The 280,778-nt window shown below is 46.4% G+C and overlaps 2 protein-coding genes across 2 annotated transcripts; one reads left to right on the top strand and one right to left on the bottom strand.

Moving 5' to 3' along the window:
- Positions 1-38,765: 38,765 nt before the first annotated feature.
- Positions 38,766-215,206, bottom strand: IQCA1 (IQ motif containing with AAA domain 1). Its single transcript, XM_064286503.1, has 20 exons — positions 214,446-215,206; positions 211,751-211,917; positions 184,940-185,261; positions 180,761-180,880; positions 178,704-178,895; positions 175,247-175,318; positions 161,590-161,795; positions 127,556-127,640; positions 118,285-118,416; positions 102,096-102,171; positions 95,677-95,783; positions 95,391-95,492; positions 92,638-92,705; positions 88,273-88,355; positions 80,808-80,915; positions 80,249-80,448; positions 62,462-62,548; positions 51,810-51,987; positions 42,004-42,242; positions 38,766-39,169 (listed from the first exon to the last, which is right to left on the bottom strand). The coding sequence occupies exons 1-20, from the start codon at positions 214,446-214,448 to the stop codon at positions 39,056-39,058; spliced, it is 2,661 nt and encodes an 886-aa protein (XP_064142573.1). The 5' UTR covers positions 214,449-215,206; the 3' UTR covers positions 38,766-39,055.
- Positions 215,207-256,767: 41,561 nt separating this feature from the next.
- Positions 256,768-270,856, top strand: ACKR3 (atypical chemokine receptor 3). Its single transcript, XM_023557728.2, has 2 exons — positions 256,768-256,929; positions 268,705-270,856. Exon 2 carries the CDS (start codon positions 268,730-268,732, stop codon positions 269,816-269,818), a length of 1,089 nt encoding a protein of 362 aa, XP_023413496.1. The 5' UTR covers positions 256,768-256,929; positions 268,705-268,729; the 3' UTR covers positions 269,819-270,856.
- The last annotated feature ends 9,922 nt before the right edge of the window (positions 270,857-280,778 follow it).

The following is a 280,778-nucleotide window of genomic DNA, read 5'->3' as shown; positions in this document are numbered from 1 at the left end:
ACTGACCTTTTAGTTAACAGCCAAACTCTTAACCACTGCACCACCAGGTTCCAACCACAGATATAGGAGTTGGGATTTACTACATATATTTTTGGAGGACATAACAGGTAGTTTTTACCAATGTCCATTCCCCCTTCCCACAGCCTAACAGAGCCTGGTGATGAATCATGTTGACTTAAGTCAGTAGTGTTAGCCCTAGTCTCCTTTCCAGCTACTTGATGTCTCAGCTACTCATGCAGCTAGGCGAGGTCATGCAGCCCAGCTCTGGCTAATGAGCGTACAAGTGGTCTGTTCTGAAGTTTTCTGCTTTCCTGATTGAAAATGATGCAGTGGCTGGCACCTCCCTTTACCTTTCTTCTTTCCTGGAACATGGATGTGATGTCTGGAGCTTTGGCACCCATGTTGCAGCCATGAGCTGGCAGGCACTAGATAGGAGATCAATACGCTAAGGAGAGTGGAACAGAAGGAGAGGAAGAGACTGGTTCCTTGATGACATTTCTGAACCTCAGCCTCAGCTCTGGGCTGCCAACCAACAGACTTCTTGTTTTTATTCCTTAAGCACTATTAGTTATGTTTTTAATTACTTGCAGCTGAAGGCATTCACAGGTAGTATGTTCACTCTGCCTTGTAAATCATGGAAATGGTCCAGTGCTTTGCAGCATCAAATGCCTTTGATGCTGCTGTTGTTAGGCGCCACTGAGCTGGTTCCGACTCATAGTGACCCTACGTACAACAGAACGCAACACTGCCCAGTCCTGTGCCATCCTCACCATCGTTGCTATGCTTGAGCCCATCGTTGCAGCCACTGTGTTAGTCCAACTCCTTGAGGATCTTTCTCTATTTTGCTGACCCTCTACTTTACCAAGCATGATGTCTTTCTCCAAGGACTGGTCCCTCCTGATGTTCAAAGTACAGGGGATGAACTCTCTCCATCCTCACTTCCAAGGAGCACTCTGGCTGTATTTCTTCCAAGACAGACTCACTCATTTTTCTGGTAGTCCATGGTATATTCGATATTCTTCACCAACACCATTATTCAAAGGCATTAATTCTTCTGTCTTCCTTATTCATTGTCCAGTTTCCAAATGCATATGAGGCAATTGAAAATATCATGGCTTGAGTCAGGCCCACCGTAGTCCTCAAAGTGACGTTTTTGCCTTTTAACACTAGAAAGAGGTCTTTTGCAGCAGATTTGTGCAGTGCAATATGTCGTTTGATTTTTGGAAATCAAAAGCAGATGCCTTTCATTTGTGTAAATATAAAGAGAGCATGGGTAGTGACCAGAGGAAAATTATCGGCATCAGGATAAAGTAATTTAAAAAAGTAAAATGAGAATTATTAGCGACTGCTATTGAAGTTCAAATCAGAAGGGAGGTAAAGACGAAGCACTTGTTAGACAGATAATAAGATGACAAAGCCTGAGAATATGGCCCCCACCGATCTTAATTACCAAGCTATCTGCTGGGTGCTTGATCAGTGGCACATACACTATGCTAATTATCCTGGCTAATTTTGTTATAATGTAATTCTTTATCAACCTTGCTATGTATAAATTAGGAACTGAAATGTAACTAACACAAATTATATTTAAGGCAACATGAATTTCTTTATTTCACGCTGAAATCTTCTAATCTCTATTTCTCTCTCTTTCCTTGTCTGACGAGTCTTTGTGCCCCCCCCCCGCACCCCTGCCCACCCTGCCCCCCGTCTCCCAGAGCTCACGCCATCATTTGAAGGGAAAAGATCTCAGCACCACTTTTTCCCCCTAACTTCTCAGAAGTCTTCTATTTGACTTCCTCCTTCAGCAATTGTCCTTGAAGGATGCAGAATATATTTAAGCAATCAATGGCAGAGAGATTCTGGCTTTCTCTGAATCAGGTCAAGGTCATGTCGGCGTTCTGTTTCAATTTTAAATGATCATTGGAGGCTACCAGACTTCTCTTGTTAGTCAATAACCTTTTGTACGGTACTTACAGGCAGTTAATGTTTCAAATGTGTTTAGCTGAGGACAGATCCTCCTGGAGAAGTATACACGTTAGCTGGAATTTTTTACATCACAAGGACTGACATCTAATGAGGTCGGACTGAAGTTCAAGGTGGCAGTGCAGAGTTCGTTGGTGCGCCTTGGAGATCACCAGCCTTGTGGCTTTTCTCTGCCGATACTTTTCGTTTTGAAATACTTTGCAGCAAAGTAGCAATGCCTGCTGAATAAACGCATACAGTTTGAGTGGGATTTACGGTCGGCACCCTGTTGGGGTTGGACATCAGTGAGAGCCAGTCAGCAGTGAGGGTCATGGGCTGGGCGAAATGGTCAGTCCCGAATACTCGGACCCTGTTGTGACTTTGGAGTCCCTCGGTGGTGCAAATTGTTAACGTGCTCACTCCCTGATGTGCTGAGAACGTAGGGCACTCCAGATGAACAAACGACAGCTGCTCATGACAAATGGATGCATCTCACAGCGGAGCGTTAAACAAATGAAAGACGACAGGCACAAACGTCGTCATTTCTACGGAGATTATAAAACAGGAAAAACTACTATGAAGTCAGAATGGTGGCTGCGTTTGCAGGAGAGAGAGGAAGGGGTGAGCGGAAAGGGATGGAAGGGGGCTTCTGGGTCTCTGTTGGTAACAGGGGTGGACTAGGAGGGTGGCGGCTAGATGGGCATTTGTGATCATTCATTGGGCAGTTGCTTTTTTGGTGAACTTTTCTGTATGCATGTCATTCTTCATAAAATAAAAAATAAAAATAGACCGTCTCAAAGGCCATAGCTGCTAAAACAAGCACCCAACAGAGGAGCTTTGGCTGAGAGTTTCTCTGTGCTTTTCAACCATGAGAGGCGGGGACGGGGGCAGAGGGGCGGGGAAGGGTGTGGGGGGATCCCCCAGTCAGATTAGGAAGACCAGGACTTTATATCGCCAGTATCAAGAGGCCCCATGGGGCCTGACTCAGGGCTGCGGGTCTACTCCACGACGTGGTCTCCTCTGTAGCTTACCTCAAAGATCAACCCGTCAGCCACTGCGCATCTGGTTTGGATGATATCTGGTGTTCCCAAGTGTTACGGTTTGAATTCTGTCCCCAAAATACGTGTTATAAATCCTAACCCCTATGCTTCTGGTTAGAGCCCCGGTGGAGGAGTTGGTAAAAGCTCGGCTGCTAACCTGAAGACTAGCAGTTCAAATCCACCAGCCGGTCCTTGGAAACCCTATGAGGCAGTTCTGCTCTGTCCTCTATGGCCGCTGTGAGTCAGAACTGACTCAGTGGCAATGGGTTTGGGTTTTTATACCTGTGATTATAATATCATTTGGGAATTTTTTTTCTCCTATGTTAATGAGGAAGTATTAGTGTAGGGTCTTGAGTCAATCTCTTTTGAGATATAAGAGCAGACTAAGCAAGCAAGCAGAGGTGGGGAAGATAGAAGCCATATGAAGGTCACCAAGGAGCCAAGGAACAGGAGCTGAAGAGATACTTCCCCCAGAGCAGACAGAGACAGACAGCCTTTCCCTAGGGCTGGCGCCCTGAATTCGGACTTCTAGCCTCCTAAACTGTGGGAAAACAAACTTCTGTTTGTTTAAGCCACCCACTTGTGGTATTTCTGTTGTAGCAGCATTAGATGACTAAGACACCAAGACTATCTAATTCTTCTTCTCGTCCTTCTCGTTGACTTACCACTTGCGGTTTGAGTACTCAAAAGCCCACTGAAAAGAAGGTGGTGGAATTAGAGTGGGGATATTGCTGTGAAGAGGAACGTTCACCTCTTGACCAAGGTAAGAGTGACGGAAATCAGCAGGAAGTTGCCCACAGTTCTTGGCAGTGGTGGGTGCTTTGCCTCTAACATAAAACAAATAATTTTTTTTTATATAATTTTTATTGTGCTTCAAGTGAAAGTTTACAAATCAAGTCAGTCTCTCACACAAAAACCCATATACACCTTGCTACATACTCCCAATTACTCTCCCGCTAATGAGATAGCCCACTCCCTCCTTCCAGTCTCTCCTTTCATGTCCATTTCGCCAGCTTCTAACCCCCTCCACCCTCTCATCTCCCCTCCAGGCAGGAGATGCCAACATAGTTTCAAGTGTCCACCTGATGCAAGAAGCTCACTCCTCACCAGCATCCCTCTAAACCCATTGTCCAGTCCAATCCATGTCTGAAGAGTTGGCTTTGGGAATGGTTCCTGTCCTGGGCCAACAGAAGCCCTGGGGGCCATGACCATCAGGGTCCTTCTAGTCTCAGTCATACCATTAGGTCTGGTCTTTTTATGAGAATTTGGGGTCTGCATCCCACTGCTCTCCTGGTCCCTCAGGGGTTCTCTGTTGTGTTCCCTGTCAGGACAGTCATCGAAAAACAAGTTTTTAATAGACACACATTGCACTTTGTATTATGTAACCCCAAAACATATATTCTCAAATGTCCAAACGATATTTGTTACTGTATGGCATGTGTTGATATACTAGGCCGTACAGAAAATACTAATACAATTTCAAAGAAATGTATTTACATTCTCTGACCACAATTGACTAAAATGAAAATATAACAACACCCTTACAATAAACAAAATAATCGAACCACTGGGATATTAAAAAACAAACAGACAAAAACATTTTTTCTAAGTAGCACATAGGTTATGTTGTTGTTGTTAGGTACCATCGAGTTTGTTCCAACTTGTAACACCCTCTGTACAACAAAATAAAACACTGCTGGGTCCTGGGCCATCCTCACCATCAGTGTCATGCTTGAGCCCATTGTTGCAGCCACCGTGTCAATCCATCTCATCAAGGGTCTTCCTCTCTTTTGCTGATCCTCTACATTACCAAGCATGATGTCCTTCTCCAGGGACTGGTACCTCCCAATAACAAGTCCAAAGTATGTGAGATGAAGTCTCACCATCCTTGATTCTAAGGAGCATTCAGGATGTACTTCTTCCAAGGCAGATTTGATTGTTCTTCTGGCAGTCCACCGTATATTCAATACTTTTCACCAACGCCATAATTCAAAGGTGTCAACTCTTCTTCAGTCTTCCCCATTCACTGTCCAGCATTCACATGCCTATGAGGTGATTGAAAACACCATGGCTTGGGTCAGGTGCACCTTAGTCTTCAAGGTAACACCTTTGCTTTTCAACACTTTAAAGAGGTCTTTTGCAGCAGATTTGCCCAATGCAATGTCTCGTTTGATTTCTTGACTGCGGCTTCCAGGGGTGTTGATTGTGGATCCAAGTAAAATGAAATCCTTGACAAATTCAAACTTTTCTCCATTTATCATGATGTTGCTTATTGGTCCAGTTGTGAGGATTTTTGTTTTCTTTATGTTGAGGTGTAATCCATACTGAAGGCTGTGGTCTTTGATCTTCATCAGTAAGTGCTTCAAGTCCTCTTCATTTTCAGCAAGCAAGGTTGCTTGTCATCTACAGATCACAGGTTGTTAACGGGTCTTCCTCCAATCCTGATGCCCTGTTCTTCTTCATATAGTCCAGCTTCTCGGATTATTTGTTCAGCATACAGATTGAATAAGTATGGTGAAAGGCTACAGCCCTGGCCCACACCTTTGCTGATTTTAAACCACCCAGTAACCCCTTGTTCTATTCAAAGACTGTCTTTCGATCTATGTTCATGAGCACAATTAAGTGTTTTGGAATTCCCATTCTTCGCAATGTTATCCATAATATGTTGTGATCCACACAGTCAAATGCCTTTGCATAGTCAATAAAACACAGGTAAACATCTTTCAGGTATTCTCTGCTTTCAGCCAAGATCCATCTGACATCAGCAATGATATCCCCGGTTCAGCGTCCCCTTCTGAATTCAGCTTGAATTTCTGGCAGTTCTCTGTCAATACAGTGCTGCAGCTGCTTTTGAATGATCTTCATCAAAATTTTGCTTGCATGTGATAGTAATGATATTGTTTGATAATTTCTGCATTTGGTGGGATCACCTTTCTTGGGAATAGCCATAAACATGGGTCTCTTCCACTCTGTTGACCAGGTAGCTGTCTTCCACATTTTTTGGCATAGAGGAGTGAGCACTTCCAGCGCTGCATCCATTTGTTGAAACATCTCAATTGGTATTCCATTAATTCCTGGAGCCTTGTTTTTCGCCAATGCCTTCAGTGCAGCTTGGACTTCTTGCCTCTGTACCACAGGTTCCGGATCATATGCCACGTCTTGAAATGGCGGAACATTGACCAATTCTTTTTGGTATAGTGACTTTGTGTATTCCTTCCATCTTCTTTTGATGCTTCCTCCATCTTTTAATGTTTCCCTGCAGAATCCTTCAATATTACAATTCAAGGCTAGAATTTCGTCTTCAGTTCTTCCAGCTTGAGAAATGCCAAGACTGTTCTTCCCTTTTGGTTTTCTAACTCCAGGTCTTTGCACATGTCATTGTAATACTTTGTCTTCTTAAGCCACCCTTTGAAATCTGTTCAGCTCTTTTACTTCATCATTTCTTCCATTCATGTTAGTTACTCTACATTCAAGAGCAAACTTCAGTCTTCTGAAATCCATTTTGGTCTTTTCTTTCTTTCCTGTCTTTTTAATGACCTCTTGCATTCTTCATGTATGATGTCCTTGATGTCATTCCACAACTCTTCTGGTATTCAGTCATTAGTGTTCAATGTGTCACATTCATTCTTGAGATGGTCTCTAAATTCAGGTGGTATATACTCAAGGTTGTACTTTAGCTCTCATGGACTTGTTCTAATTTTCTTCAGCTTAACTTGAACTTGCACATAAGCAATTGATGGTCGTTTCTGAAGTTGGCCCCTGGCCTAGTTCTGACTGATGATATTTTTTCCGTTGTCTCTTTCCACAGGTGTAGCCGATTTGATTCCTGTGTGTTCCATCTGGTGAGGTCCACATGTTTAGTCACCGTTTATGTTGTTAAAAAAAGGTATTTGCAGAGAAGAAGTCATTGGTCTTGTCAAATTCTATCATGCGATCTCTGGCAGTGTTTCTATCACCAAGGCCATATTTTCCAACTACTGATCCTTCACTGTTTCCAACTTTCCTGTGCCAATCACCAGGAATTATCAGTGAATCCTGACTGCATGTTTGATCAATTTCAGACTGCAGAAGTTGGTAAAAGTCTTCAATTTATTCACCTTTGGCCTTAGTGGTGGGTAAATAAATTTGAGTAGTAGCTGTATTAACTGGCCTTCCTTGCAGGCATCTGGCTATTACCCTATCACTGACAGCATTGTACCTCAGGATAGATCTTGAAATGTCCTTTTTGTTGATGAATGCGACGTCATTCCTTTTCAATTTGTGTTTCCCAGCATAGTAGACCATATGACTATTCGATTCAAAATGACCAATACCCGTCCATTTCAGCTCACTAATGCCTAGGTTGTTTATATGTTCTATTTCATTTTTGATGGTTTCCAATTTTCCTAAATTCTTACTTCTTACATTCCAGATTCTTTTTAGTAATGAATGTTTGCAGCTGTTTCTTCTCATTTTGAGTCATGCCACATCAGAACATAAAGGTCCCAGAATCTCGACTCCATCTATGTCATTAATCATTAAGGTCGACTCTACTTCAAGGAGGCAGCCCTTCCCCAGTCATCTTTTGAGTTCCTTCTCACCTGGGGGGCTCATCTTCCAGCACTATGTCAGACAATGTTCCACTGCTATTCATAAGGTTTTCACTGGCTAATGCTTTTCAGAAGTAGACTGCCAGGTCCTTCTTGCTAGTCTGTCTTAGTCTGGAAGCTCAGCTGAAACCTGTCCGCCATGGGTGACCCTGCTGGTATCTGAATACCGGTGGCATAGCTTCCAGCATCACAGCAACACACAGGCTCCCACAGAACAACAAAAATGATAGGTGTGTGGTTATAGAAGAAGTCAAATCAGTGGTCAGAAATTTAGTTTTAAATGAGTGATAAGAAGTAACAGTACATACACAATAAAATTTAAGGTAGGTGGCCAAAGTTGTCCTCAGGAGAAAACTCACAGTCTGAAAAGCTTTTATCATGAAAATAAATGAGTTGAACATTCAAGTCAATAACAAAATAATGCCAAAATAAAGCAAAGACAGCAATGACACAGAGCTAATAATTTAGAAAGAAATTAATACAAAAATAGTCAACATGCTGGCTATTTTGGAAGAAAAGTAAAAAAAAAATCTCTAACAAGGTCAGTCAAAAATCAAGAGAATGAGAAGAAACATATAACACTAGGAGAGGAGGCAAAAACTGGATTTTTTCTACTTGCCGTGGAGTCCACACCCACTCATGACGGTCCTGTTCGGTGGCTGTGACCTTTGGAAATAGATTGCCAGGTCTTTCTTCTGAGGAGCCTCTGGGTGGGTTAGAACCACCAACCTTTTGGTTAGTAGCTCAGCACCTATCTATTTGTGCCACCCAGATAGAGAGTAGAATTTAAAATCTTCAGGAATATGTATTTAATGCATTTGAAAGTCTTAATGAATTTTTTTTTTTTTCAGGAAAATGAAAAGAAAGAAAACGTAACGGACGGGTATAAAACCAAGCCACAGTAATTTCACAGAGGAAACCAAAAAATCCATCAAAGAAATATTCACTAAAAGTCAAAATAAAACATGGCGACCACAGTTGCAATCATGGCAATAACAAGAAACCAGTCTAGACCAACATCAACTAGGAACATTATTACAACAATCGCATATAAAATACCAGCAAATCAAATCCAGGAAAATGTGGAAAGAATAATATGTATAACCGCGTAGAGTTTATTCCAGGATTGCAAAACCTGTTTAGCTTTTTAAAACTCTATTATACATTTCTACATCAAACGAGAAAACAAACTGATCATCTCAATAGGTGCTAAAATAACATTTGATAACATTTAACATCCATTTGTTATTAAAACTTCTAGTGAACTAGAATGAAAGGATACTTTCTTATACAATAGAGATTACTTTTCTAAGAGTAACAACCAATATCATGTCTAATGTTGAAACAGATACATTTTTACTTTTGTCAAGAACAGAACAAGCAAGTTCACTGTCACCACTCTTCCCTACCTAAGCTTGGAATCAATTGAGAGGAGACAGACAGACAGGGATCAGAATGTCAGCATCATTACTGATAAAGCCAGCTGAAGAATGTGGCTTTAGATCTGAAGCCAGAAGAGCTTGCTAGCAGTCCCTGAATTAGGTGACATACACAGTCGGTCGCTGGCAGCTCTACCCCTCTGGTCCCCACCCACACCCAGCCAGGACTGGCTCTTTCCACAAAGCAGAGAGATCAGTGTGAGCCCTCCACTCAGGTAAACCAAACTAAACCAAACCCATTGCTATCAAGCCAATTCTGACTCGTAGCGGCCCTGTAGGACAGAGTAGCACTGCCCCATGTTGTTGTTGTTAGGTGCCGCCAAGTCGGTTCCAACTCATAGCAACGCTATGCTCAACAGAACGAAACACTGCCTGGTCCTGCACCATCCTTGTTATGCTGGAGCTCACTGTTGCAGCCACTGCGTCAATCCACCTCGTTGAGGGTCTTCCACTTTTCCGCTGACCCTGTACTCTGCCAAGCGTGATGTCCTTCTCCAGGGACTGATCCCTCCTGACAACATGTCCAAAGTGTGTAAGACGCAGTCTTGCCATCCGTGCCTCTAAGGGGCATTCGGGTTGCACTTCTTCCAAGACGGATTTGTTCCTTCTTCTGGGAGTCTGTGGTATATTCAATTTTCTTCACCAACACTACGTGTCTGTCAGTCTGTCGTACTGTGGGGGCTTGCATGTTGCTGTGATGCTGGAAGCTGTGCCGCTGGTATCTGGATACCAGCCGGGCCACCCATGGGGGCCAGGTTTCAGCTGAGCTTCCAGACTAAGACAGACTAGGAAGAAGGACCCGGAAGTCTACTTCTGAGAAGCGTTAGCCAGAAAACCTTTATGAATAGCAGCGGAACTGCCCTGCAGGTTTTCTAAAGATGGCTGGTGTGGATTGGAACTGCAGACCTTTTGGTTAGCAGCTGAACTCTTAACCCCTGCACCACCGGGACTCCAACTCAGACAGGCAGATCCAAAGAGAATGCAGGAGGGGTTAAGCCACCCCAGCAAATCATTCCTCCCCACCCTCAAACAAAAACAAAAATACCCCGAGGACCCCAAACCGGTTGCTGCTGAGTTGACTCTGATTCCATGTGAGTGAGCAGAACTGCGCTCCATAGTGTTTCCAACGGCTGATTTTTCAGAAGTAGATCTCCAGGTCTTTCTTTGGAAGCACCTGTGGGTGGACTTGAACCTGCAACCTTTTGGTTAGCAATGAAGCGTGTGAACCGTTTGCACCACCTCGGGACTTCCTTTCTCCCGAAGCCACTAATAAAATACTCCTAACAGGACGGAATATAGGAGAGGTTAGAGGGAGGTCGGTGTCGTCACACAGATACAAGTTTTTGCAAATGGAAATACGAATGAAGTCAAGAGGAAAGGCGATCCCCCGGCAGTATTCAACACTCTTCATGAAGTTTTAGCCAGCTTAATGGGACAAGAGAAAGAAATAAGAATAATAGTTGTCTTAAAGAAACGTCCAGACGAATCATCATCATTCTCAGATCTTACGGACGTCTGTTTACAAAACCCAGGAGAATCACCTGATAAACCACCTGCTAGAACTTAGGAGAGGGTTTGGTAAGTTAGCCTAATGCCCTCCCCAAATGCCAAGATAAATAGCTTTTCTATTACTATGAAACAAAGCTAGAAAATCTGACAAGGTGTGTGTGTATGTGTGTGTGTGCGTGCACTGGGGGCGAGGGTTCTGGAAAAATAAATCCACACCAATGGTGAGGTAATTCAGTAAGAGTATTCAAAGAAAACCCACCTTTCCAAACTGCAAAATACATTATAGAGCTACAATAATTCTTCATGTGAAAGGGGTGAGGAAATTTGTGGAAGCTCAATGGGGGAGAATAGAAAGGCCAGAAATAGAACTAATACATAGGTTCAGAAAATGAAATAAACCACACACACACACACACACACACACACACACACAAGACCCCCAAAAACCAAACCCATTGCCACTGAGTAGATTCCGACTTATAACTACCCTAGAGGACAGAGTAGAGCTGCCCCATAGATTTCCAAGGAGCACCTGGTGGATTTGAACCGCCGACCTTTCAGTTAGCAGCCGTAGCTTTTAACCATTACACCACCAGGGTTCCAGAGTGTGAAATAGCAGCATTTAAAGTCAGCAGATAAGGAAGAATTTTTTTAATACATGGAGCTGGGGTACTTGGAAAAATAAAAAAGGTAAATCTGTCATATCATGCATGAAAAGAAATCCCAGAGAACTTAAAAATTTAAATAATGGAAATGAGATCATACATCACTGGGAGCGAGCATGGATACATATTTGTGTTACCTTGGAATGAAGAGGGGTTCCCTAATCATCAAACCAAAGGCAGGATCTAGAAGAAGAGAGATTTTTTTCACACAAGAAATTTTAACCTTGCAAAATATCAAAAAATCCCCAAAACAAATGAGAAGAACACTTGAGAAATATAACAGATGATTAAGCCTTCATATGTAAAGAAGCCTTATTTCTCAATAATAAAACTCCAAGTCCACAATGGCAAAAAGGCAAAGGAGATTTATAAACAATTCACGAAGAAACAGGTTAACATGCTCAAAAAATCTCTTAAAGTGATATTAAACCTCACTAATCTAAAAACGAAACCCTGGAGGCATAGCGGTTAAGAGTTAGCGGTTAAGAGTTAGCGGCTAACAAAAAGGCCGCCAGTTCGAATCCACCAGGTGCTCCTTGGAAACTCCATGGGGCAGTTAGATCGAAAGAAGATATTAAATTAACAAAGATGCAAAAATGTGCATGTTTTTTGTTGAAGAGAATATAGGAAAAGGGGTATTAACGTGCATTTCTAGTGGGATATTGCTCAGTATAAAATGTCTGGAGGATAATTTGGGAATATAATTCAAATTATCACCTTGAATATTCTCGGCATGACATCCGATTTCTGAGAATGTAATAGGGAAGCTTATATTGTGTTTATTGCAGTATTATTTATAATATTGGAGAATTGGAAACAGCTTAAATGTAAAAAAGCTGAGTATTATTTTAATAAATTACAATACAGTTATATAACAAAATCCCATAGATCATTAAAATGAAGCCGTAGAGTACCGGAGGTCAGGTTCCTGGCCAATGCACCTGATTCGCAGCCACCCCGTCTATCAGCGGAGGCTTGCATGTTGCTATGACGCTGACCAAGTTTCAGTGGAGCTTTCAGACCAAGAAGGACTAGGAAGAAAGGGCTGGTGAGCTATTTCCAAAAATCAGCCAGTGAAAACCCTATGGGTCACAGCACTTGATCCCGTTGTGTGTGGGGGTCACCATCAGTAGGGGGCTGACTTGACGGAAAAAAGCAGACTGTAAAACGGAACGGGCAGCATGATTTCGTTGTTGTTAAACAATGTGTAAAATTCTGCTTCGAGAAAGACTGGAGGAACAGACACCGAATGATAAGAGCCATTACCTTAGTACACCAGGAGCACACTCCGTTCTCTCTTCGGAGCGTATAAATCTTCTGTCTTTTTAGTAAATCAGAACAAGAACCAGTTGCCGTCAAGTCCAGTCCAACCCATGTTGATTCCTACTCGCACTCAATTTGACTCCGACTCACGGCGCCCCCATGTGGGTCAGAGTAGACCTGTGCTCCATACGGTTTTCAATGGCTGGTTTTTCAAGAAGTAGATGGCCAGGCCTTTCTTTCTAGCCATCTTAGTCTGGAAGCTCTCCTGAAACCTGTCCAGCATCACAGCAACATTCAAGCGTCCACAGCCTCTGGGTGGACTCGAACCTCTTCCCACCTTTTGGGTGGAGGCTGAGTGCATTAACTGTTCGCACCCCAGGGACAGCAGTTATCTTAGTGGTTATTTCTAAAGGAGTAACTTTAATTTTTGTCTGCATTTTCCTAGTTTTCTACAGTGAAATGACATTTTTTTGTAATCACACCCTGAGTGTATGGCCCCTAGACACCCTTTTAACTCAGCACTGAAGTCACTCCTGAGGTTCCCCCTTCAGCCAAAGATTAGACAGGCCCTATAAAACAAAATGAGGAGGCTAAACGGGCACACCAGGCCCGGAGCAAGGACAGAAGGCAGCAGGGGATGGACAGGAAAGCTGGTAACTGGGAACCCAAGGTTGAGAAGGGGAGAGTGTTGACATATTGTGGGGGTGGCAACCACTGTCACAAAACAATATGTGTATTAATTGTTTAACGAGAAACTAATATGCCCTGTAAACCTTCATGTAAAGCACAATTTTAAAAATCTCAAAAAAAAAAAAAAAGCTTTTTTTTTTTGAAGAACACACTTGTCAGAATAGGTTAGAAAGCTTTGAAGGGTGAGAAGAACATGGGGGTCTGACAGTGGTTAAAAGTGGGGTGCAGGTGTTGGGATTAGCAGATCAATGGGGCAGAGGAGATGGTCCCAAAGTGTCCTCGGTGGATATTGGAGCTTAAAATTGTTGGAGCTGAACGACTGTCCTTTGGAGGGTTGCAGTCCGTCTCTGTGGGGGGATTTTCTTTAGGAGGGGACATTTGGAGAACCCCTGCGGGTTGGGAACAGCCCAAATAGCCAACAATGGGAAATCGGCTAAACAAAGTCTGGTACATTGGTTCGGTGGGGTCCTCCACAGCCATAAAAAGGCTGCGATGATAAAATATTTATTTAATTTAAAGGCATGGGAATTTGTTTACAGTTTATTGCTAGGTGAAAACCTGGTTTCAAAATGCAATGTATATTATAATCCAATATTTGTAAAAATTTAAAAAATGTATTTTTTTTAGAGGAAAGATTTAAATGGTGGATTTTATTTTTTCTATTTACTTACCTACATTAATTTTTTTCTATAATAAACATCTATTTCTATTATAGTAAGAGCACACACAATAGATAAGTTTGTATGCAGTTTACATGTTGTTGTTGTTGTTGTTAGCTGCTGTTGAGTTGCCCCCAACTCATGGCAACCCCCATGAGAAACGAGTGTGAACCACTGTGCTCCACGGGGTTTTCACTGGCTGAGTTTGGAAGTAGATCCCCAGGCCTTTCTTCCTAGTTTGTCTTAGTCTGGAAGCTCTGCTGGAATCTATTCAGCATCCTAACAACACACAAGCCAGACAGACAAGTGGTGGCTGCATACGCAGCGCATTGGCCGGGGATCAAACCCAGGCCTCCCCCATGGAAGGCGAGAATTCCTAAAAAGTAACAAAGTGGGAGGACGGCCTTCAGGTCAGTAAGACTCAGTTCTAAAATGACTCAGTGAGTGGATACATCCAAGAAAGAGTTAATCATAGAGGGGATCTTCCAGCAGAAGACCAGAGAGAAGCGATCACAGGGGTCCTGTGAATTCCATCCGGGGGGAAGACCTCTAGCCTCTGGACTTCGACCCTGCGGTTTGTGAGATGGAAGCCTCGGGCTGCCCTGAATGGATGCCATTAGACATTTGAATCATCTAACCAGCTCTTGGTTCTGATTCTGTCACCCAGAGAACTGCTGGTCCCATTGGTTTCCCTTTGGTTGTAGAGAATGACTTGGAATGTAATCTGGAGCGTGGGTGGGACAGTGGTGGCTCAGTGGTGGAATTCTCGCCTTCCATGCAGGAGGCCCAGGTTCGATTCCCGGCCAGTGCTCCTCACGCGCAGCCACCACCCGTCTGTCAGTGGAGGGTTGTGTGTTGCTATGGATGCCGAACAGGTTTCAGCCGAGCTTCCAGCTAAGACAGACTAGGAAGAAAGATCTGGTGACCTACTTCAGCCAACGAAAACCCTGCGGATCCCAACGGTCCAGTTCTGTTGTGCATGGGTTTGCCGTGAGTCGGGGCTGGCTCAGTGGCAGCTAACGACAACCACCACCACAAAAGGTCAAGGAGAAATGTGGTCCGTCTAAGTCATCCTTGATCCAAAATACTCATCCACTCAACAAATGCTGTTGAGCTCCAGTGAATAAGGCAGACTGGAGAAGAGTTGACACCTTTGTGTTATGGCGTTGGCAAAGAATATTGGATATACCATGGACGGCCAAAAAAACTAACCAGTCTGTCCTGGAAGAAGTTCAGCCAGAATGCTCCTTAGAAGCAAGGGTGGTCAGACTATGTCTCACGTACTTTGGACACGTTATCAGGGGGTACCAGTCCCTGGAAAAGGACATCATGCTTGGTAAAGTAGAGGGTCAGGGAAAAAGAGGAAGACCCTCAATGAGATGGACTGACACAGTGGCTGCAACAATGGGCTCAAGCATCACAACTATTGTGAGGATGGCACAGGACTGGTCAGTGGCTGGTTCTGTGGTACATGGGGTCACTGTGAGTCAGATCCAACTGGACGGCACCTAACAACAACAACAATGCAGTCCACAGTGACTTGCAGGACAAGGGTCCTGGTGTCCAGGGACATTCAGACTGGAAGCGGAGGGTGGGGACAAGAATATGAAGAACCTTGATCAACCCGGGCAAAAATGGTTAGGGGCGGGGAAGGGGAGATGACTTCTGGATGTGGTAAGCACAGAGCCCACAGGCGGGTGGCTTTTGAATTGGGTCTTATGAAATGGGCAGAATTTTGGCAGGCAGAAAGGTGAGGGGAGGTCATTCCAGATGGAGGGACCACTAAGTGGCAGGAGTGGAAGGGGTGGGTGTGGGGAGGGGATGTGGGCTACACACAGGGTCCTGAATGCCAGAAATTGGCTGGCCAGGAGCCACTATTCAATTTCCTTGAGGAGGCTTGTGACATGAGCAGAGTGGTGCTTTTAGGAGATTAATCTGGCATAATTTAGAGAAAGGAGAGGAAGGGGGAGCCCGGGGATTGGGAGGAGATGCCGGTGTCACAGAAATCTAGAAAGAGTAGCTAATGAGTGGCAAAACAATGAGATTAAACAATCCATGTGATTATGCATTTTAACTTCTAATTTTAAATCCGGCACCCTAATTAAGCATAAATTATTTTGTCATTCAAATGTATTCTGGCTCCACGATCCCTCTGCGGTAGGTGGTGAGAGGGAGGGGAGGGTGGAGAGGAAGTAACCCCCAGTCAGCAGTAAGAAGTCCCTGCAGTGTCTACTGAAGAGTTCAGAAGGCCATGCAGTCACTCCACAGGCATCTTACCTCCCAAACCGTGCTTGCCACTTGTCCTTCTATTAATTCTTCCTTCTCCGGGAGGCCACCATTCCTGAATGTGTATCTCAAGGCTGTGATTGGTTCTTAGTTTAGATCCCTCAGGCTTTTCCAAGACTTAGCCTGCAAGGAGAGCTGGAGAGGAGTACGGGAAGACCAGCTGCCTCCGTGTTTGGAATAAATTGTTGTTTACTCACTGTTGAGTTGGCTTCAATTCATGGTGACCTCAAGTACAATAGAATGAAACGTTGCCCCATCCTGAGCCATCTTCACAATCGTTGGTCTGCCTGAGCTCACTGTTGCAGGCACTGTGTGCTTTGAATGCCTTCCGACCTAGGGGTCTCATCTTCCAGCACTGTATAGGACAATATTCTCTTGTGATCCATAGTTTTCACTGGCGAATTTTTAGAAGTAGATCGCCAAGCCCTTCTTCCTAGTCTGTCTTAGTCTGGAAGCACTACTGGAACTTGTCCACCAAGGGTGACTCTGCTAGTATTTGAAATACTGTGGCATAGCATTCAGCATGACAGTAACATGCAAGCCACCATAGTGTGACAAACTGACAAACAAATGTTGGTAGAATAAATTAGAAACCCGGTTACCACCAAGGACTTCCAGGCACCAGACAAGGTCACCTAGGACAGCGAATGTTCCCCTATTACAATCAAGGAAGTGGATGGGTAAACCCAGCCAGGTAGAGAAAGGAGCCGTGCCAAGGAACGCCCCGTAGGGGACAGCTGGGCGGAGAGGACAGAGGAAACAGAAAGGAGGGGACGCTGCCTTTATTTGACATGTGCGACCAGCGTGTGTGTTTGGGAACTTCCGATTCTGCAGGGCTGTTGCTTCTCTCTCTGACCAACCAGCCTTGGGGGCTAAAGCATCAGGCAGTGGTAATCCCCAGTGGCTTCACCTGTCCTGCCAGCCGGATCTGTGTGCTGCAGACAGTGGCTCTGCATGGGCGAACATGTGCCTGGAACATGTGGGGGCTAACACCCTGGCACCCTTCCAAGATGTCCTGAGGTGCAGGGACCTAGTCTGCCCATGTTGTTGTTTTTGTTAGGTGCCATTGAGTCAGTTCCAACTCATAGCAACCCTACGTACAACAGAATGAAACACTGCCCGGTCCTGCGCCATCCTCACAATCATTCTCATGCTTGAGCCCATTGTCGCAGCCACTGTGTCAATCCATCTCATTGAGGGTCTTCTTTCCCCTGACGCTGTACTTTGACAAGCATGATGTCCTTCTCCAGGGACTCATCCCTCCTGACAACATGTCCAAAGTATGTAAGATGCGGTCTCGCCATCCTTGCTTCTAAGGAGCATTCTGGTTGTACTTCTTCTAAGAGAGATTTGTTCGTTCTTTTGGCAGTCCATGGTATATTCAATATTCCCTGCCGACACCACAATTCAAAGGCATCGATTCTTCTCCATTCTTCCTTATTCATTGTCCACCTTTCACATGCATATGATGCGATTGAAAATACCATGGCTTAGGTCAGGCACACCTTAGTCTTCAAGGTCACATCTTTGCTCTTCAACACTTTAAAGAGGTCCTTTGCAGCACATTTGCCCAATGCAATGAGTCTTTTGATTTCTTGACTGCTGCTTCCATGGGTGTTGATTGTGGATCCAAATAAAATGAAATCCTTGACAACTTCAATCTTTTCTCCATTTATCATGATGTTGCTCATTGGTCCAGTTGTGAGGATTTTTGTTTTCTTTATGTTGAGGTGTAATCCATACTGATTACACCTTTGATCTTCATTAGTAAGTGCTTCAAGTCCTCTTCACTTTCATCAAGCAAGGCTGTGTCACCTGCATAACATAGGTTGTTAATGAGTCTTCCTCCAATCCTGATGTCTCGTTCTTCTTCATATAGTCCAGCTTCTGGGATTATTTGCTCAGCATACAGGTTGAATAGGTATGGTGAAAGAATACAACCCTGACGCACAACTTTCCTGACTTTAAACAACGCAATATCTCCTTGTTCTCTCTGAACAACTGCCTCTTGATCTAAGTACAGGTGCCTCATGAGCACAATTAAGTGTTCTGGAATTCCCGTTCTTTGCAGTGTTATCCATAATTTGTTATGATCCACACAGTCAAATGCCTTTGCATAGTCAATAAAACACAGGCAAACATCCTTCTGGTATTCTCTGCTTTCAGCCAGGATCCATCTGACATCAGCAGTGATATCCCTGGTTCCACATCCTTTTCCGAATCTGGCCTGAATTTTTGGCAGTACCCTGGCAATATACTGCTGCAGCAGCTTTTGAATGATCTTCAGCAAAATTTTGCTTGCGTGTGATATTAATGATATTGTTCAATAATTTCCACATTTGGTTGGATCATCTCCCTTGGGAATAGGCATAAATACGGATCTCTTCCAGTCTGTTGGCCAGGTAGTTGTCTTCTAAATTTCTTGGCATAGATGAGTGAGCACCTCCAGTGCTGCATCTGTTTGTTGAAACATCTTAATTGATATTGTGTCAATTCCTGGAGCCTTGTTCTTCACCAATGCCTTCAGAGCAGCTTGGACTTCTTCCTTTAGTACTGTTGGTTCCTGATCATATGCTACCTCTTGGAATGGTTGAATGTCGACCAATTATTTTTGGTATAATGACTCTGTGTATTCCTTCTATCTTCTTTTGATGCTTTCTGTGTCATTTAATATTTTCCCAGTAGGATCCTTCACCACTGCAACTCAAGGCTTGAATTTTTTCTTCAGTTCTTTCAGCTCAGAAAATGCCCAAAGTGTTCCTCCCTTTTGGTTTTCTGTCTCCAGTTCTTTGCACATGTCATTTTAATACTTTGTCTTCTCGAGCTTCCCTTTGAAATCTTCTGTTCAGCTCTTTTACTTCATCCTTTCTTCCTTTTGCTTTAGCTGCTCAATGTTCAAGGGCAATTTTCAGAGTCTCTTCTGACGTCCATTTTGATGTTTTCTTTCTTCTTTTTAATGACCTCTTGCTTTCTTCATGTATGATGTCGTAGATGTCATTTCACAACTTGTCTGGTCTTTGGTCATTAGTGTTCAATGCATCAAGTCTTTTCTTGAGATGGTCTCTAAATTCAGGTGGGATATACCCAAGTTTGTACTTTGGCTCTCATGGACTTCTCCAAATTTTCTTCAGTTTCAACTTGAACTTGCATATGAGCAATTGATGGTCTGTTCCACAGTTGGCCCCTGGTGCTGGTCTGACTGTTGACATTGAACTTTTTCCCATAGCTGGGGGTAACTGTTCCCGAGTGGTCCATCACCCTGAATTTTCCCCCAAGGGGTGGAAATGTGGGGAAACAGAGAGTTGTCACATTTAACAGGTGTGTGCTGAGTGCCTACCCTGTACCCAGCAGTATGAGAGGGTAGTGGGTGGAGACAGCAAAGCCCACGTAATCCCTTCACCCTACAAAGCAAAACAAAACAAAATGAAACAAAACCAGATGCCGTTAAGTTGACTCTGACTTATGGTGACTCCATGTGTATCAGGGTAGAACCGGGCTCCGTAAGGTTTTCAGTGACTGATTTTTTGGATGTGGATTGCCAGACCTTTCTTCTGAGGCACCTCCAGCTTTGCAGGGAGCAGCTGAAGGTGCTAACCATTTGCACCACCCAGGGACTCCTCAACACTACCCCACTATGTTGAATCAAGTAGATTCTGACTCATAGCGACCCCAGTGACAAAGTAGAGCTGCCCAATAGGGTTTCCTAGGCTGTGATCTTTACTGGAGCAGATCGCCAGGTCTTCTTCCTACAGGGCCACTGGGTGGGTTTGAACTGCTGACCTTTCAGTTAGCAAAATCTCCGTATTGCTGTCGAATAGATTCCAGCTCATAGGGACCCTGTAGGACACGGTTTCCAAGGAGCAGCTGGTGGATTTGAACTGCCGAACTTTTGGTTAGCAGCTGAGCTCTTAACCACTAAGCTACCAGGGCTTCTTTGGTTAGCAGGTTTAACCAGCCGGGGAAAATGGCTGCAGCGACAGGGAAGTATGCACCTGGGGCTGCACACAGCCTGACCAGCAGGGGGCAGCAGCAGCCAAATATCCCAGGTGGTGACCCCCCCGCCCCCCGACAAGCTGATCTGAAGTTTGCAAGCGAAAGCTGGGCAATGAATAAGGAAGACCCAAGAAGAACTGATGGTTTTGAATTAGGGTGTTGGCCAAGAATATTGAATACACTATGGACTGCCAGAAGAATGAACAAACCTGTCTTGGAAGAAGTACAGCCAGAGTGCTCCTTGGAAGCAAGGATGGTGAGACTATGTCTCACATACTTTGGACATGTTGTCAGGAGGGACCAGTCCCTGGAGAAGGACATCATGCTTGGTAAAGTAGAGGGTCAGCGAAAAAGAGGAAGACCCTCAATGAGATCATCTGGCATAGTGGCTGCAACAGTGGGCTCAAGCATAACAATTGTGAGGATGGTGCAGGACAGGGCAGTGTTTCTGTTGTACGTCGGGTCGCTGTGAGTCAGAACCAGCTCAACAGCACTTAACAGCAACAACAACAACAATCTGCAGTTACCCAACCAGCCCACAAAATGACCCTCCTTACCTGTGGTACTCACTCCTGCGCTCAGACGGGCAGGGTCCAGGCAGGGCGGGGCTGGGGGAGGAGAGGACCCTGGAGACGGTGGCAGGGCACACCCACCAGAATACGGTGTGGCCATTCTGGGAAGGAGGTATGGGATTGTAATAAGAGCAGGGACCACTGGTACCTAGGATTTAAATCTACTCCACTGGGGTTGGACAAACCCCTGGCCGTCCTAGCCTCTGGAAAAAGTCTGGGGTAGCCTTGCCTGCTATGTGCCTTGGACAATAGCTGATTTTTCTGTGCCTCAGTTGTCCCATAGGGAAGATGGGGGAACACAGCACTTTCTTGCGATTAATACATGAGCAGCGTGGCTCCTGGCAAGGACTCGGTGAGTGTTCTGTTTACTATTACACGGATGGTGTTCGCGACACGTGATGTTACGCCCTATGTATACAGTTGTTCAACCAGGGCCCGGTGACTGTGGTTGTGAATTTGTGCCGGTGGGAGCTTCTCCTTCCCCGCCCGGGGTGATGCATCTATTTAGCTACATCGTCGTGTGTGTGATGTCGTTAATAAACACCCCTGGGCGGCTGGACTCCGGTGAGACGACCAGCCGTCTTTTATCGCAGGGGCATTTGGTTGTAACACAGCCTCACAGTGGGCTGGACAGGAAGCACAGAGAGACCCAGGCTGGACGGGAGGACGAGGGGGTGGCCTGAGCCTGTCACTTACTGCCACGACACGTGAACGGCGACGGATTTGGGTTAGATTACCTCCAGGGTCCATTCTGCAGAGGGGGCAGTGGTGGTCCAGGGGCAGAACTCTCACCTTCCACGCGAGAGACCCGGGTTCTGTTTCAGGCCGGGGCGTCTCACATGCAGCCCTCACCTGTCTGTCAGCGCAGGCTTGTGCATTGCTGAATGGGTTTCAGCAGAGCTTCCTGACTAAGACGGATGAGGAAGAAAGGCCTGGCAATCGACCTCTGAAAATCACCCATCTGATTCCCAACTGCTCATGGGGAGGGTGCCGGACCGGGCAGCATTTTGTTCTGTTGAGTGTGGGGTCACCATGAGTCGGGGGCCGACTCAATGGCAGCTAACAACCAGGTCCATTGAGCTCTGAGTCCCTAAATCGCTGAACAAACTTAGTGCTTGTGAACCCCTCTCTCAGTTCTGCCAAATTTGGGGAAGATCAAAAATTTCTTTTCTGCCAAGAAGGCCTGAGTACTTGCTGCTCCAAAGGGCAGAGGAGCGCTGCCAGGCAGGCCTAATGGAGCTGGACACCAGTGCTGGCAAACAGGGGAAGGTTCTTTGCTTCATGAACTAATGAGGACTGGTTGCCAGGTTGCTCAGCTTTGTGCTTTGCTGGAGGCTGGGGGAACCCGTGCTTCTGACAGACCTGGGCAGGACGGAGGAGGGCAGAGCAGGGGGGGTCTGACGTCAGAGCCCCATCCTGGGCCTTGCTGTCATCTCGGAGCCCTTCCACTGCTCAGAGGGGCTGCAGGAGTGTCTGTCCCCAGCACTGGGGCTTCTCTCGAATCAGCCACTCCAGGTCTGTGTGCTTTCCCAGGTGGCTTCTGGAATTCTGCAACACAGAGTGAAGAAACGATGGTGGCCGAGGCCTTCTGAGTCCAGGGGTTCCCAAATGCCCGTTTCTACCACAATGGAAGGCTAATGGGTTGCCCATCACTCCGTGTATTAGATCAGGGCTGCGTCCTAATGGATCCTCTCTGACACGCTAGCAGCGCCATGAACACACCCCCCCGCCTCCAAATCTGCACAGCGTGAACCTGCTGGCGAGATTCCTTAGAATTATTCTGTTGGACGCGGCAGAGAATCTACTAGAAACAATCAAGCCTCTGGCTTAAGCTATTTGGATGGTCTTCTCGACAGCAGTCGTTGGGTGAGTGGGGCTGATTCTGACGGCTGTTCCTGCAGACCATTCTGTGAGCGATCGAGGGCACACATGTCCTGGTTTCTTTCTGGCAGGGATGCCTGCTTCCTGTTCCTCCAAGCACAGAACTGAGGTGTTCAGCTAATTTTGTTAAAAGGAGGGAAATGGGCTCGAGACCTGAACAGGAATCTTGACGAAGAGGACATACAGCTGGCAAAGCAGCGCATCCGCTGTCAGGGAAATGCAAATGCCAACCACACTGAGCTGGGAGACAACACACCCATCAGAACAGCTAAAACAGAAGACAGACAACACCCAGTGCTGGCAAGGAGGTGGAGAAACCGACCCGTACTTTGCTAGTGGGGACTTGTGTTTTCTCCTTTGGAAAATGAGAATTATGCAGCCCCCAGGCTTTGGTTTTACTCTGTCTGCTAAGGAAGCTCAGAGGCAAATGTGCGGGTTGACTTTGGTAATATGTGAGGCCTTCTGATCTGAAGAATGGTATTGTAATCAGTTAAATTGTGTCCCCAAAAAGATATGTTGAACCCCCAAACCCCGGTACCAGTGAACATGACCCTGTATGGAAATCGAGTTTTTGAAAATGTTGGTGGTTGGCATGAATGAATGAGTCATGCTGGGGTAGGGTGGGTTCTAATCCAACGTGACTGGTGTCCCTATAAAAAGAGGAAACACAGAGGTCCACAGAGGGAAGACGCCACGTGACAAGGGGGCAGAGACTGGAATTACCCTGCGGCAGCAAGCCAAGGATTACAGGAGCCACCAGCAGCTGGAAGAGGCAAGGAAATGTCTTCCCCGGAGCCTTCAGGCACTTCGCTGACATCCTGATTTCGACTCCCGGCCTCAGAACAATGAGCCAATAAATTTCTGTTGTTCTAAGCCACCCTGTTTGTGATACTTTGTTACCGAAGCCATAAACAAACAAACAAACAAACAAAAAACCCATTGGTGTTGATTCGATTCAGACTCATAGCGACCCTAAAGGACAAAACAGAACTGCCCCATAGGGTTTCCAAGGAGCACCTGGTGGATCCGAACTGCTGACCTTTTGGTTAGCAACTGTAGCTTTTAACCACTACACCACCAGGGTTTCCACTGAAGCTGTAGAAAACGAATACAGTCACTCTCATTTTTCTCCTTATGTTCTAATTTGTAATTTTCCTAGTCTTGAATATTTATATTTTTCTATTTTAGTGACTGTATTTTTATAAATTACCGCAAATCCTTCCCGAATGAGGTGAAGTACAGATGAATTAATAAACGAATTGGGAGAATAAACATACAATTGCTGTGCGCGGCCAGCAAGGGCCTGGGCTTCCTCATCTATCAAGTGTGGGGGCTTCAGAGCCGGATGGCTGGGGCTCAGACCGCACCTCTGCCATGATTGGCTCTGTGAATTTAGACACATTCTGTTACCTCTCGGGACCTTTTGAGGAACTGCCAGACTGTTTTCCAAAGTGATGACACCATTTTAAATTCCCACAAGCAGTGTAAGAAGGCCGCAGTTTTTCCACATCCTCACCGATGCCTATTATTTCCTGGGTTTTAATTATAGCCATCCTAGCGGGGTTCCTGGTTGGTGCAAACGGTTAATGCATTTGGCTGCTCACCAAAAGTTTGGAGGTTTGGGTCCACCCAGAGGTGCCTTGGGAGAAAGAGCTGGTGATCTACTTCCCAAAAATCGGCCACTGAAAACCCTGTGGAGCACAGTTCTCCTCTGACACAAGTAGGGTGGCCATGAGTCGGACGGCAACCGGTCACTGTCATCCCAGCAGGTGCGAAGTGGTATCTCACTATGGTTTTGATTTTTATTTCCCTAATAACTAATGGTTAAGAGCTTGGCTACTAACCACGAGGTCAGCAGTTCAAATCTCTTAACTGCTCCTTGGAAACCCTATGGGGCAGTTCTACTCTGTCCTATAGGGTCGCTATGAGCTGAATCGACTCAATGGCAACGGGTATGGGTTTTGTTTTTTAATAATTAATACTTTGGACATGTTATCAGGAGGGACCAGTCCCTGGAGAAGGACATTGTGCTTGGTAAAGCAGAAGGTCAGCGAAAAAGAGGAAGACCCTCGGTGAGATGGACTGACACAGTGGCTGCAACAATGGGCTCAAGCATAGCAACGATAGTGAAGATGGCACAGGACCGGGCAGTGTTTCGTTCTGTTGTACATGGGGTTGGTGTGAGTCAGAACTGACTCTACGGCACCTGACAGCAACAACAACAACAATAAGTAATGATGTGTAGCATTTTTTCCATGTGTGCATTGGCCATGTGCATCTCTCTGGGGAAAGGTCCATTCATACCCTTTGCCCATTTTAAAACTGGGTTGTCATTTTATTCTTGAGTTGCAAGCGTCCTTTACATAATCTAGGTAGCTTATTGGATATATGATTTGTGAATAACTTCTTCAGTTCTGTGGGTTGTTTTTTACTTTTTTAAAAAATGATATTCTGAATGCATTTGTTTATTCCTACCTTGAAAGCAATGGAAAAGCAGGGGAGTAAAGTATAGTAAAGAAATAATTTCAGAAATTCAGACTCTGAGACCTGGGAAGGAGTTTTAGACTAGCCAGAGGGCCAGTTTTAGGGACGAGGGAACCGAGGTTTGCACAGAGTTAGTCTGATCAAAAGTCTGTCCACACTTGTTAGTGGCAGGACCGGGCTTCTCACCCAGGCTCCCGTCCCCGGCTCTGTGTTCATTGCCCCCTCCCTTCACACTTTTTGGTTTTATTGCTTTGGGTCAAACACGTGTCCACCTTGATTTTTTTATTAGTTTAAGAGGTTTCCTTTTACTGAGAATCCGTAGGGTTTTACTCAGACCTACTAGTCAGAAGAGTTACCAATGTTATTTTTTTACTTCTCTGCCTTCAGTATCTGCCTGGCTCCTCAGTTATGTAAGTAAGGCCTTGCTTCCTGCAAGGCACGAAATCAAAGCCTCCCCAAGGGTTTTAACTTGTTTCTCAGTGTCTTCACCTAAACACAGATGAATCTGACCTGTTAGAACTCATCCCTGGAACTCTGTGTCATCGTATTTTGATATAACTATGTTTTCACCGAAAAAAAAAAAAAAATCTGGTTTCTTGCCTTTTTGTCTCCATGTGTCTCTGTTTTTTACTTGTTAATTTTTCATGTGGCCAGGAAAAATGGGGGGAAGTTGTGTAAGGTACATTTCTGCCTTTGACCGTGGTTGCTGCTAAAGAGTTGTGTGCCAACATTATGGTGTGCCACCCTCATGCCAGGGCCTGGGTCAGGAGACAGCATGGCCGATTCCTTGGTTTGAACCGTGCGCCTGGCCTAAAGGATCACTGTCAGCTCCCAACCCGGACGCCTTGACTTTGTCCACCCTCCTTGGTGTAGAACACATTGTTGTCTGGACATTTATCAAGGGGCCCAAGCAAGGGGCCCATTTTTTAACCCTGGATATTCAGAGCAACAGGACGGTACAAGCTGGATCAGTAGTCTGTACTGATGGAAACAACACCTGTAATGTTGGAAGTGACAGAAGAAGCAGGTTATCGCCTGTCAACAAGGTGGACCTGGATTCTACAAACCGGGATGATGACCACATGTGGCACCATGATCCGTTGGAACTGGAAGCCTGTGACAATTCCCAAGTGCTGTCACAGTTTGTGTGGTGTCCCAGATGCAGGCCAGCTGTCATCCCTTAATTCCACAAATAGAAATAAACTGTACCCCAAGCCTATTTGGTTGTCCTGCAAGGACATCTGCTCAGATATAAGGAGAGCCACAAGGAAGCATATGGCAGATCGGTGAAAATTTAATCTTGACCATGGAGACACTTCTCTGAAGCACTTGGCCATGACATAGGCAAGCCCAGGGGTTTAGACACATGGACAAAGACACACACATGCACCTACGTACACATACATGCCTGCATCACCACAACATGGAAACATTAAACCTAAAACATGCATAAAAATTTAATATATATACATTTTTGGTAGACCAAAACCAAACCCATGGCCATCGAGGCCATTCTGACTCACAGTGACCTATAGGGCAGAGTAGAACTGCCCCCCAGGGTTCCAAGGAGTGACTGGTGGATTCGAACTGCCAACCTTTTGGTTAGCGGCTGAGGTCTTAATCACTATGTCACCAGGGCTCCAGAAGATACATAGAAACAAAATTATAAAACTGCTCAAAATTCTACTGCAGGGTCACAACCACAATAATATTTTCTATTTATGGTCTTTGCAAAGATGGTGTCGTATTCTACACATCTCATTGTCATTTCAAGTCAGTGAGGGAAAGAAATGTTCCTTCAGTACGGCCAGCCGCTGGAAGAAAGTACGTTTAGATTCTTAACTATCGGGGTGCCGCAGAAATTCATTCCAAATGGACTAAATAATCTAAACATTTAAAATAAAACTATAAACGCACCAAAAAAAAAAAGTTTTTTTTTTTTTTTAAACCTTGTAGCGGGGAGGTCTTTCACAGCCCACTGGGGACATGAAGGTGTCATAAAAATTACAGGTATTTGTATGGGGAAAGGGAACCATGGACAAGGAGCAGTGCTCGCTGATGTCCACTAGGGGGCACTGTGAGGCCAGTGCTGTCTGGTGTCCCTTTTAACTGTACCACTGGGCAGGTGTCCAGCAGTACTACCTTCTCCTCAGGCTCTGAATATGTCCTGGAGAAGTGAGGGAAGTTGCCATCCTTGTCAAGGGTGGAGGCCTTGAGCCAGGGACCGGCCCATCTCTGCCTGCCCTGGGTAGGGAGAGCCTTGGATGCCCTTGGCCACTGGTGGGGTGACGCTTGTGGGCAGAGTTGATGTCAGTCTCCTAGGGGTGGTGAGCTCCTGGGCTCCTGTGGATGGGTGCCAGTCCCAGACCCCCAGTCTGATCAGTTATTGATGGGAGAGAGGCTGGGCCCACCTTCCCTGCAGGGTGAAGAATCAGAGCAGTGCATCCCCTGGTACTGGCCTGTGGACCTGCGGGCCGGCAGCAAACCTCAGCAGAGGCCTGAGATGCAGGTCCTCTTGCTGGTGGTGTGGCATCTTAGTGTTTGCTGACTTTTGGAAGTCAGTGTCAGTACACAAGTGCTGCTGTAACACAAATACCACAAGTGGGAGGCTTTAAAGAACAGAAATTTATTTTCTCACGGTTCTGGAGGCCAGAAGCCCAAATCTGGGCCTCAGCCCTGTCAATTCCTCCCTTGGCTCCTTGGCTTGTAGACGATTCTCACACGGCGTCTGTCTCTCCCTCCCCGCCGTGTGTCCCTGTGTCTGTTCTGCTCTTTTATAACTCAGGAGTGACTAGGTTTAGGACCCACTCCACACTTTTATGACTTCATTAACATACCCGACAAACCTGTTGCTGTGTAGTGCATTCCGGCTCCCAGTGACCCTACAGGACAGAATGGAACTGCCCCACAGTGTTTCCAAGGAGGACTGGTGAACCTGAACTGCTGACCTTATGTTTAGGAGCCGAGCTCTTAACCACTGTGCCACCAGGGCTTCATCATTAACATGGCAAATGAAAAACCCTATTTCCAAATGGGATCACACACACATGGGTACAGGGGCCAGGACTTCAACACATAGTGTTGGGGACACAATCCAATCCTTAACAAAGACCCATCATCCCCCCCTTCACGTAAGTGTCCAGGAGAAAAGGCACGCACCCCTTCACCGGGAGCAAATGTGGCCCCCAAACCAGTTGAGGGTTGAGAGGGTAGCATCGTCCAGTCTCGGCAGGAGTGGATGGAGCCCTTGTGGTCCTGAGGATCCTCCCCACCTGGCCCTGGCGTCACAACACTCCAGGAACAAGAACTGGAGCCCTGTGAGCCCGTGTTCCACTGCTCATTATTACAAGCAGTATTTAATCCTGGTTAGCAGTAAGCCTTTCCCTCGTGTATGGGTGAGTACGTGCAAGGAAAATTCAAAGTGGCTTGATGCCCTGAGGACAATAAAAGGCCCCTCCATGTAGAGCAGAAATAATTTGCAAGACCAACTTGGGGTGGAGTGTTCTGGAATGAACGCCAGTGGCCCCAGGGCTTTCAACGGGCCAGGCAGGGACCACCTTTGAAGGCTGCGTGACAAAAGGGCCTGGCTGGGTGCATTATAATTTGCTCCTACCCATTGCAAAGTACTCTTGTTTTCAATGAGAAATACTGATGTCACAGGGTGTCGGCATTGTGCTTAATATAAATACGCACACAAAAGCAGAGCCAGGGTATTTGGGATGTCTCTTTGGGGAGGATGTAATTAAAAATACCTGAGAGGACTCTTTGAAGTCTGTGGCTAACTCTTTTCTAGAGAGACAGCAGTCCCCATCAGCTCATCTGGCCGTTAAAGAATGCTGGCAAATTGGGAAAGTTGCTGAGGCAGGAGCCATTGGTTTTCACTTGGAGTGACATCTGTCTTTCTAGAAGGAGGGCATCCTCTCTGCTCTGCTGTTGCATCCAGCGCCAAGAGCATCCGTGGGAACAACCTGCCAGGTACATGGAGCCTTGGGAGCCCCAGGACCCAAGCGAACCTCTGGGCTGACCAGCATAGCCCTCCAGTGTGTGCCATGGAGTGTCAGCCTATGCCCAGGGTTTGCCCTGCTACGGAAGCACACAGCAACATCTTCCCACCCCCCAGAGGCTGTGAACACTGGAGCCAGGCTGGTAGGTCCAAGGGCACGTCTCGCTGGGTGGGCAGCACTGGAAGTGGCCGGCAGCACTCTGCCCAGAGTAGAAGTGTTTGTATGGCAGGCAGCTGTAAATGCCACAGTGGGGTAGGTGTCTGCCTGCAACCTGGGGACCCCAGTTCCTTCCCATCCCAGGTCAGAGGCTCAGAGTGAGGCTCGCCCTGTGCCCCAGCCTCCTGGCTGGCCTTCTCTCCTGGCCTTCTTGCCAAAGTGAGCCTTATAATCTGTCTTCCCTGTACCTTCCCGGTCACATTTCTCCAGGTCAGGCCTCAGCCAGCTCTGCACCCCGTGTCCCCAGTGTCTCAGGGGTTCTGGAGGCCTGAGAGCCACAGCAGCAGGAGGGGTGGTGACAGAGAAGCGGCTATTAGGGCACCTGGCTCAGAGCCAAGATAGCAGAGGACAAAAGGAACAAACCAGGCCAGCTGGACTGAGGGTTTGGCTGACTGGGTAGGAGCGTGTTTGTGGGAGCAGCACTGGGGCTCAGCTTTGGCTTACGGGGTCTTCCTTTGAGACAGGCTCATGCCTAGACACCTGGTCATAGGCTTTGGGGTGTGACATGGACACTAAGCCAGGTACGGAGAGTGTCAGTACACCAGCTGCCATTGAGTGACTCCTGACTCGTGAGAACCCCGGGTGTGTCAGAGTAGAACTGTGCTTCGTAGGGTTTTCAATGGTGACTTTTTGGAAGTAGATCTCCAGGCCTTTCTTCCTAGTTTGTCTTGGTCTGGAAGCTCTGCGGAAACCTGTACATCATCACAGCAACACACACACTTCCACGGACACATTGGTGGTGGCTGCCCATGAGGTGCACTGGCTGGAACTAGAACCTGGGTCTCCTGTGTTGAAGGTGAGAATTCTACCACTGGCCCACCAACGCCCCCAGACAGATGCTGTGGAGGCAGTTCTGGCTCATGGTGGCCCCATGTGTGTCACCATACAGCTGTGCTCCATAGGACTTTCAATGGGTGATTTTTTGGAAGTAGGTTGCCAGGTTTTTCTTCCAAGGCACCTCTGGGTGGGCTCAGGCACAGAGAAAGACCAAATATTAATAAAACCAAAAACCAAACCCATTGCCACGGAGTCAATTCTGACTCATAGTGACCCTATAGGACAGAATAGAGCTGCCCCATGGAAATTCCAAGGAGTGCCTGGTAGATTTGAACTGCTGACCTTTTGGTTAGTAGCCATAGCACTTAACCACTACACCACCAGGGTTTCCAAATATTAATGGGATTAGTCTATTCCTGTAAGAAGGGAATCTCTTCACCCATCCATCCCTCCACCCATCCACCCACCCACCCACCCATCCATTCATCCATCTCTCTCCCTCTCTCATCTATCTATCATCTATCTATCTGTCTGTCCGTCTGTCTGTCTATCCATCTAGCCTCTATCTTTAGATCCTTTGGAAATATCACACTTTCATGAATTTGTACACGTGAGCCCACAAAGTGAGAAATGGAGTGATATTCACGCTTCTGTTTTTGGCAGAGGCTGGGCACACAGCTACCTCGGCTCACCGGTGCATCTCCCTGTCCTTGCACCTGGGCGTGGTCAGGTACCTGCAGGTAAAGTAGACACTGCCGTAGGCCCTTCCTGCTCTCTCCTCCCCACCTGCAACTGGGTTTTGATGCCTGGGTGACCTGGGAAGCTGTCAGAGCCTCTTACGGCCTGGGTGCCTAGACGACCATCAGGTGGGCACATGGACCCCTAAATGAATTTCAAATGAGAGAGGAGCCCCTATTAGCGAGAACTGCCGGGACTGTGCTCCCGCCCCTGTGTGCTGTTTACTCAGTGTTTGTGGAGCGTCTGGCATTGCAAACACTGATCTGGTCCCTGGGGCAGCAACAGCACACGGAATGGACTAGGTCCTGTTCTTACGGGGGTCTCAGTCTAGTGGAAGTCGGAGAAAGATGATAAGCAAACAGATAAACATACACCACGTCAGGTGGTGGCAAAGGCTGAGAAAAATTAAAGCAAGGGTAGGGGACAGGGGCAGGGTGGGAGCTGCTAAATGGAGACAGACCCAACTATGAAAGCAGTGCCGAGAGATGCCAGCTTTGAGCAAAGAGCTGGCGGCCTCTGGGCGACTCAGAGGCAGCCAGCCTCCCTATGTGCCGGCACCACTCCTGGGTGGTACGGAGGCAGCTTCAGGATGTTGGCAGCTGGAGAAGATCAAGGATCAATATTGCCCCTGCCTCAGAGAAGGGGCAGCCCCTGCCCAGAGAGGGCCCAGCTCTAATGATATAACTTGTGGGTTTAAAGTGAGCCAGGATGCTCAGAGAACTGTACCCCAGCGAGAGCACACACACTCTGCCCTCCAGCTGTTTGCGTTTTTCGTGAGCATTGGGTCTTGCATCTCCCGGCCCCATGGTGCCGTCCACTGCGTGTGCATGTATGCGTGTGTGTGTGTGTGTGTGTGTGAGTGTCCTGTAGCAGGTGAAGGACATGCCATGTGAGGTTTTGGGTGGCTTCTCCCAGTTGTTTGGGAGGCTCCACGACCTGGCCTCTGGTCCTCTTCTCACACCTGACCCTCATGACTGTTACAGGTTCCAGGTCTACAGACCCCTTGTATTTGGGATACTGTCTTAGGGTGCTAGGAACTAGACCTTGAGGGATCTTGAGGGCGTCCACCCAGGTCTGCAGGATGAGGAACACACACAGCTCCCTGGGTCCCATAGGACAGCTCCGGTCTTAGATTTGCCACCTCTGTCCCTCTCCTGAGTCAGATCATGGCCTTGTGGTGTGGGGGAGCCAGGCTGGGCCTTGGTGTTGGTCAGAACCCCACTCTGCTCTGTACAAGCTCTGTGACCTTGGCAAAGCTGTTGATCTCTCCGAGCCGTCCTTGTCCAGCGAGGATGATAGTTTCAGCGGGAGTGGAGATTGCATTGCGCCGACGCCCCCATTGCCCCCCTAGGGTGCGGCAGGCCCTGTCCTGTGCTGGACCACAGGACAGCTGGGCCCTGGCGTCTGCGGCAGGCTTTCCTGCTGCAGCTGGGTCTTCCCTGACTCCCCCAAAGGCAGGAAGCGGATGTTTTCATGGTGCTCGGTGTCAATAGTGAACACCCCCGGTCCCCCGGCACCTGCCTGGGCACTTCCTGGGGCTGGTGCAGCCCCGGGAAGGCCGGTGGCTTGGGGGTGTACATCTGGCATCTGCCATTAGCCTCCTGAGGGGATGGAGGCTGTGGGAGTGGTAAGTGGTGTGTGTATTTATAGTAGTGTTTATGTGTGTGTAGTACGTATGTGTAGTATGTGTGCATGTGTGTGGTACTTGGGTGTGCATGTGTTATGTATGGTATATATGTGTATGTATGGGAGTGATTGCGTGTGTGTTTGTGTGTTGTGTATGTATTTATAGGAGTGTGTGTGGTGTGTGTATGTGTGCAGTTTGTGGTGTGTGTGTGGGTGTGTATATGTGTGGGGTGTGTGTATGCGTGTGGTGTGTGTGTACACATGGTACATATGTGTGCATGTGCATGTACGGGAGTGATTATGTGTGTGTGGGGTGTGTGTATGTGTGTGTCTATGCATGTGGTGTGTGTACGTGTGTATACGTGGTACATATGTGTGCCTGTGTAGGTACGGGAGTGATTTTGTGTGTGTGGGGTGTGTCAAGGTGTGTGGCCAGGCTGGCCCCAGTCTCTCAGCTGGTTTGTGAAGTCAGACCCCTGACCCCTCCCCACCCTGCCCACCCCGCGTGCCTTCCAGGAAGCAGTGATGCTCTTCACAGCACTGGGCTCGCCCTCCTTCCCAAATGGGCTGAGGCCATGCCTAAGGAAGGGTGGGCCAGGCCAGCCAGGGCTCCAGAGATGGCGCAGGTGTATCCAGGACCCCAAAACTGGCCCCAAGCAAGGGAACAGCAGAGTGACAGTCTGAGATGGACGGTGGTGGGAGCCCCTGCGGGGAGTCGCTGGCCTCTGCAGGGCGTGGGGGTGGGCATCTCACAGGACCCTATTGCCCTTCGCGGTGCTGCTTCCCTCGTTTGGGGCCATGAAGGCAGCTGCCATCGTGGCTTCACGCCCACCATTTCCTCTGCTTGTGTCAGCATCTCCCATGCCTCCCCTTAAACTAGACTCGGGACTTTCGAGGACTTCAGAAGCCACTTCTCTAGGTGGTTTGGGTCCCATGACGTCATTAGTGGCTGAGCATAGTGTCCATTTTGTGAAATAATGCTATGTGAGTCCTACCACAATCACACACTCTGCATTTAGGAAGACCCTCAAAAGTAGAGCCTTTGCCGTTTCTGAGCAGAGGTGTGTTTTGAAGGGGAGTCGTGACGTCAGTAGTGGTCCTGGACCTGGTGGCTGCTTGTTCCTGAGGGCAGGCTGAGCGAGGAGCCACCTGAGAGGAATGAATGCACCTTTAATCAGATTCCATTTGGTACCAATGCTCCCTTAACGAGGGTTAATGACATTAATTACTGACCCCTTCACTTAAGAACACGCTCAAGAGGAGCTAATTGTCCCATAATGGCCCAGGAATAGTGCAGGCCCCAGCTAATTGTCCCATAATGGCCCAGGAATAGCACAGGCCCCAGCAGAACTGGACGAAGGCAAGTCTGTGTCCCCTTCTTCCTCTCGTCCCTCCACCCTCCCACCCCACACGCGCTCCCACCCCACACACACTCCCTCCTCCTCTCCCTCCTCCTCTGCGTCCTCCCACCAGGGCCTGCTTCCTGGCTCCACATCTGTTAAAAGCCAGTGTGTTAGAACATTGAGGCAGTACTGTTTCTGGGGGACTCTGGGTGTTAATGTGGACTGCTGACAGGTTCACGAAGAAAGTGCTCGGCGCGATGAGCCCCTCTTGGGGGTAATCTGGCAATATTTACCCAAATTAAAAAGGCACAGGTAATTTGCCTTGGTAGTTTCTCTTCTGGGAATTCATTCCACAAAAAAAAAAAAAAAAATTTATTTGCTTTTTGTATATGCACCCAAAGAAGAGCGTGTAAGTGTGTCCGCTGTAGCGCTGACCTGATAGCAAAAGGGAGGAAATAATCTCAGTGCCTGTCAGGTAGTGGACTGATTAATTATGATACAGCCATAAAGTGGGGTGCTGTGTAGCTAATAGAGTCCCTGGGTGGTGCAGATGGTTTACACGCTTGGCTGCTAACGAAAAGGCTGGAGGTTTGTGTCCACCCAGAGGTGCCTTGGAAGAAAGGCCTGGTGACCTACTTCCAAAAAATCAGCCCCTGAAAACCCTATGGAACACAGTTCTGTGCTCACACATATGGGGTCACCATGAGCTGGAGTCTATACAGCAGAAACTGGTACTGTAGCTAATGACGACCAGGGCAATGTATACATGTCGATGTTAAACCATATCCAAGACACAGCAGGCTAGCATCGGTGTAAACACAGGGCACACATGTGTGAGCATGTATGCACACACATCGTGAACAGTGGGAGCGGAATTAGCAGTGTCAGAACCTGTCTTAGTTCACAAGGGGGAATGATGAGAACTGCCGTCAGCACCAGGCTGATTCCCGTGAGGTGGAGGTCAGACATACTTCCACTCTTCAACCTTTTTACCGTAGTTGCAGTTCAGTGGTTTATTAAGGAAGTAACAGGCTACAACTCAAGATCAGGATCAGAAAGCATGTATGCAAAGCCTTCCTTCTTCAGTGCAGGACAGCTCTCTCAGCTCCTCTTGGCTGTGCAGGCCTCCTCTCAGCCCCCCGAGGACTAGGCTTCCTCTTGGACCCTGCGGACTAGGCCTCCTCTCGGCCCCCTGAGGACAGGCCTCCTCTCGGCCCCTTGAGGACAGGCCTCCTCTCGGCCCCCTGAGGACAGGCCTCCTTTCAGCCCCCTGAGGGCTAGGCTTCCTCTTGGACCCTGTGAACTAGGCCTCCTCTCAGCCCCCTGAGGACTAGGCCTCCTCTCGGCCCCTGAGGACTAGGCCTCCTCTCGGCCCCCTGAGGACAGGCCTCCTTTCAGCCCCCTGAGGGCTAGGCTTCCTCTTGGACCCTGTGAACTAGGCCTCCTCTCAGCCCCCTGAGGACTAGGCCTCCTCTCAGCCCCTGAGGACTAGGCCTCCTCTCGGCCCCCTGAGGACAAGTTTCTCTTGGCCCCACTGTCTGTCAGCGCTGACTCTGCTGCAGGGCCCTTTCCGGGCCTCTTGCTGTCTTCACTGTCACAGTATTACAGTTCTATTATAGGAGGTTCCTTGTCGCCTCTCTCTCTACTTCTTTTATTTTTTTTCCTGCTGCTTCTGTTTTCTGTCTCTTTCTGCCTAAAAAACCTTTATGGGGTTGGCTGCTTATATACACAACTCCTTGTCAATTCCAAGGCATGGCCCCTCCCAGCAGGGGCCACAAGCTGACTAATCCCCTCTCAGTTGGCCGCAGTCACTTCATTTGCATAGTATGCTATAGTCACCTCATTTGCATAGTCTATGGAAACCCTGGTGGCATAGAGGTTAAGTGCTATGGCTGTTAACCACGAGGTTGGCAGTTCAAACCTGCCAGGTGCTCCTTGGAAACTCTACAGGGCAGTTCTACTCTGTCCTTTGGGTCACTATGAGTCAGAATCGGCTCAACGGCAGTGGATAGTAGGTAGATTAACCAATCCCTGCAAGGTGCATACCAATCACAGGGCAGACTGCAGCCCAGCACCAGACAAAAAGTGTCAAAAGCAATTTGTTTACAGCTTACGTAGGAAATGTCAATCAGCCTGACAAAAGTAACAGACCCTCTGGAAAAGAAAACTAGGGCAGAAGCAACTCCTCAATGCTTAGGCGAGAAATCTCTCAAGCTGTTTTTCCAAAGAACCAAGACAAAAGGCCACATAAAGAATTGATTTCAACATACACACACACACAGGCACACACATGCACACGCACGCACACACAGAAACATGCACACATGTAGAGCAGGAAGGTGTATGGTGGAAATATCAGTGTCTGCTGGGCTGTGGTGTGTCTGGCCCTTTTGGAGGTTGCAGTGACATAGAAGGGGTCTGACTGGGGCAGTACAGGTCAGTGTGCAAAGCCCAGGGGCAGGAGGCAAAGTCCTGGTCCTGGGTGCCCAGGAGGAGCTGGCTGGACTAGCCCAGGCTTAGGCAGGGCTCAAGTTCCTACGTGGAACAAGAGCACCAACCAAGCACTGGGGAAGGCTGAGGGCACTAGTTTGGGAGAAAACAATGGAGGAAGGACAGCGAGCATGCTGGAAGGTTATTTAGTTCATCTTTGCCAATTGTTAAGATTCAAGTTGAACTGTCCGATACACTAGTGGCTAGCCACGTGTGGCTATTAAAATTTAATTAACATGAAATAAAATTAGAAATTCAGTTCTTCAGCTGCACCAGCCACAATTTCAAGTGCTTAGCAGCCACGTGGGAGAGAGAGCACAGATACAGAGCATTCCTGTCTGGAGAGCAGAAAGTTCTATAGGTCAGTGCTGTTATAAAGCCTAGACAGTAAAACCTGAGAAAGCCAGAACCCGTGTAAGGCCGGAACCTGTCAGAGAAGCAAACTCATATGTCTATTTTTCACTAATACGAGGGATAGAAAAGTGGCAAGTCTGCACCCTGTCAAAAGTGGAAAACCTTCGGAACCTGGAAAAACAAGGCAGTCCCGTCGAGTTCTGGCTCTCAGAGGTTTCACTGAATATCAGTTAAATTCCTATCATTTAGTTATTAATTATTTAGTAGACCTTACCAACACTGATTTGCATGAGTTCTGAAAAAGTTTTTTTTCTGAAAAAGTATACTTGTAGTTAAACTAAGACCAATTTAAATGGTATTTTTTAAATTGTTTACTTTTCATTTCTTCACAACTCAAATCCTGTTAACCCATTGTTGTTGAGTCATTTCCGACTCATAGTGACCCTATGGGACAGAGTAGAACTGCCCTCCAGAGTTTCCAAGGAGCACCTCGTAGATTCGAACTGCCAACTTTTTGGTTAGCAGACGTAGGTCTTAACCACGACGCCACCAGGGTTTCCGAATCCTTTCAGTACTTTGTAATAAACATCAAATCCTGGATCCTTGAAGCTCTCTTCTTGGGTCTTAAGCAAGAACCTTGTTATGGATCGAACTGTGTTCCCAAAAACATGTGTCGTAAATCCTAACCCCTGTACCTGTGGTTGTAATCCCATTAGGGGGTGGGCTTTCTTTGTTATTTTAATGATGCAGGATTAGTGCAGGGTGTATTTTGAGTCAATCTCTCTTGAGATATAAAAGAGCAGATTAAGCAACCAAGCAAGCAAGCAGAGGTGGTGGAAGAGAGATGCCATCCCACAAGTAGATCGCCAAGGAGCCAAGGAACAGAAGCTGAAGAGACAAGGACCTTCCCCCAGAGTCAACAGAGAGAGAGAGAGCCTTCCACTAGAGCTGACTGCATGAATTTAGACTTCTAGCCTTCTAAACTGTGAGAAAATAAATTTTCGTTCATTAAAGCCACCCACTTGTAGTGTTTTTTTATAGTAGCACTAGGAGACTAACACGTTTGTTTCCCAGGACATCTGGAGAGACGCTGCTGTCTGAGGTTAGGATGAGGAATTCTTTCTATCTCTCAGGCCACGTGGGGTCCTAACCAGACACAGTCTGAGGCAGGTCAGGGGAGGTCAGGCCCAGAGCGTGCTAGAAATTGGGCTTCCTTTGGTACGAGAAGGCAAGTCTATGGAAGGGCCCCCAAAAGCAGAGTTTCTTCAAGTGGACAGATGGGTGAGGACTACCTTCTGGTGTGGGTGACTGTCCCTTTCTGTCTACCACACACAGGCCCTGGCTGGGAGGTGTGTGCTGGTGGCCAGGAGACACCTGGAAACCACTAAGATCCAAGCTACTGGGGATTCGGGGAAAACCGGGAGATCTAGGCAGGCCTGAGGTGCAGGAGAGAGAAGACTTTCTGTGGTACAACCAACAACCATCAGGTAGGGTATTCTTGGAATTCAAATTAAATCCATCCCACCTCATTTTAAGTCTCCTTCCTCAAACGGTGTCATTACTACAGTTTAGAAGAGGGTTACTCGCTCTCCTCCACCAAACAACTTTCCATGTTCTTATAAAATTTAAATTGATCTTTGGCCCTTACTTTCCTATTCTTTAATCTTTCTTTTTCTTACTTGTCATTTTTTACTTCTTCCTCTGGGGTTTCTCTTCTCCGTGTTGACCTCATTTTTACTTATTAGTTTCATCCAGACATTGATCTGCCAATGTTTCAATGCTTGTAAAGAGCGCTAAGCTTGGAATTAAGAGGCAATTATTTTTGTCTTAAGGCTGCAAAAATTAACTGTGCCACCTGGGGCCTCAGTTTACCCATCTTCGAAATTAGGAAGTTGAAATAATCCACCTCTAAGGTCTCTTCTAGCTCCAGCAACCAAATTACTGAGTCAGTTCAAGGATAACGGCTTTATTCCATTATATAAAATATACTAATAGAGCAAATAATTAGTTTATTACAATATGTGCAAAGGTAATATATAGTGTGTATGGATTAACAAAAAGCTACTGTAGTGGTGATGTACTCAAGTTACTCACTAGTTGTCACATTAAAATGTCTTCTAACCATCGAATTTTAAATTGGGCAATTAGCGCTGATTCGATGAAGTGTCCAACTTAGAAAGATTGTTGAGTATGTGAAGAGCAAACGTGGGTTACATACAAACTTTACGTAAGCTAAGAAAAAATGACAGGTTCTGGAAACAGCTGTCCTGGGCAACCAGCCTGGTATCCAGCCTGCTATAGGCACGATTGAACATATGCAGAGGCTAATGAGCTCCTGGTGTCAGCTCGACACCGCTCATTCTAAGAGTCTTCTCCTTGGGCGTCTGCAGACATGTGATGGTGAGTCTTCTCTCTGGAAAGTTGGGGCCATCTCCCTCCCTGAGAGAGACTCAAGGATGGTTCTTCAGGAAGGCATTACTTTTTCTTTTTCTCCTTTTTCTTTTTTCCTTTATCCTTTTCCTTTTCTGCTTCACCTCCTGTCAGGGCCAAAGCTCGCTTTTTACCCAGAGGAGTTTTGGCATACCAGTCCTGAAATAAAACAGATGTTCAGGAAAATATGAAGATGACCTGGATTCACTGGAATAGTCTTAAAAATAAAAAAATAAGCCTGTTAGGAAGGAAGGGCAGGCTGCCACTGTGCTTTGGGCATTTAATACGTGTTTAATACAGACTTTTGGCCAATGGGTTTTCCATATGCATTTCTGCATGATCTGAAACGTCTGCTCAAGGAGTTAACAGCTTCAGAGAATCACAGGCCAAATCTAACTAACGATCCTTCCCAGCTAAGCCCCCTATTTTCCTGGTGATCTTTCTCTGTCCTGAGTGTGTGGGGTTTCTTGGTAATGTGAACGGCCTCTAGAAGCTGGGCTGGTGACTATGCGTGAGTCACTGAAGGGGGAGACTCTGTTGAAAACATGGCATCAATACTGGAGCCAAAATACCAACAAATAGTGATTGTAACTGGCCCTGTGATGGCATTCATCTCAAACTTTGCACTTTATTTAAAACATAAGAAACATTTCAGTTTATAAACTCTGGAGTGGTAATATTTCACTGAATGACTACACTGCAAGTTATTTATCAATTCCTCAATTTCTTTTTGTTATTATGGACAATGTTATAGTTCACAATATTTATACACTTCCTTGTATACATGTGAATAACATGTACATTGCTCTCTGAATTAGCTGTGAGTGGAAAACTTCAAATGTTTTTGTTTTCTCCCTGCTCTTGGATGCCAGTTTAGCTGGATATAAAATTTTAGGGAGCTGGTTATTTTTCCTCAGTAATGTGCAGATATTATCTGTCTTGTGGCCTATAATGTTGTCAGCAACAACATGAATATTTCAGTTTAGAGCCCTGATGTGTCTGGTTCAGGCTTGGGTTCTGATTTCTTGCGAAACACCTCTGTTGCCTTTGATGTGACTTTCGAGGTTTTAATGATATCACATAATTTTTTTTTAACTTGGTAAAATCTACAGCTGGAATTGAAAATATTGTTTTTCTTCTCACCTTTGCTACAGCAGCAATCAGCAAACTATGGCCAATTGGCCCACTGCCTGTTTTTGCAAATAAAGTTTTATGGGAACCCAGACATACCCATTCTTTCATATATTGTCTATGGGTGCATTTTCACTACAACAAAGTTGACTAGTTTCAACAGAGACTGTCTGGCTCTTGAAACATAAAATATTTACTGCCTGGCCTTTTATGGAAAAAGTCTGCCAGCTCCCTTGTAAACCATTGCTTCAGGGTCACTATTACGACCATTTTTCATCTTCCACTGAGGCATTAATGGTAAAACCATAAAGGAAACACGGCATTTATACTTGGTGGAAAAACAGTATTTCATAAAGAGACATTTTCCTAATCTTAAGCAGGCACCCAGAGATAATAGGCCTAAATGAGAATTCTAGTTCTTTTTTCTGGTGAGCACACAGCAAATGTCATGGGGGCGTTGGAATACATGGATGGGTTTCTCTCGCTTTGTCTTCCCAGTTGGCCAAGGAAACAACCTCCAGGTCCAGAAAGGGAGCACAACTGTGTTCACTCTGACTTTAGAGGAGAACGGGTAGGGCTTGAGGAGGGCATCAGAGAAGACTAGGGCTCTATCCTGAATCTGCCTCGGAGCAGCCACGCATCTGGATAAAGCACACAACTCCCCATGACTTTGTCTCCTTCTGTAAGAGAGGAGATGGACGAGATGACGTTTCCTCGAGGTCGACACATTCTGTGAACTTTCCAGAAGGTATTAAAAAATCGGCAACCTACATTTTGGAGAATTCTCTTGTGAAGAGAAAGTCATTACACTTTCTCCGGCAACATACTGAAAAATGAAGTGTACCACGGTAAAGATGGGACAAAACCTGCAGGAACACACGCTATTTAGAGAACGGTTTCCTCTACGTGGAGTCGCTGGGTGGCGCAGATGGTTAACGTGCTCTGCTGCTAACTGAAAGGCTGGAGGTTTGAGTCTACCCAGACGTGCCTCTGAGGAAAGACATGGTGACCTATTTCTGAAAACCCAGCCATCAGAAACCCTGTGGAGCACGGTCCTCTTCTCACACACCTAAGGTTGCCACGTGTTGGAGCCGGAGTTGACGCAATGGCAACTGTTTGTTTGTTTGTTTGTTTCTCTATGCAAAACTGGTTCCATTGTGTGAAAAATGAAGCCAATAAGAACCAAACAAATGGTGGGAAGGGCAATCCAGTGGCTGTTCACTTATAAGGTCAAGGACCATGCTTTACCTAGAAGTTGAAAGACACATGCTTTGCTCCTAAGGTTTGAAAGATTTTGTGATCCAAACATTATTTTCAAGTTTTCAAATTTCACTGTGTCCAGGAGAGTCCAAGGTCATGGCAGCTGGGAGGCTGAAGGGGGGAGGGGTAAGACAAGTATTTGCCGTGAAGATTTGGCCACTGTCAGGGATTGAATATTGTGTCCTGCCAAAATGTGTTAGAATCCTGACCCCTATACCTGTGGACGTGATCCGGTTTGGGAATAGGGTTTTCTGTGTTATGTCAATGAGGCCATGTCAGTGTGGGGTGTGTCCTAACCCTAAAAAAAAACCCTACTCACTGCTAAATGGTGTTAAACGCAGATTGGACAGAAGTGAGTGCAAACGGGAAGGCAGATGCCACATGAAGATTGCCCAGGATCCGAGCAACAGGAGCAGAAAGAGACAAAGATGTTCCCTCAGAGCCCATGGCGAGAGAGCCTTGCCCCAGAACAGGCACCCTGAATTCAGACTTTTGGCCTCCTGAACTGCGAGAAGATCCAATTCTCCTTTTTAAAGCCTGGCACTTGTGGGATTTCTGCTACAGCAGCTCTAGGAGACTAAGCCACCAAGGTGTCTGCTTACCTTGAAGCTCTCCTCTTCTTCTTGGTACACGGGATCCATGCTGGCTATGGCCGTAATGAACTCCACGGCGCTCAGAGGCTTGTGTATCTGCTGCCGGATTCTTCGGTCCGTGAGCACACTTCTGACCACCTGGACGATGTGTCCCTGGGTGAAGCCATCGGTCACCTTTGCAAGGCAACTTATGTTCAAAGCATTTGTCACGACTCCCCCGTTTCGCTGGATGATGTGTTTCCACAAAACTGTTGTGCCCGGGATGGCGGAGAAGACACAAAGAACAGGGGTTAGCGCACAGAAATCAGCATCAGGCTAGCTCCCATGCCAAGTTGCGTCTCATCAAGAAAGGAATCCACAAGAGACCCATTCCACTTCATTTGTAATTCAAATGAGCAGAAAGCTGAGTAACAAAATGCTTTCCCCTCAGTAATTTTCAGCCATAAGACACACATACTGATGACCCTGGGCTCTGTAGGTCCACAAGCCCCTTGCGGATTGACAAGGACAAATTAAATCAGGGTCAGGATCTCTTTAGTGTGGTACTTTGAATAGGTTTACAATCTCTCCAAATTAGAAATCCACATAGGGTGCATGTGTGGGATCTCTGCTAATCAGAATATTGTATTTCCCAAAGAGTCTGGATAAGTAGGCGTCCAACTTATACGCTTTTTAGTTATAAAGTCCACTCCTTACATTATTTTTATATTTGGAATTCAAATGGGGATTCCAATTTCCATTTAACCACGGGGGGTTCATTTCTTTTGGGATGCTCTAGCACACACTGTATTAAATAGAGCAAATTGACCCTCTTCGCTCCCCCCGACAATGGTCAACACACATAGGTTGATAGAAACCACTGGACAGATGTCTGGTTGTCCTTGGGGAGAGCGGGACCTGGGGTGACCGAGGGAGTTCACTTAGAACGCAGGGATGTTGTGAAAATGAATAATGACATTATACCTGATGTTTACTTTTAGAGCTGGACTGACTCCCGCATAGCATTTAAGATCAGACTACATTTAGCGAACCCCACGTCCGTTCCCTAAAGAGGGCTCAAAGGCAGTAAGGCGAGGCTCTCTGACTAACAGAATTGCATCCACAAGGTGAGAAAGGACGAAGGGCATTCACAAGGCCATCCACTTCAACCCAGAGGATGGTCTCAGCACAAGGAGGAGCTGGTCGAACACCTCGAAAGCATTTTAACCGCCTTTGATGGATACTTGAAACTTTTTTTGTTTCATGATTTATTTTTGTTGTTGTTAAGAGTATACACAGCAGAATGTACACCAATTGAACAGTTCCTACACGTACAATTCAGTGACATTGCTGGCATTCTTTGAGTTGTGCAACCATTCTCATCCTCCTTTTCTGAGCTGTTCCTCCACCATTAACATGAACTCATTGCCCCTAAGTTTCCTGTCTAATCTTTCAAGTTGCTGTTGTGAATTTCATCCCACATTGATAGATTTTAAAAGATTACAGTGCTTAAGCTAGACATTCTTTACTAGTTTAGTTAAACTAGTATTTGGTTTTAAGAAGAACATAGGGGATATTTTTGGTTTAAGGTTTAAAGATTATCTCAGGGCAATAGTTTCAGGGGTTCATCCAGCCTCTGTGAATTCCATGGGAATGTGAAATTTTGTTCTGCATTCCCCTCTTTTGATCAAGATTCATCTATAAAATCTTTGATCATGATGTTCAGTAATGGTAGTGAAGCACCATCCAGTTCTTCTGGTCTCATAACAAAGGAGGCAGTTGTTCACGGAGGCAATTAACCACACATCCCAGTTCCTCCTCCTATTCCTGTCTCTCCTTCTTCCTCTGTTGCTCCAGCAAATGGAGACCAATTGTTGTGCCTTAGATGGCTGCTTGCAAGCTTTTAAGACTCCAGGCACTACACAAGGAACTAGGAGGTAGAACAGAAGCACTAAACACAATACAAGGCCAGTTAACTGGGATGTCCCGTGAAACCATGACCCCAAACCTCCAAACCAAGGAACCAAATCCCATGAGGTGTTTGGTTGTACATAAGCAGCCTCAGTAAATACTCATTTTTTTTTTGTCATTGTTGTAAATATATGTATGACAAAACTTTTGCCAATTCAACTTTTTACAGGTATACAACTTACTGACAGCAATTGAAACATATTTTAAAAAATGACCAAGACTAGCATGATCCAAGCCCTGTGAAGTCTGCTAAGGTGTTAATTCTGGGTCTGTTAAATGACTACAGCATCCAAATGCGTTGATACAAAAATTGCTAATAAAACAAAAAGGTCTAATTACTGTAAAGGAATAAAATGGCTCAGGATCTAACTACGAACCACATCAGAGTCTCTTTTTGGGCCATGAGTTACTCCAGCAATTTGACTCCACTGTCCTGATGCAAACAATTGATTAAGCACTCAGCTGCTGACTAAAAGGTTGGAGGTTTGAGTTCACCAGGAGATGCCCCAGAAGAAAGGCCTGGTGATCTATTTCCAAAAAATCAGCTATTGAAAATTCTATGCCGCACACAGTTCTAATCTGACACAAACAGGATCATCATGAGTTGGAGTCGATTTGATGGCAACTAGGTTTCTGGGTCCTCTTTGGTGGTGGTCCTCGGCCCAGTGGGTGAATTGAGTTGCTGGGAAAGGGCAGACTTTACCGTGGGGTCTGCAGTTTCTCCGAGAAGCAGAAGATTAGACATCAAGGCTTTGGGGACCTTCTGTGAGGCCAGCAAAGGCAATGGAGGCCTCCAAGTTGGCTCTTAGGTCCTCCAAGAGCAGGTCTAACCCCCTGGATCTGCTCTGCTACCTTGTTGGTGGGTTTATTTGAGCATGAGCCCAAAGTAGTCTTGTTTGAAAAATAGGGATGCAGAGACCTACTTTTCAGGGCTGCTGTGAGAAATAAGCACAATAAAATTTTTTATATATATACAGCACCTGGAAGAGCATCCTTTTAGAATGTGGCAGGTACTTTATTCTCTGTAGCTGCTATTACTGATGTCGCTGTAATTATTACTAGCAGTAGCCCTTCCATTTTGCACTGGTTTCCTAACCCTCATGAAAACATCGATTATAAAAGGTAACATAAAACCAACTACAGAATATTGCAAAGCATATTTGTGGGAAGATGAGATTGTGTAACTTTTGTCGAGCCAGAAAATATAACCGGTGGTCATACACCACGACCACCACCAGCAGTCGCCACCACCACCAGACAACGCCACCACGTGTGACCAAGCACATTTCTCTCCAGATTTATAACTTCCAAGAAAAGTACAAATGACTTGAACGGTGACTCTGGAAGCCTGTTTTATGGGAGCACCAAGGTGATGGCCCCCACAACTGAAGCCCCAGCAGAAACCCCAGGCCTGGGACTTGGCACAGCCTCAGCCTTGGGCACACTGGGACAAAATCCCTACCTGCAGACGGAGCGGACCAGTCAGATGCAAGCAGTGAGGGCCAAGAACTCCTCCAACAAACACTCAACTCTCTCGCCCACCTCCCTGTTAAGTCGCAGCCATGAAGGTTCTGGCCCAAATCATCCAGTCTTGCAACATAAGCGATCTCTCTACAGGTAATGATTCATTAGTCACAGAATTAAAAAAACAAACAGCTACCAATACTCTGTTGTAGTATGTGTATTGTGTGTTGACCATGTATATAGTTTGACCATATGTATTGCATACTGACCATGCATACAGCACACTGACCATGTATATAGCATGTTGACCATATGTATAGCATGTTGACCATATATGTATTGCATGTTGACCATGTATATAGCATGTTGACCATGTATATAGCATGTTGACCATATGTACTTCATGTTGACTATGTATATAGCATGTTGACCATATGTATTGTATGCTGACCATGTACGTAGCATGTTGACCATACATATATCACGTTGACCATGTATATTGCATGTTGACTATGTATATAGCACATTTACCATGTATATAGTATGTTGACCATATGTATTGTACATTGATTATGTGTATTGCACATTGACCATGCATATTGCATGTTGACCACGTATATAGCATGTTGACCATGTATATAGCATGTTGGCCATGTATGTAGCATGTTGACTGTGTATACAGCGTGTCGACCATTTAAAACATATGATGCTTGGCCTTCATGTAGAGTCTTGGTCGAGATTCCTCAAAATACATGAATCATTGGTTACTTTTCAAAAGCTCACCAGTTTTTCCCACTGGAAGTGGTGGCAGGGCTCTGGGAAGGCGGTCACAGCCACGTGGAACTTGTCCACTTGCCCACAGTCATCTCAAGATCCAGAGAATGGGAAAGAGAACCAGGCTTGCCTTTCTCTAATGTTTGATGAACTACATTTATTAGCCTTTATTTTTTTTTTTATAAGATTAGCTTCTGTTGCTTTTACAAGGCCACCTGCTCACAGGCTCTTGACCTGTAAGTATCCACTTTGGGGCCCAAGAAGGGAGTCCAGGTGTAGTGAGTCATGGCATAGTGGCTAAGTGAAGGCGGGAGCCCCCGGTGAGCGCTGGAGCCACCAGCATGCGGCTAGTCTTTGGCTCATGAGTACAGGTGGAGGACACAAATACACCCCTGCCTTGGGGCTGGACAATGGGTGTGCTATAAGGACCAGAGGCCGGGAAGTGAGAGCACTGAGGGCAGTAGAGGAATCCCTGGGTGGTTCAAACAGTTAACGCGCTTGCTGATAACCCAAAGGTTGGAGGTCCAAGTCCACCCAGAGGCACCTCAAAAGAAAGAGCTGGTGATCCCTTTCTGAACAATCAGCCAGTGAAAACCCTATGAAGCATAGCTCTGCTCTGACAAACGTGGGGTCGCCATAAGTTGGAGTCAAATGGACAGCAACAGGCCGCGGTGGTGACTAAGACGCTGGAGGTGCTCGCCGAGCCCAGTGCTGTAGTCTACTTTCTTCTTGGATGCAAAAGTCCCTTCACTTCTTCAGACTCGCCTACGTTCTCCTTCCCTTCTTTAGATTGGAAGGAACTAGGTCTTTGATCCCATTCATCTGCTTCTGACATCCCAAATGGATTCTGTCCTGGCTAGCACTCCAGATGACATAGTATCTTTTCAAGTTTGTTTTTATTTGGGATTTTACAAAAGCACAAGAGGCAGATAATGTGATTTGGACGTGTTTCTGACCCTCTTAAGCCTAGAATTTCAGAAAAACCTTAAGACATAAATTGGACCATTCCAGCAGTCACTGGGCCCAGGGTGGGGGCCTGTGATGAATTGTGTTATTAGTGAGAAAGACCCCAGGGAAGAGGGGCAAGAGGAGGGAAGCATTAGGAACGCTGAGAGAAGGAAGCCCAGAGGGATTTCTGGAGCCTAGACAAGGCATTAATCAGCCTGGGGTGGATTTCCTTTGCAGAGACATTCTGAAGGAATCAGTTTGATTTGGGGGAAAGGAGATAGGTATTGAATTATACCCAGTAAACCTTAAGGACGGTGTATCCCAGGCTGATCCAGCTTTTCTCCTTCCCCGTGTCAGAACCTCATGTGACTTGAGGAATGTGAGAAGTAGGTTGTGGATGTCCCTGCATGCTGTTGGCACCTGACTCTGGCAAACGGGTGGCCCAGCAGCAGCCCGAGTCATGGATTTGCAGCCCATGCTTTGTGGACTGGAAGAGACCATTATTGATCACGGCAAAGACAGGAGCAGGCTTTCTTTAAGATGGATACCCCAGCCGTGGTGGCTATGAAAACTTCAGTATCACCGGAGGAAATGTCAGACAGCATTTACGATGTCAGCAAGAATGGCGGGCTGAAAACAATCACCCAAGGGCCCTGGGCTCAAGAGAACCGCTTGACGCAGGTTTATCAGATGCCCACAGGGACACACTCTCCTTCCTCCACCATACGACACGGTGAGAGATTCAGGATGGGATCTGTAGCATGATCTGAGTCCTTAGCGATGACTGTTGTTTATCAAATGAACAAACTTGTTCCTGCTGTATATCAGCAGCTTCATTGTTTAAGGGCCTACAGCCCTGTTGGACAATGGAAATCACTCAATTCAAAGTCAAGAATAAAGCTCTATCCCCTTATCATTAATAATACCCTACCATATTCTGTCACAGTGGTTAAGCATTTGGCTGCTAACCAAGAGGTCGGCAGTTCAAATCCACCAGGAGCTCCTTGGAAACCCTATGGGGAAGTTCTACTCTGTCCCATAGGGTTGCTATGAGTCGAAACTGACTCAATGACAATGGTTTTTTTCGTTTGTTTGTTTTATTCCACTAAGATAGCTTAAAAAGTATACAATATGAGAGAGAGAAGAAGTAAAAGAAAAATAAAAAGGAGAAAAAGAGAAAGAGGAAGGGGGAAGAGGAAGGAGAAAACAGGGAGGTGGGCAGGTTTCAGCAGAGATTCCAGATTAAGGCTGACTGGAAGAAAGGCCTGGTAATCTCCTTCTGAAAACCAGCCAATGAAAACCCTGTGGGTCACAGCAGAATACTGCCTGACACAGTGCTGGGAGATGAGACTGGTTGACCGACGAGGGCACAGGACTGGGCAATGTTTCATCCTGTGAAGGGGGGGGAGGGGAGGGGAGGGGAGGAAATCCGACCAAAGGGGAACCGAGAGTGATAAGGCTTTGATGAAGCAAAAGTGTACCATGTGTCTGTGTGTAGTAGAATCCTCTCCACAACCTGACTGTGGCTGAGGCTGCCAGAGCTTACCCATCTCCGTCTTCTCTCATTCTTGGGCTAGAATATACATTCCTGCCCCTTCAGCCACGGTGGGGCCACGTGACTCATTCTGGCCAATGTAATATGAGTGGAAGAAATGTCGGCCCCTTGTGGAACAGTCCATAAAATCTCCTGTGATATCCTCTAATTTTCTTTCTCTCTTTTTCTTTGATGCTGGCTGGGTGCGAAGGACTCAGTGGAGGGCTCTGAGGCTGTGGAAGATGGAGACACTTCTAGATGGATGGAGAAGTAACTGGATTCAAAGTCTTCTTGTACCTTCCATGTAACATTAATTTGTGAAGCCAGAACCACAATTTATTGAGATAGAAATGAGCAGATATTACACATGCAGTGGCCGACAGTTTATAACACGTAGGAAGTAGAGGGCTGCTCTCTTAGCAAATAAAATTGACCCGGTCCTAAAGATCAACTAGATAGGTTCACATCCCCACTCTCTGCTCCATTTTGGTGGTTCTGTTATGTCACCTTGAGGATTAAGGTGTGCCTCATGCAAGCCATGGTGTTTTCAACCGCCTTATATGCGTGCGAAAGCTGGACGATGAATAAGGAAGACCAAGGAATTGATGCCTTTGAATTGTGGTGTTGGCAAAGAATATTGAATATACCACGGACTGCCAAAAGAATGACCAAATCTGTCTTGGAAGAGGTACAGCAAGAATGCTCCTTAGAAGCAAGGGTGGCGAAACAGTGTCTTACATACTTTGGACATGTTGTCAGGAGGGATCAGTCCGGGGAGAAGGACGTTGTGCTCGGTAAAGCAGAGGGTCAGCAAAAAAGAGGAAGACCCTCAATGAGATGGATTGACACAGTGGCTGCGACAAGGGGCTCAACGATTGTGAGGACAGCCCAGGACCAGGCAGTGTTCCTTCCGTTGTATATGGGGCTGCTATGAGTCGGAACTGACTGGTCGGCACCTAACAACAACAATAATTGTGACTGGAGAAGGATAAATAGGAACCAATCTGAACTAATCACCTTCAGCACTGTCACCAATGAGAACCACCTTCACCACATTATCACTACCACCAAGACCTCCACCACGACTGTCACCGCGGACTGGACTCGCCACGACTACCATCACCGCCGTTACCACCTTGCCACCTCTGCTTCCACTATCACTGCCACCCCGCCCAGTATCACCACCACTACCGTCACGTCTACCATGAACGCCACCATGGCTACCATCATCTCCATTACCGCCAACCTCCCCGTTGTCACCACCATCACCACCATCGCCACTACCATCACCATCGCCATCGCTGACAATGCCATTTATAACCCTGACACCACCATCACCACCTCAATGCTGCATCTACCACCACTACCACCACCACGATGGTGGTTAGATATGGCGCCAAGGATGGCCCCTCAGTGAGCTCCATCCCCTAGAACTCACACCACTGTGTAGCTGGCTGCCCTTGAGCTGGGGCTGGCACTAGAGCATGGTGAAGGTGACTCTATGTGACTTCTGAGGCTGGCCATAAGAATCCTTCCAGCTTCTCCCTGAGTCTCTTGGGAGGCTGTCTTGGAATTCGGCTGCCATGCTGTGAAAAGCCACAGAAGAGGCCACTGGGAGGCTGTCTGGGCGACAGCCCCAGCTGAGCTTCCAGCTGACGGCTAGCATCAACTGCCAGTCACGTGAGTGTGCCATCTTGGACGTCCAGCCTAGCTGATGTCTGGTTGCAACATCATGAGATGCCTCAAGGCAGAACTCTCCAGCTGAGACCAGGCAGCCCTCAGAGCTACGGAAGGGAACAAATAATTTGTTGTTTTAAGCCATTAAGTTTGGGGATGTTGGTTATGCTGCAAGAGAGAACCCTAACGACCACTCGTACCATCACCCGCATCCCCTCCTTTGCTGCCCCTCCACACCCCAGCCCGCGACCATCACCCATGCTCTCCAGGGAGTCCGGACGGGGCCGGGGGTTCTGCCTGCCACCCCATATGAGGAGCCTTGTTGTATCTTCACAAGGACCTTGTAAAGGACACACTTGTCTTATTTTACAGATAAGAAAACAGAGCCTCCAAGGTTGAGTGGCTTGTCGGGCTCATACAGGTATCAGGTGGCCGAGCCAGTATTCTGGCCAGTTCTCTTATCAATTTCACTGAACTGCCTCTGAGGGCCACCTTTTTTGTATCGTTTCCACTTAAAAGGATAATATCAAAAGAAGCGAATTTTGAATCTATCTATCCAGGAAGAAGGAATTGGAAAAGCAAGCTCTTGTGTTTAATGTTTATTTTAAACAAGTCAACACGCTACTGGACTATTTTCAGGCTGGAAAAACAAAAAACCAGTGAAAAGAAATGCCAACATTCTACTAGAATGATATTTTGAGACTGGAAAACATGCAAACAGCCGATCAACCAAAAAAAAAAACAGACAACCTGGCGAAAAGAAACAGTGCTCCATGAGAAAGACACCTCATGAGCAGCTGCGGATTCCAATCTGCCGTCAAAAGAAAAATTATAATTTAACTGGGGTTTCTGTCACCTTGAGGGCCAAGAATAATTCCCGTCCAGTTTCCCTTTGTCTTCGGTAAAGTGAAGTATGTTTACAACAGAACAAAGACGTATCGTTTCCCCCCGCTGTTGTTGTTGTTGTTAGCTGCCCGTCCAGTCTGCCCCTGCCTCTTGGCGACCCCAGGCAGATGCAAGGAAATGCCGCCTCGCCCTGCACCATCCCCATGACTGGTCTGTTAGGATCCACAGGGTTTTCAGTGGCTGACTTTTGGCAGCAGATCACCAGGCCTTTCTTCCTGGTCCATCTTAGCCTGGAAGCTCCACTGAAACCTGTTCAGCATCACAGCAACACACAAGCCTCCGCTGACAGTCAGGTGGTGGCTGCGCATGAGATGCACTGGCCGGAATCGAACCCAGGTCTCCTGCATGGGAGGTGAGAGTTTTAGCACCAAGCCAGCACTGCCGCCATCATTTCGTGTTTACAGCCCTATGTTTCGTCATCGGTCCAGGGGCTGACGCCCTCCAGTGCACAGGTTCTACTGACATCACTCACTGGATTCGGGGCGCCCCCCACACACCTGCCAGCAAACCACCGGAGGCCCAGCCTCAGTTACCGCACACGGAAGGGCCGGGGGGTACTTGCCGTATCTGGAAGCATAGTCTGGCCTAGGAACCAAAATAATTTTTTGGTAAACTTTGCAAAAAGATTGAAGCTCTGCGTCGAAAGGCCGCTGTGTCGTCCCCACGATCAGGACTCGATCGTCCGGTTTCAGGAGCTTTAGGATTCTGGGGAGCTGTTTCTTCAGGCGTTTAGGTTCCATCTGGGAGAAAGGGAGAGGAAAAAAAAAAACAAAACAGAACAAAACAAAGCTGGTTCACACATGGAAAAAAGGACCAAGGGGTACAGAAAATGTACTCTTAGGAGGCAGTGTTTGCAAAACTCTAAGGAACACAATTTCTTAAGGTTTGTCCCAGGACGCAACTGGGGATGAGCTGGCCATTTGGGGGCTCATTCTTCATTCACCCGGGTGACATTAATGGCTGTCACTCCCCCCACCCCCCCATGTCCAGACTTGGAAAGTGGGAAGGCAGGAAGCACCTGACGGAACATTCTGGAACATTCTAGCACCTTGACCTTAAGAATGGGAAACAGCCATAGACTTCCAAGCGGAAGGAAGCTTGCCGGGGACTTATAATTAGTCTGTGGTGCTCCTATTTCCCTCTGGGTTGTTGTGAAGGCAAACTGAAGGCTTCCTTGGCTCACTGTTGTAACAATGAGGCCCTTAAGTCCAAAAAATACCAGATCATGTAAGGTTGTGAAGTGGATCTGAAAGAGTGTGAACCTGTGTTCTTTCAGAATGGCCTCTGCACTAATGAGGGAGAGGGGCAAGATGTACCAAGGCTCTCTGTTCGGACCCCAGGTGGGATGGCTTCTGGTCCATGGGGGTCAGATTTGGCCACTTTGCCACGGGCAATGCGCTGGCTTGAAGCCCACTTCAGCGTGGGAAGGAGGACAGGAGGCGATGGGGAGCCGCCAGACACCTCAGCTCACTTTGGGCCATTTTTGCTCCCATTTGGCTCAGGGGCAACGGATCAAGTTGAATGCAAAACATTAAGCCTGGAGTCTTGAAGAATGCTGTCTCCTGGTGCTGGCCCAGGGCACCCTGTAAATTAACTTTTAGCATTGTTCAGCCCTGTGCATCCCTGCAGGCCGGTGCGTGAGAACACCCTTCACGCAGGAAGGGGCCTGGTGTCATCTAGAGAAAGGAACAGGCTTTGGAAGAAAGTCTACCCTCAGGAGTAACAGTGGATGACGGTGGGCATTGGGGGCACAGCCTGGGGGCAGGGGTGACTGAGGACTGAGAGTGATTTGTGGGGCCTTTGGAACAGGGTGAAGCCTGTGCGTGAGATCCTGGGGAAGCCCTTTGGTTGAGAGAGTCTCTCACAGGCTCTGGCCCTGGAGTTGGGGGTCAGGACTGGGGCTGGCCAAGTTGCTCTGCACAGGGAGGGAGCAGGTGGTGTTCCTGGACCCCTGGGGTGCCCTGGAGCAGAGAACAGAGAGGGGAGAGATGGGAGGGGTGGGGAGGGGAACTATGATCAGGAGGGGGCTTCCTGCCCCCAAGTCTCCTTCCTGGATAAGAATCTATTCCAAGTAAGGACTGCAAAAGGGGGCATACATACACACACTAAAACATACATACATACCTACGTGTATACATATGTATCTATGTGAGTAAGCTGATATATAAAACAGATTTATTGAGATATGATTCACATACCAAAAAAAAAAAAAAAAAAGCCCATTGCTATTGAGTCAATTCTGACTCATAGTATAATCCTATAGGACAAACAAGAACTGCCCCATAGGGTTTCCTAGACTGTAATCTTTACAGGAGCAATGGCCAGGTCTTTTCTCCTGAGAAACTGTTGGGTGTGTTCAAACTGTCAACCTTTCAGTTAGTAAAAAAACCAAAAAACTCAAACCCGTTGCAGTCAAGTGGATTCTGACTCATAGTGACCCTATAGACAGAGTAGAACTGCTCCATAGGGTTTCCAAGGAATGGCTGGTGGATCTGAACTGCTGACCTTCTGGTTAGCAGCCGAGCTCTTAACCACTGCTCCACCATGGCTCCATTTCATTTAGTAGTCAAGCGCAAACCTTTTTGGTCACCCAGGGACCCTACACCACAAAGTTCACCAATGTAAAATGTGTAGTTCAGTGGCTTTTAGTATATCCATAGACACGTGTAACCACTGGCACCATTAGCAGCAGCCACTTCCGATTTCCCTCCACCCACCCCGTTAAAGACCTAGGCAACCACTAATCTTTTCGTCTCTGAATATTCCTATAAATATGTGACTGGCTTCTTCCATTTGGTATAATGCTTTCAAGGCTCATCCGTGTTGTAACACGTATCAGGACTTCATTCTATTTGATTGTGGAAAGATACCCACTGTATGGATAGACCACATTTACCCACCGTATGGACAGACCACATTTACCCACCGTATGGACAGACCACATTTACCCACCGTATGGACAGACCACATTTACCCACCGTATGGACAGACCACATTTACCCACCGTATGGACAGACCACATTTACCCACCGTATGGATAGACCACATTTACCCACTGTATGGACAGACCACATTTACCCACCGTATGGACAGACCACATTTTATTTCTCCATTTGCCGGCTGATGAGCATTTGGGTTGTTTGCACTTTTTGGCTATTATGAATAACGCGGCTACGTACATTCATGTACAAGTTTTTGTGTGGACATGTGTTTCCATTTCTCTTGGATATAAATATGGAATTGCAGGCTCATATGGTAACTCTATGTTTAATCTTTTTGTTTTAGCTGTTACTTTTAAGTCTTTGATACATTTTGAGTTGATTTTTTGTGCATGGTGTGAGGTAGGGGTCCAATGTCATTCTTTTACAGGTGAACATCCAGTGGGCTCAGCACTATTTGTTGAAAAGATTATTCTTTCCTCATAAATGGCCTTGGCACCTTTGTCAAATATCAACTGGCCACAGATACATGAGTTTCTTTATGGACTCTCAGTGATATTCCCTTGATCTATGTCCATCCTTTGGGGTCGTTAGTAGTTGGAATTGACTCCATGGCAAGAACAACAACACAAATGCTGGCACCACACCGCTTTTATCACCGTAATTTTGTGGTAAGTTTTGAAACCAGGAAGTGTGAGTCTTCCAACTTTGTTCATTTTTTTCAAGGTTGTTTTGGCTGTTCTGGGTCCCTTGAATTTCCGTATGAAAATTAGGACCAGCTTGTCAATTTCTGCAAAGAAGCCAACTGGAATTTTGATGAGGATTACATTGAATCATAGGTCAGCGTGGGGAGTATCATCATCATAACAATATTAAGTCTTCTGATCCAGGGACATGGGGTATCTCTCCATTTATTTAGGTCTGCTTTCAGTTCTTTGAACAGTGTCTTCTAGTTTTCAGGGTAAAAGTCTTACACTTATTTGGTTAATTTTATTCCTAAGTATTTTTTATTATTTTTGATGCTACTGTAAATGAAATTGTGTTCTTAATTTAATTTTGGATTGTTCATTGCTTCTGTATAGAAATACAACTGATTTTTAAAAGAGTGATCTTATATTCTACAGCCTTGCTAAACTTGTTTATTGGCCCAAATAGATTTTTAGTATATTCTTCAGGATTTTCTATGTACAAGATCATGCCATCTGCAAATAGATAGTTTTACTTCTTCCTTTTCAGTCTGGATGGCTTTTCCTTCTTTTTCTTGCCTAACTGCCCTGGCTAGAACCTCCGGTACAATGTCGAACAGAGTGATGAGAGCAGAGACTCTTCTCTTATTCCTCACCTTGGGTGAAAAGCTTCAGTCTTTGACCACTGAGCATGATGTCAGCCGTGGGTTGTTCATTAGCGACCTTATCAGATTTATTCCTACTTTTTTTTTTTAATCATGAAAGGGTGTTGAGCTTTGTCAAATGCTTTTTCTGCATTTATTGAGACGATTAGGTGGCATCTGTCCTTTATTCTATTGACACATGTGCTCCATTTATCAATTTTCAGATGATAAACCAACCTTGCATTCCTGGGATAAATTCCATTTGGTCATGGCTTATAATCCTTTCCATAGGTTGCTGGATTCAGTTTAGAGGGGAGGGTTTGTAATGTAACTCACAGCAGAGAAAGAGATGGGGACTCTCATAGTGATTTCATTCCAGTCTTGGCTCTGCTCTGAACTGCTGTGTGGCCCCAGGCAGCTTACTCAACTTCTCTGAACCTTAGTCCCTGCATCTATAGAATGGAGACTGCTCTAGGACTACTTCACTGGGGTGCTGTGAGGATTACACGATGTAATGTGTCTGCCTGGAAAGAAGTAAGTGCTCAATAAATGATAATACAAGTCCAGATGAGAAATCAATATGGGGTTGGCTCTGTGGAAGGATCCCTGGTGGTGCAGTGTGTAAAGTGCTCAGCTGCTAACTGAAAGGTCAGTGGTTCAAACCCACCAGTTGCTCTGCAGGAGAAAGATGGGGCAGTCTGCTTCCATAAAGAGTACAGCCTTGGCAACCCTGTGGGGCAGTTCTACTCTGTCCTGTAGGGTCGCTATGAGTCAGGATCCACTTGACAGCAGTGGGTTTGGGGCTACTCTGTTGCCGTAGTGGTGCAGTGGTTAAGAGCTCAGTTGCTAAACAAAAGGTTGGCAGTTCGAATCCACAAATCACTCCTTGGAAATCCTATGGGGGCGGTTCTACGCTGTCATATAGGGTCACTATGAGTTGGAATTGACTCAATGGTATTGGCTTTGGTTGAGGAGTAAGGTCTTTCTAGCAGAAAAGTAAAAAAACAAAAACGAAAAATTAGAGGCTTCACAATTTGGAGGAACGAGCAAAACTGCCAACAGAGCTCAAAACCTTTGTTTGAAAAGCTCCCACCAACCTCCATTGTGACGGATGCTGTCTGTAACCACTTAGTTCTAAGGAGTCGCCTCTGGGCCCTGCACAATGGAAAAGCTCTCTGCTAAGACCCTGGAAGGAGTCTCTGTGTAGGAATGTCTACACTCGTGCCAGGAAGCAATCCACAGCACTTAGGCGAGGCTTAGAAAACTTGCAACACTTGGGTTTCATTTCACCAGGGTGGACCCATAGTCCTTTCACACAAGGTGGCTGAAAGGTGGTTATAGTGAAAACATTTAAAATAGTCCTTGGAAAATGCAGGAGGGGAAGAAGTCTGGGGTGGTGGGCAGCAAACGAAGAGGGAAAGGAGGAGGGTTGGGTTGGGCCGCATTGAGTTTGAGGCAGCGTGGGGAGGTGTCCAGCGGGGGATTCCAAGTGCATCCGAGTTTCCAAGCCATGAGGTGGTGCCCAAGGAGGGCAAGGGAAGAGAAAAGAAACAGACCCAGGCTGGAACCTCAGGGAGCGCGAGCCCGTGTAAGGGGAGGGTTGATGTACGTGATGCTGGGCGGGTTTCACAGGAGACTCCAAAATAAGACAGACTGGGAAGAAAGGCCTGGCAATTTACTTCTGAAAACCAGTCAATGAAAACCCTATGGATCACAACGGCCTGATCCCATTGTGCATGGGCTGCCACGAGTCAGGGCCGACTTACAGCAGCTACAATAGCAAAAGAAGGCAAAGGAGACAGCAGGAACTGCTGGCAGGTGTCAGCACACCCAGGACAGCGCCGTCATGGAAGCTGAGGGAGGGGAAACTTTTAAGAGATGGTGAACTTGAACTATGCTGAATCCAGCAGAAAGGGAGAGTAAGCGGGCCAAAGCATGCACTGGCAAAATGGAAGTCAAAGAAAAACTTTGAGAGAGCAATTTATATGGCCCGGCGAGGGCAGCAAGCTGATGGTGGGGGGTTGAACCGTGAGTGGGGGTGGTGAGAATGAACCGGTCTTTCCAATGGCTTGGCAGAGGGCAAGGCAGAGAGGAGGGTGGCTGGGATGTGTAAAGTGCGAAGGAGAGTCCTTGTGAGGCTGGAGGCTGTGACTGCATGGAGGGAGAGGCCCACCTTGCATAGTCTGGGACCTGCCCCAGCAGCCCAGATGCCATGGTAACAGCGGTACTGCCCTGCCCTCCCTGGGGTGGGAGATGGTTCTCCAACCTGTGTGTCCTGGAAAGGCAGGGACACCTGGACTTAATGAGTCTATTTGGATAACAAATGTTGATCCTGGGCTTTGTCCAGAGCAACGTGGTACAGTCCCATTAGGAGGGGATGGAAATGAAAGGTGAATTCATTCAACCCGGAGCCCCCACACTCGGGCCACCTGGTTCCAGTTGAGAGATGCCCATTATGCACGAGCTCCGGACTCACCCATCACGCCTGCGAACATCCCCACTGTCGCTTGGCAACCTGCACGACGCCTGCCCCAGCCGCTAGGCCTGCCAGCTCCTCACAACTGTATTATCGTTGGCCATTTCAAATTAGTGGCTAGCATCCACACAGCAATTTCAATTTGCTTTTCTGCAGTTAGTGCCACAAAACAACCGCTGCAGCCAGCTTCAACAAAGCAAGCAATTCCCTGGCGGAGGCACTGTTGCGAGGTCAGGGAAGGCTCTCGCTAGATGAAGTCACGAAGAGTAATGGTGCAGAAAATGCAGGCACGGACGGTGGGCCTCGTTCTTTACCGCCTGCCTCTTCTGCACAAACGGCCGGCCCACTGCGTCCCTCGCTCCCAGGAGCAGGCGGAGGATGGGGCACGTCCGGCGTCTGCCAGGGCAGGGTGTGGTTGTCCAAGTGGCAGGGAGGGGTGCCTGGAGCTCAGACTGTCCCGAAATCCTACAGCTGCAAGGTCTTCTTGTGTGTGTGTGTGTGTGTGCTGGGGCGGGGGGGGGGGGGGGGCGGTGGCCGGAGATTGTGAAGGACCGTGTGAGGGGAGCGGAGTGTGGTTGGGAGGGTGGAGATTCTGGAGAAGACGAGAGGTCCCCAGATGCAGTTGTCACGACTGCCCTGGAGTGGACCACAGGTGAGGAAGGGCTAGTGGTGGATGCAGGTAGACTCTAAGTGCCCCTGATGGGCTCGGCTGTGGGCGGCTGGAGGCAGTGATTTGCGTTCAGCGTCTCCCTGGGTCTCGGAGGGAGAAGGGCTGGGCCTGGGCTGTCAGACATACCTGACTCTGAAGCCCAGGTCCACAGCCACCCAGCTGTGGGCCTGTGGAGGCTTCTGTCGTCTTCTGTAAGCAGGGGGCACAGTGTCCTCCCTCCCAGGGCTGCCTGGTGAAGGGAAGGTGCTGAACAGGTGCCACTGCCCCTGGGGGGCCTCCTGCTCTTCCCAGCATCCAGGGGCCCCGCTGAGCCTGCCCTTTGTGTCCTTGCTGCTGACGGCCACGTGACCACCGTGTACTTTAGTAGTGGAGTGGCCACAGCCCGGGGATGAGGTCTGGGAGCCTGGTCTCAGTCCCTGGGAATGAGACGTTACTTCAGGGCTTCCTGGGACCCCTCAGACCAGCGTGTCTGTTTGTACCCTGGCTGGAGCCGATGGAGCCCCAGATGTCTCGGCAGATGGACTTTCTTCTCCCAGTCAGCACCTTTGGGACCCAGGTGCCTTCAGACAGAGACTGGGTCAGGGTGGAGGCGGGTGGTAGAGAGGATACTGGGCACCCAGTATGGCCGGTGAGGTGGGTAGTAGAGAGGATACTGGGGACCCAGTACAGCCGGTGAGGTGGGTAGTAGAGAGGATACTGGGCACCCAGTACAGCCGGTGAGGTGATGAGCAGCCTAAGTGACATCCCGCTGAGGCAGCACCGCCTGTGGCTTTCGTTGTTTTTGTTCTGAATACTTTTTTTTTAATTTCAAAATTTGCCATTTTAACCATTTTGAAGTATACAATTCAGTGGCATTAATTATACTCACAATGTTGTGTAATCATCACGCCTGTCCATTTCCCCCTTTTCTATACTCCAAAGAGAAACTCTGTTCTCCTTACGCAATCACACCCCTGCCCCCTTCCCTCTCTACCCCCAAGCTCCGGGATACCTCTCATCTGCTTTCTGTATGGATTTGCCCAGTCTAGCTATTTTATACAGGTGGAATCAGACAACATGTGGTCCTCTGTGACTGTCTTCCTTCACTGAGCATCACATTTTCCAGGCTCATCCATGTGGTGGCACGAATCAGAACTTGGTCCTTTTTACGGCTCAGTGATACTCCTGCCTTTGGCTTTGGCTGTGTCTTCAGAAGGTGGGCTGCACATGGTGGTGGCACAGATGCCAGGAGGCTGCCTGGGGCCCCAGTGGCTGAGGAACTTGGTGAGTCTCCGAGGCTGTGAGGCTGGGGTGGGAGAGCCAGGCTGGCAGGAAGCCCCGCTCTCCTCTCTAGGGGCAGGCCTCAGGATGCCATCACAGCGTGGAGTCTGAGCACACACCTAGTCCTGTGTGCAGCTGCGGAGTGCAGAACACAACTCTTTCCCCACCTCTGCCTTACCCTGTGGCTGGGGCACTGGAGCTAGAGGCTGGGACAGCTAGGGTGGGGGTCTGGGTGCTGGAGCTGGGGGCTGGGACAGCTAGGGTGGGGCCTAGGTGCTGGAGCTGGGGGCTGGGCTGCTAGGGTGGGGCCTAGGTGCTGGAGCTGGGGGCCAGGACAGCTAGGGTGAGGGTCAGGGTGCTGGAACTGGGGGCCTGGACGGCTAGGGTGAGGGTCAGGGCGCTGGAACTGGGGGCCGGGACGGCTAGGGTGGGGGTCAGGGCACTGGAGCTGGGGGCTGGGACTGCTGGGGTGGGGGTGTGCAGTGTCTTGCAGCTCCGTCTGTGCCCAGGACGGCTCGGGCCCCGTGGCTGGCCTTGTGGGTGTTCTGGCGTCCAGGGACCCTCTGCTTGTTGAACGGGTGGTGATCTGTGCTCCTCAGTGTAACCCCCTCCCCCCACGGACTCCTCTAATGTAGAGGTAAACAGAAGAGACATCCCACTGTCCACAGCAAAGACTGCATGGCAAAGAACTTCATTTTCTATCGGAACAAAGCGAGTCCATGGCTGTGTCCAGGGGGAATCAGAGAATCTCCGTGTCAGCAACACAGGTGGGGTCAGGGAGGCTGTGGAGTTTCTAGCCCCATCTTCATCAGCTGCCTCCTGTCCTGTGCAATGACTCCCGCTATGTGCTATGTCTAAAAAACCAGTTGCCTCTCGGTTGATCCCAACTCATGGTGACCCCAAGAGCAGCAGAGAATAACTGTGCTCCATAGGGTTTTCAATGGCTAATTTTTCAGACATAGATAGCCAGGCCTTTCTTCTGAGGCAACTCTGTGTGGACTTAAACCTCCAACCTTTCTGTTAGCAGCCGAGCCCATTAACCATTTGTACCAACCCAGGGATTCCTGTGCTGTGTCTACAGAACGTATATTTCACTCCTGCCTTCGGCCCTCCTCAAAGCCTCCCCCTTCCAGGTCTTCCTCAGTGTGTCTCTGCCCCTCTCATCAACGAGCGGGTCGTATTCCTTTTACTTTTCATGGTCTCAGGTGTGCAGGTGAGCAGACAGCTGTAATGACTGATGGCAAGCCGACTGCTCGAAGGACCACGGGACAGGAGGCTTTGGGGCCTTGGAGTCTGTCCCAGCTGCAAGGGATTTGAATAACCTTCCTGTCAGCCCTTTTGCTCGGCAGTTAAGGAGGCAGAGGCTCAGAGAGGTTCAGCTGCTTGCTCTAAGACACACAGCTGTGAGGCAAACGGCAGAGCAGGCCTGGGACCCACGTCTCTGGGTCCCAGGCAGAAGTCCCCTATGGCCCAGGCTGATGCTAGTCGGGCACACAGACACCGCAGCAGCCTCTGGCCCTCCAGGAGACGAAGCTTCTGTTGGCTGCGGACTCCTGACACCTTGGGTTGAACACCGCCCTGCACTGCTCTTTAGATTTATAACCTCTCTCATAGGAACCTCAGCCATCAATTTTGCAAATACCTGGGCTTTTTTTTTTTTTTTCCAGTGCGGCAGTTTAGCCAGCAGAGGGAGCTAGCGACCAGAGTCCGGAGGACGTAATGAACGAGTCCTCCTCACCGTTTCTGAACCCGCAGGGCAATCAAGGCTCATTTGGGGGAGAAAAGATTGCGCTTCCATTCTTTACCCAAATCATCTCTACCTGCTAAAAACGATGTATAATGCATAAGCATCAAAAGTGATTAAAACCCTTATGAATTTAATCAGGAATTCACCCTTAACCACTATTTGCTTTTGTGCAAATCGATGTGGAATAACAAGTATGTGTATCTGCAAATTTTTTTTAACTCGTGGGAAATTTGCTGGTGATTTGTGGGGGGAAGTGCGGTGGAAGGGGCCATTGAAAGGAGAGAAAAGGAGGAAGGAAGCAATTGAGAGCTTGCTGGGGGGGGTCCCAAACGGGGGCCACTTAGCAGTTCAGCGGATGGCCTTTGTTCCCAGATTTCAGACCTTCTGCCATTTATTATTATGGACGATAGGAAATCCGAATAATAACCCCTCTGTGTGCCATTTAGAGAGAGCGCTCTAAATCGTTTCTTACCTCTGAAGCAGATGTTTGGGTTTAAAGTTCCCTCTCCCCGTCTTCCACACTGTCTTTCATTTTCTTCTAGATTCCAAAAACCAAAAAAGCCACCCACTGCGGTCGAGTCGATTCCGACTCATAGCGACCCTATAGATCACGCCTCATAAAATCAGACCCCTGGGGCCTTCCCCTCGCTCGAGAGGGCAACGCGGAAGGTTTAAAGCCCATGCGTTTCCTTCCTCCTTGGAAGCTGCAAGAGCGCCTCAAAAAAGCTGAGGTGGTCCCCCGACTAGGAGGAAGGAAAAGGCCGAATTAAGAAACGATGGCGACGTCCTCACCTTCTTTTCGTTGCTAGGCACCTTTTTGTAGAAGGTTTTTTCTGTTTCCCCGATCCACACCACGGATGGCTGGAGCTGCCGAGCCACCTGCGAGGGAGAAAAGAGAGACTCGCTTGAAAACGCATTTTGCTCTTGGGTGCGCATCTGATTCCCCCCAGCAGCCTGTGACACTTGGTGGCTCCCCAGGACGGTGGTGACAGCAGCCAGCGCAGTGGCCCCCGCCGACGCGGCGGAGACTCGTGTCTCAGTGCGTAACCCGCCCAACTGGACGTACGTCCTCCTGGGCAGGTGGGCACAGCCGCGACCCCACCCACTCGAGGGCCCTGTGGCCAGGACGCACACGGAGTTGGCACACTCTGCTCTGGCATTCCTCAGTTGGCTTGAAACAAGTGAAAATGAAGGGAACTGGGCCCTAAGTTTTAATTACGGTCTACTTGAGGTTCACAGGTTTATTTCAGCTTGCGCACGAAGAGGAAAAGCGCTATAGTTACAGGGCCCCGCGATGCTGTTTGTTCTTCTGGGTCTAGCGGTGCCTTTGTGGCTCAGGCTCTGGCGGGAAGGTGGCCACCGGCCTTGGGACACCTGTGGGTAATCGCGCACATTGGACAATCTCTTCAAAGCACCCCACGACAGTGGAATGCGGGCATTTTTGCAACAATCTCTGCTTTGTGTGAAATGGTGACAGACAAGGCTTACCCAGCCACAGCTGGTGGAGTGTTAGGTCTGCCTATTTTTATATTTCTTGAAACATCATTAAGGCAGCAGGCACACTGACAGCCATTCCAACGTGTGGTGGTAACATCTCCAGGAATACTGCAGCCTCTGGCTCTCTCTCACCAGTATGATGTAGGAAAGGCTCTCAGGGCTCTAACGCAGATTACCAAAGTTCAAAGACAAAAGTGGGCATTGGTTGAACTTGATCCTTGATGGGTGCAACACCAGGGCTGGCAGCATTCCCAGTCCCAACCCCCGAGGGTGGGCAGAGAGAAAGCAGCACCAGCCTAGCACTGTTTGGTCGTTTTAATGTTTCAGACCCAGAGCCCCAGTGCTTCATAACTCAGAACCCCACGTTTCCATTTCAGCAGCCGAGGCAGGTGACGTGATGACAACAGGAGCCCCAAGCTGTAAAGCAGCAGCTGGGTTCCAGGCGTCCAGCCACCCGCGTCCCACGCAGCATCACGCTTAGTAAGAGCCAGCTCGCACCAAACACTTCCTTAGCCTCAAGGATTTCACTCATGACACTGTGATTAACCTTCACTGCAACCCTGTGAAGCCGGAGTTGTCATCCCTGTTTACAGATGGGAAAACTGAGACTCAAAGACGTTGTGACCTGCCCAAGGTCACACAGCTAGAAAGTGCCAGAACCAGGATTCTAGCCCAGGCTGACTGCTGTGGAGTCTGTGTTGGAACCACAAGGCCACAGACAAACGTGTATCATTTAATTGTCACCGCAGATACAAGGGGTGGGCCTCGGGGACCCTGCTTAGAGGGGGAAATGCTAAGTCCCTGAGAGAAGAATAAGTGGTTGCAGTGAGATCAACTCAGATGCCAGGATCTTCTGGTCTCAAAGGCCTTGCTCTTTCCTATATCAGGATGAGCAACAGGCCTGTACCCCCAGCTCTGCTGAATTTGGGGGCGGTCTGCATTTGTAGGTGCTTTAATTTGGCCTTCAAATGGGGGTGTAGTTTTGGCACCAGAATCCAAATAGATAATGACTCTTTGCTGGTTTTAGAACATTAGAGAAAAAGACCAGCATACGTTCAACCTGACTGTTGTAGTAATGGGTTAAAATAATTTTCATTGTACATAAAGACCTTGCTTTCTCAAATCCAAAATCGAGGTATAGATTCTTAGTTACAGTACCTTGTTTCTGGAATGACGAAGCTATTTTATTTAAAGACCTAGCCCAAACGACCAGCTGATGGCATATTAGCACCCGGCCCAGCCACTCTGCCCCTAGCAATCACATCTATAAGACAGACAGAACACCCCCATATAAAGGAACGCCTTGTTATCTTCTCCCCCACCCCCATTCATGAGTTTTATTTAATAAAATCCACCCTCTTTGCTTTGACAAAGGCCTACCTCTGGAGTTGATTTAAATAAAAAAACCAACTCTCTGATATGTCAAAGCAATTAAGTCTTTTGCCAGCTTAAAAATCCTGACTCTATGCAGAACGGCCAAGTGTGAAATTCCGAGCTCTCCAGACGTCCAACAGGACCAGAGAGGAGACAAACAGTGGAATGGATGCAGGCAAGGTCACGGGCCTTCAGGGCCAGAGCTCCCCAGTGCTCCCTGCCCAGCCAGTGGTGACAGCTTGCTGGGTGCCCAGCCCTCTGCTAGACAGTGAGGCCGGGAAGAGGGATGGGGGTGTGGGTCCTCCCTGAGCTGTGTTCACCCCCAGCCGGGAAGCCATGCGAAATGGCACCTAGTCAGAGGGTGACTCAGTACCAGGTGCTGTTGGAGACAGTACGTGCTCTGGACTTGGGAGGCAGGAGGCCACTACATGGGGGCCAGGACAGGTAGGTGACAAGTAGGCAGAGGTTACAAGGGATGAAGGATGCAGCCTCCTCTTTTTTGAACAAGTCAATGGTTGTCTTTAGAATCACCTGAGGAGCTTTGAAAATATGGTGCCAGGTCCACCCCTGGAGATTCTGGACTAACTGGGTTTCTTCCTGGGTGTTCAAGTTGTTAAGACTCCTAGTTGGTCCCAGTGCATAGCCACTGTTGGGAGCCACCACCCCAATGGATTCCCATCATGTACTCACTTAGATACACTCAGCTTGGCCTTGATGTTGGGTTCCCTAGGACCCTGTCCCAGTTTCTCTGCACTCACCCCTCCAATGAGGTCTGGAGACTGATCTCATGCACTCCTGTGGCTTCAGTAACCTCCTATCTGTTGATGACGTCTAAGCCCACCTCTGGAGCTTCAGGTAACATCCTCCCTAGAGCTTCACACCCTTACATGGCACCTGCCTCCTGGAAGCCCCCAGAGTCCAGAAGGCCAAAGCTGAACCCATCTCCCCTCCATCCTGCAGACCTGCTCCTCGCCCATGCTCCCCGTGTGACCTCTTTGCACCATTTCACCAGCCAGAGACTCGGGTATCTACCCTTGCCTGCCCCCACATCTAACAATCCTAGAGCTTGTCCATTCCACCTCCTCATCTCTTTCCACTCCATCCATCCTTCCAGTCTCTCACTTCTTAGTTTTCTTTCCAATATGGCCTGTGTCCTGCAATTGGGGGGCCTGGCCAACTTGCCCAAGAAGGGCAAGCACTAAAGAACCGTTTTCACTAAAAACTGCTTTAAGTCAAAAGCTTCCCTTTTTCCAGCCCTAAGAGTGATCAAGAAAATGAGACAGTACATATAAAAGATTTTAAGCTTTTAGAAAAAAAGACAATTTATAATAACAAAAACAAAACCTTACTCTTTTCAGTCCCTCTTAAAAATCTTGGTGTTAGAATCTGAAGCCAATGGAAAAACAATTTTCCCACAAACAATTGTCTCTTGTCCTAGGTAATCGTGAGCTTTCTCAGGCAGCAGTCATTCCTCTCCATGCCCATTTGGCGAACAATGGATTTTCCACAGTTCCTCTTTGCGCGCCCTATTCTCCCAATCCAGCGTTCCTTAATGGGAACTACAGATGCTAGTGCCAAGTATGTGAGTGCTTCTTTTTTTTTCTGCTTTTAACAAAGTAAGCTACATAGACAGGCTTGAGTTACAGGCATCTCACTAACTTGAGATAATTTTGAGACCGACAGTCTTATTTGTACCACCTGATTTAAGATTGTTTTGAAAACCTGGCCACACAATTCCACTGAATGTGAAAGTTAGTGACTGCCCCTTGCACTCTTACGCTCTTTTAGAACGAGCACGTAGGGGAATTCCACACTTCCTTTGTTTTTTAACACACACCTGGGAAGGAATTCCTTTCCCAGGACATTAACCTGCTTTGGGGGCAGCCAGGGCTGTGTGGCGGACCTTTTCTTTGGGGAGCTTGGTTTGGAAGGGCTCAGTGTTATCAACTGAAATGGATACTTTTCCCAACAGTATTTTTCAACAATGGTAACAATACAAGTAGCATTTATTTACAAAGAGCTTCGATAGCCATTATATCACTTCTGTGCTCACAAGTAGCTCATGGTGCTGTGCCAAGCCTTTGCCCCTATTTACAGCAGAGAAAGCTGAGAGAGAAAGGGTTAGATAACTGGCCCAGCATCACGAAAGTGGTGGAGCCTGGATCCAGACCTGGGTCTGTCTGATACAAGGTCCCTGGTGGTACAAACAGTTTGTACTTGGCTATTAGCCTAAAGGTTGGCAGTTTGAACCCACCCAATGGTGCTGGAAGAAAGGCCTGGCAACCTGCTTCCACAAAGATTATAGCCAAGAAAACCCTATGGAGCAGTTCTACTCTGTAATACCTGGGGTCGTCATGAGTTGGAATCGACATGGTGGCAATGAGTTTGGGTTTGTTTTCTGTCTTACACGCCCAGGCCCGTGTTTTTAACCAGGTGTCACACTGCCAAGTCGCCACCAGACACATGCTGCCCTCTCCCAGATCATCTCTACCCTGCCCTGTATCATCCTCTGAGATGGTTCAGGTTGTGTGTCAACTTGGCTGGGCCATGATTCTCAGTGGTTTGGCAGTTATGATGTAGTCTGGCAGCTATGTAATGATGTAATCATCTCCATGATGAGATCTACTATGAGCAGCCAAGCAGTTGAAAGGAATTTTCCTTGAGGGTGTGGCCTGCATCCAATATAGGTGCACTTTCTGGCAAACTCACTGGCTTTGGCTCGCTCTGGATTCTGCAGCTGGCTCCTCTTCACGTGACCTCCAGTTCTTGGAACTTGAGCTAGCAGCTTACCTGCTGATCTCGGGTTCTTCAGCCCCTGCAGCTACGTGAGTCAGAAGAAGCCTCCAGCCTGACGCCTGACCTATGGACTTGGGACTTGCCAGCCTTTACAACCTCGTGAGCCATTTCCTTGCTATAAATCTCTCTCTATATATATTTGGGTTTGCTTCTCTAGAGAACCCAGTCCAAGACATCCTCTATCACCTTTCAGCCCAGTAGGAAGGATGTGGCAACAGTCACTGTCTTGTCCCCTGGCGCATGGGTCTCTGACCTCCCCGACCTTCCTCTGGGCTGCTCAGAGGACACCTGGTGACTGTTCAGCTCTGGGCAGAGAAGGGAGGAACGGAATCCTGGAGTTCTCGGGGGCAGCCTCTTCCACAAGGAAGACTGAGGGAACACAGGCTGTTGTACTTGGTGGAGAGAAGACTCAGAGGGGCAGGTTGGTGGTTTTCAAATAGCTGAAAGGCTGCTTTCTTATTTGTGGCCCAGAATGTGGCATGGGGGCCGTGCTTTCATTTCCTCATTCATAAACATGTATGGCGGACTGCTGATGTGTCAGGCATTGTGCAAGATGCTGGGGGCTCAAAGATCTCTGAGGCCTTTCTGGGGCAGCCAGGTGTGTTGGTAGGATGAGGTCAGGAGGCAGTGCACAGGAGGAGGCTGGAGATGGGGTGGGGTGGGGTAGGGAGGTGGGAGAGGATGGCCTTGGGGAAGGGAAGGGCTTGTCTCCATTGCACTGCAGATGGACGTTGGGTGGCTGGCCCTGCAAGGAGTGTACAGGTGGGACAGGGATGTTTGCAGGTGCAGGAGGCAGACACTGAAAACACGGTCTTGTTGTTTTTTCTTTCTTTCTTTTTTAAAACAATTCATTTTATTTTGTTGTTGTTGAGAATATGCACAGTAAAAACACACACCAGGTCAGGTTTCTACCTGTGCATTTCAGCGACATTGATTACACTCCTTGAGCTGTGCAGCCATTCTCACCCTCCTTTTCTGGGCTGTTGGTTTTGCACAGGCAGTCTTCCTTACCGAACATTTCAGAATATATAGACTGATGTAACAACACCCTTTGTCCCTGTCACCTAGAGTGGGTGCCCACACACTCCTGTCTCCACAGACCCTCCAACTTCCATGTTTGCAGAGGTGGGACTGTTCCAAACATGTTGGTTTGTTCACATCCTGTGAAATTGATTCCTCTAACATCGTTTAACATTGTGTCCATAACTGAACGATCCAGGGACAGGGCTCCGCCTTTGCCCTAAATCAGTGTTTAGCGAGCACCTGCAGGTACGTGCCGGTCGTTTGTGTAGAACCGTCCGCAGCAGTGAAGCTGCTGGGTGAAGGGGCCTGAACGGTCTGGGTTTCTTCATTTGTTGTGAGTTGCCATCGAGTTGATTCTGATTCATGGTGACCCATGAACCGTTCCATAGGGTTTTCAAGGCTGTGACCTTTCCGGAGCAGGTCACCAGGCCTGTCTCCCGAGGCACCTCTGGGTGGGCTTGGACCGCCAACCTTTTGGCTAGGAGTTGAGCGCTTCACTGTTTGTGTCACCCAGGGACTCCTCATATCTTCATAGGTGTTGTCAAACTGCCCTCCTGAAAGGGGGTACCAGTTCACACCCTCTGTAGTGATGAATGACTCCATCTGTTTCTCTACACTCTTTTCCTCAACAAGTACTAGCGCTAAAAAACTCTGCCAATTTGTTAATGAAAAATGGTATTCCTTGCCCTCTTAATTTTCATTTAGCTATGAAAAGGCTTCGTTTAAATTACCCATAGATGGTTTGAGGTCATGGACAATTAAATGTAATTAATTTATAATTGAACTTGACCGAAGTTACATAGGAGAGTTTACGGCAATTGCCAGTAGAGGGCTCCTCAGTCCTATTAAATAAAGACCATTTCCACCAATGTGTGTTCTCTCAAATACTGGGAAGCTCTATTAAACAATTAAGGCCTGATGGGCTTGATCTTTTATATTCTCCAGAGAAAGGCTGTCCTACATTCAGCCAAGGAATTAGATTCTCTTGGGTTAGGATAGGAGGCCCTGGGTGGTGCAAAATGTTAACGCACTTGGCTGTGAACCTAAAGGTTGGAGGTTCGAGTCCACCCAGAGGCACCTCGGAAGAAAGCCTTGATGATCCACTTCTGAAAAAGCAGCCATTGAAAACCCTGTGGAGCACAGTTCTACTCTGACACACATGGGGTCGCCATGAGTCAAAGACAACATGGCAACTGGTTTGGTTTCCCAGTTGGGTTGGGGTATAATGGCTCAGTAGTTAAAGCCTGTTCGTGTTCTGGTACAGTTGGGTTACTACCCTGGAGCTGTGGAAGTCCTCACTGAGAGTTCTACTTGGCTTGCTGTAGAAGACCAAAGGAAATAAAGCAGCTGCTCTCCTTGGCTGTCGGGTCTCAGTTTACCAGGCTGAAGGGACCACCCCTCGCTCACTCGCTCTCTCCTTCCCTCCTTCCACACATGTTGGCTGAGCCCCCATGTGGTGTCAGGCTCCGTGGCAGAGGCAGGGACGTCTGGGGCCCGCAGGGCATACAGCTTCTTGCTGAGACCCCAAGGAGCCCAGCGTGGTCAGGTGGCGGCCCAGGGGGTGCTGCCCTGCTGGGGAGTAGCTGAAGGGTCTGAGTTACGGGCAGGGGGCTTACTTTCCTGCACCTTAGTCACCTGTATTCCGCTTAAACACTTGACACATGGAGGTTTTTTGGTCTGTACTTCTGCTTTTTAAAACGATATTTTTTTGTTTCCGTCTCCTTGTGTTACCTTTTAAGCAATGGTGGAAGCTGCTTTGAGTCTTCATGGGAAGTTAGCAGCTGTCTGCCTTTAGCCATCATCCAGAGAAGACCAGGAGCCCACTGCGCTGACCCTGTAGGGACAGGAGGCTAAACTGAGGCAGAAGAGAGGACCAGGAGGGGCCGGGGGTGCAGGGCCTCGCAGGGAAGACGGGGCAAAGCTGACAGACCATGGCAGGTTCCCTAGTTCGACGTGGTCCTCCTCAGTGAGGGGCAGATACCTGCCCACAGCCCAGAGGAGGGTCAGAAGCGAGAGGGCTCTGTCAGCCGGGCGTTCCGAGGGCACTCAGGTGGGCTTCAAAGGTGTGTGATGCCTGGGCACGCCCTCCTGTCCTGTGCTCTGGAAGGTGACTAGGCTTCTCACAGCAGACACTGCAGCCTGTGCGGTCACAGCTCCTCCCTGCTGCACTGTTGCCCTGATGGGCCCCGAAGCTGCTCTCTGTCTCTCTCTTCCTCTTAAGTGAGCTGCTCTGGTTTTGGGGCCAGGTGTAGGCCTTTGCATCATCCGTATCAAATGTCACCGTGTGCAGGTGGGACCAACACGTTTATTAATAAATGTCTGCCTTTTTTTTTTTTTTTTAATTATCCACAGTAGCAGTGATGTCTCTGCCTGGATTAATCAGGAGTAGAAGTCCCCATGGACAACTGGGTGGGGTCCTTTGGAGCCTGGCCATCAGGCTGTTGGCTGTGAGCCCAGCGGGGGCCCCAGAGGGGTGCTGAGTCATGAGGAGCCACATGGCCTGGCCCCGACACTGGCTGGCGGCCTTCTTTGCCCTTTGCTGTGGCGCCTCCTTCTAGCCCTCAGGGGCCGGATCACCGTGGGAGAGTAAGAAGTACAGGAGGGCCCCCGCGGCCCCAGGGCACAAGAGAGCATCTCTCCCAAGACCCAAAGTGGCCAACCGGAGAGTTCTCTGATCTGGACTCTGCCCTCGACTTCCTGTGGGAGGCCTGGAGGCCCAGGGCCGTTCTTACAGGGAAGAGGGAAGGCCACAGAAGGGGATTCAGGAAGACATGGGATCCTGTGGGAGCAGGCCAAGGGGACTTGGTAGCTTTTAGTCCTCCTTTCCTGGCCCAGGAATGGTCTTGTCCTGGAGTCACCATGAGGCATGACAGTCCACCGGGAAGGGGTGAGAGGGTATAGCTCTGCAGTCCGACCTCAGCTTAAATCAGATTCCAGCCCCTTTTTCTTTTGTATTTTTGGTCAAACTAACCATTCCAGCCTCAGTTTTCTTATCCGTAAAGTGGGGACACTAATTCCTACCTCATCAAGGTTTTTGTCCAATTCAAAGAGAAACTGTGTATAGAACTCCTTAGCATGCTCCTGACTCCTAGCGGGGCCCACAGAAGTCCCCCCTCCACTGCCCCTTTATTTGCTTTTATAATAAAACCCGAGGATGCTGGTGGCTGAGGAGGGTTGTGGGCGTGATGGCCCTGCCTCGATAACTTCTTTTGTCTATGAAATATGTATGAAGTATCAATCATTTAGGCTCCTGGGTGGTGCAAACAGTTAAGAAAGGTTGGTGGTTTGAACCCATCTACAGGCGCCTCAGAAGAAGGGCCTGGCAATCTACCTGTGGAGTGCAGTTCTACTCTGACACACATGGGGTCTCTGTGAGTTAGAATCGACTCAGTTGCAACTGCTTATTTATCCTTTACGTTTCTTAATTGGTCAGAGGAATACATTTCTAACATCTCCTCCGTAAAGAGATGGATATTCTTTTCTATGTATGCTTTAGTTGAAGAAAGAATTTTAAATAATAATTGTTCACTTATAAAACAAGCCTTATGTCAACAATAACAACGTAAAAATGTGTGAAATCCAAGAATCATGATATCAAACTGCATTGGGATTTACGGTTGTGAAACAGATTAGAGACTTGTCTTCCCAAGCGTGTTTTCACTTGTGCAGGGCGTTGTGTGTGTGAAGCAAACGCCACCTGTCAGAAGTTAAATTACAAAGTTCCCAGACAGCAGCTGGATTCTTAACTCTCTCAAGATTAATTCCGTAACAGAAGTTCTTTATCAAAAGACACGATAAGCAATCAGGGCCTTACGTTAGTTCTCCTTCTGCAGCAGGTGCCACAGATACACACTTTGTTGTGCTCGAGCCTGACCCTGGCCCTGCGTTCACATCACATGCTGCCACAGCTCGCGGCCGCTGACTGACCAGCACAAGCACAGTCTCCTACTCTGCTTTGGTTAACTGACAGCAAACACCTCTTTGGACCCCGAGAGCTCCTCTGTCAGCTACAGGACATGGTGGCCTCACTGGGCACAATTTTTAATTGAATGACTCCCACTCCGCAGACCTCTGGGTCCTTCATTAGTCAGTTATGCACCCAATAAAGGCGAGGTTTAATGAGGTGGAGTCAGACACTCTTGCATGGAGCAGCTGAGGTGACTAACTGTGTTGCTCCATATTTTGATATTTTGACACTCAGCGTTTTGCGGTTCACATAATGTCGGAGCCCTGGTAGTACAGTGGTTAAACATTTGGCAGCTAACCAAAAGGTCGGCAGGTCAAGTCCTCCAGCTGCTCCTTGGAAACTCTATGGGGCAGTTCTACTCTGTCCAATAGAGTTGCTATGGGTTTGCAGTTTGCAATAATTCTAATAAAAGCAAAGAGATAGCTTATCTGATATCAAGAGAAAACCTCTCAGCAGCAGGAACAAATAACTTCCCAAGATCGAGAACACCGTGATCATGTCATTGGCTCTGTCCTGGGTTCATGCCTGGAGCTCCTGAGCAGTGTGGTGATGGAGAGAAGAGACATTTGATTCATGTCTACTTCAGTTAGCAGCTGTAAAAATGCAATTATTAAACTTGGAGGCACTGAAACCAGACTGTGTGCAGCCATATCCCAACACAGCAGCTCAATAAAATTCATGCCTCAGTTTTCCTACCTGTGAAATGGGGATAATAACAGTACCTACCTCAAAGGGTTTTTTCGAGAAATTAAATGAGTTGATATGATTGGAATGTAGAACAATATCTGGAATATATAGCTGCTTATGAAATGTCTTTTTTTTTTTTTTTTTTAAGATTTAAGTGCTTCTGTCAGCTACTTGATAATGTCAGAAGTCAACAAAATTTGGTGTTTAGAATGGACAGATTTAGGTCTTCTTTTGGTAAAGAGGATGGGTTTCTTTTACTTTTCCTCTGAAGAACTTAGTGCTTACAGCTTGGTGGCTGTACACAGAGGCTGTAATTCAGGCTTCCTGGCGTCAAAGTCTAGCCTGCCTTCAAGGCCAGTGGAGAGCAACAACTGGAAGATTAGAAGAACCGAGCGGACACCGCAGCTGCTGCCAAGTTAGAGGAGCTCGGTAAATACCTCAGGCTTTCCACTGAAACCCCAAAGTAAAGACCATGTCCCAGGACTAAGAGATTTACTCTGGACTAAGGGCAAAACCAAAACTGACCCACCCTTATAAAACAGAAAACAAAACCTCTGCAAGGTCAAGCGGATCAGTCAGTCATTCAACAGCACGCTTCAAAATCTCTACAATATATCATTCACAATGTCTACTGGACAATAAAATTATCAATCATATGAAGAAACATAAAAATGTGACACACGATCAAGGGAAGAGCATTTAAGTAGAAACAGACCCCAAGATGAGCCAGTATTGAAATTAGCAGAATAGGTATGTAAGACAGCTTTAAGTTCAAAGAATTAAAGGAAAAGCAGTCATATTGAATGAACAGATTGGGAATCACAACTGAGCAATGGAAACCAGAAGAATCAAATGGAAATTCTAGAACTGAAAAGAAATATATCTGGGGGAAAAAAATCCAGGAGATGGGCTTAATAGCAGATAGAAGATGGTAGAAGAAAGTGTCACTAGGCTTGAAAACAGACTAATAGAAATTATCCAACATGAACACTAGAGAGAAAAATCATAGAAACAATGGACAGAACCTCGGTGACCAGGAGAAGATGAAGTAGTCAAATATATATGTAACTGTAATCTCAGGAAGAGAGAGTGAAGCAGAAAAAAAATTTGAGGAAATAGTGGTCAAAATTTCCCAAATTTAGCTGAAAACATACATTTACAGAATCAATGGGTACAGTGGGTACAAAAACATCAACAAAAACCCACCTAGACACATCATAGTCCAACTGATGAAAAATAAAGATACGAAGAAAATCTTACAAGCATCTGGAGAATAACGACACATTACTTAGAGGGATCAACAATTTGATTTACTGATAAGTGGTTAAAAGCTACGGCTGCTAACCAAAAGTTAAGCAGTTCAAATCCACCAGTCGCTCCTTGGAAACCCTATGGGGCAGTTCTACTCTGTCCGTTGGGCTCGCTACGATTTGGAATCCATTTGACAGCAATGGATTCTGTTTTTGATTTTTTTTTAATCAAAAACAATGACCTTCTCCTTTACCAAGCATGATGTCTTTCTTCAAGGACTTGTCCCTCCTGATAACACGTCCAAAGTACACAAGACAAAGTCTCCCCGTCCTCGGTTTCAAGGAGCACTTTGGCTATACTTCTTCCAAGACAGATTTGTTCCTTCTTCTTGCAGTCCATGGTATATTTGATATTCTTCACCAGCATCTTAATTCTTCTTTGTTTAGCTTTTGCATGCATATCAAGTGATGAGAATATCATGGCTTGGGTCAGGCATACCTTAGTCCTCAAAGTGACATCTTTGCTTTTCAACACTTTAAGGAGGTCTTTTGCAGCAGATCTGCCCAATGCAATAAGTCATTTAATTTCTTAACTGCTGCAAGAGGTCATTAAAAAGACAGGAAAGAAAGAAAAGACCAAAATGGATGCCTGAAGAGGCTCTGAAACTTGCTCTTGAACACAGCGCAGCTAAAGCAAATGGAAGAAATGATGAAGTAAAGGGGCTGAACAGGAGATTTCAAAAAGCAGCTCAAGAAGACAAAGGAAGGTATTATAATGGCATGTGCAAACACCTGGAATTAGAACACACAAAGGGAAGAACACGCTCAGCATTCTCAAGCTGAAAGAACTGAAGAAAAAACTCCAACCTTCAGTTGCAATTTTGAAGGATTCTGTGGGCAAAATATTGAATGATGCAGGAAGCTCCAAAAGAAGACGGAAGGAATACACAGAGTCACTGTACCAAAAAGAACTAGTAGATATTTCAGGAGGTGGCATATGATCAAGAACTAATAGCGCTGAAGGAAGAAGTCCAAGCTGCACTAAAGGTACCGCCGAAAAACAAGGCTCCGGGAATCGATGGAATATCAACTGAGACGTTTCAACAAATGGATGCACTGCTGGAGGGTCTGTCTATGCCAAGAAGTTTGGAAGACAGCCACCTGGCTGACTGATCGGAAGAGATCCATATCTGTGCCCATTCCAAAGAAAGGTGATCCAACAGAACGTGAAAATTATCGAACAATATCACTAATATTACACGCAAATAAAATTTTGCTGACGATAAGTCAAAAATGGTTGCAGGAGTACACGGACGGAAATTCAAGCTGGATTCAGAAGAGAATGTGGAACCAAGGATATCATTCAGAAAAGGATGTCAGATGGATCTTGGCTATATTTTCTTGACTATGCAAAGGCATGTGACTGTGTGGATCATAATAAATTATGGATAACATTGCAAAGAATGGGAATTCCAGAACGCTTAATTGTGATCATGAAGAACCTGTACATAGACCAAGAGGCAGTTGTTCAGATAGAACAAGGGGATACTGATTGGTTTAAAGTCAGGAAAGGTGTGCGTCAGGGTTGTATCCTTTCATCATGCCTGTTCAATCTGTATGCTGAGTAAATAATCCAAGAAGCTGGACCGTATGAAGAAGAACACGGCATCACATTTGGAGGAAGACTCATTAACAATCTGCGTTATGCAAATGACACAACTTTCCTAGCTGAAAGTGAAAAGTACTTGAAGCACTTACTGATGGAGATCAAAGACTACAGCCTTCAGTATGGATTACACCTCAACATAAAGAAAACAAAAATCCTAACAACTGTATCAATAAGCAACATGATGATAGAGAAAATATTTTAAGTTATCAAGCATTTCGTTTTACTGGGATCCAACCTCAACGCCCAGGGAAACAGCAGTTAAGAAATTAAATGACTTATTGCACTGGGCAAATCTGTTGCAAAAGACTTCTTTAAAGGGTTGAAAAGCAAAGATGTCGCTTTGAGCACTAAGGTGTGCCTGACCCAAGCCATGATATTCTCATCACTTGATATGCATGCAAAAGCTGAACAAAGAAGAATTGATGCCTTTGAATTAAGATGCTGGTGAAGAATATCAAATATACCACGGACTGCAAGAAGAAGGAACAGATCTGTCTTGGAAGAAGTAGAGCCAAAGTGCTTCTTGAAACCGAGGATGGGGAGACTTTGTCTCATGTACTTCGGACGTGTTATCAGGAGGGACAGGTCCCTGGAGAAAGACATCATGCTTGGTAAAGGAGAGGGTCAGCAAAAAAGAAGGCCCTCACCAAGACGGATCGACACAGTGGCTGCAACAATGGGCTCAGACATAACAGCAATTGTGAGGCTGGCACAGGACGGGCAGTGTGTTTCGTTCTGTTGTGCACAGGGTCGCCGTGAGCTGGAACCAACGCGATGGCACCTAACAACAACAACATTGCAATTTGTAGAGAAAACACTAAAAGAAAAAAAAAGAGGTATTTCTAAAATAATAGAAAAATTTAAATGGAATACTAAAAAGTACTGAGTTAAGCCAAAAAAAGGCAGGAAGAAGAAACAGAAGAACAAAAAAGAAATAGGACAATGGAGAACACAGCAAATTTGTTAAATTAAATGCTTACATTTAGTGGAAATGCAGCCAACACTCTAACTAAACCATAGATATTATCAGATTCACACCATCAGGAAGAACAATCGCTAGAATAGGACACTGTGTTTGGTAAAGAAAAGATCAATGAAAATGAGGGAACCCTCCACGAGATGGATGGACAGGGTAGCTGCAACAATGGGCTCAAACATACCAAGGATTGTGAGGATGGAGCAGGACTCGGCAATGTTTTGTTCTGTTGTACACAGGGTCGCCATGAGCTGACCCGAAGACAACTAACAACAACATTATCAGACTGAATAAGAAAGCAAGACCCAATTGTGTGCTGTCCACAAGAAATGGACCTTAACAATAAAGACACAGATACATTTAAAATAAAAGGGTAGAAAAACATACCATATAGTGTATGCATGAGAAAGGTGGTATGGCTATCTTCATATCAAACAGAGTAGTCTTTAAAACAAGGGCTGTTACCCGGGACAAAAAGGGACATTTCATAATGAAAACCTAATCGGGAAGACATGAAAATCCTAACTGTGGGTGGACCTCATGACAGTGCTTCACTGAATCCCAGTGGCTCAGCTGGCATTCAAACCCAGGTCCTTCTGAGGCCCGAAGTGACAGAAATAAAGAGAGAAATACAGAAACCCACAGTCGTAACTGGAGGTGTTAACACCTTCTTTCCGTCAGTGACAGAATATGTAAATTAAAAAATCAGGAAGTAAATGAAAAGGCACGCTACACGTTGCGAGAAAACATTTGCTGTACATGTGCCTGGCAGAGAACTTGTCTTCTGAACATATAAAAAATGCTGACAAATCACAGGACCAACAATCCAATGAAAAGCAGGTGAAGGTCCCCAACAGTCATCTCATAAAAGAAGTTGTGCAGTGGCCAGAAATCACCCTCAAATTGACATGGTGGTTATGCAACTGTACGAATTTTTCAAAACTTCTGAAAATGTGCGCTTGGGATCTATGCATTTCACTGTATATAAATTTTACTTTAATAAAAATGTTGCAGGAAGAAAAAGAAGAGAAGGACCTTGGTGTGAATCCCAGCTTGGCCACTCAATCTCAGCGGCCTCGGACAAGTTGACTGGACAACCTTTCAGAGCCCCGGTTTCCCTATCTGTGAAGTGAGAATAATGACAAACACTTCACGGGGCTGTGGTGGAGACCGAACAGACCACACAAATCATGGGAGGCACTCTGTGAGGCTTCCTGACCCTCTTTTGTTTCCCAGTTACCTTCCTTCTATCCCACATCCCAGTAATTAAAAGTCCTCTCTCCATGGATTCCTTCCTTCCAGACAAGCAAGGGAGAACAGGAGAGGTGGGAACCACTTGGCTAAGGAAAGACATCCCACCGTTTTCACTTCCTCAGCTTTGACCATCAGGATGGTACCAAAAAGGGACCGACCATTCCTATGGGCAACTGTTTAGTTTGTAGCCATCTCCTAGAAAGCACGTGGGGTTGCTGTGAGTTGGAATCAACTTGATGGCATCCAACAACCCAGGAGGCAGATGCAGAGCCAACTTCCAGCCTGAAGAGTGGGTAGCCCTGGCCCCCACGTAAGTTTTGATATAGTGGAAGCTGGCTTATCCGGCATTCTAGTAACTAAAAGTGAATTAAACACCACTTCGACAATTACCTATAAAATAATAGTTAATATTCACAATGAGGGCAGTGGTGATTCAATGGTAGAATCCTCACCTTCCATGTGGGAGACCCGGGTTCAATTCCTGGCCAGTGCACCTCATGAGTAGCCACCACCATCCGTCAGAGGAGGCTTTCATGCTGCTTTGATGCTGAACAGGTTTCAGTGGAGCTTCCAGACTAAGACAGACTAGGAAGAAGGGCCTGGAGGTCTACCCCTGAAAATCGGCCAGTGAAAACCACAAGTCTCATTTGCAACCGATCATGGGGATGGCACGCAGCACTGGGTAGCGCTTTGTTCCATTGTGCGTGAGGTCACCATGATTCAGAAACTGTCTTGACAGCCACTAACACCGACAACATCCACAATTATAACCCTGAGCAACTCCACCAAATAAAAATTAAATCCCGTAAAGTTTTAATATTAAATATAAATATTCTGTATCAAAATTATTTACAACTTGCTAATCTTTGTGTTTATCTGTGTGTACACATGTGTTGTGTGTCTCTCTTTATGTCTATCTATCTATGCATCCATCCACCCATCCATCTGCCCACCCAACCACCCACCCACCCATCCATCCATCCGTCATCCATCATCTACCATCTATCTGCGTATCTATCTTCATTATCTATCAACTATCATCCATCATCCATCCATCCATCATCCATCCATCCACCCACCCATCCACCCAACCATCTTCATTATCATCCGTCCGTCCGTCCATCCATCCACCCATCATCCATCCACCCACCCATCCACCCATCCACCCATCCATCTTCATTATCATCCATCCATCTGTCCGTCCGTCCATCCATCCATCATCGGTCCGCCCGTCCATCCATCCACCCATCCATCCATCTTCATCATCATCCGTCTGTCCATCCATCCATCCATCATCCATCCGTCCGTCTGTCTGTCCGTCCATCCATCCACCCATCATCTATCTCTCTAGCTATGTGAACTGCATCAGAGAATCATTGCTTTTTGAGCTGATGGAGCACCTCAGCATCATTTGTTTCAACACTTTCATTTTGGTAATGAGAAAATGGAGACCCAGGGAGGCTAAGGGTTTGTCCAAGCTCACACAACTGGTAAGTGTGTCTGATCTTCCGGGGTGCCCTCTCCTCTGTGGTTAGCACAGCTCCCCGCCACCTCCTTCGCAGTACCTGGATGAGGAGCTGCTGTAGGGAAGGTACCACTGCCCAGTAATCACGGCATGAGAGAGTGAGCACCCAGAGATGCCGATGTCAGACAAAGTGAGTGGGCTGGCATAAAAAATCCTGGCTTTAATTTTCGATGAGATGAACGAGCATTTCAGGAAGGATTCCTCTGGCAGAAGGAGGCTGCTCTGGGTCGTATGGGAGGGTTTTTATGCAAAGAAAGAAGCTCAGCCAGACGCAATAATTATGTAATTTATAGGACGATGTGACGGCGAAGTTTAAGGGAGACACGCTTGTTGGCCTAAGGAGACCATCTACGAGACACTGCAAACGCAGGACCTGAGCACGTGGTTTGCGGGAGGAGAGTGGTAAGGAGACTGTCTGCGAGACACAGCAAACGCGGGGCCTGAGCACGTGGTTTGCGGGAGGAGAGTGGTAAGGAGACTGTCTGCGAGACACAGCAAACGCGGGGCTTGAGCATGTGGTTTGGGGGAGGAGGAGAGCGGGCAGCGAGGAGGCGTGGGTACCTTGAAGACAACGTGCAGCATCATCTGGAGGCCGCTCCGGCCGGGGTACTTCCCAGCGATGTTGGACGCAGACAGGTTGAAGAGGTTGGCTCCCGTCTCGGTGCAGATGGCGTGGACCAGCATTTTCTTCCCAACCCCAGAGGGGCCTGCCAGCAGCAGGGACTTCACCAAAGGAGCCTTCTCATGCACTGTCGGGGAACCTGAAAGGCCAGGGGAAAGGGTTCTAAATCCTGCCAAGAAATACGAGTCCTTCTGAGAGGAGGCTTCCTTGAGGCCATCACCCCACGGTGAGGTCCCCATGTCTGCAACCATAGTACATGTGTCAGAAGCATTCCAACCAGAGGCCGGCCTTCGGCTCAGCCAGCTCCATGACACCTTTAATCGGAGCTGGGGGGCTAAATGCCAGGCCTAGTTCCCTGGCCAGGCCCTCTCCAACGATCCAGGGGAGAGGGGAGAGAGCAGAAGGTGCGGTACCGGTTGGATCCCGCATTGGCTGCAGTACCCTTTGGATGACAACCAGGGCTACCTGTCAAAGGCAGGCACAGCAGGACACGGTTACCTAATGGCAAGACTCCATACAGCGTGATGAGCTGCCTGACGTCCAGGAGGGAAGGCATGGGTTCTATGGACACCTGGCGAAGAGTGGTCCCCAGGTAGCTGTACTCACCTGGGGAGGAAAGAAACACAGCCCAAATGAATGAATGGGCACCCGTGTAGTTCTCAGCTGCACACTTTTGGCACCCGGTGAATTAACGCGGAACACAGACTTAACGTTTCTGAGCAAATATAATTGTGTTCTTGGGGAGCTGGAGTCCGGGAGTGGTGCAGTTAATGTGCTCAGCTGCTAACTGGAGGCTGGAGTCCACATGGAGGGACCTTGGAAGAAGGGCCTAGCGATCTACTTCTTAAAAATCAACTACTGAAACCCTATGGAGCACAGTTCTACTCTGACACACACGGGGTTGCCATGAGTCTGAATCAACTTGATGGCAGCTGGTTTAAGTGGTTTATAGGGAGTTGTTGGGAGGAACACATCCTTTCTCAGATAAAGGCTTGAAGAAGAAAAACTACCCCTCTGAGAAAGCTGGCTGCAGTAAACTAGGCATTATGTTGGCTATTACAGTGACCTCCAACTGTTTTTCAAAATAATCTTTGAAAACTGGGTTATAGGGAATGGGGCAATGAGGAACATACAAAGAAGAAGAAGAACAACAACAAAAAAAAAAACAGTGGCGTTTGCCTTATGTACCTCCTAAGAGACTATGTTTAACACTTGCACAAACTTGGAGATTAATTATTTAAGGTTGACTTGAAATTTGCATTGGAGCAGTGTAAATCTGAATCTAAAATGCGGTCATTTGAAAGGAAGGGTATGAGTCCGTTTAGGATAAATAGAAACACCTCCTTTTGAGGGTAATATTCATTTACATTTTTATCATTTTAAAATGATTACCAAAGGGATAATGCAGAAATAAATCTTTACAGGTTTAATTAGAAGGCATCAAAGGGCTTAATTGTAACTGGTCATAAATCTGAACTGTTATTTTCTAACTAATTTAGAGAAGGTCACCGAGAAAATGAGTTTGGCGGTCTCCATTCGTCATGAGGACGGGCGCTGAGAATCTTCACACGCTCACAGGCTTCTCTGGTGATTTATACCTGAACCTGGAGTGAAAATACTCACTGAGTGGCTCACAGTGTCTTAATAATTTTTCTCTGACCCTTACTTCCTACAATAAGTACTAGCCGCCGAGTTTTCATTGTTATATACGTATGACAAATACAATATGCACATTTATGTGTATTTAAGCATATAAATACTGAAGATACCAAAAGCTTTTACCAACGATTGCTGGGCTGTCGTAGAGGGCAGCCTTTCCAAGCCACCACATGAGAGGAAAAAGTCCTTGGCAAGGACAACGGGTACTGGTAGGGAGATGAGCAATAACAAAGCTTCTGTTACAGCTTCAGATACCGGCGCTGTTTAATGAGCAGGTAGTAAGTAGAAGAGTGGCTAATTTAGCCTCCACAGGAGCAAAGAGCTCCTGTGATCACTGCTAACCAGGTTTACTGCCAGTAAACATGACGTTAGAGGTGACGTCAAAGGGACCCCAATTTTCCTGCTTAAGTGAATCCATATTCACACCCAGACGTACCATATTTTCTAGAGCCTAACAGATTTTATTTAAACAAATTGTATTGAGTTGAATTAGTGGGTGTTGTGCCCAGTTCAGTGAAGGGATGGCCAGCCTGGGCCATCTGCCCAGTCTCGGGAAAACCTGTTACTGCGCCTGGTGATCGTCCCGCGTGGGAGCTGTAAACCCTTCCCGCCCGCTCCTTGTCGTTAGTTGCTGCAGAGCTGCTCCCTAGGGTTTTCCAGGCTGTGACTTTTCAGAAGCAGATTGCCAGGCCTGTCTTCCGAGGCTCCTCTGGGTGGGTTTGAACTGCCAACCTTTCAGCTAGTAGTCGAGCGCTCAACCGTTTGTGCCACCCAGGGACTCCGCCCATTCATTTGGAACTTGGGAAGTTCAGGATTCCTGCAGAAACACTGGGTCTTCCACAAGAGAGGGGAGGAGGAAATGGCAGAAGGAAAGGTATTTGAGACAGAGGGCATGAAACAGACAAGGAAACCCCGAACGCTGGAAAGAAGGGAACAGGGACCTGGCAAGATAATTGAAGAGAACAGAATCACAAAAGCACAGCTGAAAAATAAGGACATGAGAAATAAGGGTGGAACCCACCTGTGATGTATCTATTCCACTCAAATATTAACAAGAGAATGAATACACATGAAAAACTACAAGCTTCTTATATAAGCCTCGCAAAGAACTGGGGTGAGGGATCATAGGCCCAGCAAGACCTGGGCATCATTTACTGTCCTCCCGCCCTCCCCCTTCCAACTGCAATGACTGCAAGTAGTTGGTGAAATGGTTAACGTGCTTGCCTGCTAACTGAGGGTTGGTCTTTCGAACCCACTCAGAGGCACCTCAGAAGAGAGGCTTGGTGACCTACTTTCATAAAATCATAGCCATCGAAAACCCTGTGGAGCAGAGTTCTGCACTAACAGTCACGGGGTCGCTGTGAGTGGGAGTCGACTCGATGGTGACCCGTCACTGGCTTTCTAATAACAAGGACGATGACACAGTGTTAGGCCGTTAAAATTTAGGTGCATTACCTGGAGCATTTCTAAAACTTTCTGGAGATAGTGAAGGATGATATTTAGGTCTAAGACAGGCTACCCAGCTTCTCAGATGAGGCTAAAATGTTATTCAACAGAGAGATGACCACAGGTTAACTTTTGGTAGTAACACCTCTGCCAAGATCATGTATGTGTCAGGGTACTCGCCTACTCCAAAACTTCAGACGTTTTCCACATGCAGATATGGACACCATATCTTCTAAGGTTATGATGTCTTCCGATCTCTAGGCTATGACCCTGCTGCGTCTTCCACCTCTAGGCTAAGATCCTGCTGAGTCTTCCCACCTCTAAGCTAAGATCCTGCTGAGTCTTCCCACCTCTAGGCTAAGATCCTGCTGAATCTTCCCACCTCTAGGCTAAGATCCTGCTGAGTCTTCCCACCTCTAGGCTAAGATCCTACTAAGTCTTCCCGTCTCTAGGCTATGACCCTGCTGAGTCTTCCCACCTCTAGGCTATGTCCCCACTGAGTCTTCCCATCTCTAGGCTATGATCCTGCTGAGTCTTCCCACCTCTAGGCTATGACCCTGCTGAGTCTTCCCATCTCTAGGCTATGATCCTGCTGAGTCTTCCCACCTCTGGGCTATGGTCCTGCTGAGTCTTCCCATCTCTAGGCTAAGATCCTGCTGAGTCTTCCCATCTCTAGGCTAAGATCCTGCTGAGTCTTCCCATCTCTAGGCTAAGATCCTGCTGAGTCTTCCCATCTCTAGTCTATGACCCTGCTGAGTCTTCCCGTCTCTAGGCTATGATCCTGCTGAGTCTTCAAACTCCAGGCTATGAACCTGCTGAGTCTTCGACCTCTAGGCTATGAACTTACTGAGCCTTCCGTCTCTAGGCTATGAACCTGCTAAGTCTTTGATCTCTAGGGTATGAACTTACTGAACCTTCTGTCTCTAGGCTATGAACACCAAGGAGAATGAGAAGAACACTCCCTGGCCTGGGTTGAGGGCCCTATCAAATGCAGCAGTTACTGGACTCCGGATGTGGCAGAATCATTTAGGGGAATATTAATTCCTGTTGTCCTGTGTTATCCCTTCTAGCAGGTGGCCAGCCCTCTCTGGGTTTCATGTTTCTATGATAGGGACAGTGAGGGAGGTGGGCAGAGGCACCGTGACATCACAGCCCTTCCTTTTATTGGCAAAACTTTGAGCCCACCAATGACTGGATGATAACAGAAATAACCGGGACAATTGCTAATTTTAGTGCCAAGCATAGGGGTTCCTGGATGGTGCAAATGCTTAAGTGCTGGGCTGCCAACCAAAAGGTTGGCTGTTCGAGTTCACCCAGAGGCACCTTGGAAGGAAAGCCTGGTGATCTATTTCCAAAAAGTCACCCATTGAAAACCCTGAGGGGCACGGCTCTTCTCTGACATACGTGGGGGTGCTGTGGGGCACGGCTCTTCTCTGACATACGTGGGGGTGCTGTGGGGCACGGCTCTTCTCTGACATGCGTGGGGGTGCTGTGGGGCACGGCTCTTCTCTGACATGCGTGGGGGTGCTGTGGGGCACGGCTCTTCTCTGACATACGTGGGGGTGCTGTGGGGCACGGCTCTTCTCTGACATGCGTGGGGGTGCTGTGGGGCACGGCTCTTCTCTGACATGCGTGGGGGTGCTGTGGGGCACGGCTCTTCTCTGACATGCGTGGGGGTGCTGTGGGGCACGGCTCTTCTCTGACATGCGTGGGGGTGCTGTGGGGCACGGCTCTTCTCTGACATGCGTGGGGGTGCTGTGGGGCACGGCTCTTCTCTGACATGCGTGGGGGTGCTGTGGGGCACGGCTCTTCTCTGACATGCGTGGGGGTGCTGTGGGGCACGGCTCTTCTCTGACATGTGTGGGGGTGCTGTGGGGCACGGCTCTTCTCTGACATGTGTGGGGGTGCTGTGGGGCACGGCCCTTCTCTGACATACGGGGGGGTGCTGTGAGTCAGAGTCGACTTGATGGCAGTTGATGCCAAGCTGACCTGGAGCACACTCCTCTGACTAATTCCTCTAATATTCACGGCAATCTAATGAGGTAGTTGTTGTCATTATCCCCATTTTATGATTGAAGAAACTGAGGCAGCTCAGATAAAGGACATTATCCTGGACACAAAGGCAGCTTTGGAGGGAGAGGGCGCTAATCCTGGACCAGGGAGAGGAGGGTGGGGGTGGGGGGTGGGGAGATAACCCTGGACCAGGGAGAGAAGGGTGGGGATGCAGGGTGGGGAGATAACCCTGGACCAGGGAGAGAAGGGTAGGGGTGGAGGGTTGGGAGATAACCCTGGACCACTGAGAGAAGGGTGGGGATGCAGGATGGGGAGATAACCCTGGACCAGGGAGAGGAGGATGGGGGTGGAGGGTGGAGAGATAACCCTGGACCAGTGAGAGAAGGGTGGGGATGCAGGGTGGGGAGATAACCCTGGACCAGGGAGAGAAGGGTGGGGGTGCAGGGTGGGGAGATAACCCTGGACCAGGGAGAGGAGGATGGGGATGCAGGGTGGGGAAATAAGCCTGGACCAGGGAGAGGAGGGTCGGTAGGGCATGGGGAGATAACCCTGGACTAGGGAGAGGAAGGTGGGGTGGGACATGGGGAGATAACCCTGGACCAGGGAGAGAAGGGTGGGTGGAGGGTGGGGAGATAATCCTGGACCAGAGTAGAACTGCCCCATTGGGTTTTTAAGGCTGTGGCCCGCCTGTGGCCTTTAAAAGCAGATAGCCAGACCTGTCTTCTGAGGCGTCGCTGGGTGTGTCAGAACCACAAACCTCTTGGCTAGTAGCCGAGTGCTTAATGGTTTGTGCCACCAGGGCACAATATCCTAACTCTCCTGACTTGGGGTCTGTGCTGGGGAAGGGCAACTACAGGCTGGGGTGCTCTGTTCCAAAATCAGAAATGGGCTGGGGGGAGCCAGCGATCAATAATCCCGTGATCACCGACATCAAAACTCTTTTCTAGCTTGTGGCCTCCCCGGTGTCAAGTCCAAGTAGGGACAGTGTTCTAGATCAAAGGGGCTGAAGACTATAAAGACAAGACAATCATATATATGATCCTTGCTGGGTTTTGAAAGGAGAAAGACACTTAAAAAGGGCATTATTAGGACTACTGGCGAAATTGAACATTGGCTTCATTTGTTGGGTGCCGTTGAGTTGATTCCGACTCATAGCTACCCTATATGATAGCGTTGAACTGACCCACAGTGTTTCCTAGGCTGCCAAAAGAATGAACAAATTTGTCTGGGAAGAAGTATGGCCAGAACGCTCCTTAGAAGCAAGGATTGCGAGATTACGTCTCACATACTTTGAACATGTTATCAGGAGGGACCAGTCCCTGAAGAAGGACATCATGCTTGATAAAGCAGAAGGTCAGTGAAAAAGAGGAAGACCCTCAACAAGACGGATTGACACAGTGGCTGCAACGATGGGCTCAAACACAGCAATGGTTGTGAGGATGGCGAAGGACTGGGCAGTGTTTGACTCTGTTATACGCAGGGTTGCTGTGAGTCTGAAGCTACTCGATGGCACCTAACAACAACAACAACATCTCTAAGGGAGCAGATTGCCAGCTCCTTCTTCCTTGGAGCCCATGGGTGAACTTGAACCAACGACCTTTCAGTTAGCAGGCTAGTGTTTAACCGTTGTGCCTCCAGGGCTCCTGAATATTAGGTAATAATAGCTCATTAATGTTAAATCTCCTGAGTGGGATGACCCCAGCGTGTAGGAGACTGTCCTGGTTCATTGGACCAGTGCAAATCTCTGCATTTAGGGGGAAGGATTACGAGGAATCGTAAAGTTTGGGTGTGTTTTCAGGGCATCGTGACCCGTATTTTTGTTTTGTCTTGTTTTTAGTTAAGGGAAAAAGATCAGTAGAAGAGCGTGATAGCTAACGTCACCACCTCCTTCCTCCCAGGGACTGCTGTCACGGGCTCTTCTTGTGAAATCCCTCCTGAGTATTGCAGAAATGGAGTCCCTGGGTGGTGTAAATGGTTAACACACTTAGCTATCAAATAAAAGGTTGGAGGTTCGAGTCCACCTAGAGGGTAACTGGAAGGAAGTCCTGGCGAGCTACTTCCGAAAACACAACCAGTGACCCCCGTGGAGCACAGTCCTCCTCTGACACAGGTGGGTCGCCAGGAGTCGGGAACCCCGCGGAGCACAGTTCCCCTCTGACACACGTGGATCGCCAGGAGTCGGGAACCCCGCGGAGCACAGTCCTCCTCTGACACACGTGGGTCGCCAGGAGTCGGGAACCCCGCGGAGCACAGTCCTCCTCTGACACACGTGGGTCGCCAGGAGTCGGGAACCCCGCGGAGCACAGTCCTCCTCTGACACACGTGGGTCGCCAGGAGTCGGGAACCCCGCGGAGCACAGTCCTCCTCTGACACACGTGGGTCGCCAGGAGTCGGGAACCCCGCGGAGCACAGTCCTCCTCTGACACACGTGGATCGCCAGGAGTCGGGGTCACCGCCGCAGCAGTTACTGGTTACCGGTTGTGGAACACGAGGTGCTCCCCGCTAGGGGCCGTTAAGTGTGATTAAACACAAAAGCATGAACAAGGCTCTTCCCTTCAAGCTTAGGCCAGAAGGAAAGTCCCAGGGGCTCTTGTTAGCAGGTCCCAAACCCTGCTTCCACCACAGAAGGGGCAAGAGATGGACCAACTTAATCAAGAGAATCTAGTAATTCACAGCCTGCTCTTAAGTTATTCAAATCAATTGAGTCCAACAAACATTTCCTGGAAGTCTCGCTGGGTCAGGTCCTGGTTTGGACAAAACCACTAGTGAAGCGTATTTCCAGCTGTGGGGGCCTGCGACGGCAGGGGTGACAGGCGGCACACGGGCTCTCCTCTGCGTACATTACCGATGTAGTCAGAAAGGTTGACCTTCAGCGCCTGGATCAGCAGCCCCTCCTCCACCAGCTCCTTGTACAGGGACTCGATGCTCCTGGGGGTCAAGCAGATGGGCCTGCCGTGAGCACACGGAGAAGCTGCAGGGTTCTGGGTGATTATCACGTATACACGGAGCACTGAAACCAGCTCCATCTCAAGGTACGTCTGAACAGGTGCAAACAGCGATATTTTGAAGTGTTTTTACAATTGGGGTTAAATTAGTTTTTTTTAAAGACAATACGTAGACTAGTCCATGTGTTTATCTGATGTTTGCCATTAATAAGAACTATATCTTTGGGTGTCTGAGGCCAGCCATAACTCCTATGGTCGGCCGTTTCATCAGTCTTCATGATGGCACAGATATGAACTAGAAATTACCCAACGATAGTGACAGAAAAAAACGGACCTGTAATTACGTACTCAGTTAGCATATGCAAACAGCAGTAGGTTATTAGTCCTTTATGAAATTTCTGTTTCATTTTAGCCCAAAAGCTTAGTGGTTTAAAAGAAATATCCGTAAAGAACAAAGGTTTACAGTGGAGAAAACTCTCATACAGAAGAAGAAAGTGTGATTATTTTCGGAGGCCGATATACTTTGCCCCAGTTCTGACACATGTCAAAACCACTTCCCCAAAAGAGCCCACTGGTAAGTTTATGCTGACTGAGAAAAATGGACACAGTCTCCCACCTGACCCAATGACATCAACTATGCTTTGGCTTGTAGGGATTCTAATAGGTCGGGCTCAAATATTGCTCGGTATGGGTTTTTGAGATCTTTTGTTTTTTCCTTTTCCATGTCCAGGGGCCTTGTTCTTCTGCCCTACCTTAGTCTTTCTTTAACTTGAGAGTTGTAAGTGTAACTCTATTTAAACAGTTACTCATCTACTCTATGACCCAGCTGAGTGCAACTGAAAAAGACCCACAAGGCTTTTTCTCTCTTGGGGATCCATGGAACCGAATTAGGCTCTTGCTGTCCTAACTTCACCACGTAAGTTAGACTCCCACCAAACACCACCGGGATGAATGTTAATGCAATGACCCTAGTCCTTGGTGGACTGGAGTGGTGTTCTATCCAATGAATTCAAACTAGTGTGCCCGATGCTGAGAACCAGGAAGTCTGTGGCATCTTGTGGAAGCTGAGTCCCTCAGTGGTGCAGATGGTCAACCCACTCAGCTGCGAAACAAGAGGTAGGATAGCATTTTTTGTTAGGTGCCGTCCAATTGATTTCAACTCATAGTGACCCTGTTGGACGGAGCAGAACTGCCGCATAGGGTTTCCAAGGAGCGCTGGTGGATTTGAACCGCCAACCTTTTGGTTAGCAGCCTGAGCTCTTAACCACTGCACCACCAGGGCTCTAGTCTAGTAACATAGGGTCTTTAAAATTAAAGAGAAAAGTCCTTCAGGAATGAGATGACCAGATATGTCTGTTGTGACTAAAATACTGGCCTCCCGATTTCTTTGGAGAATTGCCTACAGCCCATTTGTAATAGCTGAGCTGTGAAGTGGCATATGCCAAGAATAGATTCGACGTCTGTGTCCGCTAGTCACATATGTGTGGCCCGTGCTGGGAAAGCAGAGCAGCGTTTTATTCAATAAGGCAATACCTCGAACGCAAGGGAACACAAGAGTATAATTTTAACTTAGCAGCAGGGCCATGTTGTTGTTTTTAGTTGCCGTCTAAGTGGATTTCGACTCATGGAGACCTCCATGTGTGCGGAGTAGACTGCTCCATAAAGTTGTCAAGACTGTGACCTTTTGGTCACAGGTTGCCAGGACTGTTTTCTGAGGTGCCTCTGGGTAGGTTTAAACCACCAACTTTTCAGCTAGTAGTTGAGCACTTAACCATTGGCACAGCCTAGGGTGTCCAGGGCCATGTGTGTGTGTGTATATATATATAATATATATATATGTGTGTGTGTGTGTGTATGTATATTTTTTTTAAAAACAAACAACCCATTGCCATCGAGTTGATTCTGACTTGTAGCAGCCCTGTAGGACAGAGTAGAACTGCCGCATAGGGCTTCCAGGGAGCAGCTGGTGGATTCGAACCGCCGACCTTTTGGTTAGCAGTTGACCTCTTAACCACTGTGCCACCAGGGCCGCATTAGATTAAAGCTCAGCTCTGATACGTCCTTGGATCTGGCACCTAACGTGATCTTTACCTGGAGGACTTCCCTATGTTTTGGGACTAATGTAAGAACAAAGGAAAACTTGTCACACCGTGTGTATATGGGATAGAGCCTCTTCAGGAAAGGTGTCAGTGTCTATTCCTTCCAGGAACTGGGGAGCCTTGGTCTCAAATGCTGACCAGACCCCTCTTAGGCAGATCAGCCACAGCTTTCTGGCCTGAACCTCTTGGCAAACAATGGGGCCTCCCGTGGGGGCACTGCAGCCCCCCGTCCAGGGTGGCCTTTTCTGCAGAGCCGAAGCCCACACCCTCGCCGCTGTTAATCTAGGGGCTGTTTTTCCAGAGCTTTGAAGGAGGCCTGGTGGCGTAGCGGTTAAGAGTTCAGCTGCTTATCAAAAGGTCAGCAGTTCGAATCTACCAGGTGCTCCTTGGAAACCCTGGGGGGCAGTTCTATTCTGTCCTATAGGGTTGCTATGAGTTGGAATCCAGTTGACAGCAACGAGTTTGGTTTGGCTTTTTGGTGGCACAAAAGGTTAAGCACTTGGTTGCTAACTGAAAATTCGATGGTTTGAACTCACCCGGCAGCTCCGAGGAAGAAAAGATCTGGTGATCTGCTCCTATAAAGACTACAGCCTAGAAAACCCTATAGAGCAGTTCTGCTGTCACACGGGGTCGCTGTGAGTTGGAATCGACACAGTGGCACACAACAACCGCAGCCTGCCAGGGCTCCGTGCACAGGCGCCAGCTGGGGGGCTGACCTCATCCAGGTGTCCGCAGACCTTTGCTGGACTCGCTCTGGTCTCTCCCCTCAGGAGAGTTCTAAGCTAAGCCTGGTCTTCCTCTATCCTGGGCGGTTCTGATTCTCCTGGAATCCAGGTTTCTGGGTCCATGGAGCTGAGGAGACCCATCCAGGCCATCTGCCCTTAGACGTCAGTTTGAACCATCAGTCACTTTCAAGTCACACAACAGCCTAGTAAGCATTTTAGCCAGCTCATTTTCCTTAGGCCCTGGGCCGAAGGAAATTATGGGGAATTATGATGACCTTCAGGAGGCCACCGTGCTGGGCCCTGCCTCTATAATCCGCTTTCACTCTCCCTTCTTCAGACCACCTTCCCGAAAGGTGTTGACGCAGCCTGATTCGAATCGTTTAGGTACTTGCAATAAGTACTTTCTGTTACACTAACTTTTGGAGTTTCTCTGCGCATTTGGGTTTTTGACACCTGCACCTTCTCTTCAGCAGTCTGGCAAGTATGTAACTGAGAGCCCAAAAGGGGGTGAGGGAGCACCCCAAAACAGGTGAGGGACACATTGCAGTGGCCCAGTAACAAGATCCACTGGGTGAAAGGCATCCCAGTCAAAATGAGCTCTGACATACATTTGGGAGGGATTTTAATGAAATTCCTTGGAAATATTTGAAAACCTAGGCACTGTTTCTTTTCAATGTTAAAGCAATTTGGGCCATTTCAGCTTAAAAAAAAGACAAGCATCCAAAAGCCTGCACTAGGATTGGAGTTGGGCCAATGAAGCCCCAGGAGATGGAAATCCCCCTTCACAAGACTACACCTCAGCCTCGTGCCTCCTCCATTTAACAAGCGTTTCTTACATGCCTCCGTGGAGTGTGAAGGTAAGCGGGACCTTCTCTGCCCTCAAGGAACTCAGAGTCTGGGTGTTTCCTGAGAAGTTTGATCAGGACCTTACGTCCTAAAATTTTAAGTAACGTTGCAGATTTTAAAACTTAAAAAAAAAAAAAAAGTTACATGAACTCAGAAGCAGGAAGGGGGCCCGAGTTTGGTTCTGGGCTCACCCCCTTGGCATGAATCTTTCTGGTTTCTTATGCCAGCTCCTCTATAGGGTGGTCCATGGAGTCCCTGGGTGGTGTAAACGGTTAACATGCTGAGCTGCTAACCAAAAAGTTGGAAGTTCAAGTCCACCCAGAGGTGCCTTGGAAGAAAGGTCTGGTGATCTATTTCCAAAAAACTAGCCATTGGGAACCTCGTGGAGCACAGTTCTGCTCTGCCGTGATTTGGGGTGGGCCCACAGCAGCTGGCTTTACAGCTGGCCCAAGCACTCCCCCCGCATCTTACACCACGCCCAGGTGTTTCCCTGGAGGACTTCAGTTGCGCCTTGGGGTTTCCTCTGCCCCCTCTCCATCCTCCCACCCCTGCTCCCTTACCACTCACCTTACAGGAAAACGAGCGCCTCCCTTACCTGTTAGCGGTCAGATCTCGATCCTTCTTCCCCCTTTTCCCTTTTTTGCCTTTCTTCCCTTTCTTTTTCTGAAAGAAAATGGGGATACCCAGCAGTTCAGTAAAAACAAGGAAGCGAATTGGCTGTGTTCTGGGGTGGAGTGCAGGCCGACACAAGGGTGGCCTTGGCACACTGAACGTGGAGGTGCCATGTGTCCATGGGCTCAGGGGTTGGCACCAAAGTCCTGGGCGACAATGAGGACATTTCCTGTGTGGACAGAAGGTGAGGTCTCCACTGTGGGGCCTGCATGGGGCTGGATTCCCACCAGGCCCAGCAAACAGGCTTTCCCTTGGCGCTGGCCCTGGGTGCTGCCAGGGGCGAGGTGCCCTGTGCACACGTAGGGGATCCGGCGCTTGTCTCTGGGCCCAGTCACTGCTCCCTGTTAACCTGCCGCTCCCAAGGGCTCTGGACTCAGACCGTGGCACAGCCTACAGGAAGGTGCTCCCAGTGTGGCCTTTTATAACAGCTCTGATCGCGTCACGGTTCCGCTTGAAATATCCATCAGTATCTGCTTCCAAAAGGTCACAGCCTTGAAAAGCCCATGGAGCGCAGTTCTACTCTGACACGCGGGGTCACCACGAGTCGGAGCCGATTTGATGGCAACTGGTTGGCTGGGTTACCTCCCTGTTGCCCACAGGACTAGGTGACAGTTCCTTAGCCTGGCCCCACCTCCCTTTCTCCCTCATCTTCCAATCACACATCTCATCAAGTTAAATTCACAATCCGTTTAAGACGATACCGAGGTCACTTAGATTGGAATTTGGGTGCTCAAAACTCTACACAATGACCCCGAGCTCATGCATTCTGCATTCAACCCATGTGATTCCAAGAGTGACGGTCATGGCAACCCTGCCCTGGGACACAGAGGGTTGACACCAGGCTGAAAGAGAGGAAGGTGAGAAAGTCAAGGCTGATGACTGGTGTGCTGGTGAAGAGGAGAAAGCCAGTCGTCAGGCACTGGAACACAGCCACCGCCTGTCCCCATTTCCCATTTGTCCAGTCGATACCCATGCACTGTCCTCAAAACACCCAGCTCTGCAGATGTGGATACTGAGCTCGGAAGACAATACAGAAGTGAATGGGGGTCCCTGGGTGGTGAAAATGGTTAAGAGCTCAGCTACTAACTGAAAGGTTGGGGTGGTTCAAACGTACCCAGAGGCACCTCAGAAGTAAGGCCTGGCGATCTGATTCTGAAAGGTCATAGCCTTGAAAACCCTACGGAGCACAGTCCTACTCTGCACATATGGGGTTGGTGTGAGTTGGAATCAAGTCGATGGCAACTAACAACAAGGGAGCGAATGGGTGGCAGCAATAGGTGCCTGCATCAGGGAGAAAGTGACCTTTCGGTGACCTTCAGTAGGGGTATTCTGAGAACAGGGCCAGGAGGGAAATTCGGTCACCTTCAGAGATAGACTGGAGGGTCTGTACAAAATGGATCAACGCAGAGTCATTACAAAGAGACCACAAGGCCCCGGGGCTGGCGAAACTGGACACTGAAGCAGCTGAATGAATGAACGGCGCTAAAGAGAGAATCTGTCAACCACGAGAAGGGCCACCAGCCACGGGGGCTTGAGAACGCTGTCCAAGAGGCAAAGGTTGTCCAGACTCATGTCAGTGTTGCCCAGGGAGAGGACGCCTTGGTCACCGACCTTGAGTATTCTGGTCCCAGTGACAGGGCTGTCTCTGGGATAGAAGTGGAGGCAGGGGCTTTAGTAAATGAATATTGAATAGTCTGAGCCAGCTGGCTACTCTGTAACCACTGTGAGCTGCATCTGGTGCCCACTTAAAATTCAATTCACTTAATTCCTTTAGCTCTGATCTGCCCACTTCCAAAGAACATTGTCGTCGGCCTCCCCTGTGGATCTAACTCCACCACCCGTCCGTTATGCTGTGGTGACTTGCTCGTTGTTGTCATGCTCGAAGCTGTGCCACTGATATTTCTATACCAGCAGGGTCATCCGTGGTAGGCAGGCTTCAGCAGAATTTCTAGATGAAGACAGGCTAGGAAGAAAGGCCTGGTGATCTGCTTCCAAAAATCAGCCAATGAGAACCCTATGGATCAGACAAACATTGCCTGGCTCGTTTGCTTTGGGCAAATCACGAGGAAGGACCAAGTGCTGGGGAAGGACATCATGTTTTGGGGAAGCAGAGGGCCAGTGAGGGCAAGAGAGACCCTCCGTGAGATGGGTTGGCACAGCGGCTGCCATGATGGACTCAAACATGCTGATGATTGTGAGGATATTATGAGTAGAATTATGAGAAGGACTGGGCAACGTTTCCTTCTGTCGTACACAGGTCACCATGAGTCGGAGTTGTCTCCACAGCAACTATCTATCCGCCTATTATCAATCGACTGATCCGTTTATCTAACTACAGGGAGCGATGGCCAGGCTTTGCGGAGCGTGCTCTGGCTCCTCTGATTGTTCTCATCCCATCCACGGAGTCTGGGTAACCTGGATCTGCAGCTGAGAGGAGGAGCGTTTCACTACGGTTGTTGAGTTGCTCCACTTTATGAGCCCAGAGCCCTGAGAGCTAAGTGGTGGACCAGTCAACCCGCCAAGGAAGCCACGAGTCCTGTGAGGCATTCTGGGGCAGCCAGCTGGTCTCCCGAGGTGCTGTCTTGGACATCGCCACAGCTGCATGGGCAGGGGCTTCTCGTCACCATTGGTATCTGTCACTTGCCTCATCCCTGTCCCTGCTCATTCATGACTCACCTTTTTACCTCCTCTCTTCCTTCCTGCTTTGACTGGTAATTCCTTTTCTCTGTCCACAGCGAGTTTTAAATTTTTTAGTTCCTGTCTCATCAACTCATCAACCTAGGAGAATACAAAATATGTACCACTTTTCAGTGACTTTGAATGCCTCGCATTTTCTTTGTGAAGACTAAAAATAGCTTAAATTCTGGGGTAAGGTCAATAGTAGAAAACTGTAAAAAAAAAAAAAAAAGCACATCATTGTAGTTATTGACTTGCTATTACTATGATATAAATATAGCGATACCTGCACCCTGATCTCTGACTCTAACTCTTTTCGTTTCTCCTCTTTGATCAATTCTGGATCATAGTCCTGGAGGAAATTCCAAGATTCATCTTTGTTCTTCCAGATATCTGTATTCCAGAAAAATAAAGAAAAAAAAAAAAAGTTCAACATATGGGTTAACAAAAGCGGTTATTGCAATATAAAACACAAATTTAACTTCCTATCCTATTGCATAGAATTCAAGTTAAAGATAAGATAATTTGGAAAGTACAGGAATTATGTCAGTTATTAACATGAGGTCATACTGGGTCCTAATCCAACATGAGTGGAGTTCCATTAAAGCGGAGAGACATAGAGAGACACACAAAGGGACAATGGCCATGTGAAGACAGAACAGGGACTGGGGAGCTGCTGCCATGAGTCAAGGAAGGCCAAGGATTGCCAGAACCACCAGAAGCTATGAGAGTCACAAAGAAGGAGCCTCTTCTAAAGCCTTCAGAGAGAGCAGGACCCAGCCGACACCTTGATTTTGGACTTCCAGCCTCCAGAACGGTGACACAGGAAGTTCGTGGTGCTTTAAGCCACCTAGTTTCTGATACATTGTTTCAGCATTCCTGGGACACTAATAGACCCCTGTCCTACCACTTACCAGGTGTGGACCTTAGCAAGTGATCGAGCCTTTTCAGCCTTAGCTTTTCTTTTCCTAGGAATGAAAATACTACCATCTCACAGTGCAAGTGCCGGGATAAAATATGAAAGCTCTCAGCTCAGGCCCACTAGTTGCCATCATTCCACATTGATCGTCTCTTCCTTCTGAGGAGGAGACCCTGCTGACGAAAACAGTTAATGTGCTTGGCTGCTAATTGAAAGGTTGGAGGTTTGAGTCTACCCAGAGGCACCTTGGGAGAAAGGCCTGGAGATCTACTTTGAAAAAAATCACCCTTTGAAAACCCTATGGAGCACGGTTCTACTCTGACACACATGGGGCCACCCTGAGTCGGGGTCGATTTGACAGCAAGTGGTAACTGGCACCTCCAGAGGGGTGAAGGATCACAGAGGACAGCTGTGACTTGGAAAGCAACAGCACCCAAAGAGCAGGGAGGTGTCAGCAAGGCAGAAGCGGTGGGCCCCTGAGGGCCAGTGAGTGGTCATCTTAGAGATGACCCAAGGAACCTTTGGAGCAGGACAGCTTCAGGAGGACAGGAGGTGGAAATGTAGCTCAGTTGTCCGAAGCGAGTCGGGCCTATGAAGCACAGGGAATCCAGGGAAATCTCTGGAGGCGGAAATGGTTCCTGCAAGGTGCTCCCCGCACACTGGGCAAGCGTACCTGCCTTACTTGGCTGTGGACCATCGGTTCAGGGGGACAATGGGCCTGAGCAGAGCCTGTTAGGATTCCCCCAGGGGTGTGAAGGCCCACCCGACCTCCACCAGCGAGCCAAGGGAGACGTGGGCTGGGCCAGGGCTGTTTCAGTCACTGGTGGACAAGGTCTGTGGCAGGCAGGTCTGAAGCGTCAACTATGGGCAACACAAAGCTGTGGGGGCAATTTTTTTAAAACGATGATGCCAGAAGGATCCAAATTCTTCTGGAGAGGCTAACATGGGCCTATAAGAGACAGGCTTAAATTAAGACACTAAGGTGGTACATTTTTCACAGCACTGGTTCACCACATGTCCTTCCCCAGGCAGGACAGCAACGTGAGAATCAGCCCAGCCCCTCGGACACAGCAGACTGGACCAGAAGCTGGGATGGGGGCGGACACAAGGTGGTCACCTGGAAGGGTGCCTGAGGGAGACCTCAGAGGTGAGGCCTGAAGTTCAGGGGTGTCATCCACCCAGGCGGGGCAGGTGACCAGGCTGGAACCGAGGGGTGAATATGAGGAGTGAAGAACTGGAAAAGATCCTCGGGGGTCCTCCGTGGCCACAGGGGGAGGCTGGAGAGCCTGTGGCTGCACTTTCATTATTTTACATAATCGTTCCTGGTGAGTGGGTGCCAGCCAGAGAGGTCTGTCCTATTTATTAGAGTCAGGGTGTGGCAGAGAGGCAGACGGACAGACAGCTGCTGTCAAGTTGACTCCAACTCATGATGATCTTATGTACAACAGAACGGAAAAGACAATGCCATCCTCACAACGACCAGCACGTTCGAGCCCATCCTTGTGGCTATTTCGCCAGTCCCTCTCACTGAGGGTCTCCCTCGCCCTCACTGGCGCTCTACCTCACCGGTCATGATGTCCTCCTCCAGGACTGATCCTTCCTGAAGATGTGGCCAAAGCAAGCAAGCTGGACAATGTTCTGTTGTGACTCACACGGTTTTCATTGGCTGATTTTCAGAAGTAGATGCCCGGGGCTTTCTTCCTGGTCTGTGTCAGTCTGAGAGCTCTGCTGAAACCTGTCCACCATGGTGACCCTGCTGGCATTTGAAATGCTGGCGGCAGAGCTTCCAGTATCACAGCCACACACGGGCCCCCACAGCACAACACACTGACGGGGGGCGGTAGATGGGCAACCTGGATTGCATATTGTCTACACCAGCCCACTGATATAAAAATTATGGTAAGTCGCAAATATCCGAAAGGTTATTCTTCTCCCGGCACCCTGAAGGAGGTGGATTTCGTGGTTAGCTTGTTATGTCTGCCAAGGGCCCAGCTAGTTTATGGTTTCCTCATATGAAGGTCATTTCTCTAAGTACATTTTCTGAAAGGTACATCAGCTTAAACTTGGGCAACTGTAAAGTTCAGCAATAACATGTGCTTTATTTTATTGGTTTAAAATGATAAGCTTTCCTCCTTGAAAATGTTGTTGTGTGCGGTTGAGTCAATTCTGACTCATAGCGACGCCACTGGACAGAACGGAACTGCCTGTAGGGTTTCCTAAGCTGTAATCTCTAAGGCAGCAGATAGCTAGCCAGCTCCTTCTGTCTGGTGGTGGAAATACCACAAAAGGTTTAAGAGTTATACTGTGCTATTCGTTAGTAACAACTCCTTCCTAACAGACTTTTTTTCCCTTGTGTGATGTTTGCCTTAAGCACTGTGCTCTTTTGAAGGACTATCTATATGGGATGAAACTGACAGCAGCGGCTTGCAAGGTCAGACGGGAACCTTAGGAGGCAGTGAGCTTCTGCTACCGGGGGAGGAACCACCCAGAAAAGGAAGGCGACGATGGCTGCACATCTGGAGGGATGTAATCAGTGTCGCTGGAACTGTACCTGGAGAAACTGATAAAGTGGTGCTATGTTTTGCCGCGTATATTTTCAACAACAATAAAAAACAAAACAAAAACTTCTTTCCTAACAGATTTTTTTGTCCCCGTACGATTACAAGCATCAAAACTTTCCCGCTCCATTGAGGTATTTTAAAGCAAAATACCTTTGTTATGCAGAGGAAGCTTCGTTTTGTTTTCTTACTAGACAGACTGAGCAGGGAAACGGGGCATTTGGAGTAATGGGCGCGCAGCGTACTGAGCAGGACGGTGGCCCTGACACGGTTACTCCCGCACAATCGATTGCACAGGGTGGCTCCAATGTGCCTTCTGCAGTTGTAAGCACAGGATGTAGACAAAGCCTTGCGCGGCGGCCCTGCCGATTCACCTCCCTGCCATCTCAATGGCCCTGGTGTCACCCCATCCTTGCTTTCTCATGGCATCCTTGCGCAGGGCGCTTCTCAATCTCTTCAAGAATTTCACAGACGTTTATAAACGCAGGAAGCTATTCACGGCCCTCAAAGGGCACCAACCACCCCACTCGTTCCCGAGCAGAGGAGCTTTCATCCTCATAAAGGGACCGGCAAGGCGGTGGCAGGTTCACACGTGGGGGGGGGGTGAGGAGGGAGGGGTGGGGAGGGGCTTAATCTTAGTGATTAAAATGCTAATGTTGCGTTTGAAAGCAAAACCTTTGATTTTTAAGAAAAGAATTCTAAGACCAAGACTTTTACCAGGAAACACGTCCAATGCCGCACGGCACCGGACCGGGCAAGTGGCATTTAACTGCTCCGGAGCACCCACTGCTCCGTTTTGCAGCCTTCACAGAAAAAGATGCTTCACAAAAGGCTGGAGAGTTCTCAGAGTTTTCCCGGGTGGGCCAGCATGTTGCTTGACTTTGCTTCCCTTAGGAACATTTGATTTCCAAAAATAATGTTTTGCTTTTATCAAAACAATGCGTGCAGGCAGTTTTAAACAAAGGCAAAGAGTATTAAAAGGATCGTGATAAAAAGCTCTCCCACTCTTTCTTCCTCCAGTTATGTTCCCAGTGGCATTCATTCATGCGTTCCTTCACTCATTAAAAAATACACTGAAAAGATTCAGTTACTAAATTATGACCTCGCTGGGTCTAGTTGTGGGCCCGGCGCTCTCTCAGGTCAGGGCATGTCAGGAGCCCCTGGCCTTGCGGACCCGGAACCCACTGGGGGGCAGGCAGTGAACACAGCATGGTGAGCACAGGGCAGGCCGGTAAGGCAGCAGATGCTCAGGGAAGGCCTCAGCAGCCCTGGGCCTGAAGGGACAAGTGTTCTGGGCACAGGGAACAGAAAGGACGACGGTCCCGAGGAGGGTGTGTGCTTGACATGCGGGGGGGGGGGTAGCAGAGACCATGTGATGCAGTTTTTTGTGGAATGCTGTCTAGATCCAGTTTTGAGGCCCTAGATGGAGGAAGTCAGTTCCCCTTCCTGAGGCGACGATTAAGTCCACCAAAAAAAAAAAAAAAAATTCCGACTCATAGCGACCCTACAGGACAGAGTAGAACTACCCCATAGGGTTTCCAAGGAGTGGCTGGTGGATGCGAACTGCAGACCTTTTGGTTAGCAGCCTGAGCTCTTAACCACTGTGCATTAAGTCCATACCCCAACCGAAAACTCTCACACTTTACCCGCCCTAACCAACCCAGGGCCACGTACAAAACAACTAGGGCCAGCCTCAGCCCACCCCAAGTCCGTGAAATTATTCAGATCAGCCAAACCACAGGGAGCCGGGAGACCTAGTGAACCCTGCCTCAAGAGCCTGACTTAAGCGGCTCCCACGGCTCCAGCCTGCTGCTGCCCTGCCCCGGGTGCCACCCCCCGCGTGGCCCGAACGGCAGCCTTCTCTCCGTGGGAGCTGTAGGTGATAAAGACCTCTCCCTGTCACCCACCCAGGTGTCACCGTGTCACGGCCTGCCATCTGACTGATGGACCGACTGCCATGGATCCGGCTCTGATTCACGGCGACCACGTGTGTCAGAGTAGGACTGTGCTCCTAGGGTCTCCAGAAACCCTGGTGGCAGGGTGGCTAAGAGCCACGGCTGCTAACCAAAAGCTCAGCGGTTCGAATCCACCAAACGCTCCTTGGAACCCGTATGGGGCAGTTCTGCTCTGTCCTGTAGGGTCGCTGTAGGGTTGCTATGAGTTAAAACCAACTCGATGGCAATGGGTTCGGTTTTTGGTCTTTTTATAGGGTTTTCAGGGGCTAATTTTTTGGAAGTCGATCACCAGGACTTTCTTCCAGTGCACGTCTGGGTGGACTCGAACCTCCAACCTTTCGAATGCTTTAACCATTTACACTGCCCAGGGATGTCCCCTGGGGGAAAAGAATTTTTATATAAAAGAATTTTTATGTAAAAGAATTTTTAAATGGTCCATGAACATTTTTATTTTCTAACACTAGAATATCCAACTTGTACTTTATCGATATTGTTGCTAAGGATAAGATTCAACTGATTGGGGGTGAAAACCATGAATCAATTACATACTGTATTAAGAAACAATCATGCTGTCCAGATAAGACCAGAACCGGGGAGGAGCCATGTGAACGACTGACGTTGGGAGATGCTCTGCTTCAGGCCCTTACTGCATTTTTCAGGCATTTCCACAACAGCGCTAAGGACCAGGGTCACCTTGGCAGGTCATCCTGTGTTGGGATTTATCCCGAGGGTGGAGTGGAACCAAAGGAATTGGGTAACGGTTCTAGCAAATTAGAATGGAAATATTTGAAAGACCAACTCATACATCGTGGGTCTAGCCCTCAGATTATAGCTACTATGCTAATTACAACCAGCCTCAGACAAAAGAATTCCGTGTCAGTATTCGGGCCCATGTCTTAGTCTAATAGGATTAGAACACTTTGCTGTACATACGGGATTGATTTCCAGCATTTAAGCAATCAAGGGAAGATCTTACTTCCCTGCCACTAAGCAAGACAATGTTTAGCTAAAGTCTTAGGGGGTCAAAAACAGAACAGAGGTTTAGGTGATGTTCTCATCCTATAGGTATCTTGCTCTTTTTTTTTTTTTTTTTTTAACCAATTAGTTGCCAAAAAGCCACCAAAAGGAAGTGTAAAATAGAGAGGGGCAGGAACTCTCGGCTATGAGCTACATGCCGGCAGCCTCTCCTGACTGGGTACCAAGTTCCCAGCCCACGCGAGGTGTTGGGCTGAGAGGAGGACACCCCCTTACGATGTGTTTCACCTACACCGACCTTGGTACAAGTGATTCCCTTCCTCCATCCCGTGAAGGAAAAGGCTCGGGGACATTTTCCACCCCTCATCTTCTTCCTGTGCAAAGCAGAATAATATTTTTGTTAATTACAGGCAGACTTTATCTGTCAAAGCCAGACAGTCAAAGTGAGGACCTCAAAATTACTATGTGTAAAGAACACTAGGTGCCCTGGTGGTGTAACGGTTTAGCGCTCGGCTGCTAACCTAAAGCTTGCTGGTTTGAACCTACCCAGCGGCACAGAAGAAAGCCCTGGCAATCTGCTCCCGTAAAGGTGACCACCTATGAAACCCTGTAGGGCAGTCCTACTCTGTCATATAGGGTCACTATGAGTTGGAACCACTCGATATAGTACCTAACTGCAACAGTAAAGGATACACTCTTTTTTTTTCCTTTCTCTTTTTTTGGTTAATTGTGGTAAAACAGGTATCACAAAACATTTGCCATTTTAACCATTTTTAAGTGTACAATTCTGTGACATGAATTACACTCACCATGCTCTGCAGCCATGGCCACTGCTCATTTTCAAATGTCTTTAATCCCCCTAAGTGGAAACTCTGTACCCCTTAAACCAGACACAAAAAATCACCTACACAATTCTATTCATATGAAATGCCCAGAATAGGTAAATCCATAGAGACAGAAAGCCAGTTGGTGGTTTCGGGGGCCGGGGGGAGTGGGGAAGTGGGGAGTGACTGCTTAACGGGTATGGGTCTCCTTCAGGGCGATAAAAATGTTTTGGAACCAGAGATAATGGCTGCACATTTCGAAAGCACTGGATGCCACTGGATTGTACACTTTAAAATGGTTCATTTTATGTTATGCAAGTTTTACCACAATTAAAAAAAGTATGTGAGTCTTTGTTTTGCTAATTCGGAGTAAATATTTGGTTGGTATATTTTTTTTATATACCTATCAGAGGACTTGGCCATTCTTCCTGTCCCAAGTCCTTGCCCTGTCACCCTAGTTCATTGTACCCCTCATTATGATCCCCCCAACTTTAATAGACTTTATTTTTTAGAGCAGTTTTAGGTTTACAGAAAAATTGTACAGAAAAATACAGAGCATTCCCACAGCCCCCCTCCCCAGGCACAGATGCTCCTTTTATTAACATATTGCATTCCTGTGCTACATTCGTTACAACTGATGAGCCGATATAGATAGCGTTGTTACTAACTAAAGTCCACAGTGTTCAGCAGGGCTCACTCTGTGTGTTGTACAGTCCTGTGAGCTTTGACAGACGCATCATGTCACGTGTCCACCATGACAGCACCACACAGGATAGTGCCACAGCCCTAAAAATGCCCTGGGCTCCACCTGTTCTTCCCTCCCGCCTTCCCCTGAGCCCCTGGCAACTACTGACCTCACTGTTTCTATAGTTTGGCCTCTTCTAGAATGTCATGTACTTGGAACCAAACAGCATGTAGTTTTTTCAGACTGCCTTCTCTCTTACTTAGCAATTTGTCTTCTTGTGGCTTGATAGCTCACTTCTTTTTATTGCTGGATACTGCTCCGTTGTATGGATGGACCACAGTTACCTCGTTACGGTTTTCTCCATGTCTGGGATCCCCTGGAGCCACAGAACCACTGTTTCTTTACATAGAGTTGCTCGGTAATACACGTTCTTATAAAGGGAACTCTCAGTACTCTGCAGCCGCCGTTGCTTCGTTGGCTACATTTTTCTAGCACACATTAGAATGAATTCTAACTACTGAAGTGAGAGGTCTTCTGCAATCCCCTCCTTGGCCTCCGTGTGTACGCCCCACGTGCTGAGAAATGCTGTGCTCATTCAGGCTTGGTTACTAGGCAGGTGGAATTTAAACTCTATACAACATGGAAAAATCGTCCGGATGATAGCTTAAAGCACACCACATGGGTTGAAAAGCTCCCTGGCTTCATGAACAAGTAGGAGACCACCCAAAGCAGACCTCTGGCATGAAGGAGCCCTGAACCACATCCTGAGCACATTCAGACTGGGTCACACCATTCATGTTCTAACAAGCACAGCTCAGATCAGGTTACGTGCCTACTCAAGAACCTGCTGTGGCTCCCCACTGCCCCTGCAACCCAATGGTCTGCAGGGGGCGTGACCAGTGCCAGCTCATGCCTCCCTTGCCGCACCCCGCACCTCTGTGTCCTCCACCCTGGCGTCCTGGCCAGTCTTTGAGCCCGTTCTGTGTGTTTCAGCTTCACTTTAGCTGGTGCGGCTCATTACTTCCACACAGGCAGGCAGGGCAGTGGGGACCTTCACGAACAAGGGACTCTGGTTCTCCAGGAACTCTCTGAGGCAGAAGTCAAGTGGCACGCAGCATCATCAGTGTTACCAAGGAGAAGTCCAGGGGAGCCCTCATGTCGTGGGGGAGTCGGGGAAGGCCTCTCCGGGACAGCTTATAAAACACCAGGGATGCTGCCGCCAGGTGGGGAGGCAACCTGCCTTGCAAAGCACAGAGGAGAACTTGAGCTCAGAAAGCTAGGGGCTCAGAGCCTCAAGAGAAAGGACCTCTCCTTCCAGGACTGCCGTTAAAAACGATCTGGCTGGGTAAGAAGCCCCACCTGGTACACAGAGCTTCGGGTCAGACATTGCCCCATACTTGGCTACCAAGAGACCTAGTCACCTGAGAAAAACGTTCAAGTGAAGCAAGTAAAAGACCAGATTTATCTTGGCAAAAACACAGGGGCTTAGTGAAGGAGGGACAGAGGGGGTGCTTGCCCCGGGGTGCAAATCTAAGGGAGCACCAGACAAGGTTCAGAATGACTTTCTGAGTGCCGCAAATATGAAAATCACCTGACTGAGGCAGCCAGACAAGAGGGGGAAAGGTGCTTCTGCTGACCATCTGGGCTTATCAACATCTAGTCACCTTGAAATGGGGGGGAGGGGAGGATCAATTAGAGATTGCCTTTGCGGGGGCACAATTTAGGGATTGCCCCTGGGCACTGGAATTAGAGGGGTGCAACTTTGAGATTGCTCATGGGATCTCATTACCCTCACTATACCCCTGACAAAGCATGTGCTTGGAGGAGAGAGAGGTAACTCAGGGACAGGCAAGAACTTGCAGTAACTCTCACGAGCACTCTCTGGGGTGCTGTTTGTTATCGGCCATTTTCTCTCTCTCTCTGTTTCTCTTTGCATGTATCACTAAGACTCAGGGATCTTTATTCATTTTTTAGTAATGCGTTGTTATCCATCATTGCTGTTTTTGTTTTTGGATCAGATTGTCCCACATGTGTCCTCTGGGAGCCCCGACAAGCTGAGACATTGAGCCCTCATGGACAGCCAAGGAGAGGAGCCCTCCAGGGAAGGGAAGTGTGTGTGTGTTTTGCGGGGGGTGGGGTGGGGGGGTGGTGAGGGTGTCCAGCAGAGGCAGCATGTGCAGGGTCTGAGCTAGTAAGGCTGTCAGTACAGCAGGGTGAAGAGGCTTGGCACAGAGGCCAGCAGACAGATGTGGACAGGGGGTGAGGGGGGTGAAAAAGAGAGGGAGAGACAGACAGAGATAGCAAGACAGAGAGAGAGATGGAGAGGGAGAGAGAAAGGAAACAGAGAGAGAGAGATGGGGGAGAGAGAGACAGAGAGAGTGACAGAGACACAGAGAGACACGGAGAGACAGAGAAAGGAGAGACAGAGTGATAGAGAGACAAGGAGAGAGAGAGAGGCAGATAGAGACAGGGAGAGAGAGACATGGAGAGAGAGAGTGAGAGACAGAGGGGAGAGACAGAGAGAGAGACAGAGAAATGGAGAGAGACAGAGAAATGGAGAGAGACAGAAAAGGGACAGAGAGGTGAGGAGGGAGGGAGAGGAGACAGCCAGCGCACACAGGCCTTGGAAGGCCCAGGAGTCATGCCTTCCAGAGAACCTGAACTCGGTTTAAGACCGAGGGAGGCGTAGGGAGGCAACAAGCACCCAGGAGAAATGTCGAGTGCCCAGCCATGGACCTCGGTGAACCAACGACTGTACAGATGGTGAGGGATCAGGCAACATTTTGCCCTATTGTATGCAGGGTCACCATCAATCAGAGCCGACACCACCACAGCTAACAACATCACTAGCCCCTTCCCCTCTGATGCATGCCTGCGTCACCTCACACCTGGTGTGCTTGTTGCTGGCCTTCCTTGGTCTGACCGTCACATACGTGTCAATCCCTGCATCCAAACGGGGCTCCCCCTCCAGATGCCATGTCTGAGTCCATCGTGGCGGTCTCTGTGCCAATCCATCTCAGCCAGGATCTCCTTCAGCCTCGCCGGCCCTCTGCTTCACCAAACATGATGTCTTCCTCCAGCGACTGGCCCTGTTGATCCACAGCACACGAGCTGGACAAAGTTCTGTTGGGATCCGTAAGTTTTCACTGGCCAATTTTTGGAAGTAGATCGCCACTCCTTTCTTCCTAGTCTGGAGGCTCCACTGAAACCTGTTCACCATGGGTGACCCTGCTGGTGTCTGAAACGCTGGTAATGTAGCTTCCAGCAGCACAGTGATGCGTGAGCCACCACAGTGTGGCACACTGACAAACGGGTGGTGGTACCTGTCTCTAGGACACCTCCAACCTCATGGCAGCAGGGTGACTTGCCTGCCTGGTCTCACAGTACCTCCTTGTAGCTCAACCACACAGAGAGATTCCTTTAGAGCGGCCGGTGGCTTTCAGATCAGCTTCTCTGTCTCTCTTTATGGGCTACCCATTGCTGTCAAGTCGATTCCAACTCGTAATGACCCTACAGGACAGAGTAGAACTGCCCCAGAGGGCTTCTAAGGCTGTAATCTTTACAGGAGCAGGCTGTTACATCTTTCTCCTGCAGAGCAGTTGGTAGGTTCAAACAACCAACTTTTCATTTAGCAGCTGAGCGCTTAACCACTGCATCACCAAGCCTCCTTTTACAGCCCAATCCCCCCACCACAAAACAAAAAAACCCACTGCCCTCAAGTCGATTCTGACTCATAGCGACCGGCCTAGTCAGTAATAAATCAATAAGGTCAAAGCATGTGTGTGGTTAAGAGTAAGCCGATGGAGGCCCCTGGATTGATTTTCAGATTATATTATAAAGTAGATTTACTGAAGAACACATCATTCAGTGCCAACTGGACAGCAGTGGGTTTGGTTTTGGGTTTTTATACCTCACAAGTCCTCTGCTTCCCCTGGTATCTCGTCCTCTGCTTCCCCGGGCTTCTCCTCCACTGCTCTTGCTGCTGAGAGCCTGGTCTTACTTTTCTTGGCCTCATCTCCTTCCTCCCTGCTCCCCTGGCCTCCCTCCATCCCTTATAATGCTCGCCCAAACCTTTCCTTCTGTCCTGTCACTTTGACAGGCTGTCCTCTCTCGGCTTTATTGGTCGTCTTGTAACTCCCGGAGAGCAGCATCTGTGCTCACTGCCAGCGTCTCTCAGTCTGCCCTCCTCACCTCCTTACAGCCTGCCTTCCGCAATGCCTCCCCACACCACCACCTCGACTGAACCAGCTCTGCGAGTACCAGCAATTTGCTCCTTGTTGTTGCTGGTAGGTGCTGTCCAGTCTGTTTTGACTCATAGCGAGCCCATGTACAACAGAATGAAACACCGCCTGGTCCTGCTCCATCCTCACAATTGTTGCTATGTTTGAGCCCATTGCTGCAGCCACTGTGTCAATCCATCTTGTCGAGGGTCTTCCTCTTTTTCACTGACCCTCTACTTTACCAAGTATGATGTCCGTCTCCAGGGACTGGTCCCTCCTGAGAACATGTCCAAAGAACATGAGATGAAGTCTCACCATTCTTGCTTCTAAACGTCCTGGCTGTACTTCCAAGATGTGTTCGTTCTTCTGGCAGTCTGCGGTATACGCAGTATTCTTCCCTCCTTAACCACATCTTTTCCTCAAGCCATCTCCTTGACTTCTCTGCAGCATTTGACACTAGAGGTCTCCTCTCTTTGAAGTACCTCTTGGCTTGGTGTTATGGGTTAAGTTGTGTACCCCAAAAGGGTACGTTGAAGTTCTAACCCCCGGTACCTGTGAATGTGACTTTGTTTGGAAATAGAGTCTTTGGCGAAGCCATCAGTCGAGTGAGCACGAGGTCACCCTGGAGGCAGGTGGGTCCTAATCCAACATGAGCTCTCCCTCTCTCTGGAGAAGAGACCCACAGAGACAGACACACGGATGGCAGGTGGCCGTGTGAAGATGGAGGCGGAGACTGAGCTATGCTGCATCCACAGGCCAAGTAAAACCTGGGGCCACCAGAAGCTGGGAGGGACAGGAAAGGATCTTCTGGAGACTTCGAGGAGAACATGGCCCTGAATTCAGTCAGCTAGCCTCCAGAACTATATGGCAATAAATGTCTGTTCTTATAAGGCCCCCAGTTTGTGGTAACTTGTTCCAGCTGCCCTTGGAAGCAGATACACTTGGCCTCCACCATATTCTCACTTCTCATGGTAGATGGACTGAGGGGACAGACAGAGAGCCTTCCTTCCATCCTTCCAGAAACAAACAAGGCTGGGAAATACATAAGAACGCCACTGTCCTAATCCTCTTCCTGTGTGCCAGGCCGCTCCTGCTTCCCTCGTTGGTTGCACCTTCTCCTCCTGCCCCGATACGTGGATGCAGTTCAGGCTCTCCAGCTTATACCCACACTGCATTTCTTACAACTCAGCACTCTCTGCCTTTAACTGGGCTTTTCCTGAACAGGGGTAACTCCTGTAACGATACCACCAGTCCTCAGGTCTACCTGATGCCCCACCATCATCTGAACTCAATGGTTCTGAAGCCAGCCCTGCCCTGCTGCCTTTCATTCTCCCCAGGGTTCTACTCAAGACCCTTGGACTTGAACTTGACTCCTCCTCCTCCCCAAATACCCAGTCAGCCAGGCCAGTCATCCTTCTTGCTGTCTCCTGCATTCCTGTAATCTTTTTATATCCACTGCTTCCACCCTAGCCCAGGCCTTCATCTGCATATTTATTCATTCATTCAGAAATAATTATTGCACAGCCACTGTGTTCCAAGGGCTGTTTGAGAGCCAAGCAGGGCACATTTAAATAAGGCCAGTCTGGCTGTTGTGTGAGGAAGTGACTAGATGTAAGGAGTGGCCGTGAGGACATTGCCTAACAGGCTGTTGCCGTTGTTCTGCCGAGAGACTATGATGCCTTGCATTTGGTGGTGGCCGTGGAGACGGGGAGATGAGGGCAGATTTAGGATATGAGCGTAGACTCCTACGAGTCTCCTGACAGGTCACGTTCTGCCCGAAGCCTTCCCAGGAGCTTTCTTCAGCCCTCACAGATCATCGGTCTCCTGTGAAGCTGCCAGGCTGCCCTTGGCCCTTCTCCTGCATGCCCAGTGAGTTCTTTCTCCAGGCAGTGGCTCTTAAGCTTTGTAGGCAGGAGATCCCTTGAAAACATGGAGAAACAAATGTGCTTCTTCCCAGAGGAATGCACTTCCACATAGAAGTTTACGTGCCTTTTCAGGGGGTCCATCAACAGGGGGCCTGGGTTAAGGCCCCCATCTCCTCTATAGCTTAGAAGCCAGGTTTCTCACTCCTTCATACCTTCCTCTCTGACTGCATTTCAGTGGGCACCAAAGATGTCCTGTACATGCATCTCCAAATTGACACCCTTCTCCCTGATGGCATCCTATTGTGATAAATGACACCCCCTTCTTCATCCTTGTGAGGGACAGCAAAACTCAGTTTGAAGCATTCCAAAATAGTATAAGCACTCTAAAATAATTTAAGGACTAAGGTGAGCCTGACTCAAGCCATGGTGTTTTCAATGGCCTCATATGCATGCGAAAGTTGGACAATGAATAAGGAAGACTGAAGAAGAATTGATGCCTTTGAATTATGGTGCTGGAGAAGAATATTGAATATACCACAGACTGCCAGAAGAACAAATAAATTTGTCTTGGAAGAAGTACAGCCAGAATGCTCCTTAGAAGTGAGGATGATGACACTTTGTCTCACATACTTCGGACATGTTGTCAGGAGGGACCAGTCCCTGAAGAAGGATATCATGCTTGGTAAAGTAGAGGGTCAGCGAAAAAGTGGAAGACCCTCGGTGGATGGATTAACACAGTGGCTGCAACAATGGGCTCAAGCACAATAACGATTGTGAGGATGGCGTAGGACTGGGCAGTGTTCCTTTCTGTTGTATGACTTGATGGCACCTAACAACAACGACAACAAAATAATACAGGGACATGGCTGGCTCAATGGTTAAACACAGAGCACACACCTGAGCCAAGGGATTGGAGGAGAGGTGTGGTGGCTAGAGAGAAAGGCTGGACGGCACTGCAGGTGAGCAAAAGCTTTAAGCTTATGGTGCCGCGTGCCGGCCCAAGGACCTCCCAGAAGAATTCTGTGCTCAGTCATTTTACGGCTGGATGAACTTTGGAGAAGACTCTTTCCGTGATCGTACGTTATGGACGGGTCAATGCCATTTTAAACAGTTCCAAATGGCTCGGCATATGGCTTGACATATAATAAAAATAAAACAGTGGTAAGGATGGGTTGCCCAGATCTCCGTCTCTATTATTTTTGTTTCTGAAGCCAATGTGGGGTCCGCGCCAGTGGTTGTGAGGACAGTGCAATTACCGTGATATTGGAAGCACATTTTCAGAGGGGGCTATCGGTTTGCAGGAAATGCCTTCTGGCACCAGGCTTCTCCTTCACTAAACCATTCCTGACCACATCTGTCTCGGAAGACGTACAGCCAGAAAGCTCCTTAGAGGCAAGGATGGTGAGACTACGTCTCATACGCTTTGCACATTTTATCAGGAGGGATCAGTCCCTGGAGAAGGGTGTCACGCTTGGTAAAGCAGAGGGTCAGCAAAAAAAGAGGAAGCCCCTCAACGAGATGGACTGACACAGTGGCTGAGACAATGGGCTCAAGCACAGCAATGGTTGTGAGGGTGGCGCAGGACTGCACGGTGTTCCGTTCTGTTGTGCACAGGGTCGCTATGAGTCGGAACCGACTCGATGGTACCTAACAACACCACCAACAGCAGAGGTCCTCCTTATCTGCAGTCCTTCATGGTATAAGATACTGATTTAAAAGCAAGGCTCCAAAACGAAGACTAGTTTCTTAGTGGTGAGTTTTGAGAGTTCTTTATATATCCTAGAGACAAATCCTTTGTCAGACATGTGGTTTGCAGATATTATCTTCTGGCTTGCAGCTTGTCTTTCCATCCTCTTCAAATGGGCTTCCACAAAGCAAAAGTTTTCATTTTGATGCAGTCCAACTTATCAATTTTTCCTTTTATGGATTCCGACTCATAGCAACGCTATAGGACAGAGTAAAACTGCCCCATAAGCTTTCCAAGGAGCACCTGGTGGATTCGAAATAGTGACCTTTTGGTTAGCAGCCAAGCTCTTAACCACCGTGCCACCAGGGCTCCTTGATAGTTTAGAAAAATTCCTTAAATCTGAATGGAATCAGGGCTTTTTTAGGGATAGTCTTCTCCTGCATGTCATGGAGAAACTTCTCAAAAAAAAAAAAAAATTGTGTTTTGATTGGACACCCCTTTGTTTTACCAGCCCTAAAACAGATTTCCCCCACATGTCTGTCAGTTTGTCGTACTGTGGGGGCTTGTGTGTTGCTGTGATGCTGGAAGCTATGCTACAGGTATTCAGATACCAGCAGGGTCACCCATGGAGGACAGGTTTCAGCTGAGCTTCCAGACTAAGACTAGGCAGAAGGACCCCGCAGTCTATTTCTGAAAAGCATTAGCCAGTGAAAGCCTTATGAATAGCAGCAGAACATTGTCTGTTATAGTGCTGGAAGATGAGCCCCCCAGGTTGGAAGGCACTCAAAAGATGACTGGGGAAGAGCAGCCTTCTCAAAGTAGAGTCGACCTTAATGACGTGGATGGAGTAAAGCTTTTGGGACCTTCATTTGCTAATGTGGTACGACTCAAAATGAGAAGAAACAGCTGCAAACATCCATTAATAATCGGAACCTGAAATGAATGAAGTATGAATCCAGGAAAATTGGAAATCGTCAAAAATGAAATGGAACGCATAAGCATCGATATCCTAGGCATTAGTGAGCTGAAATGGACTGGTATTGGCCACTTTGAATCGGACAATCATACAGTCTACTATGCTGGAAATGACAACGTGAAGAGGAATGGTGTTGCATTCATTGTCAAAAAGAACATTTCAAGATTTACCCTGAAGTACAATGCTGTCAGTGATATGAAAATATCCACGCACCTACAAGGAAGACCAGTTAATATGACTATTATTCAAATTTATGCACCAACCACTAATGTCAAACATTAGGAAACTGAAGATTTTTACCAGCTCTGCAGTCTGAAATTGATCAAACATGCAATCAGGTTGCACTGATAATTACTGGTGATTGGAATGTGAAAGTTGGAAACCGAGGAAGAATGGACGCCTTTGAATTACGGTGTTGGCGATGAATATCGAATATACCCGTGGACTGCCAGAAAAACAAAAAAAGAAGCAATGATGGCGAGACCACGTCTTACATACTTTGAACATGTTGTCAGGAGGGATCAGTCCCTGGAGAAGGGCATCATGTTTGGTAAAGTACAGGGTCAGCGGAAAAGAGGAAGACCCTCAACAAGATAGATTGACACAGTGGCTGCAACAATGGGCTCAAGCATAACAATGATTGTGAGGTTGGCGCAGGACTGGGCAGTGTTTTGTTCTGTGGTACATAGGGTCACTATGAGTTGAAACTGACTCGATGGCACCTAACAACAACAACAACAAAGCAGGTTTTTTTCCTTTAAAAGCAAAAGAGCCTTTCTGTCATTTTAAATTTGGTTAGGGAAGGCAGGGAAGTAAGTACCTGGATTCCCCATAGCACCCCCACAGCACCTGCACCTGCTGGGGTGGGGCCATACCTGGCGCAGGTAAACAGAAATGTTTGTGAAATTCAACTGAGACACCCGATGGCTCTCGTGACCTTTTTTTGGCACGTGCATAATACGTTTTCTTCATGTCTATGTTCATTTGTAACTACCTCAGGGGCTTCCGAAGCTTTTGGCTTTCCCCCTTTGTGCTATTTTGAGGAGTCTTTATTTTCTATTTGCAGTGGTTGGTTGAAGTCTTCAGACAATCCCATCAATTTTCCCCCAAGTTTTCTGATTCTATACACAAGCCAGCATTTCATAATTGATCGAGTGTGATAAAAACCCGGCAGATCAATCATAGAGCTGCGCTGTGGTGGGGTGGGGTCAGGGCCAAGTCAGTGTCCACGGAAGTTAAACAGAACTATGTCCCCTCTCCCACCTCACCTTCTAACCATGACATACAACGGCAACAGCAGCAAAACCCCAAACCCATCGCTGTCAAGTCGATTCCAACTCACGGTGACCCTATGTGTGTCAGGAGCAGAACTGTGCTCCACAGGGTTTTCAATGGCTGTGGTCTTATGGAAGTAGATTGCCAGGCCTTTCTTCCTTGACACTGCTGGCTGGATTTGAACCACCAACCTTTTAGTTTTTACCAAGTGAAAACCATTTCCGCTACACAGAGACAGTTGAAATGTCTTTTTTTACAGGTCAAAATACCAATTCTCAGACAAGGATTTGAATAGCTGGTCTCAGGGATGATGCTGGATGCTCTCGGAATAATTCTAGGATAAGACTTTTAAAAAATCAGTGGAAAAGAGAATATGATCTGAAGGAAATGTACCAATTTAAACATATCAGTGTTTATCAAAGAGTACCATTGTCAACCGTTTTTCTTTTAATAATCACATTTCAAGTTTTAGACCTGTCCTTTTCTTAAAGAAATTTGTTCCTAAGTAATTCCTGAGGATTTCCCCCTTTGTTTGCAAGTACTTATAAATGCTAATGTCCTCAAACTTCGCTTTTTGTCCCAAACTGCTCACCTTTGAGCTGCTCTTCAGTAGGCAGTTAATAGAGGACCTTCACACGGCAAAGCCCAGATCGTGCAGGTCATCACTGCAGGGTTTATGGAACAGGCTTTGCTAACGGTGAATTTTTGATCTGCACGTGTAAAACCCCTCACACATACCGAGCGGAAGAAATGCTTAGAATAAAATTGAAATTCTTCCAATTCTCCCTGTTCTTTGGCACATCTTCAGAATTATCTTGTAGAGTGAGAAGCAGATTTTTAAAATTAGCTATTGAGTAGGCTGTCTTTTTTTCCTAGAACAAGTCACAACTTTCAGGGTGCAAGCAGAAGAGTAGGAACTATGGGTCTCAAAGGTCCCTCGTGGAGCAAATGGGTTTATGCTTGACTTCTAACCTGAAGGTTGGAGGTTTGAATCCACCCAGTGGTCATGGAAGAAAAGCCCAGGTGATCTGCTTCCATAAAGATGGTGTCAAGAAAGCCCTATGGAACAGTTATACTTTAACACATTTGTCACCATGAACTGAGGCCGACTTAAGGGCAGGTAACACAAACATCGCCTTGGGCGATACTGCGTGTTTATATGGACTCTAGGAAAAAAAAAAAAAAACCAAACCTGTTGCCATTGAGACAGTATCAACTCATAGCTACCCTATAGGACAGAGCAGACCTGCCCCATACAGTTTCCAAGGAGTGGCTGGTGGATTCAAACTGCCAACCTTTCAGTTAGCAGCCCTGCTCTTTACCCATTGTGCCACCAGGGCTCCTTTTCAGCAGGCCTTGGGAATATTTATGGGAACCACGCCAAGCCCCTGAGTTTGACACAGAGCAGCCAAATATGCTATTTAAAGAGTTTCAGGGGACTACGCCGGGATCAGAGAGAGTTCCTTCATGTGGTAGGAAATGTAAACTATAAAAAAAAATTAATCATGAAATTGTTTTCAGATTGCAAACATGTCTGGAGAAGCAAAAAAGGCAAACCAAAAGCAAAGTTGAAAAAAAAATTCAATGAGTGTCTCAGACAGACTCTGGACACCCCTATTTTGTGTCCATGATCACCCTTCTTTTTGCACATCTCCTGGCCCCGTGGTCCCAGCACTCCTGCTGCGAGGAGGCTGTAGCCCTCCGGTTTCTCTCTCATTCTAACAGGGCCCCAGGGCTCCCAGGCATGGCCTCCAGTGCCCACTGAGGGGCTTCCCTGCAGATAAGCACACAGGTCTGGGTGTCGGGACCCAGGTCCTGGAAAGTGAAGAGCATGGCCCTTACTACCTAAGGCAGCAACGGGTCTGTGCCCTCCAAACAGTCACAGTGGGACCATCCTTTAAGGATGGAAACCCTTTACGCAGAGCAAATTTTTGGTCAGAAACAGTATCGGACCGTGTAAGAAGTACTCCTTTAAACATATCCATGTTTTAGGATGATCCTAGGTGTTATAGATTAAATGGTGTCCCCCCCCAAATATGTGTTATAAATCCTAACCCTATACCTGTGATGGAAGGAGCCCTGGTGGCACAGTGGTTAAAGCGCTTGGTTGCTAACCAAAAAGTTGGTGCTTTGAATCTACCAGCAGCTCCTTGGAAATCCTATGGGGCAGTTCTACTCTGTCTTATAGGGTCTCTATGAGTCGGAATCAACTCGACAGCACTGGGTTTTTGTTTTTGTTTTTTAATACCAGTGGTGGCAGGAGCCCTGGTGGTACAATGGTTAAGAGCTCAGCTGCTACCCAAAAGGTCGGCAGTTCAAACCCACCAGCTGTTCCTCGAGAGAAGGATCTGGCAGCCTGCTCCTGTAAAGATTACAGCATTGGAAACCCTATAATCCCCTTTAGGAATAGGTTTTCTCTGTTACGTTAATGAAGCAGTATTAGTGCAGGGTGTGTATTAAGACAATCTCCTTTGAAATATAAAAGAGGAGATTAAGCCAGCAAGCAGAGATGGGGGAAGACAGATTCCAGGCCACACGAAGGTCACCAAGGAGCCAAGGAACAGAAGCTGAAGACAAAGACCTTCCCCCAGTGCTGAAAGAGAGAGAAAGCCTTTCCCTAGAGCCGGAGCCCTGAATTCTAACTTCGAGACTCCTAAATGTGAGAAAATACATTTCTGTTTGTTAAAGTCGCCCATTTATGGTACTTCTGTTACAGCAACACTAGGTAACTAAGACGCTAGGCTTCCAGCCACAGCTCCATCACCCATCTAAGGCGTTCAAGGTGAGACGTCACCACAGCCCTGGGCGTGCACTCCTCCCACGTGGCGGAAGGCCCCCCCATCTAAGGAGTTCACGGTGAGACGTCACCACAGCCCTGGGCGTGCACCCCTCCCACGTGGCAGAAGGCCCCCCCCACCTAAGGAGTTCACGGTGAGACGTCACCGCGGCCCTGGGGTGCACCCCTCCCACGTGGCGGAAGGCCCCCCATCTAAGGAGTTCACGGTGAGACGTCACCACAGCCCTGGGCGTGCACCCCTCCCACATGGCGCAAGGCCCCCCCATCTAAGGAGTTCACGGTGAGACGTCACCGCGGCCCTGGGCGTGCACCCCTCCCACGTGGCGGAAGGCCCCCCCATCTAAGGAGTTCACGGTGAGACGTCACCGCGGCCCTGGGCGTGCACCCCTCCCACGTGGCGGGAGGCCCCCCATCTAAGGAGTTCACGGTGAGACGTCACCACAGCCCTGGGCGTGCACCCCTCCCACGTGGCGGAAGGCCCCCCCATCTAAGGCGTTCACGGTGAGACGTCACCACAGCCCTGGGCGTGCACCCCTCCCACGTGGCGGAAGGCCCCCCCATCTAAGGAGTTCACGGTGAGACATCACCGCGGCCCTGGGCGTGCACCCCTCCCACGTGGCGCAAGGCCCCCCCATCTAAGGAGTTCACGGTGAGACATCACCGCGGCCCTGGGCGTGCACCCCTCCCACGTGGCGGAAGGCCCCCCCATCTAAGGAGTTCACGGTGAGACGTCACCGCGGCCCTGGGCGTGCACCCCTCCCACGTGGCGGGAGGCCCCCCATCTAAGGAGTTCACGGTGAGACGTCACCACAGCCCTGGGCGTGCACCCCTCCCACGTGGCGGAAGGCCCCCCCATCTAAGGCGTTCACGGTGAGACGTCACCACAGCCCTGGGCGTGCACCCCTCCCACGTGGCGGAAGGCCCCCCCATCTAAGGCGTTCACGGTGAGACGTCACCACAGCCCTGGGCGTGCACCCCTCCCACGTGGCGGAAGCCCCCAAACCAGTGCCCACAGGCTGATTCCGACCGACGGAGCCCCCCCTGTGTGTCAGAGTAACACTGTGCTCCCCACGGTCTTCAACGGCTGGTTTGGGGAAGTAGATTGCCAGGCCTTTCTTCTGAGGAGACTCTGAGTAGATTCGAGCTTCCAAACTTTCAACGTTGGCAGCCGAGTGTGTTAACCATTTTTCCCACGTAGGGACTCCTGGTGGAAGACACGGATTCCTCAAAGTCCACGCACCCAAGAGAATCGAGGCTGGCAGCCCTGCCCCATTCCCGCTATCCACCCCACTGCACAAACTCAAAGTGACACTGTGCGGACTTTGCTTTCCTTTGGATAATAAACAAATATTTCTGTTAAAATACATCTAAGATGCCAGTGTTAAATGACAGCTTTCAATGAACATATTTGGTTTAAAGTAGCTATGCCGTCTCCTCACTTATCAATGTGGTTCCGAAGACCAGGTCGTTATGTGAAATCAGCATTATGCAAAAATGGAGGGTGATCCCATCAGATCACAAAATGGAGGATGATGACATCATTACATAATTGCCAAACCACTGAGAATCATGGCCCAGCCAAGCTGACACAGCCTTAACCATCGCAGCCAGCGTTACTTTTGCCTCACACCTCAGCGTTCACTACTGCCAGACGTACATCATTACTGTGCAAAATATTCTGATAGTTTTTTTTTTTTTTGTTACTATTGTCATAAAAGCAAAATGTCCGATAAGGAGATAGTTGATAAGTGAGGAGAAGGTGATTATTTCGACTTTCTGCTGGCAACAGCTTGTCAGGTGTTTTCCCTTAACTCTATCCTTGGGGAAAGATAACTGGGATAACGCATTTTGAGGAATGAAAATTCAAAATGATCACATATATGGATAAACATGGAAAGTATCTGTGTTCCTGAAACCACTCTTGTCCTAATCGAGGTTTATAGGACATAGAGAAGTTGGCAACCAATTGGCAGTCAACACAGAAAAGCTGAAAACGGTTGGCTGAGAGAATGGATTCCCTGGGCGACGCATGGCTGCAGCGGCAACGGATTTGAGGTGGCAGCACCGCCCTGATTCAGAGCAAAAAAAAGTCATTAAAAAGAAAAGTCAAGTTTCAGCTGATATCAAATATCAGCATCCAGACAAACAAATTACCTACCTTAGACTTGTCCTTTGTTACTTTCTTTTCCTTTTCTTTTTTGGCTTTCTTGGGTTTCTTTTCCTTTTCTTTATTTTTATTCTTTTTGCTTTTTTCCTCCTCTTCTTGGCTTGCAATGATATCGGCAATCACCTGGTAAAAACAGAATAATCATAGTGTTTTAATAGATCCCTACCAAAGGAAGGGAAACCCTGGCGACACAGTGGTAAGTACTACGGCTGCTAACCAAGAGGTTGGCAGTTTGAATCTATGGGGCAGTTCTACTCTGTCCTATAGGGTCGCTATGAGTTGGAATTGACTCAAGGGCAGTGGGGTTTTTTTTTTTTTTTTTAGTGGGACCAAAGGAAGGAAGCCCTGGTGGCATAGTGGCTAAGCGCTCGGCTGCTCCCCAAAAGTTCAGCAGTTCGAATCCACCAGCCGCTCCTTGGAAACCCTCTGGGGGCAGCTCTGTTCTGTCCTATAGGGTCACTATGAGTCAGACAGACTCAACAGCGCCTGACAACAACAACAAACCAAAGGAAAGCTCTATTTCTGGTCTGGAAGGAAGAGTTCGTGCTGGTGGGCTCCCTTCTCCGCCTGCCATGGGCCTTGAGGCAGATACCCCCGCGGGCATTGCTGGGGTTCCCGTTTGCCATCTGCCTTTGGTGACTCCATCAATGAGAGGCAGTGATGGGACTTCAGTGGGAGACAGATGTAAAAGGTCCCTGACTGAGGCAGCTGGACAAGGGAGGGGAGGCATTTCTGCTGACATATCACTGCTATCAACATCTATTCACCCTGAAATTGCAGGGGGCACAGCTTAGGGATCACCCCTGGATGCTCGTTACTCTCGCTACGCCCCTGCACAAGACCTCTTTAAAGTTTTTAAAAAAACAAAGGTGTCACTTTGATGACGAAGGTATGCCTGACCCAAGTCATGATACAGGTTACCAAGTGGGATGAATTTCATGTTGATGGCAAAGAGACAAGCTGCAGGAGAATATATACATACAACTTTTTTCCTGTTGTTGTTGGCTGCTGTGAACCAGCCCCAGAATCATCGTGAACCCATGCATAATGGGATTGGACCATGGTGATCCAAAGGGTTTTCACTGGCTGATATTTTGGAAGTAGATTGTCAGGCCTTTCTTCCTAGTCTCTTAGTCAAGAAGCTCTGCTGAAACCTGTTCAGCATCATAGCAACACTCGAGCCTCCACTGACAGACGGGTGATGGCTGCACCTGAGGTGCACTGAATGGGAATCAAACTTGGGACTCCTGCATGGAAGGCGGGCGTTCTACCCCTGGCCCTCCACTGCCCCACGGCACGCATATAGTTAAATATAAGTAACGCCCTCCAGCTTCAGGATACAAATCTATGGAGTCAAAGTATAAAGGAAGGGTAAGGCAATGAAAACGCCACGTTCAGGACAGTAGTCAACCTCTGAAGAGAGAGCCACCTAGCTAAGGGGAGGGGAAGACGATAGCATGTTATATTGAAAATCCTCAACAAGATGGATTGACACAGTGGCTGCAACAATGGGCTCCGGCATAAAACAATTGTGAGGATGGTGCAGGACGGGGCAGTGCTTCCTTCTGTTGTACACAGGATCACTACGAGTCGGAGCCGACCCAACCGCACCTAACAACGACAACTCCTCGGGTAAACTTGTCTTGATTATGCCTTATTAGAGATTGGTTAAGAAGCTAAAGTTTATGTTCTTGTATTGTATTTTTGATATTTATACCTACGTTATTCTTAGGAGCTTAGTTTATAACTTTAAAGGTTTAAGAAATAGCTTTATCATGAACAAAGCAGGACATTGTGGCCACACCTGGACTTTTTTTCCTGAACTGCAGTAAGTGCCCAGAGGACAGCAACTTCACACTACCTGAAGCTCCCCCTGCCCCCCGGCGCTCATGAAGATTTCGCTGGTGTGAGGCTCAGAGATGTGTGCATTATTTGGTCATAAATATGGTATTTTTAGGCTGAATTAAAGGTCCCTTTTTTTGCTATTAAAATAGCCATGCTTTCCTTGGGGATCAGGCTCACCTCAACTCAGGGAATCAAGCCGCAGCTGCCCAGGACTTTCGTGTTCTGACTTTTGTGTTTATGGATCATGGGCATTGCTTGGTCCTTGGAAATTTGGAAATTTCACAAATGTAAAGGCTTTTTAAAAAATAGCCTAAGGTATAAAATGTGAGCAGCTGAAAAAAGAGAGGAGATCTTCTTTGTATCTTTTCCAGCCTTGTCAATTATGTGTCTTTATTCCCTTATATCCTTACTTAGTTTATTCATTTGACTTTTTGAATAGGTAACACATTTACATGGAAAACAATTCAAAAACTATGAATGAATACGTGGTAAAACGCTTTCTCTTCACCCTGATCCACCAAGTTCCACTTTCTAAAGTCAGCCCAAATAGCTTAGATATTCTTCCAAAGACATTTTTTAAATATGTGTGTATATATACATAAGGAGCCCTGGTGGCACAGTGGTTAAAGTGCTTGGCTGCTAACTGAAAGATCGGAGGTTCGAACTCACTGGCCGCTCCGCTGGAAAGAGGTGTGAAAGTTCTGTAAGGATTACAGCCTTAGAGACCCTGTGGGACAGTTCTACCCTGTCCTATAGAGTTAGTAAGCCATGGAGCTGAGATTCAAACCCAAGTGGCATGACGTCAGAATAGTGTGCTCAGAGACTGATTCAGGCGTGAGCTGGAATTCAGTAATCTATGAAGACATTTCAAATCAGTTAGAAGGATGGACTATTCAACAAATAGTATTGGGACGATAGGCTCACCATTTGACAAAATTAAGCCGATCCTTTTTTTTTACCTTATTCACTATACCAAAAAAAAAAAAAAAATCGGATGCATTAAATATTTAAATGTAAAAAATTAAACCGTAAGGTACCAGGAGAAATTGTTTGAATATTTAATAATAAGAGAGTTGTTGTTAGCTGCCGTCTAGCTGGTTCCAAGTCATAGTGACCCCATGTACAACAGGAAGAAACACGGCACCATCCTCACGATGGCTATGTTTGAGCCTAGTGTTATAGCCACTGTGTCAATCAGAGGGTAAAGAATAATTTTATAAGGCATGTCACCATAAGCAGAAATCATAAAGAAAAAAACAAAAAAACACTGCTATAGTTGACTACATAAAATTCAAGTGGCAAAAAAATCATGTGAATTTAAAATCATATATAAATTGGGGAATATATTTGCAACATATATGACAATGGGAATCTTTAACATATGAAGAGTTCTTAGAAAATAATAAGAAAAATATAAACACCCCAGTAAAAGAGATGGCAAAGCATATGAACAGACATTTTACAAAATAAAATTTTAAAGCTCACTAGCAAAGAAATGTAAATTTAAAATAACGTTGCTACATTGTTTTTCACCTATAGGGTTGGTAAGGAAACTCTGGTGGTGTACTGGTTAAGAGCTATGGCTGCTAAACAAAAGGTCAGCAGTTCAAATCCACCAGGCGCTCCTTGGAAACCCTATGGGGCAGTTCTGCTGTGTCCTTTGGGGTATCTATGAGTCAGAATCGACTCGACGGCAATAGATTTTTCAATGGCTTAAGGTTGGTAAAAGTTTTAAATTATGATAATAACTGGAGTTCGCGAGCATGCAGAAAAAAGTCACTTTCAGACATTGCCCGGAGACAAATTAGCATTACATTTTTCGAGGAAAATGGACCAAGTACGTATCAAAATTGTTAATGTGTATACCCTTTGACCCATCGATGCCACCTGAGGAATTTATACTAAGGAAATAATTAGACAAGTTCTTATAGATCAGGAGTCAACAAACTTTTCCCATAAAGGGTCAAACAGTAAATACTCTCGGCTTGAGGAATACACAGCGTCCGCTGCAGCTGCTCAAGTCTGCCATTGTAGCGTGAAAGCGGCCACAGACCACACGTAAAGAAATGGGCATGGATGTGTTCCGACAAAACATTATTAACAAAAACGGGCAGCAGGCCGGGTTTGGCCCCTTGTCTGTAGTTTGCTGACCCCTGCCATAGATGATGGAGAAATCTGTTCACGTCTGCATTGTTTATAGCATTAAAAAAAGGCAAAACACCTAACAGTCTTTAATAGGGAGTTACTTAAGTTTAAGTAGCTGGACGCCTAGGGGGCAGTGCAAACAATGCTGCAGATCAGGGGTTCCCAACCTCAGCACTGCTGACCCCGCGGTCAGCCTCCCTGTCTCCCTGTCCTCCCCTGCTGGAGCCCTCAGGGTCAAGCACACAGGCTTCCTCTTTTCAGCTGGAAATGCCCTTCCCCTACTCCCTTATCAGAGCCAGGCTCAGCTCCCAAAGCCTGCCCTCAGCTCTGGAGGATTCCTGTCCTCCCCTGAGCTGTGAGCACACACACCTGCCCTATTGTCTGGCTGTCCATCAAGGAGTGTCTTGAGTGACTGTAACTTTAGTCTGGTGTTATTCAGCCTTCTACATGTTTAGGTTTTGTCCCTCCAGCTAAATCGTCAGGCGCAAGTCGTGTCTTGAAAGTGCACGGCCAGGAGCCAACATGTTTTGTGTTAGCCTGGTTAAAAAACTAAAAAGTTTAGGTAGCAATTATAGGACGAAGAATGTTGGAATGTCTAAATGGCTCGTGAGAATGTGAAAAATTGGAGCTAGCTTATAGTCAAGCTAAGAACAAAAGAAAACTAAACATGTTTGGTTAGTGCATTAAGTAAAGCAAGGAGGACCACAAAGCAGCAGAACTTTAAAAGGGAGATGATGGAAGAGTGGATAGAGCCTGCGGCTGTGCTGTTGTTGTCTGCCGTCAAGTTGATCCCGACTCATGGTGACAGCATATCACAGTAGAACTGCCCCTACGGAACTGCCCCACTGGACTTCCTAGGCGGTCATACTTACGGGAGCTGGTTGCCAGGTCTTTTCGCCTGCAAAGCTGCTGGTCGGTTTGAACTGCCAACCTTTCTGTTAGCAGATGGGTGCTTAACCAATGCACCACCAGGGTTCCTTCCAGTATACTCTACTGGTTAAGAATCACAATTCCACTGCACACTAGTTCTGCCACTTTTCCCATCTGGGTCTCAGTTTTCTCTTCTGTGAATAGAGACGCTAGCAAAGCCTACCCCACTGGACTGATGTAATAACTAAATGTACTGATACCGGTACTGAGAATCGGCACTTGGCACACTGAAATCATTCCGTAAGTCTGAGCATTTGTTGCTAGTGTTAGGACTAATTAGGCGTACTCGAAGTAGTGGAAGCAGGATGAAACCTCAGTACGCCAAGTATAATCGTTACAACAGCGTAAGTGAATGGTTAAATTTATGTTTGTAAAAGATAGACATAATACAAATGTGTTTATGAAATGAACAAAACATTGATATCAAACCCAAAAGTGATTGCAAATAGAATCACAGACCCGTCTTCCTTATGAGTATTAATGCAAAAATTCAAAACAAAATTTAGCAGACTAAAACCACAACCCACTAAGTAAGTAAAACACCACGATCAAGTGGTAATTGCTCCAGAAGGCAAGAATGGCTCAAGTTTAGGATGTCTATGAATACGCTTCACGGTATAAACAGATCCAGAAAGAAAAACCATAGACCGGCATTGTGGTTGCTAAAAGAACATTTTAGAAAATTCAACCTCCATTCTTAATCTTAAAAAAGAAAACTCATGAAATTGGAATAGATAGATACTTCTCTAACATGACAAAATACTCCATTTCAGTTCCAAAACCATCATCATGCTTAATGGAATTCATACAGAAACCCTCCCATTAAAGCCAGGAAAAACACAAGGCCGGTCACCGTCACCTTCACCATTGAACACTGCCCCCTAGAAACTACGGAACGCTGTAAGACAAGAGGGAAGACAGAGATGGAGAACTTGTGATGGAAGACGTAAAATGATCCCCTTTTGCAGGCGTGTTCTATACCCAGAAAACCAAAGAAAATCTACTGAAAAACTACTTTAGACAATGAGAGTTTGCTGATTTGGCGGCATTACAAAATTAATATGCAGAAAACAGTAACTTTTGTGTGCACAAAGAGCAGCCAGATGGAAGAAAAGGGTCCCTCTGGAATAGAAACAACAACACAGAGATAAAATAGCTAGGAATAAACTCATTAATAAACGTGAATTCTATACGAAGAACAGTCTACACGCTTCTGGGAATGCAAGTGAAGAAGTCTTGGACAGATGGAAGAGCATACTGTGTTTTTAGGTGGAAACACTCACCAATTTTTAAATATGGCGACTCGCCCTAACTTCATCTGTAAGCATAACGTGATCCAAACAAAAATGCCAGTAGCGTTCTGTTGGGGTGTGTGTTGGGGGGTGGGTGGGGGAGGGAATGACAAGCTGATTCTAAACTCTATGTAGAAAGTAAATAAGCTAGAATAACCAGGGAAAGTATGAAATCAAAGGGTAATGAGGAAGAATTATTGCTGCCAGACATTAAAAAGTATTAAGAACTCAGTGATTAAAACAATATGGTATAGGCCAATGAATAGAAAGACAAATCAGTGAAAGGGAATAGAAAATCAAGACATATTCTCAAATACGTATGGAAATTTAGTGTATAGTAAAGGTGGCCTCTCTAATGTGTGAGGAAAAAAGAGCCATTTAATAAATGTTATTGGAATAACCTGGGTGTCATCTGAGAAAAAGAATAAAATTAGATCTTTACCTCTCTATATTTAACTCCAGAATGATCCAAATGGACCAAAGATTTAAATGAAAAAAAGTAAAACAAAAGAAACCAAGAAAGAAATATTTCATAAGCTCAGAAGAGTGGGAAATACCTTTCTAACTATGGTGCATAGCCCAGAAACCATAGAAGAAAAAATTGATAAATTCAACTACATAAAAACGGAAAGCTGTGTGGTAAAACAACCCTGGGTAAAGTCAAATGACCTCTGGTACTGGGAGAACTATTTGTGACGAGTATCACAGGAAAAGGATCATTTTTCTAATATATAAAGAGACCCTGCAGCTCTATATCAAAAAGATCAAAAACCCAACGTAAAAATAACCAAAGGATACGAACAATTCTCAGAAAAGAAAATCCAATGGATTTGAAGCATCATAAAAACATATTCAACATATGAAAAGCAATACAAATTAAAACTACACCAAGAAAAAAATGGATAAATTGGACCTCATCGAAATTCAAAACTGTGGTTCATGACCCCATTAGGTAGATGGAAATAGAAGCAACAGACTGGGTGAAGATATTCGTGAAATATATACCTGATGAAGGACTTGTATCCCGAACGTATAAAAAATCTTTACACCTCAGTAATAAGAAGACGGATGACCCAATCAAAAAATGGACAAAAGGCTTGAACCAGCACACAAAGGAAGGTATAGGAATAGCTAATATGCACATGAAAAGATGCTCAGCATCATTAGTCAATATGGAAATGAAAATTAAACCCACAATGAGATAACATTTCACATCCCACTAGAATGGTTGTAATAAAAAGACAGACAATAACAAATGTTGCTAAGGATATAGAGAAAGGGGAACCCTCAAACATCGCTGGTGGCTGAAATGGCTCGGCCATTTTGGAAAAGAGCTGGGCAGTTTTTTTTTTTAAGTTAAATATAGAATTACCATGTGACCCAGCAATTCTATTCCTAGCTATATACCCAAGAGAAATGAAAACACACATACACAAACACGCATGCACACACACACAAGCTCGTACATTAGAAGGCTTTTTCCCAAAAAGTTCTGGGATATTTGTATGCATTCATTCTTTGAGATCAACTTGAGAGTAATTTTGTCAGCTAAAAAATTGTTTTTATTTTTTTTTGAATTGCATTAACCACGTTTCTGGTTGGGAAAACACTCCCTCGGTCTATTTCTTCCAATCTTCTTTCATTTTCTTCAGTAAAATTTTGTTAATATAATTCTGTACATTTCTTAGGAAGTTTTTTGGGTTTTCTGGAAAAATAACCACGTGATCTGAAAACAGGGGTAAAACTATCACTCTTTACCCATAACTCCTTTTCTTTTTCCTATTGCGTTTGTTAGGACTTGCCGAGCAATATTAGCTAAGACTCCTACGGAAAGGTTCTAACGCTGAGGTTTCATCCTGGAGTACAGCACACTTCTTCTCTTGGGTTCCATGATAAATACTCTTAGCAACTCTAGGGTTTTCCTATTTCTAGTTCATTAAGACATTTTATAAAAACAGCTTCAGGGGTCAATCTCATTAAATGCCAATGAAACATTGGCAAAGATGATCAAACGGTGTTTGTCCTGCCGAGCACTAATATGGCGAGGAGCCGGGCCTTGACAGATGAGCAGGGGTTCACTGGAGGAAGAGGGGAAGAGGGTGCCCTAGAGGGGGAAGAGCACGTCCTGCACGAAGGCACTGAAGGGCACAGCAGCATGAGACACCAGATGGACGGTGAGTGGATGGCTGGAGTTACGGTGAGATGACAGGGACACGGGGACAGGAGATGAGACCGAGAAGCAAGAACATAAAACCAGTTGACTCTGAGTCGATTCCAACTCACGGTGACCCCACGTATTACGCAGAGTTTTCTTAGCTACAATCTTTTTGGAAGCGGTTTGCTAGGCCTTTCTTCCGCAGAGCTGTTGGGTGGGTTAGAACCACCAATCTTCCCATCAGCAGTCACGAGCAAACCATTTGAGTAAGAATGTAAGCCTCCAAACCAAGCCTATTGCTGTTGAGTTGGTTCTGACTCATAGCAACCCTATAGGACAGAATAGAACTGCCCCATAGAGTTCCCAAGGCTGTAATTTCTACAGAAGCAGACTGCCACATCCTTCTCCCTGAGAGTGGCTTTGGATTTGAACTGCCCACCTTTCCATTAGCAGCCAAGAGCTTAACCACTGTGCCACCTGGGCTCTTAAGAATATAAAAGGCTCCGGAAATCAAGCTCTTTGGAATTTACTAAGAAAATGAGCATTGCATGCCATCGTATCTTTCAAAGGGCAGCAAAAAGGATGAATTCATCTTGAAATAAACTTGAAAATATTAATGAACATTGGAAGTATTTCCAAGCAAGCATTTGTTAAGAAAATAACCAAAGCCAACTAACACTAAAAAACCAAACCAAACCCATTGCCATCGAGTCGATTCCGACTCATAGGGACCCTATAGGACAGAGCAGAACTGCCTCACAGGGTTTCCAAGAGACAGCTGGTGGATTTGAACCGCTGACCTTCTGGCTAGCAGCCGAGCTCTTAACCACTGCGCCAAATGTAAAGAAACCTGATGATGAAGTATTTATGTTGTGTTTGTCAAGTGTATCTGTACCTGTTGTGGGGTCTTGTTAGAAAAAATAAGAGCCGAGCCTCCTTCTTCTACTTTAGGATAGTCAGGAAATGCGCCAGTTAAATTCCTGAGGAAGAAAAAAAGGCAAATTAAAGCAGAAACCAACGCGGTCCTCTCTGTTGTGTACCCCTCTAGCTGGTTCCACTTGTGTTCATCTACAGGAGTGATGGTCGTTAGGGTGGGGCCCCCTGCCTGTCAGCCCGGGGGACGCGATGCCTCTAAGGTGCGGAAGGAACCTGTGACTCTCAGCAGTGGGTTTCCTTCCTCTGGGCGATTCTGAGCCTGAGACAAACACATCTCTCTTTAGAACAGATTGTACTTTTCTTCCCCTCTCTTTTTAAATTTGAATATTGAGATGTTCTGTGCTTGAGTTGAGAATGAAGACAGATGTGCAAATCATTTCTTCCTGTTTAAAACTTAGGATAAACACAGGATTTTAAACTAAACAGAAGGACGGAGTTGTTCAAATAATAAATCTAGTAATATTGCATGAAACATACGTGCTTGCTTTATGTGTTACTAAGTTGAAGGCCCTATATCTTACGGGTTCCAAATAGTATTTTTTTTTTTTTCTGTAATCATATAATTTCTACTTTGACATTTAGTGTTGAAGGATTTCAGAAGGGATATGTAGTTAATATTTCTAAGAGGAATTGACTTTGACCAGAGTGCTTTATTTATCTCACACACAGAAGAAAGACGACCAAGCCAGCTTCATTTACGCATAAAACCCAAGGCTCAGAGGAGACCCCCTGTGTGTAAAATGCCTCTACGGCAGCGGCGCTCAAACTTTCGGCCTCAGGACGCTGTACACTCTTAATATTATTTGAAGACCTCCAAGTGCTTTTATTTATCTCTGATATTTACTATATCAGAAATTAAAGCAGAGAAATTTCTAAAATGTACATTTTTAATTTGCTTAAAAATAGCAGTAATAAACCCATTATTTGCTAGCACAAAAAAAATATTTTTTATGGAAAATACAGTTTCCAAAAAAAAAAAAAAATTCGTGAGAAGAGTGGTGCAGTTTCACATCTCTGCAAATCTGATGTCGGGCTTAACGTAAAGTAATTGGCTCCTCACTTCTGCTCCTGTATTCGCTCTGTTGTAACATGTTTGGGTTGGAGTGTGGGAAGAAAACCTGGTCTCACACAGATACGTAATTGGAAAAGGGAAGGGTACGTTAATAGCCTTCTTAGATAGCGGTACATGTCCTGCTTTGGCTCTACGCCACAGCTTGACAAGAGGTGGTTTCCTAAAGGCTGGTTGCAATGTAGGGTCCCTGGTGGTGAAAATGGTTTGTAAGTGGGTACTAACTTAAAGGCTGGTGGTTCCAACCCACCATGCGGTGCCATGGAAGAAAGTCTACAGCCAAGAAGACCCTATGCAGCTCAGTTCTACTCTGTAACACACGGGGTCGCTGTGAGTCGGAATCGACTTGACAGCAAAGGGTTTGGTTTTTGGCTTTGGTGTAGCTGCAGTGTGGACTCTGACGCCGTATCAATGAACAATCCTTCCCCAGGGATATTAAAATCCACGGGCCTATCTCATGGGTGTTTATCCACGTGTGTTTCTGCAACGTCAGGTCTTGGTCATTCGGAAAGTACTCGTTCACCGCGTTATGTGGCTCTTCATCATACCAAAAATCATATTTGTTAATGTCTTAATTATCTAGCCCATTGCTGTCGAGTCAATTCCGACTCATAGTGACTCTATAGGGCAGAGTAGAAGTGCCCCATAGAGTTTCCAAGGAGCGCCTGGCAGATTTGAACTGCCGACCTCTTGGTTAGCAGCCGTAGCTCTTAACCACTACACCACCACGGTTTCCCTTAATTATCCAGTGCTGCTATAACAGAAATACCACAAGTGGATGACTTTAACAAAGAGAAATTTATTCTCTCACAGTCTAGGAGGCTAGAAGTCCGAATTCAGGGTGCCAGCTCCAGGGGAAGGCTTCCTCTCTCTGTCGGCTCTGGAGGAAGGTCCTTGTCATCATTCTTCCCCTGGTCTAGGAGCTTCTCCATGCAGGAACCGCAGGTCCAAAGGATGAGCTCTGCTCCTGGTGCTGTTTTCTTGGTGGTACAAGGTCCCCATGTCTCTCTGCTCTGGTGGCTCGGTGGTTAAGAGCTCAGCCACTAATCAAAAGGTAGGCAGTTTGGACCCACCTCTTTGGAAACCCTGTGGGGCAGTTCTGCTCTGTCCTATACGGTTGCTATGAGTTGGACTTGACTCAGTGGCAATGAGTTTGGTTTTGGTCTCTCCGTTCACTTCTTTTATATCTCAAAAGAGACTGGCTTAAGACACAAACTAATCTTGTAGATTGAGTACTGCCTCATTAGCATAGCTGCCTCTAATCCCAACTCATTAACATCACAGAGACAGGATTCATAACACATAAGAAAACCACATCAGATGACAAAATGGTGGACAACCACAGAATACTGGGGATCACGGCCTAGTCAAGTTGATAACATATTTTTGGGGGACACAATTCAATCCATGACACTTAATAGCGCCACCGTCCTACCAAAAAAGTCAGCAAGTAACGGGAAGTTCTCAAGCACACAGACGTGTGCTTTCTAGGTGCGCTGCGGTAGAGAACAGCACCTTGGTACTGCGCCCCGGCCTTGACGTGTACCTGGGTGCCAGGAGGTTTACCCCCGTGCTTCGCACCAGCGTCCCTGGTTGGTGTGATGGTTGATGCACTTGGCCACTAACTGAAAGGTTGGGGGTTCAAGTCTATCCGGAGGTGCTTCCAAAGAAAGGCCTGGTGACCTACTTCCCAAAAATCAGCCATTGAAAACCCAGAAGATGTAAATACTGCTGTGTGGCAAACGTTTAAAACTTTAACGTAGAAAACGACCGCATAACTTAACAGCCCTTTGCTACCCACATGCACGGACACATGTGAACACATGCACACACATACGTGCACACATCTATGTGCACACACACACCCATGCACACACCATGCGTGTACACACACACACACACCCACACTCACATACCTGTGTGCACCCCCTTCCTTGTGCACACACTCCATCACTTGCCGTCCCTCGCGTGGCAAGCTGACTTCCGGTCCCACAGCACCTGCAGCCCTGCTTTGTGAGGTGCCCAGGCGCCCTGGTTTGCGCTGGCCGGGACTCTCTCCCTCGCCCCATCCCTTGTGACCCAGCCGCTTAGAGCAGGCTAAAAGAAAGCAGTTGTGAATTCAGCTTTATAGTTCTAGATACTCATCACCTTGGCAACGAGATTTCGCCCCTCGCATTTTCAGTTGCATACCATGCAGAGATGGAAACCTATCCAGACCTGTCCCACGTAAGGGTCCTCAGGATGAGACAGAGCTGCTCCCCTCTCCCACCCCTCAGTATAAGGAGGGTGAGGCCATGGGCATTTTACTGCAGCCCCATGGACTCAGGACACTGTGTTAGGTGTGAAACCTTCAGAGAGGAGACGGCTGTCCTCACAGACCGTGAGTAGAGAACATTATTTTGGCTCTCATAGTGTTTCTGGTGGAAAAAGCTGGCGTCAGACAGCATTGGCAGGGACTGCCAAGGCGTTGACTGAGGACCGCAGATTACATGGTGTCAGGAAAACTACTGTTTTGATAAAAGGTAGATTGTGGGATATCTGGTTTCTGTTGGACTTGAATCCATCCGAGCCCCTCTCCCTTGTCCTAGCAGGCACCATACCCCCTCTGTCTTCCATGAAGCCCCAGGACCACTGGGTGGTACAGGCAGCCTTTGGCCTTTTCACCTGGGTGTGGCCTGTCTGTTCGATACCCACAGTTACCTGGGGCTGCTGTACTGCAAATATTGCAAGTGGGTGGCTTTAAAAAACAGAAATTTACTTTCTCACAGTTCTGGAGGCTAAAAGTCCAGATCAAGGTCTCAGGCATGTCACTTCTGTGTGCCTCTCTCCTGGTTTCTGGTGATCCTGGGTGGTCCTGGACTTGCAGGTACACCTGTCTCCGTAGTCTGTCTTCCCCGTGTGTGGGTCTCTGTCTGTTCCGCCCTTTTTGTCACTCAGAAGTGATTTGGTTTAGGGTCCAGCCTACTGGGATGTGTCCTTGTTAAAATAAGGGAGGAAAGCCCTATTTCCAAACAGGGTCACATTCACAGAGACAGGGGCCAGGACTTCAGTACCTATTTTGGGGGGACACAATTCACTCCATACACATGGTGTCTGGGATCTTGGGGCCGACTGCAGGGGAAATTTGCCTCTTTGCTTAGGGCTGACACACTGTGTGAGCTTTATACGATTTGCACAACCGCACTGGTACAATGCCAGGCTCTGGGCCCTGGAAAGGTCCCTCCTCACACATCACAGGGCTCAGCTGGCATCTCCTAGAAGGTGTCACAGGGAGGGGGAAGAAGGGGCCCCCGTCTCTCACAGGACGCCTCCTTCACTCCTCCGTCTCTAGTCAGTATCCCTCATGCCCCTCCCACTGGTGGAGGGAGAGGATCCCCCTGCCTGAGGCCAACCTGGCTTTGGGTCCCTTGGCCCCCTGCCGCCTCAGGCTCTTGCTCTTCAGGGTCTCTCCAAAGGCTGCCTCTCAGCCAGATGCTTCCCCGTGGATGTTAAACACGCTCCTGGTTCTGTCATTTAAAAAATGCTCGTCTTCCTTGACTTCCAGCCTCCTCTGTGACTTCTCGTTGCTCTGCTCTCCTCTGCAGCCCAGCTCTTCAAGAGCTGCCCACGGTCACCGTCTCTGGGGGGCCAGTCTCCAAAAGTGAGCAAGGAGCTCTGTGTTTACAGCTGCCCTCTCTCTGGGGCTCTCAGGGAGCCCTCTCTTCTGAAAGGTTCTCTTTCCTTGGCTTCCACGGCCTGGCATCCACCTGGTTCATTCCGGCCTCGCTCAGCACTCCTCCTCTGTCTTCTTTTAGGCACCTCCTTCTCTTCCTCAAAGTCCCTGAACAGTTAACACGCCCTGCTGCTAACTAAAAGGCCGCTGGTTCAAACCTGCCCAGAAGCACCTCAGAAGAGAGGCCTGGTGACTTGCTTCTGTCAAGACTGTGGCCAAGAAAACCCTCGGGAACACAGCTGTACTCTGACACCATGAACGGGAACCAAGTCGACGGCAATTAGTTTGGTTTTTGTTTTATTTTTCATTCTCAAAAGTGACTTGGTTTGGACATTAAATTATACTGTTATTCCACTTTATGGATTAATTTATGTCCTCTCCCCCTCACTAAAAAAAAAAAAAAAAAAAAAGGAAAAGAAATGTTGAAGTCCTAACCCCCAAGAGCTGAGTGACCTTGTTTGGAAAGACCGTCCTTGGAGATGTTATCAGTTCATTCTGGAGCAGGGTGGTCCTTATCCAATGTGAGTGGAGTCGTCACAAAAGAGGAGAAGAGGCTCAGAGAGACAGAGAGAAGACGGCCGTGTGATGGCGGAGACAGAGATGGGGTCATGCTGCTTCTACAAGCCAGGGAGCTCCTGAGGCTGCCAGGACCCAGGAGAGACAAGACGGCATCTTCCCCTAGAACCTTCAGAGACAGCATGGACCCTGCCAGCACCCTAAATTGAGGCTACCAGCTTCCAGAACTGTGAGACAATAAACTCCTGCCATTTTAAGTCGTCTACTTTGTTGAACTTCGTTACAGCAGCTCCAGGGAACGAACACACTCCATCCAGAACGGCCTTGAAGCACTTAGTAGTGCAGATCAGAGACCACAGCCTTCAGTATGGATTACACCTCAACATAAAGAAAACAAGAATCCTCACAACAAGACCAATGAGCAACATCATGATAAATGGAGAAAAGATTGAAGTTGTCAAGGATTTCATTTTACTTGGATCTGCAATCAACGCCCATGGATGCAGCAGTCAAGAAAACAAAAGACACTTTGCATTGGGTAAATCTGCTGCGAAGGACCCCTTTAAAGTGTTGAAAAGCAAAGATGTCACCTTGAGGACTAAGGTGGGCCTGACTGAAGCCATGGTGTTTTCAATTACTTCATATGCAAGTGAAAGTTGGACAAAGATTAGGGAAGACTAAAGAAGAATTGACCCGTTTGAATGACGGTGCTGGTGAAGAATATTGAATATATTATGGACTGCCAAAAGGACGAACAAATCTGTCTTGGAAGAAGTGAAACCAGAATGCTTCTTAGAAGCAAGGACGGTGAGACTATGTCTCACATACTCTGGACATGTTGTCAGGAGGGACCAGTCCCTGGAGAAGGACATCATGTTTGGTAAAGTAGAGGGTCAGTGAAAAAGAGGAAGACCCTCAACAAGGTGGACTGACCCAGTGGCTGCAACAATGGGCTCAAGCATAACAATGATTGTGAGGATGGCACAGGACCAGGCAGTGTTTCATTCTATTGTACATAGGGCCACTATGAGTTGGAACTGACTTGACGGCATCCAACAACAACAACAGAATGGCCTCTGTGGCACTTCCTCTGCTAGCTCCCTGGCCTTGTCTTCTACCACCCTCTTCCTTGCTTGTCCAGCTCCAGCTACCTGTACCTCCTGGCTGCTCCTCAACATACTCAGTGTTTCCTCCTCAGAGCATCTGCACTTTCTTGATTCCCATCTGGACAAAGATATAACAAGTGGTGTCTTCCTTTGCTTGCTTTAAGGTTTTGCTCAAACGTCATCGGATCAGAGAGGTCTTCCTCAGCCATCCTGTGTAAAATAAGCTTTTTTTTTTTTTTTTTTATATAATAACTTTTATTAAGCTTCAAGTGAACATTTACAAATCCAATCAGTCTGTCACATATAAGTTTACTTACATCTCACTCCCTACTCCCACTTACTCTCCCCGTCTTGAGTCAGCCCTTTCAGTCTCTCCTTTCTTGACAATTTTGCCGGCTTCCCTCTCTCTCTATCCTCCCATCCCCCCTCCAGACAAGAGTTGCCAACACAATCTCAAGTGTCCACCTGATATAATTAGCTCACTCTTCATCAGCATCTCTCTCCCACCCGCTGACCAGTCCCTTTCATTTCTGATGAGTTGTCTTCGGGGATGGTTCCTGTCCTGTGTCAGCTGAAGGTCTGGGGAGCATGGCCGCCGGGATTCCTCCAGTCTCAGTCAGACCATTAAGTTTGGTCTTCTTATGAGAATTTGGGGTCTGCATCCCACTGATCTCCTGCTCCCTCAGGGGTCCTCTGCTGAGCTCCCTGTCAGGGCAGTCATCAATTGTGGCCGGGCACCAACTAGTTCTTCTGGTCTCAGGATGATGTAGGTCTCTGGTTCATGCGGCCCTTTCTGTCTCTTGGGCTCTTAGTTGTCATGTGGGCTTGGTGTTCTTCATTTTTCTTTGCTCCAGGTGGGTTGAGACCAATTGCTGCATCTTAGATGGCTGCTTGTTAGCATTTAAGACCCCAGACGCCACATTTCAAAGTGGGATGCAGAATGATTTCATAATAGAATTATTTTGCCAATTGACTTAGAAGTCCCCGCAAACCATGCTCCCCAGACCCCTGTGCTTGCTCCGCTGACCTTTGAAGCATTCATTTTATCCTGGAAACTTCTTTGCTTTTGGTCCAGTTCAATTGAGCTGACCTTCCATGTATTGAGTGTTGTCTTTCCCTTCACCTAAAGCAGTTCTTATCTACTGATTAATCAATAAAAAAACCCTCTCCCACCCTCCCTCCCTCCCCCCCTCGTAACCACAAAAGTATGTGTTCTTCTCAGGTTTACTGTTTCTCAAGATCTTATAATAGTGGTCTTATACAATATTTGTCCTTTTGCCTCTGACTCATTTCGCTCAGCATAATGCCTTCCAGGTTCCTCCATGTTATGAAATGTTTCAGAGATTTGTCACTGTTCTTTATCGATGCGTAGTATTCCATTGTGTGAATATACCACAATTTATTTAACCATTCATCCGTTGATGGACACCTTGGTTGCTTCCAACTTTTTGCTATTGTAAACAGAGCTGCAATAAACATGGGTGTGCATATATCTGTTTGTATGAAGGCTCTTGTATCTCTAGGGTATATTCCTAGGAGTGGGATTTCTGGGTTGTATGGTAGTTCTATTTCTAACTGTTTAAGATAACGCCAGATAGATTTCCAAAGTGGTTGTACCATTTTACATTCCCACCAGCAGTGTATGAGAGTTCCAATCTCTCCGCAGCCTCTCCAACATTTATTATTTTGTGTTTTTTGGATTAATGCCAGCCTTGCTGGTGTGAGATGGAATCTCATCGTAGTTTTAATTTGCATTTCTCTAATGGCTAATGATCAAGAGCATTTTCTCGTGTATCTGTTGGCTGCCTGAATATCTTCTTTAGAGAAATGTGTGTTCATATCCTTTGCCCACTTCTTGATTGGGTTGTTTGTCTTTTTGTGGTTGAGTTTTGACAGAATCATGTAGATTTTAGAGATCAGGCGCTGGTCGGAGATGTCATAGCTGAAAATTCTTTCCCAGTCTGTAGGTGGTCTTTTTACTCTTTTGGTGAAGTCTTTAGATGAGCATAGGTGTTTGATTTTTAGGAGCTCCCAGTTATCGGGTTTCTCTTCATCATTTTTGGTAATGTTTTGTATTCTGTTTATACCTTGTATTAGGGCTCCTAGGGTTGTCCCAATTTTTTCTTCCATGATCTTTATCGTTTTAGTCTTTATGTTTAGGTCTTTGATCCACTTGGAGTTAGTTTTTGTGCATGGTGTGAGGTATGGGTCCTGTTTCATTTTTTTGCAAATGGATATCCAGTTATGCCAGCACCATTTGTTAAAAAGGCTGTCTTTTCCCCAGTTAATTGACACTGGTCCTTTGTCAAATATCAGCTGCTCATACGTGGATGGATCTATGTCTGGGTTCTCAATTCTGTTCCATTGGTCTATGTGTCTGTTGTTGTACCAATACCAGGCTGTTTTGACTACTGTGGCTGTATAATAGGTTCTGAAGTCAGGTAAGGTGAGGCCTCCCACTTTCTTCTTCTTTTTCAGTAGTGCTTTGCTTATCCGGGGCTTCTTTCCCTTCCATATGAAATTGGTGATTTGTTTCTCTATCCCCTTAAAATATGACATTGGAATTTGGATCGGAAGTGCGTTAAATGTATAGATGGCTTTTGGTAGAATAGACATTTTTACTATGTTAAGTCTTCCTATCCATGAGCAAGGTATGTTTTTCCACTTAAGTATGTCCTTTTGAATTTCTTGTAGTAGAGCTTTGTAGTTTTCTTCGTATAGGTCTTTTACATCCTTGGTAAGATTTATTCCTAAGTATCTTATCTTCTTGGGGGCTACTGTGAATGGTATTGATTTGGTTATTTCCTCTTCGGTGTTCTTTTTGTTGATGTAGAGGAATCCAAGTGATTTTTGTATGTTTATTTTATAACCTGAGACTCTGCCAAACTCTTCTATTAGTTTCAGTAGTTTTCTGGAGGATTCCTTAGGGTTTTCTGTGTATATAATCATGTCATCTGCAAATAGTGATAACTTTACTTCTTCCTTGCCAATCCGGATACCTTTTATTTCTTTGTCTAGCCTGATTGCCCTGGCTAAGACTTCCAACACGATGTTGAATAAGAGTGGTGATAAAGGGCATCCTTGTCTGGTTCCCGTTCTCAAGGGAAATGCTTTCAGGTTCTCTCCATTTAGAGTGATATTGGCTGTTGGCTTTGCATAGATGCCCTTTATTATGTTGAGGAATTTTCCTTCAATTCCTATTTTGGTAAGAGTTTTTATCATGAATGGGTGTTGGACTTTGTCAAATGCCTTTTCTGCATCAATTGATAAGATCATGTGGTTTTTGTCTTTTGTTTTATTTATGTGATGGATTACATTAATGGTTTTTCTGATATTAAACCAGCCTTGCATACCTGGTATAAATCCCACTTGATCAGGGTGAATTATTTTTTTGATGTGTCGTTGGATTCTATTGGCTAGAATTTTGTTGAGGATTTTTGCATCAATGTTCATGAGGGATATAGGTCTATAATTTTCTTTTTTTGTAATGTCTTTACCTGGTTTTGGTATCAGGGAGATGGTGGCTTCATAGAATGAGTTGGGTAGTATTCCGTCATTTTCTATGCTTTGGAATACCTTTAGTAGTAGTGGTGTTAACTCTTCTCTGAAAATTTGGTAGAACTCTGCAGTGAAGCCGTCCGGGCCAGGACTTTTTTTTGTTGGGAGTTTTTTGATTACCGTTTCAATCTCTTTTTTTGTTATGGGTCTATTTAGTTGTTCTACTTCTGAATGTGTTAGTTTAGGTAGGTAGTGTTTTTCCAGGAATTCATCCATTTCTTCTAGGTTTTCAAATTTGTTAGAGTACAATTTTTCATAATAATCTGAAATGATTCTTTTAATTTCATTTGGTTCTGTTGTGATGTGGTCCTTCTCATTTCTTATTCGGGTTATTTGTTTCCTTTCCTGTATTTCTTTAGTCAGTCTAGCCAATGGTTTATCAATTTTGTTAATTTTTTCAAAGAACCAGCTTTTGGCTTTGTTAATTCTTTCAATTGTTTTTCTGTTCTCTAATTCATTTAGTTCAGCTCTAATTTTTATTATTTGTTTTCTTCTGGTGCCTGATGGATTCTTTTGTTGCTCACTTTCTATTTGTTCAAGTTGTAGGGACAGTTCTCTGATTTTGGCTCTTTCTTCTTTTTGTATGTGTGCATTTATCGATATAAATTGGCCTCTGAGCACTGCTTTTGCTGTGTCCCAGAGGTTTTGATAGGAAGTATTTTCATTCTCGTTGCTTTCTATGAATTTCCTTATTCCCTCCTTGATGTCTTCTATAACCCAGTCTTTTTTCAGGAGGGTATTGTTCATTTTCCAAGTATTTGATTTCTTTTCCCTCGTTTTTCTGTTATTGATCTCTAGTTTTATTGCCTTGTGGTCTGAGAAGATGCTTTGTAATATTTCGATGTTTTGGATTCTGCAAAGGTTTGTTTTATGACCTAATATGTGGTCTATTCTAGAGAATGTTCCATGTGCGCTAGAAAAAAAAGTATATTTTGCACCAGTTGGGTGGAGAGTTCTATATAAGTCAATGAGGTCAAGTTGGTTGATTGTTGTAATTAGATCTTCCGTGTCTTTGTTTAGCTTCTTACTGGATGTCCTGTCCTTCTCCGAAAGTGGTGTGTTGAAGTCTCCTACTATAATTGTGGAGGTATCTATCTCGCTTTTCAGTTCTGTTAAAATTTGATTTATGTATCTTGCAGCCCTGTCATTGGGTGCGTAAATATTTAATATGGTTATGTCTTCCTGATCAATTGTCCCTTTTATCATTATATAGTGTCCTTCTTTATCCTTTGTGGTGGATTTAAGTCTAAAGTCTATTTTGTCAGAAATTAATATTGCTACTCCTCTTCTTTTTTGCTTATTGTTTGCTTGATATACTTTTTTCCATCCTTTGAGTTTTAGTTTGTTTGTGTCTCTAAGTCTAAGGTGTGTCTCTTGTAGGCAGCATATAGATGGATCGTGTTTCTTTATCCAGTCTGTGACTCTCTGTCTCTTTATTGGTGCATTTAGTCCATTTACATTCAGGGCAATTATAGATAAATAAGTTTTTAGTGCTGTCATTTTGATGCCTTTTTATGTGTGTTGTTGACAATTTCATTTTTCCACACACTTTTTTGTGCTGAGGCGTTTTTCTTAGTAAATTGTGAGATCCTCATTTTCATAGTGTTTGACTTTATGTTAGTTGAGTCGTTACGTTTTTCTTGGTTTTTGTCTTGAGTTATAGAGTTGTTATGCCTTTTTGTGGTTACCTCATTATATACCCCTATTTTTCTAAGTAAAAACCTAACTTGTATTGTTCTATATCGCCTTGTATCACTCTCCATATGGCAGTTCAATGCCTCCTGTGTTTAGTCCCTCTTTTTGATTATTGTGATCTTTTACCTATTGACTTCCATAATTCCCTGTTATGTGTATTTTTTTTTTTTAATTAATCTTAATTTGTTTGTTTTTGTGATTTCCCTATTTGAGTTGATATCAGGACGTTCTGTTTTGTGACCTTGTGTTGTGCTGATATCTGATATTATTGGTTCTGTGACCAAACAATATCCTTTAGTATTTCTTGTAGCTTTGGTTTGGTTTTTGCAAATTCTCTAAACTTGTGTTTGTCTGTAAATATCTTAATTTCGCCTTCATATTTCAGAGAGAGTTTTGCTGGATATATGATCCTTGGTTGGCAGTTTTTCTCCTTCAGTGTTCTGTATATGTCGTCCCATTCCCTTCTTGCCTGCATGGTTTCTGCTGAGTAGTCAGAACATATTCTTATTGATTCTCCCTTGAAGGAAACCTTTCTTTTCTCCCTGGCTGCTTTTAAAATTTTCTGTTTATCTTTGGTTTTGGTGAGTTTGATGATAATATGTCTTGGTGTTTTTCTTTTTGGATCAATCTTAAATGGGGTTCGATGAGCATCTTGGATAGATATCCTTTCGTCTTTCATGATGTCAGGGAAGTTTTCTGTCAGAAGTTCTTCAACTATTTTCTCTGTGTTTTCTGTCCCCCCTCCCTGTTCTGGGACTCCAGTCACCCGCAGGTTATCCTTCTTGATAGAGTCCCACATAATTCTTAGGGTTTCTTCATTTTTTTTAATTCTTTTATCTGATTTTTTTTCAGCTATGTTGGTGTTGATTCCCTGGTCCTCCAGATGTCCCAGTCTGCATTCTAATTGCTCGAGTCTGCTCCTCTGACTTCCTAGTGTGTTGTCTAATTCTGTTATTTTATTGTTAATCTTTTGGATTTCTACATGTTGTCTCTCTATGGATTCTTGCAACTTATTAATTTTTCCAGTATGTTCTTGAATAATCTTTTTGAGTTCTTCAACAGTTTTATCAGTGTGTTCCTTGGCTTTTTCTGCAGATATCCTAATTTCATTTGTGATATCATTAAGCATTCTGTAAATTAGTTTTTTATATTCTGTATCTGATAATTCCAAAATTGTATCTTCATTTGGGAAAGATTTTGATTCTTTTGTTTGGGGGGTTGGAGAAGCTGTCACGGTCTGCTTCTTTAAGTGGTTTGATATGGATTGTTGTCTCCGAGCCATCACCGGGAAACTAGTTTTTCCAGAAAATCCGCTAAAAAAAAACTGCAGTCAGATCCCTATCAGAGTTCTCCCTCTGGCTCAGGCTATTCAGATGTTAATGAAGCCGCCTGGGGAGGGTGGGGGAGGGAACAGAGAGATAGGAGAGTAGCACCTCAGAATATAGCCAGAGTTGCTTGTCTTGCTTGGAATGACTGTTATATCTGAGATTCCCGCGGGCGCGTCGCCTATGTGTGCTGGCTGTGTGGAGATTGCCCCCAGGGGGTCTGGCCCGCTGAAGTCACGGTCAGATCCTCCGCTTCCAGCCCCACGCCCAGCGTCAAGGCTCCCCTACTGGGATGGTGCACTCTCAACTCCAAAATCAGTCGCTGCCTCCCGGGGACTTCTCGTCCCTCCAGCCGCGTGGCCGTGCCGCCCCCGTGAACCAGGTGGGCCCCCTCCCGGGGTTAGTTCAGATGGGTGGAGTAGCTCCCCGTGCTTGTGCCGCGACCAAGTGTCCCGGCTGGAACGCTGTTCTCCCCACTCCAATACCAGTCGCTGCCTCCCGGGGACTTCTCCTACCGGCTGCGTCCCACGCCGCCCGCGCGACCCGGCTGGTCCCCTTCCCGGGGTTAGTTCAGGGGGTGGAGCAACTCTCCGTGTTTATGGCGTACCTGCGAGCAGTCCAAATCCCTGCGGGACGGTTCCCCGGCTCGGATGCTGCTCTTTCTGCTCCAAGATCAGTCACTGCCTCCCGGGGACTTCTCCTACCGGCTGCGTCCCACGCCGCCCGTGGAACCGGCTGGTCCCCCTCCTGGGGTTAGTTCAGGGGGGTGGAGCAGGTCTCTGTGCTTGTGCCGTACCTGACTGGTACGCTGGCTCCAGGCTCTGGAAACTATCGCTGCTTCCCCGTATTAGTTCGTTCTCCGTCTCTAAATCCGTGTTTGTTGTTCAGGGTTCGTAGATTGTTATGTATGTGACCGATTCACTTGTTTTTCCGTGTCTTTGTTGTAAGAGGGATCCGAGGTAACGTCTGCCTAGTCCGCCATCTTGGCTCCGCCTAAAATAAGCTTTTGACCAGATAAAATAATTTCCCCCTTAGTTTACCACCAAAGTTCTTGCTGAGGTGTGAGTATCCGGGGGATGTTAAGTTGTTTTTTCACAACTGCCTCAGTTTCTCTTTGCAGCCTGGAAAGGGCTTTACCAGAGACAGGGATCTTTTCCACTTGAAAAAAAATTCTTTTAACATCAAGTGCTTGACAACACTATTAAGCATTTAATATGCTGCCTCTGTATGTAATGGTTATTTAAATTTCAGCTTTCTCTCAATTATACTTTGAACCTAATTCCAAAGCCGCTTGAATATCTCTGGACTTGCATCATTTTGCTGATTTACAAAGTTAGCTTGTAGCTCATGCTAGAACGCCATCCCCATGCTCCCCCCAACTTCCATTTGGCCCCCAATCGCTGCAATAGCCAAGGGAAAATCAGGTTCTTCGACTGGGCGTCCAAACCACCAAATGGAACAAGTGATGCAGAAAATGGAACTCATTCCTTGCTGAGTGAAGAATAACCCGGACTGTGCACAGGAGGGCTTTCCCAGCTCACCTGGGCCCTTGGGACACAGCAGGAAAGGTGAAATGAGAAAGGCGAGCAGAGTCTAAGAACATGAAAGTCTAAGAAAGGGATGGCCGGCTTGATAAGACTCTGGATGGACCAGGAATTTCTGAGCTATTGGTCAACATTTAGTCACTTACAAGCAAATTCTGTCTCATTGCGTGATTTCATGGGGATTACATTTTTTAAATCAAGAATTCAGTTTTTTTGGAAGATGCAAGCAAACAAGGTGCCCATCAACAGAGGAATGGATAAATAAATTATGGTATATTCACACAATGGAATACTATGCATCAATAAAGAACAGTGGTGAATCCATGAAACATTTCATAACATGGAGGAATCTGGAAGGCATTATGCTGAGTGAAATCAGTCAGTTGCAAAAGGACAAATATTGTATGAGACCACAATTATAAGAAGTCAAGAAATAGTTTAAACAGAGAAGAAAATATTCTTTGAAGGTTACAAGGGTGGGGAGGGAGGGAGGGAGAGGGGTATTCACTAATTAGATAGTAGACAAGACCTATTTTAGGTGAAGGGAAAGACAACACACAATAGAGGAGAGGTCAGCACAACTGGACTAAACCAAAAGCAAGGAAGTTTCCTGAATAATCTGAATGCTTCGAAGGCCAGCACAACAGCGGCGGGGGTTTGGGGACCATGGTTTCAGGGGACATCTAGGTTAACTGGCATAACAAAATGTATTAAGAAAACATTCTGCATCCCACTTTAGTGAGTGGTGTCTGGGGTCTTCAACACTAGCAAGTGGCCATCTAAGATGCATCAATTGGTCTCAGCCCATCTGGAGCAAAGGAGAATGAAGAACACCAAAGACACAAGGTAACTATGAGCCCAAGAGACAGAAAGGGCCACATAAACCAGAGAGTACATCAGCCTGAGACCAGAAGAACTAGATGGTGCCCAGCTACAACCGATGACTGTCCTGACAGGGCACACAACAGAGAATCCTGATGGAGCAGAACAGTGGGATGCAGACCTCAAATTCTCATAAAAAGACCAGACTTAATGGTCTAAGATGAGAAAGACTCTGGAGGTCATGGTCCCCAGACCTTCTGTTAGCCCAGGACAGGAACCATTCCCAAAGCCAACTCTTCAGACAAGGATTGGACTGGACTATAAGACAGAAAATGATACTGGGGAGGAATAAGCTTCTTGGCTCAAGTAGACACATGAGGCTATGTGGGCAGCTCCTGTCTGAAGGCGAGATGAGAAGGCAGAGGGGGACAGGAGCTGGCTGAGTGGACTTGGGGAATACACGTGGAGAGGAGGAGGAGTGCGCTGTCTCACTGAGGGGAGAGCAACTAGGAGTACATAGTAAGGTGTATATAAATTTTTGTATGAGAGACTGACTTGATTTGTAAGCTTTCACTTAAAGCACAATAAAAAAGAAAAGAATTCAGCTTTCTGGAACCATACTTACCTGTTGGTGTCAAGTTGATTCCAACTCATAGCAACCCTGCAGGACGAAGTAGAACTGCCCCACAGGGTTTCCAAGGCTGTAATCTTTATGGAAGCAGACTGCCCCATCTTTTCCCAGTGGAGTGGCTGGTGGGTTTGAACCACTGACCTTTCAGTTAGCAGCCAAGTGCTTAACAACTGCATTACCAGGGCTCCTTTGGAGCCACAGTTAATTAGTATTAAGTTAAGTATTAATTTCCAAGAGATAGGCTTTAAATTATTCATCAAGTTCGCTTCCTAAAAAGTATTTAGATATACTCTAATATGAACACCGAATATGCAATATATTATCCACCAGAATTTAGAGATTTGGTTAATACTTTTTGAAAACAGAGGAGACTTCCTTATCACTAAGTCAGGTTCACCTCTCAGATAGGACAGGAGAGACGAAGCTAAGGAGCCACTGAGCCCCTTCCCTGCCAGACAGTTCGTCGGTCTCCGGCAAGCCCCTTCTAAGTGAGGCACGTTCATACGTTCCAACGTTGGATAGCTCTGGTAATCTGACATCTTTTCCAGCTTCTTCTATCAGTCCTAGTTCTTGACTCAGAAAGCATCTTCTCCAAATTGAACAGTCTAAGCTGGAATAATGACCTCTAATCCCTTGGCTCTTAAGCTAAGCCTACACCTCATCACACCTGTTAGAAATCCATTGCTATTGAGTCACTTCCGTTGAAACTCTATAGGACAGAGTAGAACTGCCCCATAGGATTTCCAAGGAGCAGCTGGTGGATTCGAACTGCTGACCTTTTTGGTAACAGCTAAATGCTTAACCACTGTGCCACCAACACCAAGCACGTCTAATCGAGCTTCCAGTGAGGGTTCAGATGTGTAAAGCAATGCCTCTGAATCCTCAGCCACCCATTGGCCCTGGTTTGAACCCCACCTGTTCCCATTTAACCCTTTCTCCTCTGCTGGCTCCTAATCCTTGGCTCCATGACCTTGATTTCAATCCCTGTCTTTGCTCCCAGAGATTTGGCATTGGTCTTGAGCTTCATCTTCAGACCCAAAGAGCTCCACTGAAGCCCCGTGGAACTCAGACCCTATGCTGTCAGTGGCCAGCCAGACCTGCCCTCCCTCATCTCTGCAAGGGGAAGTGGGAAGTAGCCAACATTTTATTTTGTATTTTATCTTACACAAGTAAGGTTTGTCTATACGGCCCCTGGGTGGCACAAGCATTTGCCCTCAACTGCTAACCTAAAGGTTGGTGGTTCTAACCCATCGAATGGAGGAAAGGCCTGGTGATCTGCTTCTGTCAAGATCGTTGTTGTTTTGGGGGTGCGGTAGAGTTGATATTTGACTCAGCACCCCCATGTGACAACTGCCTCATAGGGTTTTCTAGGCTGTAATCTTTATGGAAACAGATCACCAGGTCTTCCTCCTGCAGAGACAATGGGTGGGTTCTAACTGCCACCTTTCAGTCGGCAGCCGAGTGCCTAGCTGCTGTTACCAGGGCTCCTTTTCATTAAGATTAAAGCCAAGAAAACGCTATGGAGGACTTCTACTCTGTAACTCATGGGGTCACCATGAGTCAGAATCGACTCGACGGCAACGCGTTTGGTTTTTGGTCTTCAGTGCCTGCCTAACATCTGGGTGGCCCAGGCAATGTTGTTGCCATTTCCCTACTGTGCCTGAAAAATTCCTCCTCTCCTCCAGTGCCACAGTCTGGGGCGCAGGGGGTAGGGGCAGGGACAGAGAAAACCCCTCTACACTCTTAGACATGTCTGTGCAGCCTGGGCTGTCTACAACTGCCTCTCACTGCAATCCAGCTCGAGGTCATTGCTTGCAGGCACCGTCTGCTAACCGCAGCAATCCATTCTTGAAAATTAGATGTCTGTACAAGAAACACTTTACAGCCAGATATTTCTCATTATTTTAAATGGGAAGAATTAACATGCATTTTTTTTATATGTTAACTAGATTCAGAAGAGGACGTAGAAAGAGGGATATCATGGCTGATGTCAGATGGATCCTGGCTGAAAGCAGAGAATACCAGAAAGATGTTTACCTGTGTTTTATTGTAACACTTTCTCCATTTTACAAAGGAGGAAATCTGAAGTGTCAGGGTTTGACTCATCCAAAGACAAACAGCTGGACCGTGAATAAGGAAGACTGAAGAACTGATGCCTTTGAATTATGGTGTTGGCAACGAATGCTGAATACACTATGGACTGCCAGAAGAATGAACAAATCTGTCTTGGAAGAAGTACAGCCAGAATGCTCCTTAGAGGCAAGGATGGTGAGATTATGTCTCACATACTTTGGACATGTTGTCAGGAGGGACCAGTCCCTGGAGAAGGACATCATGTTTGGTAAAGTAGAGGGTCAGCGGAAAAGAGGAAAACCCTCAACAAGATGGACTGACACAGTGGCTGCGACAACGGGCTCAAACAATGCAACGACTGTGAGGACGGTGCAGGACCAGGCAGTGTTTTGTTCTGTTTTACACAGGGTCGCTATGGGTCGGAATTGACTTGAGGGCATCTAACGACAAAGACAAACTGTTCCTTAAAGGAAGAATCTGGATTCTAACCTTGGGCTTCCTTCCGCCTGAACGCATAGGATTCCCGGGCTAATCCCAGCCACTTACTGTGTTCGCATCAGCTTTTAGGTAATGTACTTGCAACGTGTTAGCTGTCCTGTTTACCCGAAGCACATTTTTACATGCACACATCTTTTGACCCAGCAATTCCACTACTAGGAATCCTTACAGAAATCAAAGCAGAGATACTTCTAGATGTGCTGTGTGTATCAGCAAAAGCCAGAGACAATGTGGATGTCTGGAATGGGGGATGGTTCTGGAACTATGGTGTAGCTCCACCATGGAATGCTACACACTGGAAAGTTAGGTCTGGACCTGACGTTACCTGTTCACAGGTATTGTACTTCAGGGCCCGTTACTATGTGGTCCTGCTGTTAGCTATCAGCTGCCGTCGAGTCAGCCTAGACTCAGGGCGATCCCACGCACAATGGAAATAAGTGCCGCACAGTCCTGTTCCGTCCCAGTGACAGGCTGCAGATCTGACCGTTGTGACCCACAGGGTTTCCATTAACTGATCTGGGGGAGGAGAGCCCCGGGCTTTCTTCCTAGTCCGTCTTAGGCTGGAGGCCCTGCTGAAGCCTGTTCAGCACTGCAGCAACACGCAAGCCACCGCTGACGGTTGGGTGGTGGCTGCACACAAGGTATGTTGGCCAGGAATCCAATCAGGGTCACCTGTACAGAAGGCAGGAACTCTACCACTGAACCTCCAATGCCTCACGTGTTACTTTGTAGGAGCTAAATACTAAAAAAAAAAAAATACTAAAGGATTAATAAATTCAGCTCTCACAAAAACCAACATGCTCTATGTGATACCCCTGGATGTTAAGGATATATTGTTAAGAGAAAGACCAGGTCATGGACTGATAAGGGGTGGGGTTCTGTTTTTGTTGAAAAGAAAAGGGGACAAACGGGAACCCCAATGGTCTGTGTTTATGTTGCAGGTGTGTGGACAGGTGAGGAAAAAACAAAACCAGCTCTTCACCTGGAATTACTAGAGGCATAAGGCTGGTGGGAGGAAGGGCAGGTGATTAATTTTTTTCTTCATACATTTCAGTATTGTTTCTCTTCACCATGGCAAACAGGAATTATGTTCGTAATGAAGTAAAATAATTTATAACGAAAATAATTTTCACATTTGGCTGGTTTCCTTTTATATCTTAACGTTTTGAGGTTTTATCATTTCGACCTTGTAATTTTCACTGTGGAATTAGTCTGTTTTTCTTTTTAAATATTTTTTATTGTTTCTATAGTTAGAAAATTATCGCCCCTCTAGAAGGGAGTTAAATTTTCTATTCTGCTTTCTCCTACTTGCTGGCTTTAACAATGTTTAATTGTACAACTTTGCTACTGAAACGACATTTTGTTCATTTCTTACTGCTTTTTTAATTTAATTTATTTTTACTTCATTTACCATATACTATTTATTTCCATCTATTTTTGTCAGCTCTTGGAGCTGCTGTCTTTGTTTCATTGATCTATGTCTATGCTTTTATAACAGTGTAATGCATTTAATTTCTTGTTCTTATAATACACTTGAAAATCTGGTACCATTTGTCCTTTCTTATTGTTCTGATTTTAATCATAATGACTTTAACGTTTTATGTTTTCAAGTTCAATAAATAATCCTGTTGGGATTTTAATTGGAATTCTGTTATCGCTATAAATTACCTAGAGCAGATTTGCCATCTTTCCATTTACCCGGAAACATGGTGCCTCTTGCCGTTTATTTACCAGTCTTTTCATTTCTCCCATTTACAGACTTTTAAACTTTCATGTAACTCTTAGCTTCCTCTTTCATATTTAGTTAGTCCACCATTAATTTTTTAATAATATTTTATTGTCCACCATTACTTTTTAAAAATGCATTTTTGCCTCTTTCTTTAAAATATTTACGCCTCTTATTTCCCTTTCACGTCATGGTATCAACAAAATTTATTTTATGTCACTAACTGTTATTATTATTAGTGACAAAGGGCATCTGTCTTGTTCTTTCTTTTAGTGGGAAGCCCTATAGTGTTTCTCCATTAAGTGTATAGCTGTCATTTTTAAAAAAGTACTTTATGTTTCATTCTTTCATTCATAACATATTTATTCAGTGTCTACTATGTGTCTGGGTGGCACAAAGAGTTAACATGCTCATTGTTAACTGAAAGGTTGGAGGTTCGAGTCCACCCAGAGGCACCTCGGAAGAAAGGCCAGGTGATCTACTTCTGAAAAATCCGTCATTGAAAACCCTGTGGTGTGGAGTCTACTCTGACACACGTGGGGTTGCCGTGAGTTGGAGCTGAGGTGATGGCAATGAAACTCTGTACCAGGCACTGTTCAGGCACTGAGGACAGGGAGTGAACAAAAGACATAAAAACCTCCGCCTTTACTGGGCTTACATTTTGTTACATTCAAAATTAACTCTTTCTGTTTTTAAATTTTTTAAATAAGAGGTGGATATTTAATTTACCAAATGGCTTTCCTGCCTGAGCTGAAACGATCACGCTGCCATTACTGATGTATGTAATGTTGGATTTTCCTACCATTTAACTATTGATATTTCCTGGGAACAAACACTTGTGGCCTGATTTTGAACCACTTGCACATCTAAACGTACTATCAAAAATAACAACCGAGTCAGAGAGAGGAATCAGGAACACATACAAGCATGTTGGAAATTAATGACCAAAAAAAAAAAAAAAAAGAATAAGAAAGAAGGAAAACAAATTCACAGCACATCGGCGTGTTCAGGGAAATGTTCAGTAACGTGGGCTGGAGCCTCTGAGTCCCCTCTCCCAGATCCCCTAGGAAGGATAACTGAACAGGAAGTAGAGAGCAGCGCTGGGAGGTGGTAACCAAGGAAACACATCTTCCAAACGAGGCATCTTTGAGGAATCCCTCCAGACGGGGCTTATCACAGCTCCCTCTTCTGAGGAAAGACAATGTTCCTGGGCTGAAGAGCCTGAGGAGGGAGGCAAGCCACATACACCCGCTGCGTGGACAGAAAACGGAGTGGGGGATGTATCCCCTGGGCCCTAGTTCACACTGAGTGTTAAAAATAATCAATTTTCATTAAGCAAATTAAAAAAAAAACCCATTGCTATTGAGTGGATTCTAACTCACAGCGACCCTATAGGGCAGAGTAGAACTGCCCCATAGGGTTTCCAAGGACGTAACCTTTACGGAAGCAGACTGTCACTCACATCTTTCCCCTGTGGAGTGGCCGGTGGGTTTGAACCGCCAGCCTTTTGGTTAGTAGCCGACCACTTAACCCCCGTGCCAATAAGGCTCCTTTTTGGTCAAATACGTAAAGGAAAAACAACCTTCCAGTGTTATTACATGGACTTTCACTTAGCTACTAATACAGACAAATATTTTTTTCCATAGGTTCACTGGACATTTGTATTTCTTTTTCAGTAAACTGTCCAAGTTTGTCTTTATCCATTTTATTTTTCCTTTTTGATCTTTTAAACAATGAAGCCTCTTTTACTTTAAGTAAATTCACTACACCTTCTCACTTTTTTTTTTCTCACTTATTGACCATCTCATTATCTGACATTTTTTACAACAGTAAAAAATCTACTATCTGACTATTTTGCACATTAACAATGTAAAGCTGACAGTAACAAACAGTAATGAACACTGAGGTGTGAGGCGAGAGTAACACTGGCTGTGATGATTATGTATCAACTTGACTGGGCCATGATTCTCACTGGTTTGCCAGTTATGTAATGATATAATTTGGGAGATATGTAAAGATGTGATCATCCTCCATTTTGTGATCTGATGTGGTCATCCTCCATTTTCACTTAACACCGATTTCACATAATGACCTGGTCTTTGGAACCTAACCATGTCGGTAAGTGAGGAAAGGGTGTGCTTTCTTTGGTCTGTTTATTTGTATTTGCTTATTTGTATTTGTTCTAGCTTAAGGTTTTAAGGTACTTTTGACCACACAGAGGATTTTATTGTTCACGTAGGCCCATCTACTGATGGGTCTTCATCCTCTCAGCCATTGGCGTCATGTCTGGTAAGGCCTTTCTGTCTCTGTAAATTTTGAAACACCACCAACAAGGCTAAAGGGTGAGTGCTACACTGGAAAAGATGCTGTGTGTGATGGATAAGGGCTAGTAGATGTCTAATCCAAGCCATGGTCTTTCAGTCACCTCATATGATACAAAAGTTGGATAACAGAAAAGAAAGACAAAAAAATTGATGCATTCTAACTGTGGCTTTGGTGAAGAATAATGAATATACCACGGACTGCCAGAAGAATGAACAAATCAGTAAATCAGACTTAAAGAAAATATAACCACAATGCTCCTTAGAAGTGAGGATGGCGAGGCTTGGGTTCCCTTACTTTGGACTTGTCATCAAGAAAAACCAATCTCTAGAAAAGGACATCATGTTTGGTCAAGTGGAGGGCCAACAAAAATGAAGGAAACCCTCTATGAGAGGGATTGACACAAGAGCCATAACAATCGACCCAAACTTACCAACCATCACGAAGATGGCACAGGGCCGGGCAACTCCTTGTTCTGTTATACATGAGGTCGCCATGAGTCGGCGCCTTCTCGAAGGCGACCAATGACAACAACAACACACTCTCACCAATCCACACGTGCAAGATGAACAGGCCAACAGAAGACGGACGAAGAACGGACGCAGGTGGTTCCCTCGAGAATCACAAATCGCTTCACTTGTGTTGAAGACAATACGAGTAGATGCAAGAGACTTTTTTAGCCTTAGACAGTGAAGAGGACAACAACAACAACAACAACAAAAAAAAAAAAACGAGCATCCGGGAGAAGGGAAACCCTCACTCTCAGGTACTGCTAACGGGAGTGTAAACTGGTACAAGCTTTTTTCTACGGAAAAAAAAAATTTCTGTCTCTTCAGTTATATAGGGTAGGAAGTAACACTACAGCCTTTTCTTCATGCCAGGAACAGTCTCCCCCTGTCCTCACTCCACTCCCCAGAAATCTGGTGGGTGAGAAGCGAAGCAATGACTGGAAAATGTGCATTCATTCATTCACCCCTCTCATGTTTATCGAGTACCTATGTTGTCGTTGTTGGTCGCCGCTGAGTTGACTCCGACTCATTGCGACCCTGTGTGTGCAGAGTAAAACTGCTCCATAGGGTTTTCAAGACTGTGGCCTTCTGGAAGCAGATTGCCACGCCTGTCTTCTGAAGCACCTCTGGGTGGGTTCAAACCACCAACCTTCAGCTAGTAGTTGAGTGCTTAACGGCGCACCCACGGACTCCTCATTGAGTTTCTATTACTTACTATCTGCTCTAGGCACCGGGGGTGCAGGGGTGAACGAGGCAGACAGACTCATGAAGCTTCTCTGTGACCTGGGCGAGACAGATCACAAAGAAGCAAGTGAGTAAAGCCACATGAAGGTGAATGTTATGAAAACAAGTAAGTCAGGGCCAGGGGTGAGTAGGTGGGTGACTCGGGGGTGTGGGCAGGGTGCAGCTGAAAATCACAGTCAGTCCCTACCATCTCTTCCCCACTTCCTCCTCTGAGCACATGGCCGGAGAATGAACTAAGGTCAGTCCGTCTGCAGACTTAGCTACCGTGCCTCCCTTCACTGCTATCTCCCTGCTTCCACAAGGATGGCGTTAAGATCCTGAGATTTGGATTGGGGGAAGGGTGGGGGTGCTAACCCAGTGTTTCCCGGATGATTACACCGGGGAATCAAGCCCACAAGCTGCTGCTAACCCTGCTGCTAACCGAAAGGTTAATTCTGCTACTGCTTCTTTTCACAGAGCCCCTCTTGGAGGAGGGCCGCTGCAGGGAGGAGGGCCGCTGCAGGGAGGAGGGGTGGTGAATGAAGCAAAGTGCCACCTATTAACATCTAACACCATCCCTGCCAGGATACCCTCTACCCACCTCAGCTCCTAAGAATAGATTGAATTTCTTAGAAACAACTCTGAAAGAATAAATAGCTTTAGGATGTCTAGCTTAAGGAAGAGAAATAAGACGTATAAAGTTCCATACCATTAGAGGAAAACAATGAATAAAGAAAAACTGATCAATTCCACAAAGGGCAAGAAAGGAAAAATAAAAACAAAACAAAAAAAAGCCTGGAAAAGTTCAAATTCAATTAATGTGTCAGGAATATGGCCAAATATATTAGCATTCCCGGTAAATAGGAATGGGATAAAGTTACTTATCAAAAGAAAGAGACCCTCAGAATGGAGATGCTGTGGCAAGGAGTTTTAGGCAGGGCTTCAAACTGGTTCATTACGGCTTGGGCCCCTGCTGAGAATTTGCATTTTAACCCCCCCCTCAAAAAAAACCCCCAAGCCCATTGCTGGCAAGTTGAGTAGAACTGCCCCACAGAGTTTCCAAGGAGCGAGCGCCTGGTGGATTTGAACTGCCTACCTTTTGGTTAGCAACCGTAGCACTTAACTGCTACACCGCTGGGGTTTCCTTTTCACTCCAGTTACACTAAATCAGAATCTACATTTTATCAAGAACCCCAGGTGATTCTTACATATAATAAATTTTGAGAACCACTGCTCTCCTAGTGGTTCTCAGAACTGGACCCTAACCAGCAGTATTAGCATCACCTGGGAACTTGTTAGAAATTCAAATTCTCAGCAGGGGTGCAAACCAGGAAGAACTGGTCCAAAGCCTAGTTTTAGAAAGGTTGGTCCCTCATTTCTACCCATATTCTCAATTCTTTGTTCATCTGATATGGATTCAGTACTGCTAAGCGTTATTCAGTCTCAAGTTCAAACACCCTGGCAAACCATACCACCACCCTCCGGATTCTTCCAGAGCTGCTACTCCTGACTTAAAAAACAGCTAAATAAGTAAAATGAATCTAGCTGTATTGTGTATACGAGAGATACATATGGAACAAGTTACACAGAAAATTTCAAAATTAAAGAGATTAAAAAAGGGAAACAACAGGCAAACGCTAACAGAAACAAGTAAAAAAGTATACAGCAAAAAAAAAAAAAAAAGGAGAAAAAGAAATTTTACATTGATAAAGGTTGAAAATCCACCAAAAAAAAAAAAAAAATCACGAACCTAACAATATATTTTCCAAATGTGTAAATTAAAACTGCTGGAAAAGAGAGGATAAACCATCAAGCTCTGATCACAGTGGGAAAAATTGACACTCCTTTCTCAGAAGTGAATAATTGACTTCTGAGAATTAGAATAAGTAGTTAGACTACAGAAGATTTTAAGGACACAACTAATTTGATCCAATAAACTAATATGGAACTTTGTAAACTCTGGACTAAGAACATGCATTCTCTTCACAACGTGTAAAACGTCCACAAAGGCTGACCCTCCGTTACACTACAGACCCTACAAATTCCTTCAAACAGAAACCATGCAGGTCACATTCATTCTCCACAGTGCCATTTGAAATGTGACTTATTTTTGGATAGCCCAGTTTTGCAGATTTGTTTGAATAAATTACCAAAAAAAAAAAAAACAAAAAAAAACCCAAAGTTAAGAAAACCCAAAACTCTCTCCCCAAAGCCTCTCCACAGTAATATGCTCCCTTCTCAAGCAGTTCAGTGCTCAGACCTTGAGGTCACTGTGTCCTGTAATCCTTCCAACAACCCTATGAGGTAGGTGCTGTTCTTGGCATTGACATTTTTCAGATGAGGAAACTGAGGCTTAGCAAGTTTGAGCGACTTAAACCCATGACGATCGACTCCAGGATCCATGGGTTCAGCTGGCGGAGCTGAGCTGAATGGCCAAGGAGAGCACACGGTCGGTTTGGATTCCAATAACCAAGCCTTAAAAGAAGGCTTTATACGCGCTGAAGAACCTGTTCGGGAGGCTATGTGCATAACGAAATAGGGTTCTATTGGGAAAGGAAGAAACCTGAGGTTGCTGCCATTAATTAATCCAGCTGCCGTGGAGCTGATTCCTACTCACCGGGCACTATGTGCTTCAGTATAGGAGGGTGCTCCATAGGGTTTTCGATGGCTAATTTTTCAGAAGTAGACTGCCAGGCCTTTCTTCTGCGGCACCTCTAGGTGAACTTACATCTCCAACCTTCACCCTGAGCGCATTAACCATCTGTACTACCCAGGGACTCCATCACGAATTAGCTGTGTGATCTGAGCAAACTATGGCGTCACCGTGAGCCTGGTTACTCTCCTTCTCTGGAAAATGCTGGAACTGACCTAAGTTTACTCATCCGGTCATTAAAAAATAAAAAATCCTGTGCCTATTAAGCAATTATTATTAGACAATGTTGGGTTAAAGTTCCTTTCAGTTCTAGAAACTATAATTTACACATGGCAAAAGCTGGTGGGGGAGGGCAGTGCTCATTTCTTTCCAAATCCATTCAATGATTGATGCCTACTTTCTTATCAAAATGTGTTGAATGTAGCCATTTGCCTTTATATTCTTTTACTTGAGGAAGCTTGAGGAGAAATACACCCGCACCTTATATATCTTTCAGTTAGCACATGTGAGCTACAGAACATTTGGTAGAGTTAGGGCCTATTAAAATTTACGCATATTGTCAAAAATTCTTGCCCAAATGTGAAAATGACCGGCTTCAGCATTCACCATGATTTAGAAAGCAGGATCACTCAAGCGATCAATCTTCCCCCGAGGCCTGACCCTGAGCTTCAGAGGGTCTCCCCGTGGCAGGCTCACAGGACAGAGATTTATCCGCGTTTCACCAAGTATGAAAAATATATGGATGGCGGGGTTTCCGGCCGGTCCCCCCAAAGTCATCCAGGCGCCTCCATTAATGTCAGCAGGCTCGTAAATTTTTCCTGCGTTCTAAGGAAAGCAGCTTGTGCCACTGCACAGAAGCCTCCAAAGGTGTCACTTGCCGCCTATAAATTCACTCGCACTCAATAAAGGCAATTAACTGCACATGGACTTAATTACTGCGCCCCGCGCCGGGAAACCAGGGGGCTCACCATTTCTTAAAGCAGAGGAGGGAAACGGGAGGGTGCAAAGCAAGGTTGTGGCACGTTACCCTCCACATCTGATTTACTCCTTGATTTTTCTTCTCATTAAAACCAAACCACTGCTGTCGAGTTGATTCCAAGCCACAGCGACCCTATAGGACAGAGCAGAACTGCCCCATAGAGTTTCCAAGGAGCGCCTGGTGGAGCTGAACTGCCAACCTTTTGGTCAGCAGCTGTAGCACTTAACCACTGCTCCGCCAGGGTTTCCTTCCTCTTAGGGGGGCTTTAGAAGCAGTTATCGCTCAAGGCTGAAGCCTCCTTCTTGGTCTGCAAGGATTAGCTTTGCCTGGACTCTACAAGAAGCGCCCTGCCCTGAGCCCCCTCCCGTTTTCTGCTATGAGGGACAATATGGGGCTGGTTATGTAACTGGCTGTTTCGATTCCGGTTACTCTGCTGAGGCAATGACGCATACGCTTTATTTTAGCCTTTCTTCTACTCGACGGCAATGGGTTTGGTTTTTTGTTTTTTTCTACCTTAAACATTTATTTGTGTAGGAAAATTAATACAAGGGCAGGGGCAGATTAATTTTGGAAGGGCTGGAAGGACTTCCTACTCAAATGCTCCATCATCAGTTTTCGTTTGTGTTTCCATTGTTTCAACCTTGTTGTTCAGCCATTAACCCTCCCTCCTTAATAGGAGTAAAAACACCGAAACCAAGCCAGTTGCTGTGGAGATAACTCCGACTCTTGGCAACCCCACGTATGTCAGAGTAGAATTGTGCTCCACAGAGTTTTCAGGGGCTGAGTTTTTTGGAAGTCGATCACCAGGCTTCTCTTCTGAGGTGCCCCTGGGACGGACTTGAACCCCCAGCCTTTGGGTTAGCAGCTGTCTTAGTTATCTAGTGTGCCGTAACAGAAATACCACAAGTGGATGGCTTTAACAAAGAGAAATTTATTCTCTCATAGTCTAGTAGGCTGTAAGTCCAAGTTCAGGGCATCAGCTCCAGGAGAAGGCTTTCTCACTCTGTCAGCTCTGGAGGAAAGTCCTCGTCATCAATCTTTCCCTGCACTAGGAGCTTTTCTGTGCAGGAACCTGGGATCCAAAAGATGTGCTCTGCTTTCTTGGTGGCATGAGGTCCCCACTCTTTGCTTGCTTCCCTTTCATCTCTTGTAAGATAAAAGGTGGTACAGGCCACACTCCAGGGAAACTCCCTTTATATTGAACCAAGGATGTGACCTTAGTAAGGGTGTTACAATCCCACCATAATCTTCTTTAACATAAAATTACAATCACAAAACAGAGGACAACCACACAATACTGGGAATCATGGCCTAACCAAGTTGACACATATTGGGGGGGACGCACTTCAATCTGTGACAGCAGCAGAGCACGTTAGCCATTTGCACCACCCAGGGGCTCCTTTGAAGGAGCTGGTCATTTTGGTATTCAGATACCAGCAGGGTTGCCCAAAGTGGGTAGTTTTCAGCTGAGCTTCCAGACGAAGACAGACTAGGAAGAAGGACCTCACGATCTACTTCTGAAAAAATTAGCTGGTGAAAACCTTATGAACAGCAGCGGAACATTGTCTGATATAGTGCTGGAAGATGAGCCCCTCAGGTTGGAAGGCACTCGAAGTACAAATGGAAAAGAGCTGCCTCCTCAAAGTAGAGAAGACCTTAATGACGTGGATGGAGTCAAGCTTTGGGGACCTTTGATTTGCTGATGTGGCACGACTCAATATGAGAAGAAATAGCTGCAAACATCCATTAATAATCAGAGCCTGGAATGTACGAAGTATGAATCTGGGAGAATAGAAGTTGTCAAAAATGAAATGGAACGCATAAACATTGATATCCTAGGCATTAGTGAGGTGGAATGGGCTGGTACTGGCCATTTTGAATCAGACAATCATAAGGTCTACTACGCCAGGATGACAAACTGAAGAGGAATGGTGTCACATTCGTCATCAAAAAGACATTTCAAGGTCTATCCTGAAGTACAACGCTGTCATTGATGAGATAATATCCATATGCCTACAGGGAAGACCAGTTAACACGACTATCTATTATTGAAATTTATGCACCAACCACTAATGTTAAAGATGAGAAAATTAAAGATTTTTACCAAATTCTGCAGTCTGAAATTGATCAAACATGCAATCAAGATGCATTGATAATTACTGGTGGTTAGAATGTGAAAGTTGGAAACGAGACTTTGTCTCAGGGAATTTGGACACATTATCAGGAGGGATCAGTCCCTGGAGAAGAACATGATACTTGGTAGAGGGTCAGCAAAAAAGAGGAAGACCCTGAAGGAGATGGACTGACACAGTGGCTGCAACAGTGGGCTCAAGCATAACCACGATTGTGAGGATGGCGCGGGACCAGGCAATGTTTCGTTCTGTTGTACACGGGGGTTGCTGTGAGTTGGGAACTGACTTAATGGCATCTCACAACAACAACATCTCTGTATGATGAAATTACAGACGTGTTTTATTTTCTTCTTTAAACTATTCTCTGTCTTGGGAACCGTCTACAATAAGCAGGCATTGCTTGTCTCATTAGAAAAGAATACTTCATTAAAAATAATTTGGAAAAAAAAAGTTGGAAATTGACTTAAAAAGTAAATCCTAGTGTAACTCCATTTGGCAACTATAAATATTGATTAAATGAGCTAAGAAAATGTATTTTGAATTGTGTAAGTATATATCAATTTTAAGGAGCCCTGGGGCCACAGTGGTTAAGTGCTCAGCTGCTAACCGAAACGTTGGCGGTTTGAAGTCACTACGCGCTCTGCCTGAGAAAATGGGACAGTCTGCCCCTGTGAAGATTATAGCCTTGGGAAAGCTATGGGGCAGTTCTACTCTGTGAGTCACTATTGACTGTGAGTTGGATCGACTCAACAGCAACCAGTTTGGGTTTGTTTTTTTTTTTTTGCATAATAATTTTAACTTCTAATCATTTGTTTAGTTGTCATTTGGGGTTAATCCTGATTGGTCCTATTTCAAAAGATAATATTTAGTTTTTATTTGTCTTTGATTTAAAAAAGCAAGTAAAAGGATTTTTTTTTTTCCGCCAAAGTCAATCAAATAAAAGTAATCCAATTACAGAAGTAAATTTTCCCTGGACTTTCCATGACTTCAAGAGGAGTCTTCAGGTCTTTGTGAATCACACAGAGCACACCCAGAGAGCTACTCCAACTCAGCCCCCAAACTGTCAGGTTCAGGGATGCCGGGCCGAAGGGCCCTCCAGGAGGCTGTCCAGCAAGGCTGGATCTTCAAAGGGAGTCCATAAACTATGACTGAAGGGACCACTCCTGGACTGACCCACAGGGCAGGCCCCAGTCTCCCAAGGCCCTCTGGAACCTCAGTTAGGGGGAAACCTCTCCCATGTACAGCCAGCTACCGGCTCCTCATTCTTTCATCAAAAGACAAATTCCAAAATTGTTACGAAGACAGCATTATTCTACTTTTCTAAAATTAGGGATTTTTAAAATTTAAAACTATTTTGGACTATCCCAAATTCATTGCTTTTCTTTCTTCTTTTTTAAAATATATTTTAATGAGGGCTTTTATTATGAAACCAATACTCATTGGGGGATAAAAAGAGACAACCAACAGTACAGAAAAATATGAAATAAAAAGTAATATGACTACTCTGGTTCCCAGAAATAGCCATGCCAACAGTTCCTGGGTATCCTTCCAGAAATTTTCCACACATATACAAACATACATTTAATAACTTAAATGTGTGTGTATGTATATGTGTGCGTGTTTAACTTATTTGGGGACTGTAATTGTACAGAGTGCTTTTGACTTGCTTTTGTCACTTAATAAATCAGGTTTTGAAATGTCTGTATAAAAATAAGGAACCACTTCATTGATAGGAAACGTATTTTTGAACACCGGCTCTGTGAAGTTACGAGTGATATTTGGGAGTCCGTGAACACAGGGCCTCTAATCCTCATTAACAATGAAAGTGAAGGTTTTAATTATAAGCCCCAGTGATTTAATCAGCAGACCCCACGCTGCTGAAATAATGCCTTCTACCTAAATCCCAGTGATTGCAGTTGCATACAATTATCCCAGATATCTTTTCTCTAGATTCAATTATGTAATTGGCTAAGAATCAAAAATTTCAGTACCATTAGCTTGCACAATTCATTGCTTACAAGTGGTATTCTCCCTTTTCTTCTTAGCACTAGGCACAGTCCCAAGGGAGCTTACAGCTTATTTAAGGAGGACATGCATGAGTAAGCAAAGGAATCCTGGTGGCACAATGGTTAAGCACTTGGCTGCTAACCAAAAGGTCAGTGGTTCGAACCCACCCAGTGGCTCTTCCAGAGAAAGATGTGGCAATCTGCTTCCGTAAAGATGACAGCCTAGGGAACCCTATGGGGGCAGTTCTACTCCGTCCTATAGGGTCGCTATGAGTTGAAATTGACTCAGTGGCACCTAACAACAACAGATGGCTGGAATACAGTGTAAATAATAACGGCTCACACATGTGGTCTAGCTCTACGTTTGTCAGCAACCACTGGAGTAGGTACTATTCTTGTCCCCCGTGTTACAGACGAGGAAACCGACCCACAGAGAAGCGACTTGCCCATGGCCACACAACTATTTTGTGCGGAGCAAGCATTTCAGCTCAGACAGTGTGTGTTCTTAGTCTTGTAAAACTGCCTGGGGGAGGCACGTGGAGGCCGGTCAGCCCAGGGAAGAATTCAGGGAGAGTCAGACTGCTATTCTGAGGAGCCCATGCTCACCTTGAACAAGGAGGAGTTGGAGAGGCAAAGTGGTAGGGAAGGGGAGGACAGAAGGTGGACAGCTAGGGGCCCCATGAGGTCCCTGAGCCCCACTTTCCAAGGGCCATAGCCCAAGAGTGGTGAAGGTTGACACCCCAGCAGAAAGCCCAGTGGTCGAGGGAACCCCTGAGTGTGTGGGTGGTGTGTGTCTTCCGCCATGTGCGGCGTGGGGTGCAGCAGGATGGCAGGAAGTAGAGGGGCCCTGCTAGATGGAGGGTCTAGGGGGACTGCCCGTTCTGTGAGGTCTGTGCAGGTACCACCTTTGCTCATGGGGGCTGTGGACGGCTGAGAGGACCAGCAGCAACTGGTACATGGTATTCCAATCAGGTTACCTACAAAGTGCTTGTTCTACTATGTGGGAAAAATGCTGTAATAAAGACTATCTTTCAAAAGTCTCCTTTTGTAAACAAGTTTTAATCCCCTAACATTTCATTTGAGTCCCTTGCTGGTGCAAACTGTCAAGTGCTTGACTGCTAGAAGGAAGGTTGTTGGTTCAAACTTGCCCAGCAGCACAGCAGAAGACAAGGCTGGCAATCTCCTCCCCAAACGTCACAGCTTTAAAACCCTACGGAGCAGTTCTACTCCGCACACATGGGGTGGCCATGGGGTGGCCATGAGTGGGAATCGGCTCCGTGGCAGCCAACAACAACGTGTCGTTTAAGGGACTTCAGCAAGGTGATGACCCGAACTGTGGAGGCCTGGGGACCTCATGCCAGGACCGCTACCCACCCAGCACTTCAAGGGGACCTCATGCCAGGACCGCTACCCACCCAGCACTTCAAGGGGACCTCATGCCAGGACCGCTACCCACCCAGCACTTCAAGGGGACCTCATGCCAGGACCGCTACCCACCCAGCACTTCAAGGGGACCTCATGCCAGGACCGCTACCCACCCAGCACTTCAAGGGGACCTCATGCCAGGACCGCTACCCATCCAGCACTTCAAGGGGACCTCATGCCAGGACCGCTACCCACCCAGCACTTCAAGGGGACCTCATGCCAGGACCGCTACCCACCCAGCACTTCAAGGGGACCTCATGCCAGGACCGCTACCCACCCAGCACTTCAAGGAGGCCTTGGGCCTGAGTGTCAAGTTCCTGGGAGTCAGCAGCCTCAAAGGACGACAGCAGTCAGGGACCGTGATGGAGAATCGGAGCCTTGCACAAGCAGAGAGGCTGGCCAATCTCCAGCAAAAGGAAGGGCAGCACGGCCTCGTTGTGGCTGGGCCCCGGCTCCGGCACCTTGGCTGGTGAAGTCCTCCCCCTCCCGCAGCCCTGTCCTCCCTCCTTGATGTTCAGTCCCAGGGGGTCGGAGAAGCACTGTGTGGTTGCTGGGTGCCGTCGAGTTGATTCCGACTCATAGCCACCCTATAGGACGGAGCAGATCTGCCCCACAGGATTTTCTCGGCTGTAATCCCGGTTTTTCTCTTGCTGAGTGGCTGGTGGGTTCAAACCGCCGACCTTTCAGCTAGCAGCTGAGAGTTTAACTGTTGCACCACCAGCGCTCCTTAGAGAAGCTCTATGTGGGCCGTATTTCTGAAAACAGGACGCAAAGCAATTTCATTGAAACATACAAATAAACAAAAACAATGATTTCATGAATTCTTAACCTTGGCGTTTCACTTTTCTAAAATGAAGCCAAGAAACCTCACGACTCTACATCCATTTGCTTCTGGGCTTAAGAACGTACAACCACCTGGACGCCTGAAGAAGAGCCTGTCTTACGTGCTGCTCGGCCACACAAGCCCACCTGCATTCGATGAACCAGTGCCGGATCTGGTCTTGCAGGCTCTCCTTGATGTCTGGGCCCTCCAGTAACCTCAGGTCATTCTTGATGGTGACCATAGCGTCCTTGTAGCTCTCCTCGTGCTTTATCTGCACTTCGTTCCGCACGGAATTCACCTTCTGGGCCTGGATGAGTGTGGCACTGATTTGGTTAAACTGGGGCGGTGGGTTCTGAAAACATAAGCAAGAGAGTTTGGCATCATAAAAGCTAGACAGCTGGAGACAAATCTTAGAGACATCATTAATGACGTCCTAGCAAAGATCCATAAGGTCCCTGGGTCACGCAAATGGTCTATGCTTGACTACTAAGCTTGGTGTTTCGAACCCACCCTGGGGCACCACAGAAGAAAAGGCCTGGCGGTCTGCTCCCGTAAAGATTACAGCCAACGAAACCCCACGAAGCAGCCGTATTCTGTTAAGACACAGACTTGCCACAATTTGGAACAGACTCCACAGCAACAGGTTTGTTTTTTGCTTTTTAACCAAAGATCCACAAGAAATACATGGAGAACAAAAGAATTTGAAATGGTAGGAAATTTTAAAGAAATGATTCTCCACCAGAGGGAGGAAAGATGGGGTTCACTCCCGTACCTTTTTCAGCAGATCAGAATCTGGGGTGCAGGGAGGTGGTTGGCTAGAAAAATGCATATTCAATAAAAAAAATAATAAATCTTAAAAAAAAAAAATTCAAAGTACTTTGAAAGTAAAGCTTTTCCAAATCTTCTTGGTGAGGGGGAGAACAAAGAATATAAAGTAAGAAAGTATCGACGCGGGAACAAATGAAAAGAGTGTGAGTGGTGGGACTTCGCGAAAAACGACACCAATGTCAGCTCTTGAAAACACCCATTCTGTGGTTGAAGATCTCCAAGGAGACCATCGTCCAGTATCCTCTAGACATTCACTCTAACAGTCACTCTCCTCGGGAGAATGTTCGCCATCAGAATCTGCTGATTCGAGAGTCAGCAAAGGCTTGATCATGAAGCCCCGATCCGATGCTCAGCACTACTCCGGCATCTTTAGAGAGTCGTGGTAAGAGAAAATTCAAGACCATTTTAAGGCATGATTCGCGTTCTTTAGGGGTTCCAGAGGAAGTCGGCAGGATTAGATGAGCATATGACATCGTTAGGGAACAACGTCGGATCGTGCATGAAAGTGGTACCGTGTGGGTTTGGATAGAAAGAACTAAAGGTCGCCGTGAGTCAGAGCCAACTCGGCAGCAGCTAACAACAAGGACGTCCTTACTGTAGAGGCCTTCACAGGCAGACAAGGGCAAGCCATATTTCAGCACAGTCTTTTCCCTTTAATCCTTAAAAGTGAATTAGTGAGCAGATGGCTCCGATTTGTGTCTCACTGATAGCCCCCTATTACGTGTTCAGCAAACCTCCTCACACTCCGACGATCTCCGAGTGACACAGAGACAAGGCACAGCCCTCCTCTGATTTTCCTAATACCCCTCCTGCGTGGCTGTGGCTCTCTGGTCTCCCAAGTTCTCTCACTGCCCTTCTTTATTGATACATCCATCCTCTGAGGTAGAAATGAGGGTGTGACCGTCCCATTGAACAGATGAGAAAACCGAGGTTCAAAAACCAAACGACGTTCCCAAGTCATCCTGTGCCGATGAAGAAGCCGGCAAGCAAGCTGCCGATTCTCCCCGCCGCATTTCTCCCACTGCCACACGCTGGGCCGTTAACGTGTGTGTACTCACGCGTGTCTCTCCATGTAGACTTTCTCTGACAAATACATTTGAGTCACTTCTAGCCTCCTTCTTTAGATGCTTCTGACATTAAAGGTTATAATATATGTTAATGAACAGCTGTTCCTTTGGGCTAAAACGTCGTTTCTTCGTTACCAACTTTGTCTGGTCACACGGAATTCAAATTTGTGAATTTACCACATAAATGGCAACTCATTTAAAAATAAATTACGACTATTAAAGGGAGAGAGTGAACGCCACAATATACTGTATATTGAAATACAGCAGCTGTAGAATAATGCATCTTAATGAAGGCTTCCCATGTGAATAAACCATTATATTTACAGGCTTTCCACAGCTAATGATCCGGAACCGGATAACGAAACCTACATTTAGAGCAAGGTCCTCTGTCAGCAAAAATATACATATTAATAATTGATGTTGCTGTAAAAATAGGGCAGCGTATGACGCTCCCTGAGTTTTCGGGAAAATAGGACTACATGGTCCATTAACTTAAAATGCTTATCTAATGCTTGATGGGCTTTGTCTTTAAGAACCCTGGTTCAAATTAGCAAGATAAAATGGGCATTTGTCCAAAGGAAAATCTGTTCAATTGATCAGTCTCAAATATACTTGCAAATCAGTGACTTGACACTGGCAACTTTACGGAGAAGCTCGCTCTCTTGGGGGGTTTTGCTTCTTCATCAGGCTTTGTTGTCACCGAAGGCGAAGACGGAGCAAGGGGGGAATGAGAAGCCGTCTAGTCCAAGCAAATGGCCATCTTGTGGCATCTCTTGGCCTCATAACCGCGGAGATGAATTAGCTCCTTGTAGCTCCGGAACACAGTGCGCCTGCGAGTCCATTAGGAAGCGTGGAGAGGTGCCCACTCCGCCCGCCTGTCATTCTGCAGGCTGAGTCGCTCCTGCCAAGGAATGGATCCTTCTTCAGTTGCCGGATTTCAAGACTGTGCGGGGGAGGGGGCGTGTCTTAGTTTATTAAAAGAACCCATTTTGTTTTGTCATTTCATTTCAGAGTAATGTATCTATATGTCTGTGTTTATACAAATAAACATACTCAAGAAGAGAAGCCCAACAGGAGAAAAAAAAAAAAGATTGGCTAGAGACCTGGAGCCTATGGTTTTCTTTTGCCCTCTGCTCACTGTAGAGTTAGGGTAAATCTCTATTCTGGGATGCCACAATTTCAGGGGCGCTTAACCTGCCACTCATGTCTCCAGTCCCTACCTGATGCTGAGTGCAATAAGGCAAATCACAGAAAGGACAACTAGTGTATGACCTCACTAACACGAAGAGCCTAGAGGAGGCAAAGGTGTAGAGGTCCGAGTTTAATACTGGTGACCGGGAGGGAGAGGTGGGGAAGAGGCGAGTCGTTGCTTAGGTGGCATAGAGTTTTCGTTTATAGGGATGGAAAGTTTGGCAACGGATATATTGGTGACGGTTGGACAACATGATTGATGTAATTGGGTTTACTGTCTTGTACATGTGAAAAATGTTGACTTGGCAAATGCTGTGTTCTTTATAATTTGACTACAACAAAAATATATAAAATGCTATAAAATAAACCCTCTCATGGAGCTTAAAGTATGCTAGACACTATTTTAAGGAGCCCCGGCAGCGCTGAGGTTAAAGTACAAGGCTGCTAACCAAAAGGTTGGCAGTTTGAACCCACCAGCCACGCCGAGGCAGAAAGATGTGGCCCCATGTTAAGTGCTTCACAAGTATTAACTCATTTCTTCTTCATAATACCCCTATGAGATAGCTGCTGTTTTTATCTTTATTTTACGTGGGAGGCAACTTCGGCACAGAGCGTTCAAGGAACTTGCCCAGGGTCATGCAGCCAGGAAGTGGCAGACTGGAGCTTTGATCTGAGGCATTTGTCTCCAGAGCTGGGTGACCGCCTGCACTCTGCCATCTCTCTTTCCTGATAGATTTCCTGGTGTAAAACACGCGGTCTGAAATGATTTTTTGATTGGTATTCAAGATCATACTTTAAACGCACTAATTTCAAGCTCATAAATTTGAGTAGTAACTAACAACAAAGCCGGCTAAGATATTTTACAACTTGAAGTCAGCTGCACGCGTGTTTTCTGTAGCAACTTACTTAGAAACACTTTGTGTTTTGTTACACAGGAAAGCTAGCAGGCTTCTTGATGGGTCTCCATCAGGTGCCATTGTTCAGTCGTAGTGACAAAGTATTCTAATTTTCCAAGATGATAACCACCACTCACCTGTTTCTGGAAAGCGCATCCATCCCACGCTCCAAGCCCACCCCTCTACTTACAATCGCTCATGAAGTCCCCCCAGCGTGAGGTAGGTAGCACTATCCTGATTTTACAGAAGGAGAAACTGAGGCTTGAAGGGAGGGTAAGTCAGTGGCTTGAGGTCCTCCCCACTGGCACACTGCAGAGCTGGGCTTTGAACTCAAGCCCGGCTACTCCTAAAGCATGGCTTCCCAGCTGGTCACCCCGGACGCCTGGTTCTTCCCTCAACCTCTGTGAATGACACCATCTGGGCGGCACCCTTCAAAGCTGGCACAGGGAGAGACAAGCACTCATGTCTAGGATACTGCCGCCCTCCCACCCCCAAACACTTAGGGGACAGCTCTTTTTCATTTGAATAACAAAAATAAAGCCCACATACCCCCACACAAAAATCATAAATCATGGCAAATGTGGGGTTTTCTGGTGGAACAAATTATTTTTAGAAAAAACCAAAAGTCATTTGGAGTCAAATACAATGATTAATACATGCCATCAAGCTGGACTATGTAGCTTCTGGTTAAAAATAAAGTGTGATCGTATAAGAGTGGGACTCGGTTCTCTTCTCTGCTCATTTTGGCTTTGATGGCAGTTCTGGAAAAGGAGCCCCAATAATGTTAAGTATCAACAGAAGACGGTTACAACATGGGAGAGCTTTCCCAAGGGGACCCCCGGGAGGGGCATTCACTCAGGAGCCCAGGACTCAGTTCGGGTTATTTGTTAATAAGAGAGAAGCCTAATTTATGGGCTAGAGAAGAATCTAGAATATTAGCTTGTTTCTTGTTCCAAGTTGAAAGTGAACAGGGTTTTATGGTCTTTTTAGGATTTGGATGATATGGTGAAAAGTGACGGGTCTTCCCCTTTAATACACGTCCCCCAGTGTTCCTTATTAGAATGCAAACGTTGATAGCTTCGGGGTAACATAAAATACATGATGGTCGCGACTGTAGGACGAATTATTTCAAAGGGGTCCACAGAATGAAACGTATTACATTCATTAAGTTCCCCTCTAGTCGATCCATACCATTGGCTCTGCCAATTTAAATAACGGCACATGGATTTTTGGAGTGCGATTTATTTCCCTTTGTAGATTTTAGAATATAAATATTTAAAATTGCAAATATCTGAAAAATAATGTATGTGATGATGGCAACAGAAACATTTGGCCAGGAATTGGGGGCAGAATGATGCCTCTTGCCATAATTCTGGTTTCAGTGACTGAATAGCCAGTCCTGGAAACCCGCCAAGCTTCTCATAAAGATACAGATATAGTTTTGATCAGATAAGTCGATGGTTTACACGTTAGCATCCTATGACAAAATGAAATAATGGAAAAATGAGATTTTAAAATGAATAGACAAAATCTTCATCAGCGATATAGCAGAAGAATATATTCAATTGAAAACATTTCCTGGAACTGTGAAACAGATATTTATGGCTATCAGCCAGCGCACAGAAGATACCATTCTTTAAAAAATTGAATCCATGTATTTCTCCACGGTGTAAAATTTCAACAGAACATGCAATACGAAGAGAAGACATACTGGAAAGAAAAGCAAACTGAAGAAAGTCATTTTTAATATAAAACAGACAAGTTACTCCTTTTATACTATCCAGATTTTGTACTGCTGAAAAACTAATACAAACGTCTTTCACTTGAGCTGAGCAGATACAATCTACAAAGTCAATCTGAACAATCACAGTAAAAAGAGAATTTACCATGTCATGGCTCTGCGTTAGGTGTGTTTCTCAAAGATAGCTTTTTTTCTACATCTTACAGAAAAAAACATACAAAATACTGCTTGGTCCCAAAACTGTGGCGCCTGGACACCCTGCTAACTCAGAACTGAAGCCATTCCCAAAGCCCACCTTTCAGCCAAAGATTAGACAGGCCTATAAAACAAACAATTACACACGTGAGGAACGCGCTTCTTAGTTCAACCAAGTTTACAAGACCACACGCGCAACACTTGGACGAAAGCAAAGACGAGAAGGCAGGAAGGGACAGGAAGACTGGACGAATGGACTCCGGAAACCCAGGGTGGAAAGGGGGAGAGTGCTAACACATTGCGGGGATTGCAACCAATATCACAAAACAATTTGTGTATAAAATTTTGAACAAGAAACTAATCTGCGCTGTAAGCTTTCACCTAAAACACAATAACATTACAAAGAAAAAAGAATGCTTGGCCCTTCCCTGAGTTGCTGGTACGTGGCAGACAGCAGAGGCTCCGTAAATGTACGCTGAACGCAATTACAGGGAAATTTAATTAGATGGAAATTACCGAGCAAATTGTAAAATCTCACGTTAAACTTAGATGACCTTGGATTGAATCTTGGGCTGCTAATTTAATTTTTAGAGTAGAAAGGTGAAAATAACCATTGTTTTTATCATGTCTTCTGTCCATGTAGTTCTTGAAGGTGTTGAACAGAGAAACACTGTTGTACTGTTACCCACCTACCTATCCATACACACCAACGGCCTGGAGATGAACAGAGAAACACTGTCGTACTGTTACCCACCTACCTATCCATACACACCAACGGCCTGGAGATCTTGGGAGGAAAAATGGATTATATTCTACTGCCATTTCCTTTTTTAAAAGTCTTTATTTATTTATTTATTTTTCTGCAAATAACAAAGTAAAATTTGAACATTTCAGAAAACACCGGTAGTCCCCGACTTACGATGCACTCGAGTTACTATGAACTGCACTTAATGACGGTCCTTTTTTTTTTTGTACATCTTGTGGTTGGTAATATGTACTACGTACCACCTTGCTGCGTGTAATCTGCTGTTATTATCATTCTCATGCCAGCCCCCAAAGACAGATAATGATCGGATTTATAAAGATACTGATAGTAAAGGCAATAATAATAAAAACTAGAAAAAAAAAAGAGGTATTTGACTTCAGTCAGAATGGACTTAGGACAAAGTCATTGGAACCGAACCCCGTCATTAGCCGGGGACTACCTGTACAGAAAATTAGAGCCAAATAAACAAAATTGGTTTGGTTATCCCCTTAGATCGGAAGGCAGTATCGAGCTCCTCGCTCATGGGAGTGCCAGTGACTCAAAGCAGGAACATTAGTCCAATTACCACTGTTGGCTGCTTACGACCAGGTAGCTGTGAAGGCAGGAACCTTGGGAGACCAGTGGGATGCTCAACTTGACTGATGCGGAAGTCATGCTGACCACAAGCTCTGTGGTGTGCGATGGAGTTTTCTAAGCTCATTGTAGCTCTTACTGAAGGAAAATGCCACATATAGGTCTTTAACTCTCAGCTCAAGTCACAGTCAAGGAACCAGAGAGCTTCAGTTTCTTTTTCTGTTTGCATTTTTTTTAAATTGTATTTTAGATGAAGGTTTACAGAACAAGCTAGTTTTTCATCAAATAGTATACACATTGTTGTATGACATTGGTTAACAACCCCGTGACACGTCAACACTCTCCCTTCTTAACCCTGCGTTCCCGATTACCAGCTGCCCTGTTCCCTCCTGCCTTCCAGCCCCTGCCCCAGGGCTGGTGCACCCCTTTAGTCTTGTTTTGTTCCATGGGCCTGTTCAATCTTTGGCTGAAGGGTGAACCTCAGGAGTAACTTCATTACTGATCTGAAAGGGTGTCTGGGGGCCATACTCTCAGGGTTTCTCCAGTCTCTGTCAAGCCAGCAAGTCTCGTCTTTTTTTTTCGAGTTAGAATTTTGTTCTACATTTTTCTCCAGCTCTGTCCAGGACCCTGTATTGTGATCTCTGTCAGAGCAGTCAGTGGTGGTAGCTGGGCACCATCTAGTTGTACTGGACTCAGTAGTCTGGTGGAGGCCGTGGTATATGTGGTCCATTAGTCCTTCGGACTAATCTTTCCCTTGTATCTTTAGTTTTCTTCATTCTTCCTTGCTCCTGAAGGGGTGAGACCAGTGGAGCATCCTAGATGGCTGCTCACAGGCTTTTAAGACCCCAGACGCTACTCACCAAAGTAGAATGTAGAACATATTCTTTATAAACTACATTATGCCAATTGAGCTAGATGTTCCCTGAGACCATGGTTCCCACAGCCCAGCAATTCGAACCTTCAGGGAGTTTGGATTTGTCTATGGAGCTACCATGACCTTGCCTTGGACAGGTTGTGTTGGCTTTCCCAGTATTGTGCACTGTCTTACCCTTCACCGAAGTTACCACTTATCTACTGTCTATTAAGTGTTTTTCCATCCCCACCCCCACCCTCGTAATCATCAAAGATTGTTTCTTTTTGTGTGTAAACCTTTTCATGAGTTTTTACAGTAGTGGCCTCATACCATATTTGTCCTTTTGTGATTGCCTTATTTCCCTCAGCACAATGCCGTCCAGGTTCCTCCCTGTTATGAGAAACTTCACAGATTCATCGTTGTTCTTCATCACTGCGTAATACTCCATGGTGTGTATGTACCACAGTTTGTTTATCCATTCATCTGTTGATGGGTATCTAGGTTGTTTCCACCTTTTTGCCATTATGAACAATGCTGCAATGAACATGGGTGTGCATATGTCTACTCGTGTGACAACTCTTATTTCCCTAGGATCTATTCCTAGGTGTTGGATTGCTGGATCGTGTGGCATTTCTATATCTAGCTTTCTAAGGAAGCGCCATATCATTTTCCAAAATGGTTGTATTATTTTGTATTCCCACCAGCAGTGCATAGAGTTCTGATCTCCCCACAGCCTCTCCAACATTTGTTGTTTCCTGTTTTATTGGTTCGTGTCAGTAATGCCGGGGCGAGATGGTATGTCATTGTGGTTTTGATTTGCATTTCTCTGATGGCAACAGATTGTGAGCCTTTCCTCATGTGTCTGTTGGCCGCTTCAGTGTCTTCTTTAGTGAAGTGTCTGTTCATTTTCTTTGACCATTTTAGAGCTTCAGTTTCTATACACCAAAAAACCAAACCTGTTGCCATTGAGTTGATTCTGACTCACAGCAACCCTATATATCTGAGTCTATTTCTGTGATATCCCTACATTAAACTCCTCTTTCTTGTAATCACAAGGCCAAGACAGCTGAAAATTTATCACAAAGTTTAATTGTGAGGTTGCAGAATGGGAACATAATGAGGATTCACGGCCTTTCTAAGTTTCTCATACGAATGTTAGGAAAACATGATGGATTGGGGATAGAGCCTTGGAATGGGCTCACATGTACCAATTCAAATGAAACTGAGAAATGTGACTGTCGAGTCACTCTGGGCTTCCCTTGCCAGTGGAAACACCTGCCTTCCTGTGTCTTGTCTTCTTGGAAGACTCTGTAGTAATCTTATCTGGGGCTGCTGCATTGTAAGACGATGCCTATTCTCCTCAAGACTCACCTCAAAAACTGTTTATTACCATTGGATTCATTAGACCTGTAGGATTTTGCTGATTGATACTGACAAAACCTGGGGAATATGTGTGGGTTCTAAGACTGTGGAATATAACACTGGATTCGGCCGAGGTTGTTGGTATGAAGGCAGTGAGCGAGATTCTCAATTTCCTGTGGTAGCTTGGAAAGCTTGGAAGCTGTTCTAACAGTTTACTTGGTGACCTAAACACAGATCTAACAGGGCCTATATTTAATAAGAAGCCCTGGTGGTACAGTGGTTAAGATCTCAGCTGCTAATCAAAAGGTTGGCAGTTCAAATCCACCAGCTGCTCCTTGGAAACCCTACAGGGCAGTTCAACTCAATAGAGTTGCTATGAGTCAGAATTGACTCGATGGTAGTGGGTTTAGTTTTGGTTATATTTAATGAGGCTGAGACGACCTATGCCCTGGTCATAATGCAGAGAAGGAAACTGGAAGGCTTAGGGAGATCGGCACATTGGCAATGATTTATCAAGTCCAACCTACACACTGATCCCTCAGCCACATCCCTGAGAGGGCCCACAGAACATTCTCTTCACTAAGGTTTAGAGAAAGGCATTAGTGAGGGAGTACTATTGTCATCAGGAGTTCCCGGGTGGTGCAAAAGGTTAAGCGCTCAGCTACTAACTGAAACGTTGGAGGCTGAAAGGTTGAAAGGCCTGGCAGTCTGCTTTCAAAACGTCACAGCCAGGAAAACCCTATGGAGCTCAGTTCTACTCTGAAATACAAGGGATCGCCATACACCAGAATTGACTCAGCAGTAACTGGTTTCCTTTTTTGGTTTACTATCAACAACCACGCAAGTTTCCAAACAGCTCCTTCCCCAGTGGAGGCTCAGATGAGACCTCAGCCCTGGCCGACACCTTGACTGCAGCCTTGGGCCACTGTAAGCAGAAGACACAGCTAAGCTGAGCCCAGGCTTCCAGCCCATAGAAACGGGGAGTTAATACACATGTACTATTTTAAGTTGCTATATATTTCATTTTACTTGGATCCACCATCAACAGCCATGGAAGCAGCAGTCAAGAAATCAAAAGACGCACTGCGTTGGGCGAATCTGCTGCAAAGGGCCTCTTCAAAGTGTTGAAGAGCAAAGATGTCACCCTGAAGACTAAGGCGCGCCTGACCCAAGCCATGGTATTTTCAATCACATCACATGCATGTGAAAGCTGGACAATGAATAAGGAAGACCGAAGAAGAGTTGACGCCTTTGAACTGTGGTGTTCGCGAAGAATACTGAATATACCATGGACTGCCAAAAGAACGAACAAATCTGTCTTTGAAGTACAACCAGAATGTTCCTTAGAAGCAAGGATGGCGAGACTGCATCTTACATACTTTGGACACGTTGTCAGGAGGGATCGGTCCCTGGAGAAGGACATCATGCTTGGCAGAGCACAGGGTCAGCGGAAAAGAGGAAGACCCTCAATGAGGTGGATTGACACAGTGGCTGCAACAATGAGCTCAAGCATGACAACGATTGTAAGGATGGCACAGGACCAGGCAGTGTTTCATTGTGTTGTGCATCAGGTCACTATGAGTCGGAACCGACTCGACGGCACCTAACAACAACAACGTATTTGAGGTAATATTGTTACAAAGCAATAGATAACTAAGATGCCCTTCCAACTATGTGACTCAGTAACCACCATGGAGACCCCCCCACCCCCCAAAGAAGAGCTGTGCTGTATCTACGCAAACCCACTCTCATGCCTGCAAATACAGTCGATTTTCATTATGTGTGGATTCCATACCTGCGAATTTGCCTACTTGCCAAAATTTATTTGTAACCCCCAAAGGCAATACCTGTGGTGTTTGGGCAGTCACCTGCGGGCACGCACAGAATGGCAAAAACTCTGAGCTGCCTGGTGTGCACATTCTCAGCTGCACTTGAACGAGGTGACGTTCTGCCTTGTTTCTGCTCTCATGCTGTAAACAAGTGTCCTTTTTATGGCTCATTTAGTTTTTTGAATTTTTGTGGGTTTTGCTGTTTAAAATGGCCCCCAAGCACAGTGCTGAAGTGCTGCCTAGTGTTCCTGAGGGCCTTAAGGCTGTGATGTGCCTTCCAGAGAAAATACGTGCATTAGACAAGTTTTGTTTAGCGTGAGTTATAGCGCTGTTGGCTTTGAGTCCAATGTTAATGCATCAGCAAAACATACTAAAAAAAAAAAAAAAAAAACCATTGCTGTTCAGTTGATTCCAGCTCATAGTGACCCTGTAAGACAGAGTAGAACTGCCCCATGGGGTTTCCAAGGAGCGACCGGTGGATTCAAACTGCTGACCTTTGGTTAGCAGCTGAATGCTAAAGTGTCTCTAAACAGAAATGCACACAAAACAATGTTATGTATTGCTCGGTTGACAAAAATGTTGTGACCAGAGGCTTGCAGGAACCTATCTGTGTGCCTGTCTGTCTCTCTGCATTACACATGCTGACAGACTATGCTTCAAGCTTCCAGGCAGCCATTGGGAATGAGACATGGACACCCACTGGCATCAACCATTCCGTGGGTGCTATGTTCATCTGTGTTCAAGCCGGACACATGAGACACTTACACAGTGTTGGCAAAGTGAAAGCCATTATTATTATTTATAGAAAGCAAATGGTAAACAATAACAATAGATTCTTAAAGGAGAAATGCTTCCCTTCCCCAGATTACCCAGGTCCATTCTTGTGTTGGTGGGCCGGTGCTCTGTGGTTCAGGTCAGATGCTGTCTTCACATCACTGCTGCCTCTGGCTGCCACCAAGCTGCTTGGGGGGTCTGCATGGCTCCTGAGGCTTCTGCTGTGCTGCTGGGCCCTGCTGGGCCTTGCCTCACTGGTGGGAAGATTCCTGCACAGGATCTCCCGAGCCTCTGCCACTGGGCCCTGCTGGGCTTCTACCGCTGGCTCCCCCTCGGTACCCAGGCACACATGCTGCCATGCTGCTTGGGCCCGCACTGCCTGAGGATCCGCGTGGCTCCCACCACGGTTCCCATGCCTACATGGTTCTCTCTCTTGCCACCATGCTACCCAGGCCTGTGCTGCCTGAGGATCCGTGTGGCTCCCACCACACTGCCCAGGGAGGGTGGTGTGCTGCACTGGGCACACTCGCCTCTGCCCTGCACAGGCAAGTGTTACAGCTCTTTAACGGCAGGCAAACCTCCTGCACGGAGGTACCCAGCTCTCCTCTGTAGGACTGCAAGCCCGCCACAGCTGTCTCTCTCTCCATGGGCTGACCAACCCACTGTCTCTCTGTTTTCAGTGTTACAGCGCTCTCTTCTGGGTCTAGGGGGTTCTCACTGCAGGGATCCTGGGTCCAAAGAATGTGCTCTGCTCCAGATTCTTCTTGATGGTAGTGAGGTCCAATGAACCTCTGTGTGATTGGCCCTTATATAAACCTAGCAAGATGGCCAAACTGGCCAGTCCCCTAGCTGGACCTCAGGGGGCTGAATCCTACTGGGTGGATTTTCAAGCCCCTGTTTGCAGAGTACGTCGACCAATCCCTTGCAAGTCTGTGACCCAGAAAATCATTCTGTGAGAGTTACTAGACCATGGTTAGAAAGGTCATAAAAAAATGACTGATTGCACCACACTAACCCTGTATGTCCCCTGGAGCAATGGTCCAGTGTTTGCTAAGCAATTTCATGGCGACTTTATAGAACACAAGTACATAAGGAGAATCGACTGTACTAATGACATGGTGTACATGCTGAGAACAGCGGGGGAGCAGCGTGTGGTGAGCAGCCTACAGCCTGTCTCCATGTCTGGAAGTCTATATATCCTACACAGACGTGGAAATGGTACTCCTTGCTCTCTCTGATCCCCTGGCCAGCTTCTGTGAGACCCAGGGGACTCCCTTCTCCTGCGTCGCTGGTCATTGATTTTGCTTTCATTTCTTCCCTGAAACTCTCTCTAAAGACATAGACAAGTCTCAGAGACTCTACTTTCTTTAAGAAAACCAGATGCATACTGTCCTGGGACCTCAGGTCCAAAGGACACGCTCTGTTCCTGGTGCTGCCTTGGTGGTGGTATGAGGTCCCATGTCTCTCTGCTGGCTTCTCTCTTTCATATCTCAAAAGAGATTGGCTTAAGACACTATCTAATCTTGTAGACTTCATCAACATCACTGCCACTAATCCGTCTCATTAACATCATAGTGATGGGATTTGCAATGAATAGGAAAATCTCATCAAATGATAAAATGGTGGACAATCACACAATACTGGGAATCATGGCCTAACCAAGTTGACACACGTTTTTGGGGGACACAATTCAATCCATGACACATAGCCATCTATAAGAAAACTTACCATACCCAGGAATATCATCTCTTCTTCTCTTTCTCGTTCGGTTTTCTTAGTCTGATGGAAGGCTCTCCAAACCTTAAAGCAAATAAATGGTCACTTAATACATAAACAAATACAGAAAATGTGGTCATACAGTTTCTCCCATTTATGTCGCCCATTCGGAATGTTAAAAGTGACCATAAAGTCAGGATTGCCTGTGTGTGTGTGTTGATGGATTTTTTTCTTCTGTGATCACACAAGCAAAACTTTTAAGGAAAGAACTAATCACAGAAATCACCCAGAATTCTTGTTCATGCAACCCCCTGCCTGGGCTTCCTCAAGAGAAACTCTTAGATTTTGGGATGTGGGGCTAGATCGAAAGGCGGTGCTTCATTGTTTGGAAAGAAAAATTTCCAAAGTAACGTGAAGAATCATAACAGTAACTTTCAAGAATTGTACACCCCCTGGGGTTTTAAAAGCTAGCAAGCAGCCATCTAAGATGCATCAATTAGTCTCAACCCACCTGGAGCAAAGGAAAATGAAGAACACCAAAGACAAGGAAAATACAAGCCCAAGAGACAGAAAGGGCCACATAAACCAGAGACTGCATCAGCCTGAGACCAGAAGAACTATATGGTGCCTGGCTACCACCGATGACTCCCCTGACAGGGGACACAACAGAGAATCCCTGACAGAGCAGAAGAAAAGTGGGATGTAGACCACACTTAATGGTCTAACTGAGACTGGAGGGATCCCAGAGGTCTTGGTCCTCAGACCTTCTGTTAGCCCAAGAATGGAACCATTCCCAAAGCCAACTCTTCAGGCAGGGATTGGACATGGACTATAAGATGTAAAGTGATATGGTGAGGAGTGTGCTTCTTGGCTCAAGTAGACACATGAAACTTTGTGGGCAGCTCCTGTCTGGAGGGGAGATGAGAAGGCAGAGTGGGACAGGAGCTGGTTGATAAAAAAGGAAATACAAGGTGGAGAAGAGGAGTGTGCTGTCCCATTGTAGGGAGAGCAACTAGGGCCACATAACAATGTGTGTATAAGTTTTTATATGAGAAACTGACTTGAACTGTAAACTTTCACTTAAAGCGCAATTAAAAAAAACAAACAAAAAAGAATTGTACGCCTCAAGTCTTGAACTAAGATGCTCTTTTAAAACCTTTCTGATCTCCCCCAGGGACTTGACAGAAAACAACCTCTTACCTGCCCCATATGTAAAACTTCCCCAGCCCCTCTCTCGCTCCTATTCAAGCACAATTAGCTAGAAGAATGGAGTCCCTGGGTGATGTAAACAGTAAAGCGCTCAACTACTAGCCTAAAGGTTGGCGGTTCAAATCCCCCCAGAGGCACTTCAGAAGACAGTCCTGGAGATTTACTTCAGAAAGGTCACAGGCCTGAAAACCCTGTGGAGCCGTTCTACTCTGCACATGTGGGAATCCTATGAGTCTGAATCAACTCGACGGCAACTAACAACGACAACAGGGACAAGAATCCAGACCATCAGAGTCTATTTAATGTGAAAGCTGGATGATGAATAAGGAAGCCTGAAGAAGAATTGACACCTTTGAATTGTGGTGTTGGCAAAGAATACTGAATACACCACCGATTGCCAAAAGAATGAAAAAAATCTGTCTTGGAAGAAGTACAGCCAAGATGCTCCTTAGAAAAGAGGATGGCAAGCCTTGGTTTCACATACTTTGGACATGTTCTCAGGAGGGACCAGTCCCTGGAGAAGGACATCATGCTTGGTAAAGTGGGAGGTGAGCAAAAAAGAGGAAGACCCTCGACAAGATGAACTGACATAGTGGCTGCAACAATGGGCTCGAGTGTAATAACGATTGTGAGGATGGTGCATGACCGGGCAGTGTTTCGTTCCGTTGCACATGAGGTCGCTACGAGTCAGAAGTGACTCAATGGCACCTAACAACAACAATTAATGTCCTCAGGCTTACTTTCTCTCTAACCTAATTCTAATCTGTGTCACATTGCCATGTTTTCCATTTTTCTATAAACAACCTTATGTTGAAAAAAAGGCCAAAAAATCAAACTCCTTGCTGTGAAGTTGATTTTGACTCATGGCGACCCTGTATGTTACAGAGTAGTACTGCTCCATAGGGTTTTCTTGGCTGTAATCTTAACAGAGCAGATCCCAAGGCCATCCTTCTGTGGTGCCGCTGGGTGGGTTTGAATTGCCAACCTTTTAGGTTAGGGGCCAAGTGCAAAATATTTGCATCGCCCAGGAACCTTTATTTGAAAGAAAGATGGGTACAAATAAATGGTTCTCATCTGGCAAAATGAAAGAAACCTTATGGCCCACTTCTGAAAAGAACATTGATGACTAGTTATTATTGACTGTAACTGGAATTTTCTCAAACGGTCTACATTTCTGTAACCTGGCAGGTGTTAATCCTTGTCTTCTTTCTGTACTTATATGTCTATGTGTAAATGTATTTTTTAATTCCTTAAGGATCAACGTTCTTACTGAATTTCAGCCACAATCTTTCCAGCAATTATCTACCATCTACAAAAATATTTGAATAAAATGACTAGATTTGTTTTGGGGGCATTGAGTTTATGTCAATGGTGTTGGAATATTTTGGAAAAGGATAGTGATAATGGTGGCTGTTATAGGTTGAATTGTGTCCCCCAAAAATGTGTGTTGACTTGGCTAGTCCATGATTCCCAGTATTGTGTGGTTGTCCTCCATTTTGTGATCTGATGTGATTATTCTACGTGTTGTAAATCCTAACCCCTATGATACTAATGAAGCAGGATTAGAGGCAATTACGTAAATGTGGCAGGACTCAATCTACAGGATTAGGTTGTACGTTGAATCAATCTCTTTTGAGATATAAAAGAGAGAAGGAAACAGAGAGACAGGGGACCTCATACCACCAAGAAAGAAGTGCCAGGAGCAGAGTGGGTCCTTTGGACCTGAGGTCCCTGCACTAAGAAGCTCCTAGACCAGGGGAAATTGATGACAAGGACCTTCTCCCAGAGCCAGCAGAAGGAGGAAGCCTTCCCCTGGAGCTGGCACCCTGAATTGGGGCTTCTAGCTTCCTAGACTGTGAGGGTTTGTTGAAGCCATTTACTTGTGGTGTTCCCGTATAGCAGCCCTAGATAACTAAGCCAGTGGCACAACATGAAAAATGTAGCCAGTGCCATTGAATTGTAGATGTGGAAGTTGTTGTACTGGTGAAAGGTTTGCTGTGTATATCTGCACCACAATAAAAAAAAAAAGACTTGAGTTTAATACCCATTTACAATAAAAATCTGAAATAGGAACAAGCTCAGCTAACAGATTCCCCAGGGTGAGTTAATGAGTCCTTCAGGAATGTAATCTGGTTGTACGAAAGGTAAAATATTAGATTTTGAGTTTCAAAGTTCACTGCCCCCGCAACCCTGGGATGCGTCTCTGGCTGTGTCAAGGCACCCTGTCCCCTCCCCACCCTCAAGGACCCCACATTTGCACCTTCTGAATGCACAGCGCAGCAGCTGCCACGTCTGGGAGTCTGTCGCTGAGCAGCTTGCTTTGCTTGACTCTGTATTCTTGGAGGTAGATTTGCTTCATGAACATGGCCCTCAGACGGCCTTGCCGGGCCCGCTCGGAGATTTGGATGGTCTTGATAGCCTCGTCCAGGGGGAAGGGCTTCACGATTCTTTTCTGCAAGAAAGCAGTGATGATAAAGCCAGGTGAGAGCGTGCTCACTCCATTGGCTGATCCCAGTAACAGGACCCGCTTACTTCTGGCATCGCCCTGCTAAGAGTTACCCACTGCTGACAGGGGTAAGACAGCTGCCCAAGCTAGCCACCTTTCCAATGAGTTATTCTGATGATGTGCCATGCTTGTGCTGTGGTCCCAAATTTAAGAATCCCACAGCTTTCCTGCCCCATTCTGAACAAAACACTCTTTTATTGTTCTCGTGGTTAGTTGCTGTCCAGTCGATTCCAACTCATGGTGAGCCCCTGTGTGCAGAGTAGAGCTGCTCCATGGGGTTTTCAAAGCTGTGACCTTTTGGAAGTAGATTGCCAGGTCTGTCTTCCAAGGTACTTCTGGGTGGGTTCGAACTGCCAAGCTTGTAGCTAGTAGTGGAGTGCTTAACCGTGTGTACCACCAGAGACTTACACTGTTTAATTAGCTCCACAACATTTTAAGTTGGCAGCAAACTTCATTAGAAATGTCAGTAGAATGGATCCAATAAAACTTGAAATTGCTATCAATTTTCCATTAGCTTAGTTGTAGAAAAATAAAAATTAAAAACAGTTCTCTAATACAAGAATGCAAATCGTTAAAATATACATGCAGTAAAATACTAGGCTTAAAATCAATTACAGAGCATTTAGTGAATAAAATTTTTTTTTTTTTTTTTTTTTTAGTGAATAGGACTGATTTTAAAATCGCTTTCAGAGTATTTAATTCAGTTTCAAACATGAAACGGTTTTCAGGATCTATTCCTTTGTATCTGAGGCCATCCAAGATGTGATGGGCACTGTTAAAACGGAAACTAATAAGCTCGAGCAGTGAAATTTCGTCCTCAGAGCTCCCGGGTGCGGTACCAGGAGGTGAGTCAGAGAGGGGTTGTGCCCTGCCTTGAGGAAAAAGGGACAAGAGAAGGGGCGGGAATGCCAGAGGCATGCGTGAGCTCTGGGCCTGCTCGGGGCGAGGCCCTGCTGTGGTCCTTGTGGTGAAAGAAGTCATGTGCACTGCCTGGCTTGGGGGTGTCTGTGTGTGTCACAGGGGCTGGAAGGGGGTCGACTAGTAAAACTGGTTGTCATCAAGCTGACCCTGACTCATGGCGACCCCACATGAGGTGTTAGATCAGAACTGCTCCACAGGGTGTTCAATGGCTGACCTTTCACAAGGGGCACAGCGGAGGGACTGCGGGAAGAGAATCGGCAAAGATGACTCTTTAGGGTCTTGCTGACAGCTGTACAGTGCCATCTCCCCTGTCCACTTCCCCATAAGGCCTCCTGTGAATTCTGCACTGCTCTCCACGCAGTGAAGGCCTCCTTTGGGGGACCTGAATGAAGTGCTGAGTGCTTCCCCGTGACTGATGCACGCCCTCCCCACCTTCCTCGAGGTATTTTCACCAGTGCCAATATGCCAATTTATTTTTACATATTCCTGTAAAAATCAGCAGATGTGCTTATGAAAACACCTCGCAGGGGGAGGGCCAGGTGTGTGTTAATTGCATAAAAATACAGTGATTGTTTCTGGCTTTAGGCTAGGTGAATTTGGGGTGAAAAATTAAACTGAATTGATAATCTACTCAATAATTTTAGACGCACTGATTTAATCAACAAAACTTCTTATTTTGATCACTATTTCTGCATTCTTGAAAAATAGTGACATGAAACACCAAAACCAGGTTCAAAAGTTTAGGTGACGTCTTACACACCATGTAACAAGGCCTGGTGCTGCCCTCCTTACGCTGAAAACAGTCTAATTGCTTCTCACCCGGTTAGGAACGTCAGAAAAAGGAGACTTAATATATTATGAAATAATTATTGCGAAAATGATATACAAACCATGCTCATTGTATCTAATCCACTCTCGGCTAGTATTTGAGCAAGTAATTTCTCTCTTCCTTTTATTACTTCCAACTTCTCCTTCAAAAAATACCTGGGAATGGGAATATCTAATTGTTGCTAGGAAAGAAAAGAAAAATAAGCAAAAAAGTATTTTTGTCATACTCTGAGGACTCATATCCATGTACAAAACACAGTAAGAACACGTGCCTCAAGACCCTTGCTTTACGTTGTGTTTTTTAAAAAGAACTATTCTGGGTATCCATATGGGGTGAAACTGACAAGGGCAACTCGAAAGGTTAGAGGAGAAATTCAGGGGGAAGCAAGTTCATGTTGGAAACCCTGGCGGCTCAGTGGTTAAAAGCTCAGCAGCTAACCAAAAGGTCGGCAGTTCGAATCCACCAGCCACTCCTTGGAAACCCTGAGGGGCAGTTCTACTGTGTCCCATGGGGTCACTATGAGTCAGACTCTACTTGAAGGCAATGGGTGAGGAGACAAAGCCAAATGGAAAAATTGTAACCACGTCTCTTGTTTTAAAAGAGTGATTCCTATCAGTTAGGTCTCAATTAACTAATGACTACTTAATGAATTTCTTTAAAGAAATCTGCCTTTATTACCTCAGCCTAACTAATGTAATAGCTCAAGGTATTGAGTTATAGAGATTTTTGAATTAAATTAATAACTTGGCATTAATTCCAATTTCTAGCAACCCTATAGGACAGAGTAGAACTGCCCCTAGGGTTTCCAAAGCTGTACATCTTTATGTAAGCAGACCGTCACATCTTTCTCCTCTGAGCCCCTGGTGGGTTTGAACTGCTGATCTTTTGGTTAGCGGCCGAGTGCCTTAACCACTTTGCCACCAGGGCTCCTTGATGTGTCATTGGCACCATCAAATATTTGGAATGTAAATGTTCATGATTTTTTTCTAATAATTCGGCCTTATTCTTACCTTAATAACCCCCTTACAAAAATTATTTACAAATTTATTATTTTTTAATTAGGAACCATGTTTTTTACACAGTAAATGTAAACTTCAATTCTTCACTTGATTACATTACCAAACCAAAACCAAACTCATTGCTGTCCAGTCAGTTCCGCCTCATGGTGACCCTATAGGACAGAGTAGAACTGCCCCATAGAGTTTCCAAGGAGCGCCTGGTGGATTCGAACTGCTGAGCTTTTGGTTAGCAGCCGTAGCACTTAATCACTACACCACCAGGGTTTCCTTCAAATTAGTGGAGGTCAAATGAATAGATTTACCAGTCCAAGTTCAATAATCAGGACTGCAGAAGATTTTTAAAGGAAGTGAAGGCCCTTGGCCAACCCCACTGAGAAACCCCGTCCTTGACTCTCTGTGGGACGTACTGGGCGGTCGCTTGGCGGGCCAGTTGACCGGAAAAGCTACGGTTCACTTCCTCAGAGTCAGTTCCCTTTTTGCTCACTCCGGGTGTGATTTCCCCGACCTTGCCCCCAACCTGAGGTATTTTCAACAAGCCTTCCCCTGAAAAGGTGTTACAGCATAAGAAGCTATCCTTTTTAGGACTTGGTAGGACACTACCTCCAGGATTTCTGAGAGGTGGTAATACCTTTTGAAAACCTAAACTTTCTTAGGCTAACGGAGTTTTTATGGGCGACCCAGGGTCCAATGGGTGAGCATGGCCTGGGGAGGGGGAGCTCAGAGAATGGTTATATGTTTATTTAACGCTGCGATCTTATTTATTAATAAGCATGTTCGAGTGGTATGCTTTTGCAACCTTTTAAGAGAAAACCTCATTAACATGGCTCCATATGGCAGAGTAACTGAGGTTAGAAGAGAGCGGAAAGCAGGAATCAATTGTTCCACACTTGCTGCGGGGTCTCCATCCACAATGCATTGTATGTCCACCTCAGATACCCTGGGCTTTCCCATTCTCTGTGGGTGGAATCCAGAAGCTTCTGGTGGTGGAGAAACCTTCTCTTCCCCCCATGCTTCTCTACTTGGCTCTGTCGGGAAAGCTCCTTATGGGGCAGGTTACAGACACAATCTTCTGGCCAGCTTAGCCTAATGGGGCACATGGAGAAGGATTCTTAGGACTCATGGCACCGAGGACAAGACACGGCTGGTGCCTGCCAGCCACAGGGATGTGCAGGGATGAGGACACCTCCAGGACTCTGCCATTCTCTCCTGCTCCTCTTGATGGATCTGTTTTGTCTCCCTTCTTCCTTCCTCTCCCTTCTTCTCTCTACAGAGCGGCTTCCTCTGTTCTTAAGTGCTTCTGGCAAACAAAGGCTCCAACCACCTTCAGGCTTAGGCGACTACAGTTCAGACCCAAGGAAGAAACTGATCTCTGTCTGGGTTTCAGAATCCCTCAGGGGCAGATGGGCTGGCAGTCACCAAGGTGCCCATCTCTGAACCACTCGGCTGTGGCCAGGGGGGCAGGTTCCAACTGTACAAAGACCTGGGGGCCAGCCCAACAAAGCTGTGAGCCCTGAGGGGGACCGCCACAGAGGATGCAGGCTCTTTGGGGCTTCCAACCCGAAACACAGAACTGGGCTGCACAGAAGCTTCCAGGAGCTGGCACGCCTGTGTCTCCCTGGCCAGGGCCCAGCTGCTGCTGGTGGAGGAACCCACTACCCCCGGACCTCTGTGCCATCACCGGCTCAGCTACCATGTCCAGCACTGGCTACAACAACGCCTGATGACGTCTGCTTCTTCGCATCCTGCTCGGTGGTCAGTGGCTCCACTGCTGTAGGGACAATTGTGTGGCCTTCTAGAAGATGAACCAGAGAAGCAGAAGGGGGAAGAAACTGAAGGAGCCCACCATATACATTTCACAAATTTATGAGTGGGTATATCATTTAATATTCTTTAAATTTTTTTTTTAATTTAGGTATATCATTTAATATTCTTTAAATCAATATAGTTAATAGTCCTTAAATTTAGGAAAATGATTTAATAACTATTGGCTTCATCTTTAACCTAAGCTGCTGTCGATGTTTTCATAAGGGTGAGCTGAGGGCCCCTGACCTAGATATCTGGTGACTTCATGCATGCTTTCATAAAGGAAGGAAGTAAACATAAGATGTCTGGAATGACTGTCCATATTTTCATTCATCTCAGTTTCTCTCTGTGGCTCATTCTGATAAAATGCAGCAATAATGCCAGGAGAGTCTGTCCCAGAGAGAAACATAACCTTTGTAGAAGACACATCAAATTCCATGTGCAAAACGTAACACTTTCTCCTTCTAAGTTTACTTTAGAGAAACGCTCCTTTTAAAAACGAAAGGTGGGCCTACAGAACTATGACACTGAAGCGGGGTGTCCAGCTGCCCCTGGAAGACCCAGACAGACAGACAGACAGACGAGATCCGGGGTGTCTGGCAGCGAGGGTCAGATTGCAGCTCAGGGTCAGAAGGGCATTGCAGGGTCAGGAGGGCAGAGAGGGTCAGGTCACAGGAGGGCGCTGTGCTACCAGGGGCCAGCAGGGGGAGCTCCAGGGCATCAGAGAGCCAGCCCTCTGGCGGCTGAGGCTGGAAGGTCCTTGGCCATACATCCCCCTGAGTCACCGCTGGCCCAAATCAAACGAAGAGATGCAGACACCTGGGATCAGGAGCCAGCAACCAACAGGCTACTCATCCAGAAGATGGTGGGGGAAATAAAAGCCAGAGAGAGATTCCCCATGGAAACAGACTAGGGGGCACTGCTACTAGGGACTGGGAGGTTTCGTGGAGCAGGACATTTGTGAAAGGTCCAGACGACTCCATTCCATCAGGTCTGGGTAGGTACCATGGCGTCAATTAAGACTGCAGTGACCCACTGCTGTACAGTACATTCTGACTCATAGCCACCCTACAGGGCAGAGTAGAACTGCCCTATAGGGTTACCAAGGAGTGGCTGGTGGATTCGAACTGCTGACCTTTCTGGTTTGCAGCCATCGCTCTTAACCACTGTGCCACCAGGGTTCCCAGTAGAGGCAAGGGCTGTGGTAAGATCCATACGTGCCAAGAACTAAGGGGAACCCAATCTTTGTCTTGTCCAAGACAACAGAGTCTAATTGAAGGGCTATGTTTCAATTTTTACTACCAAACAATCAGTAAATATGTCTAGAAAGTATGTGGTATATACATTACAGGCCTACATATCTTACTTAAAACAAAAAGGGAACTAATAAGAAAAACAAAAACAAAAAGAGTACTTACAGGAGCCAACTTTAGGTCCTGTAAAATGTCATCAAAATAGTGAAACTCGGTGAATTCCAATTCGACCATTTCATTCTTCAGCTCCAGGATGCGACCCATTACCCCATCCAGCATTTTCCGGATCAGTATTCGCTTCTGTGGATGGACTATCTGGTCATAGACATTCTCCAGCTTTCTGAAGATCTGCACGTATTTTATGTAGAAGGTGGCTAACATTTGGAAGATGAAAACTTGACTTTTATGGGGGTCTATCTTCTGAGACTCTTTGTCAAGCAAAGAATTGAGGGCTTCTTGAGTCTGATGCCATATCTTATTATACATTCTGAGGGAAGACAGAGAAAACAGGAAGTAAAAATCATGTTGCAAGGTGTACCTACTGGGCACCTGGTATCACAAAATAAAATGCATAATCAAGGGTGAGTTAAAAACACTATGGGGCTGCGGGGTTGTTTAGACAATTTAGGTGTTGTTTTGACGTGCATGTGGCTTTTGGATCTGACCACTACTGTCATCATTATGAACAGTTATAAGAGCCTTTTGCCTAAATGAAATGAAGTCATTCCTCGCTACACCTGTAAGGCCAGTATTATTATATCCACTTAAAAGATGAAGAAGTTGATACCCAGAATGTTAACTGATTTTTCCATCGCACTGTGCTGTTGCTAGTCCCATGCCTTGATGGTGTCCCTCAACTCTGCCCACATTTGTCACTGTCCTGTTACTACATTCCCTGTGTGAGTGTGCCATTCTTTTCCCACCAGGACTCTGACGAACACATTCATGGTAGAGACTTTTTTTTTTAATTTTGGTGTGTTATTTTCCTAAGGCTGCCATCACAAGGTACAAGAGAAATCGAGAAAACGCAGGAAGATGGAAACCAGACACAGATGAGAGGGAATGGACTTAGAGCTGAGAACGCATAACCCAAAGGCCAGCAAAGGGGGAGCCATAAAACACCAGGCCTTCCCAGGCAAAACCCTGGGAAGAGAGGGGGGTGGACAGCTTTGGGCTTCTGAAGTGAGGCTGGAAACAGGAGGACTGGTGGTAGATGTCATAGGAGTATTTAGACCCCTGACCGCTGATCTCTTGGGTGGCTTATAAAACCAGATATCTGTGGTCTCACAGTTCTGGAGCCTGGAAGCTGAAATCAAGGTGTTGGCAGGGCCATGCTTTCTGTGGGCTCTAGGGAAGAATCCTCCCCTCTTGTAGCCTCTGGTGGCTGCCAGCAACCCTTGGCGTTCCTTGGCTCTTAGCTGCACTGTCTGCCTCTGTCTTCACAGGGCCCCTTCTTCCCTCTGTGTGTCTGTGTCTACAAACTGCTGTCTCTTTATAAGGATGCCAGTCATGGGATTTAAGGTGGATCTTAATCCAATATGACCTCATCTTAACTTGATTATATCCATAAAGACCCTACATCCAAATAAGGTAACACTCATGGGTTCTGAGTGTTAGAATTTCACTGTATCTTTTGGGGGGACACAATTCAACCCACAACAGGGTAATTTTGGCTCTCCTTTTATATTTAAGAACAAGCACTGAAAAGCTAACTGGAAGCAGAAGGTGTCTGGGAAGGGGCTTGTCAACTGGTGGACTTCGCCTTGGGGTGGGGGTAGGCAGGACCCTGACTATTTCCCTGGGATGAGAGAGGAACCCACAATGCCACTGTCTATCTCTAATGTCGAAGCACTGGTGGCTCAGTGGTTAAGAGCTCGACTGCTAACCAAAAGTTCAGCAGTTCAAATCCACCAGTCAATCCTTGGAAACTCTATGGGGCAGTTCTACTCTGCCCGATACGGTGGAATCGACTTGATGGCAACAAGTTTGGTTTTTACGGTTTATCTATAAGGTCTTTTATCTTGTGCTGGAGAGATCTTCTGCAATCCTTGGGCTGAGAGGAGGGGGGTATGAGACTGGCTTCCAGCATTCTGAGGCCTCTCCTTCCTCATTGCTGTCAGTCTGTTCCCAGGATCAACAGGGCCTGGTGTCCCTGAGTCCAGATTGCCTAACTGTGCCACCTTCCACCAGGATTTGAGTGGTGAGCCACCTGGCTCTCTGGGGCGTGTAAGAGATCAGTGGTCGGAGGTCTAAATGCTCCTATGGCATTTACCACCCGTCCTCCTGTTCCCAGCCCCTCCTTGGAAGCCCAAGGGTGTCCACCCTCCCTCTTCCTGGGGTTTTGCCTGGGGAGGGCTGGCGTCTTATGGCTCCCCCTCTGCTGGCCTTCGGGTTACACATTCTCGGCTCTAAGTTTATTCCCTCTCATCTGTGTCTGCTTTCCATTTCCTGTGTTTTCTTGATTTCTCTTGTCATACTCTCAAATGCTTTCTCTGCCCTAATGAGTTTATAGCCTTATAACCCTTTCGTTACCAAATTTTTATTAAAAAAATTTTTTTTGATGGTATGTGTTTTCAGTGTATGAATGCATGCGTATTAATTGCGTATATTTAAATTTTTGGCTGACAATATGGGTTTTGAGAAATATGATCTGGCAATACAAGCCACTAATAAGGCGAGTGGCACTCTGGTGCCACTGATCTGTGCTATGACAATATGCCAATAAGAACCAACAGACAATTTATTGTGGCTGCCTTTCCATTAGGTTACGTGGGGAACCTCTGGCTTTCCAAATTACAACATGGAAAAACCAAAACAAACCAATTAGGGCTCCCTAACTACCATGCGGAAACCCTGGTGGCTTAGTGGCTAAGTGCTATAGCTCCTAACCAAAGGGTCAGCAGTTGGAGTCCTCTAGGCGCTCCTGGGAAACTTTATGGGGCAGCTCTACTCTGTCCTATAGGGTCGCTATGAGTCAGAATTGACTCCACGGCAATGGGTTAACTACCACACAGGAAAGCCATAATCGTGCTTGCAAGCCTTATCTCACAGAAATAAAGGGGGGGGGGGGGAGAAGGCGAAAGTTTACAGAACTAACATATCCAGGAAGCACTTAATAGAACACTCAACCTACACAGCAACGAGGCTCCACCTAAGCCTGCTGAGCTTCATGCATTTCAAAAGGGATCCACCTTGATGCTAAATGCATTAGAATTGGAATAACGTACTACCTAGGAAGTCCAGGAAACCCTGGTGGCATAGCAGTTAAGTGCTACGGCTGCTAACCAAAGGGTCAGCAGTTCGAATCCGCCAGGCGCTCTTTGGAAACTCTATGGGGCGGTTCCACTCTGTCTTACAGGGTCGCTATGAGTTGGAATCGACTCCACGGCACTGGGTTTGGTTTGGTTTAGTTTGATGAGGTACAAAGGCATAAAAATTGGATGGCATACCCTTAAACCACTAGTTACTGGACAGTTGAACCCTGCGCCAGCACTGTAGTGGTAGGCCAAGAGGGCGTGAAGGTCACAGGCAGGCCCGGCCCACCACGTTTGGCTGAGAGCCCCTTGTCTCGCAAAGCCACCGCCGAGTGTCCCCGCCTCAGGCGTCTGCGCCCGGGTCCCCAGTCCACCATTCCGCAGACGGCTCCCTACTCTCCCATGGATAATGCAGAGTGGAAACTATTTTCTGAGACACTGACCACATGCCGCGTACTGACCACAGCTCAGCGCAGCTCTCCCCCGTCTTCCTCACAACACCCCGTGAGATGGGTGTTCGTATTGTCCCCGCCAACCAGGACGACGAGGTGACTGGTTCAGGCCGCGCGGCCCTACTAGGAGGCCGGCATTGGAACCCAGATCCCTGTGGGTCTCAGCCCATCTGGCACAGATGTGATGGCACCGCATCAAAACAAAGACTGAGGAGTCAACAGAAAACCTCTTCTCCTGCCCCAACACTCCTCCCCAGCTCTGTGCCCCCACCACAGCCCCCAAACACTCCGCCTTAGTATCTGCCAAAATGCAGGTAGGAGATGGCGCCTCCCGGTTTTCGCGCGCCTGCACCCCAGAGCTGGTGGACTGAGCATCTCCTCACGTGAGTAGCCGCCATCTGCAACTTCTCATCCTAAAATGCTTGTTCATTTCCTTTGCCCCTTTTCAAATAGGATTGCTTTAGTGTTTTTTAAAAATTGATTTGTCGGTGGGGGGGGCTCTTTAAATATTCTGAGTATTTATGCATTGTGCGGCTTGCCTTTTAGCTTTAAGGAGCTGGGTCTCACTCTGACTCACAGCGGGCTGTGGGGACACCCCCCACCTCTGTCCCAGCTTCGGATTCCCTCGGGGTCGGGTCCTCCTGCAGGGTCAGACCACACAGCCTGTTTCTGTGTGGGGACCCCAGGGGCCTCCCTGCTGAGCTGCTGCTCGCTGATGTGGGTTTTCATCCCGTTTCTGGTCCAGAGAGATTTTTAACTTGCATTTTTAATATTTCAAAAATATATTTTATGGGAGGAGGAGCCAAGATGGCGGACTAGGCAGACGCTACCTCGGATCCCTCTTACAACAAAGACACGGAAAAACAAGTGAATTGATCACATACATAACAATCTACGAACCCTGAACAACAAACACAGATTTAGAGACAGAGAACGAACTAATATGGGGAAGCAGCGATTGTTTCCAGAGCCTGGAGCCAGCGTACCAGTCAGGTATGGCACAAGCACAGAGAGCGGCTCCACCCCCCTTGAACTAACCCCGGGAGGGGGACCAGCCGGTTCCACGGGCGGCGTGGGACGCAGCCGGTAGGAGAAGTCCCCGGGAGGCAGTGACTGGTCTTGGAGCAGAAAGAGCAGCGTCCGAGCCGGGGAACCATCCCGCAGGGATTTGGACTGGATGCAGCGGATTTTCTGGAAAAACTAGTTTCCCAGTGATGGCTCGGAGACAACAATCCATATCAAACCACTTAAAGAAGCAGACCGTGACAGCTTCTCCAACCCCCCAAACAAAAGAATCAAAATCTTTCCCAAATGAAGATACAATCTTGGAATTATCAGATACAGAATATAAAAAACTAATTTACAGAATGCTTAATGATATCACAAATGAAATCAGGATAACTGCAGAAAAAGCCAAGAACACACTGATAAAACTGTTGAAGAACTCAAAAAGATTATTCAAGAACATAGTGGAAAAATTAATAAGTTGCAAGAATCCATAGAGAGACAACATGTAGAAATCCAGAAGATTAACAATAAAATTACAGAATTAGACAACGCAATAGGAAGTCAGAGGAGCAGACTCGAGCAATTAGAATGTAGACTGGGACTTCTGGAGGACCAGGGAATCAACACCAACATAGCTGAAAAAAAATCAGATAAAAGAATTAAAAAAAAAATGAAGAAACCCTAAGAATCATGTGGGACTCTATCAAGAAGGATAACTTGCACGTGATTGGAGTCCCAGAACAGGGAGGGGGGACAGAAAACACAGAGAAAATAGTTGAAGAACTCCTGACAGAAAACTTCCCTGACATCATGAAAGACGAAAGGATATCTATCCAAGATGCTTATCGAACCCCATTTAAGATTGATACAAAAAGAAAAACTCCAAGACATATTATCATCAAACTCACCAAAACCAAAGATAAACAGAAAATTTTAAAAGCAGCCAGGGAGAAAAGAAAGGTTTCCTTCAAGGGAGAATCAATAAGAATATGTTCTGACTACTCAGCAGAAACCATGCAGGCAAGAAGGGAATGGGACGACATATACAGAACACTGAAGGAGAAAAACTGCCAGCCAAGGATCATATACCCAGCAAAACTCTCTCTGAAATATGAAGGCGAAATTAAGATATTTACAGACAAACACAAGTTTAGAGAATTTGCAAAAACCAAACCAAAGCTACAAGAAATACTAAAGGATATTGTTTGGTCAGAGAACCAATAATATCAGATATCAGCACAACACAAGGTCACAAAACAGAACGTCCTGATATCAACTCAAATAGGGAAATCACAAAAACAAACAAATTAAGATTAATTAAAAAAAAAATACACATAGCAGGGAATCATGGAAGTCAATAGGTAAAAGATCACAATAATCAAAAAGAGGGACTAAATACAGGAGGCATTGAACTGCCATATGGAGAGTGATACAAGGCGATATAGAACAATACAAGTTAGGTTTTTACTTAGAAAAATAGGGGTAAATAATAAGGTAACCACAAAAAGGTATAACAACTCTATAACTCAAGATAAAAACCAAGAAAAACGTAACGACTCAACTAACATAAAGTCAAGCACTATGAAAATGAGGATCTCACAATTTACTAAGAAAAACGCCTCAGCACAAAAAAGTATGTGGAAAAATGAAATTGTCAACAACACACATAAAAAGGCATCAAAATGACAGCACTAAAAACTTATTTATCTATAATTACCCTGAATGTAAATGGACTAAATGCACCAATAAAGAGACAGAGAGTCACAGACTGGATAAAGAAACACGATCCATCTATATGCTGCCTACAAGAGACACACCTTAGACTTAGAGACACAAACAAACTAAAACTCAAAGGATGGAAAAAAGTATATCAAGCAAACAATAAGCAAAAAAGAAGAGGAGTAGCAATATTAATTTCTCACAAAATAGACTTTAGACTTAAATCCACTACAAAGGATAAAGAAGGACACTATATAATGATAAAAGGGACAATTGATCAGGAAGACATAACCATATTAAATATTTATGCACCCAATGAGAGGGCTGCAAGATACATAAATCAAATTTTAACAGAATTGAAAAGCGAGATAGATACCTCCACAATTATAGTAGGAGACTTCAACACACCACTTTCGGAGAAGGACAGGACATCCAGTAAGAAGCTCAACAGAGACACGGAAGATCTAATTACAACAATCAACCAACTTGACCTCATTGACTTATACAGAACTCTCCACCCAACTGCTGCAAAATATACTTTTTTTTCTAGCGCACATGGAACATTCTTTGGAATAGACCACATATTAGGTCATAAAACAAACCTTTGCAGAGTCCAAAACATCGAAATATTACAAAGCATCTTCTCAGACCACAAGGCAATAAAACTAGAGATCAATAACAGAAAAACTAGGGAAAAGAAATCAAATACTTGGAAAATGAACAACACCCTCCTGAAAAAAGACTGGGTTATAGAAGACATCAAGGAGGGAATAAGGAAATTCATAGAAAGCAACGAGAATGAAAATACTTCCTATCAAAACCTCTGGGACACAGCAAAAGCAGTGCTCAGAGGCCAATTTATATCAATAAATGCACACATACAAAAAGAAGAAAGAGCCAAAAGCAGAGAACTGTCCCTACAACTTGAACAAATAGAAACTGAGCAACAAAAGAATCCATCAGGCACCAGAAGAAAACAAATAATAAAAATTAGAGCTGAACTAAATGAATTAGAGAACAGAGAAACAATTGAAAGAATTAACAAAGCCAAAAGCTGGTTCTTTGAAAAAATTAACAAAATCGATAAACCATTGGCTAGACTGACTAAAGAAATACAGGAAAGGAAACAAATAACCCGAATAAGAAATGAGAAGGACCACATCACAACAGAACCAAATGAAATTAAAAGAATCATTTCAGATTATTATGAAAAATTGTACTCTAACAAATTTGAAAACCTAGAAGAAATGGATGAATTCCTAGAAACACACTACCTACCTAAACTAACACATTCAGAAGTAGAACAACTAAATAGACCCATAACAAAAAAAGAGATTGAAACGGTAATCAAAAAACTCCCAACGAAAAAAAGCCCTGGCCCGGACGGCTTCACTGCAGAGTTCTACCAAACTTTCAGAGAAGAGTTAACACCACTACTACTAAAGGTATTCCAAAGCATAGAAAATGACGGAATACTACCCAACTCATTCTATGAAGCCACCATCTCCCTGATACCAAAACCAGGTAAAGACATTACAAAAAAAGAAAATTATAGACCTATATCCCTCATGAACATTGATGCAAAAATCCTCAACAAAATTCTAGCCAATAGAATCCAACAACACATCAAAAAAATAATTCACCCTGATCAAGTGGGATTTATACCAGGTGCAAGGCTGGTTTAATATCAGAAAAACCATTAATGTAATCCATCACATAAATAAAACAAAAGACAAAAACCACATGATCTTATCAATTGATGCAGAAAAGGCATTTGACAAAGTCCAACACCCATTCATGATAAAAACTCTTACCAAAATAGGAATTGAAGGAAAATTCCTCAACATAATAAAGGGCATCTATGCAAAGCCAACAGCCAATATCACTCTAAATGGAGAGAGCCTGAAAGCATTTCCCTTGAGAATGGGAACCAGACAAGGATGCCGTTTATCACCGCTCTTACTCAACATCGTGTTGGAAGTCTTAGCCAGGGCAATTAGGCTAGACAAAGAAATAAAAGGTATCCGGATTGGCAAGGAAGAAGTAAAGTTATCACTATTTGCAGATGACATGATTATATACGCAGAAAACCCTAAGGAATCCTCCAGAAAACTACTGAAACTAATAGAAGAGTTTGGCAGAGTCTCAGGTTATAAAATAAACATACAAAAATCACTTGGATTCCTCTACACCAACAAAAAGAACACCGAAGAGGAAATCACCAAATCAATACCATTCACAGTAGCCCCCAAGAAGATAAGATACTTAGGAATAAATCTTACCAAGGATGTAAAAGACCTATACAAAGAAAACTACAAAGCTCTACTACAAGAAATTCAAAAGGACATACTTAAGTGGAAAAACATACCCTGCTCATGGATAGGAAGACTTAACATAGTAAAAATGTCTATTCTACCAAAAGCCATCTATACATTTAACGCACTTCCGATCCAAATTCCAATGTCATATTTTAAGGGGATAGAGAAACAAATCACCAATTTCATATGGAAGGGAAAGAAGCCCCGGATAAGCAAAGCACTACTGAAAAAGAAGAAGAAAGTGGGAGGCCTCACCTTACCTGACTTCAGAACCTATTATACAGCCACAGTAGTCAAAACAGCCTGGTACTGGTACAACAACAGGCACATAGACCAATGGAACAGAATTGAGAACCCAGACATAGATCCATCCACGTATGAGCAGCTGATATTTGACAAAGGACCAGTGTCAATTAATTGGGGAAAAGATAGCCTTTTTAACAAATGGTGCTGGCATAACTGGATATCCATTTGCAAAAAAATGAAACAGGACCCATACCTCACACCATGCACAAAAACTAACTCCAAGTGGATCAAAGACCTAAACATAAAGACTAAAACGATAAAGATCATGGAAGAAAAAATTGGGACAACCCTAGGAGCCCTAATACAAGGTATAAACAGAATACAAAACATTACCAAAAATGATGAGGAGAAACCCGATAACTGGGAGCTCCTAAAAATCAAACACCTATGCTCATCTAAAGACTTCTCCAAAAGACTAAAAAGAGCACCTACAGACTGGGAAAGAATTTTCAGCTATGACATCTCCGACCAGCGCCTGATCTCTAAAATCTACATGATTCTGTCAAAACTCTACCACAAAAAGACAAACAACCCAATCAAGAAGTGGGCAAAGGATATGAACACACATTTCACTAAAGAAGATATTCAGGCAGCCAACAGATACATGAGAAAATGCTCTCGATCATTAGCCATTAGAGAAATGCAAATTAAAACTACGATGAGATTCCATCTCACACCAGCAAGGCTGGCATTAATCCAAAAAACACAAAAGAATAAATGTTGGAGAGGCTGCGGAGAGATTGGAACTCTCATACACTGCTGGTGGGAATGAAAAATGGTACAACCACTTTGGAAATCTATCTGGCGTTATCTTAAACAGTTAGAAATAGAACTACCATACAACCCAGAAATCCCACTCCTAGGAATATACCCTAGAGATACAAGAGCCTTCATACAAACAGATATATGCACACCCATGTTTATTGCAGCTCTGTTTACAATAGCAAAAAGTTGGAAGCAACCCAGGTGTCCATCAACGGATGAATGGGTAAATAAATTGTGGTATAGTCACACAATGGAATACTATGCATCGATAAAGAACAGTGACGAATCTCTGAAACATTTCATAACATGGAGGAACCTGGAAGGCATTATGCTGAGCGAAATGAGTCAGAGGCAAAAGGACAAATATTGTATAAGACCACTATTATAAGATCTTGAGAAATAGTAAACCTGAGAAGAACACATACTTTTGTGGTTACGAGGGGGGGAGGGAGGGAGGGTGGGAGAGGGTTTTTTATTGATTAATCAGTAGATAAGAACTGCTTTAGGTGAAGGGAAAGACAACACTCAATACATGGAAGGTCAGCTCAATTGGACTGGACCAAAAGCAAAGAAGTTTCCGGGATAAAATGAATGCTTCAAAGGTCAGCGGAGCAAGCGCGGGGGTCTGGGGAACATGTTTTGCGGGGACTTCTAAGTCAATTGGCAAAATAATTCTATTATGAAATCATTCTGCATCCCACTTTGAAATGTGGCGTCTGGGGTCTTAAATGCTAACAAGCGGCCATCTAAGATGCAGCAATTGGTCTCAACCCACCTGGAGCAAAGGAAAATGAAGAACACCAAGGCCACACGACAACTAAGAGCCCAAGAGACAGAAAGGGCCACATGAACCAGAGACCTACATCATCCTGAGACCAGAAGAACTAGTTGGTGCCCGGCCACAATCGATGACTGCCCTGACAGGGAGCACAGCAGAGGACCCCTGAGGGAGCAGGAGATCAGTGGGATGCAGACCCCAAATTCTCATAAAAAGACCAAACTTAATGGTCTGACTGAGACTGGAGGAATCCTGGCGGCCATGCTCCCCAGACCTTCAGTTGACACAGGACAGGAACCATCCCCGAAGACAACTCATCAGAAATGAAAGGGACTGGTCAGCGAGTAGGAGAGAGACGCTGATGAAGAGTGAGCTAATTATATCAGGTGGACACTTGAGATTGTGTTGGCAACTCTTGTCTGGAGGGGGATGGGAGGATAGAGAGAGAGGGAAGCCGGCAAAATTGTCAAGAAAGGAGAGACTGAAAGGGCTGACTCAAGAGGGGGAGAGCAAGTGGGAGTAGGGAGTGAGATGTATGTAAACTTATATGTGACAGACTGATTGGATTTGTAAACGTTCACTTGAAGCTTAATAAAAGTTATTAAAAAAATATATTTTATGTATATATATAATACAATATTTATATATACATATATTATGGAAACCCTGGTGGTGGTGTGGTTAAGTGCTACAGCTGCTAACCAAAGGGTCAGCAGTTGGAATCCGCCAGGCCCTCCTTGGAAACTCTTTGGGGCAGTTCTACTCTGTCCTATAGGGTCACTATGAGTCAGAATCAACTCCACGGCGCTGGGTTTGGCTTGGTTTTTTTGGTTAAGCAAAAGGTTGGCAGTTTGAATCCACCAGGGGCTCTTTGGAAACTCTATGGGTCAGTTCTGCTCTGTCCTATAGGGTCACTATGAGTCAGAATCAACTCGATGGCAACATGTTTGGTGGACTCCCTAGGGGTGCAAATGCTTAAGTGCTAAGCTACTAGCCAAAAGGTGGGTGGTTTGAATCCACCCAGAGGTGCCTTGGAAGACAGGCCTGGTGCTCTGCTTCTGAATGGTCACGGCCTTGGAAACCCTAGGGAGCAGTTCTACTTTGCATACACGCGGTCACGGGGAGTGGGAGTTGACTTGACGGCAACTAACAACGATGACAGCGTTTGGAAGGAAGAAAGCAGAGCTGGGGTAATAAATCACGTGGCGTGGGCGTGATGACACCACACAGCACAGACTGAGGTGTTACGGAAAGCCTCTTCCCCTGCCCCAGCAGTCCCCTGTGTTAGGATCCCGGACGCTGCCTCGGGACATGCCATCCCAGCCGCATCCCAACACCAGACTCCACAAAGCTTACCGAGGCTGAAAAGATCTTTCTCGTTCAGGAGCACTGTGCTGGACAACTTGATTCCAAAAGAGAAGGTTATGATCAGAAAACGCTAACTCCATGCAGCACAGGACGCTTTCACCCCCTGCATAACGAACGACGAAGAGGCGATGCTATTCACCAGGAACAGCCGCAACCCCACAAAAGTACAATCACAAGAAAAGCAGTATCTTCTGCCCGTTCGGAGAACCGGAATATTCTGGCAAACCTGCTGGCCATCCTCAAACGATGAGCAAACAGGAGAGGTAAGAGCAGAACAAAAGATGACAAGAAGTGGTAGTCTTGGTACGACGATGGACAACAGCTTATCGCATCTCTGCTTTATTACATTTGTATCACCATGTAAAATTACGAACGTACAAAAACGCTGAGCGTGTTCTTAATTTAACAAAGCCCAGACTCCCAGAATCTGAGGAGGGACAGTGACCCCCCAGGTGTCCCCTGACCTGAGAGGTGACATGGGCCAAGAATGCTAACAGGTTCAACGACTGTTAATGTGAAACATAGAAAAACGCCTCTGTTTGTTTTGAGGACTAAATATGGTTTGGAGGTTCAACCTGGCAGGACCACGTTAAAGGAGAAAATCATGGGCTAGTTTTGTTTAGGGTCTGAAATTCCACTTAGCAAACAGCACAGAGCCCAGATCAAAAGCCCAGATGCCTCTGGCCAAGGACGAGTCACCCCAGGAATGCAATTTCATCCTAAAGGAAAGCTTAATACAGCAACAGAAGAAGAACACCGACCATAAATTATTTCCAAGACACCAAGATGCTCAGTAAATCTTCACCTGCAGCACATTCCTGATGAAAAATTCCCACCCCACACCCTCAAGCAATAGAAGATGACTTCTTCAAAACGCTGAAAACCAGAGACCCAGAATATTTCCAGTGAAGAAATACCAGAAACCTGCCCTCCAAAAGCAGGCCCAAAAGGACGAAGGAGGTATTAGAGGGATTAACAGAAAAGATTTTTAAAACCCCTGCTTGGAAACGACATTGTTGAAAAACCCAAGGAAATCAGTAACGAAACACAATCTGTAAATTAGTGCAGCAAAGTTGCAAGACATAGATTAAAAACCACAAAAACCAAGTGCGGAGAAAAAAGAAAAAAAAAAACCCACCCCCATTCACAGCACCAGTGAAGAACGTTAAATATTGAAGAAGCAACGTGGTGTAGGCCACACAAGATCTTGCTGAAGGGAATTTGGGGCTTCTAGCTGCAGCTGTAAAATATGATGTGATTAAGTAGAAGGCAGCATATGTTCCCGCCTCAAGAGACAAGATACAAAGACAGCAAACTCTTGAGAAGGACACACAAACTTTATATTACAGAGAATTGGATAATGACATAATACAGAATCTATAACTAAAACATAGCAATAATTTAAAAATGGAGGGGTGTGGGGTAGACAGTAAAAGATTGAAGGCATCTATCTTATTGGACTTCAAGACATTTTACACACCAACAAGCATTAAGGTTGTATAATACCCTGAGAAGGCTGTCCCCACAAATGCTGTGACCGGAACCCCAAAACCTCCTACGGGCCATGGTATCAATAGCAAGGGATCTTGGGTTGAGCAGGCTCCTGACTGCACCTGGGGAAAGCACGGCCGACTTAATGGAATACGACATACCCAGCATTTACACGGAGCTCCTGGGTGGGCAAACGGTTAACGTGCTCGCCTGCCGACCGAAAGGCTGGAGGTTCCAGTCCACCCAGAGGAACCCCCAAAGAAAGGCCTGGTGATCTGCTTCCAAAATAAGCAGCCATTGAAACCCCTCTGGAGCCCAGTTTACTTTGGCACACACGGGGCGCCCTGAGTCGGAGCTGTCCGAACAGAACCTGGTTACTGGCTCTTATTATTGAGATGTAATTCACATACCATAAAATTCACCCCTTCAGAGCGTCCCGTGTAGCGGTTTTTAACATACACACGAGATTGTGCAACGAGCACCATTATTTAGTTTAGGACATTTTCATTATCCCAGAAAGAAATCCCTCTCCTGTTAGCTGTCACTCCCCGTTTCCTGCTCCCACCCCCCAGGCCCTGACAACTACTTTCTATCTGTGGATTTGCCTATTCTGGGCATTTCATACAAATGGGATCATACACTATGTGGTCTTTGTGAGTGGCCTCTTGCACTCAGCATGAGTTCTCAAGGCCCATCCATGTTGTACCACGATGCCCTTCCTGTTTACGGATGGCTAATATTCCATTTTCAGAAACCTTGGTGGCATAGTGGTTAAGTGCTATGGCTGCTAACAGAAACGTTGGCAGTTCAAATCCACCAGGCACTCCTTGGAAACTCTATGGGGCAGTTCTATTCTGTCCTATAGGGTCACTATGAGTCGGAATCGACTCGTTGGCACTGGGTTTGGTTTAATATTCCATTGTATGGGTATACAACATCTCCTTTATCCACTCAGCTGTTGATGGACATTTGGGTTGTCTCCACTTTTGGGCTATCATGAATAGGGCTGGTATGAACACGTGTGTGCACAAAGTTTTGTGCAGAGGTATGCTTTCATTTCCCTTGGGGACGGCAAGATGTTTTTTGAAAGTGAAAGTGGTTGTAGTTTAAAACCAGGGCCCGTCTCCCACAGCGGTTCCTCTCTGCGTCTCTGGCAGGTCACTTAACCCCTCTGAGCCTACGTTTCCTGAAGTGTCAAATGCAGATAATAATACCCACCCCGGACACCGCAGAGGATTACTGTGGGAACGAGAGAACAGATGTGGACGTGTTCTTGACATTTTAAATGCACCTTGTAAAGAGAAGGCAGTATTTCATCCACGAGACTACTTACTTCTTAAAAAAAAATACCCGATGGGTTTCAGACTTGAGCATACGACCTAGAGATGTTACAGCTTTTGAAGCCAGGAGGACTGAGGGTGGACATGACTGATTACGACCGTTGAAAAAGACCAGATTGTTCTTTCCACTGCTTGGCAGACTCCTACAGCTGGAGGGGGGTTGGGGGAGTGGGGGGTGGTGCTCTTGGACATTCAGAGCACGCACCTCAAGGGGAAATACAAATACTAAGAAGTGGGAATTCTCCCCAAGTTACTTTATACTTCATCCAGTAAAAAAAATAAATCATTGCCATCCCGCCGACTCCAACTCACAAAGACCCTATAGCACAGAGGAGAACTGCCCCATAGTGATTCCAAGGCTGTAATCTTTGTAGCAGGAGACTGTCATATCTTGCAAACCCAGCTGCACCAAGTGCCTGGAGGTACCCTACTCCTCCAGCAAACCTCCTGCCCAAAGGCATATGGCTTTCTGGCTCTGCGGGCCGGGGAAGCCCACTGCGCCACCTCCTGCTGGTCTCCTGCCAGTCCCTCCAGCCGCCATTTCTCTGCTACTGCTTCTTACCGTCTTCAGTGTTACAGCTCTCTCCCTGTTGGACTCCCGTTTCCAGGAGCTTCTCATTACAGGAATCCTGCATCCAAAGGATGGGCTCTGCTCCTGGCTCTTCTTCCTTAGTGGAGGTGATACCCTCTCCTTCCTGTCTCTGGGATGGCTCATTTTAAGCCTAGTGGGATGGAAAAACTGACCAATCCCCTTGGTGGGCCACAATTACCTTGTTTGCACAGCCTCACCCAGTCACTTGGGTGGGAGTTATAAGACTATGGACAGCAATCCATCACACCTCACTTTCTATTCCATCACTCACTGAATCAGCTCCTCGTAGGCTCATCAGTGGCCTCCACGTTGCTAAATCCGACCGTCAGTTCTCAGATCTCCTCTGACTTGTCTTAGCAGCACTGACAGAGTCAACTACTCCTTCCTCCTAGAAACACTCTTTATTTCTTCACCTGATTTCCAGGGCACCACAGACGCTTGATTTTGCTTCTTTCTCAGGGGTCACTCCTTAGTTTCCTCTGCTGGTTTCTCTTCTTCTCTCCAGTCTCTTACCTCTGGAATGTCCCAAAGCTCCATCCTTGGATCTTCTCTCTCTCTTCTATTTATACTCAATTCCATGTCTCATAAATACCACCTATATGCCAGCAGGTCTCAAATTTATACTTCACACACAGACCTCGCTCCTGAATTCAAGACTTGAATATTCAACTGCCTGCTTGATCTCCAAGAGGCACCAGGTATCCAAGAAGCACTTCAAACTCAACACGCCAACAACTGAACTCCACGTCACTCCCACCCACAAAACCATGGCAAGTCCTTAACCTCTCTGCTCCTACTTCCTTGACTAGAAAGCAGGGTTAGTATTAGTAAGAGTGCAGGCTGGAGTCACACTGCCGATTTGGAACCATCTATTCACTGTATGAGCTCCTTAGTCACTTTATGACTAAGTTTTTTCATTTGTAAAATGGAAATAATAATAATATAATGGCCCCTACGTTACAGGGTTGTTGTAAAGATTTATAAAAGAGTTATTCTATTTCAAGCAGGTAGAACAGCACCCACACAGGTTCTATTGTCTATACATGTAATCCGTGTCTGAAATGATTACTATGGGGACCAAACGAGACAACTGTGGGGCAAGCGCCCTTCCATGGTACAGGGATGGATGTTACTTAAATATTGGGACCTGGATGTTTTCACAAAGCAACCCATTTATTACTGTGAAAAAATAACAGAAGAGGTGAGAGAAGGTAACAGAAGGGGAGAGAAGAGAAGATGAGGGAAGATGACAGAAGAGAAGGTGAGGGAAGATGAGAGGAGGGAAGGGGAGAGGAGGAGAGAGAAAGGGCGAGGAGAGAAGCGGAGGGGAGGGAAGGTGAGGGATGGGAAAGTGAGGGGAGAGGATGGAGGAGAAGGGATGGGGAGGGGAGGGGAGGGAAGAGAAGGGATGGGGAGGGGGGGAAGAGAAGGGAAAGTGAGGGGGGAGGAGGGAAGAGAAGGGAAGGTGATGGGAGGGGAGGGGAGGGGAGGGAAGAGAAGGGAAGGTGAGGGGGGAGAAGGGAAGAGAAGGGAAGGGGAGGGGAGGGGAGGGAAGAGAAGGGAGGAGCCGAGCAGAGTGTGCTGTGCATCTTTGGGGCTCGCCAAGCCCACCCGTGGCTGGTGGGGAGCTGGCCAGGGCCCCATCACTTACGCGTTCGACATGGCTGGTTCTCTCCGTGCTCCTCGCCCTCGGACGGGCGGCGGCTGCGGGGGTCAGGGCACCACTGGGGTGCAGGGGGTGGGGGATGCTCTGTATGGACAGGGACAGGAGCCGGGGTACCCTCACTTCCAGCAGGGACAGGCCACAGCCGAGGCCTCACCGACCCGGAGCGCGCAGGGCCCAGAGGGTGATTCCGACCTTTCCTGCCGCAAGCCTAGGCTCCGGAACCCCCAAACCTTGCTTTGGCTACCCTGCTGGAGGCGACGAGGCCCTAGCAACGGGACGCTGCGCCTGCGCAGAGTCGTCCAGCTGTGGCCGCGCGCAGCTCCCCGCCCCCTCCTGCACGCTCTGCGCCTGCGCTGCCCCTCCTGTTACCCTGGCAACGGGAGAGGCGGGTTAGACTCGGAGCCGCAGCCTTGCAGGCACCGGGGTGCGGAGCTGAGTGCACGGGCAGCCCGCCCAGCGACCCCGGGCCCCCCGACCCCTTCGTTCTCCCGCCCATTTCCCTAGGTCTCCAGACGAGACATCTTGTTCAGCCATATGGGCTTGGGACAAGGTCCTTAATGATTACAGCCTTCAGTTTTCCCATCTGTGAAGTAAGAAAATAGTCATTCGTCAGTTCAAAACTTTCCTAGGTAGCTATTATTGTTAGCTGCGGTGGAATGAGCCCTACAAATGGCAACCCCATGCACAATAGAGCAAATCGCTGCTGGGTCCTGTGCCATTCCCATGATGGGTTGGTGATCAGCCCTTGTGATGCATAAGGTTTTCGTTTACTGGTTTCCAGGAATAGATGGCCAGGTGTTTCTTCCTAGTCTGTTTCAGTCTGGAAGTTCCACTGCTTTCAGCAACACGCAAGCCTCTACTGACAGGTGGTGGCTGCCCATGAAATGTATTGCCGAGCAATCGGACCCAGGTGTCCTGCTTGGAGGGCCAGGGTTTTACCAGTAAACCAACAACTGTGGTGGGCCACATACAGGCTTAGGTTCTGGGGATACAAGACAGATGCAGACACTGCCCTTTCTGGGTCTTAATGAAAATGAAATAGGCTCTAGGGTGTTGTAAATTTTTAAAATGCTTTCTGGATGTTAGTTATTTGTAAGTCAGTAAAAGTAACCGCCACCCTGGTGGTGCAGCGCCTAAGAGCTCAGCTGCTAACCAGAGGTCGGCAGTTCGAATCCACCAGCCACTCCTTCAAAACCCTACGGGGCAGTTCTACTCTGTCCTATAGGGTTGCTATGATTTGGAATCTACTTGGTGGCATTTTTTTTTTTTAAATGAGTGTTTGCTTTCATTGCTTTTCTTCTTTCATTTTTAATAACTTCTGAGATTGACATGCGAATTTTATAATCTGCAGGTTCTGTAGGAACGTATCCAGAACTAAACCGGTTGCCGTTGAGTCAATTCTGACTCATAGTGTCCCTTTAGGACCGAGTAGAACTGCCTCATAGGGTTTCCAAGGAGTGGCTGGTGGATTTGAACTGCCAACCTTTTGGTTAGCAGCCAAGTTCTTAACCACTGTGCCACCAGGGCTAAGGCATGCAGAAAGCATGGGGAAGACAGCCGTTTAAAATGGGAGAATGAACCTGGATCACAGAACATCTCCCCCATGGTAACTGATGAAATGAACAAAATGAGAGTGAAAACTAGCCACACACACACACACAAAAGCAGCAACCAAACAAGAAAGTAAGTACAATCTGGTGCCATAAACTTCAAAAGCTACTCAAATGAGATAAATAGCCTAAAGTGAAGACTGGCATCTAACCTCATCCTTCCTCCCCAGAAGACCCCCACAATTCCCAACACAGTTACTGTTGAGTCAGTTCTGACTTGTCTTAGCCACCTAGTGCCGCTATAACAAAATTACCCCAAGTGGATGGCTTTAACAAAGAGAAATTTATTTCTTCACAGTAAAGTAGGCTAAAAGGCCAAATTCAGGGTGTCAGCTCCAGGGGGAGGCTTTCTCTCTCTGTCAGCCTTCTCATCAATCTTCCCCCAGACTAGGAGCTTCTCTGCGTAGGGACCTGGAGACCAAGGGACGCGCTCTGCTCCCAGCACTGCTTTCTTGGTGGTATGAGGCCCCCCGTCTCTCTGCTCACTGCTTTTATATCCCAAGAGATTGCCTCAAGACACAATCCAGTCTTCTAGGTTGAGTCCTGCCTCACTAACACAACTGCTGCCCATTCTCCCTCATTAACATCACAGAGGCAGGATTGACAACATATAGGAAAATCACACAATACCGGGAATCATGGCCCAGCCAAGCTGACACACACATTTTTGGGGGACATAATTAAATCCATGACATGACTCATGGTGACCCCATGTGTTGCAGAGTAGAACTGCTCCATAACGTTTTCTTGGCTGTAATCTTTATGAAAGTAGATTGCTGGGCCTTTCTTCCACAGTGTTGCTGTGTGGGCTAGAAGCACCAACCTTTAGGTTAGTAGTCAAGTGCAAACAGTTCGTGCCACCCAGGGGCCAAAAGCCCTACTGGGGAGGAAAACCAAGGAGACAACATGCCAAGGATTCACAGTAATCCTTCTTGATATACAGAAGACACTTAATACAATTTGCATAATGAATCTTGAAGTGAGATGAAAGGGTAAGCAGGATAAGCAAACCACCCGGAGAAATCCAAGAGATTTCATTTTACTTGGATCCACAATCAACACCCATGGAAGCAGCAGTCAAGAAATCAAAAGATGCATTGTACTGGGCAAATCTGCTGCGAGAGATCTCTTTAAAGTGTTAAAAAGCAAAGATGTCACCTTGAGGACTAAGGTGTGCCTGACTCAAGCCATGGTGTTTTCAGTCTCCTCATATGTATGTGAAAGCTGGACAATGAATAAGGAAGATGGAAGAAGAATTGATGCCTTTGAAATGTGTTGGCGAAGAATATTGAATATACCATGGGCTGCCAAAAGAATGAACAAATCTGTTTCGGAAGAAGTGCGACCACAATGCTCCTTGGAAGCAAGGATGGTGAGACTGCATCTCACATATTTTGGACATGTTGTCGGGAGGGATCAGTCCCTGGAGAAGGACATCATGCTTGGTAAAGTAGAAGATCATCAAAAAAGAGGAAGACCCTCAACGAGATGTATTGACACAGTGGCTGCAACAATGGGCTCAAGCATAGCAACAATTGTGATGATGGCGCAGGACCAGGCAGTGTTTTGTTCTGTTGTGCATAGTGCTGCTGTGAGTCGGAACTGACTCAACAGCACCTAATGACAACAACAACACGCGCAAGGTTGTATTTTGGCTTTTTTTTTAAAAAAAAAAAATTTTTTTTTTTCAGCTTGAACTCGTATATGAGCAATTGCTCTGTTCTGCACTTGGCCCCTGGCCTTGTTCTGACTGATCCTTTTGAGTTTCTCCACCGTCTCTTTCCACAGATGTAGTCAATTTGATTCCAGTATTTTCCATCTAGTGAGGTCTACGTGTATAGTTGTTGGATATGTTGTTGAAAAAAGGTATTTTCCATGAAGAAATCGTTGATCTTGCAAAATTCTGTCATGCGATTTTTGGTGTCATTTCTATCATCAAGGCCATATTTTCCAACTACTCATCCTTCTTCTTTGTTTCCAACTTTCGCATTCCAATCATTAGTAATTATCAGCACATCTTGATTGCATGTTTGATCAATTCCAGACTGCAAAAATTAGTAAAAATCTTCAATTTTTTCATCTTTGGCTGTAATGGTTGGCAGGTAAATTTGAATAATAATTGTATTAACTGATCTTCCTTGCCAGCATACGGATATTATCCTGTCACTGACAGCATTGTATTCCAGCATAGATCCTCTAATGTTCTTTTTGGTGATGAATTGTGACGTCATTCCTCTTAAAATTTTTTTTCCCGGTGTCGTAGACCTTATGATTGTCCAATCCAAAATGGCCAATACCAGTCGTTTTCAGTCCACTAATGCCTAGGGTATCGATGTCTATGCATTCCATTTCATTTTTGACAACTTCCAATTTTCCTAGATTCATACCTTGTACATTCCACGTTTCAATTATTAATGGATACTTGCAGCTATTTCCTCTCATTTCGAGTCATGCCACATCAACGAATGAAGATTCCGGAAGCTGGACTCCATCCACATCATTAAGGTCGACCCTACTTTGAGAAGGCAGCCCTTCTCCAGGCGTATTTTGAGCACCTTCCAACCTGAGGGGCTCATCTTTCGGCTGTATATTACGTGGATCTTTATAAGACAGGAGCAGAGGGAGGTTTGACACACACACACACGTAGAAGAGAAGATAATGTGAAGACAAAGGCAGAAAGTGGATGATGCAGCCACAAAGAAAGCGGACCTTCCAAAACCTTGATTTTAGTCCAGTAATACTGATTTCATGTCTCTGGCCTCCAGAACTGTGAGAGAATAAAATTCTGTTGTCTTAAGCCACCTAGTTTGTGGAAATTTGTTATGTCAGCTACGGGAAACTGATAGAAAGGGTGCTCTGTCACAGGAATATGACACAGGCTCCTAACAAGGTGTGTGAATGGTGGTAAAATTCAGCAAAGCCTCAGGAGAAAAGCTGCATCCAGTCCTTCCACACCTGGTTTCTGTGCAACAATCTTATCCCCACTGTGCATTTCGTCTACAGGGACATAAACAAAATTTAATATCCCAGCTCTTAACTCATTCAGGTACAGTGAGAAGGGAGTCAAGGAGAATTTGTCCACATTGTATTTGAGCAAATAGAAGATTTCTAAAGAGCAACCCACGTTAAACACGAATAAGATAAAAAGAAACAGGATATCTACTACCCAGACCCCCAAGACATCAATAAAATGTGTGTGTGTGTGTTGGGGGAGGAACATAGCATGGGTGAGACAGATGAAGAAACTTGTCTGGAAGAAAAAGTAACCAAATAAATAAAAGAGGACAATCCCTTACATGTGTTTTATGTTATCGTAAGTTAATAACATTAATTTACTGAAATAAGAGCTGGGAGAGAATATAAAGCAATAGAATGAGAAGGAAAAGAGGTAATACAGGAAAGGAAATCAGATGAAAATCAGAAATAATCCAATACAGAAATGGATTAGAAAAATCCGGAAACAAACCAGGCACAATTCAGCTTAATTACTGATTTAGAGGAAAAACTTAAACCAATTACAGGGAATGCAGTGAAAAATGACTTAAGTCTTTAAGCAGTTCAAAAAACGTTAGTTGATGTCCATGAAAAAGAGACTTTTAACAATAGATCTCCTCCCCACCCCCCCCGAAGTTACAAGGAAGGGTATTGTTATGGATTGAATTGTGTTCCCCCAAAATGTGCATGTCAACTTGGTTAGGCCATGATTCACAGTATTGTGTGGTTGTCCACCGCTTTTGTGATTTGATGTGACTCTTTTCCTATGTACTGTAAATCCTAAACTCTATGATGTTCATGAGGCAGGATTAGAGGCAGTTATGTTAAAGAGGCAAGACTCAATCTGTAGGATTAGGTTGTATCTAGAGTCAGGTTAGGTTGTATCTTTTGAGATATACGAGAGAGAAGCGAGCAGAGAGGAGTGGGACCTCATGCCACCAAGAAAGAAGCATTGGAAGTAGAGAATATCTTTTAGACCTGGGGTCCCTTGGCTGAGAAGCTCCTAGACTGGGAGAAGACTGATGACAAGGACCTTCCCCAGAGCCAACAGAGACAGAAAGCCCTCCCCTGGATCTGGTGCCCTGAATTTGGATTTCTAGCCTCCTAGGATGTGAGAGAATAAATGTTCTGTTTGTTAAAGCCATGCACTTGTGGTATTTTTGTTATATAGCAGCACCAGGTAGTTAAGACCGAATGGTTTCCAAAATAAAGGAAATACAGCAACAGATCAAAAGCTTTCGCTATGTTCCAAGAAAAACTGATACAGAGCAACCAACACCAAGAGAGATCCTGGATAAGTTATGAACTTCAGGGAAAGTGAGAAGAGGAATCTGGTTAGCCTCAGCTTTCTACACAGTAGCTTTCAATGTCAGATGAAAATGAAGGTATATTTACAAAGTTTTTAGTGCAAAGTGTAACTCATGAATTTTTCTACTCACTCAATATTCCAAAATATGAAATCCCTCAGGATATAGTAAAACATAGTACTCATGTATAAATCAGAATGTTTTCAAATGCAATGTAATAGAAAATCCAGTGCCCAATGGCTTAAACAATGAGAATTTAGAATATCACTTAACAAGAGTAGAGGTGGGACAGTTTCAGGGCTGATCATTCCTGTGGCTCAGTGATATCCTCAAAGATCCAGGTCTTTGCCTCTATCAGAGCTGCCATCCTTAGGATGTTGGGTGGCTGCCTTCATGGTCACAAAATGTCTGCAGCAACAGTAGGCATTATGTGCTTACATCCTAGGCACTACATGCTTACATTATAGATATTGCATATTTCATCTAATATCTCAAGATAGTAGAAGGGCCAGTGGGGCAAAGTGACTACCATGATTGTCTTAATCAGCATTTACCTGCCTTTAGAAGGAGAGTCGCCACTTTTCTGTCAGTTTGTCATGCTATGATGGCTTGCGTGTTGCTCTCATGCTGAAAGCTATGCCACCGGTATTTCAAATATCAGCAGGGCCCCACGTGGTGGACAGGTTTCAACAGAGCTTCCAGATAAAGACAGACTAGGAAGAAGAACCTGGTGATCTACTTCCAAAAAAAGGAATACTGAATAAGGAAGACCGAAGAAGAATTGATGCCTTTGAATTATGGTGTTGGCAAAGAATATTGCATATACTGTGGACTACCAGAAGAACGAACAAATCTGTCTTGGAAGAAGTACAGCCAGAATGCTCCTTAGAAGCCAGGATGGCAAGACCTGGTGTCACGTACTTTGGACGTTATCAGGAGGGACCAGTCCCTGGAGAAGGACATCGTGCTTGGTAAAGTAGAGAGTCAGTGAAAAAGGGGAAGACCCTCAACGAGATGGACTGACACGGTGGCTGCGACAATGGGCTCAAGCTTAGCAACAGTTGTAAGGATCACACGTTTTGTGCATGTGATTGCTGTGAGCGGGAATGGACTCAGACACCTAACAACGACTACACCACCAAGGAGGGGAGCAGTAGGGCTCTGCTAATATGGAAGCAGGTGGGATTGGCCTTTCTGTAGGCAAAGTTCAATACTTGCCACAACCCCCAAGTCCTTCTAGAAAATAAATTACTTGATGATGAAATCTAAACAATCAAAAGATTCAAGTCCTGTTAAAAGGACTAGTGCAGAATGGCTGCACAGCTTGAAGAACGTAATCAGTACCACTGAACTGTATATGTAGAAACGGCTGAATCGATGTAAGTTCTGCCATGTACAGCCTCAACACCCAGCAACGAAAAATAACACAAATTATAAAAAAAGGACTAGTGCAATACTCCACGTGAGAATATGGTAGAACAAGCTCTCCAGAATTCTGCACAGTAGGTGAACAAATATAGTTGCTTTTTGATTATATTCTGTGAACTTTGTCAGTTGCCACACTTACTGACCACTTACTCTATGCCAGGGACCGTTGGGAACCTGGCATGTACGCATTCATTATATTTTCTCATTAATTTTAAGAGGTGGATAATATTTTAGTCCCCATTTTACAGATGTGGAAACTGAGGCCCAGAGAGATTAAGCAACAGTATGTCCAAGGTTATACTTAAGTTGCTGGTGGAGTTGGTACTCAAACACCCAGTAGTTTGGCTTCAAAGACTGCACTCTTAAGCATTATATACATGCTGGTAGCAACCGCTACCTTAATTAGTGTTTATTAACTAATTGGTTTCCCGTGAAACCGATATTACTGAAAATAGTGATTCTTAAACTACCTTTGGGAAAAATCATTGCTATGTGACTAGGCAGATGTGGTAGGTCAGTTACTTTGGCCCTGGAATACTTAATATCAATATTTAATATCATCTAGGAGGTACATCTCCTGGAGGAATGATTGGCCTGGAAGAGCCCTTAGAAGTTATCTACCTCTGTATCAGATGCTTCAGGCCCCTAGGACACCTTATCTCTTGAGCATCCCATCTCTGCCAACACACTGCCAGTGAAAAGGTCCATTCTGGTTCCAACAACTCTCACTATTATTCTTTGTTTTCACATTGAGCCTCCAGGGCAGAACAGAACAAGGCTCTTTCCTTTTCTACAGGAGTAGTTTTTTAGACATTTAAGCCCACATTTTCCTCTACCTAAAATGCTCCCTAGAAGTGAGGATGGCAAGACGTCGTCTCACATACGCTTTGGACCTCAACAAGATGGACTGACAGTAGCTGCAACAATGAGCTCAAGCATAACAAGGATTGTGAGGACTGCGCAGGACTGGGCCGTGTTTCCTTCCGTTGTACGTAGAGTCACTATGTAACTCTACAGTACCTAACTGCAACAACATCACACCCAACGTCGTCTTGATTTCAGGGCAAGCACCCTCAGCTTCTTCCACATGATGAGGTTTCGGGTCTCCTGGCCACCATTCTCTCTGTAACACTGTTTACTTGGGAGGTGTCTTTCAGACAAGCCCTTCTAGGTGGGGCAGGCACTCCACCGACTAGCAGCAGAGCCCCTTCCTCAGGTCTACTGATGCAAACCCAAACTGTGTTACAGCTTTGGTGGCTACATCACACCGTTGACTCGTGTGACACTCAGCTAAACCTCTGAATCTTTCCACAATTTCTCCTGCTGAGCCACCTCTATCATTTAGTGTGTTCACCGTCCCATCCAGTTCCATGTCATTCTTCAAATCAGATCCATGCTTTTGATAAAAATGTTGTCTACAACAGAGCCAGAGAGCACTACAGCCCAATGCTAGAAATGTGTCCACGTTTACGCCAATGTACTAGTCGATATTTTTCTGAGAATGGCCAGTCAACAAGTTACAAACCTTCCCAGCCACAGTACCACCTGGCTCACAGTTTTTTTTGCTGCCTTTAATGAGACCATGAGATGAACACTTTGTCAAGCGTATGCCTAATACACACACACGCACACACACACACATATTATTGGTGTATATACATATATATAATAAAATAAAACTGTTGCCATCGAATTGATTCTGACTCATAGCAACCTGATATATACAAATATATATCATATATATACAATAAGTACAGACGTTTATATACATATGTATATATGTATAAAACCCAAAACTCGTTGCCAGCGAGTCAATTCCGACTCATAGCAACCCTATAGGACAGAGCAGAACTGCCCCATAGGGTTTTCAAGGAGTGGCTGGTGGATTCAAACTGCTGGCCTTTTGGTTAGCAGCCAGCCGTTTAACCACTGCGCTACTAGGGCATAGCATTTATCTGTCAGAATAGTGACTAACGAAAGCTAAAATTAGGCTAGACTGCTGTGTGCCTTATACTATAAGATGACACGACTTGTTTTCACTGCTTGTTTTTAATAAGAACTCACCAGTCATTTTAATTATCTGTTCTGGGATATTTCCTGGGATCCACATGAGGTTCATGTATTACAACCTGACCTTTTCTTTCATGAGTCACCAGTCTTCGCTGTAATTTCTTTCACTCAACCGCTGTGATTCAGCCAGACCAGGAAACTCGCTTTCTTACTCATACCTGAGCCTTCCCAAAGCCTGCACCAGAGTGAAATCCCCAAAACAGCTCATCCGTCTAGACCTCTGCCTCAGGGAACTCAAGCTGCAACCGCTAGCAGGGCCTTTCATGCCACAAGGTGGCGTGCAAGCCACTAACCAATCAAAATGGTGCCCAACGTAAGGCTTCCAACAGGCACCTTCCCACTCAAGGACCCAACATCCTCCTCCTCGGCTAACAAACTCTCTCCCATTCTTCCCAGTAACAGCAAGACTAAAACAGAAACAAGACAGAAATACACTGTACCACAGACCAAACTATAAACTACACAACTGGACCAAGCGCCCAGTGCAGGGAAGACTCACGACCACTTGCTTGGGCAGCATGAGAAATGTGATTGACCGGATACTCCAAGGAATGACTTCCCTGAAGGACCTCGACGGTGGCCTTACGCAGTTCCTGGACTTCCATGAGGCACAGTGCCCTGTTCCACCCTCTGTGGGCTCTATCCATCTTGCTGAATTCCATTCAAGAGTCACATCCTGTTATAAAAGAAAAAACACCAGGAAGCCAAACCTGTTGTGGAGTTGATTCTGATTCATGGCAACCCCACGTGTTACAGAGTAGAACCAGACTCCATAGGGCTTTCTTGGCTGTATCTTTGTGGAAGCAGACGGTCAGGCCTTTCTTCCATATTGCTGCTGGCTGGGTTTGAACCACCAACCTTAAGGTTAGTAGCCTCGTAGCCGAGAGAAAATGATTTGCATCCAGAGAGCTTTCATCCTGTTATATCTCTGTGGTATTTGTAACGTTATTTCTCTTCTTACATGAAAATACTAAATTTGGGTTTTTTTTAGTAACCATGCTCTATAAAAAAAAAAAAAATCTGAGATTGTAATGATTATTTTGATTTATCTTTTCAGTCATTTCCTCTAAACTGATTGCTACCTCTTCTACAGTTATTATGCTGTGACCTACGTACCTGATGTGTCATTTCATTTAAAATGTGAAGACTTCATAGTCAGATTGCCAGGTCTTTGGGAAAATCTGTCTTTCCATTCCCCTTGACACATATCAATTCATATGAGCAAATATTTATTGATGCCTGCTCTAAGCAAGGAAACCCTGGTTGCGTAGTAGTTAAGGGCTATGGCTGCTAACCGAAAGGTTAAGTTTGAATCTACCAGGCACTCCTTGGAAACTCTATGAGGCAGTTGTACTCTGTCTTATAGGGTCACTATGAGTTGGGATCTATTTGACGGCAACAGGTTTGGTTTTTTGGTTTGCTCTATGCAAAGCCCAGTACTGAACTCTGTGCAGTATAAAAAGATGACCCTGGTAGAAATGAATTCTGCCTTCAAAGAGTAGAGTCCTTGTTAGGTGCTGTCAAGTCAATTCCAACTCATCGTGACTCTGTGAACAACAGAACGCCATCCTCAGAACCACTGCTATGCTTGAGCCCCTTGTTGCAGCCACTGGGTCAATCCATCTCATAGAAGGTCTTCCTCTTTTTATTTGCTGACCTTCTGCTTTACCAAGCATGATGTCCCTCTCCAGGGACTGATCCTTCCTGATTCCATGTCCAAAGTATTTGAAACGAAGTCTCCACCTTGCTTCTAAGGAGAATTCCGGCTGTACTTCTTCCAAGACAGATTTGTTCATTCTTTTGACGGTCCAGTATTCTTCAGCAACACCGTAATTCAAAGACATCAATTCTTCTTTGATCTTCCTTATTCATGGCCCAGCTTTTGCATGCATATGAGGCAGTTGAAAACACCATGGCTTGGGTCAGGTGCACCTTGGTCCTCAAGGTGACCTTAGTCCTCAAAGTAGGGAAGTAGAAGGTATTAAGCACAAGGTGGGATTTGAGCTGGCTGTGGGGCTTTTGATCTGTGGAAATAGAGGTTGAGTATTCCAGGCCAAGGAACACATGGACAAAGACATAGAAACAGGACACGTATGGGGATGTGCTCATTTGACGGTCAAGACTTTGACTTGAGGATAGGCTTGGCATTATAGACTGGGGCCAGATGATACATGTACTCAATGGTGAGCAGAGCATCTTGTACTGAATTGTATGGTGACTCCAGAGCTAAGGAGGCATATTTGGGAAAGAGAATTGGAGTGATTGTGAGGCCGGGAGGCCAGTGAAAAGACAAGAAGTAATCCAGACCTTGACTGTTTTTGTGTGAGAGACCGAGAATGGAAGAGAAAGGCGTAAAATAATGAGAAAGTGTAATTCATAGGAGCTGCGGTCTGGCTCAGGGGGAAAGATCAAAAGGTAACACCGGGGCTTCAGCCTGGGGGGCAGGAAGTGCTACTGACAGAACTGTAGACCATCTTAGGGAAAGAAAGGATGCTGAAAACTGGAGAATTGGAGGGACAAAATATAGATGAGAAGACAGGGAAGGAGCTAGAAAGGGATAACAGAGATAAGGGAAGGCGTTTGAAGTTAGGGAGGCACGAACTTATTCGTAGGATAAATGGAAAGAAAGAATTTAACGGTTTTAAAAAGCAAAGATTCCACTTTGATGACAAAGTTGCACCCGACCCAAGCCGTGGTCTTTTTACTCACCTCATATGCATTTGAAAGCTGGACAATGAAAAAAGAAGACACGTGAAGAATTGACGCATTCAAACCGTGGTGCTGGTGAAGAATATTGAATACACTGTAGAACGAACACATCAATCTTAGAGGAAATACAACCAGAATGCTCCTTGGAAATGAGGCTGACGAGACTTCAGCTCGCTTACTTTGGACTCATCATCAGGAAAGACCCATCGCTGGAAAATGGCATCATGGTTGGTAAAGCAGAGGGTCAGTGAAAATGAGGGAAACCCTCAGTGAGACGAATTGACACAATTGTCACAACAATGAACTCAAACATACCAACAATCATGAAGATGGCACAGGACCGGACAACACATAAGGTCACCAGTAGTCAGAGCTGACTTGATGGCAACTAACAACAACTCTTTAAACCCTAAGGGGCGCTTGATTTCTTAACCGTGGTCCGGAACCAGCTCTTCTTCTGTGATATAATCTACATTGACATCTCTTTATACTTACCATCTTTCTTTTCCAGAAATCCCAATACTCTTCCTCTGTTCTCACGCCATACAGAGCCACTTTCTGAGATTTTTGGTGACGCCATTGAGTCTTTACTGAATCACTGGAGCCAGCACAGAGCTGAGTTTTGGTAAGTCTTGGCAAGTCTTCTGTAATGACCCAGATGTGTACTAGGAAGACAGAACATACCTGTTATGGATTGAGTTGTGTCCCCCAAAAATGTTTCTACTTGGCTAGGCCATGATTTCCAGTATTGTGTGATTGTCCACCATTTTGTCATCTGATGTGATTTTCCTGTGTGTTGAAAATCCTACCTCTGGTTGCTATGAGTTGAAATTGACTCCATTTCAACAAGTCTTTTTTATGTTAATGAGGCAGGACTCAATCTACAGGATTAGGTTATTTCTTCAGTCAATCTCTTCTGAGATATAAAAGAAAGAATCAAGCAGAGAGGAGGGGGACATCATTACCACTAAGCAAGAAGAGCCAGGAGTGTGCATCCTTTGAACCCAAGATCCCCACACTGAAAAGCTCCTAGACCAGGGGACGATTGATGACAAGGACCTTCCCCCCAGAACCTCCAGAGACAGAATGGCTTCCCTTGGAGTTGGCACTCTGACTTTGGACTTCTAGCCTTCTAAACTGTGAGAGAATATATTTCTGTTTGTTGAAACCATCCACTTGTGGTATTTCTGTTATAGCAGCACTAGATAACTAAGGCAATGCCTTTACTGACCAAAGCACATATGTGTTCCTCTCAGCAGGGAGTTACGCATTATCATGTGGCCTCTCTTCCTTCCTTTGCCCAATTACAGATTTCCTAAAGCTCCCCTGGGCTCGCGGATCATGCTTATTAGTCTGAACGCTGCACAGTATACAGGATGTTGCTTATTCTCTTTTAATACTTTAATTATTCCATTGATACTTGGAAATAGGTTACAGTGCAGTCAAATTATAAGCTCATTGCTCATTTGAAAATAAAAACTGGGGCTTTTAATTACTGTGAATGGAATAGTGGACAATCTGAACTTTCAGAGAACCAGCTCCACTTCTTCCATTTTTTTCAGCAGTGTGACTTTAAGCAACTTAGGTAACATTTCTGAACCTAAATCCATCTCTACGCAATGAGAAGAATAACCCTCATATCACTCGAAGGGCTGTGGTGTGGTGTCTTTGTTGTTGTTGTTAGTGTTACCGAACACTAGAAGGTGAGTTCTGTCCCATGCGCTCAGACTTGCCAATGATCTGGACACTGGTCTTTGAGACAGAGAAAGTAACTTTACTGCAGTGTGCACAGCAAAGATCCAAGAAGAAGTTCCTCAGATCTGATTGTCCGAGCTATGGGAAAGAGGGCTTATATGTGATTTGGGCAGCAAGATGGCAGCCACGCAGGCGTACTGGGGAGGGTAAATTGTTGAAGGCAGCCAGGAAACAGGAGGTGACGTGGTTCTTGTCGACCTTTTGCTTTGGAACAAGATCCAGGTGATGATTTTCTTTCTGATTCATTCCACTGGTTGCTTCATCCTCTGTTGAGATCAATTAGCAGTCATAGCTGGCTCTTCTGCGTGAGCGTGGTGGGCCAAATCTGGCTTGGGCTAGTTTAAGGACAGATGGAAACTTACTGACATTCATAGGGTCAGGTTATATTAGTTGCCATCTAGCTGATTCTGACTCACGGTGAGCCCATGTGTACAGAGTAGAACTACTCCATAGTGTTTTCAAGGCTGTGACCTTTTGGAAGCAGGTTACCAGGCCTATCTTCTGAGGTGCCTCTGCCAAACTCTTGGCTAGCAGTCAAGGGCTTAACTGTTTTTGGCACCCCGGATCTCCATGGTACTTAAATTGCCATGTGCTAAGAAACTGGATGGTATGACCTTGTCTGCTTAGTCTCTGGGTAATCGTCCAACTTCCGTGTTTTGCTTTTGGGGGACTTAGTTCATGATGTATTTTTCTGAAAACTCAGTGATTTCTTATTGCCAGCCATGTTTCACATATTCCTCATTGAACCCATAGTAAAAGAATTGGGTCTTTCAAAGATGAGTTTACTTGGCTTTGGAACAAGTCTGCCGTGTAAATTCTCCATGAGTGTGAGCCCTGAAGTTTGAAGAGTGACTACAGTGCTCCTACCATGGTTTGATGGGCACTTCAAGGCACAGTGAAAAGGCAGTGGAAGCTTCCAGTGACTTTGATTCAGCTCCAGTGTGTTCCCTGGGCAGGCCTGCAGGACTGTAGAGTGGAGGTGAGGTGGTCAGGTAAAAGTAGGAAGGTACAAAGTTCAAATCCAATTTGAAGGCCTACTCCTCTAAACTTAGATGTAAGAGACGTTTTCTGTGCTCTCTAAGTATAAAATGTCTTTCTACGTAAGTGGTGTATTTTAAAATGGTACATGTTAAACTCTGAGCAGTAAGAATTGCCAGTTTTTATGTCTGATATTATGTGTGTACAAAAGCAAATCGATGAAATGTGAAGCGTCTTACATTTGTGTAAATAACTGGAAAAGAATAAAGTATGAATTTTGCTAATTCTTTATCATGGAAGCAAACATTGTAAGCCCTTGAGGTTCTAGTTCTGAGATCGAACATTCACAATTTGGCTCTTCCCAAGCAGTCCCCAAGGTCTGAGACATGATATCATTTGAGACAGAGACAGCTGTACTTACCTAGAGGATTGTTACAAGGTTCCAATGAGTAATGTACATAAACCATTTGGCACGCATTTGCACCAGAAGGCTGTTACATGGCAGCTAGCCCCTTAGCTATTGGGGGAGCCTCGGCGTCTGCCTAAAATCCGCACCACAATTAGCAGTTCTCCTGATGTTGAGATTCACAGAAATCTGGGGACATAGCCAAGATGTCAAAAATCTGCTCCATACAGTTTGTTTAGAAGAATGCTTTCCAACAGAGGTATTGCCTCAACGACAATTTAAAATTCCTATAGCGGCCAGCACCTGCCTTCGCAAACTGCAGTGTTTCAGTTATAAAGCTTGGCTTCTCCCCAGCCCATTATAGTAATGTATCAAAAGATATATTGGACTGGAAATGAATCTTATTTGATAGATTTTGTTGTGAATATCCTAGTCAACTACTTTAAAAAGGGATGTGAGCAATCTGAACATTACATTCTAGATGGAGTTCCAAAGATAATAGATTATACAAACGCCAAAGCCATTTTACGTCACATAAACATCACTTCCATTGGGAAACGAGTGTGTGAGTGTGTGTGTTTCCTGCATGCTACCTTTACTAACTATAAATAAAACTGCCCAGTGTGAGAAAAAATGAAAAGGAGCTAGCCAGAAGCAGGATGTTTTTTTTATTATTATTATTATCCTGTTTTTTTTCCACAAACACTGAGGCAGCTTTTGTAACCCAGATGTGAAGGAGGTCACCTCTCATTGTTTTAACACCTGCTGTCTTTTAAAAGGGACATGATTTTCACAAGCCATTCATAAATTCAGCCTTAAACCTACCACAAAAATGACTGTCACGGATATCTTCATAATACTTCTGAGTAAATAACACTCGTCTATCCAATTTCTGTTTGGGTATCATACCATTCTCCTCCCTCCCTCCCTTCTTGCTATTTTATTTTTACAATGCTTATAATAAAACAATAGTTTCTGATATCCAGAGTAGAAAGCTAATTGCAAGTACTAGCTACATGGTTCATAAGAGTGCTCCGTTGAGTCATTATTGAGACACGTTCAGGGTCTTGAACTGCGAACGACCCAGACTACAAAAGCAAGGTGCAACTTAAGAGCAGAGAAAATATCTACTTCGTCTATTAATTCACCCCAGTAGACTGCTAGAATTAAGAGATACATTGTCTGGGTTTTTTAAAAAGTCAGGCTGATGGCTAGGAGGAATTTTTACATGCTCATGTCTTCCTCCATTTATGTTCCAGTTGGCTTCCTCCTCGTCCTTTTCTGTGTATTCTTTCTACTTAGAAGGGCAGGACCTCCTTAGAAGAAGCATTGCCCTGCCCCGCCAGGGAGCATTATACAGGGTTAGGATAGTGTCACAGATTGGATTGTGTCCCCCAGAAATATGTATCAACTTGGCTAGGCCATAATTCCCAGTATTGTGTGATTGCCCACCACTTTGTTATTTGACGTGATTTTCCTGTGTGTTGTAAATCCAATCTCTGTGATGTTAATGAGGTGAGATTAGTGGCAGTTATGTTGATGAGGCAGGACTCAATCTATAAAATCAGATTGTGTTTTAAGTGGATCTCTTTGAGATATAAAAGAGAAAAGTGAGCAGAGAGACATGGGGGACTTCATACCACAAGAAAGCAGTGCTGGAAGCAGAGCGGGTCCTTTGTATATAGGGTTCCTGCAAGGAGAAGCTCCTAGACCAGATGAAGATTGATGACAACGACCTTCTTTCAGAGCCGACAGAGAGAGAGAGACAGGGAGCCTCCCCCTGGAGCTGGCACCCTGAATTCGGACTGCTAGCCTACTGAACTGTGATAGAATAAACTTCTGTTTGTTAAAGGCATCCACTTGCATTTCTGTTACAGCAGGACTAGATGACTGAGACAGAGAGTAACTACCTACTGCTAGGACAGGCTGCAGCAGTGGGCTTAAACTCACCAGCTACCGTCAGGATGGTGCAGTGTTTTGTTCCGTTATATACAAGGTCGCCATGAGTCAGAACCAACTGGAAAGGAAGTCATGGCCTCTCAGAGTGGTGTCAAGCCTGGTCTGTCAGACTCCCCACCCGCCTTCTACCCCGAGGCATTTTACTGTTTAAATAACCAGTTCAGCCTATTGAGGCTGTGAACCGAAATATGAACGCCATCTTGCACATGTGTCTGCCCAAGAGACTTGTCTACTTACGCTTCTCATGCTGAGAAATTTGAGACTTTTTATTTGTCCTCATACATGAAGTACAGACAACTAGAATAGCTACATCTTAAGCATTGTGCTCTTTTAAACTGTCTGTATGGGATCAAATTGACAACAGCTACTCGAAAGGTCAGATAGGAAGCTTAGGGGGCAGTGAGTTTATGTTGATGGGGAGGAAAAATTTGGAAACGGAGAGTGAGAAAGGTTGCTCAACTTGAAGAATGTAAACAATGTCACTGAGTTGTACGGGTAGAAACTGTCGAAGTGGTATATGTTTTGCTGTGCATATTCTCAACGGTAACAACAAAATTAATTATTTTAAAAAGAATAGCTACGAGTTAAAAAAAAGGTTTTATTAAAATATAATCTACATGCAGAAGAGTGGGCAAGTCTTAAATGTACAGTTCAATGGATTTTCAGTGCCTTCTGGGCCGTTGCACCGTGGGGCTCAGCTCTCTGCTGGCTCTTGGCCAGAGCCTCCTTTGGGCCAATTCATAGAATGGTAGCTGGCTTCCCTCAAAGTGAGCAAGCAAGAGGAAGCAGGGATAATTCCTTTTTTTTTTAATCGTTTTTTAGATAAAGGTTTACAGAGCAAATTAGCTTCTCACTAAACAAGACGCATATTGTTTTGTGACGTTGGTTGCCAGCCCTGCGAAGTGTCAACACTCTCTTCTTCTGGACCTTGGGTTCCCCATTTCCATTCATCCAGCTTTCCTGTCCCCTCCTGCCTTCTCGTCCTTGCCCCTGGGCTGGTGTGCCCATTTAGTCTCGTATACATGGTTGAGCTACATGTGTTATTGTTTGTTTTATTGGCCTGTCTAATTTTTGGCTGAAGGGTGAACCCCAGGAGTGACTTCAGTACTGAGTTAAAAGGGTGTCTGGGGGCCATACTCATGGGGTTTCTCCAGTCTCTGTCAGGCCAGTAAGCCTGGTCTTTTTGTGTGAGTTAGAATTTTGCTCTACGTTTTTCTCCAGCTCTGTCCAGGACCCTCTATTGTGATCCCTGTCGGAGCAGTTGGTGGTGGTAGCCGGGCTCCATCTAGTTGTGCTGGACTAGGTCTGGTGGGGGCTGTAGCAGTTGTGGTCCATTAGTCCTTGAGCAGGGATAATTCTATTCAGCTACTTTGATGTACAAATAAATGCCTTCAAGGAGCAATACTTGGCTGTGTATTTCCCTACCCTGTGTACATGAGTGGAGAAGTCATTCTTTTTAAGCTTTGTTATTGTTGTTGTTAGGTACTGTTAAGTCAGTTCTGACTCATGGAACAAAACACTGCCTGGTCCTGCACCATCCTCACAATCATTACTATGTCTGAGCTAACCTTGTGGTTAGCAGCCGAACTTTTAACTACGGCATCACCAGGGCTTTGCCACGTTGCCCACAGGAAGAGGGAAACCCACATCCCCCTGACGATGACCAGATGTGGAATGTCTTCAGACTCTGGAAGAAGCTGTGGTTCTCTCATGAGTAGGATTCTGGCAGGAAGCCTGGCCCTGGTTCTCCAGCCCTGGCCTTGGACCAACCTGGTCCAATCATTTGCAAAATTGACCCCTTCACGCCCATCTACTGAGAAGTGCAGACATCTCTGGGGATGATCAATTTCTGTTTTTTAAAGAGCCAGAAGTCCAGGTGGGGTCACCTTCATTTTGGCTTGCTTTGAGACCTTGGGAATGAAGTGGAACTAGGATGAGTGTCATGGATTGAATAGTGTCCCCCAAAAATGTCTGTTAACTTGGCTAGGCCATGATTCCCAGTATTGTGTGATTGTCCACCATTTTGTCATCTGATGCGATTTTCCCATGTGTTGTACATTCTACCTCTATGTTGTTGATGAGGTGGGATTACTGGTAGTTATGTTAATGAGGCAGGACTCAGTCTATAAGATTAGGTTGTGTCTTCAATCTCTTTTGAGATATAAAAAAGAGTAGTGAGCAGAGAGACAGGAAGATCTCATACCACCAAGGAAGTAGTGCCAGGAGCAAAGTGCATCCTTTGGACCCGGGGTCCCTGTGCTGAGAAGCTCCTAGACCAGGGAAAGATCGATGACAAGGACGTTACCCCAGAACCGATAGAGAGATTAAGCCTTCTCCTAGAGCAAACACCTTGAATTTGGACTTTTAGCCTCCTAAACTGTGAGAGAGTAAATTTCTCTTTGTTAAAGCCATCTGCTTGTGGTATTTCTGTTATAGCAGCACAAGATAACTAAGACAATCACCTTGCTTTTTTGATGACTTGGATTCTGATGGTGAGTTGTTAAGCCACTTGACTGCTAACGTAAAGGTCAGCGGTTCTAACCCTCCCACTCCCAGGGACAAAGATGTGGCAGCCTGCTTCCATAAAGATTATAACCTTGGAAACTCTATGAGGCAGTTCTAGTCTGTTCTACAGGGTCACTATGAGTTGGAATCAACTTGACAGCAGTGGGGGTTTCTATTAGCAATATAATGGAAGCTGAGTTCAGACAGAGGCAAATAAAGAAATTAGACAGTCAGCTGTGAAGAAAAGGCAAAAAAAAAAAAAAAGAAGAAGAAATGGATAAAAACATAACAGATGGGCTGTGTTAGTTGCCTGTTGCAGAATACCACAGACTCAGTGGATTAAAACGGCACCAGTTTCAAGCTGGCAGTGAGGTGTGGGCTGGGCTGCTGCGTTTTCACCCGGAGCTCAGGGTCCTCTTTCAGGTCGTTGGCAGAGTTCAGTCCCTGAGATTGTGGGACTGAGCCCCCACTCCCCTCAACTCCTTCAGCGACTGACTAGAAGCCATCCTCAGGTTCTAACCACACAGTCATCTCAAAACACAACAGCTTGCTTCTTCAAGATCAGCAGGAGAATGTCCCTCCAGTCTGCCACTTGCCCGTCTTACGTAATGTGACCTAATCAAGGGAGTGACTCTCCCATCCTATTTATACTTAAGGGAGAGGGTTATACATGCTGTGTACAACAGGGAGTCCCCAGGTGATGCAGACGGCTGCTGACTGAAAGGTTGGAGTCCACCCAGAAGCTCCTTAGAAGAAAGGGCTGGCGGTCTGCTTTCAAAAGAGCAGCGACTGAAAACCCCGTGGGTCACGGTTCCACTCTGACGCACGTGGGGGCGCCATGAGTCAGAGTCGACTTGACAGGACTGGTTTTGGTACATCAGGGGGCGGGAATCACGGGGCCCATCTTAGAATTCTGCCTACCGCATGGCGTAAAAGCAGGTGGTTTAAAAGTGCTTTGACTAATAAAGAAAATAATAGACATTATTTGGGAGACAGGTCTCTGCGGCCAGTCCCTGTAACACAGGAATGATGGCTCCAAACCTGTCTCCTAGGTGGGGCTGTTACAACGCTGATTGGACTCCTACGTGTGAGGAGCCTCCGCAAGATGGAAACTGCTCTGCAAATGGAATGTGTGCCTGTGTGCAAATGAGTGTGTGTGTGTGTCTGTGCAGGAACATTTTCTGCATCAAATGCCTCCTTCTTCACACCTCCTTCTTCCCCATCCAGAAGGAGACCCTTCTCCCTTTCCACTCCCATCGCACCTTTGCTTCTTCTGGGGTCTTAACACACCCCGCTTTGTCTGGTCACTTCTTTTGTATTCTGCCCCACAGGTTTAGAGGTTTTCCAACTGTGGAGTTTACCTCCTAGCCATCTTTGCATTCGCTGTATCTGGGGAAGATAATTCACTAGAAACGCAACACGTTATATGGCCCAGTGCAGTCACCACGCGACAGGGAGAGGCTGCTGCCGACCGTCAGTTTCCTGGTAAGCAGATCCCGCCTGCCTGATTCCATCTCCAAACGTTTATCGTTTATAAAGAGCCTCCGGTTAATCAGGAAAATGTACCGAAGTGCAGTTACTCTCCAGGGCTTTCTTAGAGATACTTCTGTGTTAAAACATAAGACAGGTAGTCCTTGACTTAGGACATATTCAGGTTATGATGAGCCACACTTATGACCGTCTGTGGTTTTTTTTTTTTTTTTTGTACATCTTGTTGTTAGTAGTATGTACTGCGTACAGTGTCGAAGCACTTAATTTGCTGATGTTATCATTCTCAGATGTTCACTCTCAGTGTTCCAGGATCGGATTTATGAAGATATTGATAATAAAAGGCAATAATAATGAAAACTAAAAAAAAAAAAAAGACCTGTTTGACTTACATCAGAACCGACTTACGATGGAGTCGTTAGAAGGGACCCCCCATGGTAAGTTGAGGACTACCTGTATACTCTGAAGAGTAGTACAAGGGGCCTGGGCGGCCCAAGCTGTTTGCAATTGGTGCTAACCTAAAGGTTGGTGATTTGGACCCACCCAGTGCTCCACGGAAGAAAGGCTTGGTGATGTGCTTCTGCAGAGATTACAACCAAGAGAACCCTATGGAGCAGCTCTACTCTGCAGCCCATGGGATTGCCAGGACTTGATGGCAGCTAACAACAGCAGCGACCAAGAACAATACTCGAGGCCTTCTTAAGGGCACAAGCTACTAGCTTGAGCTTTTCCTTTATGTTGAAAAAAACAATAAATAAGCAGATAATAAACTTATAAGTACTTGAAAAGTCCATTCACCAGTGGCCTTTAGGGTGATATGCACCAGCCAGTGTTGCTGACTTCACAGGTGGACATGAACCTAGTTTGTGATGGGAGAGCGGTCTTTTGAGAGAATCCATGGGTGTGGGTAAAGACACCATCAGCATACCAACCCATTGCCTTTGAGTAGATCCCAACTTATAGCAACCCTATAGGATAGAGCAGAACTGCCCTATAGGGTTTCCAAGGAGCAGCTGTTGGATTCGAACTGCTGACTTTTTGGTTTGCAGTTGAGCTCTTAACCACTGGGAAAACAGGGCTCCTTATCAGCATACCAAAGGTGCAATTTTTAAATTGGTTGCTGAGAGCTAGCAAGGAGACTTACTGCTCATGGCACCAAATAAACACCAGGGGCTGAGCAGCATCAGTCTTCTCTGAGAAGGAATTATTAGCGGCACATTGACCTGGCATGAACTTGGAACAGGTTAAGAGCCATTATTGATAGCTTTTCTCATTTTCCAGACTCAGGGAGGGTTACCTGTTACTTAAATGTAAACACACCAGGCAGGCTTTCAATAACAATTGTCAGCCGTGCCTCAGCTTGGACTGAAAACTCCCTCCGGGTGAGGTTTTTTTAACGCAGTACTTGAGACCGAACTTGGACCATAAATTCTAATGATGTTGAATACTTAGGGTCTCAAGCTGTTTATCAGACTTGGGCTGTTTCTTATCTCCTTGGTGAAAGATTAGCCAAAAGAGGCATCAGGGCTACCACATGTTTCATTTTCCAGAGAACAAAACTGTAATTCCGTTTCTTTCTTCTGCGCCAGGCTGAGACCTTTTGCACAGGGACACATAACAGACTAGGGGCACGAATGATCTTTTAGTTTTGCAGCTAGGAACAGCCTCCCCGTCAACGCTGCACCCCTCCTACTTGATGTTGTTGTTAGCTGCCACTGAGTCAGCCCCGACTCAGGGCGACCCCAGGCACAACGGGGAAATACACTGCTGTGAGGGTTGTGGATGGGACCGTTGTGATCCACAGGGTTTTCCCTGGCTGATTTTCAGAAGTAGATTTCCAGCCCTTTCTTCCTAGTCTGTCAGTGGATGCTAAGAGGTTTCAATGGAGCTTCCAGGCCAAGACAGACTAGGAGAAGAGGCCTGGTGACCAATAGTGTTGGCATGAGTAGGAATTGACTCAAATGCAATGGGTTTGGTGTTTTTGGTTTTGGATATACTTTCAAAAATCAGTCAACAAAAACTCTAGGAATCACAAGCGTCCAATCCAAAACCGATCATAAGTGTTTCATTCCATCGTGCGTGGGGTCGCCATGAGTTGGGGCCAATGTGACAGCAACTATAAACAACAAACACATATAAGATAAAACCACACGACATGCATTCTAATGCAGTGTTCACTGAAGAAAAACACCAGGCTGTAAGGACAGGAAAGGATCGTTTGTGCTGAGTTTAAACTGCTAATCGTTTTTCAACAGGCAAATTACTATTATTTTTTTTATCCAGTGCTTCATACCAAATTCCACACACGATTGCCCTCTGCTATGCCTCAAAAGTTTTAGCTCGTTTGTTTTTCTAATGGAATCTTCTCAATGTGGGATTTCCATTATACAGAGTAAGTACCTGATTCTAAATATTGAATGTTAAATTAAACCCACAAATCAAAACAGGGTAAATCATGATTTTTTCATAAAAGGAAAGGTAATCAGTAAATAAAAACTTGGCCGTAAAACATTATGGTAATGGTACTGTTTAGAAAGTTCCGGGATGGGTGACTGAGAAGATGGTGGTACAGGCAGCAATGCTAGGTGCCTCTACCTCCCGGGTTTCTCTATTCTGTGGATAGGAATGTTTGAAATCAATCAAGAAGTGACTAATTTGACTTGCTTTGAGCCTGCCCAGGATCCTCATCTATACTCTGTGCCGTAGAGACGGATTCATAAATAGTCCTTGAAGTCCACAGCCTGGCAGGCCTAACATTCATAATTTACACTAGAGGAAAGATTGCATTAAAAATGTTGTTGTTAGGTGCTGTCGAATTGGTTCCGACTCATAGCAACCCTAGGTACAACAGAACAAAACACTGCCTGGTCTGTGCCATCCTCACAATTGTTCTTATACTTGGGCTCATTGTCGCAGCCACATTCAATCCATGTCATTGAAGGTCTCCTTCTTTTTCGCTGACCGTCTACACATTAAAAATAGCACAGAGTAAATCTCCATATCGCAATGACATCTACATAAATTGATAAGGAACACATTCAGCACTCAGTGAATAAATGGGCAAGATTATGAGAGAACATTTTTACAACAATAAATGCACTTAGTAAATAAAGATGGAAAAAGGTTCATTCCCACAAGTCATCTGAGGACATAGTACCCTTCTCCCCATCTTCGCCTGAAATGATTATGAATATCACAGTCTTTTTACCTGCCCCTGGGAATTTTTCCCAAGGGGGACCTACCTATCTATACAAATTTGTTTTCAATAGATATGCATTAGAAGATTAATATTTAGTACTAGGCAAACAACCAAATAAATAGTCATTATACAGTTCATTTTGAAGGTTATTAGCTACATGAAAATATGTATATCAGAATTTCAAGTGCAAGTACAAAAAGCAATCAGAAACTTGAAGTTGAACAACATCATCCAATTTCCCCATGTGCTACTAGAACACATAAGTAAGAGAACAGCTTGTGTGAATTATGGCTTGTCTTCCTGGTGATCAGAGGTACTGTTTGCCTTTAGATTTCCTTTTATTTCATAGTTCCCTGCACAGCTTATGGGATGGATCTGGGTACATCAGCTGACGGGGACAATGGAAACTTGACTTAGAAGAAAGCCACAACTAGAAGTAAGTTCCTGAAGAGCTGTATAGAGGCCTGGAATTATCTGTGAAAGGGAAGACAGAGGTCTTCAAAGACAGCAAGGACCATTTCCTAGTGGTGAGAGACCATCTTTTTGACGTTGCACGAGAATGAGCTGGAAACCAACAGCACTTGAAATGCTTGCATTCATTCCTGTGGATCCCCCACTTTCTTAGGCTGGGTTCTCTAGAGAAGCAAAACCAGTAAAGTGTATAAATATGTATAGAGAGATTTATATCAAGGAAACAGCTCACGTGACTGTAGGGGTTGGGACGTCCCAAGTCCTTGGATCAGGATAGAGGCCTTTCCCAATTCGTGGAGCTGCAGAAGCTGGTGAACTCAAGATCAGCAGGTCATAGAGCAAGGGTCCCTCTCACAGGCCGTGAAGGTTGAGGAATCCCCAAGGTCAGCAGGCAAGACCGTAAGGTTTCTTCTGAGTCACGTAGCTGCAGAGACTGGCAAACCCAAGATTGGCAGGTCGGGGAGCAGGACACTTGCTCATGGACCATGAAGACTGGTGAATCGCAACATGGACTGGTAAGCTGCTAGCTCAAGTCCCAAGAACCAGAGTTCAAAGAGACAGCTGCTGGATCCAGAACAAGCCAACGACCTTTGCAAGGTGAGCAGGAAAAGGAAGTGGGCAGCAGAAGGAGGAGAGATGAAGGCTGAGGGGGCGGTGAGCCGCCACAGGCCCCACCCCTGCCAGTACCACTCAGCAGATTCCATCATTGGGGTGATCACATATCAAATTTCAACAGGAAAGTGATCACAACATTGTACAACTGGCAAAACACTGAGAATCATGGCCCAGCCAAGTTGACACACAATCTTAACCATCACACCCACCAACATACTTTTTTTTTTTCAGAACAAAACGGGGCAAAAACTTCCTTGCACGACTTGACACACTTACTCTCTTATCAGCAGAGTCAGGTATCTGTGCCAACACCTTGGCTGCACAGGAGAAGGCTGACTGAATGGTAGGGCCAGCTGCTCTGAATCTGAGATCACGGAGAAGTCACCCGTCAACACTCTCCAATCACAGGTGGCTTATCTCCCTGCCTCCCTATCACGTTTCCCTTCTTTGGACTTGAAGGGCTCCACTCCCGCCTCCTCTCTTCCCTTCCCAAACCCTCCAAAACTGTGTTGAGATAACACAGGGCTTGTGGCAGTTGCCACCCAATTGTTTTCTTTGGACTAAGCAAAACCAAACCCATTGTCTTCATTGCCTTCGAGTTGATTCCGACTCATTGCAACCCTGTAGGACAGAGTAGAACTGCCCCTTAGGGTTTCCAAGGCTGTAACCTTTGCGGAAGCAGACTGCCACACCTCCTTCCCATGGAGCAGCTGGTGGGTTCAAACCACCGACCTTGCAGTTAGCAGCCGAGTGCTGTAACTACTGTGCCACCAAGGCTCCTCTTCTTCAGATCCAAGGAGTTTAAGTCCCACATGTGAAGGCAAAGGAAATCTAAAGGCAAGCACCACCTTGATCACTGGGAATATAATCTCCATAGCGCCTAAGGACAGTCTTCTCTGTCACTGCCACCCACCTAACTCCTTCCCAGGTGAGTGCCCCCAGGCATTACACCCAAGGTAAACAGGTATCTGCAGGCTGTGCCAAGAGATTAGGCACCACGAAGATAGACCTCGAGATGAGGCAGCTCCCTGTAGGTGTCCCACACGGATGAAGAGTGTCTGTGTATGTGGCCCACTACTCCACAAGCCAACCTCTGATGTCCTTTAGATATTCATCCTTAGGTCTCCCATGGCCAGCACATGGGGTGGCATCTCAGCCAGACCGCCAAAACCGTAGCCAAAGTCTATTTTAGTAACTGTTCTCATAGTGCCCTGTTTTAGGGTGGGTTCCTGTTATGGATTGAATTGTGACCCCCCCAAAAAGAAAATATGTATTGGAATCCTAACACTTGTACCTGTGGATATAACTCTATCTGGGAATAGGGTTTTCTTTGCAGGTTAATGAGGCCACATCTGTGTAGGGTGTGTCGTAAACCAATCAATTTTGAGATATAAAAGAGCAGATTAGGCACAGATGAGAGGATGCACAGACGGGGAAAGACAGATGCCACGTGGAGATCACCAAGGAACCAAAGGAGAAGCTGGAAGAGACAAGGACCTTCCCTCAGAGCAGACACAGAAATCCTTCCCTTAGAGCCAGCTCCCCGAATTTGGACCTCTGGCCTCCTAAAATATGAGCAAATACAGTCTGTTGGTTAAAGGCACCCACGTGTGGTGTTTCTGTTATAGCAGCACTAGGTGACTGAAACAGTTCCCCAGAAGGAAACCCTGAGACGAGGAATCGAGTGCAAGGAGATCATTTGGAGGTGATTCCAGAAAGCGCTGGTAAGCAGGCAGGGAAGTGAGACGGGGAAGGGAAGAGGGCCACAAAGCGTGCATTTGCACAGGTTTCCACGGTGGCAGTGGGGGCGCCATCCCCTGAGGAGCTCTGGGAGACGGTGGAGAACACACCCCAGAGCTATCTCACCATGGGGTGAGGAAGCTGGGGTATTTTCTTCCGACTCCCACCATCGCTGGCTGGGGCTGCTCCTTGGCACTTCCGGCTTGGCCCACTTGAGGCTCGGGGGTAGTTCTCAGGCAGAGTGGAAGAAAAGGCCTGGGAGGCTTTTCCCCTTTATGAAGTCCTTGGATGGTGCCAACAGTTAACTGATCCCTCCTGACAACATGTCCAAAGTATGTAAGACGCAGTCTCGCCATTCTTGCCTCCAAGGATCATTCTGGTTGTACTTCTTCCAAGACAGATTTGTTTGTTCTTCTGGCAGTCCATGGTATACTCAATATTCTTCGCCAACACCACACTTCAAAGGCGTCAATTCTTCTTTGGTCTTCCTTATTCATTGTCCAGTTTCGCGTGCACATAGCGCCCCTAGAGTAGAACTGTGCTCCACAGCGTTTTCGATGGCTGATTTTTCAGAAGTAGATTGCCAGGTCTTTCTTCCAAGGTGTCTCTGGGTGGACTTGAACCTCCAGCCTTTTGTTTAGCAGCTAAACTTGTTTACTACACCACTGGTGACATTCATTCAATTCCTGGATTTCCGTGCTGTGATCTTTCAGGTTCTGGGGGAATGTGCTGGGCTTGGGAATCAAGAAAAGCAAGTTCCTTAACCTGAGACTTAGTTTTCTCACCTATAAAATGGAAAGGGTAACCTATCCTTTTCCTGCCTCATGGGCACTGTGGGATAATGAACGAATGTGGAAACGCTTTGCCCTTTGTAAACCGCTACACAAGTGTGAAGTAACACTAGTAGGAAAAGACAGCCATCCATGTATCTTGACCATCTGACGATTGTAAGACATGGCCTTAGCAGTCCAGTGCTCGCTGCTAGCCCAAAGGTTGGCAGTCAGAGTCCACCCAGGGGCTCCTCAGAGGAAAGGCCTGAGGACCTACTTCTGACACCAGACATTGAAAACCCTGTGGAGCTCAGTTCTACTCCGATGCATGGTGTCGGCATGAGTCAAAGTTGACTCCAGAGCAGCTTTTTAATTGGTTAAAGACCCATGATCCCAGCGGTAAAACCGTTTCTCCAGGGCTAACCCAACAAAAACTTAAAAGGCACAGAGTCTCCCAGGCCGCTGATCTCCACAGCCCATTCTCAGGGTGGCCCAAATTCCATGAGCTTTTTTCTTTTCCCATGAGCTGCTTTTAATTTCAGGCTTTCATCTTTTTGCTACTGTTGTTTACTAGTCTGGGCTAGTAATTTTCTGCAGAGAGCGGTAGGGAGGGAAAACGCATAATAATCTTACGATCAAAGTACTTCCTTCTATCGCCCGTGTTATCCTTCACACTTTCCCCAAGAGGTATGATTTCCTTATCAAATCTAGTTTTCTTTCTTTTCACATATTCACGTGCGCATAAGCACGTGACTGTGCTCCCACGGGGAAATCACCTCTTATACATCATTTCTCTTTTCAGTTGCTGAGTCAAGAAAGTAAAAAATAACCTACCAAGAATGTGTTTATGTTCAAAGCAGGCATTCTAAAAAGAATTGTTCTCTTAGGAATAATTCCCCAAACAACTTTTAACAGGTTTTCAACCAAAGACCTCTTTTTGTTACTTAGTGCTGTTAATAATAACAGGGCACATCACACCTGGCTTTTGATTCCTTGGAAACTTGCTCGAACTTTTGTGTGGCACCAATCCTTAACTTGGTGAACTGGGATGAGGCATATTCTGCGAAGCAACAGGCACCTTAGATGTTAGAAAAGAAAAGCAGAACGGAGCAGTAATCACTGAAATGAAACAGCCACACAGTCGTGACATCTTTTCACGACTTGAGATAATGAAAATGGGGTCAAAGGATCCATCCGAGCAGCGGTTGGCTCTGACCTAAGCAATGGGGGAAGCCATGTGTCGTCCCTGGGTGTGAACCCACCATCTTGACCTCAGAGTAACAGAAAGACCTGCAGGCCTCACCCCCCACTGCCCCCGCGGAGGGGAAAGCAAGGACAACACTGGCCTGAAAGGCAGCTTGCGTGCTAGGACTGCAGGCTCCCTGGTGGCCGGAACGGTTAAGCTCTGACTACTAGCCGAGAGATCGGTGGTTTGAACCCACCCAGAAGCGAAAAAAAGAGGAAGACCCTCAAGGAGATGAACTGACACGGTGTTGGCAACAGTGGGGTCAAGCCTAGCTACGATTGTGAGATTGGCACAGAATCAAGCAATATTTCGCTCTGTTGTACATGGAGTTGCTATGAGTTGGAATCTACTTGAAGGCACATAACAACCACAGAAGGGATTTGCTTCCAGAAGGTCACAGCCTTGAAAATGTTATAGAGAGTTCTACTCCGCACACCCGGGGTCCCCATGAGTCAGCTTGCGCCAACTCCATGGCAGTCAACAACAACAGTGTGAAAACCACACTGGGACAGACCTTGTCCTGTGTTGTCTTAGTCACCTAGTGCTGCTATAACAGAAATACAACAAGTGGATGGCTTTAACAGAAATATTTTCTCTCACAGTCTGGGAGACTGGAAGTCCGGATTCAGGGTGCTGGCTCTCGGGGAAGGCTTTCTCTCTTTATTGGCTTTGGGGAAAGGTCCTTGTCACCAACCATCCCCTGGTCTAAGAACTTCTCAGGGCAGGGACCCCAGGTCCAAAGGACATGCTCTGCTCCTGGCTCTTCTTTCTTGGTGATATGATGTCCCCATCTCTCTGATGGCTTCCCTCTTTTTTCTCTCTTTTAAGATAAAAGGTGATGCAGGCCACACCCCAGGGAAACTCCCCTTACATCAGATCAGGGACGTGATCTAAGTAAAAATGTTGCATATCACCCAAAATCCTCTTTGACATAACCTAATCTTGCCTCATTAACCGCAGGCAGAGATTAGGATTTACAACACATAGGACAATCACATCAGATCACAAAATGGAGGGCAAGCACACAATACTGGGAATCATGGCCTAGCTAAGTTGACAAATATTTTCGGAAACACAATTCAATCCATGACATCTGTTTTCTGAGAACTGACTGGTGGGTAAGCCCAGGCCTAGTGGACCTCTTGATCAGTAAATTCCCCTGCCCTTAGAGACCCAACAGGAAATTATAGGGCCTCCCAGGGTAGGGTTACCAGATAAAATACAGATTTTCTAGTTAAATGTGTCACTAACAATTTGTGACTGAGATGTCACTTTAATGACTAAGGTGTACCTTACCCAGGCCATGGTCTTTTTGACTGTTTCATATGCATGCAGAAACAGGAAAATGAAAAAAGAAGACAGAAGAAGAACTGATGTATTCTAATTGTGCTGTTGTCGAAGAATACTGAATGTGTTGTGGACTGTCATGTTATTTTAGTTATTCTAGTAGTTGTTCAAGTCTTTTACCCATTTTTTGTTACCTTGCTTGTCTTCTTCTTATTGAACTATAAGTTCTTTATATATTCTGGGTATTAGTTCTTTTCAGATATTCTTTCCCAGTCTGTGGTTTGCATCTTCATTTTCTTTTGAAAAGTAGCAGGCTTTACTTTTGATTAAGTGTATTTTTTCTTTTTTTTTCATTTATGGCTAATACTTTCCATATCCTACTAACTCTTTACCTACCTCAAGGTCAAAAAAATTATCTCCTATGTTTTCCCATAAAAGGTGTATAATCTTTGACAGTTGGTCTGTGATCCATCTTGAATTATTTTGTGTGTATGGTGTAAAGAAAGAAAGGGGCCCTGGTGGTATAGTGGTTAAGAGCTTGGCTGCTAACCAGAAGGTTGGCGGTTTGAATCCACCAGTTGCTCCTTGGAAACCCTATGAGGCAGTTCTACTCTGTCTTATGGGGTCACCATGAGTCGGAATGCACTTGACGGCAACAGGTTGGGATTTTTGGTTTTTGGTGTAAAGGAAATGTTGAGGTAGATTTTTTTCAATGTGATAATCCAGTTTTTCCAGGGCCATTTACTGAAAAGACTGTCCTTCCACCAGTGAATGACTTCAGCATCTTTGTCGGAAATCAGTTGATCATGTATATGTGAGTTGGAAACCCTGGTGGCATAGTGGCTAAGTGCTACAGCTGCCAAGCGAATGGTCAGCAGTTGGAACCTATCAGGTGCTACTTGGAAACTCTATGGGGCGGTTCTACCCTGTCCTATAGGGTAGCTATGAGTCGGAATCCACTCGATGGCAACGGGTTTAGTTTTTTTTTGTTTTTTTTTTAATGAGAGTCTGTTCCTAGGCACTGTTCTACTCCATTGATTTCTTTATCTTTACAGGAATACCACCCTGTCTTCATTACTGTAGCTCTACGGCAAGTCTTGAAATCACTTGTGCTCAAATATCTATCACATATGACTGCTTTCAGGGTGAATCTGAGCTAATTCAACTGGGGGGAGGTTACTCCAAGGTCCTTTATTACCATATAACTATGTTTATACCTCCGCCGCCCATCTGTCAGTTGTTGCACTGTGGTGGCTTGTGTATTGCTGTGACACTGGAAGCTATACCACTGGTATTTCAAATACCAGCAGAGTCACCTTTGGTGGAGAGGTTTCAGCAGCGCTTTTAGACTAAGACAGACTAGGAAGAAGGATCTGGCAATCTACTTCTTAAAAAATTGGCCCCTAAAAACCTTAGGAACAGCACCAGCACATATCGTCTGATATAGTGCAGGAAGATGAGCCCTTCAGGCTGAAAGGCACTCAGAACAAGACTGGGGAAGAGTTGCTTCCTCAAAGCAGAGTTGACCTTAATAACGTGGATGGAGTAAAGCTTTCAGGACCTCCATTTATTGACGTAGCACCACTCAATATGAGAAGAAACAGCTGCAAACATCCATTAGTAGTCTGAATGTGGAATGTATGAAGTATGAATCCAGGAAAATTGGAAGTTGTCAAAAATGAAATGGCGTGTTTGAAGATGGATATCCTAGGCCTTAGTGAATTGAAGGGGAATGGTATTGGCCATTTCGAATCAAACAATCACATGGTCTACCATGTGACAAAATGGAGAGGGACAGCATCACATTTATCATCAAAAGGAACATTTCAAGACCTATCCTGAAGTACAATGTTGTCAGTGATAGGATAATATCCATACGCCTATAAGGAAGGCCAGTTAATACGACTATTATTCAAACTTACACGCCAACCACTAAGGCCAAAGATGAGGCAATTGAAGACTTTTACCAACTTCTGCAGCCTGAAAGTGATCAAACATGCAGTCAGGATGCATCGATCATTTCTGGTAATTGGAATGTGAAAGTTGGAAACAAAAAGAAGGATTGGTTGTTGGAAAGTATGACCTTGATGATAAAAATGATGCCAGAGATCACGTGATAGAATTTCACAAGACCAAAGACTTATTCATTGCAAATACCTTTTTTCGACAACATAAATGGCAGCTATACACATGGACATCACCAGATGGAATACATAGGAATCAAATTGACCACAACCGTGGAATGAGACAATGGAGAAGCTCAATATCAGTCAGAGCTAGGCCACGGGCCAACTGCTGAACAGTCCAAAGAGTGCTCTTATGCAGTTCAAGTTGAAGCTGGAGAAAATCTACGTATCGTAAACATCACACCAAAGTAAAATTTTGCTGAAGAGCATTCAAAAGTGGCTGCAGCAGTACACGGACTTGGGTGTGACATTAATGACATTGTTAGGTAATTTCTGTATAACGGTTGGATCACCTTTCTTGGGAATAGGCATAAATACGGATCTCTACCGAACCCTGGTGGTGTAGTGGTTAAGTGCTATGGCTACCAACAGAAAGGTTGGCAGTTCGAATCCACCAGGCGCTCCTTGGAAACTCTACAGGGCAGTTCTACTCTGTCCTCTAAGGTGGCTGTGAGTCGGAATTGACTTGATGGCAATGGGTTTGGTTTTGGGTTTTACCAGTCAGTTGGCCAGGTAGCTGTCTTCCAAATTTCTTGGCATACATGAGTGAGCACTTCCAGAGTTGCATCTGTTTGTTGAAACATCTGAGTTGGTATTCTGTCAATTCCTGGAGCCATGTTTTTCGCCAATGCCTTCAGTGCAACTTGGGCCTCTTCCTTCAGTACCATTGTTTCCTGATCATACGCTGCCTCCTGATAAGACTCAACATCAACCAAATCTTTTTAGTGTAGTGATGCTGTGTATTCCTTCCGTCTTCTGACACTTCCTGCATCGTTTAATATTTTCCCTGAGGAATCCTTCAATATTGCAATTCAGGGCTTGAAATTTTTCTTCAGTTCTTTCAGCTTGAGAAATGCCAAGGGCGTTCTTCCCTTTTAGTTTTCTACCTCCAGGCCTTTGCACATGTCATTACGATACTTTGTCTTCTGGAGCTGCCCTTTGAAATCCTCTGTTCAGCTCTTTTGCTTCATCGTTTCTTCCATTTCCTTTAGCTACTCTGTGTTGAAGAGCAAGTTTAAGAGTCTCTTCTGACATCCATTTGGTCTCTTCTTTCTTTCCTGTCTTTTTTAAGACCTCTTGCTTTCTTCATATACAATGTCCTTGATGTCATTCCACAACTCATCTGGTCTTCTGTCATTAGTGTTCAAGGAGTCAAATCTATTCTTGAGATTGTCTCTAGTTCTGGTGGTATATACCCAAGGTTATATTTTGGCTCTCATGGACTTGTTTTAATTTTCTTTGGCTTCAACTTGAACTTGCATGTAAGCAATTGATGACCTGTTCTGCAGTCAAGCCCTGGCCTTGTTCTGACTGATTATATTGAGTTTTTCATCATTTCTTTCCACAGATATAGTCGATTTGATTCGTATGGCTTCTACCTGGCTGGGTCCACGTGTATAGTTACCATTTATGTTGTTGAAAAAAGGTATTTTCAGTGAAGAAATTGTTGGTCTTGCAAAATCCTACCATGCGATCTGTAGCATCATTTCTATCACCAAGGCCATAGTTTCCAACTACCCATCCTTCTTGTTTCCAACTTTCGCATCCCAATTACCAGTAATTATCAATGCATCCTGGTTGCATGTTCAATCAGTTTCAGACTGCCTAAATTGGTAAAAACTTCAGTTTCTCCGTCTTTGGCTTTAGTGGTCAGTGCATAACTTTGAATAATAGTCATATTAACTGGTCTTCCTCGTAGGTATTTGGACATTACCCTATCACTGACAGCATTGTATTTCAGGATAGATCTTGAAATGTTTTTGAGGGTGAATGCAATGCCATTCCTCTTCAAGTTGTCATTTCAGGCAAAGTAGACCATATGTTTGTTCGATGGCTAATACCAGCCCATTTCAGCTCACTGATGCTTAGGATATTGATGTTTATGAGTTCCATTTCATTTTTGTTGATTTCCGATTTCCCTAGATTCATACTTCATACATTCCACATTCCAATTATTAATGGATGTTTGCAGCTGTTTCTTCGCATTTTGAGTTGTACCATATCAGCAAATGAAGATCCCAAAAGCTTGACTCCATCCATATCATTAAGGTCAACTCCACTTTGAGGAGGCAGCTCTTCCGCAGACATCTTTTGAGTGTCTTCCAACGTGAGGGGCTCATCTTCTGGCACTGTATCAGACAATACTCCACTGCTATTCGTAAGGTTTTCATTGGCTAATTCTTTTCAATATTAGACTTCCAGGTCCTTCTTCCTAATCTGTGTTAGTCTGGAAGCTCAGCTGAAACCTGTCCTCCATGGGTGACCCTGCTGGCATTTGAATACTGCTGGCATAGCTTCCAGCATCACAGAGACACGAAAGCCCCACAGTACGACAAACAGACAGACTTGTGGGGGAGAGACAATGGAGAAGCTCAATATCATTAGTCAGAACAGGTTCAGGGGCCGACCACAAAACAGATCATCAATTGCTCGTATGCATGTTCAAGTGGAGTCTGAAGAAAATTGAAACAAGTCCACAAGCACCAAAATATGACCTTGAGTATGTACTATCATTAAAAAGTCAGGAAAGAAAGAAAAGATTAAAATTGCTATCAGAGGAGACTCTGCAACTTGCTTTGAATGTAGAAGAGCTAAAGCAAATGGAAGAAATGGTGACATAAAGGAGCTGAACAGATTTCAAAGGGCAGCCTGAGACAATATAGTAAAGTATTACAGTGAAATGTACAAAGACCTGGAGTTAAAAAACCAAAAGGGAGGAACACGCTCGGCACTTCTCAAGCCAGAAGAACTATCCCAGCTTGGGTGGCCCAGGGCCAGGCAGTGCTTCTTTCTGTTGCATATAGGGTCACTATGAGTCAGAATCTACTCAATGGCCCCTAACAACAACAACTTGGGTCTTTTATGCTATCAGAGGAAATTGACCGAAAGAAACATATAATCCTATTTACATGTGTTTTGAGTTAACAGGGAGTGATACAGATTTTGTTCTGAGCAGCCTGGTGGTATTTCAGAAGTTGCATTTCAGTTTGAATTAAATGTACATATAACTGGGAAAGTATATGAGGTTTCCTGTAAAGAGTATAAAACTTAAAGAAAAGCAACAGTGATCTGGGACACCATGTATAAGAATACGACATGGAATTCTTTTCCCCCTTTGTTTTGAGAGTATGCATCTTGTAGATACTCAGATCATTCCATACCTCTTAATGCATAATGCCATTGTCTCTGTTTCCTTTGGGAGTCATTTGTTTGTTGGTTTAGTATCTAGTTATCCAACACCTACTATGGGAAGCCCATTTGATAAGTACTGGAGTTACCAGAGACTATTCCTAGACAAGTTGATGTCAGTTGCCATCAAGTTGGCACCGACTCATGGTGGCCCCACGTACACAGAAGGAAACGTTGCCTAATCATGTGGCATCGTCACGATCTTTGGTAGGTTTGAGCCCATTGTTACAGCCACCTTGCCGATCCATCTCATGGCAGGCTTCCCTCATTTTCACTGACCCTCTACTTTGTCCTTTTCTAGCAATTGATCTTTTCTGATGACATGTCCGTAGTAAGCAAACCAAAGTCTCATCATCCTCAATTCTCAGGAGCGCTCTGGTTGCATTTCTTCTAAGACTGATGTGTTTGTTCTTCTGGTCAAACCAAACCAAACCTCTTGCCACAGAGTTGACTCCAACCCACAGCAGCCGTATAGAGCAGAGCAGACCTGCCCCACAGGGTTTCCGAGGACCTTTTGGTCAGCAGCTGTAGCTCTTAGCCGCTGCGTCAGCAGTCCCTGGCATATTCAATACGCTCTGCCAACACCACAGTTCGAATGTGTCAGTTCTTCTTCAGCCTTCTTTTTTCCCTGTCCTGCCTTCCCATGCATATGAGGCAATTCAGAAGATTATGTCTCGGCATTATCCTAGCAGACCAGGAAAGCAGGGTTACTTCAGCCAGAGGGAAGACAAGACGCAAAGGGAGAACCTTATGCCTTGGGGATCTCGCCGGGGCTCAGAAGGTGTGCAAGGGAGTGGCCGGTGCCAATCTGGAAAGATGGGGCTCACATTTTGTGGAATCTCGGAAATGGTACCCAACAGGATATTAAAGTAAAACTACCATTTCAGTGTCAATTGAGACCAAGAACATGGATGCCACATTCCAAAGTGAAATTTCAGGCCATGTGTTGTGAGTCCCACCCCACCCCCAAGGGATGGATGGGAAAATATACAGAGTCAGGAAAGAGGAATAAAGCCCCCTACTCTCCTCTAGTAGGTACCCAGCTTGTAGCAGATCTGGGCTGGTGAGAGGAGGAACTTTAAATGAAATTGCACATTTTGGTTAACGCACTTCACTGGGCATTTTAATTATTGCCTGGGATAGGTAGTTTTGTTACCTAAAGGTGACCAGACAGTGATGGGACACGACCAGAATTCCTTCCAGGTGCAGAGGGAGAATCAGCCTCCGAGAGTAAACGGGACAGGACAGTGGAATCCCCCAAAAATTGCTGCATCATAATAGCCTTGTGCTTATACAACGTAGTGGCTACAGAGATGTGTGTTTTCCCCGCTGGAAGAAGGGTCTGTAGCTTTCTGTAGACACAAAGGGAGCCATGACTCAGAGAGATTTTAAACACTCCTAAAAAAAAAAAAAAATTTTTTTTTTATATATAGGAGCCTTGGCAGCACAGTGGTGAAGAGCTCAGCTGCTAAACAAAAGGCTGGCAGTTCGAACCCACCAGCTGCTCCTTGGAAACCCTGTGGGGAAGTTCTACTCTGTCCTGTGGGGTGGCTATGAGTCAGAATCTACTCGACAGCAACAGGTTTGGTTTTGGTTTTATAGACCACGAGCAGACGAGGCCCTGGAGAGTGCAAATGGTTCATATTCTTGGCTGCTAACCGGAAGGTTGGAAGTTCCAGTCTACCAGGGGTGCCTCAGAAGGAAGTCCTGCTGATCTACTTCTGGTGGATTTGAACTGCCAACCTTTTGGTTAGTGGCCAGGCACTTAACCACTGTGCAACCAGGGCTCCTTGAGGCATATCAAGGGAGGAGTGAGCACAGGTTTGACGCTTGCGAGGGAGATCTGGGCTAGATGTGGGAGACAGGAGGGACTAAGCATAGACAATGATTTTTAAGAAACTTAGCTAGAAAGCAGGACAGAAATGTAGACATAGACACAATATAGATTTTGTTTTTTAATTGGAGACATTTGGAGATATTTACAGGGGACGGAGGGCCTCTGGCTTTTACCCTGAAGAGAAAGCTGGTCTCCAGATGGAGCCAGGAAGCAGCAGAGCAGAAGCTCAGAGCTCTGCCCTGCTGGGCATGCAGGGGACCCCGTGGGGACTCCCGTCTCAAGGGGTGCCTTTCCCCTTCCACTGTAATACCTCAGGGCACCTGTTGTTGCCTCCTTTAGGTTCTGTGGGATACTCCTCAGTCCTTTAAAAAAATTCTTCATTTTCAGAGGCTTGAGTGAATTCGAGATGGCTTCTCTTTCTAGTGGAGTCCTTGGGTGGTACAAATGGCTCGGTTGCCAGTCAAAAGGTTGGTGGTTATGGCCAACCCAGGGACACCTCAGAAGAAAGGCCTGGCAGTCTCCTTCTGAAAAATCAGCCATTGAAAACCCTATGAAGCACGGTTCTGTGGTTCCACTCTAACACACATGGGGTCACCATGAGTTGGAGTCAACGCTACAGCAGCCGGTGGTACTGTTTGGAGCGACTGAACTTCCACTGTAAGTCTTGAGGGCTCTGTGCCCCAAACAAGTTTGACAATTCGCACCTGGTGGCACCATTCATGGCTCAGAAACGCACACAATGCTGGACACACAAGGCCCCTCTTTTTCTCACTCTGCCTAAGAATCCAGCTACCAGGCTTTCCAGCGTATTCCCAATCTCAAAGTCATCTCGATGGTAAATGCTTCTGTTCGATATTTCTTTAGCATTTGTTCAGATGTCTGTCTGTCCTTGGGACCCTCCATTAGTGTTGGATTTAAAGAGGGATGATAGCTATTCAACACATTTTATTCTCATGATGGTGGAGACGGGGTGCCAAAAACGGGGTGTAATAAATATAGAGATGGTTTAGTTCAAGATCCGGCGACACAGGTGGACACATATTAGAACGACTGGGAGGAATCGGTGGAAGGCAAATCATCAGCAAGAGAAAACGGTGGCAAGCCGACATAATCAGTCTCTTTTTAGTGTATTTCAAACCAACAGAGGTCAGGAAGTTCAGGTGGGGCTGATATTCTACTTCCTCTCCCCCAGCAATGCTTTTGTGCCTCAAAAGTGAGACGGGGCTGGGGGAATTCCGTAGGGACTTCAGTCTGAGTGCAACAACTCTTTAATGTGATGTTTTACAATGTGGTTATGAAGCATGAAGATTTCATGGTACGTAATACAGGATCTTTTCTCTCTGGGGATGTAAGAGAAAAGCTCCTGGGAATATCCTTTATAGCTCTAAAGGGAAGTTCGTTATGATGTTTCCCAAGCCAAATACTTTTATATTATTAGAAGGAGAAGTCACTTTTATTTATTAAGTTATTTGTATGGTTTATTCCCACCTCGCTGAATTTCACGTACCTTAAACACACAGGAGGAGGAGAACCGAAAACCGCTGGGTTGATGGCATGTGAGAAAGGAAATGAAGTTGTGTGGGACAGCTGCCCTCTGAGCGATTTCTCAGCATGACTAGAAAGGAGGGAGCCATATTTTGACCTCAGTGAGTTTTGCTTCCTTTTCAGAGATTCATTGCATGGATTACCCGAGAAAATACAGGACAGTGCTTTGAGAATTGTGAAGCACCAAAGGAAGGCAATGTCTTATGGCTATCCCGGGATTTTCCTTCTGACGATTCTTGGTCTCGTGAGAAATGGGAAAACTGGATACGTTTGCTGGATTTGAAAGCTGAATAGTGTTTCTTACTCAGTTGTAAGCAAAATGGACACCTTAATTAATGATTGGTATATCCAGGCAGGCAATCAGCCTCTTTCCATTTTGGTCTGGGTGGTCGGCTGCTCACGGTTCCAGTTGACCCACTGAGGATTCTTGACTTCAAGAGAGAATGAAGTTTCTTCTCGGTCTGTCTCTCTCTGTGCAAGGGTGGGAGATGAGCCCATGTTATTTTAATGCCTCGATTTTTTTCCACTGTAAATTTAATAAGACGGATTATCAGAATTTGGTGGTTACAATGAGAAATGTCCTCCGAGTTTAAGATTATAAAATCCAACGTTCAGCATATGTCTATTCGCCTTCTGGAGAGCACTCTGGCCTTCCAGCCTGGACTCACCCCCTAGCTGAATGTGTTAAAGGAAGAGGCGGTCAGTCCGCCTGGGCAGCACAGAGAGCACAGAGACAGTGCCCATCCCCAGTCTCCGCTACATGGGGCCTGAGCCAATGTGTCCCATGAGGAGGACACATGGACTGTGTAAGCCTGGAGTCCTTATGCGGTGGGCTCACTTGCCCTTCTCCCATTGCTCTGAACCCACCCCAGTGGAGCTATCTTCTCATTATGTTTTGGCTTCTCTCTAAGGGTTGTCTAGAGGCGAGAAAGGCTGGCTTGTGAGTGCCCTGGGAGACATTTACTCCCACTGGAAGCTAATACATTACAGGACACCGGTGTTTTTCATAGGGGTCCTCCTGGTGGCTCCATGGGAGAAAGACCTGACAATCTGTTCCTGTAAAGAAGACAGCCTGCAAAACCCTATGGGGGCAATTCTACCCTGTCACATGGGGTCGCTATAAGTTGAAGTCCACTCCAGGGCACCCAACAACAACTGTCCCTGAATGGTGGGCCCACTCTTGGTGGTAGTTCTGATTGCACTGGAGTTGGCAGGTTTGGAGCTGGCTGAGAACTCTTGCTCCGGACAGCATCCGCCCACCCCCCCCATCGTCATGGTGACAGGCAATGTCACTTTTCATTTCAGACCTCAGCAGTAATGGCTCTTGAAAATACAGGAAACCTATTAAAGCATAAAGAAGGCAATGAACATTGCCCAAAGCCTCTCCACACAGAGATAGCAACTGTTTGAAATAGGTAGTCCCTGACTTACGATGTAGCAGAGTTACAACGAACCACAGTTACGACCACCTTTTTTAAAATATCTTATCGTTACTACACAGTGTTGCAGCGTGTAATTTGCTGATGTTATCTTTCTCATGCCAACCCCCAAAGGCAAATAGAGATTGGATTTATAAAGATACTGATAATAAAAGGCAATGATAATGAAAACTAAGAAAACAAAAATGAGATTTTCAATTTACTTTAAAACCGACTTACAATGGAGTCGTTGGAACGTTACCCCATTGTAGGTTGGGAACTCCCTGTATTCTTATTTTTTATTTTTTAAACATATTTCAAATCGTGCAGTATAAAGTGGTAAACACATTCGGTGCAGTTCAGGTTAACTAACTGAGACATGCTCTGAAGAGAGGTGATTTGTCCCTAGTTTATATACAAAAGAACATACACTCCTTACACACAGACAATAAAAAAATAATAATAATAAGTTCCTCAGATGCATGATCAGGGTTGGTTTGGATTTTCTTACAAGTTTTTGATTTTCTTGGCTCCCCCTTTCTTCTTGCACATCAGATCCCACCCCTCTTCACCAGGATCATGGTATTTTTTCCAGAAGTAGAACCTTTTAAGAAATTCCTTTAAGGAAGCTTCATTAGCAGGAAACTCAATTTTTGATAGTCTGAAAAACTTTTTAGTTTGTACTCATTCCTCGTAGATAATTATCTGGGTTTTGTAATTCTACATTGACAGTTACCTCATTCATCATGTTAAAGACATTACGCCACTGACCTCTGACTTCCCTTGCTGCAGCTGAAGAGTCAGATTTCGGTCTTGGTGGTAAGCTCCCTTTTCTGTAGGGCTGCTTTTCAGATCTTCTCTTGTCTTTAGTGCTCTGACATCTCTTTGTAATGCACCTGGATGATGAGCTTCTTGTATACATTCTGCTTGAGATTTGTAGTGTTCCTGAATCTGAGGATTTGTGTCTTTCATCAGTTCTCAACGATTTTTACCCCCAATAATGGCATCAACCCCACTATCTCAAGTCTCTCTTTCTGGAATTTCAATTAGACATGTTCAGTCTTCCCCTAGATCCTTCATGTTTTCATTTCTATTTCTAATTTTCCATGTTTACGTCTTTTCCACATTTTTATTTTGTAGTATATATCCAATAATTTGAAGGTCCTTGGGGGATGTAAGCCATTTGTGCTTGATTACTAACCTAAAGTTTAGAGGTTCAAACCAACCCACAGCTCTGCAGAAGAAAGGCCTGGCGATCTGCTAGGAGCAAACCTATTGAGCAGTTCTGCCTTGTAAGTTCCCACGGATCAGAATCAATGGGTGTTTTCATTTTTTTTTTTTTAAATCCGATAATCCTAATATCTATGTCTTTATAAGTCTGATTCAACAGAATCAGACAGGTTGTTTCTGCCTGCTTCATGCTCATGGCACCTTTGTTCTTCATGCGTTTTGTGACTTTTCGTTTCAATCGTGCACTCATGATCAGTGGATCTTCATCTCTAGGAACTCTTGGAGGCCTGGGTTCATAGTACTTTCCTCCAAAGAGGATTTGTGTTTGCTTCAGTTCATCTCCTGGATGAAGGCCTACCTGACACTAAATTCTAAGTCAGGATTTTTATGAAGCACATGAGTGGTACAAAATGAAGCCCCAAATCCACGTGAGGTCTGCCTTGTTATGAATTCTTAGGGAATATTTTGTTCTACGTTCAGCCAGAACCAAAGGCAAGACAGGAAAGGCTCTTCACGGTCTCCCTAATTAGTCTTTCTGTGGAGGGGGCGGCTGTGTATGGGAGGTCTCTGACCTGACACTCACTCAGCACAGGCCCTCTACCTCCTGTCCCACCTGTAGGAAGGAAACCAGTCCAGGAGGACAGCTGAAAGTGGACATTGTGAACCTTACGGGCAAGAGTCCTTGCTCAGTGTGGGCAGAGAGCGCGGTGACTTGTGAATACAGACTAGGGAGCTTTGTCTGGGGAGCGCTGCAGATGGTGACTTTTGCTGACATAACAGCCAATAAAAATTCACATTAGCACAGTTCAGTATTTATTTAATTGTGATTTGTATTTATTGAATGAGTTTCTTGCCAACTAGCTTATTAAAAGCTTATTTACATGTATCTCAAAAGGCTGTACTGCCATTTTGGACTTTCATTCCCGACGGGAAGCATAACAAAAGCACACACACTTATGTAATTCTTCGAACTTGACCTGAATATCTTTTGGTGGAAAATTAGAGTAGTTTGATTAAGTAAAGGACCTTAATTGCCTTTGCCCAACTTTGGAAGGATATTTCAGAGTGCTTTAGTATATTACTAAGAACCTGTGATAAGCTTGGTTTATGTAAAATGAGATAAGCACCTCTCTTTCCCAGTAACATTGAGTCGAGGTGCTTTTTGAAGGCTGAGGTATTTCTGCCCCAGCTCTCCCCCGCCTGGTAAAATTGGGCAGCGGATCTTCATTTCCAGGAGCCCCCAGCTTCTGTAAAAAAGGTTCCTCTTCCAGCTCCAGCTCTGCCAGCCTCCAGAGTCCACTCCCCTTCAGGCCTGAGTAGAGGACAGGGGGTAGTCTCCTACCTTTGCAGGCCCCAGAGGGCTTCACAATTTCGTTTGGTCTCTATTATCTGCCCACTTCTTTGTACATAAGTCTTTAGGTGACCCCATTCAGTCCTCCCTTCTGAGTGTGCCCACTGTCTCCAGGCCCAGGTATCACAGCGTCACTCCTAAGTGACCAGAAGCCCTCGTCTTCTAGGTCCCAGCACCCAGCACTTGGTGTGTCCACCCTACAGGAGGGCTTGTCTAAGTGAGGCATCTGGACCAACTGGTGGGCCTGGACCTTTTGGGAGGTGTGTTGCGGTTTTCAAGGTATTTCATTTTTTACTAAATAACAGTGGATTCAAGTTGTTCCTTAAGATCTGAACTCATGCTTCCTGACTGTGGGAAAATTCTCAATAATTTTTCCTTGAATAATTGCCTCAAGGCCTAGTGATCTGCTTCCATGAAGATTACAGCCAAGCAAACCTTATGGAGCAGTTCTACTTTGTAACACATGAGATTGCCATTAGCCAGAATCGACTTGACGGCCCTGAGTTTGGTCTGGTTTTGGTACGGGGGGTACATAGTGTTTGCACACCATCTGTTTTCTTCCAGTGTGATTGGGAAGTCCCCACCTCTTTGGTGTTCCTGACATAAACTTTCATGTGCTGTGACTACCCTGGTGAAGCCCGTCTACAGCAGACAGGATGCTGGCTGCCTGGGATGTCCACTGGCCTTGGACAAGTAAGTGCTCCTTGAATATAGGTGGCTCATGACAGCTCCAGCCCTCCTTCTGACAAGGCAGTGACAGCTGTGTGGGTCTCTGCTCCTGCCATTCCTGTCTGTCCACATGATCCCAAGAGGGGCTGGCTCTACCTGGGAGGCCTGTGTAGCAATGATGGGCATGGGAGAGACCCATAATGCCTTCTTTGTCCCTAAGCCTGGGGTCTAGAGGACCAGCAGTGCCAACCACTGCTTTGCCAGATGAGGTCCCTGTGAGAATGGCAGGGTGGGGTGTCCACCCTGCTGCCCACACCCATGCAGGCCAGGGTGCATGCCCACCAAGCGCAGGGGAAAGAAATGTCCGTCTCGGTGACCAGCGGTGCAGTTGATTCTCTTCTTTTCACCGGACAGTGAAATATGTGTTGACTGGTGGTATCATTTTCCAGGAAATCCATGTTTGTCAGGTTGCTTTGCTTTGTGTCAGGCCAGTGCTCCACGAAGACAGGGAGAAGGCAGCCAGGCTGAGCTCCAGCAGTGGGGGTTCTCAGAGTCTCCAGCCAGCCCTGGGAAGAACTCGACATCCAAGAGCTGGGCAAGGCTTGGGGCAAAGCCTGAAACCTCCCTGAGTCTCGGGTTTTGTATTTGTAAAATGAGTACATTTTACATCTTCATTTTACATTTTCATCTCGAGCGCCTGGGTGCCAAAAATAGTTAAGGATTTGCCTACTAACTGAAAGGTTGGCAGTTCAAAGCCACCCAGAGATGCCTCAAAAGAAAGGCCTGGCAATCTCGTTCTGAAAAATCAGCCACCCACTGAAAACCCAATGGAACACAGTTCTACTCTGACACACCCAGGGGCCCCATAAGTCTGAGTTAAGGTGACAGCAACTGGTGAGGCTGTTCCCAGGGTTCAAAGAGATAAACGTAAAATCTACGTCCTAGAGTTGTTTATATGTCGTTGAGTTGGTTCTGACTCATAGCGAACCTAGGTGACACAGTAGAACTGCTCCATAAGACTTCCTAGGCAAAAATCTTGAAGGAAGCAGATCGCAGGTTTTTCCACCCCCCAGCTGCTGGTGGGTTTGAACTAGTGACCTTTTGGTTAGCAGTGGAGCCTTTAACCATTGTGCCACCGTACTTAGTAAGTGTTTATTGATCATTGCTGTCATTGTCTTTCTTGTTAATAAATCTATGTGTCACATACAAATGGCTGTCCCAGCTGGGTGGCTGCAAGGATGACCCATCCTCCACTAGCAGGGCTGGGAAGCCCTTGCGTCCTCCTCCTGATTTCGTCTTATTAACCAGTACCTGTTATTAACCATCAAGTCGATTCCAACTCATGGTAACCCTACGTGTGTCAGAGTAGAACTGTGCTCCATTCGATTTTCAACGTCTTATTTCTGGAAGTAGGTCACCAGACCCTTCTTCCGAGGCACCTCTGGGTGGACTGCAACCTCAGATCTTTCTGTTAGTAGCTGAGTGCATTAACGCTTTCTGTCATCCAGCGACTCGGCGTGCTCACTGACTCCGTGTAAAAACAGGCTGAGTCCTTGATACTCACCTGTTTTTCTCTTCTTAACCCAGCAGAATGGTATCTCCTAAAAAGTAAAATGGAATATTGGCAAACAACAAAATATGCCTTGGGCTGTTTGAAAATAATTCAGCCAGCATTTATTTATATTTCCACACAGACCTCCAAGGTCTTGATCTGCTTGGATTCCCGCATCTTTGGTTCTCTAATCCTTGCAGCTGGGGCCACTTAAGAACAGTCTGGAGGGTGGGCTAGCCCACTGGACTCCGGGACAGCTTCGCGCCAGTCCTGGGGAAGTGGGGTGCCAAGGGCCATGATCAGGGAGGGGTTCTGCTTCTGGGTCTGGCTGCTGGTAGCTCTGTTCTTGTCACTGTTGTCTGGACTCTGTCCTCATCTCTTACTGTAAGCGCTCTTCCTTCGGTCTGAATTCTTACCACTGAAACATCATCTTATCCCCTGGTGCAACTTTCTGCCTTGGTTTCCTGTTTAAATACCCTCATTCAGAGAATCTGCACTTTTGTAAGAGAGAACTAGGGGATTTCCCCCCAGCAAAATGATGACTATCTTTTAAGATGTAAATGTCTATTGTGAACCCTGAAAGGGGATATGAAAAGGAGAGAGATCTTCCTGCCAGGTCACACTGGCTGAAGACTTGTAAATGCGCATCTGTGTGCCTATCTGTGTGTGTGTGTGTGTGTGTGTGAGAGAGAGAGAGAGAGGAGGGGGAATAAGTGCTGAGCAAAGAGAAGCTATCTATTTTCAGCTGTAACCCACCTATTTAAAGTTCATTTCATTTGTTTCTAATATACATATTGAAAAACTGAGAAAATCGGTAAAATCAGAACTAAGGGAAAATATCAACATAGTCTCCACCACCCAAAGAAAACCAAAGTTAAGATTTTGGTGTATTTCCTTCCAGTTTTTTTTCTCCTCTTTATTTTTTGTGCAACAGTGATCATGGTGTGCTGGGTCGATCCAAAACAACCTCCTTTTGTTGTTGCTGTTGTTGAGTGCCCTCAAGTCGATTTTGACTGGTAGTGACCCCATGTGATGGAGCAGAACTGTCCCATAGGGTTTCCTAGGCTGAAATCTTTATGGAGAAAGGAGCCCTGGTGGCATAGTGGTTAAAGAACTCAGCTGCTAACCGAAAGGTTGGTGGTTTGAATCCACCAGCCACTCCACAGGAGAAAGATGCAGCAGTCTGCTTCTGTAAGACCTGTGCTAACAGATCTAAACAAAAGGCTTTTGGACTCATGATAAGTCTCTGGGTGGAGCAAATGGTTTGTGCTCAACTACTAACCTCAGCGTTGATGCTTCAAACCCATCCAGGGGTGCACCGGAAGAAAGGCCCGGCAATCTGCTTCCATATAGAGTACAGCCAAGAAAACCCTATGGCACAGTTCTACCCTGTAACAATGGTGTTACCATGAGTCAGAATGGACTCAATAGCAACTGTTTTGGTTTGCGTTGGCTCTACGAGGCAGTGGCTAATAGGAGGGACCGGGAAGAGTCATGGAGAAGGTGATATTTACAAGAAAGGTAGTTGTATCAGTCTGCGTCCAGGCAGGGGACAGAAATTGCAAAGTGATTTGAACAGGGGCCACTTAATTTAAATAAACAAGACAGGGTTGGAGTGATGTGTGACTGGCCAGTAAGAAGTAGAGAGAACTCCAGAGAACACAGGATTGACAGATAAAAGGAACAGCTATTACCCCTTGGGCTAGATAGAACACCCAAGGAAAGCCCCCCACTCCCAAGGCTGATCCAGACCTCACTGGATCAGGTATAACTGTGGCTCCCTAGATGGCACAGATGTTCCTGTGGGGTCTACCATCAGGACTGGCAAGAAATCTGCCCAAAGATTGAAGAAGAATTGATACATTTGAATTATTGTGTTGGCCCAGAGTACTGAATATACCATAGACGGCCAGAAGAAGGAACAAGTCCGTCTTGGAAGTACAGCCAGAATGCTCCTTAAAAGTGAGGATGGAGAGACTTTGTCTCACGTACTTTGGACATGTTATCAGGAGGGCCTGGTCCCTGGAGAAGAGCATTACCCTTGGTAGAGAATCAATGAAAAAGAGGAAGACCCTCAGCGAGATGGATTGACACAGTGGCTGCAAGAGCGGGCTCAAACATACCTACTGTTGTAAAGATGGTGCGGGACCAGGTAACGTTTCATTCTGTTATTCAACATTCTGTTACATGATGGCATCTAGCAGCAACAGGTACCAGGGGAAACTGCTACAAAACCACCCAGGGGGGTTGGGGGATGTTTCTAGCTGCTGGGTGCTGCTGGCTGCCCTGCACAGCAGGAGCTGGTGCTGGAGAAGCTGTGAGCACTGTGCTGCAGGAGCTGGATCCCGGGGGAGCCTCCCACCTACAGGAGCCAGGAGCTGGGGGAGTAGTGAACCCTGCAGAAGTTGGAGACTACTGGATCCTGGAGAAGTTGTATGCCCTGCAGAAGCCTGTACAACCAGCTCACCAAAACAAGGTAGCAGCATCCTTTCCGCCTGCAATGTTTCTCTGGCGCCTCCTACTGAAAAATGTCAGCATCATGCCAACTAGCAAAGTAAAAATCTTTGAAGGGCCCAGACCCATTTTCACAGGACAGGCAAAAAGGGTGAATTTGGAGTTGAGAGGCGATAAATGAATAAGTGCCACAGTAGGGTGTCACTGAATGTCACGTTTGGAAGGGACTTGAAAGGTCCTGTATTCCAAACATCAGACATACTCAAAAAAGACTAGTCTATAAAATAGACTGTTATCTTTACAAGTGTCAAAGCCATGAAAGTCAAGGAAAGACTGAAAACCTTTGCCAGACTGCATGAAACTGAAGAGACATAACAGCTAAATGCAACACGTGGTTCTGAGGATGCCGCCTGTAAAAGACATTGTTGGGATAATTGGTGAAACTTGAACAGGGTCTGGGAGTTTGAAGCAGCCACGCATCTGTGCTAACTTGCTGATTTTGGTGGTTGCATTGGGATAAAGAAAGAGAATATCCTTGTTCGTGGGAAGCCCATACTCAAGTATACAGGGCTGCTAGGACATCAGGCTGCAGCTTATTCTCAGATGTTTCAGGGAAAAAGAGTTTTTTGAACGTGGCAATTTTTCTGTAAGCTGATGATAGTTTCAAAATAAAAAGGAAGGAAGGGAGGGAGAAGGGAGGAAAGAAAAGAAGGCAAGGGAAGGAGAGAGGAAGGAGGGAAGGAAAGAAAGAAAAGAAGAAGGAAGGAAGCAAAGAAGGAGAAAAAGGAAGGAAGGATTCCCTTACCAATTTTACCTCACGCAGTGTTTTAGGCTCTTTAGAGGTATTTTCAAACATAAGGGTAAGTGCAAAAGAAAATATATAGCTCTACTGGCACCTATAAATTTTGAAATTTTAAAACCCCTATCAGCTGAAATGGAAACCCTGGTGGTGTAGTGGTTAAGTGCTACAGCTGCTAACCAAGAGGCTGGCGATTCAAATCCACCAGGCACTTCTTGGCAACTCTATGGGGCAGTTCTGCTCTGTCCTACAGGGTCGCTATGAGTCGGAATCGACTCGACGGCAGTGGCAGTGGGTTTATCAGCTGAAATAATTTTATTAGATATACTCAGATGTTTATTCTTTGATTGTCTTCAGATTTAGATTTCTTTGAGCTGAATCATATTTAGGTTTTGAAGCTAAAATCTATATATTGAAGCCTGAGGAGTGTGAAATCACAACACTTTTGAATGTTGCCCAAGTTTCAGAAAAATGAGACTTCAGTGTGACTTGCGGTGCCTGGTATCTCATTAGGCCCTCGGTGCTTTGATATGCTCCGGTGGCCGCGATTCCAGGACTCACTCGGAGATCAGACGACATCCCTTTCTCTGTTAACTTTACAATGAAGTGAAGGTAGAGAAAGCAGGGCTATACTCAGAACTTTCTAGTCCAGTTTTTTATTTTCTTAAAATGCTAAGAATAAAGTATTTCAGACACAGAGAACAGCACAGCAAATAATGTAAAGGACATTCCTGTACCCACCAAGAAGAGCTGTCACTGAGGGCCCCTTCCTTGGCTGAACCCAACCAGATGTGTGCTGCTCAGTGAGACTACTGAGGCAGCCTGGAGTCACACGAGCCAATTTATGTTGCCAGCAGCTGGCAAAAGGAGACAGTAAGGGCTAGGACCTTCAGGGACTGTCTCACTGGTTTGCCTACAAGCTAAATATTTAAAGGTTTCAACAAGGGGCGGAGGAGGAGGGGTCTTGATGTTTATTCATGGAGTTCTGGGGGGAGGGCAGAGCTTTCTGAGAAGGGGTTGGGTTATGCGAATACAGGAATGCAGGCAGGATTTCTTCAAGATGGAAGTCTTGGGTTCCCCTTAACGTAGCTCACTATGGGATGTGACTGAGGCGCACTGGGTCCCTTTGTCACTTCGCCGCCTTTGGCTGGCATGGGAAGGACAAACAGTGGTCGCTTTTACTTCTTTTTGTACACACTCTGCTCCTGTGGAGTCCTGCAAGAACTACGATAACGGTTTATCTTCAACATTTCAGTTCGTACCACCCTTCAGCTGGTACATTTTGCTCACGAGGCCTGTGTGTTCTGTTCTCAGCTCCAGGGGGTGGGCCAGGTTGTTTATTCCACTCTCTGTCCTGCTTGTCTCCCCCCGCCCTACCTATGTGCCAGGGTCCTGGGGGATGCAGCCAACTGGGCCTACTCCACTGTCTCATAGCGAATGTGAATGTTTTGCCTTTGGAAATAAAAGCATTATAGAGACAGACAAAGTAGATACCCCTATGTGGTACATACTAAAAGATCATTCACTGTTCATCTGAAATTCAAATTTTAAAGTTGTCGTTAGTTGCCCTGGAGGCAGCTCCGGCTCTCGGCGACCTTATGTACAACAGAATGAAATGTCGCCCTATCCTGCGCCATCTTCGTGTCTGCCCTGTGCTTGAGTCTCTTGTTGAGGCTATGGTGTCAATCCACCTCATTGAGGGTTTCCCCCTATTTTACCAACCGTGATGTCCTTTTTTGGCTTTCGGTCTTTCCTGATGATGTGTCCAGAGTAAGTAAGCTAAGTCTTGCCATCCTTGCTGCCAAGGAACCTTCAGGATGCATCTGTCCTAAGGCAGATTTTCTCCTTCGTTCGGCAGTCCACAGTGTATGTGATATTCTCTGCCAACACCACGGCTTGGAGGCATCAATTCTTCTGTCTTCCTTATTCATCGCTCAACTTTCACAAGCGTATGACGCAAAGGAAAAGAACACGGCTTGGATCAGATGCACCTTAGTCTTCAAAGTGACATTTTTGCTTTTTAAAACTTTAAAGAGGCCATTTGCAGCAGATTTGCTTAGTGCAGTATTTCCTTGATCTGTTGGCTTCTGTTTCCATGGACACTGATTGCTGACTCAAGTAGAATGAAATTGTTGACAACTTCAGTTTTTCTCCATTTGTCATGATGTTGCTTCTCAGTCCAGTTGTGAGGATTTTTGTTTTGGTGTCTTCTGCGTAACTCAGGCGAGTGAGTCTTCCTCCGGTCCTGATGTCGCATTCTTCTCCACGTAGTCTGGCTTCTCGGTGTGTTTGTTCAGCATGCAGGTTGAACACGTAAGGCCTGGGCAAATTCAGCCTTCCAGTCCCCGGGGCTCCGAAGGCAGCGGTATAGTCAGTGTCTTGGGACGGCCTTCACGGTCCCCACTAACAACACTGCGCTCATCCTGGCTGCTCACTGAGAGCTGGCACCCGGCCGGGGCCCTGACCCTCCAGGACACCAGCTCTTTCAAACTGATGTGTTTAGACAGGCGGCTGAGGGGGCCACACCTGAGGGAACATCAGAGCCCAGAGGGGATGGCCTGCACTGTGGGTATAAAATCCCAGGTACAGACTGTAGACAGGTGAGGAGAGGGAGAGCTTGGCTGAAACTCCCTTCACGACCCCTTATAATAAGTCCTTAAAAACCCAGTTACAACCCCTTCCGCGTCAGAGTAGAGCTGTGCTCCACAGGGTTTACAATGGCTGATTTTTCAGAAGTAGATGGCCAGGCCTTTCTTCTGAGGCGCCTCTGGGTGGACTCAAACCTCCAACCTTTCGGTTAACAGCCCGGTACATTAACTATTTGTACCACCCAGGAACTCCACAGTAAGTACACAGCAAAAGGCACCCAGGAACTTTTCGTTTTGGGTCAGCTGCTTAGCTCTAGAGGACAGCGGCCGTCCTGCCCTCTCAGAGTTCCCTGTTAGGGGTAACACAGCACATTCCTGCCCCAACCAACGGTTGTGTGACCCCTGACTTACAGACGCAGTCCTTCCAAATGCTGGACTGTGACGTGACCTGGGGCAAACTTCGAAACCATCAAAAGAAAAGTTTAGGTCCTAGGCAACAGAATCCCGTTTCCTTGCAAAGCAGAGATTCCTCGCCCTCTAATCGTCCCTCAGGCCTGGTTTCTGGGACGGCGGCTGCACAGGTAATTAGTTCCAGGCCCCATAACCTCCAGGGGTCCCAGCCTGTAGCGAACACGCAGCTCCTCCTGACTCAGGTGCGAGCTGGAATTTACCTGGCCTGCATTCCTACGGGCACTTGACCTGTGCCCCGGTGGGCGGTATTTGGTGTGGGGTGGGTGGCCGCAGAGCAGACGGGCGAGCGGAGCAGCCCCAGCTCCAGGTGGTTACCGATGAGGGGCCCAGATCCCTGAGTGGGAGGCTGGGTGCGTGGCCCCAGTGCTAGGTGGCTCGGGGGTCTCTGTGGATGCCCGCAAGTGCCCACCTGCCCAGCTGGTGCCAGGGCACAGCTAACACTGCCTTCAGCAAAGGGGTTTCTTCTTTCCGTCCTTTTTACAAAACTTATTTAGTTATTTATTAGATAATTTATTGTGGTGGAATTCAAATAAATTAACCGCTTTAGATAGTGGTGATGGTCGCACATGGTGGTGAATGGGATTAACGTCACTGAATTGTACACTTAAAACTGGCGAGATGGCAGATGTTTTGTTACGTATGTATTTCACCACAATCAAAAAAGTTGACAAAAAATACAACAAAGCAAAACCAAAACCAACAAACAACCATTTAAAAGTGTGCCGTTCCCAGGCATTTAGTACGTTCGCCGTGTTGTAAAAACACCACCCCTCCCCAGTTCTAACACCGTCCTTCCGTCACTCCCAAGGAAAACCCCTTCCCATCACACGATCTCTCTCCATTTTCCTCTGGCAACCACCAATCCGCATTCTCTGTCTACGGATTGAACTATTCTGGATATTTCATATAAATCACACGATAGCTGACCTTTTGTGGCCGTCTTCTTTCATTCTGTTTTACAGGTTCATCCACATTGTAGCACCGATCAGTACTTCATTGTTGTTTTATGGTCAAACACTATTCCGCTGTATGGATATACCACAGGTTGTTTATCCATTCATCAGCTGACGGACACTGGGGCTCTTCCCACCTGTCGGTAATTGCGAATGACGCTGTATAAACGTGTGTGTATTTGAGTTTGGGTATACGTGTAGGAGTGGGACTGCGGAGTCACATGGGAGTTCTATGTGTAACTTTCTAAGGTAGCTCCATGTTTTCACAGCGGCTGACCTTTGCATTCCCACCAGCAACGCACAAGAGTTCCAATTTCTCCACCTCCTCGCCAACACCTGCTAAATTCCTTTTGATTATAGACACCCCATTGGGTGTGAGATGGGACCTCACTGTCATTTCTTCTTCTTTTTTATTTTTTTAAACTGTTTTGAGTTTTCCTTGCCCCACATCAGCAACCACGTCCTATCAGATTCTCATCGACGGTCTTGTCTTTAAAGAGCGCAAACTTAGTTCAAAGCAGATTCAAACCCCCTGTTTGCTCTTCATCTTGGCCCAAGCCTACCAAAGGAGAAATAAATGCTTCCTCTGAGGCATGGACTGGGCTCCTGCCCCACAGAGACCCTCTCTGCTTGGCTGGCACACACGTTTCCACCGGCCACAGACACAGGGTCACCCGCAAGGAGGAAACAGGAACAAAAAAAGTTTCTAAGAAGTGTTCTGGGCATGGCTTGGCGCTCTTACCTGTCTTGGGTGGGGTGAGGGGTTTCCTTGACAGCCACAAGGACTTTGGGAGATTTTTGAAGTGTAGCCTGGGGGCCAATGTGGCTGGAAGAAAAACCAGAGCAGCCTGTTGAAGGGCTGGGAGAGGGCGGGGAGGCTGGCCACAGGGCGGGGTCTGCAGGTGACAGCTGCCCCCTGAGAGCGCCCCTGCAAGCAGGGCTGCACCTAAGGCCCCCCTTTAGGCCTGAGTCCCACTGTGTTCCACCTTCGGGGGCGGGAGGGGGGGTAGGAATGAAGCTTTTATCTAAACAAAACATTTCTTTTGTTGAGGGCTTTCTCCACACCAAGGCTTTCTAGCCATGTGAGCGTTTGACCTCAAAATCCCCCAGCATCTGGCTGTCTGCTGTTATTTTTAGTAGAAGTATGAAAAGAGTCTCAAAAAGTTTTATCTTGGGAGAAAGTGTGAATTCAGTGCCTCTACACATGTCACTTGAGCTGTCCTGACAGAACTCCCTGAGAATCAGAAAGCAAAACAAAAACAACGGCTTTGCTCGGTAACTCTGGGGGGAGGGGAGCCTCAGTAACCCTGACCTTCAAATTTGGGTCTTTGTTTTCTGGCTGCTTTTCTGAATAGGGCACTGGGGGAGACCATGGCCTGGAAGGCATTTATAAGCTGAATTCCCCACGGACAGAATCTGACAGGAATGCAGATCCCAATAATAAAAACAAAGCGCTAACCTTGCCTCAGAAGGAGGATAAGATCCAAAGACACCACACCCCAACGTGTGCCTGGCACTGGGGCAGGCGTCGGCAACACCGTTGTGACCTAAATGCCCAAGGAATTTGGGCCTGAAGTCCCGCACAAATAAAATTATTCAAATAAATCCTATTACAAAGGCGCTTTCCTGTCTCCTCGGGCTAATTACTGATGCCCAAACCGTTACTTCTGTTTTGAAGGGATGAAAAGAGAAAACCCAGGCTAAATAAAACCACAGCGAAGTTCAGAAGTTCAGAGCAATTTGTCTTGGGAACAAAGTCTTCCCTAGAGCGAAGCAGCAATTGAGGGAACTCTCGTGCTAACGGGATTGTTCAAGATCTACCTGGGACCGGATAAATATGGGACGATTTTGCAAAAACACTAGGGGTTCTGTGCAGCTGTGCTGACGTTTTCCCCCATGGGCCCTGGCCCTTGTGGCTTCAGCTGAGTTTGTAAACGAAGGAAGGCTGGGGTTTCCAGGGTGCGTTGGTGCCAGAGAGCTTTTGCCGGAAACAACAGAGCAGGGTTTGCACTGTGCTTGTGTGTGCGCGCGCCTGTGTGTGTGCCTGTGTGTGCGCGCGCCTGTGTGTGTGTGTGTGCGTGACTGTGTGTGTGCCTCTGTGTGCGCGCGTGCCTGTGTGTGTGTGTGCGCCTGTGTGTGTGTGTGACAGGGAGGGGACGAGGAGGGGCGGGGGAGGGACGCAGATGAGGGCGCCAACACTGCCATCTAGAGGCGCGGTCCCGCAGTGTATATAATGCTCGTCTGCAGCCCGGAGGGTCAGAGAGGCAGCGAACTTCGCACTAAGGCAGGGAGCGCACCAGCCGGGAGCCGAGCAGGAGGTAAGGGGAGGAAAGCAACCGGCAGCAGCCGGCTTAGGACGGCACGGCGATGGGGGAGAGGAAGGCGGCAGGCGTCCTCGCTCCAGCCAAACGGCTTCTCAGAGGACTTCCTTTCATCGCCGCGATGGAGGCTCGGAAATCTGCATGTCTGGTGCCTGAACGTTGCACGTTGCACGCCTGCTCTGCAAAGTGCTTCTGCTAATTTGGGGGCGTCCTTTCGCTGCAGAAAGCAAAGGGTAGTTTCCTCGTTCACTTGTGGAAGGCGCTGTCCTTGTGCGCTGGCCGATGGCAGGAGCCTGGTGCGTCTGGTGCCAGCCGGGGTGTTTCTTTGCTGCCGTAGGTGTTTAAGCTCGTTAAGCGGGGAACTGGCAGCGAGGGCGCGGGCTGCCTGTCCTGCGCGCTGAGTTGGCACCGGGGTTCGCTTGCCACCACTGCCCACCTGCTCGGCTTCTGGCTTACCGACTGGGAGATGGGTAGAGTTGGCAATAGAGGTGGACTTCCAGGACGATGGACACTTAATTAAGAGGGAAGCAGACTTGTGTGTGGAGAATCTTGGAGGATACAGAATGCATTTGAACTCAGTGCTGGGGCGGGGGGAAGGGGTAACCAGGTCCTGGGTGTCCGGAGCTGTACATGCATATGCTGAATACTGCCTGGTCTTCCTCTGTTTTCATCCTTGCTAACCCAATTTGAGTATTTAGTCTTCTCTTAGAAGGTGTTAAGTCCAAATTTAACTGCGGGGGGGGAGGGGGGAAAGACAAGCACAGAAAGTTTAGAATTTTGTAATGGAAATACACACTTCGGGTAAAACATGCCTTTTGCTTTTTGTAGCATGAGTAAAGCTTCAAGGGGGGAGGACGGGGGGTGGGGGGCTGGGAGAAAGAACTTTGGAACGAAGTCAGGGATGGGTGGTTAGGCTGAGTGGTAACTTCCAGGAGAAGGAAAAGTTGTAAAAGTCAGACTTTCTCTCTTTTTCTTTCTTCTCTTCCTTCCTTTCTTTCTCTTTATTTGCTCACCACAGGCTAATTAGGTTTTACAAAAGTGGGAGAGGGCCTCTTTAAATGGTTTACAGCCCTTTGAAGGTATTGGGTGCTCTAGCGTGCCCTGCAACTTCTTTCTGCAAAGTTTCAATGTGCTGACCTTTGTGGGTTTTCTTTTTCTTTTTTTCCTTTGTAAACGCAGCTGCTGTCTTTGTGTCCCTTCACTTTTTCCAGGGAAATGTCCAGCTCAGATAGGCTTGTCGAGGGAAGAAAAGTGGAGGCTGCTGGTTCCCTGACTTAACTGTCTCCAGCTTTTCAAAGGAGAAACTACTTGTCTGTCTGAGAATCTGAGCGTCCTCTAGAGGCAAAGCTTTCTCTAAAGCCAGGTTGCATATGGGAGCTGCAGCTTGGTAACAGTTTGTTCTTTTTCCCTGTCTCTGCTGTAAACACGTGAAGTGCAGGCTGTACAGGATGGGGGGGAGGGGAAGAAGGGTTGGCATGGGGTGGGGGTCGAAAGCAAAAGAGCTTTGAGAAACATCTATTTTCCTGAGCATTTTTTTTTAAAGGGGACATGCATTGATGCAATGCAATCATAGTTAAAAAAAAAGTTCAAGTAAATAGAGCAGAGGGCAGCCTAGCATGTCTGTGCCTAGCTGAGTGAGCACTCTGGAGGTGAGTTTATCCTTTTATTAAACACAGCGAGTCCTTCGAGAATTGACAAGGAATTATGGCTTCTAATCAGGCCCAGAACAGGCAAAGTATAGGCTTTCTGGATTGGTGGGGGGGAAAGGGGGTACTTAATCAGGAACAGTGGCTTTTTGTGTGATAATGCGAGGCTGGAAAGCCTCCTGTTTTAAGTACACATGAGGGAAGTTGGCTGAAGGGATTCCAAACTGAGCCCGAAGGGTAGCCACGTTATAAACCCTAAAAGTACCCAGGGAAAAAGAGAAGGCCTCACCAGTTTGAAGGCTTTAGGTTTTTCTGTGATTCTGTAGAGCAGGAGTGGAGTTGGGAGCTAGAAGGCATTCGTGGTTTTAAAGCAGGCAACCCAGGAACTTCACAGGAATAGTGTTAAAATGCTTCCCAGTTGAGTCACTGGTGTAGGTAGGCACCATCAAGAAAAAAAAACCAAAGGCTCTGTTCACGTCCAGGGTTTTTAAAATCCAGGAAAGGGATAGCCCGACAACACACACTTTCAGCAAAACGAAAGAAAAGAAGAAAAAGAAAATAGGTCAGAACGAGGAGGGGCAGGGGTCTTCTGATTCTGGATACCTGATGGCTTTCTGCAGGGAATATTTGAGGCGTTACTTGAGAATCTTACCAAATTAGAACTGGGGGGAAACATTAGTGCTTCCCCATTAAAACCATCAGGGAATTGCCCAGTTTTAGAGGGGAAATTTTGTGAGCCAAAAGTGGGTATGGTTTTGTTCAAGAGGCTCCAAGGGCAGAGGGAGGCTGAGACTATCTAAGGTGGCCTTGAACCCCTGTTGGCCAAGGGACAGATAAAGGACTTTCCACTCTGAAGGCCCTGTGAGCTGCGTAGCCCGCTAGCATCTTCTGATTTTTTTATTGTAACGGACACTTCTGTAGATGTCTTCTTGTTTTTTTTCTTGTTTTTATTGGAAGAGATGAAGACTTCACTTTAAAGGAAACCTTTATGGCAGGGTGTCCTCCTGGAAGCCCCACTGTGTCTGCCTGGGGAACAGTGGTGAATTCCCAGCCTGGCCCAGCAGTACCCCACCCTCACCCTGGTCACACGCTGGGTGGGAATCTGGGCTCTGGTTACACCCTTCCAGCCTAGACAGAGGCCTTTGTGACGCCTGGGTCTGGGTCTCTGGCTGTGGTCCTCTCCCACCACTGCCTCCCTGTTGGGCAGCCGAGCACAATAGGCCGGATCAGGTTTCTGGAGGTGGGTTTTATTTTACCCCCCACCCCCAGGATTCTTAGAGGAGGGTGTTCCCTGTGTTAACGAGACGTATGTCTAAGGACCTTGGGAGTAGGTAGCCTGTATGAGTCTGGGTGTTCCTTTGGCCCTCTGATTGATTGATTGATTGCATTCTCAAAGGTTTCAAGGCAGCTCGCTATTTGCATAGCATAAGATCCCCAGCCCCCCCACTAGTGAATGTGTAGCCGGAGGGCATTGTTTTCTGTTCGCTTGGCCCGAGGACAGACAGCTCCCCTGGCTGCTATCAGCCCTGGCAGAGGGCCACGGGGAGCTGAGTGGTCTTCCCTGGACTTCGCCTGCATGTTGGTTGGTTGGTTTGTTTTCCCACAGATTTAACGCAGGGCTAAACAAAACAAAGCCTCAGTGACGGATACTGCCTGCAGTTGCCAAATGATTCTTTGGTAGCCTGGGCTCTCCTTATCTAAATTGTACCCATAATCCTCGGACAGCCCAGTGGAGGTGGTAGGTACGTTCTCAGAGACCAGAGCAAGAGCTTGGCTCCCATGAGAGAAAGTCTCTGGAGCCATTGGAAGGGTGAGGAGAACTTCGTTCATCACTGTGAACCCTAGATAACTCAGCCTCTTAATCCATCCTGGCATTGTTTGTTGCTGTTGTTGTTAGGTGCTGTCCAGTCGGTTCCAACTCATAGTGACCGTGTGTCCAACAGAACCAAACACTGCCTGGTCCTGTGCCATCCTCACAATCATTGCTGTGTTTGAGCACATTGTTGCAGCCACTGTGTCAGCCCATCTCATTGAGAGTCTTCCTCTCTTTCGCTGACCTTTTGCTTTACCAAGCATTATGTCCTTCTCCAGGGACTGGTCCCACCTGATAACATGTCCAAAGTACGAGAGATGAAGTCTCGCCATCCTTGCTGGTCCCTCCTGATAACATGTCCAAAGTATAGGAGCTAAAGTCTCGACCTCCTTGCTTCTAAGGAGCTTTCTGGCTGTACTTCTTCCAAAAGAGATTTGTTTGTTTTTCTGGCAGTCCATGGTATATTCAGTATTCTTCACCTTGGTTTACAGGTGTGTAAACACTGAGAAAGGAGCCCTGGTGGTACAGTGGTTGAGCACTCAGTGCTAACCGAAAAGTTAGTGGTTCGAACCCACCAGTCGCTCCACGGGAGAAAGATGTGGCAGTTTGCTACTGTAAAGATAACAGCCTATGAAACCTGATGGGTCAGTTCTGTTCTGTCCTGTAGGGTTGCCATGAGTCAAAATCGACCTGAAGGCACACAACTACAACAGCAGCAGACAGTGAAAGAGGGTGAGAACCAGGCGATCAGCTCTTGTCTTGGGACAAAACTGAATTTTCCAATGAAATTCCATTTTAGGAGAACTTGAGTTACAAATTACAGAGAGCCAACAAAGAAGGAGGCCACCTCAGGGCTGGACATCTGTGTTGGTTCTGGAAGTGAGTGGGTCTAAATGTTTCTCTGTTGGGTCCAGAGGCACCAAGGGGCTCCCAGGCCTAGTCTGCTGTCTTATCTGGCCTGCTGAAGAGCCCAAGGCCTTCCTCTGTCCAGATGGCTGGCCTCCCTGTCACCTGAGAGCCCCACTGGGAAACCTTTTCTGTTGTTTGTGCCACCGCCATCCTCAAAGCCTTTTCTGCTCAAGTGCCATTTCCTCACTCAGGACCTTTGTGGCTCCCACAAGGGCAGCCCCAGGCCTAGCAGGAAGTCAGCCAGCCCACTCTTCCAGGCCTGGCTCTTCCCTCCAGCTCTCCTCTAGGGAGAGTCTTTGCCTCAGCCAGGTTGGGTGCCTCCACCTTCATGGCAGGGCCCTTGTGGAATATCCCTTGACCATCTCAAATCCCTACTTCTCCCCAAAGGCCCCTGTAAGTCACTTGAGTGGAAAGCCCACCCTTCTGGTGTAGGGGCACCCACCACCTCCCTCCTGCCTCATTGTGGGTGATTGGCTTTCATCCCTTCTTGACCTTCTAGAATGGAAACCCTGGTGGCATAGTGGTTAAGAGCTATGGCTGTTAACCAGAAGGCTGGCTGTTCGAATCCACCAGGCACTCTGTGGAAACCCTATGGGGCAGTTCTGCTCTGTCCAATAGGGTCACTATGAGTTGGAATCGGGTCAACAACAATGGGTTTGGTTTGGTTGACCTTCTCGATTAGATGGTGGGTCTTGGGGCTGGGGGTGCCATGATTCTGGCTTATTATCCTCATATGCCCCAAATGGTGCCCCCTCCCCCACACACACTCAGAAGAGACTTCCTAAACTTTTGGGAGATTGAAAAGGCATGATGCTCATCTCAGCCGGGTAGGGATTTCAGAAAAGCCTGTCCTGGACTCCCGTTTCCAGTGCTGGTCTTAGCTGGTGGGTAACAGGGAAGTCACTGAGCTCTGTATTCGTTGACACCTGCTTTGTGCCGGGTGAGTTTGCTTGCTGTGACTGTTAATTGCTGGTTGCCGTCAAGATTCCAACTCATGGTAACCCTGTGTGTGCAGGGTAGAACTGTGCTCCTTAGGGTTTTCATGGCTGTGACCTTTTGGAAGCAGATCACCTGGTCTGTCATCTGAGGTGCCTCTGGGTGGGTTTGAACCACTGATCTTTGGGCTAGTAGTCGAGCGCTTAACTGTTTGCAACACCCAGAAACTCCTGCTGTTGCTATGCAGATGAATAAGACATGGTGTGGTGGGGGTGGGACAGAGCATGGGGGTGGAGAAAGAAAGGGCCAGAGAACGGAAGAGGTCAATTATTTGGAAGGGGTGGGGCAAGGAAGATGAGCCGGGAAGAGCCTTCCTGGTATGTGACTGGAAACCGCAAACCTGTTGAAGGCAGTTTGGATGTGTAGTTGGCTGTCTCTGCAAGGAACGAGCCCCTTTTTCCTGGAGGGAGTGGCTTTTTGCTAGTGTAGGGAGCATGTGTTGTGTGGGCCAAGCCACTACCCCTTGGAGACGGTAAACTCGGAGACTTCTAATTCCGGCTTTACCCCCCAGCTCGCTGGGTGAGCTCAGGCGGGCCATTGGGATGCAGCTAAGTACCTCAGGACTTTTGGTACAGCTCAGCCGTTGTCAAGGATACTTGGTTGATGAATAATAAACCTCAGAAAGGAGAGGCAAACCTCCCAGAATAGTCCTCTACTCGACAAAAAGGAGCAAGCCCGCCATTTCTGGATGAGTGGTGGACCGCAGGCCGTGGGCAGGGCTGGACAGAGGCCGAGTCTACCTTGGCTATAAGAACATCTACTTCCTGTCATGGCGAAAAACTCACTTCCTGTTTGCCATGACCGGAAGTGAGCTCTTCTGTATGTGCAGGTATTGGCCAAGGCCCCTGTGGAAAAGGATCCCTACAGGAAGGATTAAATGAGATAAAGCACAATTCCTGTAACTTTCCATGTACGTAAAAGTAGGAAGGTCTCTGTCAGGGATTGAATTATGTCCCCCCAAAATATGTGTCAACTTAGTTAGGCCATGATTCCCAGTATTGTGTGGTTGTCTTCCATTTTGTGATTGTAATTTTATGTTAAAGAGGGTTAGGGTGGGATTGTTACACCCTTATTAAGGTACATCCCTAATCCAATGTAAAGCGAGTTCCCCCAGGGTGTGGCCTGCACCACCTTTTATCTTACAAGAGATAAAAGGGAAGGGAAGAGAGCAGAGAGTTGAGGACTTCATACCACCAAGAAAGCAGTGCCGGGAGCAGAGTGCATCCTTTGGACCTGGGGTCCCCGTACGGAGAAGCTCCTAGTCCAGGGGAAGATTGAAGAGAACGCTGACAGAGAGAGACACCCTGAATTTGGACTTCTAGCCTCCTACATTGTGAGAGAATAAATTTCTCTTTGTTAAAGCCATCCACTTGTGGTATTTCTGTTACAGCAGCACTAGATGGCTAAGACAGTCTCCCTCTTAACCAGTGTGCTCTCAGGGCTCCTTATTTGAGAAAGACAATGCCCTTATTCAAAATAGGAAGCTTCTGTGTTCTGTTGAATGTGGTCGGGCTCCCAGAGCCTGTGTCCAGGAGTTTGGAGTTAACTCAATAAGGAGAGGTTGGTGGTTCAACCTACCAGCCCCTCCAAGGGAGAAGAATGTGGCAGTCTGCTTATGCAAAAGATTGTTGTTGTTGTTAGGTGCAGTTGAGTTGGTTCCGACTCTGTGTACAACAGAATGGGACACTGCCTGGTCCTATACCGTCCTCACAGTCGTTGTCAGGTTTGAGCCCATTGTTGCAACCGCAGAGTCAATCCATCTCATTGAGGGTCGTCTTCTTGTTCCCTGACCCTCTACTTTACCAAGCCTGAAGTCCTTCTCCAGGGACTGATTCCCCATGATAATATGTCCAAATTATGTGAAACAAAGTCTCACCATCCTCACTTCTAATGAACATTCTGGTTGTACTTATTCCAAGATAGATTTGTTCATTCTTCTGTCCATCCATGGTATATTCAATATTCTTCCCCAACACCGTAATTCAAAGGCATCATTTCTTTGATTTTCCTTATTCATTGTCCATCTTTCTCATGCATATGAGGAAATTGAAAACACCATGGCTTGGGTCAGGCGCACCTTAGTCCTCAAGGTGACACCTTTGCTTTTTAATACTTGGAAGAGGTCTTTTGTAGCAAATTTGCCCAGTGTAACACATCGTTTGTTTTCTTGACTGCTGTTTCCATGGGCATTGATTGTGGATCCAAGTAAAATGAAATCCTGACAACTTCGATCTTTTCTTCATTTATCATGATGTTTCTTATTGATCCAGTTGTGAGGACTTTTGTTTTCTTTATGTTGAAGTGTAATCCATACTGAAGTCTTTGGTCTTCATCCGTAAAGATTGCAGCCTTGAAAACCCTGTGGCACAGTTCTACTCTGTCCTATAGGGTCGCCATGAGTTGGAATCAACTTGAAGACAATGGTTTTTTCGTGTGTGTTTTTTTGAAGGGGGAAGACTTTGTCAAATAATGTTGTATTTTTCTAGAGACAGCCCTTGTTTGTTTCCTAAACCTAATGCATGAGGGGGAAAAAAAAATGCATGAAAACTACCGAAACGACAAAAGTGTTGTGTGGCCTTTTTTTTTTTTTTTTAAGTTCCCCGTTTACCTTGGTGGAGGATCTGAGTGCTGCACTGTTTCCTCTCTCTCTGAGCTTCCCTTCCTTCCGCTGACCGTTCAAACCTTCTGCAGTGGGAGGCAAGAAGCCCGTTTAGACCCCCAGAAGAAGGTGGGAGGTTGAGGCCTGGGCCTGGGGCTTCCAGAGTCTGTGTCATCTCCCGACCAGTGGGGGTATGCGCTATTTGTGCGCCCTGGGCCAATGGAGGATCAGTGATCAATAATTGATAATCAATTGATTTGTCAGCAGGGCTAGTGGATTCTTAGCCTGCAGCCAGGAGCTGCCAGCCTCTCCTCTCTCCCTGTGTGTCCTTGGGCAAACACGTCCCTCCCCTGCTGAAAGATTCTCACTGTGTTAGGGGTGACGGGGTGGATGGGTGCCAGTTGCATAATGTTTTTGGCTCTGTGGCCCCAATTACTAAATCAAGTTTTCATTGTCCAGCAGGCTGGGCCCATTGAAGGACTGGATGGGCCTCAGAGCCCTTTTCCCCACTGCCCTGGGTTCCGAGAACCCTGAAGGCTGGCGGCAGCCCGGAGGGGAGAGTGCCAGAGTCTAATTCCCAGGGTGGTGGAGGAACCCAGAAGGATAGAAACCCAAACCATGCCGGCTCTGTCAATTCGACTCCAACTCGTGGCGACCCCTTGATTGTCAGAGTAGACCCGTGCTCCATATGGTTTCCAGTGGCTGATTTTTCGCTTTTCTTCTGAGGTGCCTTTCCATTAGCAGGCGAGGGCTTCACCCCCCAGTGACTCCTAAGGACGTATTTGCCTAATCGTTCTCCCCAGGGGCAGGTCTTCTTGTTCCCAGTCCTGCCTGGCTCGCTGCGTCTGCATCCAGGGCACAGTGGCTCCTCAGTGTTCTGGAACTTGGGTCAGGCCAACAAAGGCGAGTCGTTCCTTTCTGTCCTGCCCTAGGGACGGCCCAGCTCAGGATTGATGGCCGTTCTGCAGGCCCCACTGTCTGTGCCAGGGGGCAGGGTGGGAGCCACGCCAGGCGCCAGCCTCGCTCTGGTCTGCCCCACCTCTGCCCAGCTGTGGCCGTCTGCCATCCGTGCTCCTCCATCTGCAGGGACGCACGGTCTGGTGAGGGCACGAGTCAGGGCTTTAAAAACCAACCCACACTGCAGATGGCAGTGCTGTGTTTCACGGGAAGGGAACGAGAACTAGCCTGCTCTGCTGCTCCTGGGAGCCCGGGGTGCAGGCAAAGGTGGCTGAGGGAGGTGGCCAGAGGGCACTTCCAGGCAGACAGCCATCGGCTGACGGGGTGGATTGGAACCGCCAACAACATTTCAGTTAGTACCCAAGAGCAAACCTTTTGCCCCATCCAGGACACGCATAGGGGCACCATGAGTTGGGATTGCTAGAGGGCAACGGATTTGATTTTTTTTGTTTGTTTTAAATGCTTTTTGCTAAGGGGAAAATGGATGCTTGGCTGGAGAGTCCCCTGGCTCTTCCTTTCATGCCAGGGAAGGGGCGGGGAGGGGACGCAGCTCCTGGAGCGTCTGTCCTGTGCAGACCCTGCTGGAGGCCTTTACCAGTCGTTCTTAGTTTAATCTTCCAAGTAGCTCTGTGAGATAGTGCTTTGTCCTGGGGAGGCAGACACAGCTGGGTAGGTGACCAGCTAGTCTGAAGTTAGACACTAACGGATCGAGGAGCCCAAATCCTCACCTAGACTTAACTCTTCCCAGCTATGTCTTCTCCTACTGTTAGCATGGCCACTGCACCCTGACCCACTGACCAGTCCTCTGAGCTCCAGTGAGTTCTAGTATGTAAGCTGGAGTCCATGTCAGGTGGCCTTACCAGGTGAGCCTGACCCTCGGTCAGTTATTTCCAGGGGCAGGTGAGAAGGAAGAGCAGGCACCTTAGTGTGCTGGGTAGTGCTCAACAGTGCCCCCTTGAGCTGAGCAGGCATCTTAGTGCGCTGGGCAGTGCTCAACAGTGCCCCCTTGAGCTGAGCAGGCACCTTAGTGCGCTGGGCAGTGCTCAACAGTGCCCCCTTGAGCTGAGCAGGCACCTTAGTGCGCTGGGCAGTGCTCTACAGTGCCCCCTTGAGCTGAGCAGGCACCTTAGTGCGCTGGGCAGTGCTCAACAGTGCCCCCTTGAGCTGAGCAGGCACCTTAGTGCGCTGGGCAGTGCTCAACAGTGCCCCCTTGAGCTGAGGTTCTGTTTGACACCCTCGCCCCCAGCCGGGATGTGGCATCTAATCCCCACAGTCTCTGGGATGGGGCCCGCCAGGTCTCACTGCCAACTAAGGACGGAGTCGGGGAGGGACTTCAGGGCCTCCAAGTGGACAGACGAACACAAGGCCACCCTGGCCACTCTTTTGTCAGTATTAAAACAAAACAAAAACCCAATCCTGCTGGCCTTTGAGTTGACCATGATTCACAGTGACCCTTGTGTTGCAGAGTAGAAGTACTCCATAGGGTTTTCTTGGCTTTAATTCTACGGAAGTAAATCACCAGGTCGTTCTTCCTCAGCACCACTGGCTGGGTTTGAACCACCAACCTTTCGGTCTGTGGTTGGCACCATCCAAACAAAAAAAAAAATCAAACCCATTGCCATTGAGTTGATTCCAACTCGTTGCGACCCAGGGGCTGTCATAGTCAGTACATTTATGGAGAAACCGTTTCAGACACAGTGGCTCCTTGTGGCTGAATTCTCAGTGGGCGCTAACGTGGTGGCAGTTGAGAGTGCTGGCCGTACATTAGGCTGGCAGGAGCACCCATGAGAAAACCAACAGCCCATCCACAAAGGCAGCAGGTGGTCATTTCTGTGCCTTGGGCCTTGGCACAAGTTGCTCTTGAACCCGTTGAGCAAATAAAGTCACGGGAAACCAGGCGACGGCCCAGGGCTTGGGACAGCTGGTTGCTTGTTCTTTGTTGAAAATGATGTGGCAAAACCCAGAGTCTGTAGGCTTGGGGCACAGTCCAGCTGTGCGTCCTTCCACACATCTGGCTGTATACCCAGTATTTGTCTAATGGCATCTGGGGCAACCCAGGAGTGGCCCAGGTGTGCACGCATTTTGCAGAAAGGTAAAAAAGCAGTCTCAGTTTGAATGCAAATTTGGAAGAAGATTTAAAATGCTTTCATTAAGACCCCGAGGCAGGGCACTTGTAGCAGAGCTGGGCGTGTAATGGATCAACTCCCCCACTTGGGGATGCAGATAAAATGGCTCCAGTGTCCCCTGTGGAACACGAGCCCACTGTCAATACAGCTGGGGTCTCACCCAGCTGCCCCACGTTGCTTCGGCCCTGTGCAGTGTTGATGCTACAACTGGGGCAGAGCCAGGTCGATGGGTCTCAAGAACACAGCCTTGAAAACACCAGAAAGCAAACACTGCTTCTCTCTTTGAGGACTGCGTGGATTTAGACTCAGGGTGTGTTTTAATTTGTTTTGCAGGGTTCTATTATGGTTGTTTTCTTGTCTCCTTTCTTTGCAAAGACACCACTGCCACACCACCGGTTCCCGTCCAGTCGACTTGGCTCGTGGTGCCCCCACGCGCGTCTGAGTGGCACGGTGCTCCACGTGGTTTGCAGTGGCTGAGCTTTCAGAAGTAGGTTGCTAGGCCTTTCTTCCGAGGTGCCTCTGAGTGGCCTCGAACCTCCAGCCTCTCAGTCAGCAGCTTAGTTCGTTAACGGTACCACCCAGAGAGCTGTCTTTGCTCATGCTACAGAGCTAAAGTGGGAACAGCGGAGTATCAGGGGTGGGGAGGGCACTGGAAAAGCTCTTTGTCGGAAACTTGAGTTTCTCCCGATTTTTCCTGCCCATCTCTCTTGTTTGGTCTTCCTGCAGGTCGTTGACCACCTCCCTCAGAACCATGGATGTTCATCTCTTTGACTACATGGAGCCGGGGAACTTCTCCGACATCAGCTGGTCCTGCAACAGCAGCGACTGCATCGGAGTTGACACGGTGCTGTGCCCCCACATGCCCTACAAGAGCGCGCTGCTCTACACGCTGTCCTTTGTTTACATCTTCATCTTCGTCATCGGCATGATCGCCAACTCCGTGGTGGTCTGGGTCAACATCCAGGCCAAAACCACAGGCTACGACACGCACTGCTACATCCTGAACCTGGCCATCGCCGACCTGTGGGTGGTCCTCACCATCCCGGTGTGGGTGGTCAGCCTGGTGCAGCATAACCAGTGGCCCATGGGCGAGCTCACCTGCAAGATCACACACCTCATCTTCTCCATCAACCTGTTCGGCAGCATCTTCTTCCTCACGTGCATGAGCGTGGACCGATACCTGTCGGTCACCTACTTCACCAACACCTCCAGCAGTCGGAAGAAGATGGTGCGTCGCGTTGTCTGCGTCCTGGTGTGGCTGCTGGCCTTCTGTGTGTCCCTGCCCGATACCTACTACCTGAAGACCGTCACGTCGGCAGCCAACAATGAGACCTACTGCCGGTCCTTCTACCCGGAGCACAGCATCAAGGAGTGGCTCATTGGCATGGAGCTGCTGTCCGTGGTCCTGGGCTTCGCCATCCCTTTCTCCGTCATCGCCGTCTTCTATTTCCTCTTGGCCAGGGCCATCTCGGCCTCCGGCGACCAAGAGAAGCACAGCAGCCGGAAGATCATTTTCTCCTACGTGGTGGTCTTCCTGGTCTGCTGGCTCCCCTACCACGCCGTGGTGCTCCTGGACGTCTTTTCCATCCTCCACCTCATCCCTTTCACCTGCCACCTGGAGAACTTCCTCTTCACGGCCCTGCACGTCACGCAGTGCCTGTCCCTGGTGCACTGCTGCGTCAACCCCGTGCTCTACAGCTTCATCAACCGCAACTACAGGTACGAGCTCATGAAGGCTTTTATCTTCAAGTACTCCGCCAAAACCGGGCTCACCAAGCTTATCGATGCCTCCAGAGTGTCTGAAGCAGAGTACTCTGCTTTGGAGCAAAACGCCAAATGATGGGCAATGCTGCATCAGCTCTGAGACCCTCGTGCTTGCTCTTAACAGGGCATCGGGCTGCATTTTCCTCAAGAGTAAAGCAGAGGAGCTTCGGGTCTTGAAGCTCGAGAAGCTGAAGAGGGGAACACGTGTCGTCGTGTGTCCTTTCCGTCTCTCTTGTGCCAGCGTGTCTTGTTTCTGGGCTGTGCATTCTGACAGCTTTGCATCATGCAGAGCTGTGCTGGGCAGCCCGTACTACGTGTCAAAGCCAGCTTCAGGACCGGCTTGCCCGTGCCTCTGTAAAATAGGACTCTCAGAGTTCCCTGAAAAAAAATTTTTTTTTAATGTGGTGATTCGTATTTAAATTCTAAGACTGTATTTTCTCACTGTTGGTGTCCCTTATACATGCATTTGAAAGTTAAATATATTTTAAATATTGTTGGGGAAGTATAATGCTGACATATATTCAGAGTTTTGCAGTTCTAATGTTAGCTTGACTTCAGTTTTGACTAAGGGTGACATGAAATGTTAGCTGTTTTGAAATTATATATAAATATATATATATATAAATATATATAAATCTATGCCAGTGTTGGCTGAAATGTTTTATTTACAATAGTTTTATATCTGTGTGGTGCTTTGTACCAGTATGGACTATGGAACGACACTGCTCTGTAATGCAGTTTGTGACGTTAATAGTGTTGTGAAGTTATGTTAAAAAACAAAAACAAAAAACTGTTCCATTTGCAGCATCATGCACAAAACGAACAGTCATATTTCAGAGAGTTCTCTCAATTTGTAAGTTATTTTTTTTAATAAATTTTTTTTTTCGGAAAAAGGCATTTGAGTCTCAGTTTCAAAAGCACGTGTTGGCTTTTAATACACGGATGTAAATGGCATATGTAAAAAATAGTTGCCGTCGAGTCGATTCTGACTCCTGATGACCCCACTTTTACCAGAGTTTTAAATTGTGCTTCATAGGGTTTTCCAGGTCTGATTTTTGGAAGCAGATTGCCAGACCTCTCTTCCGAGGCACTTTTGGGGGGACCTGGACCTCCAAATTTTTGGTCAGCAGCCAAGTGCATCAACCATTTGCACTGCCCAGGGACTCCATGGCCTCTAGAGATCAACCTAATAAATAGGATTTAAAAAAGAGTGCTATAACCATAAGGGTAAAACCCAAGGGGTTAACTTGGGTGAAATGATGTAACAGGAAAATCATTGAACACGTTGAGTGACTTCAAAAAAAAATTTGCAGGCAGTGATGTGTTTGGGTGGGGAGATGGTGGTTAGGGCTCCTGCAGGCTGTCAAGACAAAGCAGGCTCAGAAAAGGCCTGCCTGCTGTCCACCCCGCACAGGCTCAAGGTCTGACACTACATCCTCGTCTGTGTCACCACATATCCCGGCCCTCTGAACTTTCTCTGCTAAGCTTCTGCTGTTTAAGTCTTGCTTTCCCTTTCTTTCTACTCCTCAAGATCCCTTGAGAGCTGTTGTTGCTGGGTGCCATCGAGGTGATTCCAACTCATGGTGTCCCCATGTGACAGAGTAGAACTGCCCCATAGGGTTTTCTAAGCTGTAATCTTTACGTAAGCAGATTGCCAGGTCTTTCTTCTGGGGTGTCCTGCACGGGTTCGAACCGTAGACTCTTTGGTTAGCAGCTGAGTGCTTAACTGTTGCCCCAGCAGGGCAATTCATCATTAAAAAAAACCCAAAACAACAATTACCCTCTTCCTGAGGCCACACGATGAGCAGACCTCTGTCTGCGTTACCAAATCCACCTTCCAGGAGGAGTTGACAGGACACGCAGAATGGCCCATTCCTGCTGAGGTCCCACCAGCCTTGTCATGAGCAGCCAGAAAGATGGAGAGTTGAACAGCCAAGTCCACCTGGGCAGGAAGAAGGGCAGAGAGAGCTGCCTCCCCTTGGCTGCCCCTCCCCATGCCATCTAAGTCCCAAGGCCTCTCCCAGGTCAACCTGTCTGGCCCAGCTTCTGCCTGGTAGGCATCTCCATCACTGAGCTTAGTAACAGGAAGCCCTGGGGCACCTCCGCCTGAGATGCACTGAACAGCAGACAACAACGACATTTGCATAGAAAGCTGCTGTCAACAGGAGGGCAGACCCTACCCAGAAGCTCCAGTCTCACCTTGGAGGTTAGGGGACTACTACCATACAGAAGGAGTCCCTGGAGAGTGCAAACATTAACACACTCGGCTGCTCACTGAAAGGGTGGTGGTTTGCGTCTACCCAGAGGTACCTCAGACGAAAGGCCTGGCAACCTACTGCTAAAAAAATCAGCCACGAAAACCGCATGCAGCAGAGTTCTGCTCTGACACACATGGGGTTGCCGTAAGTTGGGACTGACTTGGCGGCCACTGGTTGTAGCCTATACAGAAAGGCACCCTTAGCACAAGTCGGATCACCCACAGACTCCCGGTGCACAGCCCCCAGGGGCTCTTGGACAGAGCCTGCTGCAGGGGGCTCTGACTTCCCGAAAAGGGCTGTGTGGCCTAGAGTTTACCAGCCCACACTATGAGAAAACCAGCTGCTGTGGAGCCGAATCTGACTCACGGTGACCCTATGTGTATCAGAGTAGAATTGGGCTCCATATGGTTTTCAGTGGCGGATTTTTCAGAAGCAGATCGCCAGGCCTTTCTTCCAAGGCACCTCTGGGTGGAATTGAACCTCCAATGTTTTGATTAGTAACAGGGTAGCAAGGCTGTAACTTCCTTGAAATACCTCCTTGATGCACATACATGTTTTCAGGTGCAGGCCCTCCTTGCCTTGCTCCAGACAGAATTCCTGCCTACAATAATGTGGCTGGTAGGATCTTAAATCGTAACCATAGGCAGAAACATTGGGATGAAGGAAAAGTAAGAAAGGAAAGGCAACCGGACATCGGGAGACAGTACGACCCAAATATGCATTCCCCAACAGGAGCAATGGATGAAAGCTTGCCGCTGAGCAAGTGGGCCGAGTGGCCCAAGTTCAGACACGTTCAGACTCTCCCCAAGTACCAAATTCAAGGTCGGGAGGGAGCGTGGAGCCACATATTAGCACCCACAGGCTCAACGGTGCATTAGATGTAACTTGGGAAATAATCCAAATTGACTTTTATTTCGAGGCCCTGTCTTGGTCAATTCAGAAACCTCCCATCCATTTACCTAGGGATTACTTAAAAGCTCTGAGGGTGTGGTCCTTGGTTGGCGGCTGTCCCCACTGGCATCTGCTGGGATGTCCCCTGCCTGTCTGGTCCCCACAGAGGTCTCCTTCCATGACACCCCTACTCAAAGGTCTCTTTCTGCTGTTGCAGGCCATTTTCTGCTCTCACGGTCCTCTGCCACCCACTGAAACTACCCGTCCTCTTCCTTCCACGCTGAGGGAGGGGGAGAGAGCGACCCCCACAGCGAACCTACACTCCCCATGTAACCCTCTGTGGGTGGGCTTTCCGTGTCCCACGATCTCCCTGGGCAAGGAGACCCGGCGCTGTGCCTTGTTCATCCCAGATCCCGCAGACCACTCTGGAGTCAGCTTTCTCCTTGGGCGGGCTCCAACTGGAGCTACACCAGGGACCCAGCTCTCTGCTCCCTCTAGCCACCCCTTCCTTGCCCTGCCTGAGGACTGAACACTTGCTCCCATGCACCTCGGTCATCTAGGCTCCAAGTCCCCTCAAAAAACCGAACCAAAACCCTTGCCATTGAGTCAATTCCAACTCATAGCAACCCTGTAGGACAGAGTAGAACTGCCCCAGAGAGCTTCCAAGGTGGATTCAAACTGCTGGCCTTTTGGTTAAAATCAAAGACCTTTTCTTTGATTTTGGCTGTAACATTCTCACCTGGACCAATGTGCTGTGCCATGTACCCACATGTAGCTGAGAGGGGAACAGGTCAAGGGTTACAGTGTGCCGAGGTGGGGAGAATCATCAAGAAATATTAAAAAACAAAAAATCTCCTCCCACCACACATGGATGCAGAAACGGGGCACCATCCACGGTCCTGGGAACGCGGACAAGTTTTCCCGTCTCTAAATCTCAGTTTCCTCCTTGACAGTCAGCTGGTGACAGCATCTGCCCCATAGGGTGACTGTGATGATCGTACTACACAGACCCTATTTCCAAACAGGGTCACATTCACAGTCCACGGTGAGGACTTCAACGTATCTTTTGGTGGGGGGGGACACAGTTCAATCCACAACACTGATTTTCCTCACCTTTATCACTACTTCTCTGCCTCCATTAAAGGGCCGTCATAGCGATCAGAAGACAACAGGTACGTGAATAAATGTTGCCGAATCACCGGACTGAGGAAGGGAAGAAGTGTTTTTAAATCTGTGGAGGGCCACACGAACGCCCTTAAGAATTTCCCAGACCATTTGCCTGGTTCATTTTCATATCCACCCGGTACTTAACTAACGTGCTTCTTGGTTTGTTGTAAGGATTGAAATCCATCGCAGCTCTAAAGCACCCTAGGGGCACCAGTGGTTCAGAGGTAGAGTTCTCGTCTTCATGTAGGAGGCCTGGTTTGATTCCCGAAAAACGCACCCCAAGCATAGCCTCTACCCATCTGTCAGTGGAGGCTTGCCTGTTGCTTTGATGCTGAACAGGTTTCAGCAGAGCTTCCAGACAAAAACAGACTAGGAGGAAAGGCCTGGCGATCGGCCAATGAAAACCTTATTGATCACAACGGTCCAATGGGCAACCAGTCACCAGGATGGTACAGGACTGGGCGGTGTGTTCCGTTACGCAGGGTGGCCACGAGTCAGGGCCAACTCAATACCGGCTAATAGACTGACAACAATGACCCTAATACTCTTTGGGCTTGTTTGAAGTCTCCAGATGGGTTTATGTTCACCTGTATGGTCCTGTGAGCCCTGGTACACACCACGGTACCCATGGCCAGTCACGCTCTCCAGCACAGACATAAATGGTCACGTAGGGGGCACTTAATGACACTTAATGAAGGTGGACATGGCTATCTGTCTGGTATATGATGGGTGATGGGCAATTTGGTTTTTTTTCTTCTTTTCAAAAGCTCCGTTTCTGATGGCTTTTCATATGCTTATGCCCTCAGGCCCTTCCATGGGGGGGACTCAGAACGGCTGCCAATCATGTCATGTCTCCCGTCGGGCTGGGGAGGGAAAAAAAAAAGAGCGGTGGCTTCACCAGGCATTTGTTACAATGTAACGTTCAGAAGCAGCAGAATGGAAAAAATCTGAATCTCCATAGATATTTCCGGAACGAAACTGATTAAAATCATTTCCTAGGTAGCTCAGAATCTTCTCTTGAACCGCCTTTAGAAGAAAAAGCAAAGACGAAGTCATGGTGGCGATGGCATTAAATCTGCTTGGGTGACTCAGAATGTATGTTGGCCCGGCAACACGTCGCGGGGCGAGCTGCAAACGCGGCCGTGGTGGCGGGGCGACGTCTGAAGGGGCCTCGTCGGTCCCACGCTGAATCCGCTTCCTTTTAGCCTTTCAGGGAAAAATGTTTGAAGTTGCTCTTTGCATCCTTTCTGCTGAGCTGTAATCCACGGGGAGAAGGCGTTCCAGGTCTCCCCACCTCTGCACTGCGCAGGGTTGCTGTTGGAGTGTGGGTTTGTTCTGGGCTCCCCTATAACCAGGGTGTGAATCCCGGCCCGAGCCTGATGGGAAGGTGGGAAATCGCCGGCGGCCCAGCTGTGGCAGAGGCTGGGCCCTGTAGGGGATGCATGCCTTCCCCACAGCGGAAGCCGCTCTTGTTCCCCTTAGTGTGTTCAGCCGGCCACGCAGTCCTTCACTCCGCCCTTGATCCCACAGGCCTTACGGAGCGCCCCCTATGTACCAGGTACAGTGCTGGTCTTCAAAATACCGCAGGTGGTGGGACCTAGTTTTTGAGGTGCTCACGCCTAGAAGTGGAGATGGACAATGAGATGTAGAGAAGTGGTTAAGGGCAACATGGTGAGAAGAACCCTGGCGTTGTTGCTGGAAACGTTCAGAGCCCAGATGAGGGAGCAATCCTGTAGACTGAAGGCACCGGGAGAGCTATAAAGATGGGGTCCTCGTGAAAGTCTCCCAAAGGAGGGGTCCCCATGCGAGGTGTCCAAAGGAGGGGTTCCCACGGGAGGTGTACAAAGAAGGGGTCCCCATGGGAGGTGTCCAAAGGAGGGGTTCCCATGGGAGGTATACAAAGGAGGGGTCCCAATGGGATGTGTACAAAGGAGGGGCCCTGGTATTCCAGTCTGAGCATGGCCAGGCTCCAGCAGCAGGGGCTGGGACAGCGTGAGTGAAGCTGCCCTCAGGACCAGCCCTGGGATGCTGTCAGTTTTAGGAAGGAGACGCTTCAAGGAAGAGTGGAGGCGTCTTAGCTCCGACAGGAGTTAATGAATACTGAGGTTGTTAATGATTGTGCGGCAAGAACATATTTTTAGGTGGGAAGCAAAGATCATCAGGGCCACCCCCCACCAAGACAGAAAATGAAGCTCCAGGACAACGAGGTTGAGGGAGTGGATGGGAGGCCGTAGGGAAGCATCTACACTGCAGTTTTCTGGGTCGGTAGTTGCAGCTCCTTCTAGCTTCACTGCACAGCCTGGGATCTTGTCTGCTCTGGCCTGTGTGAATAACTAAGCACCCCAATACAGGCCCATACAGGTGCCTTCTCCACCCAGCGCCTCACTGTTAGGCGGCTTTTCATTTTCCCCTCAAGGTATTAAAGAGTCCCTTTGTTCATGTGGGTAATTTGGCACCAATTAGACCCATCGGGGGTCACCCACGGTGCACATGGTGCCCACAGGCCATGTCCAGGCCCTGGGCTCTCTGGCGCCCTGTCCACAGAGCCTTTTGGAGCCTGAGCTGGGACCCCAGACGTGGGGTCTGCATTCCTCCAGTCAAGGATGGCGGTCAGTTTTCACCCCGGCTCCAAAGGCTGGGCCCACCCTCATGAGCCTCCCAGAGCCACTGTTGCTGGAACTTAGAGGCAAGGACGATGTGTGAGAAGCTTGAAGTGCATGATGGCACACGAACTGTCATGGCTGTAGAATGTACTCTTGAAACTGCCTTCCCTGAAGGAGCGAGCGTTTTTCTCTGAGCCCTGCGTCTTTCCTATTTCCCTTTTCAGTAAAGTCCGGTACTCATCACCAGCATGGGTGAAAATCCACATTATTTTTGTGGTTGCCCAAGTAGAATCATGAGACCCAGAATATCTCCTCTTTAGGTCTTGGGTGTTGACACATTATTTAATTGAGCCCAAAGGCAATGACAAAGGCCCCTGGGTGGCAAAAAAAAAAAAAAGTTTGCACTCAACCGCTGACCTAGAAGTTTGGTGGTTCAAAACCACCCAGCTTCACCATAGAAGAAAGGCCTGGCAATCTGCTTCTGTAAAGATTACACCAAGAAAACCCAATGGAGCAGTTCTTTGTAACACATGAGATTGTCATGAGCCAGAATCGACTGGATGACAGTAGGCTTGGCAACGACAAAATAGAAGCTGAGCCCTCCAGGCCGCCTGCCTGAAATCTTTGCTGGAGAAAGAAATTAAACCCACAGTGTAATCAGGAGGGTGAGTGACTCCTGTAGGTGGAGTTCAAACCACCAAGCCATGGGTGGGCAGTAAGTCACTGGGTGTGATTACTGGTAGCCAGCCTCAAGCTGACTTAATCGACCCGTCATTTCTGGCCTGTTCGGCTCAGTTGGCTGTGTGGACGTTGCATATTTATCTTCCTGGTTAGAGTTCACTTTGGGTGAAACAAATCATGAACGGAAACAGCCAAGTCATCGTCCCCTATACGACCAAACCTAAATGCCCATGTCAATGTTCTCAGGCTACAGATGCTGACTTCCTGATGTGAGACCACAGGGTCCAGGGAAGGCACTGAGATGTAGCAAGAGCAAGTGACGTGGCTGCGGTTGGCCAACAAGTCCCCTACAGCTTCGGGATGTCCTTGGGGTAATGGATCAGCTGAGTTAGGCTCTCAGCAGCACAAGTGGGTGGTTAAGATGAGGGGACACCTGGCCTTTCCTCCTTGTAGCCCCTTTTCAGGTGTGTCCAACCCAGCATGAGTTCCAGGAGTGCTCCTAGACAGCTCTGGGGTCAGTGGTGGCTCAGTGGTAGAATTCTTACCTTCCATGTGGGAGACTCAGGTTCGATTACCAGGCAGTGCACCTCAAGTGCAGCCAGCACTCGTCTGTCAGTGGACGCTTTCACGTTGCTATGATGCTGAACAGGTTTCAGCAGAGCTTTCAAACTAGGATGGACTAGGAAGAAAGGCCTGGCAATCAATTTCTGAAAAGCAGCCAATGAAAACCCTCTGGATCACCAGTCAAATCTGTAACTGATTATGGGGGTGGTGCAGGACCGGGCAGCATTTTGTTCTGTTGTGCATGGGGTCCCTGTGAGTTGGGGGTGACTTGCCAGCAGCTAACAGCAACAACAACTTGACTGAAACATTGCTGGGTGGAAACCCCAGGTTCTGTTGGGCATGACTTGTTACAGCCAATAAACAAGAGGCTGAGGTGGGAGAATAGAAAGATGCCTTTATTTCATTGCTCAAGGAAAGGAGAAACTTGGGCTGCTGTTGCCAAGACTGCTTACAGACAGCTTGGGGAGGTGGGCTTTTACAGAGAGCAGACAAGGAAATGTAAATTCATCATGAATATTCAGGATTGACCTTCACACAGGTGCTCAGAGCTTGGGGATGACTAGGCATTTTCTCTAGACAAGGGTTCGGCCCCCCAGGATGGAGGAAGAGGTGTATTTTCCTTTATTAGCATGTTAAGTCTCCACCCAGAGGTGGGGTGCTTATATGTATGTTGCTCTTAATGAGCTAAAAGGTCACTTAAAGTGTTAAGACGACGTAGAAAACCTGCTAAAACCAGTCGAGGCCTGCTGTAGCTGTTCTGTGGTTATCTTGTCAAGGACAGTTTCAGAAGAGGGGGGGCCTATTCTACTGGGTATAGGAAGATAAGCCAGAGCAGGCGTCTCTCAGAAGGGCTAAGCCCTGAGGCTGCCTGTCTCAAAACAGGTCGAAGTCATGCCGCATTGCATTGTGGGAACTTCATAATGCATCCTGGGCCCATTCAAGGCTCTGAGAAGTCCTGCAGGAAAGAAACCCTTTCATCTCTGTTGACGCAGAGCTCTTTTCTGGTAAAACATTTATGACCGGCAAGCAGAGATAGTCTGAACTGAACACAGCAGCATTTCCAAGCCTGGCAACAAGGGCTCGCAACTGGAAGGTTTTTAAATAAAAGAAATTTCTGGGTCCCACCGTGGGTGTTCTTGTTTAGGAGGTACAGGCTGGCCCCACACTGCCTACTTCTGATTATCGTCCAGATTTGGGTGTGGATTCAGACACCTCACAGGAGTGTTTTTAGTGGCTCCAGAGCCCAAGAGTGGAGTTTTTCTTCCTGTGTGAGGTCTGAGCATCCCAGAGGCACAGAGGAGAGAGGGCAGATCCATCTACACTCACCCTGAGGGTGAGCATCATGGCAAACTCTCAGGGAAGAACTTGGAGCGAGGATAACTTTTGAGGAACAGAGAAGATGGCTGTAGGGAAAGGTGCTTCAGGAAAGATGCTCACATTGGTCCTGTGAGGGCAGGAGAGCATTTCTGCCAGAGACCCCTTCCCTGCCCTCCTCAGGAAATAGCTCTTCCTTGGGGAAGAAGGGGAGGAAATGGTTTCCCTCATGATGTTTATTTATCCTTGGCTTGGGCAGAATATAGGCTAAAGCTTATTGTGCATTTCCACCCATCTAGGAAACACGTTCGAGACAAGATAGAAAAATCGAGAGGTAAGGGACACCTGAGGTGTGTGGGCCCATTTAAAAATACTTTAGGAAGTGCCTGAGGTCATGGATTAGCACTGATGTGCAATTTACCCCTTAGTAATTGAGGAGGCGATCTGGGCCTGTGTAAATGCGGTGGCGCAGTGTTTAAGAGCTCGGCTGCTAAGCAGAAGTTCTAGGCCACCAGCAGCTCCTTGGAAACCCTATGGGGGCAACTCTACTCTGTCCAATAGGGTCACTATGAGTCAGAATCGACTCAACGACCACTTTTTTTTTGGCTTAAACACCTTCACCTGGACGAGCTTAGTCAGCCACGTAAAGCAACAGGGAGGCGTTGAGCCTGGTGACCTCTAATCATATGATATGAAGCTATCACCTGGAGCAGAGGGGGCCAGGTGGGATCTCCAACTCTTGTGGAACCTGATCACCAAGAGTGGCGATTATGGTAAAATCAGAAGGTTGCCATAGACAACATCTGGGAGGAAGGTTCTGGAACAAACCTCCTGGACTGGGTGGACTGGGTAATGGAAAGCCTCAGTGAGATGGACTGTCACGATAGCCACAACAAGGGACCCAAAGACAGCAATGATCACCAAGATGGCGCAGGGCCAGGCAACATTTCATGCCGTCACACGAGGTCGCTGTGAGTCAGAGCCAACTTGACGGCAGCTAAAACAACAGGGAACGAAAACACAAGGATGGCAGCAAGTGCGACTGATATAAACGTATTGAACAATCGTCTCATACGAGATGGCCGGTAGGTATGTTCAGAAAGCGTGATAGACATGGAACGTCATTCTACCGACACTTCTCAGGAGCTGTTCTGGGAAATGGACTTCCCACGACAGCGAATGATTTTCTGTTCAGAGCCCTATAAAGAAAGATACTGAATAGACCGTGGATTTTCTTTTTTCCGTGTGAAAATAAAAAAAAATATCTCCATGTGCTTTGACTTACAAAGTAGTATCAGACCCACAAAATTAAAAGAAACAAAACAAAAAAGCTACTGTGTCCTGGACAAGCAGGGGCTCCTGGCAGTTTTGGCTCAAGCCTTGGGTGTTTTGCAGTCGCAACAGCACCACAGGAGGTGACGGGCAGATCCCAGATCTCCGAGTGGGGTCCGCTGCAGGCTGAGTCCCCAACAGCAAGCAAGAGGGAAGGAAACTCTCTGTGTCCTTCTATGTGACCGTCCCCATGCTCAGCGCTGCACCAGCCCTTCACAAAAGTCTC

This window comes from Loxodonta africana, chromosome 6 (genome assembly GCF_030014295.1).
Source record: "Loxodonta africana isolate mLoxAfr1 chromosome 6, mLoxAfr1.hap2, whole genome shotgun sequence".
Lineage (NCBI taxonomy): Eukaryota > Metazoa > Chordata > Mammalia > Proboscidea > Elephantidae > Loxodonta > Loxodonta africana.
The sequence above is the reverse complement of the archived record's forward strand: the minus strand, read 5'-3'. Positions and strand labels throughout refer to the sequence as shown.

What these genes read in the sequence shown, in the direction of transcription:
- IQCA1 (XM_064286503.1), bottom strand. An exon ending in CTGCGCTGTGCATTCAGAAG is followed by an intron (nt 175,319 to 178,703) that starts GTGCAAATGTGG and finishes ATTTGCTTTAAG; the next exon opens with GTTTGGAGAGCCTTCCATCA. An exon ending in TAACAAAGGACAAGTCTAAG is followed by an intron (nt 102,172 to 118,284) that starts GTAGGTAATTTG and finishes TGCTTTGCACAG; the next exon opens with GAAGAAGATGAGGGGTGGAA.
- ACKR3 (XM_023557728.2), top strand. Translation starts at nt 268,730, where the DNA reads ATGGATGTTCATCTCTTTGACTACATGGAGCCGGGGAACTTCTCCGAC.